Source organism: Bombyx mandarina, chromosome 19, assembly GCF_030267445.1.
Source record: "Bombyx mandarina strain Sakado chromosome 19, ASM3026744v2".
Taxonomy (NCBI): domain Eukaryota; kingdom Metazoa; phylum Arthropoda; class Insecta; order Lepidoptera; family Bombycidae; genus Bombyx; species Bombyx mandarina.
The window spans coordinates 4,356,079-4,565,811 of NC_143225.1; the positions used below are offsets into that span (position 1 = coordinate 4,356,079).

A 209,733-nucleotide genomic window follows, 5' to 3' on the forward strand; every position below is an offset into this window, starting at 1 on the left:
GGTATATGATAGAAGAGTATGGAAGGAGAAAACATGTTGCGCCGACCCCAGATGACTGGGAGAAGGGCAGGATAATGATGATGATGATGATGATTTAGAAACAACTGCTGTTTAATCTTATATTTAGTATTTACGTATTATAGTTACGTATATATTTCGTACTGTACTTTCTTAGTGGTCTTTATGAAAAACAATAGTATTTTACACGCGTCTTAAAGAAAATCCATTTTCCAACAAGCACTGGACATATGCTTATATTTCTTGAAAAGCCTTTTGGATGAAGCCAAAAATACATTCCCGTACATCTTGATTTTGGTTTTTAGATCAAAATGTCAGGTTCAGACACTCCATCCGTGATCGAAGGGCTGGATGTTGAATTGGACTTCTTCAAGGATGCCAGAGTCCTGTGGTTTAAGGTAACTTTTTTTTATATACACGTTCGTTTCAATTAGCCTATTTTGTTATACGTGTGCTCGAATTGAATCTGATAATTGATTTAGAGACTTGATATCATAAGATTTAATTTTAAAATTTGATACCGTGTCTGAAACATAGAGTCAGCATTATTTTTCACTCGTACGCTGGCACGATGTCTCGATTTTTGCATTGTCAAGGAGTATTCTTTCATTTTAAAATTTTCCAATAATCTGTGATTTGGTAAGAACTAAGAAAGCTCTAAATATTAAGCTCTGCGTTATTGCAAGACTTTCATTTGTCCGGTAAGCCTTGCATATAACAAAATGGAAAACGGTATTTAAGCTTTGTGTGGCTTAAAAGAATGATAATATCTTTCGGCTTTTTCGCTAATTGGCCTACACCTCTTCTCCAGTGTGCCTTAATCTAGCAACCTAGGCCTAACCGGCCGGCTTCGATACTTTTACCTTGTTTTTCCTTTTACCTTTTAGCATTAAAATCCACTTACACAGTGCGAGCACGATTTCATTTATTAATTAATACGCTTTTATTAGCTTCAGACGTATGTATGTATGTTTGTAACAGAATCTTTGAACATGATTTTGACCCCTTCAAAACGTCGGATTAACTCGAAATTTGGTATACTTACTTATTAAGGACCGAGGACAATCAAATAATAATAAAAAATTGAAAAAAATTTAATTCAACTAAATAATGAAAAATAAATAGTAGTTTAAAAAAACTAACAAAATACGCTTTTATAGAAAATCCAACTAAATAATAGAAAATAAATTTGAATTAAAAATAGTGTAAGAAAAAATGATTTTATTGTAAAAAAGCGTGGGGTGCATTTCAGGACATTATTTATAATTTCTTTTTTTTTATAAAAGATTTTCTATAAATGCGTGATTCGTTAGTTTTTTTAAACTATTATTTATTTTGTCTTGTACTCTGAACGCATTCACAGGAACGAATACTATCCTTCATCGGTATGAGCGATGACGAGTTGTTCTATAATATGTTCGATTATGCGGAAGTTAAGCGCTTGTTCACTAATTACGTGACGTCACCAATCAACCCAAATGAACAGGAATTGGATAAGAGAACGTTTTATGTCACTAAAATCATTGTGGACAAGCTTATACATGAAGACAAGGAGTTTACGGAATGGAGTGAGTAAGATAGAACACTAAACGATACCATACAATGACTATAGCGTGGTATTTTTACTAGTGGTGGGGCGTCTTGTGAGACCGCACGGGCAAATACCACCACCCTACCTATTTCTGCCGTGAAGCAAAAATGCGTTTCGGTTTGAAGGATGGGGCAGCCGTTGTAACTATACTGAGACCTTAGAACTCATATCTCAAGGTGGGCGACGCAGTTACGTTGTAGATGGGCTCCGATAACCACAATACCAGATGTGCTGTGAGACCGTCCACCATTCTATGCAAGAATTTTTTTTCAAAAAAGTACATTTAGGATATTGCATATCGATGACCCTATGGTGTTTGAATAACGGCTATCTGAACCTTGAAAGTGTTATTGATTAGTTTTATATTTGCCTTGTAGACAGACGAGCATATGGTCCATCCGGTAGTGAGTGGTTACCGTCGCTCATGGACATCAGCAACGCATATGGCATAGTCAAGCAGCACCCATTTTCACTGGTGGTAGGACCTCTTGAAAGTCCGCGCGGGTAGGTACCACCGCCCTGCCTATTTCTGCCGTGAAGCAGTAATGCGTTTCGGTTTGAAGGGTGGAGCAGCCGTTGTAACTATACTGAGATCTTAGAACTTATATCTCAAGGTGGGTGGCGCATTTAGGTTGTATATGCTCATGGGCTCCAGTAACCACTTAACACTAGGTGGGCTGTGAGCTCGTCCACCCACCTGAGCAATAAAAAAAAAAACCCTACAAATCTGCTTTCCAAGAAAGTGCGAGTAGGGGTGTCACATTGTGTTTCCACGCATATGTTAGTTATGTTCTACAAGGCTAATAGTTAGCTTCTGAGAAATATAATAACTATAATAGACAGTAGCAATACTATTTTTAGTAACATCAGTATATAGGAAATGCTTGGAAATGCTGATTGATAATCAACAACTAGTTTATGAACTTTATTTGCTTATTTTTATTTATTACACTTCATGTAAAATTTACATTGGCGCACTTAATGGCTAAGGCATTCTCTACCAGTCAACCAAAGGTAGTGCAGAGTAAATAGTGATAGGTGCAATGAAATTTACTATTAAATTACAAATACGTACACAAAAACATATACACATATACATACATGTACACACACACATACATACATACACATAATAGTTTATACAGTATTCAAAGGAATATAATAATAAATTAAGTTAACAAATAGCTTCATCTTAATTTTATGATGAACCTTAAATATAAGTTGGAATAAACTTAGTTGTATTTAAATCCTAATTCTCAACTACAACATTATACCTATATATATTGTAATATTTCATAAAAATCAAATTCAAATTAATTTCATTTTCAACCTTTTAAAGTTCAACAACAACATTTTCAACATTTTAAAAATATATTAAACTGGTTATAATTCTTCAAAATAGAGCGTTGAGATTAAATTTACGAAAATCAAATTACATGAGGATTTAGATATAGATTTGTATGTGTTTTATGTATTTTTTCTCTTTGAATCGTGCTTCTACGTTATATTTAACAATAAGTATTTATTTAAATCTTATATTTAAATCAGACGCGTAGATAAATGCAATACAAAAAGCCGAGTTTGCTCCCTCGTGACTATCTACAAGTTGAATTGTATGAAAAATTTCGATTTCTTTCAACCTATACGTGTGACATCGATCATGCGCGATCATGTGTGATAGAAACCTTCCATGGGGTGCTAACAACATCTGTCAGCTTCATTTTTTTTTTTTTTTTTTATTGCTTAGATAGATGGACGAGCTCACAGCCCACCTGGTGTTAAGTGGTTACTGGAGCCCATAGACATCTACAACGTAAATGCGCCACCCACCTCAGATTCATCACGATTGATATTTGAAATATCGTCGCTGTCAAACCAAAATCTGCTATGTGCAAAAACTCTATTTTGAATTAATGAGTAAAAACATTTTCGTATTATATAAAATTTTATATAAAAGTGAATTTTATCAAATGAAAGCTAGACACATAACAGTTTTTTTGTACGATAGATAGGGCTGTGAACTATACGAAAAGGTCAAAAGTAAAAATCTCAAAGTGCACATAGCAGATTGGTAATGAATCAACGTCTAGTCATACATTGATGGCTGTGATTGGCCAACGATGACGTCATATCGCACGAACCAATCACAAATCAGGAAACGCAATAGTGGCACCAATTGTCAAAATTTAAAAAATTAAATACACGAAGAAAAAAGATGGACGCGCATGTCAATTCTATTTTGTAAAATAAGTCAAAATAATATAATGAGTACATATTTGAAGAAGTAAACGCATTTATTCATTTTATTGGCCGTCTCAAGATACCTCTAAGAAATAGACGCAACGCAGATTTTGGATTGACAACGACGATATACTTCTTCTCAATCGTATCACTCTTGACAGAGCGGTCGTGGTTGTCATGTAGTGTTGGAAGGGGCAGACTTGGTGCGTCTCACGATGTCCCGCCATCTCTTGAAATATATATTTGAAATATTCAATAAAAAATGTAGACCTTGCATATCGGATCGAACTTACATGCCTCTTACGAAGAAAAATGTTTTCCCAAGCCCTTTTTTTTCCAGGGTCATATTATTAATAACGGCCATTTTTTTTTTTATATCGATTAAGTCACAGTAATTTTCTCTAAACAGGAATAATACCTCCGCCTCCGCCCCCTCCGCCACCACCGCCAAAGAAAAAGAAAGGAAAAAAAGGACCTGCTCCTGAAGTCGCACCGGAAGCTAAAGATAAGAAGGGGGGCTTAGGAGGGAAAGGTTCTAAAAGTGGAAAACTAGTGAAAAGTTAGTGCATGTATTATAACTAGTCAGGTCATAAGTATTGTCACACAGTAAAAACTTTTCTTTTAGAATGCTGGCCACAAAAAAGTTTATTGAATTCGAATTTCGAATAGTTCATGACAATAAAAATGTATACTTTTAGAATTTTACTTATTTTTTAATATGGAGTGGACGCTTAAAGAAGAACGTGTTGCAGTTATTGCGTTGCATCGTTGCGGTTACGCGCCAATTCAAATTTTTAACATACTGAAAATTTTGAATATAACCAAAAGATTCGTTTATCGTACCATCAAACGATACAATGAAGACTCTAGTGTAGATGACAGGTCAAGAAGTGGTCGCCCTCGGTCTGTTAGGACTCCAGCAGTGATAAAAGCTGTGAAGGCGCGAATCCAAAGAAATCCCAAACGTAAGCAGAAACTGTTGGCCCTTCAGATGGGGTTAAGCAGAACCACGGTGAAAAGGGTGTTAAATGAAAACTTAGGGCTTCGGGCATATCGAAGAAAAACAGGACATCATTTGAATGCTCGTCTAATGGACCTGAGACTGAAGAGATGCCGCGCTTTGTTGAAGCGGTACGCGGGAAAAAAATATCGGGAAATTATTTTTCGGATGAAAAAATGTTTACCGTAGAAGAGAGCTACAACAAACAAAATGATAAGGTGTATGCACACAGTAGTGAAGAAGCGAGCAACCGTATTCCGCGTGTCCAACGAGGTCATTTTCCATCCTCGCTCATGGTATGGTTGGGAGTTTCTTATTGGGGCTTAACAGAGGTACATTTTTGTGAGAAAGGTGTAAAAACGAATGCAGTTGTGTATCAAAATACAGTCCTGACGAACCTTGTGGTACCTGTTTCTCATACCATGTTCAATAACAGGCACTGGGTATTCCAACAAGATTCGGCGCCAGTTCATAGAGCGAAGAGCACACAAGACTGGCTGGCGGCGCGTGAAATCGACTTCATCCGGCACGAAGACTGGCCCTCCTCCAGTCCAGATTTGAATCCGTTTGATTACAAGATATGGCAACACTTGGAGGAAAAGGCGTGCTCAAAGCCTCATCCCAATTTGGAGTCACTCAAGACATCCTTGATTAAGGCAGCCGACGATATTGACATGGACCTCGTTCGTGTTGCGATAGACGACTGGCCGCGCAGATTGAAGACCTGTATTCAAAATCACGGAGGTCATTTTGAATAAACTTTAGTGTCATAAGAATCTATGTTTTGTTAAGTTCATTTTGGTATATGAATGGTTACATAATGAATAAACTTGTTTCAATTATTTTACATTAAACATGTGACAGAATTTATGACCTGACTAGGTATAATGTAAATTGTGTAAAATGTATTTTGTAAATTTTCATGTTTTGTATGATCCGTGCTGTCGTTGGGTCTTCGTGTCCCCCCCTTCAGGGGACACGGATCGGGCCTCTGCCCGGGCTTGGACTCCCTGCCTAACGAGGCAGGGTGATGATTATGCTTGCTGGCTATTATTAGAAGGCCATGAAGTGATGTGGTTGAGGCGATGATATATGATTTGATGACATGATAAGATGATGATGATTTGTGATAGGGTTCGATTTGTGATCTGTGCTGGCTTGTAAACATTTTATTTATACTGTTATCGGCGCAAATTATTACAATTTTTTTTAAATTGATTATGTATGCGTATAGCTTAAAACTTATTTGAAATAATTAAATATTGTTAATGGCAACAAATAAAAATAATAATTAATTATTGTTACAGAAACTGAAGGAGAGGAAGGTAATAACGGAACTACAGAGATTGATATCTATCTGATTATTAACTTAGATATACAATATGGAATTTATCAAGGACTACTGTAATTATGAATATGAATATTATTATAGTAAACATGTGGTAAACATGTATTTCAGTCCTTTTTTTTATTGTCCTTGTAGGCAGACGAGCATACGGCCCACCTGATGGTGAGTGGTTACCGTCGCCCATGGACTTCAGCAATGCCAGGGGCAGAGCCAAGCCGCTGCCTAAAGTCCTTTCAAATATATATTTTTAGTATTCCAAAGAAGGCCTGCGGAGAGTACTTACTCAACTTTAGGCAACGGCTTGGCTTTGCCTCTGGCATTACTGATGTCTATAAACGGTGACACCACTCACCATCTGTATGCTGCATACAAGGACTGTTTAAAAAAAATCATATTCAAAATCAATCCAATAACATGCTTACTAAAGTATTATGATGTCCCAGGATCATTACTGCCATAAAGCAATCATACACATTACACACATCTATGTACGCATTACTCAATAAAATGTCGTGATTGCATGACTTTATGATTTGCGTATTACTCAATCCAATAATAATAATTATTATATCACGACAAAACTTCTATTATTAGATCTTGAAATAGAAACAGCAGCGGCCACAGTAACCGTGACCGAAGATGACACCAAGCCAGTATTAGATTTGCATGTCACCGAACAAGGAGACGGGAAACCGCAAATGGGAACACCAGACGACATGTATTCTTTTCCGGCTCGTTAGTATAGTTGTGTTTTTATAAAATACTAGCCGTACCCGCCTGCTCCGCTAGGCATTTGAAATTAACATTATTTATTGTCATTATTATTAGGCAATCCTTCCTTGCGTCGGTTTCCTCATTACTGAGGGTCGTGGTCATGGCCTTGAAACAGTTTAAATGTTTCTCTGTCCATGACTCTCTTGGGATGTAATTGTGGTGGGTTCCCACGTCCTTCCACATCAGTATTTCGAAGGGATTTAGTCCTTCACGGCAACTAGTCCCGCTCCGGTCTCTGGTTGGATCCGGGGGCTGGGTTATTTCCCGCCGCCCAGTGCTTGGCGTTGACGTTTTACGGTAGGAATGTCCAGCTCTACTCAACCCTCCTCTTTTCTCATCCGGGCTTGGGACCGGCAATGGCAGAATCCAACACTCATATAAATATTAGCCTATCCATTAAGTAAATGTATTTTCTACATGGATACCAAGTTTCAAGTCAATCGGATGCATGGTTCAGTAGTTATAATGGAGCATCCGTAAAAACCACTGTAGATTTATATATTAGTATAGATTAGTTTCCCAAAAAAAATCTATCAAGTGTCTGTGTTTGTTTGTCCGGTTGTGTCTGGAAAACTGCTGACGTTCTCTGTCAATACTCTAATTAAGTGGATGATGTTTCTTCAAACAAATTTTGAGCTCTTTTTAATTCGAAAACGCAGATCACAAAAAACTGTTTAATTCATTACTGAAATTTTTTTGTTGGGAATTTGAACATCTTGAATTTTTTGATATTTCATTTTATCAAAATTCGAAAATGTAAACAGTCTTGTAAAAACTTTAAACTCTTTTTGCAAACATATCGTCTTCTTTTTGCTTGTGTAATAATAGTATAGCAATAATAGCCAGTGGCTTAGCTCTGCCCTTGGCATTGCTGAAATTCATGGGCGACGGTAACCACTCACCATCAGGTGGGCTGTATGCTCATCTGCCTACAAAGATAATAAAAAAACGTCAGTCGTCTTAACAACTTTCAAACTATAAAAAAATTGTTATGAATAGTTCATTAATATCCGATCCAATACACCAATAATTTTCATGTTATTTGTAACATGAATTACCAAGGTTCATCGTCTCTATAGTATCCTTTACACGATTTTTCAAACTACCTAGGCATTATTAACTAGTGAAGCGTTGATATACGAGCTCGCACTGGTAGGGCTGTCATCATTCCGTTCATATATCTGCTGCGGAGAAAAGCGTTTCGGTTTTAAGGCTGGGACAACCAGTAAAAAAAAAACAATTGAGATATCTATTTTATTCCTGAAAGCGCGTAGACATTTGCATTGTGAGGTCTTTAGATTCCGGTAACCATTAAATTAGGTAGCTTAGACTTTTTTACCCATTTAGTCCATGTAAAAGAAAACTTAACTTAGTTGTTATACTTAATATGTTTAAAAATAGGAAACACAAGTGCTATAGCAACTTTAAATAATGAAGAAGAATGTGATTTTATGAAGATACTAGCGGGTCGCTCCGGCTCCGCTCGGGTCTTTAACAAAAATTTCAATCATATTTGACGTTGTTTTATTTATTTTTTTAAATAAAAGAACACTTATTGCGGCATAACTATAATAGTTAGACATATGCTGTCGCGACACTTTTTGTAAATAATAATGTGTTCTACAAAGTCGTAATACATTATTTTATTCTATCATCAATAATTTTCGCAGGGCACGCGATGTAAAGAATATTTTAGGTAATTTTTTACACCCTGGGTTACATTATTGGAGTTTTAGTAAAGATCTCTAATTTTTTTCAAAATAGCCTGTGTCACTCGGGAATAGTGTAAGCTTACAACCAGTGAAAGAATTTTTCAAATCGGTTCAGTAGTTTCGGAGTCTATTCAATACAAACAAACAAATCTTTAGTCTTTATAATATTAGTATAGATTATGAAATTTTTCAGCTCCAGAAGATTTGGATCCAGAAATCGATGGAATACTAGAATACTTTACTATTGTTGTAAGTTATTTTTGGACAACTAGTTTTCTTTTTTATAAGCTAAATATAATTTGAAAAATAAGAAGATATTTCAATTAGATTACGATGGCAGATGTCTTTGAGACACAGTAGCCTCTTGTACGTGGTAATAAGAATCGGAATGGTCAGTAATGATCACGCTGATGATTTACTGGTGGTAGGACCTCTTGTGAGTCCGCGCCGGTAGGTACCACAACCCTGCCTATTTCTGTCGTGAAGCAGTAATGCGTTTCGGTTTGAAGGGTAGGGCAGCCGTTGTAATTATACTGAGACCTTAGAATTCATATCTTAAGGTGGGTGGCGGCATTTACGTTGTAGATTTCTATAGGCTCCGGTAACCACTTAACACCAGGTGGACCGTGAGCTCGTCCACCCGTCTAAGCAATATAAATAATAAAAACTCCATCACTTGATACCACAGACCAACTAACAAACTTATTTACCACTACTACCCTATCTACTAACCCATCACTGAAGAAGAAACTACTTTGCTGTCCAATAAATTGATCACATTTTTACAGCGGTCAGTTCCAAGAGTGATCCAGTATCCAAAATTGATTCCAACATTCGGTGCATTAACTCCTCAATTAGCGCAACGGAACCGGCGTTACATCTATTTTATCAGGCAAACTCAGGGAGAAATCCCCCTCGCGGAATCTTCATATCTTACGATGCTGAAGATGCCTGACTATGTCCTTACCGGGATCACCTCAGGAAAAGTGCTAATGAGCTTGGGACTTCAGTTGAAAGAGGTGAAAAGTTATTGTTGTTATTTTCTGCCAAAAGCAAATCGCAAATTTGATGGAGGTGGTGCTTAGTAACAAAGTTTGTTTTAAAATCAAATTCATGGAAGCAATTCGAACAAATATTAAAGTAATCTCAATTTGTGCATATAAATTATAACATCACTATACTCTATTCCAATTACGAAGGCCCATGAGACAGGTGTTATTATTATGTTATTGTGTGTGTGTGTGTGTGTGTGTGAATTAATTGTATAATGATTCAGATTGATTGTGTATTTTTTTAATTATGTTTACGATCATGAACAAAAAATTATTATTATTTCAAATTATACGGAACGGGAAGAGTTAGGTTCTGACAAGTGTCAAAAGGGACTTCGTAATTGGAATAGAGTATAGGACTTTTTGGAGGGAACGCGAGGAGTGAAGTTGTGTGATTTGTTTTATTTTGTCTATTTAGTGTTTCTTCGGGTTTAAATGTGTAATAATGGTGGTTTATTAACTGTTTAATATCTGTGAAAGTGCACAAATGTGGGAAAATGAAACAAAGCCGCTGGACGTAGCTTCACAGGATCCTCCAAAAAGTCAACTGAAAAAATCTTAGTAAATGACCACCATTTTACTGAGATTATATTTCATCCCATATCATCTCATCTCATTTCATTTCATTTCATCCCAGTTGATTAGTGTCTCAAATTAATTATCTTCATTTCATTTCACTCCATAAAATAATTTTTCATAAAAATATGAATAATATAAATTAAAATAAGACATGACTTAAAGGTCTCAGTTACCAGGTCATAAAATTTCTAAAAAAAAAGGAATAGAGTATAAGTCCAAATATTTTATTAACAAACGTTAATGTACTTAGAATGTGATTCACACAATTCACGTAATATATTATTATTTCCTAGTTTTCTAGCTCATTTTCTAGCTCAGACACGTACCACAATCTTCTATCGTGAAAAAAGTATATAATACAATCAAAGCTTCGATCTAATGTCCCAGGGCGGTGGTGGTTATTAACATTGTAATGTGGACATGGCCTTTTTTGCCCACAAATAAACACAACAAAACATTACGTGGCGTCATATTCTAATTGTTTTAAGCAGTCAAAGATATCCGATGACTAAACCAATATTTTGCAAAAACCATTGTTACTTATTTTACTGGTGGTAGGACCTCTTGTGAGTCCGCGCGGGTGGGTTGTGAGCTCGTCCACCGCCACCCTGCCTCTTTCTGCCGTGAAGCAGTAATGCGTTTCGGTTTGAAGAGTGGGGCAGCCGTTGTAACTATACTTGAGACCTTAGAACTTAGTCTCAAGGTGCGCTACTGGTCTTACTAGAACTCCGACATTGATCTTCGCTTGCATCTATACATATAAATACTATTTTTACTGGTGGTAGGACCTCTTGTGAGACTGCGCGTGTGGGTACCACCACTCTGCCTATTTCTACCGTGAAGCAGTAATACGTTTCGGTTTGAAGGGTGCGGCAGCCGTTGTAACTATACTGAGACCTTAGAACTTATATCTCAAGCTGGGTGGCGCATTTACGTTGTAGTAGTCTATGGGCTCCAGTATGGGCTGTGAGATCGTGCACCTACCTACGCAATAAAAAAATTTGCTTCAAATGTGAAAGGTTTATACAGTTAATAAATGGTATATATGTTTTATATAGCTTATATGCTAAATTCTATTTGAGTTCATATAGGTAATTTCTTTTCCAGGCCTACATTCGACTATTCGAAAAGCAATTTCGTGAGATAACCGTATTGACTCCAGAAAATAGTCAGTCAACGCTTTCGCGTCAACTGTCGTATGCTGGAGCACATCACATCATGGACGAGACAGCTTCTCAGGTCGGTTTTAAGGTGCCTCTTGAATCTTGACCGAAACTAGAGAACTAAACAAAAAAATTAAACAAAACCGTATCATCACAAGACGTTGTTATTACGCTTTTGTTAACCTTCAGGCGTATGTATGTATGTAACGGAATCTTTGAACATGATTTTGACCCCCTTCAAAACGTCAGATTAACTCGAAACTTGGTATACTTATTAAGGACCGATGACAATTCAATATTTAAAAATTTTTAAAAAAAAAAATTGAAAAAAATTAAATTCAACTAAAAATGAAAAATAAATAATAGTTTAAAAAACTGACAAAATACGCTTTTATAGAAAATCCAACTAAAAAATATAAAATAAATTTTAGTAAATTTGAATTAAAAATAGGATGCTTTTCAGGATATTATTAAAATAACCCTTCTACTCATATCTGTTCATAAAAGATTTATAATTACTTATACCATGCACCCCATGCGTTTTTTACAATAAAATCATTTTTTCTTACACTATTTTTAATTCAAAATTTAATGTCTATTTTTAGTTGGATTTTCTATAAAAGCGTATTTTGTAAAAATTTTTAAGCTATTATTTATTTTTCCATTATGAATCTGTACAATGTGTAGATTTAAGAAAGCATAATACAAAGAATTCGACGTTAAACATAAAATGATATATTGCGAATAAAGAAAACTTTAAGGCGTGTTTTCAGGTGAACTATCTCCGGCCGTCGGATTATAGGAGAATGTCAAACATAGCTCGAGGTGAAAACGCGGAGAAACGGTAGATACTATTAAACCCTTTGAATAATGTTCTTAAATTTTTTTTTGTGTAATAACTTTACGGAAATTATTTCTAGAATTAAGAACATGCGCTCAACTTCTACCGTGTCAATGATAAAATTTCCAGTTCCGAGACAAACTTCGATAGCGGAATCGGTAAATGCCTTAATATTTTTCTTGTATTGCTAATAGCGGCCCGCTCCGGCGTCGTCCGGGTCACAAAAAAATCAAAATAAAAAATTATAATACACACACACATTAACCCTTATATTGGTGTCAGGTTTCATTCAAATAATATTCGTTTTTATCTATTCTTTTATTAATTTTATAAAAAATATAGCCTATGTCACTCGGGGATAGTGTAGCTTACAAACAGTGAAATAATTTTTCAAAACGGTTCAGTAGTTTCGGAGCCTATTCAATACAAACAAACAAATAAATCTTTCCTCTTTATAATATTAGTATAGATGAAAGCCTACTGATGAAAATTTATTTTGTTTATATATTTTTCTTGAAATAATAATATACCTGCTATTACAATTTACTGCACTGAGTTTCGTGGTGTACAAAATCTGTAACATACCGAGGAGTGAAAAGCGACATTTCGCTTAAAACGCGGCATCTATATTTGTAACGAAAGGTGCTTTTTATTTAGTACTAGCTGACCAGGCAGACTTCGCTATGCCTTCATCGATAAATAAAAGACCTAAACTTTTGTATAAAATAAACTTAAGCAAACAATCCGTCAGACAGGGGGGGACACATCAAAAGAAAAACAAAATTGTTATTTTTATTTAATTCCGAGCATTTTCATGTTTATCTACCTTTTAAACCTTCTCTGGACTTTCGCAAATAATTCAAGACCAAAATTAGCCAAATCGGTCCAGCCGTTCCCGAGTTTTAGCAAGACTAGAAATAGCCATTCACACTTCAATATATTTTAGGACTAAACCTCAAGTATATTTGAATAATGATATCAAAATGTTATTATCGTGTATTTACCAACCTAAATGTTTTTCGATCGACCTAGTTTTCACAGGAGAATTCACTTTTTAGAGTACTCGAATATTCGAGGAACCTATAAAGAGCGATCAACAGAAAAGCACAGCCGAAGAAGTGATCGCGGACATCACAGAACTTGTTGGGACTGTAGAATGGTAAGACGTAAGACAAATAAATTAATCATCAAATTTTGCTAGTTTAAAAAACATCACAGAACTTGTTGGGACTGTAGAATGGTAAGACGTAAGACAAATAAATTAACCAACAAATTTTGCTGGTTTAAAAAACATCACAGAACTTGTTGGGACTGTAGAATGGTAAGACGTAAGACAAATAAATTAACCAAAAAATTCTGCTAGTTTAAAAAACATCACAGAACTTGTTGGGACTGTAGAATGGTAAGACGTAAGACAAATAAATTAACCAACAAATTTTGCTAATTTAAAAAACATCACAGAACTTGTTGGGACTGTAGAATGGTAAGACGTAAGACAAATAAATTAACCAACAAATTTTGCTAATTTAAAAAACATCACAGAACTTGTTGGGACTGTAGAATGGTAAGACGTAAGACAAATAAATTAACCAACAAGTTTTGCTAGTTTAAAAACAATTAAAACATGTCATTACATAGACAGATTCATGGTTCGGATTCAGACAGAGCTCAGTTTACCTGGGGCTTGAGGCTACAGGAGCTTAGCCAAAATTAATATCACCGTCACGCTGTAAGATATAGGTTGGTGCTCCATCAATTTTGAAATACAACTTTTACACTCTTAAAGCGGAAACTCACGAATACTTCACGAACGAAATAAGATATGAAAACAGGATGATGATAACACTCGCTCATCGCAGAATTAAATAAAAGACAATAAACCATTTTCGCAAAGACTGCCATAATCATGATTGTGGCTATCTTTGCCAAAATATTTGGTACTTTAAGTCTGTGGCATTATTTCTTGCCTCGTAGTAAAGTTGGCAACTAAAACACAGTAGAAAATTTTAGTTTGCAGTCGAATAAAGAACTGTATTTTTTAAAGTATTCTTAATGAATTAAAGTTTGTATGTATTTTTTATGTGTAAGTTACTCTCGACTATCACTTGATTTCATTATTTTTTTAAGTTATTGCATAGCTTTTATCGCGGGCTTCGAACGCGGCGACCGAATCAAGAAATTCCGTAACAAAAATAAAACCTAACACCCTACCATGTACCTCGCGTTCAACACATTCACACGTTGCGCTTGTGTAGTGTTTGTAAATAAGTGCGCGGCGTAACGTCGCGCATCATGAAAAGTCTGCCCATCTCTCTCTCGCGCGGTCTAGCTTATGACTATGAAGGGGATAGTTAATGTTTTGCTTTTGTTAATGTTTATGAATATAGCGTGATCTTATTTTATTATTGTTTTAATATTAAATTATTATTGTCTAATTATAATTGCATAAGTTGATAAAAAATGCTATGCAATAGCTTTACCGCGGCAGTTCCCGAGTGCCACATGTGTTTTTTTTTTGATTACATTAACGTAATAGTAGCATAAAATAGTTTCATAGATTTAAATGGTATCCCAAGGACTATAGAACATATCGAAGGCGAAATCCACTTTCCGATGCCGGACATCCCAGCCCTGATGGACGAACAGCGGGGTCGAGTAGGCTTCAATGACCCAGCACTCACGAAGCAATTGGAGGAAGCAGTGATGATGTGGCAAAACCACATCGATACGACTATTGCTGCTTGTTTGGGCAAGGTATGTATTGTTCCAGAAAGCAGTATAGATTAAGGGGGGGATTCGGTGATTCTAGTATTTGCGAGGAGTCTAGAAGAAGAAGAAGCAGTCTAGAGTATATTTCTTTCTAAATTATTCACACGCCTCAATATGGTGCAACTTGAAGAGAATTTCTGATTATTTTCTATTAAATTTCCTCTTCTGACCGTATCTTATGCTAGCTAAAAACGGGCGCAGCTTAAAGAAATTTTCTGATTTGTTTCTATTAAACTCTTTATCATATCTTCTGTTGTAAGCATTCAACGCGTAGAGATAAGAAAGCTATCTAGAAAATAATTCATGATATTGAATGCATTTCAATCTAGTCTTTTTTAGTCAAACATTTTGAATTATAAATACACTTTTATTTTTTTATTGCCCTTGTAGGCTGACGAGCATACGGCCCACCTGATGGTGAGTGGTTACCGTCACCCATGGACTTCAGCAATGCCAGGGACAGCCAAGCCACTGCCTACTGCTTAATACTCTCCCAAGCCTCTTTTGAAGAAGGACATGTCATAGCGCTCGGGAAACACCGTGGAGGGAAGCTCATTCCATAGCCGAATAGTACGTGGCAAAAAAGACCTCTGGAAACGCACTGTCGATGAACGCAGCGGTTCCAGATAATATGGATGAACTCTGCTCCGATGGCGGGAGGTGCGATGATAAAAACGAGATGAAGGGATCATCTCAAACAATTCCTCAGAGCACTCCCCATGGAACATACGGTGCAAAATACAGAGGGAACCGAAGTCCCTCCGCAGACCATAGACCGCAGACATAGCAGATTACTATTGATACATATATACAGAGATTAATAATTAGTATACGTATATATCCTGATTTGGAAATAGGTTCGAGAAGGTGAAGGACCGGTTGCAGAATACAAGTACTGGCGTGAAAGAGACGCTGAAATATCCTTATTGGTGGAGCAGCTAAAACAACCGATGGTCGTGAAAATTTTAACGTTGCTAGAGAAAGCCGGCTCGACGTACCTTGAGGTATTTTATGTTCGTACGTAAACATACAAGCACATGCAATTATTACACCACCAGCCATGACCACTCATGAGAGCAAGGGCGCCTGAAGTTTTTCTTTTTCCAAAACATTTCGAGGTTTCCAATCTAAAAGTTTTCTGAAACAGAGTTACACGATGATCCCATTAACTTACAAACGCATAGATACGCATAGATCTTCATTATTTCTACCAAATACGTTATTGTAGATATTTGTAAGGAATTCAAAAAAAATTTCAAATTCATTGTGGCTTAATTTTATTTTGTCTTTGACTTTTCTTTTTCAACTAATTCAGGAAGAATGTGCACCTAATTTACCAACCATACTTAACCATCTATTTTTAATATTAATTTAATAACAAAGTGACTTGTGTTTATCAGATGACTGAAGAATCTTTCTTCAAAAAATCCCATAAATTAATGAACATTACTTAGTAATATCTTCAACATTAATTTAATCAATCATAGATTAATCAACGTCGATGCTGAAAATATACAAATCCTCTTTCTCGGCTCAATTTCAGGGTTTCGCAAATTACAAAGAAAGATTGTTGGAGCAATACAATTTGGCGGGAGATAATCTGAAGTTTCTTTCTACTTTGTTGCGTTTCTTTACTGTGAGTATTCCTTTCTGTGTGCTAAATTGTAAGAAAAAAATATTCTTCTCTCGCATATACATATGTACGCACTCGTAAGACTTCTAGTGTTAGACAGTTCAGGGAACTCATAGAAATCACACTGTAAATACCCATCGACCCTGAAACATGAAATCGATTGTCGATTGGGTTAAGTACCTAGCTGTGCTAACACACAATCACAGTCAATAACTACCAAAAATTCACATTAACATTTTTTTAGATTTCATTTGTCTCACACAATTATTTTTTATTTCATTGTAGAAGTTGTTGTACGTATTTAGTAAAAAAATTAGCACTTCCCATAGAATTCGAATTCCATCAGTCTCATCGCTCGAAGCGACTATTCCCACAGTCCTATCTCTTAGACGATTAACGTATTTAATTTGATCGCAAATCTGACTTTGGTATTATGTTTGACTTCAAGTCTATTTATTACTGGTGGTAGGACCACTTGTGAGTCCGCGCGGATAGGTACCACCGCCCTGCCTATTTCTGCCGTGAAGCAGTAATGCGTTTCGGTTTGAAGGGTGGGGTAGCCGTTGTAACTATACTGAGACTTTAGAACTTGTATCTCAAGGTGGGTGGCGCGTCTACGTTGTAGATGTCTACGGGCTCCAGTAACCACTTAACACCAGGTGGGCTGTGAGCTCGTCCACTCATCTAAGTAATAAAAAAAGGGTTGACGTAAAATAATATTCATTAGCGCTTGTGCTATCATCTAATATCATGTTCACAATTCCCGGGACCAAAATTGAAAGGCAATAGAACAGACGGCCCACATTACGAGACTAATGATCCCAGGCATAATTTAATATTTACCTATTTACTTTAGATGGAATGTGTAGTGCAAAATTCCTAAAAAAATGTAATGCTAATTTTTTTTTTACTTTAACCAAACATCCATCGAATAGACACTACTACTGTTTTTTTTATACTGAGTGAATAGTAAAAATTATCTATAAAACTAAGAATACAGATGTTTCAAGGTATTTGAGCTGCTTTTGTAACCGTTTCGTTGAAATTATCTGATTTTATAAAGTCAACGGCATTTAGCGAGAAAATTAAATGCGTGCAGTAGAAATATCGTCCGTTCGAATTAATGAAAAATCAATCATTTTAAAAAAAAATGAAATTGAAATGGAATGGTTCAAAGTAAATGCGTTACTTTTTGATTACTTCTACCGTTCACTATAAGTACGAACTTAAAGGTAATCGAAGACGAATCACCTCTCCAACAAGTAGTGGAGACTCTACCGGAAATGGTAGAGAGCATCTACATGATGTGGGTTCTCTCAAAAGGGTATAAGGCGGATGAGACAATGGTGCCCCTACTGTCGAGGATATCTTGGGCCCTGTGTGACAAATTAGAACGGTTCCTTGACGTTCATAAGCTGTTTGAGTAAGTACATTCTCATTGTTTTACGAAAAATTGGGTTTACTAAAAACATTTTTTTTATTGCCGTTCTAGGCAGTCGAGCATGCGGCCCACCTGATGGTGAGTGGTTACCGTCGCCCATGGACGTCAGCAATGCCAGGGGCAGAGCCAAGCCGCTGCCTATCAAAGCCAAGCTGCTGCTTACCGAAAATATACATATACATAATAATATGATCCCGACAATATACATATAATTCCCTAAACTGAAACGACAACAGAACGCACTAGACTTTAATTTGTATAAAATAGAATACTACTTTACTAAGCTGAGCATTAGTACTTGCAGAGTTTGAGTACTTACAGAGTTTTAGAAATAACTAGCTGTTACCCGTCCGCTTCGCTGGCCATTTAACATTAACATTATTATTTCTCACCCCCACAAAGATTCTCATCATTAACGCCCCCGCAACTGGTGTAGGGAGTCCAACACTCATATAAATATTAGCCTACCCATTAAGTACATGTATTTTCTACATGGATACCAAGTTTCAAGTCAATCGGATGCATGGTTCAGTAGTTATAACGAAACATCCGTAAAAACCACTGTAGACGTATATATTGGTATAGATTTATTAATGTAACGGCTCAATATCGGGGTTTTCATTTTAGAATTTTCAATTTTAGATTAATTTATTAAATGTTCGCAAATAAAGGTACTTATATTATTATAATGTAAGAAATCTTTTAGCCTCGAAATATGCTTTAAAAAGATTAACGTTTTTAGCAAAACAAACGATGAGATTCTGAATTTAGCTAGAACTGGTCAAAAGATAATGGAAATGTGGCACGATCTGTACAAAGAAACCAGGCGTAATATAGAATTGAGTGGTAAAGGCGCAAGATGGGAATTCGATCAGCCATTACTGTTCACACGTACAGACTACATTGGAACTGTGGCTCGGGACTTGGGTGATATTATTCAGGTACACTTAAAGAAAACATTTTATATCTCTACAATATATCCTTAACATAGTTTTTACTTAAAAAAAAACTTTTCATACCGCCTCTGGGCTATAATGTTTTGAACAATTATTGCATATTTTAGGTATGTACATCAAACTTTTTCTCTCTAATGTTGCGAGAAAATCGCTTTTTGATGGTAACATGGAAAAATATACACTTACAAAATAACTATACACTTCGGAACGCGAGAACAGAGATTGCCTCTGGGCTAGAATATTTTGAACAATTATTGCATATTTTAGTAGTGTATATCAAACTTTTTTTCTCTAATGTTGCGAGAAAATCGCTTTATGATGGTAACATGGAAAATATACACTTACAAAATAACTATAGACCTCGGAACGCGGTCAGAGATTATTGTGTATCTTTTCCATTATATTTGCTAGTAGCCTAAAGACCTAGTGCAGCTTCGCGCTGACGGGTAGGTGAAGCGTGAAGCTCACGGGCTAAACTTGAGAGTTTTTTTTAAAACCAGCCCTAGCAAGAGCAGTGCTTCCTAGAATCTACATACCACCGGATCGGAATGGTGGCCCACGGAGAAGATCCGGCGAGAAAGTCAGTGGCTTTTATTACTGGTGGTAGGACCTCTTGTGAGTCCGCGCGGGTAGGTACCACCACCCTGCCTATTTCTGCCGTGAAGCAGTAATGCGTTTCGGTTTGAAGGGTGGGGCAGCCGTTGTAACTATACTTGAGACCTTGGAACTTGTATCTCAAGATGGGTGGCGCATTTACGTCGTAGATGTCTATGGGCTCCAGTAACCACTTAACACCAGGTGGGCTGTGAGCTCGTCCACCCATCTAAGCAATAAAAAAAATTGTGTCTATGGGTTAACTCGCTCGTCGAACTCTTCATCGTAATCTATTTTTGAAATGTCTTACTTTAAACGTTACAAATTCAAATTAAACATTAGCTATTTCTCGAAAACAGGTGCTGATCGATTTTGAGCGTATTTTTGGTCTAGAATTGAAATCGATTATCAGCGACCCAACACAAATCGACGATGTGCGGAAACGGGTCAAGAACCTCGTCTATCCCATAAGGACGGTTGACTTTAGCGTCTTCGTGTTTGACAACAAAGAGAACTGGGATGTAATTATGGGCGACTTTTGGAACGAAGTCCGGTATTTAGAGGACGAGGCCAAGAATTATATCAATCAGAGCTTCGGAAATTTGAGGTGACTAAAGGGTTTTATTGTTTAGTTTGATAGTAGATTGTTTTTTTTTAGTTGTCACTATTTACAAAGATATTTACAAAGATAGAAGATAAGCCCAAAAAAAAACAGATTTGAAAATGGAATCCTGATCTGACTGATCTAAGTACAGATATTCGAGCATACGCCAAGTTCGAACCCACACATATTAGTTTATTTAGGTAGTATAATAACTAATAAGTCTAATAACTGTAATAATAAATAACTATAATATTATTATGTATATTAAAGTTATTTTACTTATTTATTTTAACTATAATATTATTTTTATCATTAATTTATTAGATTTCTGAGACAAAACTAGTAGAATATACTTTACGATTCGAAATAGAAACTTCCTTAATAAAATCAAAACTTCTTTTTTTTTTTTTTTCGAACTCATTTCTTAAAGCAAATGGCTGCATTGTTAAATACTATAATTATATAAACTACCAATAGTATAATATAATTAAAACTATTACGGTTTTTATTCATACATTCTTTATGGTCATTACATTCGTTCCGACTTTTTGAATACTTTACAGCTTTGGTGGACGGCCAAAGGTCGTGGTTTTGAAGTCGTCGTGGCCTAAGGGATAAGACGTCCGGTGCATTCGTATCGAGCGATGCACCCGGTGTTCGAATCTCAGGCGGGTACCAATTTTTCTAATGAAATACGTACTCAACAAATGTTCACGATTGATTTCCACGGTGAAGGAATAACATCGTGTAATAAAAATGAAACCCGCAAAAATTTTAATTTGCGTGATTACTGGTGGTAGGACCTCTTGTGAGTCCGCGCGGCTGGGTACCACCACCCTGCCTATTTCTGCCGTCAAGCAGTAATGCGTCTCGGTTTGAAGGGTGGGGCTGCCGTTGTAACTTACTTGAAACCTTAGAACTTATATCTCAAGGTGGGTGGCGCATTTACGTTGTGGATGTCTATGGGCTCCAGTAAACACTTAACACCAGGTGGGCTGTGAGCTCGTCCACCCATCTAAGCAATAAAAAAAAAAGGTAGTTTTAATTATGTCTACGGATCGTGAAAATATATATTTTACCAATCGAATATTTATCACAGATCATCAGAGGAGGCTCTAACCGTTCTCCTTAAATTTCTCGAGTTTGACACGCGCGAATCGATACGTCGTCAACTCTCGACGAAGTTTGATCTCGTTATGCGACAGTTCATCAAAGAAATAACTGCAATTGAGGACAAATTCACGGTGAGTTTTGGCGTCGCGTTTCAAGGTTTTATTGAAAGAGTGAGTCGGGAACCAACTGTGATTCACTTGACGGCTCGAAATGACTTTTACTGACCGTTTCACTGGCCTAAAGTGTATTATAACATTTAAGGAGTTTCAAAGAATACTATCCGAAAATCTATTTATTAAACAAAAAATTGTGAAAATCATTTATTAGTATTATCGAGCGGAGTCGTATAGAAGTGACTTCAACAGTTTCATAAGTTTAATTACGCTGTCATCTTAATAGGATGCACTACAATCACCATTTTTTTTCTACTTAAGCTGATAGCTTTGAGAGGCTATATCAGCGTTACTTTAGCGTGTAGGTGAGCTCTCGGGACTAGTAAGAGCCGTGCTTCGCAGAATCTACTACCGGATCGGAAACGCGACCCACTGAGAAGATTCGGCGAGGAACTCAGTGGGCTGTAATATCGATGAGAACGACTGTCTAATTAATACGTGTCTCTGTTTAGTTATAGTTGTTAATATATTTATGACAAAATAACAACATTTCGAAAATTAGCTTAAAGACTTTGAACGTTTTTTTTTTTATCTGATAAATTTGAAGATCCGTTTTCGTTTAGCGTTATCGTAAGAATCCACCAATTCTGCGGAACCATCCTCCCGTAGCCGGCGCCATTAGCTGGGCCCGGGCACTTTTCAATAAGATGAAACAGCCCATTATGAAATTTCAAAAGGTCAGTTGTATATCAAATATCAACAATATTTTCGTTACATTTTGCGGCGATTATTTAAAAAAACTGTTATACATGGATGCCTTATCTAACCTATACTATATTTCAACTCACAACTCATAATCATATTGCTTAGATGGTTTACGAGCTCACGGCCCACCTGGTGTTAAGTGTTTACCGGAGCCCATAGACATCTACAATGTAAATGCTGCCCATCTTGAGACATGAGCTGTTAGGTCTCACTTTTAACAGTACAATGGTTGCCCCGCCCTTCAAACCGAAACGCATTACTGCTTCATTGCAAATAGGCAGGGTGGTGGTACCCTACCCATGCGGACTCACAAGACGTCTTAACACCAGTAATTACGCAAATTATAATTTTGCGGGTTTGATTTTTATTCCCCGATGCTATTCCTTCACCGTGGAAGTCAATCGTGAACATTTCTTAAGTACGTATTTAATTACAAAATTTGGTACCCGCTGGTGGGATTCGAACACCGATGCATCGCTACATACGAATGCACCGGAAGTCTTATCCTTTAGGCCACGACGACTTCAAAATTCAATTCAATAAAGTTCAACTTTTAAAACAATATCGTCATTGACTGTTAATCGAAGTATAGTATCCAATAATAAAGTAAAAATGTATGTGATGAGGTACTTTTTTCATTAAATAGACGTGTGAAAGAGACAACGTTCCACTTGGTGTAAATTGATTATCAGAGCCCAAAGAAGTTGCAAGGTGAATGCCACTATTTATATCGAGTCATAAGGTCTTAATTTCAATGGTATAGTATAAAAGTTGTAGCACCCTGCAAACCGAAACTTATTATATTACAGTTTATCTAATTGATACTTAAAACATTGTACAATCGTTAATGGCACTTTGTAGGGTTGTCAATGAACTATTAAAATTATTAACAGGTATCAGAACTAAACGAATGTGAACAGAAGAAAGAGGCGTTCGTACAGTACAAGGCTTTCTCCAAGATCATAAAAGAATACGAAGACACAAAGTATAAGGAATGGGTACAGGACGCTTCTCTCTTCTGTGACAATATGATGAAGAAGAACATTTTGAAGGTTGTCTTCAAAAAAGAAGATGGTAATTATACTTTTTTCCCGTAATGTTTTATTTTTTATTTTTTATCTCACGAGACATAATTAATAATAAAATTTTTGGCGTTTGTCTAACTGCCGAATAAAGCGAAAATTTCTCAGTCTCTAATGGCTTTTAATGAATCCCGACTACATATAAGTCAGATTATGTTTCAGTCGTTCTAACAAGTTCAGGTATTTTTTCGCGTATCGTACGCTACGTATAACGTAATTATCATTGTAAAAATTGGGAATACGAGCACAAAGACATTAACAACGGGAATATCGTTTACTATCTTAAGACAATATGAGGCTGAAGTTTCTAATGTATAACGACTCTGGCACCGTTAAAATTTGGCTATGGTTGCTATGCGACAGAAGCAAGCTGTTGGTACCAAAAGAGTCTCATACATTAATTTTCAGGTTTGAGCCCCGTGAGCTCACCTACTAGCCACGGTTACGCTGAAATAGCCCCTAAGGCTATCAGCTTAGGTAGGAAAAAAAAAAAAAAAAAACCTTATTTATGAAATAAACTGCTACAAAACTCGAATAACGCTGATGCGTATAAGCTCGTCAAGAACGACTTTAAAGATGATGATAGCATTATTGACGATAGGGGACGTACTGAAATATGAATTAATTGCACGTTCTAGTATAAATCGTGAAAATTTTCAATGCAATTTAGACTTTGACTTCATTTTGAGTGAGTTGTGGTGTGTATAGTGTTCGGTAATCCCTTTTCACTAGGTAGGTTGGACGTAGCCTACGATTATGTCAGGAATAAAGTTTTGAATGTAAGCTTTTACTGTTTTAATAGGATGTAAGTTAAATAATTGTGTTTTTTTTTATTTACAAGCTGCGTCGACAGTTGAAGGTAATTTTGTTTTAATCATTTGATACTTGATTAATAATTATAAAAATATTTTTTTATTTGTCTCACAAACTCAGGGGTGTTTTCAAGTTTAAGCAACAAATTATTTAATGAAAGAAGTTTGCTCTAAAAAAAAAATTAAAAAAAAATAATAATAAAAAATTTGTTTAGATGGGACGAGCTCACAGCCCACCTGGTGTTAAGTGGGTTTTCTTTTATTTATTTTTATTGCCGTATAGGCAGACGAGCATACGGCCCACCTGATGGTGAGTGGTTACCGTCACTCATGGACGTCAGCAATGCCAAGGGCAGATCCAAGCCGATGCCCACTGTTAAACTGGTTACTGGAGCCCATAGACATCTATAACGTAAATGCGCTACCCACCTTGAGATATAAGCTCCTACCACCAGTAAAAATCCTTTAATTTAACCAGATCCAGTGCCACAAAAGGCCCGAGGCATGCAACTGACAGCGGCGGGTCGGGCACACGTCGCCAAGAAAAAGGCTTCAAACACTTCTCTAAAACCGCTCGACATCGTCAACAAGGAGATCGCCGATAAACGTCGGAGAGATAAGGCTTGTAAGAAAATATTTAAGTTCGAAACAGATTCATCACAAAATTAAGGTCAGATGTCTAGCCAGATAGATAATAAATTCGCCTTCACCTCTAACACTAGGAGCAGGCTTAGGAATCCCGGTAACCGTACTCGTAGAACTCGACAAAGAGAAGCAGCTGCTCTTGAGTTGTTAGGTCTTCTTCGGAGGCGCTCGGGCAGCTGTTAGCAAATCCCACCCCTCCTACCTGAGCCTTTGCTCGCGTACCTGTCCTGGTGAAACCGAATAGGCCTCCGAGCACCCAGTAATCCTTCAATCATAAAAAAAACATATTATATTAATCATGTATCATATATTATACGGCTTCTAGTTGATACGATATTATGCCACACTAGCCTCCATGGTATATTAATATTTCTACTCACATCTTATATCTTATTGAGATGGTGTTGAGTAGTACAAAGATACGGTTGGGTAGAGATACGTAATCCCGTCAGTTTAAGCAACACTAATGATACAAAACCTAATCATTACTTATTCAATGTGCTTGTCGCTACCGGAGCACGTCATCACCACACGCATGCTGCAACTCAGATTGACGCAGTCGCAGTCGATGTGTCAGATAACCTAACGAACGTCCAAATAGTAAAGGGTGAGCATAAGCAATCAAATGATGCATGACTGTGCTAGGTAGGCTAGCTAGGTCGCAAAACGCCTTTTTTTTTAAAAAAGAAACAGTTTTTTTTTTCTACAGTAATAGTAATAAGTAATACTTTTCTGTACCCGCAATTCTTTCAATGCTCTCATAGTAATGCTGATGAGGATTCCCGGTCAACATTACGAAAACGTTCGCTCTCCAAGCTCCGTGTCTCTGCTTGCGAAGGAAGGACTGGTATTATTATTAAGTCAATTTATGTATAAAATATTATTAAAAGATTTTTATTCTTCTCCCAGAATTCTAGTCTCGTATAGTTAATTGGCGTTTCTGTAATTTTAATAAATGATGAAAGGAGAAATTTTACTAAATACGTCACATACACTTCTGTATTCTTTGTTCAATATAGTAATTGCATTATAACCTAATGTAATATTTAATAAATTGTAACAAATGCATGTTGATGGACAAATCGATTGCTAACTAATTTTTATTTTTATTCGGATGTGAAAAAAGTATGGTTCTGTATATTACAGACGGACGTGACATGGCGTGATTTGACCGTGCACAAATTGATACAAGAATACAATTTAGAATTTCAACCAAATTTCGATAAAGACTTGTTCTTGGTCATACACGAATCTGAATTGATGGAACAATTAGGTACGCGAAATTCTTAGTATTATTTTATTCTTACGTATTTTACGAAAATTAAATAAACTTTCAGCAGTACTTTTTTGTAATTAATTTATATATATTTAAAGGATTAGTCTGTATTTGACTGTAGCTAATATTATTCTTATACGTATTGAATCCATAGCGAGAGAACGTATCCTAATGAAGCGCGGGTAGGTTCCACTATTCTGCCTATTTTTGCAGCGAAGCCATTTTAGCCGTCGTCTGTTCAGATTTAAAGAGTGGGGCAACCGGTATTCAATACCATTGAGACTTCTACATGTCATTCAATGTGTGACGGTATTTATGTTCTAGTATTGATAAGCTTTCAGTGACCTAAGAATAGAATAATCACAAAACTTTGATCCCCTCTTTAGTCAAGCATAACAGCACTTACAACATTAACTGTAATTTGAACAACATATGTTACAACATCTACCGATCTGCCTATGTATATTCAAAAGTAAATACTACAATTTGTAAACATTTATAAACATAAACAAGCTTTATCTAGTCTTTAGTGTGCTGTCCTACGGGAATCCGGATTCAATTGCCGGTCCGAGTTGCTATATTTATTTCGTGTTTTCAATACAGTACGTGTGTTCTGTTCCCTTAATAAACAATCTACAATTCTAGCTTGGCCGTTCAGTTTGGAAGTTTATTTGTTCATTTACAATTTATCATTCAGTATTTTATTTACATCCAAAAGAACCTTCAGATAAAAACTGTAACTACTTTTGAATTCGTAAACCTTATCAAATTGTTGCTTGTTTGTTTAGTTATTGCTTTTCTTCTAATAAATCGCAGCTACTTAATAACCTATCGATGTGTGTTTTATAAAATATCTCACTTTCAGGTTTTGACGTACCATCGAACGTAAGAGATGTAGCCATGCAAAAATCTCGGCTGTTTTACGAGTTGGAAGCCTTGAGCAAGATCATCGCTAAGTACAATAAGAATGCATCGTCACTGAGTCCATCGGAAACGTATCTGATGAAGCGTCACCTCCTTGACATGGAAAGGCACATACTGCCGGGCCTGACGCGGATCACTTGGACCGCTCTCGGAATTAATGATTACATTAAGGACATTACTAAAGGTATTTTTCTTGGAATTGTAACAGAGATCATTAAAGCAAGCGCGGATAAATAAATAAAATCAATAAACAACTACTATTTAATAAATATGTGTGGTAAATACTTGTTAATTGCAATTTGCCAACAACTTTAGACCCACCTACTTGGCGGTTTCTACAGGTTTCATAAATCAAAACGGCTCTATTGCAGCGATAATTACTCGCTTATAACTGAAATCACACAAGTGCATATATTGTAGCAAAAGCTTGATATTTTTCTACTTACATCTCTAGGATAGTAAAATATTTTCGTTGATTTTGATTAATTTATTATTAATATTTTTTTTATGTTTGAGAGATTACTGTTGGCTCGGAGGCCTTTCCAGTTTTACCAGGGCAGGTGTGATAACTATAGGACCTAATTACTTAGACGAAGAGATCAAGCAAACTTGACGTGGGAATCGAATCCATGGCCTTCGGCGCAACAAACAGGGCCACTAACTGCTACTGTACCTCCGAGTCGATCACATCTTCCAAGTAGAAATCTTCTCCTTTCACAGATATTGCAGAAACAAACAAAAACAATAATTCGGTTAATGAATTTTAACTAACTTATACAACACTTTTTTTTTATCATAGGCGAAAATTCGCTACAAGCCGTGTATCAACAGTTGAAGATGGTCGAGAAAGAGATTCAGTTTTTAATAAATCAACTTCAAGAGTTCGATCTGTTTCCAGTAGTTCGGCCAAAAAATTATAAAGATCCCGAAACCGGAATACCTGACGACACTTGGATATATCCTTGCAAGGTTAATAGTTCCGAAAATTCCCTTCATAATATTTCCGAAACCTTTTTTTTTATTGCTTAGATGGTTGGACGAGCTCACAGCCCACTTGGTGTTAAGTGGTTACTGGAGCCCATAGACATCCACAACGTAAATGCGCCACCCACCTTGAGATATAAGTTCTAAGGTCTCAAGTATAGTAACGACGGCTGCCCCACCCTTCAAACCGAAACGCATTACTGCTTCACGGCAGAAACAGGCAGGGTGGCGGTACCCATCCGCGCGGACTCAGAAGAGGTCCTACCACCAGTAATTACGCAAATTATAATTTTGCGGGTTTGTTTTTTATTACACGATGTTATTCCTTCACCATGGAAGTCAATCGTAAACATTTGCTAAGTACGTATTTCATTAGAAAAATTATTACCCGCCTGAGATTCGAACATCGGTGCATCGCTCAACACGAATGCACCGGACGTCTTATCCTTTAGGCCACGACGACTTCCTAAAGTCGACGGCGACCTTAACGCTAACCAAACTTTTGTTAATGGAATTATATCATAAGTATTATGTGCATATGTCAAGGTAAAATTTAAATATCTCACTAACTTTAGCATTTCTACTTGAAACATGTTTTACCAACGCCTATTGATAATATCTGAGACACATAAAACATTGTTTTAACATAATACCAGTTTGTCTGGCGGCTTAAATTGGTAATTATTCCTATTTATTTATTTTTTATTTTTATTGCCCTTGTAGGCAGACGGGCATACGGCCCATGGTAAGTGGTTACCGTCACCCATGGACTTCAGTAATGCCAGGGGCAAAGTAAAGCCACTGCCTACCGCTTAATACTCTCCACAAGCCTCGTTTGAAGAAGGACATGCCATAGCGCTCGAGAAACACCGTGGAGGGGAGCTCATTCCATAGCCGGATGGTACGTGGCAAGAAAGACCTCTGGAAACGCACTGCCGATGAACGCAGCGGTTCCAGATAATATGGATGAACTCTGCTCCGCTCTGCTATTTATCCCTGACTTTGTTCTGCGGTGTCGTACCGAGTGAGAATATTCATGTCAGTGTCTGTAAAGGCTTAAAGCCTATATGTACTAGGGGAGCTTTAGGTACGACTTTTCCTTCCAAAGACAGATGATTATACGGCCCACCGTCAGCCACCGTTAGGGGGTCCCCCGTTGCTCAAAGATATCAACAATTCCATGCAAAACTCTAATCTCTATTGCTTTTGTCACAGCGTTGGTCCTTAGTAATTTAATTGTAGTCCTTACTGTCCTAACATCGGCAGTAGAACACATTATAGCCTGCAGGTTATTGACAACGATACCACTTATTCCTATCGTAAAGCAACGTTCTTTACGAAAGGTAGGGCTATTGGTCCAATGCAATTGAAATTTTGATCTCATATCTCAAGACGGACAAAGATATATACGATATGTTGCCAAAGGGCCATGAGCTCGTATAAATGTCTATACGGAGAAAACTAGATGTAAGCTCCAGATTGAACAATTTCTAAGTATCTCTTTACCACTTTTAAGCATGATCTCTTCACCCCTTTGACACGCAGACATATTTCGTGGAAGTGGAAAACGAAAGATTGGAACGTGTAGCAGGACTCTCACGTATTTACGACCGCATCGGTCCCATACTCATGAAGCTCGAATATTTGATCCTTGGAACGAGTTCCGGGAGATCAGAGGTCATGGCGTCTTATTACGCTTACTGGGAGAAAAAGATATTCAAATGTCTTGTGAAGTGAGTATTGAACTTGAAAAGTTAATGGTATTGCAAAAAAAATGTGGTTGCCACCACTAGAATGTGGTTGGTACCACTTATTTATGCGATCGCAGAACCAAATCTATGTTCAATATACCGGTAATCGATGTAATGGGTTTTTTTTCTTTTTTCCTACCTATGCTGATAGCCTTGAGAAGCTATAACAACTTCGCCCTAACGTTTAGATGAGCTCACGGGGCTCAAACCGGAGTGTTGCTAACACTGGCCCTAGCAAGAGCAGTGCTTCGCAGAATCTACCACTGGGTCGGAAACGCGACCCACTGAGAAGATCCGGCGGAGAAACTCAGTGGGCTAGAGGAAACTAACTTGCCTCTACGCCAGTAAAAATTTTAATGTGTGCTCATATAACAGTTTCACCTTGGAGAACTTGGAGCATTTCCAACAAATGCTCAGTGAGAAAACTCCGCTGTTCCAAGTGGACGCTGTGCTAGTCCCGCCAGACATCACCATGCGCCCAACGTCTTCGGAAGTCTGTAATATACTCGGATATAATATTAAACATTTCTTAAACAGGTATTGTTTGTTTTGGTTTTCCTCTTTTATGATGATGAAAAGTCTTCTCCGATCACTACCACCGCAGGCTATGAAAATTTATCAAAAATTGTTATTGTTCTGGCTTTCTCTTAGCGCGGCAACCATTGATCTACAGGTTTTTAAAAAAGAAATACTTCGGCAAAATTCACTTAGGTTGTTATCTTGTTCATTGCAAGAGTCTACAACGTTTTGAAGCCTGTTTTAAAGATTTATCTCCAACCTATCTGCAGTCAATATGGCTGTGATTGTGAAAGATATTGGAGATATAACCCAAGTAGGGTTGACGTCAGGCAGACGGCCGCTATTAAAAGTCATGCCAAAAACCTATGCAGCATGATAAAAACTGCTGCGACTTCACATAATATGGTATAAGGTCAAGAAGAATAGTCATAAAATCTTACTCATAGTACTTGAAGTATGCATTTTACTCATATCTATAATGAAGATACTGAACTGCAAACTGCAAACTCAAATCTGTAGAAATTTCTTTATTAACCTTCACAACTTCTTGTCACACTCTAATTTTTCGCCAGACTAACTGCGTTTCCACGTTGGATGAAGAAGACATGTCTACCGTGTCCACCACAGCGAGTCGCTGGAGCGACCGGCAATGAATATTACGTGTTCTCATACTTTGAAGACATCCTGAGAGTTGTAGCCATCAACGACATAACATTACTCATACAGGACACTATATATCGACTGACGCAAGACATAAACAGCTACATACAAAAGTAAGTACGTAGATAATCCCGTCATATGGTTTTGTAAGTACTCCAACAAATAAATTGGGACATGGTGCATTGCTTTTACTTGAAATAAGATCTCGAAGACAGTGTGCTTTAAGAGACTTTTCATTAGACCATAGAACTAACTAACTTTCTCTTGTTTTTCAAGACTTAAAATCCCCAAAATTGAATACTTGTCTGTTTTTGAGACAAATCCAAAACTTAAAAGAGAAATATTTTTATCAGACGAATACGGAATGGTATCGCAAAAACCACATGCGAATGGATATAGGCATTGCGTTTTTCCGTGGTTTGCACTAACCCTCAAAGGAAAAGATTTTTGTTTCTATTTAAATGACTTAGGCTCCCCACGTTTTCTGGCAAAGTATATTCGATATTATTACTAATAGCGCAGTTTTTCATCACGTTACTTTCAGATGGCATAAATATCAACACTTGTGGGCATTCGACAAGAGTCTTTCCTGCGAGAAATACATTCAGAAGCACGAACAAATATATAAATACGATGAGAAATTCTTCTTTTTCGAAGATATAATTTCAGATCTCAATACACATGTCAAGTTTGTTGATGTCGGAGCGGTGCGAGTGAATCTGAGACCAATTATAAAGCAAATACAAGATCATGCTTTAGAATGGAAGAATATTTTAGGCAATTGCATTGCTTCTAAAACCAAAATGAACATGTATGATTTGAAGAACCAAATTGAAGTAAGTACTTTTGTGTACTTTTTCAATGCCATCTCTGTGATCTGAATTCAAAAAACTACAACGAATTTGTAATCTCTTTCAAATGTCACTGGCCCGATAGCTAAGTTGTCCGGCTTATTCGTCATGACTGATGAGACCATGACAACGACTTTCACAATTAGTTTAAAGTTGAAAATTACTAATTTTACCTAATTATTGATGGTAAGACGTAGTATATCCTACATGGGTGGTTACCATCATCCTGTTTTATCCTGCATTTGAATAATACAGCTGCTATTACTAGTAAAATTTATTCCATGAGCTCGAATTCATGTCTCAAAGTGGATAGTGATATTCACGGTCGTCTTTTACTATCAAATAGCTTCTGTGCTTGTAGATATATTTTGGGTGATTGCTGTAACCCACATATTTTATGTATGTGTTAGTATCTAAAAGTGGGTTAGGTACAGCTTGATATACAAGTTTATTTAAGCTTCACTTTATCTCTAACTATTTAATTTACAATATTTATTTTATATTTATAATTTTACAAAAAAATTGAGATGTAAAAAGGATTAAAATAAACATAAAAACCTTTTCAGAGTCTTCGGATGACAATAAACATGAATATTAAAGGTTTAGAAGATTTCAAATTAGTAATGGCGACCATCACACAAGTACAACAAATGACAATAACTGCAGAAGTGAAATACCGCGGTATGCAGGAAATATTCCACATGTTGAAACAGCACGGTATAAATGTGAGTGTCTAAAAAAAAACTTTTTGATCCTTTTGACCGATTTTAATACAATTTCTCTAGGGCTGTGTGTCCGCCCAGTTTGTAGTACTTTTCCGCCTATTTTCCACCGCGACTTTCCGGTTTTTAGAATGTGACAACCATAGTACACTACAAGTAAAATTTTCCTCTAATGCCGTCAAAAGGATGGCCGAATTTCACGTTAAGTTGTCCAATGGATTCCATTAACCACTTAGCATTAAGAACGCGTCAGCTCTTCCTTTTGAATAATGATAATTTTCAGTAAAGACCGTTGGTTAATTGACATGAGCTATAGTACCAAATTCAAACCTTGCTCGACAGATTTGCATATAGCTTATTATTTGCAAACAGTATCACTGAAATAGGTACTTCCTATTTCGAACAGCCAAAGACAAGTCTTCTTCGAATATATCCTCCCCAACACTACTAAAATTTTGTTATCATGCTGTCCTGTTACAGTATTTATATGTATAAGCTACTAGCCATACTCGCCCGCTTCGCTGGGCATTTAAAATTAACAATATTATTTGTTATCATTATTATTAGGGAGTCCAACACTCATATAAATATTAGCCTATTTATTAAGTACATGTATTTTCTACACGGATACCAAGTTTCAAGTCAATCGGATGCATGTTTCAGTTGTTATAACGGAACATCCGTAAAAACCACTTTAGATTTATATATTAGTAAGTATAGATGATTTTGCAAACAAATCTGTCAACATAATATCCAATAAAACTTGTAACAATAGAACCATTTCTTCAATTGAAACACTTAATAATTCTCAGAAAGTAATACTATATCCAAAATATTAGGTGACAGACGAAGACTTACAATTTGCTAAGAGCCTCGAAGCGTCTTGGGGTAGTCTATACCAAACTTCGTTGTTCCGCGGGAACACATTGGAACAAACAAAAGAGAAATTCTCCAAGTTGAATGTTGTTGAGATATCGAATTTCCTCAAAGAACTCGACGATTTCGTGGAAAAGTTCGATAACGAAGGACCGGCGACTGTGGAAGACGATATGGATAGAGGGTTACTGCTTATGGAGGTAACATATACTTGAACATGGTTCCACGTATTTTACTATATTAAAAAAATTTCCAAATACATTTACGAGCGTTACAATCTTTTATTACCGAGCATATAAACTCGTAGCTAGCTTGGTTGATTGGTTGGTATAATTATTATTTTTCTAACTTCGTTATATTATAAAATTTGATTTTCACCCTTTAACGTATAAGTTACTTAAGAACACATTTTGGCTACTTAATAATAAAAAATCTGGTACTTTTTAGTGAATATGCATGTTAGAATAGTACAACAATATGAACCCACCAAGCATCTTGATTATTAGGCCGCGAACGCTTTTAAATTGGGTAACGCGATTATGTGATTTGTTCACGTCATTGTGAAAGGTCCCATTTTGGAGACTGAATGGGTACAATTCTGATATATTGTCTTGAAAGCTCTGTATACGTCAGGGATGAGAAGTTCGTTCACGAGCTAACAGCTTATCTGTACTGTGTCTCGGTTTCACCATTAGCGGTGAGAGTTATGCTTTAAACGCGTGCCAGACGACTAGCGCAGCAAACGAAATTATTCTTAAAAATATAATTCTCAAGCTCTAGCGGATCAAGCGATTGAAATTAAAGACACAGTTTGGTAAACATTAGATATTTACCTAAGAATACAGAAAATTAGTATTGTTTTTTGTCTCTTAATATCCTTTTAATTTCTATCAATAAAAATATGCATCATAGGGATTTTGCACTGCCTCTCCGGTATTCTTTTTTTTCTCTGCGAAGAGGCTGTCCAAGCTTTGGAGAAAGTATATGTATATCGGCGCAAGGTCTCGTGAATACGGTAGATAACGTAAAATCGTCGGATCTTAGCGTCCCCTTACGTGAGCGCGGATTGGGCCTCGGGGCCTTTTGCCCGTGCGTAAGCTCCCAGCCTGACGAGGCAGGTGTAATGAATACATATGAAATGTATATGACAGTAAAGGAAGGAACGGTTGTGGAAAGCGGAGCTTGTTGAAAGCCAGTCTCCAGGGGTCCCCACAGCTGTCGAGGATCCTTTAACTCCGCACGATTTTCGGGGGTTGAAGGAGCTCATGCGGTAATGTCTTACCATGAGGTAGCCTGACGTGCAACGGGGCAATGTTATGGAGATGCTCGTGGGGGTCGCTTTCGGCTCGCTTGTACATTTTACGGGCATTATCCATTACCACGGATACTTTAGATTCCAAACAGAGTCAGCATCTTTGTTAAGTATATAGCAATACACAACAACATACTCGTACTATCTCGAAGCTGTTCATATGATGTGGAATATAAACTCTATCTATCTTCTATCTATATAAATAAAAATTAATTGCTGTTCGTTAGTCTCGCTAAAACTCGGGAACGGCTGGACCGATTTGGCTAATTTTGGTCTTGAATTATTTGTGGAAATCCAGAGAAGGTTTAAAAGGTAAATAAATATGAAAATGCTCGGAATGAAATAAAAATAACAATTTTGTTTTCCCTTTGATTTGTCCCCCGTCGGACGGATACCTTTTGTTTCTTTTAAGTTTATTTTATACAAAATTTTTGGTTTTTCATATATGATTGAGGCACTACGAAGTCTGCCGGGTCAGCTAGTCTTTCATATATTATTTTCCAAAATAAATCTCTATTCTATTGATAGGAATATGGAAAATATATCGATGAATTGGAATCGCGAAAAAAAATGCTGCAAGCGGCAGAACAACTCTTTGACAATCCACTAGCGGACTTTTCGAATTTCAATCGCACTAAAGCAGATTATTCAGCAATGGATCAAATATACAAAATATACAAAGCCCAAAAGAACGCCAGAGAAGTCTGGGCTAAGACTCTGTGGGTGAATTTGAATCCACAAGCATTGGTTGATGGAATCGAACAATTCTTCAAAGAATACAGGTAATAATTAATATTCTTTTCTTTTGACTACTTGAATAGGCTTGAAAGAGAAAATGCATATAAAAGAGTGTCAGTGCAGAGATGACGTTCTATAGGCATAAATGGAAAAAATGGCTGAACCCAAATAATGGCTTAAGAGTAAGTAGAAGAAGAATAAAAACGGGTCATAATTATTAGAAACTTGATTAAAAATTTAACGCTGGTTAATAAAAAAGAAAAATTCCATAGCTAAACAAATTACTTTATTTTTAGAAAACTGCCAAAAGTTGTCCGTCTAAGCAGCACAGGACTGATGCTTGATCTTAAAATGAAACAATTCAAAGGTGTTGTGCCCTTGATGGTATCTTTGAAAAACGAGGCGATGCGGGAGAGACATTGGAAAGAACTCATGGCAAAGACTGGTAAGAGCCATAAATACTATTACTAATTTTATTTCTGTCATTAATAGTGATAATTTTAAAAAATAAATAATGTTTGAATAGGGCACTTCGTGTGATTACCGTCTTTATGTATTTACACCCTGATCACAAGTCTCATTGGTTAGGATACAGTTCATAAATAACTATCAGAATACAATGCTTTTATTTGCGTACCGAAATACGCTATGTAGATACCAAAAAAAATTCGTGCGTGAATCAACCCTAATAAATTACGATTATAAGAAATAAATAAGACCTTCATAGAATAAAATAAATGTCCTAATTCCATCATCAATGAAGTTCATGCTCATAAATAAGATAATTCTGAACTTGGATTTAACGGTTTGTCGGCATCATGGTATCATGGGGACTGGATTGGATTTCTGGTCGCTGTTTGTCAAAGAAATTTTGTATTCGCTATAGTGACTTGTTCTTGTCTCGCAATGGTCCTTTTAACTTAATACAGCATAAAACCCTAGCTTGTTCGTTGAGTGTGGAGCGATCAATTTAACTTGTTTACTGATTTCACAAGATGTAACAAATAACGAACTTTCGATTTTCGTATGCTATTTTTTGATAGTGAAATTTTACGATGCGCGCGCACCGTGACACAAAATTAACAGAATGAAGTTGCCCACTAAATCGCTCATTACAATACGACCGACGTAACATGGCGTGTCTGAATATAGCCGCAGGTGAACTTTCCGAACCGTACCGAGAATTACCGAATTTATACGATGTCAAGAAAAGGGATGTTCAATATGCGTGTTTGAGGATGTTGTTTAATCGTTTTTATTTTTCAAATTGTTTAACATTTAAATAAAAAAAAGAAATATATTTCATAAAAATAAAGTATAACCTCTTACGCGCGTACATAAGTACACCCACCTTTTTTTTTTAAGCAGTCAGTGGATTTTTTTTTTGATCATAAATAATACAAAAAATATATTCAAACAGGTCAGGACTTTGATATGTCTCCGGATCGTTTCACTTTAGAAAATATGTTTGCAATGGAATTGCACAAGTATCAAGATGTTGCTGAAGAAATCGTTAATCATGCTATAAAGGTTAGTTTCTCTGAGCTTAGACTGGCAGGGGAGTTAAATGTAACCCTTTTTAACTGTATATATTGCTAAATAAGTTTTCCTTAGCGAACTAAAGTATACTATAATATTTGACTTTTTTAAATCTGAAAATAAATTGATACGTGCTCAATATTGAACCTAAAATATCTAGAGTATGCATATGCTATCGGTTCTTGTGATATTGGGTAATAAAAACAGAAAGATCTTAGAGTCGAAATAAATTGTGAATTTTTTAGGAATTGGCTATTGAACGTGGAGTTAAAGACGTACAAGAAACTTGGGCAAACATTTCGTTCAGTGTAGCCAGACACTTCAACAGAGGGGAAGACCGTGGCTACACTCTCAATCCGTGCGACGATATAGTTGTGAAGCTAGACGATGATTCCATGTCTCTCCAAAGTATGGCAGCTTCACAGTGAGTTGAGGCAATTTCTAATGAATTACCAATCTCTTAAGAAAGCTCAATCTGTAAGCCGAAAATTCCCCATCATTGTACTTTAAGACGCCACTAAACATTGCATCGTTTCACTATGAATTTTTAATGTTAAATATGTAACGTAGACTCATTTTATGTGAAATATAATAACATTTGCATTGTTTCATTGTATGTTGACGCATGCCAGAAACTTCCACGAAAATTTAATATACATCAACAACTTCAACTTGAATCTCGAGCTACGAGCGAACGCATAGGAGATGAATATTCAAATTTTGAATTTATTATTCATACTGCATTTTTTCATCAAAAAAAAAGGATTCTGTGGTTTTATGAAACCACGGTAAAAGTGAAACTTTTTTCACATTATAGACATTTAACTCTGACAAACAACATTTACATTAAACACTGACAAAAACAAAAACAAAATAGCGTGGAGCACTGGCACAAATGAGTAATAGTCAGTCTACTACACGGTCAGCTGCTGCGAACTATAGGCGCCGCCATATTGGCATTGGCTGCTCTGACGAGCGCCTTTCACTTTATCTCTACTCCGCGGCCGACCGTCACGCGACATGCAACACACAGATGAAAAAGTTCGAGACGATGTAATAAAAGTTTCAGTTTAAAAACGTTGCCTTATATAATATTTATTTTCATTTTTTAGATTCATTGGACCATTTTTAACAGTAGTCCAAACATGGGAACGTCGACTGTCTCTGATATCTGAAATAATTGAGGAATGGATGGCGACTCAGAGAAAGTGGCTTTACTTAGAAGGCATATTTGTTGGGGGAGATATACGAACACAACTGCCTGAAGAGGCCAAAAAATTTGATGACATCGATAGGGCTTTTAGGAAGGTAAAAAGTAGACGATTTTCTAATAAGACCAATGTTATACTAATACTTTTACTTTTAAACTATCAAAATCTCTCAATCTTTAAAGTGCCATTTTTGTTACAATTTCTTAATAATATATTTTATATATATCTCTGATGTGAAAAGCTCATAACATTAACCATACTTGACTAAAATAAAAGATGAAACTTTTGAATTCTGATTTCAAACCGTCGTTTAAATAATTCCAGATTATGTTGGATACCGCGAAACGTCTTAATGTCGTCGACTGTTGCACGATTGGAGGTAGACTTGAGGAATTCGTTAATTTAGGATTAGGCTTGCAAAGGTTAGTCATCAATAAAATCGTCTTAATACAATAAATAATAACTAATATCATCATCATCATCATTCTGTCCTATTACCCTCTGCTGGGGTGTAGGGCTTGAATCAAATCCTTCCATTTACATCGGTCTTGGGCAGTCTGTTCTAGCTCCTCCCACGTCATGCCCAAGACACCTAGCTCCTGCTCCACCGAGCGACGCCAAGTTGTTCTAGGGCGACCTCTCTTCCTTTTGCCAGGCATAATATATAATAAATAATATAAACAAAATAAGTTCATTGAAAACAAAATTTCGATTATCAGTTAAGTCGGTTTATAGACGACAATTTTACGTAACAATGTCTACTGACATTGCTAGTAAAATTATTCGAACTGCTAGTTCTGACGTCACGCGAGAAGAGATAAATTTGTCACAAGACATTGCTTGGGCAGATCGTGCCTCTCTATCGCTTGTTCCGCGCTCTCACTTGCACGCTAAGGCTCAGGCGGAACGTGACGTGATCTATAAGACGTTCTCACGTCAAAAAAATTACGGGTCTTCGCATTATGGTAAATTATTACTTTTCTCTGCATTTCAGGTGCCAAAAGTCTTTGAACGACTATTTGGATTCTAAACGCCGTATTTTTCCTCGATTTTTCTTTATTTCCACGGATGAACTGCTCTCGATACTTGGGAGTAGCGAAAGCAGTTGTGTACAGGAACACATGATTAAGGCACATATCTTTTAATTTGATTCAGTTTTTGAAAATGATGATGTTCGTCTCAAGGGAATGTAAAACATAATCATTGAATTAAATTTAATATTGGAATTTTCAGATGTTTGATAATATCAGAGCTTTAGATTTGTACGTAGATCATACCAATCGTCCAGTCGCAGCCAAAATGATTTCTGCTGAAGGAGAGGTAAAGCAAGAAATTTAACTTTTTTATTGCTATAGGTATAATGGCTTAGTTTTGTCCGTGACATTGAGGATGTCCATGGACATCAGTAGCTACTTACAATCAAGTGGACCGTGAGCTACTCTCCCGTCTACTTCTCTATATCAACTGTCTCACCCGTCAAATCGGAATGTGTGACCGCTTTGCAGCACGGATAGTACAATACAGATTTAAAACACGCCTTACCACCAGTAAAAAAAAACATTTCCACAATTATTTGGATTTTCAATACGAAGTATATCCCCAAGAATTTTTGTCTATCAAATATCTTAAGGTCGAATATTGCATACGTTTTTTGTAATACTCCCTGATTTTTCTAATAGATAATGGATTTCCGAAATGTAGTTTACACAGAGGGCAGGGTTGAAGATTGGATGAATTTGGTACTCGTAGAGATGCGACACACAAACAAATTTATTACGAAAAAGGCCATATTTTACTATGGAAAAAATTGGAAGGTACCAAGGTAATTTCGGTGCTTTATTCGGAGCATAATATGAAGTTGAATTTTTATAAGTGCAATTTTTTTTTTATGAAACATGTGTTTCTAGAACTGATTGGATCCTAGAATACCAAGGAATGGTGTGTCTAGCGGCTAACGGGGTGTGGTGGACCGCAGAAACTGAGGAGACATTTTTAAGAATAAAAAAAGGAAATAAAAGAGCAATGAAAGAACATTTGCAACAGCAGAACGAACAACTAGACGGACTCGTAGTTAAAGTGAGACAAGGTAAAACGAACAAACTGGTGGTAGGACCTCTTGCGAGTCCGCACGGGTAGGTACCACCACCCTGTCTATTTCTGCCGTGAAGCAGTAATGCGTTTCGGGTTGAAGGGTAGGGCAGCCGTTGTAGCTATACTGAGACCTTAGAACTTATATCTCAAGGTGGGTGGCGCATTTACGTTGTAGATGTCTATGGGCTTCAGTAACCACTTAACAACCAGGTGGGCTGTGAGCTCGTCCACCCATCTAAGCAATAAAAAAAAACACTGATGTACCCAATATGTATGTTTGGGTGTATTGGAACCGCTCCTGAAAATGACAGGTGATAATGCTTGTAAAAAAATTTAAGCAAAAACCTAAGCAAATCCAAACTGCTGTATTAAATAAAACTGAAGTGAATCCAGTGTACTCGTATAAGGTAATTCGACCATACCTGTCTTAAAATCCCGCAGATCGACATATTAACCATCTAAGGAAATACGTAACTAATATGAAAAACGTCCATGACTAAGGTGTAAAATCATGCAATAGCCACTTGTAGATATCGCCAACTTGCCTCTTTTTTATTCTGACCTAAGCTTAACTATGCTGATAGCCTTGAGAGGCTATTTCAGCTTTACCCTAGCGTGTATGAGCTCTCGGGCCTCAAACCAGAAGTGTTGCTAACACTGGCCCTAGCAAGAGCAAGTGCTTCACAGAATCTACTACCAGGTCGAAAACGCGACCCACTGAGAAGATCCGGCGAGAAACTCAGTGGGCTGTGTCTGTGGGTTAATTTACTCGCCGAGCCCTTCGTCGTAAGCGACGTGTTCAACGAGGACGGTGACCAACTTGCCTAATCCTGACGCAAAGCAATCATTTGTCCTGATTTGAAGCTTGGATAAGCTACTATACAGTAGGATGTCTAGAATCAATGTCGAAGGAGAGCAGCGACATCATGTTATTATATTTATGGCCTCCTGTAAACCAAAAAATTTATTGCTAATATCATAGCGCCCAATGAAACACAATAAATACTAGCTGACGTGTAGAATCCAGGGCCTTGTGCGAACGCAGGAGCGCACACTAATATTTATTATAGTCTGATCATACTGCGTGACTTGCATTGAAATTATCATGAAACTATAATGATGACCCCAATTTTCTACATAATTAGGTAATATTATTTGTGACGCCTTAAATACTTTACAGTTTTCGTGGTCACGGACGATTATAATAACCGTAAACGTTTTAATTATATCTACGACGCACAAAAAACGAATAAAAATTTAATGAACATAATAATCCAAAGATAGTAGAAAACTATCAAAATATCTGTATGCATTTCTGATTTAAAATTTAGTTTCAGACACATTGATAGGATTGAAACGTTTTAACATAGATTACAATAGTAATTTATTAAAATATTTAAATTGCGTGAATAAATTTGTCGTCTGAGACGGCGAAACTGATTTAATAATCCCCAGATTTATCGTCGAACGATCGTCTCAAATTCCGCACGATAACAACAATAGATGTGCATGCAAGGGACATTATAGAGGGGTTCGTGCGAGATAATATTACTGAAGCTGCCGAATTCGAATGGGAGAGTCAATTGAGATTCTACTGGTTAAAGAAAGATGACAACTTGTGGATAAGACAATGCACTGGTACGTTTAGAAAATCATCTTCGAATCGTACGACTTCATGATGGTTCGGGACTTATCTGTGTTTTGCCATTTACAGCGACCGATCATAAATGTTTATAAACGTTTTACGAAATATAATAACAAACCAAATTGCGTTCCAACTTTATGGCCACTACAAATATATGAAGCAGATGTTATTGAATTTAATTATTTAATTTTCATGCACTCCGTCCAACGTCAAGTGATTAAGTATTGACATTCACGTATTAATAAACCTAGCGGAGACGCTATTACCTTCCTACCTATATCTGTTACTGTTACTGGTGGTAGGACCTCTTGTGAGTCCGCACGGGTGGGTACCACCACCCGCCTATTTCTGCCGTGAAGCAGTAATGTGTTTCGGTTTGAAGGGCGGGGTAGCCGTTGTAACTATACTGAGACCTTAGAACTTATATCTCAAGGTGGGTGGCGCATTTACATTGTAGATGTCTATGGGCTCCAGTAACCACTTAACACCAGGTGGGCTGTGAGCTCGTCCACCCATCTAAGCAAAAAAAAATCTTTTGCATTGACAATCCACTTCAAAAGCCACTGAAATATATTGTACTAGGATCAGATAGTTTGTTATTAACATTGTTAGATTTTCCCCTTTTAATTACATTTAGTTTTTAGAAGGTAATATGAAAATAACTCCTTTAAAATATGTTTTATACGCAGTTTCAATATTACAGGCGTATTTGAATACGGATACGAGTACATGGGATTGAATGGACGCCTGGTCATCACACCGCTCACAGATCGAATATACCTAACTATAACGCAAGCATTGACAATGCAGCTCGGAGGAGCTCCAGCCGGTTACATACTCTTAATTATTTAACATCAATTGCTTGCTAAAATAAAAAAAATAGTTCAAATTGAGAAGCTCCTTAATTAGGTCGCTTAGATTAATCTACATAAATATATTTTCGAATGCAGGTCCCGCTGGTACCGGCAAAACCGAAACTACAAAAGATTTAGCAAAGGCTTTAGGTCTTTTATGCGTGGTGACTAACTGCGGCGAGGGAATGGATTTCCGAGCTGTTGGACAAATCCTCGCTGGTCTTTGCCAGTGCGGTGCTTGGGGATGCTTCGACGAATTCAACAGAATTGATATATCGGTGCTCTCAGTTATTTCAACGCAGCTACAGTGCATCAGAAGTGCTTTGCTCATGAAATTGAAACGTTTCACGGTAAATACTAACGTTTTAAAAACCTTGGCAGAGGTTTGGGAAGCCAACGACGAAGGGAAGAGCAAGTGAAATTGCTTCGTGAACAGAAGTTCTAAATACTATTGCTCTGACCTTTTTTTATTGCCAAGCCACTGCCTACCGTATGCATATGTACCAACTTATCTTGAAATTGTCCTTAGCGAGGTTCAGGCATCTGTCAAATACCTTGTGTTCTATTATAGCTAACGCCACTAGCAGCATGCAGTATACATAATAATATATTGAATAGTTCTATGCTTATATTACTTCAGTGGTCTATTTTATTCTTAAATTGTTTTTTTTTTTTTTTTTATTGCTTAGCTATGTGGACGAGCTCACAGCCCACCTGATGTTAAGTGGTTACTGGAGCCCATAGACATCTACAACGTAAATGCGCCACACACCTTGAGATATAGTTCTAAGGTCTCAGTATAGTCACAACGGCTGCCCCACCCTTCAAACCGAAACGCATTACTGCTTCACGGCAGAAATAGGCGGGGCGGTGGTACCTACCCGTGCGGACTCACAAGAGGTCCTACCACCAGTAATTACGCAAATTATAATTTTGCGGGTTTCATTTTTATTACACGATGTTATTCCTTCACCGTGGAAGTCAATCGTGAACATTTGTTGAGTACGTATTTTATTAGAAAAATTGGTACCCACCTGCGGGATTCGAACACCGGTGCATCGCTTCAACACGAATGCACCGGACGTCTTATCCGTTAGGCCACGACGACCACAGTTGGTTTTTCAGATATATAATAAAAAGGGCCGAGGCGACCTCCTGTGTAACCAATTTTTAATTTTCAGTTTGAAGGGCAGGAGATAGCAATGGATAGCAAAGTTGGTATCTTTATAACCATGAATCCTGGATACGCCGGTCGAACGGAGTTACCTGAATCCGTGAAAGCTTTGTTCAGACCTGTCGTGTGCATTCTACCTGACCTTGAAATGATATGTCAGATATCCCTATTCTCTGATGGATTTCTTACGGCCAAAGTGAGTAAACCTTTAATGAAAATCACAATCGATTGTAGCACTTGTTGACAAGGATTTAATCTCTGTTTTCCCATATCCATTGCAAGATTAAACCTACCTACCTCGTATTATGTTGCAGGTTCTAGCCAAGAAAATGACAGTCCTGTACAAAGTAGCAAGAGAACAACTATCGAAACAATCTCACTATGACTGGGGATTAAGGGCTCTAACGGCAGTCCTCAGGATGGCGGGGAAATTGAGAAGAGATTCGCCAGGACTCAGTGAAATTATGGTGCTGATGAGAGCTTTAAGGTATAACTATTTAAAATAAATAATGAACTATTTTACTTGGTTCTATCATAAAGCCTACATGATTAGTACTCTTATTTTGATTTTATAACATGGGTGTTCTGATCAAACATCTGTTGTTAGGTAATTATCAGAGGCCATAGATATCATAACAACAATGCTGCTAACCGCATTGAAATCAAATACTTAAATTTATTATGGAATAACTATCCTGCCATTCCAATCCGAAAGCGTGACTGCTAAACTACAGTCCCTAAAGGCATACCGGTACCTATTTCCTCGTCTGAACTGACTTTTGTTTTGTTTACACAGGGACATGAACCATCCAAAATTCGTATTTGAAGACGTGCCTCTATTTCTTGGACTGATAAAAGACCTTTTCCCTGGGTTGGAGTGTCCTCGTGTTGGTTATCCAGAATTCAATGCTGCCGTTCTTGAGGTTTTAGAAAAAGACGGATATGTTGTACTACCGCATCAGGTGAGGTCAACATTTTTCTTATATGTTATGTACGCCGCAAAACCAAAGGATTGCGTCAAAAAAATACCAAAACTTTTTATTGGTGTTTGAATGTCATTTTCATGTCATGCATCTGAAACCATAACAAGAGAAGAAAACTACAAACAAACAAGAGAAGCTATTTTTTAAAATTTCATTGAGTATATAATGCATCTTGAAAAATATCATTGCTCTAAAATATTGTTAACAATGAAAAAAAATGGTTTTTAATTGTTTTCTTTGTGTTTGTTAATGGTACAAAGTGTGAAACAAGTGACACCATTATTCGACTCCCGACAACCCGTTGTGGGCCCATCTGGACTAAATAAGCTACTGCTGACGTGTTTACCTTGAAAAGCAACCCAATTCCAAACATACTATAGGTACCTAATAATACCTACAGCTTTACTTGGGAAAATATAATACAAAGGTCAAAAACCGTTTTTCAGTCGATGTTTGGGATAGAGGGTTACGAAACCGAAATTGTATCGATTATTACTTCAATTCAAACTGTTATTTCGGTATCGTTTGACTCAATTTACATTTAGCTTAGTGTATGGTGCGTCGTATCCTTGTAAAAAGTATTTAATCAACTTTTTCAGGTTGATAAAGTGGTTCAACTGTATGAAACTATGATGACTAGGCACTGTACGATGCTAGTGGGGCCCACGGGCGGCGGCAAGACGGTTATACTTCATTGTCTAGTGAAAGCTCAAACTAATTTGGGTCTACCTACAAAACTCACAGTTGTTAATCCAAAGGTAAAACGTTTTGTACAGCTAATTTCTAAGTCTAAGTATTTTACGAATTTAAATTTCGTTCTTAGAAACTATGTAGCGTCTGAAATGTAATCACAAGCAGACTTTGGTCTATCTTAGTTTCTTTTAGTCTAAGCAGATATTTAGTTTTTAGACAAACCAATATGGATTTTTTTTATTTATTGCACAGCTGAATAGACGAATAGAAAAGTCCATTTAGCCTCAAATTATTATCGTAGCCCCTGGACATTTGTACAAGAATGCCGTTCCTAACTTGATATTGAAGTCTCAGTTGTATTTTTAAATTGCTGTCTCTGTCTATTCCACCCTTCAAACCGGCACGCATGGCTGCTTCGCACACGAAGTTGACAAGATTGCGCTGACTGGCCAATACTGCGAATGATATTCATAACAATATATCTGGTTGCTGTATTGACAGGCCTGCTCCGTTATAGAGCTGTATGGTATCTTGGACCCTGTGACAAGAGACTGGACCGATGGATTATATTCGAAAATATTCAGGGAAATGAACAGGTAATAAATAAATTACCTATACTGTTTTTTTTTATAATGAAATAAATAGGAACGTGTAGATTTATAAACAGATTACAATATTCGTAATGCAAATTCAGCTACAGATAGTGACTTGGCTGTGCTTCTGGCAATACTGACGAAAATGAGCGACGGGAAAGTACTCTATATCATATGGGCCGTATGGTCATCTGCCTCTCTCTCTCTCTTCAATCGGTTCCTCATTGCTAAGGATCACGACTCCGTCCGATTCCGTCAACCAGCTGTTTCCATCGATCCCGTTCTGTAGCTTGGTGGAGTGCAAAGACAATAAAGAAAAATAATCAAATTATATGTAGCTCGTTTCTGCACCACATCAAAAATAGGAATTGATTTTTAAGATTTAAGACCTGGTAACGAAACCATTAAGCCAAGTATTATTTCTTCGTATAATCTGTTATATGAAAAATGATGTGAAGCGAAATGGGATGAGGTTGATTGATTTGAGATGAATAGGAATGCACGGGTTGGAATAAATTCTCGATAAAATGGTGGTTATTTCCGTTAACTTTTCCAATGGACTTTTTCAAAAGAAGAAAAACTAAATTAACAAACTAAAAACAATTCACACAACCTCTCTCATCACGTATCCGCTAAAAAGTCCATAAAAACTGATGAATTGAACACGTTTACCAAAGAAAACATTACAGAGCACCCACATACATCTTTGAACAGCACGTTTGAATTTACCTTAACCTATTTTCAAGTCGTTAAAATAAACTTTACCACTTTAAGAAATGTATAAAATAAAATTCCAGACCGGCAGAAAAGAATGAACGTCGCTACTCATTATTCGATGGAGACGTAGACGCTCTTTGGATAGAGAACATGAATTCGGTAATGGACGATAACAAGCTCTTGACCCTCGCGAACGGAGAGCGAATCAGACTGGCCCCGTACTGCTCTTTACTCTTCGAAGTTGGAGACTTGAACTATGCGTCTCCGGCCACTGTTTCCAGAGCCGGAATGGTGTTCGTCGACCCCAAGAACTTGGGATACGAACCTTACTGGGAAAGGTTAGAGGTCTTATTAGTAGTCTTAATATAGTATTAGTTGTGTCAGCATTAACTATTTTGTGTTTTGATAAGGGTAGGCACTTGTAATTTAATTTTGAATATGCTCTGTCGTAGTTTAGCGAAGTTTATAACTGCGACGTCGGATTCTAAAGATTTGTCGTCAATAATTAATTGCTCCAGTAGGTGGTTTCGTAATCATAATTTAATACTTTTACGATTTAATTTCGCGGTTTTGATTGTCATTATATTATTTACTAGCGACCCGTCCGAAGCGAAGCTGTTTGGCTAGTTTGTACGCTTGAAGCACGTTGTAAAAGAAAAACTGCAGTAACATATTTTTATAGCATACTAGCGACCCGCCCTCGCTTCGCTTCGGAAACTGTAATTTATTATTGATTTATCCACTATTTAATTAATGTTATTATACATATAAACCTTCCTCTTCAATCATATATCCTATATATTAAAAAAAGCCGCGTCAAAATCCGTTGCGTAGTTTTAAAGATTTAAGCATACATAGGGATAGAGGGACTTTGTTTTATACTATGTAGTGATGATGCTTGTAACACTTTACAATTTTCTTGGTCACGGACGACTAAGGGGTTGTTATACCTACATCGACATGAGAATATTGTGTTAACTACCGTCGACATATTTATAAAAAAAAATCTAGATTTTGACGTCTAGAAATAGATAACATTACTAGAAATGAAACCATTGGAAATGATATAATGATAATAAAAAATGTGAAAATAAACCATAGATGTAGTTTTAATTATGTCTACGACTCGTGGAAGGAATGTCAAAATATACTAACACCCGTATCTTTAGTCGTTCACACGAGCGTAACTCGACTCGACTCAACCTCCAACGCGCGTTTTGGTATGATTAGTCGTAAAAATAAACTCCACTCAAACGTCCTTGGAAAAATTTCCTAACCGGAGTGAAGTGACCAAACTGTCAAGTTAAGGTACGTCGCGACGTACCTTGAACGTTCCTCAAGGCTGGTTTTCTATCGATGTCCAAATAGTATGTGGACCGCAAATGGAAATATATGATATTGTTGTGCAATGGCCTGGATCTGTGCATGATTCGCGCATATTTTGATAATTTAAGTTTGATAATATTTATTAATAAAGTAAATAGTTCGAGGTTAGACATTTGAAACTCTTTATTTTATTTACCTACATAAGAGTCATATTTTGCTTACTACCTGATAAATAAAGTCAATGCGATTATAAGTTTTATTTATATAATAATAAACTGGTGGTTGTGGAAAAGCACTTCAACAACACGATGCAAGCAAAATCACATAAAAGCGGCGAATAAAAATACAAAGCCGGATCCGAAATCTAAAATAATGATAGGTTAGAAAATAAATAATACACTTTCAGATTTACCGCACGCACACTTAATTACGAATAACTCAGCAACCAAAACATCAAACAAGTTCATCTAGTGTCAAACAGACAGCGGCAGCTTGACTTTGACATTAAACAATGACCATAGACTACAGAACTCTATGGGTTTGATGCTAGCTTGATCAAATTTTCATCATTATTACCTCACTCGAGGACAGTTGAGGAATATTGTAATGGTCGACTAAAAATACCAAACTCGAGTAAGTTTCGAGGGAATGCTCGAGCATCATCGGATGAGTTAAGAGTGGAGGACTATTTTACGAAACGTCTAAAGATACGGGCATAAGCTTATTTAATACTGATTCCAAAAAGCGGATCAAATTCAGCGGGACAGTATTTTTTTTAAAACCATACCTTTTGGCTTTTTCTTTGACTTTGCACTGTACTTTGTCATCAGGTGGCTTTCCACACGGAGCAACGAAGAGGAGCGTGAACAACTGTCTGGTCTCTTTGAGCACTATGTACCCGGCGCGATCAACTACATTGTATTCGGCATGTTTGGACTACAGCAGCAAACGCCCTTGAAAACTATTGTCCCGCAGACTCCTCTTAACTTGGTTTGTACCTTTCTACGCGACTATGAACATCTTATCGGAGCTCAAGAACTCTTGGTAGATAGGAATCCACTGAGCTTCTCGCCAGAACTTCTCAGTGGATCGCGATTCCGATCCGGTGGTATATATCTTTTTATTGCTTAGATGGGTGGACGAGCTCACAAACCACTTGGTGTTAAGTGGTTATTGGAGCCCATAGACATCTACAACGTAAATGCGCCATCCACGTTGAGATATAAGTTCTAAAGTCTCAAGTATAGTTACAACGGCTCCCCCACCCTTCAAACTGAAACGCATTACTGCTTCACGGCAGAAATAGGCAGGGTGGTGGTACCTACCCGTGCGGACTCACAAGAGGTCCTACCACCAGTAATTCAGATTCAGCCAAACACTGCTCATGATGTTGACAAATCTATTCAGGCTGAGCCCGTGAGCTCGCCTATGAACCAAGATGGAGGAAGAATAGCCCCTCGAGCTTACTAGCGTATAGGTAAGCAACTAAAGGTAGGTAACTTAATAGGCGCAAAACTTATCTTAGGATTATTTAGGCCGATAAAACTTATTCTATAGGTCATTGTAAGCTGAATATACGAAAATAGTAAATGTTATTGGGGTTTATCTAAAGTGACTTCACTGAATATCAAACATTATACAGGTGATGCAGCTCTGCTATATGATAAGCGGTCTCTTGCCGAACAACGAAGACACTAACATGGAGATTGACAAAACCGTCGTCGAGTGTGTTTTTATGGTGGTAAGTGTACCGTCCATCATTCGATTCATATCGTCATTTCGCATCGAAAGTGTACAATTTCCATTCGAAATTCAGTTAATATGCGGAATCATTTTATCACCAATATTTTTCTCATAAATACCGTCAAAAGCGTATTTTAGATTAAATTTTTTTTTTTTTAGTTTACCTATATTTTGACTGCTATTAACAAAATTAAATTAATACATCATTTTATGTTACTTTAAAAGACAGATAATGTATTATTATCGACCAGAAGTGAGGTAGTTAACAAAAACATCGGCCTCTGCGTCACTGCCAGTCGTACAGCACCGTGCAGTCGGCGGCATGCGAGCAACACGTGCAGTATGCACGTCAGAAGTAGGTGTGCGCGCGCATGCAGCGGCACGCGAGCAGTGCGCGCGGCCAGCGGTACGCGAGCAGTGCGCGCAGTATGCGCGCCAGAAGTAGATGAGCGCGCGCAGCCAGCGGCACGCGAGCAGTGCGCGCGGCCAGCGGTACGCGAGCAGTGCGCGCAGTATGCGCGCCAGAAGTAGATGAGCGCGCGCAGCCAGCGGCACGCGAGCAGTGCGCGCGGCCAGCGGTACGCGAGCAGTGCGCGCAGTATGCGCGCCAGAAGTAGATGAGCGCGCGCAGCCAGCGGCACGCGAGCAGTGCGCGCGGCCAGCGGTACGCGAGCAGTGCGCGCAGTATGCGCGCCAGAAGTAGATGAGCGCGCGCAGCCAGCGGCACGCGAGCAGTGCGCGCGGCCAGCGGTACGCGAGCAGTGCGCGCAGTATGCGCGCCAGAAGTAGATGAGCGCGCGCAGCCAGCGGCACGCGAGCAGTGCGCGCAGTATGCATGCCAGAAGTAGATGAGCGTGCGCAACCAGCGGCACGCGAGCAGCACGTGCAGTGTGCACGCCAGAAGCAGGTGAGCGCGCGCAGGTAGCGGCACGCGAGCAGTGCGCGCAGGTAGCGGCACGCGAGCAGTGCGCGCAGGTAGCGGCACGCGAGCAGTGCGCGCAGGTAGCGGCACGCGAGCAGTGTGCGCAGCCAGCGGCACGCGAGCAGTGCGCGCAGCCAGCGGTACGCGAGCAGTACGCGCAGTATGCGTGCTAGAAGTAGATGAGCGCGCGCAGCCAGCGGCACGCGAGCAGTGCGCGCAGCCAGCGGCACGCGAGCAGTGCGCGCAGCCAGCGGTACGCGAGCAGTGTGCGCAGCCAGCGGCACGCGAGCAATGCGCGCAGCCAGCGGTACGCGAGCAGTACGCGCAGTATGCACGCCACAAGTAGATGAGCGCGCGCAGGCAGCGTCACGCGAGCAGTACGCGCAGTATGTACGTCTGAAGCAGGTGAGCGCGCGCAGGTAGCGGCACGCGAGCAGTGCGCGGCTCTGCGCTCTCCTGCTGGAGCACGGCGCCGACTCGCTACTGACCTCACACGTCGGCGACAACGCCCTGCGTCTGGGAACAAATCAGACAGAAGGCGCCTCCATTGTCAAAGTTTAGATAGTACCTGCAATGCTCCAATAACCCTGTTCGTCACGCCGTCCATCTGCTGACCAGCACTGCTACACACACCCGCCGATTTGCATGACGCTGTTCCAGGGTACTCAGGTGCACATGCGTCATCCCCTTCGACGGAAATCGTTGCTGCCGGAGGCAAAAATAAGTGCGCGTGGCGTTCGGTACAAGAGTGCGACAGCGTATTGCGATTAGACGGTACCGGTAAAGTGGTCATTAATCTCACGATCTCACGATTATAATTATGTTCTAAACAACGGTTCCACGGAACTATGCCAGGAGACATCCTGCGGCGTAGGTGTCTTGCTCTTTCTACACACAACACGATCGCGACGATGATTAATGCAACAAACTCCTAAATCCAGAATTCGAGCGGTCATGACAGCGTCGATGAGAATGATCACGCTGGTATTTTCTAGATCGACGTCCTGTCATCTTTCAAAAGCACGTGATTTTATCCCAATTCTGATATTATCGACCAGAAGTGAGGTAGTTAACAAAAAGAAATAAATAACACAGAACTAGCCTAATTAAATTTCACTGAATTAACAAAACTTCTAACAAAATGATTTCAATTTACTGTTAACGAAAACTGTTAAAATTACACAAGAACCAAACATGTTTCAACAAGAACCGCACACACGAACGCCACGCACAAAAAAGAGGCCAAGGCTTTTTTTTTTTTTTGTCCTACCTAAGCTGAGAGCCTTGAGAGGCTATGTCAGCGTAACCCTAACTTTTGTAGGTGAGCTCACGGGGCTCAAACCTGATGACGTTGCTAACACGAACCCTAGCAAGAGCCGTGCTTCGCAGAATCTACCACCGGATCGGAAACGCGACCCACTGAGAAGATCCGGCGAGAAACTCAGTGGGCTGTGTCTGGGAGTTAATTTACTCGTCGAGCCCTTCGTCGCAAGCGACGGGTTCGACGAGAACGGTGACCGGTGCTTGAAGTACCTAGAAGCACCGTTAGTGGATCGGGAGGATCCGAGATGACGTGTTTTGGGCGACGTCGACTGCTTTCCATTCTGTCCGCAGGACCGGGAATGTAGTTACCGGCGGCCACGATGAGAGGGTTCTCGTGTCGTGCCGCTTTATCGAAGTGGCGCATTGACGCCGACTGCATATACTTACTGGTGGACTCTAAGTCCAGGTCGTCATGGAGGTCGACGTTCCTGACGAACCACGGGGCTCCGACGGCTATCCTGCAAAAACGGGATTGAATGACTTGGAATGATTTTAAGTGTATGCGGGCCGCGTGAGCGAACACTACACTTGCATAGGTCATGACGGGGCGTATGCAAGTTTTGTAGAGTGTCACCTTATTTCTAAGGGACATTTTACTACGCCTACATATCATCGGGTAGAGACGTCCTAGAATGAAGGCGGCACGGTCGCGTACCGTCTTGATGTGGGGGCGGAATGTCATCCTACTGTCGAGAGTGACGCCTAAATATTTGACCTTCGGGGCCCACGGTATGGGCTGGTCGAACATCGGAGGCCAAGGCGCAGCGAGGGATCGTTTTTATAGTTTTAGCGCTGGCTCTCGGTCGGGGGTTGCCAGGACTCGGTAACAGTATTATATCTGGTAAGAAATAATAAATGTTGCAAAGATGATTAATATTAAAAATATCACATGTTAAACCTTTAAAGCACTCTCCTGTAAAATTAGTAAGTTTTGAGATTATACAGTTTTAATGCGAGAAGACGTTTGTAAGTATGATATAACCCGTGCATGCTGGAAACACGCTCTAAGCCCAGTGCACCTTGTACGCATATCACTTTGAAGCACGTGAAGCGTGCACGTACCTAACACGTGAAGCGTATGTAATATTACTACCAAGAAAATTTTCAACAGAAACAATAGAAATCACCAAGCATTACCATCACCAAGTATTTGAATGGCTTTATGTACCAGGACATATTTGAAGATTTGGATTGATTCGAAATAAATGTAAAAGATACTGACGTCATAATGTCTGACATTCAATCAACGGGTTGTATAGATTTGCAAATTCGGAACGAAAATTAATCTAAAAAAGACAGTCGAGATTGGAGGCGCCGGGTATCGATCCCGGTACCTCTCGCATGCTAAGCGAGCGCTCTACCATCTGAGCTACGCCCCCGTTGAGATATCGAGTTAAAATTTTAGATAGTATTTTTAAACTAACCTAAATAAAATATATATACTATATACATATATATATCTCAGCAAAAAAACACAATTGTATTTTGTGTGTTATTGAAATGATTTCATTTTAATCACTACTCATTGAACGATTACGATTCTCCATTATTTAATTAATAATTGTCATAGCTTCGAGAAGTGTTGTGGTTATACGAGTAACGTCATCTGGCTTACCACCCACAGACACAGCCCACTGAGTTTCTCGCCGGATCTTCTCAGTGGGTCGCGTTTCCGATCCGGTAGTATATTCTGCGGAGCACTGCTCTTACTAGGACCACTGTTAGCAACACTTCTGGGTTGAGCCCCGAGAGCTCACGTACACGCTAGGGTAAAGCTGACATAGCCTCTCAAGGCTATCAGCATAGGCAGGAAAAAAATAATCTGGCTTAAATTTCCCAAAACGGATATCAAAAACAGTAATACCTGCTATCGGGAATGTTCTGGAAAATTGTAGCCATAGTCGTGTCGGGTGCAAAAGCATTGCAGTTTAGGCATTTTACTGGTGGTAGGAACGCTTGTGAGTCCGCGCGGGTAGGTACCACCACCCCGCCTATTTCTGCCGTGAAGCAGTAATGCGTTTCGATTTGAAGGGTGGAGCAGCCTTTGTATACTTGAGACCTTAGAACTTATATCTCAAGGTGGGTGGCGCATTTACGTTGTAGATGTCTGGGCTCCAATAACCACTTAACACCAGGTGGGCTGTGAGCTCGTCCACGCATCTAAGCAATAAAAAAGGGCATGAAGTAACGAATGTCGAAACGTTATTATTATTAATTTATAGGCACATTATAAAGAGAGGTGGAGTAAAGATCACGACAATATACTTTCCAGTCAATGTACAACAGCCTCGGGGCGGCCATAGTCGACAACGGTCGATACGACTTCGACAATTACATCAAGAAGGCGTGTCCCATGATGCTGGTCGAAGACAACCCTGAGAAAAAAGCTACTACAAGTCTGTATTCAAATTTTAAATATACCTATAGTAGTTATTATACTTTGATTCGATCATTCGGTTAAGAGCATTTATGTGCTGTGGAATTATTGGCATATTTCTTTTTTAGTTTGGCTAGTTTATACGTTTGAAGCACGTTGTAAAAGAAAAACGGCTATAACATATTTTTATAGTATACTAGCTGACCCGGCAAACTTCGTACTGCCTCAATCGATAAATAAAAGACCTAAGCTTTTGTATAAGGAATCCGTACTACATGGGACACATCAAAGGACAAACAAAATTGTTATTTTTATTTAATTCCGAGCATTTTCATATTGATCTACCTTTTAAACCTTCTCTGGACTTCCACAAATAATTTAAGATCAAAATTAGCCAAATCGGTCCAGCCGTTCTCGAGTTTTAGCGAGACTAACGAACAGCAATTCATTTTTATAGTTTATTCACTGGTGGTATTTTTATTGTAAAGATTCTTGTTTTATTAACACCTACCAGTTCTGACACCGTTAAATTATTTTTGTTCTATTGTCCTTAATGCAATTCTCTTATTCATTACGGTTCGGGAAGGTCGGGCATAAGCTAATTAATAGTCTCATAAACTGTCCGAATCAGCGTTTTTTATTTATTCCATTCGACAGGGTATCGTTGGTTGAGTGGTTCCTAATATTATCACTATCAGGCTATAGACATTCAGTGCCTGATTTGCCGACAAATTTGGCCACAAAATGGGATAAGGGTAAAAACTAGAAGTCACATCTAATGCCGGTCATAGGCCATCCGTTAAAGTTCGCCCAACGATATAGCCTACGCTACCCGCATCCAAGCGATTCTAGATTCAAAGCCACAATTGGTGAAATTTTTAACGTTAATACAGCCTTTGGTCAAGAATGCATGAATGCTCTTCGGTAGATATAGATCGGACAGCAGTATCCATCTATGGGGGCTGACTATATCTCCTAATGCCAGTTTGAGAGCTTTAGCCTCTCCAATTATGTGAAGATTATAGTTAATCCGTTTATGTCATTTAAAACTGCAAGAATGGCCATTTCTATTAAAGCTAAATATGTCTTATGGTTTGCCATGTTATGCTAAAAGTAATTATGCTTTGTCTTAATTCGTATTCCAACAGAACATTTTCCGATGGGCTTTCCAACTCTATACGACTATTGCCTTGAGCTAACGACCAAATTATGGGAAGCCTGGGACTGGCTGGTACCGGAATACGAACACGATCGGGACATGAAGTTCCCCGCCATACTCGTACCAACAGTCGACACCCTGCGACTTACGTGGCTGATAAAGATTATGGAAAGCGTAAGTGAATAACCAGTGTGCTTAGTGCGAATTTTTTAACGTTCTCGATAGCGTAAAAGTTAGCCGAATTTTGTATGCAGTTGGAACAGCGCCCCTTGCGGCAAACGATCCCATTCTATACAAATGAGTCGTCTATTATCAAAGGTGGCATTCCGATAGAGGCACCCGTCACGTGCGGACGTGCTCATCGTCCACTCGATCGCCCGGTCTTTGTTCGCCCGGCTTTTGTTAGCCCGGCCATTGTTCGCGCGGCCTGTGTTCGTGATACATCTGCCGACCAATAATCGCGCCGCATTGCCACCTGTGTTCAATAGAACCGCTCAGGTCCGAGAAGTTGGGGCCTCGCCGCAAGGCGAGTGTTTCAAGACCCGGGGCCGCCCCACCTGGGTACTCAGCGATCATGGACGCTGTATTCGCGGAATTCCTCCGACTTCGCCACCCACAGCTCGCCTCAGAGTTTCTGGCCTTCAAGGCCAATCACACTGCGAGCCCTCTCGAGGACTCCGCCGCGCTCGCTGCTCCTGCGTCGCCTGTTCCTGCGTGCAGAGCTTCTGCATTGAGCACCGCAGCCTCTGTCGTGCCTGCCGCTCCCGTGTCGCCTATACTGGCGAGAAAAGCTGCTGCGTCGTCCGCCGTGACCATCGTTTCAGCTGAGCGATCATCCGCGGCCTCCGTCGCGCCCTCTAAAACACCTACACTTGCTCGTAGGTCGCCTGCACCCGCCTCCTCGTGCTCCGACTCTGACTCGGACATGGAGGTCGACCTCGCCCCCGCCTCATCGACGGATGGATTCACCCTGGTACAGAAGGGTAAGAAGCGTGCCGCGGAGTCTCGAGCTCCCGCGGCCGCTAAAATTAGCAAAGCCGTGAACGCGTCGCGCCCCCACCCTCAGACTCCCGTTGCGCCCCCAGCCCGTGCCACTCCGTCGCCGCGTCCGGTGGCACAAAATAAAACCCAGACCCCTCCCCCGGTTATCCTTCAGGAGAAGGCAGCTTGGGATCGAGTTTGCCTGGCCCTTAAGGCCAAAAATATAAATTTCACGAATGCCCGTAACCTCGCGAACGGCATTCAAATTAAGGTTCAAACACCTGACGACCATAGGGCCCTCTCTTCTTACCTCCGTAAGGAACGTATAAGTTTCCATACTTATACGCTCCAGGAGGAGCGCGAACTCCGCGTTGTAATACGCGGAATCCCTAAAGAGTTAGATGTAGAGCTCGTCAAGGCCGATCTGTTAGAACAGGGCTTTCCGGTGAATTCTGTGCACCGTATGCACACCGGTCGCGGTAGGGAGCCATATAATATGGTTCTATTCACCCTCCAGCCTACCCCCGAGGGTAAGAAAATCTTCAACACACAGACCGTCTGTAGGCTCTCCGGTATCGCCATCGAAGCCCCCCATAAAAAAGGCACTCCTAGCCAGTGCCATAACTGTCAATTGTACGGGCACTCTTCCCGTAACTGTCACGCGCACCCCCGATGTATTAAGTGTTTGGGCGATCACGCCACGGCCCTCTGCGCTCGCGACCAAAAAACCGCGACGGAACCGCCTAGCTGCGTCCTGTGTCGAACACAGGGTCACCCCGCGAATTACCGTGGTTGCCCCCGAGCCCCTAAAATAAATCGCCGCGTCGCCCGCCAAAACCGCCTCCGAGCTTCCGGCCCAGACATCAAAGCCTCGGCACCCTCTGCGTCGCAGGCTAAGCCAGCGTTCGTTCCGGCGGCGGTGCCCAGTGTCTCGGCCTGGGCAAAACCGCTGCCGTACACGAACACGGCTACAACTCCCTCCTCCGCGATTTGTCCCGCCCCCGCGACTCGTCCCTCTCCCGCGACTTGCCCTCCGACCGCGTCCGAAAATCTCGCTTTAGCGATCGACTTCTTTCAGTCGATCAACTTTGAGCGCGTTAACGCTTTGGGCGACGCCATTCGCGCTGCCTCCACTGCACAACACTTTATCGCCGTTGTGCAAGAATACGCCGACGTATACGCGTCATTAAATACGTACGTCCTCCCCTCACTCCGCCGGTAATCAATGGCGTATATAAGTAGAATAAAGCCCCTATCCGTAACGATAGGATTTTTTAACGCTTACGGTCTCGCAAATCAACGTGATCAGGTTTCTGACTTTTTGCGTGACCATCAAATTGATATCTTTTTAGTGCAGGAGACCCTACTTAAGCCCGCGCGCCGTGACCCTAAAATCGCGAACTATAACATGGTCAGGAACGACAGGCTCTCTGCCCGTGGTGGTGGTACCGTCATTTACTATAGAAGAGCCCTGCATTGCGTCCCGCTCGATCCTCCCGCGCTCGCTAATATCGAAGCATCAGTGTGCCGAATCTCACTGACGGGACACGCGCCGATCGTTATCGCGTCCGTTTATCTTCCACCGGATAAGATCGTTCTAAGCAGTGATATCGAGGCGCTGCTCGGTATGGGGAGCTCTGTCATTCTGGCGGGCGACCTAAATTGTAAACACATCAGGTGGAACTCACACACCACAACCCCGAATGGCAGGCGGCTTGACGCGTTAGTCGATGATCTCGCCTTCGATATCGTCGCTCCGCTAACCCCGACTCACTACCCGCTAAATATCGCGCATCGCCCGGATATACTCGACATAGCGTTATTAAAAAACGTAACTCTGCGCTTACACTCGATCGAAGTAGTTTCAGAGTTAGATTCAGACCACCGTCCCGTCGTTATGAAGCTCGGTCGCGCTCCCGATTCCGTTCCCGTCACGAGGACTGTGGTGGATTGGCACACGCTGGGCATCAGCCTGGCTGAATCTGATCCACCATCGCTCCCGTTTAACCCGGACTCTATCCCGTCTCCTCAGGATACCGCTGAAGCCATAGACATCTTAACGTCACACATCACCTCGACATTAGATAGGTCATCGAAACAAGTTGTAGCGGAGGACTTCCTTCACCGCTTCAAATTGTCCGACGATATTAGGGAACTCCTTAGAGCTAAGAACGCCTCGATACGCGCCTACGACAGGTATCCTACCGCGGAAAATCGTATTCGAATGCGTGCCCTACAACGCGACGTAAAGTCTCGCATCGCCGAAGTCCGAGATGCCAGATGGTCTGATTTCTTAGAAGGACTCGCGCCCTCCCAAAGGTCTTACTACCGCTTAGCTCGTACTCTCAAATCGGATACGGTAGTAACTATGCCCCCCCTCGTAGGCCCCTCAGGCCGACTCGCGGCCTTTGATGATGACGAAAAAGCAGAGCTGCTGGCCGATACATTGCAAACCCAGTGCACGCCCAGCACTCAATCCGTGGACCCTGTTCATGTAGAATTAGTAGACAGTGAGGTAGAACGCAGAGCCTCCTTGCCACCATCGGATGCGTTACCACCCGTCACCCCGATAGAAGTTAAAGACTTGATCAAAGACCTACGTCCTCGCAAGGCTCCCGGTTCCGACGGTATATCTAACCGCGTTATTAAACTTCTACCCGTCCAACTCATCGTGATGTTGGCATCTATTTTCAATGCCGCTATGGCGAACTGTATCTTTCCCGCGGTGTGGAAAGAAGCGGACGTTATCGGCACACATAAACCCGGTAAACCAAAAAATCATCCGACGAGCTACCGCCCGATAAGCCTCCTCATGTCTCTAGGCAAACTGTATGAGCGTCTGCTCTACAAACGCCTCAGAGACTTCGTCTCATCCAAGGGCATTCTCATCGATGAACAATTCGGATTCCGTACAAATCACTCATGCGTTCAACAGGTGCACCGCCTCACGGAGCACATTCTTGTGGGGCTTAATCGACCAAAACCGTTATACACGGGAGCTCTCTTCTTCGACGTCGCAAAAGCGTTCGACAAAGTCTGGCACAATGGTTTGATTTTCAAACTATTCAACATGGGCGTGCCGGATAGTCTCGTGCTCATCATACGGGACTTCTTGTCGAACCGCTCTTTTCGATATCGAGTCGAGGGAACCCGCTCCTCCCCACGACCTCTCACAGCTGGAGTCCCGCAAGGCTCTGTCCTCTCACCCCTCCTATTTAGCTTATTCGTCAACGATATTCCCCGGTCGCCGCCGACCCATTTAGCTTTATTCGCCGACGACACGACTGTTTACTATTCTAGTAGAAATAAGTCCCTAATCGCGAAGAAGCTTCAGAGCGCAGCCCTAGCCCTAGGACAGTGGTTCCGAAAATGGCGCATAGACATCAACCCAGCGAAAAGTACTGCGGTGCTATTTCAGAGGGGAAGCTCCACACGGATTTCCTCCCGGATTAGGAGGAGGAATCTCACACCCCCGATTACTCTCTTTAGACAACCCATACCCTGGGCCAGGAAGGTCAAGTACCTGGGCGTTACCCTGGATGCATCGATGACATTCCGCCCGCATATAAAATCAGTCCGTGACCGTGCCGCGTTTATTCTCGGTAGACTCTACCCCATGATCTGTAAGCGGAGTAAAATGTCCCTTCGGAACAAGGTGACACTTTACAAAACTTGCATAAGGCCCGTCATGACTTACGCGAGTGTGGTGTTCGCTCACGCGGCCCGCACACACATAGACACCCTCCAATCCCTACAATCCCGCTTTTGCAGGTTAGCTGTCAGGGCTCCGTGGTTCGTGAGGAACGTTGACCTACACGACGACCTGGGCCTCGAATCAATTCGAAAATACATGAAGTCAGCGTCGGAACGATACTTCGATAAGGCTATGCGTCATGATAATCGCCTTATCGTTGCCGCCGCTGACTACTCCCCGAATCCTGATCATGCAGGAGCCAGTCACCGTCGACGCCCTAGACACGTCCTTACGGATCCATCAGATCCAATAACCTTTGCATTAGATGCCTTCAGCTCTAATACTAGGGGCAGGCTTAGGGACCCCGGTAACCGTACTCGTCGAACTCGACAAAGAGGTCGACGTGCAACCTAACCCATGCATCAGCCCGCTGAGTTTCTCGCCGGATCTTCTCAGCGGGTCGCGATTCCGATCCGGTAGTAGATTCATTCGCGAAACAATTGCTCTTGAGTTGTTAGGTCTCCTTCGGAGGCGCTCGGGCAGTTGTTAGCAAATCCCACCCCTCTTGGCTGAGCCTTTGCTCGCCCACCTGTCCTGGTGAAACTGGAAAGGCCTTCGGGCCACCAGTAAAGTTTCAATCATAAAAAAAAAAAAAAAAAATATCAAAGGTGGCAATCTGTGCATTTGGACAAAAAAATGTTATTGATATGTCAATACAGATTGATTTGAATATAATCGTCTCCTTCAAAGAATACGGTTCAAAACCTGCATTAAATAACGGTTAATACTTAACCTGTTATTTATCTAAGATGTCGTTCAGAAGAGTTTTGTGACTGCCAATGGAATACAAAGTCAATAATTCGTTTTTCTGATTTACCAATAATTGTCCAAAAGTCACATTGCCGGCTTTTATAATAGTCGACTCAAATATGAGTTAACTTTTACGCTATCGAGAACGTTAAAAAAGTCGCACTAAGCACACTGATTGCGATTTTACTACGTGTCCATCATAATACATATCGACGCTTGAAAGGCAAACGTGACTAAGCGACAATGCGTGAACTTTACAGTAGACTAATTTAAAGTTGAAATACCTGAAAAAAAATCTATTTTAACGAATTTAGCTGTAAGATTGAAATGATTTTAATAGACCTAGAAATATTTTTTTTTTTTGCGCATCGATTATGGTTATTGCCTATCATTTATGTATAAAGCAGTTATTGTCGCTTAGTCACGTTTGCCTTTCAAGCGTCGAATTATAGAAAACGATCATTTCTAGTATCGGCTTATAAAATATATTGTTTTCGTTACCAAATAAACAGATATTGTTGAAATCATTGAGTGTGATTTTGATTCTAAAATCAAGACACAAATTGGAAGTAAAATCTCCATATACGTTGTATTGTTTACTTATTTAATGGGTTGGTTTTCCTAATGAGAATTTTTTTTTTTAAATGTACCACTTTTTTTTTATTACAATGCCAGTGATTTGTTAAAAGCTAGGCTGCCCGATTTTAAAATACATTCCAGGTCCATACTATGTATAAAATATTCTCTTTTGTAACTACCTACAATTTTTGGTTTGCTATCCAAATCAAAACCAGCACGTGTCCTACCTAATGTAAATTAGTGTAATTAGAGATAACCGTCGTCTGTAACCCGAGAATACGGACCCGTCATTAAGGACCATTTTCAATCTTTTTTTGTTTATTATTTGTTATAAGTATTTCACATGTTTCGCTACGGTAATTCTCCTCGTACTGTGAAATCGGTCAAGAGTAGCTTAGTCCATTCTAGAACCAGGTCAATGATCTTGTATGACCAAAGGCTAAGGATTATCAATGAGCCAGACGGGTATCTCTTTTATTTTTCGGCGTTATCAGTGTTCCAGCGATATTTGAAGTCGTAGTAAGCACTATGTCTTAACTAACTAAAATGTTTTTTTTTTTATTGCTTAGATGGGTGGACGAGCTCACAGCCCACCTGGTGTTAAGTGGTTACTGGAGCCCATAGACATCTACAACGTAAATGCGCCACCCACCTTGAGATATAAGTTCTAAGGTCTCAAGTGTAGTTACAACTGCCCCACCCTTCAAACCGAAACGCATTACTGCTTCACGGCAGAAATAGGTAGGGTGGTGGTACCCACCCGCGCGGACTCACAAGAGGTCCTACCACCAGTAATGTTATGTCCTAACTAACTGTCCAATCTAATCTATTCTCGCAGGTAGAACGTCCCGTACTATTAGTGGGAGACACAGGAACATCCAAGACTGCGATCATCACTAACTACTTGCGTGGACTACCGGCTGATAAATATGTATGGACTTTTTAAAAACAATCGGTTTTAACAACTTTGCTGCGACTTTGAACAAAGATGGGATACTTTTAAAAGAATAATTTGGTAATACTGGTGCTGGTATCGGGATATTAATGGTGCTGTACCACGCTCAACGTGCCAGCCAGGGAAACGACAACGAACAAATAAATAGCCAAATAAAAAAATGAGCTTAATTTTATTTTAAGTGTATGTAGAAGTAGGTAATAATAAATTATTGGGTAGAAAACGTGCCTATTGGCATAATTAATGAATAAGGACGTTAATGGCGCCTCCAATCTTGAGAAAATTGATCGATTATACCTATTAAGTTTGATTAGTCTGTGTATCAAAGTACTAGTTATAGTGGAATTGTCACTTCAGCCATTCGATTATATCATCATAATTGTCTCATAGTAATTGGTAGGGTGTGGTTGATTACATTCTGTAAATATATAGCTTAATTTTGCCAACACATTCGCCAACGTCCATACCACGTTGAAAACACCGGTTCTCGTCCGATCACCGAAGTCAAGCAACGTCGGGCGTAGTCAGTACTTGGATGGGTGACCGCCTGGGAACACTACGTGATGTTGGCTTTTTTGCTTGTGGAAACCGAATTAATTTTGACGATTTAAATTATTATAGTGTGGTATCAGTAAAACATCACGCTCGTCGACCTATTTTTCATTATTATTAATTTTTCATGCGAATACTGAAAGCCATTCTGATAGTCGTGATTCCCGTTGCCCGTAAACAGAGTATGTAAGATGGAAGGATCAGTTACAATAATTCGCCTCAGAACTACACAGTATAGCGGTAGGTACTATCTCTGGGACTAACTATAGGCTGTAGATATCACGCAAAGTAGTAAATTGTTTGTTAATTTACGCTGACATAGCCTCTCAAGGCTATCTATCAGCTTATGTAGGAAAAAAAAAGATAAGTAAATTTTACGGGTCTAATTTTATTAGGCATGAGAGTTGTTCATGAACACTATGTTAAAAGTACTTATACTATACATATTTTTACTTTTTTCCCTACCTATTCGCTGGTATCTTAAGGCTATTCCAGCTACGCTCTTGCTGATAGATGAGCTCACGGGCTCAACCTGAGAGATGGCTAACACTGGCCCTAGCACGAGTAGCGCTTCGCAGAACATACCACTGGACCATTGCGACCAGTGGCGGATTAAAAGTCCAGAGCGCTCTAGGCAATCAATTTATCGGCGCCCCTGTACCGGTCATAAATAGTCATCATAATACTATAAATTTTAACTAGTTGTTTTTGCAATTACAATGACGTTGTATCATCAAACCCTAGACATTAGTAGACCAGGACATTTAGTTCAAGCATTTAGTTTTAAATCGTCGATATGTTACTTTTTTTATTTAAAAATTCTGAGCTTGCGCGCCCTAATTTGCCTTACGGATAATCCGCCTCTGATCGCGACCCACTGAGTAATATATTTTAACGTTAAGCTATATATTTCCTTAGATCATCCAACAAATGAATTTCTCTTCTCGGACGTCATCGATGGACGTGCAAAGGAATCTGGAATCGGTTGTGGAGAAGCGAACCAAGGACACATTCGGGCCGCCGGTCGGGAAGAGAATGCTTGTTTTCATCGACGATATGAACATGCCCATTGTGAGTCACAACACCCAGTGCATCTCTTGCCCATGTAGCGCCCGTGTGCAATCATTACCCTAGCACCCTCTAGTAAGTGCGCGATCAAAATGGAATAGGGGGTCTCCTTTTGAGGCGCTCTGGTAGCTGTTAGCAAATCCCACGCCTCCTGGCGAGCTCGACAACATGAACATGCCCATTGTGAGTCACAACACCCAGAACATCTCTAGCCCATGTAGCGCCCGTGTGCAATCATTACCCTAGCACCCTCTAGTAAGTGCGCGATCGAAATGGAATAGGGGATCTCCTGTGCTCGGGTAGATTTTTTTTTTTTTTTTTTATTGCCTAGCTATGTGGACGAGCTCACAGCCCACCTGGTGAAGTGGTTACTGAAACCCATAGACATCTACAACGTAAATGCGCCACACACCTTGAGATATAAGTTCTAGTATATTTACAACGGCTGCCCCACCCTTCAAACCGAAACGCATTACTGCTTCACGGCGGAAATAGGCGGGGCGGTGGTACCTACCCGTGCGGACTCCCAAGAGGTCCTACCACCAGTGATTACGCAAATTACTACATTGATACAATTATCTACATTGTAAGTTTTGTAACACGCCCATAATAACTTGACTATCATCTATCTTTGTAACGGAATGTTTCCACGTAATTTTTCACTAACCATAACATAAAACATTAAATTGACCGATCAACAACAGAAACTTTAATCTTTTTAATGCTATATAAGTAATATAGAGAACAATGAATAATAATGTAAATTTTCATATGTGCCATATAAATAACATGTGGTAGTGTGTAGCTCATAGACGCTAACAAACACTTTAAACCGCTTACATCATCATCATCATCATGATCATCATCAGCCTTTATCTGCCCACTGCTGGACATAGGCCTTCCCCAATGCCTTCCACAGAATGCGGTCCTTCGCCTTCCGCATCCAACGACTTCCCGCCGTGCGCACTAAGTCGTCGGTCCACCTGGTTGGAGGACGCCCCAACCGCTTACATCTAAATAGTTTATTAACCTTAAATTGTATCTCTAAATTGTAAATTCCTTAAATAAGCCTAATTCGTCGTAATAAACATACCACCAATCGTGAACAATCACAATAGCTGCCTTTATACTAATTTGTATTCAGGTTGATACGTACGGAACGCAGCAGCCCATTGCCTTGTTGAAACTATTATTCGAAAGGAAAGGATTCTACGATCGCGGAAAAGATCTCAACTGGAAGAACCTGAAAGACATCGGCTTTCTCGCGGCCATGGGGAAAGCTGGAGGAGGAAGAAACGACGTAAGACGCAAACATGAAACACGGACTTAAACAAAAAAAAAAAACAAACAAAAAACTGCCGATTGGCTTGTAAATTCTCGCTATCTGACAAATACCACAACCATTTAAAGCTACTCATATATCGCTATTTATACTGTTGATATAAAAATAAAACGGCGAGTGCCAACCCTAAGCATGTAATTCAGAAAAAAACCTATGTACAAAACCTTAGCTATTGTTGATTTATTCTTGAAATTATAAGGAAGTTTCTGTTGCTGAAATACATTAACCGCTTGTTATAGAATTTAATTGTTAATTCAATACACATATTTTCGTGAATGATTTGCAGGATGAAGAAATAAACCCAAAAACATCTAACTTGCAGAATTATTAGTGGTAGGATGTCTGGCCCACGGCTAGGTACTACTAACCTGCCTATTTCTGTCGTGAAGTAGTTAGTGCCTTTCGGTTTGTACGGCGAGGAAAACGATTTTACTATAAATACTAATTTTACTCATGTATCAAGGTAATTAGCCGCACTAAAGTTGTTAACTCCAATGGGCTCTGCTAACCTGGTGATACGACATCTTGTGAGTCCGCACGGGTAGGTACCACCACCCTACCTATTTCAGCCATGAAGCAGTAATGTGCTTCGGCTTGAAGGGCGGAGCAGCCGTTGTAACTATACTGAGACTTTGGAACTCATATCTCAAGGTGAGTGGCGGATCTTACGTTGTAGATATCTATAAGCTCCGATAACCACTTCACACCAGGTGGGCTGTGAGCTCGTCCACCCATATAGGCAATAAAAAAAACCACTTAACACCGTGTTGGCCGTGAATTCGTTCGCTTTTCTAAGCGATAAAAAATTGTGTCTATTACTGTGACATGTCGGAGAATGATAAAACAGCCGATCTAATTGTGGCTTCGATTGTGTGGTTCATGTGATTACGTGGGCAGCGGCATTAAGGTTGCGGTACCTCTGGTCGTACCCTCGTAAGCTGTGTACAATGGGACCTCCTGTGTGTGCGTTTTTCATGAGGAGTAATATCATCGACGGTCTATTTCTATTTTAGGTGGATCCGAGATTCATATCCATGTTTTCAGTATACAACCTTCAGTTTCCATCGGAAAACACACTACGCCACATTTACGTTTCTATACTGAAAGGACATTTTGAGATATTCCCGGAAGAGATACAGGGAATTGTGGAGAAAATCGTTCAAATGACATTAGACTTGTATAAGGTTATTAGATTATTATTAGATTATTTTTTGTATTGTCCGTGCAGGCAGACGAGCTTATGGCCCACCATATCGTGAGTGGTTACCGTCGCCCTTGGACTTCAGCTACGCCAGGAGCAAAGCCAAGAAGCTGCATACCGTTTAATACTCTCCTGGTTTGAAGAATGACATGTTACAGCGCTCAGGAAACACCGTGGAAGGAAGCTGATTCCAAAGACGGAGCTCATAACAAATCTATATCTATACTAATATTATAAAGAGGAAAGATTTGTTTGTTTGTTTGTTTCGAATAGGCTCCGAAACTACTGGACCGATTTGAAAAATTCTTTTTCCATTAGAAGCCGACATTGTCCCTGATGAACATAGGCTACTTTTTTTTAATTATTTTTATTTTATTTTTTTGGTTTCATGTGTGTTTTAATGTTTCCGAAGCGAAGCGAGGGCGGGTCGCTAGTAATACATAATTTCAATTTCCATTATTTTTATTAAGCTGAAAAGTGTTACCTAATGATACTTTGTAGTCCAATCTATTTGAGACATGCTGACGACTCTTCGATAAAATAGTAATATTAGTTAGAATCGTCTCTTTCATTCGAAGATTATCCCTTCAAACAATGCAATCATTGTTTGGGGTCAAAAATAAGTCAAGCCACGGTACAAAGCTCGAGCGTACAAACAATAGCCCTCATAACATTTACTAAAAAGCTTATCAAAGCTTTCTCGTCGATGTATGGATTATGTAGCAACATTGGTACTTACATCTAATATGTTGTATACAATAACGTTATTGTACTATGGTATTGGAAAACTAATGCATTTCTCACGTCAGAATTTCAATAATATTCTGTTATATTTCAGATAATAATAGTAGAATTGCCTCCTACTCCGGCTAAGTTCCACTACATTTTTAATCTCCGTGACTTGTCTCGGATAGCGGCTGGCATGTGTCTGACACACGCGAACTACTTCAGCGAGAAACGTACAGTAGTTAGGTGCTGGAGGAACGAGTTCACCAGGGTCATATGCGATCGTCTTATCAACCAACAGGTGATGTAACTGGATAGGTTCAAACATGAATGAATGAATGAAAATTCTTTTTTTTTCCTACCTATGCTGATAGCCTTGAGAGGCTATTTCAGCTTCACCCTAACGTCTGTAAGTGAGCTCAGGGGGCTCAAACCGGAGTGTTGCTAACACTGACCCTAGCAAGAGCAGTGCTTCGCAGAATCTGCAACCGGATTGGAAACGCGACCCACTGAGAAGATCCGGCGAGAAACTCAGTGGGCTGTGTCTATGGGTTAATTCGCTCGCCGAGCCCTTCGCCGCAAGCGACGGGTTCGACGAGGACGGTGACCGTTGGGATATTCTTTATTGCACAAAGTAGTGTACAAAGGCGAACTTAACGCCATGCAGGCATTCTCTTCCAGTCAACCCTCGTCGATGAAGTGAACGATCAAGAAGTGCGTATCTGTGATGAAGCTAATACATGGCGATAATTTAAAGAATTACAGTAGACATGAGTAAAATGAGAAAAAGTTATAAATTATATTGCCAAAACCAATACATAGATACATGCATACAAATATAAAAACATAACTCTGTAATTTAACACTATTTATTGTAAATGCACGGCTTATGGTATGTGTTAACAAAAATCACAGGACAACGAATTAATGCGCGGGCACATACAAGAGCACGTGGCAAGGTATTTTCCCGAAGACGAACCAGTCGTGCTAGAAGAAATAGTTATACCGGAGGAAGAAGAGAAAATGCCTGAAGAGGAAGACGGTAAGATTAGTGCTGTACCTTATGCTAATTCAGTGGTAAATAATGTGTGTTTCTAGGTTATTTTTCAATCTATTCAACTATAGGTACGTATGTGTTTTAAGTTCGGTACGTACCTGGTATAATTAGTTCGATCCTAGCGTAAATTAAAATTATAGCTTTTAACTGTAATCGACCTTCGAACAACAGCTACCTTTAAATTATTGTATGTATATTTAGAAACTAGCCGTACTCGCCCGCTTCGCTGGGCATTTAAAAATAACATTATTATTTATTGTCATTATTATTAGGGAGATCAACACTCATATAAATATAAGCATTGTTTTTTATTTATTGCTTTGATGTGTAGACGAGCTCACAGCCCACCTGGTGTTAAGTGGTTACTGGAGCCCATAGACATTCATAACGTAAATGCGCCACCCATCTTGAGATAAAGTTCTAAGGTCTCAAGTATAGTTACAACGGCTGCCCCACCCTTCAAACCGAAACGCATTACTGCTTCACGGCAGAAATAGGCATATCGATTAAGTACATGTATTTTCTACACGGATACCAAGTTTCAAGTCAATCGGATGCATGGTTCAGTAGTTAATGGAACATCCGTAAAAACCACTATAGATTAGTATAGATGATACGCACTACGTTAAGTAAGTCTGAGGCTCAATTAATAGAATGTACAAAATCGACGTAATCCCCCAAATTCCAATTTCATAATTTGCTAGATAAGAAGTAATTGGTCGTTGCAGAATTTGCGGCGGCCGAAACAAAGCCAAAAACAGCAGAGACAACTGATGATCAAGAGCTGCTCATTGAAGAAGAAGAGGAAGTAGAAGCTGAGAAGGAGCTAACTGTGAGTCCGTGGGACTACTTTAATTTTTTGTAGCAGTTAGCGGTTTTCATTCAGAATCTATACTAATATTATAAAGAGGAAATATTTGTTTGTTTGTTTGTTTCGAATAGGCTCCGAAACTACTGGACCGATTTGAAAAATTATTTTTTCCATTAGAAGCCGACATTGTCCCTGATGAACATAGGCTACTTTTAAAAAAAAAAAAAAAAAATTATTTTTTTGGTTTCATGTGTTTTAGTGTTTCCGAAGCGATGCGAGGGCGGGTCGCTAGTATATTAATATAAAAGAGAACTAGTCACAATATTTTTTCTAGAATTTTATAAACTAAACTACCTTTTGCCCGCGACTTCGTCCGCGTGGAATATTTCACAAATAATGCTTTATTTTAGAACAAATTTGGTTAGCATACATAAAAAACGTTCTATTGAGCCAATCTTGGCATATAGACATATGCTGTCGCGGAATTTTTTTTAGATCTTTTAAAGGGGAACAATTCTTTCATACATTATTTTAGCGAAACTTTAACCGCTTCTGAAGCGCATGCATTGTATTGATCTTAGCGTGATGTTATAATATAGCCTATAGCCTTCCTCAATAAAAGGGCTATCTAACACTGAAAGAATATTTCAAATCGGACCAGTAGTTCCTGAGATTAGCGCGTTCAAACAAAAAAAACTCTTCAGCTTTATAATATTAGTATAGATTAGCATGACAAATGTTAATCCTTCTCAACATGTACAATTTATCTAACTTTATGATTTTAATAGATAGGTATTTGTATTTTATTTTGTTTGATTGTTGAATTTGAAATAAATACAAAAATACACATATCGGTACGTCGGCAGCTTGAAGAATACGTGCTTCGAGATCCGATGCTGTTTGGAGATTACAGGAATGCTCTTGATGAAGAAGAAATTCGATATTACGAAGATTTGTTGGATTACGAGGCGATTTATTTCCTGTTCCAGGAGGTGAATAAAAGTAATATCTATTTGTATTCTACTCATAGACTGTTGTAGCTTTGATTTGAAAAATGATATGTAAATACGCCATTCTAAATACTGCATTACTTGTAAACTGATATAAAACAAAATACTTGCAAAATAACAATGCACATTTAATTATTTATAATGGCTTAGGATTAATTACACTAGTATAGTTCTTTAGTTTAAGATTAGCCAGAGACAATAAAGCAATTTTTTATTGTTTAAATAGCTGAACGAGCTCACGGCCTACCAGGTGTTAAGTGATTACCGCAGCCCATAGACATCAACAACGTAAATGCCGCCTCCACTCTGAAACATGAGTTTTAAGTCTCAGTTTTATAGTTATAACGGCTGTCCCACCCTTCAAACCGAATCGTATTATTGTTTCACCGCAGAAATAGGCAGAGGCTGAACTGTTGCTGACGTTTTTTTTATGTCGTTTATCATTTATGGCCTAGACTCTATGTATGCTTGACGCATCGTCGCATGGCTCACACAACACACCGCAACGTCGCTCGTCGATATAAAAATAATTCAAAATGGTGATATGTCAAATTAATTTAAAAAATTGGTAGTTTTTAGCTCTAGGGTGGTAGATAGGTAGACTGAAGAGAAAATTGGTAGAGCTACCAAAAAGATGGTAGATATGACATCGCTGGGCAGAGCTGTGGTACCTACCCGCGCGGACTCACAACACGCCCTCACATACCATCAGTATTTTATCTATTTCATCTCCTTTACACAGATACTAGATGAGTACAATGAGCGTAATGCGAAGATGTCTATAGTACTGTTTGAAGATTGCCTAGAACACTTGACGAGGACTCATCGCATTTTGCGCATGGACCGTGGAAACGCCATGATTATCGGAGTCGGAGGATCTGGGAAGAAATCGATTTGCAAGCTGGCTGCGTTCGCTGCTGGTAAATTTAAAAAAACGCCTTTTTTATGTTCCTAAAAAAATTGTATACTATGTCTATATAATGACGTGGAATATTCTAGAATGATTGAACAATTAAAAAACTTGATTGCGTTTTCTGCGATATACTAAGAAGACAACATTTAAAGCCCCTTAATCTCCTTTTTTAAATCATTATTTTACACAGTTTTATTAAATTATATAAAACTGAAATTCTTTTTTCTGAATGACAGACAGGACAGAGAATCAATCAGTCTAAGAAAAATCTTTTTGTAAAACTAAAAAGCTTTAGAGGTTTTCAATGTGTACTAAAGATTTTTCATTACACGCGTACTAAACATTATTTATCTTCTCTTCCACACAATAGTTCTCTTTTATTATATAATTTCAAGTTTATTTTAATTTTTTTTATAAAAGAAAATAATACCACTTTTTTGTATACATACTGAACTACATTGTTTCATTAAATTTAAAAAAATGTCATTGGTAGATCGCAGACTGTTTCGTCAGTAGACACTAGATCTTGGTACTAATCAAGTTGGCCACTCCTCGCGTTTCCGATCCGGTGGCAGATTCTGCGAAGCACTGCTCTTGCTAGGGTCAGTGTTAGCAGCTCTCCGGTTTGAGCCCCGTGAGCTCACCTACAAACGTTAGGGTGAAGCTGAAATAGCCTCTCAAGGCTATCAGCATAGGTAGCGAAAAAAAAAAGGTGTAGATCTTTGACGATATTTTTTTTTTGTACAGGCTGTGAAATGTTCGAGATCACGGTGACGCGTAATTACAACGAGAACACATTCAAGGACGATATGAAACGTATGTACTTGCAGCTCGGCGTTGACAACAAGAAGACCGTCTTCTTGTTCACTGCTGCCCAGGTACTTATACACATTTTTATTGCTTTGTTGGGCGGACGAGCGCACGGTCCGTCTGGTAGAGTTTAAGAGATCACCGCAACGGCGGATCCAGGGGTAGGTCATGGGGGTCATGACCCCCCTGAGCTAGTTCCAGGACTTGAACTAACTTGGACTAATTGAAGAACATCATGATTTATTTATTATCTATTGTTATCAAAATTAAATTATAAGTTCTTAACTTGCCCACGACTATGTGACCCCCTCCTGGCGCCAAAGCTGGATCCGCCCTTGGATCACCGAAGCACTCACCTTGAAACATGAATTCTATGTCTCGGTTTTATTGTACAACTGCTACCCATTTTTAAAATCGAAACGCGTTTTGCATCACGTCAGAAATAGGCAGCATGGTGGTACCTACCCGTGTGAAATCATAAGACTCCCTACCACCAGTAATTACGCAAATTTTTTACGGATTTGATTGTTATTACACATTGTTATTCCTTCGCCGCGGAAGTCAATCGCGAACGTTTTTTGTATACGTGTTGTACCTACGTATTGTATACGTTATATTTGTTGTATTTTATTATTATACCTCATAATTGAATCGACTATTATCAAAGCCGGCAATGTGACTTTTGGACAATTATTGGTAAATCAGAAAAACGAATTATTGACGTTGTATTCCATTGGCAGTCACAAAACTCTTCTGAACGACATCATAGATAAATAACAGGTTAAGTATTAACCTTTATTTAATGCAGGTTTTGAACCGTATTCTTTGAAGGAGACGATTATATTCAAATCAATCTGTATTGACATATCAATAACATTTTTTTGTCCAAATGCACAGATTGCCACCTTTGGTAATAGACGACTCAATTATAAGTTTCTAATACTTAGCTGTTAATACCTCAAAGATATGCACAAAGGAAATGTTTTATACTTAACACTCTCACCGCCACCTATATATAGAATTTGTCGGTGCGGCAGGCCGTGCGGTCCGCCGGCGGTCGCAACTATACCTAGCCGTGCAGGCCGTGGTGAAATTTTGTTATATTTTGGCGCGAAACATACGGTGCGCCGGCGACCCGTACGGCCTGCTAATCTCGTTTACTGCAACATATTGGTGGCGTGTCTAACTCGAAAATATATGACCCGCCGGCGGACCGTATGGCGGTGAGAGTGTTAATCCTTATTTTAACCGTGAAATGCTAGCTTATTAATAGTAGCTATTGACATTGAAACCGCGATACAGATAGTATTATAATTTCTGAAGTCAGGAACTAATGCATAACCAAGTAGTTGTCCAACCAAGTCGTCTCAACAGCAACAACACAAAGACATATCATAGAGCCATGGGAACACTGAGTTGTTTCCAAAACCGGTCAGACATAACACTCATAGTGGATGATACAATAAATTGTATAAAGATATAATTAATACTAAATCTTTTTTAAGCTATTGCATAGATTTTATCGCGGGCTTTGAGCGCGGCGACGGATTCAAGAAATTCCGTAACGAAAATAAAACCTAACACATTACACTCCGCCTACCATGTAGCTCTGTAGGCGTACCATGTAGCTCTCGTTCAACACATTCACACGTTGCGCTTGTGTAGTGTTTGTGAATAAGGGCGCGGCGTGACGTCGCGTCGCACTGCATGCGGATCATGAAAAGTCTGCCCATCTCGAAAGAGATGGGCGAGAGATCGCGCAGTCTAGCTTATGAGTGTGAAGAGAACAGATAATGTTTTGCTAAGGTTTTTATGCTGGCAATATTTTTCCCGCAAAAATCAAAAACCTTTGTTTTTCCAATAGAGTTACTTTTTTTAAACTACTTATTGTAAACTGTAGTGGCGCTCATGTGGAAGAAAGTAAATGCATGTTTATTTATGCCAAAATTAATGCACTGAGTATTTTTTCTCTAATCTATTGTCCACTTTGGGCCTGAAATGGGCATTCCCCCTTTGCGAACTGAGGCTTGTTAATTAATGAATTGCATAAGTTGATAAAAAATGCTATGCAATAGCTTAGCAATAGCAGTCCCCGAATGCCACACGGTTTTTTTTTTTAATAAAGACCGTTACATGTTAATTCAAATGTCGACATACATAAATTATAACCTCACCTTAGTCGTCCGTGACCACGAATATTGCAAAAAATTCCAAGCATTTTAATTAATTTAAAAAATGCGAGACTAACCGTAAGAGTAGCTTTAAACGCGAAAACCAATGAAAATGTGTTCGAGACTTCGCTTATGAATGGGTATTTTATATTCTCGTGCAGATTCTCGAAGAAGGCTTCTTGGAGTTTATCAACAACATACTAATGATCGGTATGATACCGGCTCTGTTCGGTGATGATGAGAAGGACAGCATCATCAACTCTGTGAGAAACGACAGCAGCGATGCCGGATACGGGATAGCTAAGTACGAACATTATAATTAAGATTTTATTTTAATTTAATTCACTCATGAACTTGATATAGAACTCATGAACTCATGAACACTTGATATAGGTCTTTTTTGCCATAAAAATGTTTTGTATGACATATTTAACTGATGTTATAATAGTAAATGGATATATATTGTGTATTTTATTACTTGCTTCTTTCTCAAACTTTTTTAATATTTCAGGGATGCAGTTTGGAACTTCTTCTGCAACAGATGCGCGGACAATCTACACGTAGTGCTGTCGATGTCTCCGAGCGGAGACATTCTTAGAAACAGGTCGCTTGAAGGCAATTTTAGAATCTTAAAAAATAACATTATTTTTTTTATAATTTTTTCCCTAACTAAAACTTGGCAGCCCACGGGGCTCAACCTGTACGGTGTTGATAGCTCTAGCACTAGCAAGAGCAATGCTTCGGTGAATTTAACACCGCATAGGAATCGCAGCCCGCGGAGAAAATCCGACGAGAAGCTCAGTGGGTTTTTTGTAAGCACGATCACTAGAACGACCTCTATTCAAACTTATTAATTAGAGTTCATTGATATAAAAAGTCGGTACTGAAAATTTATTCTATTGTATTAGGAAATAATGCTTATTCTTCGGCTTGGAAACCGACATTTTTTTATATGTAAAAAATATGTGTAAAACATGTAAATTCAGACAAAAAAAAAATCGTACTTAAGAGGTAGGTATTTAGAACAATCGGAAACCACATAATCAAATTTTATACTAAATTAGTTTGTAAGGTTGAAACGTATTTGCTGATTTATGCTATTACAAAGTATTCTTTCTCAGGTGCCGGAGTTTTCCTGGTCTAGTGAATAACACGACAATCGACTGGCAATTCCCTTGGCCGAAACAGGCGTTGTTGGCTGTTGCTAACGTGTTTCTCGCTGATGTACGATTAAATAATATTAACAATTACTTTGGTATTTATAGCAAGCAGGCTAATTCATCCGCTGTACAAAGTTATCTGAATAACTAAAAACAAAAGAACGTAACAATTTGAAAGCGACATTAAAAAGTCAAATTTGTTTAAAGCGCCACCTATTTAATTTTCTTTGAACTATTATTAGGGTGTTTGATGTTCGAATTGAGAAAAATGCAGTGATGAAATAGTTATAAGAAGAGCTTATAGGTGTCGTTATAATCCAGAATTAAATTTTTTTGGATTTTATGTATTTATTTTCAAACAGTGATAGTTCCTACATAAACCATATCCTATATGTGCTGCATCCTATACTTGTTTTATCCTATAATTGTTTGAAACAGGTTCAGAAAATTCCAGAAGAATTTCGTCCCATAATAGTGGAGCATGTAGTCCACGTGCACATGTCGGTAGCACGATACTCTGCAGAATTCCTGCTTCGACTTCGAAGAAACAACTACGTTACGCCCAAACATTACATGGATTTTCTAACCAATTATTTGGCTCTTCTAAATGAAAAAGACGCTTTCATAGTCGCTCAGGTAATCAAAATCAAATGATAAAAAAATACCTTAACAATGGCTAGTGGATTGACATTGCTTGCGGATTGCATGACATTAAAACCCACCTCAACAACAATCGCAAAAACAAAAAGCCAACATCACGTAGTGTTCCCAGGCGGTCACCCATCCAAGTACTGACTACGCCCGACGTTGCTTGACTTTGGTGATCGGACGAGAACCGGTGTTTTCAACGTGGTATGGACGTTGGCGACAATGGGATTAAAAATATTGTACATAGTACCGTATAAAAAATATAACAGTTGATTTATTATAATGCTTTCAACTGTAAAAGCGAATGTGAAAAAACTGTAGAAAAGCATATCGCAGCCACTATTGCTTACTTGTTCGGAATATGGTTTCCGGAATCCATAAACATTACAGCATGAATACCACCATACACATGAGACACTCCCAGAGAAATATCCAGAGGAAAGCCTCGAGATTATCGAATCGTAACAATAATACATTCTGCACCATTGTTTATCGAAGACAAACACTTTCTCACAACTAAATGCAACAAATACATTTACGGGAAAACAACATAAGACAAATTAAATTCCCATTACAAAGACAAACTCATTAAATACAAATTTAAAACAGTCGGAGTCGCGGGAACCGCTAAGTAACTTCATAAAGTTCATTGACATCATCGTTTTGTTTTAGTGTGAACGATTGAAAGGAGGGCTTGCTAAAATAGCCGAAGCTAATGTTCAGTTAGAAGACTTGAATGCGAAACTCGCAGTCCAGAAGGTTATCGTCGCCGAACAAACTAAGGAATGTGAAATATTGCTTAAAGAAATTTCTACAGGTATGTATACTAGCGAATTTAGAAGTGGCCCCACAGGCATTAATTCAAAATAAACGTTCCAAATTTAAATAAACGTCAAGGAGAAGCTGAAATAGCCTCTCAAAGCTATCAGCATAGGAAGGAGAAAAAAAAGTGTCACTGCAAAAACTGAAGTATTCGAACCATCGAAAATAATATATTGACATGTGACATGACAAATAGCTTAAAGACAGTCACAAAAATGAGATTAAATCGCAAAAGTAGTTTATATAGTACTAGCTGTACCCGTCCACTTCGCTGGGCATTTAAAATTAACATTATTATTTCTCACCCCCACAAAGATTCTCATCATTAATACCCCCGCAATTGGTGTAGGGAGTCCAACACTCATATAAATATTAGCCTATCCATTAAGTTCATGCATTTTCTACATAGATACCAAGTTTCAAGTCAATCGGATGCATGGTTGAGTAGTTATAACGGAACATCCGTAAAAACCACTGTAGATTTATATATTAGTATAGATAACGCTAAATTCAATTTACGACTTATTATCTGATGCCCATAACGATGTTGAACTTCATTGCCGCCAGCTACCGAAGCCGCAGTAGCAAAACAGCAAGTGGCGGGAGTGAAGTCGGTTGAGATCACCGAACAGAGCAAGGTCATCGCCGTGGAGAAGGCTGATGCCGAGGAGGCGTTGTCTGCTGCGTTGCCTGCACTAGAAGCTGCAAGATTGGCCCTCGCTGATTTGGACAAGAACGATATTACTGAAATTCGATCTTTTGCAACACCCCCTGAAGCTGTACAGGTACTTTAGGATAATTATCGGATCGTCAACTTGGACTGTCCTGAGTCAATGTATCATTTATTGTATTCTGACATTAGCGTCCCGGTCTCTACATGTCTAAGACCGTCGCCAAAAATAACTAATTAGAATATAATATAATATAAACTAGATTAAAACTCCTCAAATTTCCAACTAAAATGCTTGAAGAAGTTACCTGATATTAATGACAGCTCGATACTTCCAATAATTCCCTCTTACAGAGTTTTGGAGAGAAATAAAAAAGACATATCCTATTTTATTAGGTGGTGTGTGAATGCGTCGTAATAATCAGAGGAATTAAAGATGTGAGTTGGAAAGGCGCCAAAGGAATGATGGCAGATCCAAATTTCTTGCGGAATCTTCAAGAGATGAACTGCGATCTTATCACTCAGGCACAAGTTAAGGCGGTAAAAACGCACATGAAGAAGAGTAAAAAACTGGATACGATGCAGCAGATTAGCAAAGCTGGGTAAATAATGGACCAACTAGTGTTGACACTCTATTGAATCGGTGATGAAGCGGTGTGGGGACACTATTTCAATTGGCACCATCACTTGACTCCATTAATTCAACTCCAAAGCAATTTTATGTTTCGATTTGAAAGGATAAGCTCTTTCAAATGTCAAACAATTGCGCGGTTCTAATTCTGGAATAAAACATAATTATGCATTTATTTAGACGGTAGCCACGATTGACCGCGCTTGATAATGAACTGTTGTTTCACAGATATGGACTACTAAAGTTTGTCACTGCAGTATTGGGCTATTGTGCCGTCTACAAAGAAGTCAAACCAAAAAAAGAGAAAGTAGAAGCACTAGAGAAAGAATATTCGGAAGCTGTCAACTATTTGGCTTCCCTCAATAGAGAAATCGACCGTCTACAGAAGACTTTAGACGGACTAAACAATCGTTACGAAACGGCCATGATGAGAAGACAGGAACTTCAAGAAGAAACCGATCTAATGATGCGGAGATTGGTGGCAGCAGATAAACTAATGTCTGGACTGTCTAGTGAGCAGAAAAGGTGGACAGAAGATTTGGCAGCCTTATATGTAGAACAATCGAGGCTTATAGGGAACTGTTTGTTGGCAACGTCTTTCTTGAGCTACACCGGTCCTTTCTCGTTTTCATTTCGACAAACTATGATTTACGAGGATTGGTTGGGCGATGTTATGGAGAGGGGAATACCGTTGACTCTACCCTTTACAATTGAACGAAATTTGACTAATGAAGTTGAAGTCAGCGGGTAAGTTTTCACTTTTATATTATCTGTACATACTAGTGATGTGAAACAAGATCTCGACGGGTTATTCAATGGCTTGTTGTATCAATAGGGTCACACATCGAAAGGTTAACAAAAATGGTACTGCCGTCATGGCTGCCAAACTATATTTCCAATTTCATCATTCTCTTTAGGTGGAATAGTGAAGGTCTACCTCCAGATGAGTTGTCAGTCCAAAACGGAATACTAACAACAAGAGCCTCGAGGTTTCCTTTGTGCATCGACCCTCAAACGCAAGCTCTCACATGGATAAAAAAGAAGGAGGCCAAAAATAATCTAAAGGTATTTTGAAAAGCTATTTTTAAACACACAACACGGCCTCAATATTATTCATCAAGAGGAGGTTTATATAAGTCACTATATTGTTATCTATGGTTATCCCACTACCCCAATGACCGCATAAATTGTTAGTTTGTACCACCCCAATTAACCCAGTTGTATAAAATTGCAAGTATACTAGATCATTATGTTCATTGTTGCTGTGAATCTCTCGAGAATTTAAATGTTGTTTGTTAAATATTTCAAGAAAATGCCAATTGTAAAAACAAGAAAACTATGAAAATAATTAAAATCTATGTATAAATAACAATGCTATTATGGTTTTAACGCTTACATCTCAGAACTTTACTTTACTCTAGTATATTAAATTTAATCATAATGTATCTTATCATTGCACAGAAAATGAGGGAATCACTTTGGTTTAGGTTGTTTATATATGTACCTATAATTTAGTAGCTGGTCGATTTGCTACATATATACATACCCGATTAACCCTCAAGGAATAGCCTAAAAGTTGACAGGATCTTAAAAGAGAAATGAAAAAAAATTTTTATATTTAGAGCTCAATAAACTAGAGCACAAATTTTTGAACAATTCAATCGTTGCCTCCGCCGTTCTTAATTAATTTTCTAAATCAAATAATCTGACTATTCAAATGTGCTGATATCTGGCATTTAAAATTTACAGTTTAATTTAGTACCGGCTTTTTACGTACACATTGAAACACTTATTCATTATTTTTTAAATAACACAGGTCCTATCGTTTAACGATCCACAATTCTTGAGGCAATTGGAGATGGCGATCAAGTACGGAATGCCGGTTCTGTTTCAAGACGTAAATGAGTATATTGATCCAGTTGTCGATAATGTTTTGGAAAAGAATATCAAAGGTACGAATCAGGATAATAATCTTCTTTTTTTTTTTTTGAGCAAATAACCTTCAGCAACGCTTTGTGAATAATTTAGCACGAGACATGCTGTCTTCGTTTCAATGAAAATCTAGGCACCCACTGCATAATTATTTTATGTTAAAATAGCATTCGATTTTATTTTACATCTCCCGCCATTTTGCTCGGTAACCGCGCGACTAACTGAGCGGGATCCTAGCGCCACGTATTAACAATGATAAAAAAAATTTCAAATCATCAGTGGTTTGCTGTACAGACCGTATTCAATTAAAACTTAAAAAATAACTTATACTGAGTAAGAACAATTACAAAAACAAACAATAATTACGAACAATACACATGTATAGACAAGCTTTCGTCTGTTTAAGCTTACAGCCCACTGAGTTTCTCGCCGGATCTTCTTAGTGGTTCGTGTTTCCGATCCGGTGGTAGATTCTGCGAAGCACTTCTCTTGCTAGGGCCAGTGTTAGCAACACTCCGGGTTGAGCCCCGTGAGCTCACCTACATGTTAGGGCGAAGCTGAAATAGCCTCTCAAGGCTATCAGCATAGGTAGGATAAAAAAGTCTGTATAAGCGTCCAAATATTGGACACATAGGCCGTAAATATTTGTTTCTACTTATGCTGATAGCTTTAAGAGGCTTTACCCTAGCGGTGTTGGCAGTAAATCGGTGTTGGCGTCCAAATATACATTAACACATAACACATTTAAAACTTTCTATTAAACTAAACTATAATTTATTACAGTGGAAAGCGGTCGGACATTCGTGATGCTAGGTAGCACGGAAGTAGACTACGACCCTAACTTCCGCATGTACCTGACCACGAAGCTCGCCAACCCTCAATTCAACCCGGCTGCGTATGCGAAAGCCGTTGTCATTAACTACACAGTCACCGTTCAGGTTTGAATCGAAGATAATTTTATAATTAGGAAAACTGTTGATGTAATGCCAATAGGTATGCCGCGCTTGAATTTTTATTTTGTTTCGGACGAGGACTGATTTCAGTGAAATTAAAAGATGTTTGTTTTTTGAAATACCAGTTGGCGTGTGTATTCTGAATTAGCAATCGTAGATTATTTCCGACGCTTGGGATACTTTGCAAAATTATTTTACGCGAAAAGTAGTGATCATTTTTGTAATTCTTGTTCACATCCATTAATTATATTTCCAAGATTTTAAATACAAACCACACTAACAATATTGATTCCAGGGTCTCGAAGATCAGCTTCTCAGCGTAGTAGTACGCGCAGAACGTTCAGATCTTGAGGAGCAGCGGGAGAGCCTCATCATCGAGACCAGCGCGAACAAGAGTTTACTTTCTGGACTGGAGGACTCTCTGCTCAGGGAGCTGGCCACGTCGACCGGTAACATGCTGGATAATGTTGAACTGGTCAATACTTTGGAAAACACCAAGTCTAAAGCTGCTGAGGTGAGGAAATACTGACATCACCTATTACCAATTTTTTATTTATTAACCCGTTTATAAACTTTATTAATTTAAACGCGAAACCACGCTAGTGGTTCTATAGTTCAAGAATGTTCGCTGATTTTATGTCAAAATTCCTTTTTTGACATTTATAGCTTTGTTGAACTTGGACTTTTTGGCGGGAACGCGAGGAGTGAAGTTGTGTGATTTGTTTTATTTTGTCTATTTAGTGCTTCTTCAGGTTTGAATGTGTAGTAACGGTGGTTTATCAACCTTTTTAATATCTGTGAAAGTGCACAAATGTGGAAAACTTAAACAAATCCGCTGGGCGTAACTTCTCGGGATCCTCAAAAAAGTCCACTGAAAAAATTTCAGTAAATGACCACCATTTTACTGAGATTATATATTTCATCCCATATCGTCTCATCTCATTTCATTTAATTTCATCTAAATTGATTAATGTCCCAAATTAATCATCTTCATTTCATTTCACTCCATATTATCATTTTTCATAAAATTAAGAATATAAATTAAAATAAGACATGACTTAAAGGTCCAGTCCATGACTTACCAGGTCATAAAATCCCTTAAAAAATAATTTGTTGAATTTATTGAGCAATTACAATCTTGTACCTAGTAATCATTCTTGTCTGATAGAATCTATTGTCTGTGGATTCGAACAGGTGATGGAAAAACTGGAACTGGCCGAAGCAACCACAAAAGATATAGAAAAACTAAGGGACGGCTACCGTCCGGTGGCGAAGCGCGGCTCCATACTGTTCTTCGTTCTATCCGACATGGCGGGTGTGAACAGCATGTACCAGTACTCGCTGTCTTCATATCTAGACGTTTGTACATTGTATAATTTTTCTAATTAAACAGCAATTTTTTCCTACCTAATCGTTTGTAGCCAAAGGGCTATTCCGACTTCACGTGGACCGGTAGGTGAGCTCACTTTTTTTTTTATCCCTATCTATGCTGATGGGGGAATAAAAAAAAAGCCTATGCTGATAGCCTTGAGAGGCTATATCATCTTCACCCTAACGTGTAGGTGAGCTCACGGGGCTCAAACCGAAGTGTTGCTAACACTGGCCCTAGCAAGGGCAGTGCTTCGCAGAATCTACCACCGGATCGAAAACGCGACCCACTGAGAAGATCCGACGAGAAACTCAGTGGGCTGTATCTGTGGGTTAATTCGCTCGTCCAGCCCTTCGTCGCAAGCGACGGGTTCGACGAGGACGGTGACCGGTGCTTGTGGTGTGAGCTCACGGGCCAACCTGAAAGAATTGCTAACACTGACCCTAGCAAGAGCAGTGCTTCGCTGAACCTACTACCGAATCGGAATCGCGACCCGCTGAGAAGATCCAGCAAGAAACTCAGTGGGTTGTGGAACATCCAAACGATCCTCGCTACATAGCGAAACTGAGTCAGATGATTTCCACCATTCTAGTTTAGGTTTAGGTTTGCCTAATTAAACTTATAAATAGTTACAAACTGGTATTGGAATATATTTTGTATATATGCTTGCATTTGGAGATATCGCACTTTATTCCACTGCCTACAATTTGTACAAAAAAGATAAAAGAGTTGGTAATTTGCATTCAACTCTCTCATCCACTACTGGCCACATCTTTTATCCGATCGCTACCAATCTTCACAAGATGAGATTTATTGAAATTTTCATTGAAATCAGTCCAGCCTTTTCGAATTTTACATATTTAAAACGAAGACTCACACATCGACTTACATAAACATATAGATAATTGCCCTATAAACCGTTTGTAATCGAAGTATCCATAGTGCTTTCCCTACCTTAATGTTAGGGCAGGTTGTACCGATTCATACAATTATAGTATATTATATTAATGGTGGTAGGACGTCTTGTGAGCCCGCACGAGTAGGTAGCACCGCCCTGCCTACTTCTGTTGTGAAGAAGCCGTTTCCGTTTGAAGGGCGGGGCAGCCGTTGTACTGTAAAAACTGAGACTTAGAACGCATGTTTCAAGGTTGGTAGCGGCATTTACGTGATTGATATATATATATATAGGTCCGGGTGACCACTTAATAATTAAAAAAAAGCAAAGCCAGGCATATAAATGAACGTTGTAATACTTATGGGCGTCGATAAACCTACGCTGGAATTAGCTCTTACCTGTTACATATTTACTGGTGGTAGGACCTCTTGTGAGTCCGCGCAGGTAGGTACCACCACCCTGCCTATTTCTGCCGTGAAGCAGTAATGCGTTTCGGTTTGAAGGGTGGGGCAGCCGTTGTAACTATACTTGAGACCTTAGAACTTATATCTCAAGGTGCGTGGCGCATTTACGTTGTAGATGTCTATGCGCTCCGATAACCACTTAACACCAAGTCGGCTGTGAGATCGTGAACATAAGAAAAAAAATCTCGTACATTGACCTTATCACATTGAGAGAGGAGTGTCATAGAGTTGTACGCAGTGGAATAACGACAACCTTTCGTACCAGACCGCATATAATTAATTTAGTTAAGTCGTCTCTGTAGAACCATAGGATTTCAATTAGCGTTTATCTCGCAGGTTTTCTCGTTTTCATTGCGGAAGGCGATGCCGAACGTGATTTTAGTGAAGAGACTCAAGAACATAATTGATATGCTCACTAAAAACGTCTACGACTACGGCTGTACAGGTATATTCTTGCAACGGACTATTACACAAACTGTAGCAATGAATTTGATGCATTTTGCGGTCGGCAGCGTTACGGTAAAGGTAGATATTGCGGCAAATGTAAACATTTTCCGGTAAATGTGCACATTTGTTTCCTCGTTTGGGTAATGTGCATTCAACTAACATTCCATAACCATTTCAAAGAAGGGAAATGTACATTGAATTCACAATGACCATGTCGTTTTGGTAAATGTGAGCATGGCATACAAAATACGAAATCGCAAGTGCTAGTAAAGTGTGTTTTTTTTTTTTTTATAATTGAAGGATTACTGGTGGCCCGGAGGCCTTTCCAGTTTCACCAGGACAGGTGGGCGAGCAAAGGCTCAGCCAGGAGGGGTGGGATTTGCTAACAGCTACCCGAGCGCCTCCGAAGGAGACCTAACAGCTCAAGAGTAGCTGCTTCGCGAATGAATCTACTACCGGATCGGAATCGCGACCCGCTGAGAAGATCCGGCGAGAAACTCAGCGAGCTGATGCATGGGTTAGGTTGCACGGCGAACTCTTTGTCGAGTTCGACGAGTACGGTTACCGGGGTCCCTAAGCCTGCTCCTAGTGTTAGAGCTGAAGGTGTCTAATGCAAATGTTATTGGATCTGATGGATCCGTAAGGACATGTCTAGGGCGTCGACGGTGACTGGCTCTTGCGTGATTCGGGGAGTAGTCAGCGGCGGCAACGATAAGGCGATTATCATGACGGGTCCTAGTAATGTGGTGCGCATGCGCATGCACATACACACCACTACAACCTAACATAACCTAACCTACGACAGTTTATATAATACTAGAGGTCCCGCAGTAGTCGAAATTCGACTGTATTTAATTGGAATTGTAAGTTTTTACACTATTATGATTGTATTTTATACTTCTATAATCACAAATTTCGCCAAAACTACACTATAAAAAATATTACAAAGCCAAACAATATTTAATCTATTCTCAATTTTACAATAGACGTCAAGAACAAAAGTTTGATAATAAATAGTATGCATGCGTGTGTGCGTCAAATACATGGTATGTAGTGTGTGTAATGTTTTCATTATTGATTTAATGTATCTTTTATGCATTATTTAAAAAAAATATTAGCATTGTGTACTTCTTCTCTATATTCTCTATAAGTGTGGAAAATTTCATACTCCTCCGTCCGCGCAATTTTCGTAAAAAGGGGTACCTACAAAGTTTTTGCTTCAGGTATTAATATATAGATAATGTTTATTTAAATAAATATTTTTTTACTGCAACAATATTATTAATTTATTTGTATTCCAACTTTTCTTAAAACATGAAGGTATAAAACATGAAGGTAAGAGTACACATTTACCGGGAAATGTACGTATACATTATATTCAGTTCACATATACCTAACTTTTTGGCAAATGTGCACATTTACCGGTAAAAGTGTACATTTCCCAAGAGTGTACATTTACCGTAACATATCCACCGATAGTCATCGCCTCCCTATAGATTCAACACAATGCTCATGCTCTGTTCCCATCCCTAAAAAGTCTAGCTTAAGTTTTATTTTACTCGGCTTTTTCTTAACTACTGGAAATAAAATAATGTAGCCTTTTTAACTTTTCCAGGTATATTTGAACGTCACAAGCTCTTGTTTTCGTTCCAAATGGACATAAAATTGGAACAAAGTGAAGATAACGTCTCGCAAGCGCAATTAGATTTCTTTATAAAAGGAAATGTGTCCCTGGAAAAATCTGCTCGTGCTAGTCCGGCACAATGGATGCCTGCTCAGGTAGTATTAAATAGAAACATAAATTCATATCTTAAGTGCCAACGTCCATACCATGTTGAAAACACCGGTTCTCGTCCGATCACCGAAGTCAAGCAACATCGGGCGTAGTCAGTACTTGGATGGGTGGCCGCCTGGGAACACTACGTGATGTTGGCTTTTTAAACTTTTTTTATTATAATTTTGGAATATTTAATTGAAGTATAATCCTACTAATATTATAAGCGCGAAAGTTTGTAAGAATGTATGGGTGTATGTTTATTACTCTTTCACGCAAAAACTACGGGATAGATTTTGATGAAACTACAATACTAGTAGTATTATAGCTTACACATCAGAATAACACAGTCTATAATTTAAAAACATATCGCACCTTCGGTAAGACAAGGGCCGAAGTGCTAATTTTAAAAATGTTCAGGAGAGACGTTTTAAGATTTTTATTTATTTATTATTTTTATTTATTTATTTATGTACACACAGAAAACAAGACACAGTACAGAGTAATAGGAAAATTATGTACAAAGGCACTGCTTATTTCTTTGAGAAATCTCTTCCAGCAGACCTGCGAGAGGATAATGAGAATAATTTTATAGATTTAAATTGTGTTTTCTGCCCATATTAATGTAAAATAGTATTTTATTTATAGCAAAAATATACCTTATACATGTGAATATAAATATGTAATTTGAAAGACTGAGTTATTTATTTATACTAATTATTTAATGAAATATTAATGTATGCCTACAATTGTGCCATTATCCCACCAACATTTAAATAAATGTGCAGTTGCGACCAAAGTTACACATTATATTGAAATGACTTATTAAATGAAAATACTACTTATTTTCTACATCTTTATTCTTTTTTTTCTTAGGAAAATCTTTATCAAAGATAAAATAAAACTAAAATAAAAAAAATAACATAAAATTTACTTCTAAAAGGTTTACATTAAATCTATAAAATGCCACATATTACTTTGTGGAATGCCAAGTAAATGCGTAAGACATTTATTTTTTCTGTCAAATATGTGCTCTGAAATTAGGCATATTATGTACACAAAATGTGACCATGTCTTTCCAAAATATAAAACAAAAAAGGGCATATTTACCTTAATGACCCTTATGGTCCAGTACACAACCAATACTCGCGCGGGCGATGCCGCAAATGACCAATAAGATTTCGTCGCGCCAATATCATCCAAAAAACGAACGAATGGTACAAAGACACTTTTGCCATCTGGCGAAAATAAACTGAATCTATTGAATGTCTTTGTTCCTACAGGTAGAAATTAGTTTTTAAGGCACTTTGGCCTATTTAACTCATTTTCAGAAATTTTAGCACTTCGGCCCTTGTTTTACCGAAGGTGCGATATAGTGTGAATTATCAAAAATATAACGATAAATGTCAAGTAAGTAAGAAAAAATCTACCATCCATAGACACAGCCCACTGAGTTTCTCGTCGGATCTTCTCAGTGGGTCGCGTTTCCAATCCCGTGGTAGATTCAGCGAAGCACTGCTCTTGCTAGGGTCAGTGCTAGCACACTCCGGTTTGAGCCCTGTGAGCTCACCTACATGTCAAGAAGCTGAAATAGCCTCTCAAGAATATCAACATAGGTAGGAACAAAAAAAAAGTAATGTTTTGTTGTCAGGGCTGGCAAGACATAATGAAGTTAAGTTCAGATTTCCCGGATCCCTTTGCGACACTTCCTGACGATATTACCAAATTCTTAGAAGAATGGCAAGAGGTACGCTAATCATACAATTATGCCGAAATTTAATAATTTTCTATGAAGAAAATTACTTGATGTAAGTGGTTGTTGGATCCCATAGACGTTACGACAAGAATTCCACCAACCACCTTGAGGTCGAGGTCTCAATTGCATTCTGTAATAGTTGAGACTCCTTCCAAATCTGGGCCTCTTGGCTGCAGAAATAGATAGGATGGTGGTACCTACCTAAGCGGACTCACAATACGCCTCACTATCGGTTAACTCCGGTTTGTGATCGTAATAAACTATGTACAAGATTTAATTCCTTTCACGTGTTTTAATTACATTTACAGTGGTTCGACAGTGATACTCCAGAATCTGCGGAGATCCCGAACAATTATCGAGAAAAACTAAAGCCATTCGAACTATTGATGCTATTGAGATGTTTCCGTGTTGATAGAATTTACAGAGCCCTTACCGACTACATAACCGTCACTATGGGAGAAGAGTACATTACGCCACCGGTTATAAGGTGAGCGCGAAACCAAAAAAATAAATGTACAAAAAGCCAACATCACGTAGTGTTCCCAGGCGGTCACCCATCCAAGTACTGACTACGCCCGACGTTGCTTGACTTCGGTGATCGGACGAGAACCGGTGTTTTCAACGTGGTATGGACGTTGGCGAAAGTGCTTGTTAAATTATGACATATTTTATACTTGAAATTCAAAGAGTTACAAATAGATACATAATATCCTTTATAGATTAATTTTCATTGATTTTTTTTTAAACGCTCACTATTGTTTTCTTCGATCAATAATAGTATTATTGATAGTATTATTGATGATAATAGTATTATTGATCGAAGGTTGTTTTGCCCAATTTCGTAGCACTGGAGAACGGAAAAGATTTTCAATGAGTTTTAGGTGACAGGTTTTAAAAGTCTGTTCTTTTCCAAATGGGGTATTTTGTATTTAATCTAATAATAGGACCAAAAAAAAATTAATTTTTTTTGACAAAATTTAAAATAGTTAATGTAACTTTGAAAAAAAAAACTTTTTTTTTTATTATTTGTCCATGGGATATTAAATAGCTCCTTAACATTCTTTTATTCAAAAATATTTTCACTTTCTACGTAAATGAAAAGGCGGGTAAAATTTAGCGTTATGCCATTCCTCAGGGACGAAGTCGCGACAATAGCTAGTCTTATATAACACGCTACCTACACGTACCTACGAGGCCTACTACTACAACGCGAGACCCACTACAACGCGAGGCCGACTACAACGCGAGGCCTAGTGCAACGCGATGCCTACCAAAACATGCGACCTACCAATAAACACAATATTAACCTATTATAATATAATCTATTATTTGACTACAGACTTTAAGCAATAACAAAAGTTTCACAATTTACAACAAACAAAGAGTACCTATATTTATAAATAAGTGTTTTGTCAAATACATGGTAGTGTGTGTAATGCTGTGGATCAATGTCCGTATCTTACAATCGACATAACCTCAGGACGTTGACTGAATACCGGTTGTTTTCATCTCGCAATAAATGAAACCAAATAAGTTGAAATAAGTACAGTTGCATAAGGGCGGATGAAAGGTAATTACATGCAGCAGAGATGCGAACATTGCGATGTATGTGTGGAGTAATGAGAATGGATAGAATGATTAAGTTGAGGAAATCTGAAAGTGGCACCTGTGACAGAGAAGTTGAGAATTGCGCGTTTATGGACATGTGATGAGACGAAATAACAATGAGGTTTGAATAACATTGAAATAACAAAGAGTTTTAACTATGAATGTGGAAGGCTTTAGCGGAAAAGGTAGAACTAAGAAAAAATGGATGGATTGCGTGAAAGACGATATGTGTAAGAGGAGAGTGAGCGAAGAAATGGAATATGATAGAAGAGTATGGAAGGAGAAAACATGTTGCGCCGACCCCGGGTGATTGGGAGAAGGGCAGGAGAATGATGATGGGAGTGCGATTACACAGCCCACCTGGTATTAAATGGCTACAGGAGCCCCTTAACATCTAAAACGTAAATGCAGCCATTCACCTTGAGATATCTCTCAGTTTTAACGGTAAAACGGCGGCAAAATAGTGAATCATGGTGAAACGAAGAGGTTTGTTTGTTACCGTTAGGTCTAGACCAGTATAAAAGAGAATTCAATAAGATTAATAATAAATTACAATTCTTGAAGCGAAGCGAGGGCGGGTCGCTAGTCTATACTAATATATAAATCTAGAGTGGTTTTTACGGATTTTCCGTTATAACTACTGAACCATGCAAGTAGAAAATACATGTAGGTACTTAATGGAATATTTATATGAGTGTTGGACTCCCTAATAATAATAACAATAAATAATAATGTTTATTTTTAACGCCCTGCGAAGCGGGCGAGTACGGCTAGTATACTATAAAAATGTACCTATGTCTCTTAGCTCTATCTTTAATGTTTAAATTCTTTGTTGTATTTCATCATCCCTCATATTAATTTTAATTTTATTCAAAAATTTAATCACACCTATTTCAGCCTCGACATGATTGTGGAGCAGACAACACCTTTTACACCAGTAGTCTTCATACTCAGTCCCGGGTCAGATCCTACTGCCGACCTCATGAAGCTAGCAGACAGATGCGGCTTTGGAGGAGGGAAATTTAAGTATCTGTCTCTCGGACAAGGCCAAGAGGGAGTAAGCTTTCACAATCACCTTCAAAATACATGATCAATTGCACTAAAAATACAAATAATATGCCGATAATAATAGACACAGAGGAGATGACAGAGAAGGGATAAGACGTCCGGTGCATTCGTGTTGAGCTATGCACCGGTGTTCGAATCTCAGGCGGGTTACCAATTTTTCTAATGAAATACGTACTCAACAAACGTTCACGTTTAACTTCCACGGTGAAGGAATAATAACATCGTGTAATGAAAATCAAAAACCCGCAAAATTATAATTTGCGTAATTACTGGTGGTAGGACCTCTTGTGAGTCCGCGCAGGTACCTTTACAACACATAATAGTGTATCTGAATTTAGCCCTTACTTATTAGATTTAAAAGTCATATTTATTTGTGAATAAGGCCAGTAACTAAGCGTTTTCGTTATGAGAGACGGTTACGATTGCCCAATCACTAATGCAAACGCGTGAAACAACTTCATTCCAAAATTACGTTTACGTGAGTACCCTCTCCTCGTATTTTTATCTCATCAACCTTTAAGACCAGCCGACTTAACCGACTTAATAGGTGTATGGCTCTAATAAAGAATTTAAAAAAAACCTTTAATGTGTGCTGTGAACCAACACGATTAAGTAAAACGATCCTTCTGATTTCTGACCCAAAGCAGTAGGTGGCCATTGCGTTCCGGCTTAGAGGTTAGATATCCGATATTCCAATGATCTTTCCCCATGTCCCAAGTTAGGCGTAATGACGTGGATGCGCTGTGACTTCGTTAAGTAATCCTTTAACTGCCATGTACAGTCAAACAAATTCATTCTCAGTATCTTCGGATTCGTCTTTCCCAGAGTCTACTAGATATACCGGTGCGTCAGCAACAGAAATCGACATAATGATTGCAGTGCGCCACGTAGGGCACCGATGACCTATATGGCAGTCAAAGGGTTAATTTAGACTGTACAATCGTTTAACTTTGACGTAATAAGCAATTTTGACTGCGAACAGGCCGCGCTGTCGTTACTGGAAGGTGCAATCTCACACGGGCAATGGTTGATCCTGCAAAATTGTCACCTGCTCGTGTCCTTCCTTCGGGAGCTGGAAAAGCAGCTAGAGCTTATGACGAAGCCCCATCGTGAGTACCGGCTGTGGCTAACCACAGATCCCACTCCGACGTTTCCTATTGGGATACTGCAGAGATCGCTTAAAGGTACGAACTTTTCAGACTTCGATAGATAAACAAGCCATTATTAAAATACAAAGACTTTGAAACTGGAAACGTACCTTAAGTTTAAGGTATCTGAAAACTATTTCTCGGCGCTGCTCCCGCACTTGTGTCGTGATCACCTCCATCCATAGCTTTCGTCCTCACTTTGTAGCGCCATCTCATCTTGTCTTCGGCTACACGGAGAGCATTGTAGATGGTGGAATGAAGGGTGGTGCAGATCTGGTCACCAAAGTTTTATTTATTTATTGCATAGATGGGTGGACGAGCTACCAGCCCACCTGGTGTTAAGTGATTACTGGAGCCCATAGACATCTACAACGTAAATGTGCCACCAACTTTGAGATATAAGTTCTAAGGTCTCAGTATAGTTACAACGGCTACCCCACCCTTCAAACCGAAACGCAATACTGCTTCACGGCAGAAATAGGCAGGGCGGTGGTACCTACCCGTGCGGATTCACGGGAGATCTTACCACTTCCTTCCACTTTTTAACAGTAACAACCAGTTTTTCAAGATTGTAAATAATATAACGTAAGTGGATTATAATAGTACCTTCACAGATACGCAAGGCTTCTAATGGGTTATCGATAAATATGATATTGTTTTATGGATGATATTTTTTTGTTCTCGTTTGGAAGTTAACGACAAAGAGATCTTCCACCGAGCGGGTCTAATTGCTGGGTAAACCGACGGTCCGAACGTTGTTGTTCGGAACTTACCTTGAAAATGTAAACGAGATTCAGGCATCTGTCAAATATCTTGTGTTCTATGATGGCTACTGCCAAACTCATTTTTCTGTAAAGTTGTTACAGAGCCCCCTAACGGTTTGAAGTTGAACCTTCGGAATACGTACTTCAAGATGCGCGCGCGGGCCCTCGAGGAGTGTCCACACCCGCAATTCAAGAAACTTGTCTACGTTTTAGCCTTTTTCCACGCCGTTGTACAGGTTAGTGAATATTCGTTTATGGAATTTGTATATTTTATTCAAATAGTAATTGTGAAGTGATGACATTATTTTTGTTATATTCAAACAGTTTGGTCATAGCTTTGGCAGAATATGTATTTGGCAGTAACTATAGTTGAGTCCTTAGAGCTAATATCTCAAGGTGGGTGGCGCATTTACGTCGTAGATGTCTATAGGCTCCAGTAACCACTTAACACCAGGTGGGCTGCGAACTCGTCCACCCAACTAAGCAATAAAAAAGTATGCCATAATTCTGTTCATCCAAATGCCAAAGCTACTATGTTGAAAACAGCGGCGGTAAAGCAACTTCGTGCACCGTCGGCACTTGGATGGGTGACCGCCTACATTTGTAGATATTTTTCAGGAACGTCGGAAATATGACAAAATAGGTTGGAACATATCGTATGACTTTAGCGAGAGCGACTTTGTTGTTTGTATGCAAATACTACAATGTTATTTGGAGCGTTGTGCGGCGGCTAATGGACCGATACCGTGGGCCACTTTGAAGTATCTATTTGGAGAGGTACGTAACTCAACGTTTCGTCTTAAGATGCTTTCGTCCTAAGATATGGAGGAGATATTTAGTGAGCCTAAAATTGGGGGGAAATGAAGGCGCAGAGGCTCAGGCGGCTAGGGTATGCAGGGAGGCCCAAAATACTGCTAATCTGACGCTGTGGAAAGAGATCTGCGAGAGATCCAAGTGCCGGTCTGACAAGGTATTGAGCAGCAACGTAACGAATAGGGGCATTGATTGTCGGAGGGCAAGACCTATTAGGGGGTCATAGCGTTAGCGCAGTATCAGTAGTAGTAGTATTCTTAAAGTATTATGGTTTTAAAGCAAACTAGTGGTCCTTCAGTAGTCGAAATTCGACTATGATTAATTGAAATTATAAGTTTGAACATTATTTTTGTTCTATTGTCTACTATATACTTCTATAATCACAAATTTCGCCAAAACTAGACCATAGGCAAATGATATTAAAGACAAACAATATTAATCTATTCTCAATTTGACCAGATTTAAACAATAACATAAAGAGTATATGTTGTGAGTGTGTGTGTCAAATACATGGTAGTGTGTGTAATGTATTTTTTTATGATTTAATGTATTTTTATGCATAATTTTAAATAAATATTAGCATTCTTCACTCCTCTATATTCTCTATAAGTGTGGGAAATTTAATGTTCCTCCGTCCGCGCATTTTTTCATGAAAAAAAGTACAAAGGTTTTTGGTTCACGTATTAATATATAGATGTTTAGGTGATGTACGGAGGCAGAGTGATCGACGACTTCGACAGACGAGTGGTCCGGACCTACATGGAGGAGTACATGGGAGAGTTTCTGTTCGATAAGTTTCAGCCATTCCACTTCTACAAAGACTACGCGTTCGACTACGTAATACCGCCCGAGGGAGAGAGAGACGAATATATTGGTATTTAACTGTAGATAATATTAATTTAAACATATAAATAAAATTGGAGCGTCTGTTTGTAATATTGAAATAACCACTTTTTGCTACATGCATTTATGATTATATATACGGTACATACACCAAAATAACATTTTTTACAAGTTTTGTCTGTCTGTCTGTTTGTTCCGGCTAATATCTGGAACTTTCTCTGATATTTATCCGATGATATAAGGAGTAACTTAGGCTACTTTTTATAGACAAGCTTCGCCTCGCGGCATTACCCGCGGGACGACAATAGCCGCGGGTAGCATCGCGGGACTCAGCTAGTACAGAATAAAATGTAAAAACTTAAATAAATGACAAGTAGCTGTGTAGTTAGCGAAATAATAATAATAATTTGGATACAAATCACGCACGGTCATCAGGCGCCAATTGAGGATTCTGGTGTACCAGAGACTGATAAAAAAACACCCAGACAAAGAGCAAACAAATCTGTTCATCACACAATGTTTCTCCGATGTCCACGCCCACGACCCTTGGCGCAACAGTCAGAGGCGCCCAATAAATGCATCACCGACTTATTCAAATCTGTTTGTTAGCGCGGTATGGACATAACAATGCGTAGAGAGAAGATGCATGTGACTAGGAGATGTATGGAAATGGTAGTGCAAGGTAGAGGGGGAAGAGGTCGTCCGAAGAAGACATGGATGGAGTGTGTGAATGACGATATGAGAGAGAGAGGAGTGAGTGTTGAGATGACAGCTGATAGAAGAGAATGGAAGAGAAAGATTAGCTGTGCCGACCCCACCTAGTGGGATAAGGTGGAGAAAAAGATTTGTCCTAGCACATCACTATTTTAGGGAGTTCAAATTTTCTATTTTGTAACTACAATTCTACTTATTGTTGAATTACCAAAGCACCGGTCATCGTTCTCGTCGAACCTGTCGTTTGCGACGAAGAACTCGGCCAGTAAATTAACCCACAGACACAGCCCACTGAGTTTCTCGCCGGATATTCTCAGCGGGTCGCGTTGCCGATCTGGTCTGCGAAGCACTGCTCTTGTTAGGGCTAATGTTAGTATAGTAACTTCGTCAGGTTTGAGCCCCGTGAGCTCTCCTACTTGTTAGGGTCATGCTTAAATTGTCTCTCAAGACCATCAACTTAGGTAGGAAAAATAATAAGAAAAATTTTTGAATAATATTTGGCAGATTTCATCGACACACTTCCGCTCGCTAATACACCAGAAGTTTTCGGTCTGCATCCAAATGCGGAGATCGGTTACTTCAGCCAAGCGGTCCGCGAGATGTGGGGGCATCTCATTGAATTGCAGCCTCAGACGAGTAAGTTTTTTATCAGCTTTGAGAGGAGTATAGCAATTTGTAGCCTGAATGCTATCGGACCTCGTAAATGCCATAGCGGAAATTTCGATTCTCGCTTTCTAACGTAACGTCTCTATTGCTTTGTCTGATCCACTCTTCGGAACGTATGAATGATTTGCGCCAATAAAGCGCTACAGAGAAGAGGTCACGATGTGGATGAAAGATCATTTACTGGCACGTACTTAGTAAAAATCTATTAGTGACTCTTTAATATGTGTTTCATGCTATCAGTCACAAAGTTGGACGGTGAGTAGTGTTTTTGCTGAAGTAATAAAAAAAATGCGAATTTCCGTCTGCATGCATCATCATTTAAGTTTCAATTTAAATACTTGCCTAACGAAAATGTAAAACTAAAATTAGAATACTGCTATTTTTTAACTAGTATATAATGTTTTAATAATTACATAAATTAATTTAATAAGTTTTCAGCTTTCTTTGACTAAATAATATTTGTTTTAGTGCATGTAAAACCACACGTGCGTTTTAGTCTGTTAAGTAAACTATTAATATACCTATTAATTATTAAATTCAACGGCTAGTCAGGACAAATGGTAAGTTCTTAACTTTTCTCAATTGAACACACAAATATGAGGAACTTAGTTGTGCACGTTATTGTTGTGTGTCAATATCTTTGAGTTATAACTTATTAAATGAGTAATAACTTATCTGTGTTAGATAGATATTGCACGTGTAATACGTGTTTGTACTCTTCAACCCGTATCGGACATACAAAAAACATAGCCTAAAACGAAGACAAAGATATTGTCGATTCCTGATACAATTAAAACGATGGTATGGTCTATCTTAAGGGTACGCACAACCCTAAATTAGGATCCGGACTTTGATCTCAAGTGAAATTGAGTGACTAAGTAATGTATGTCTATGAACATAACTAATTGAGTATCAAATATGTATCTAAAATAGTATAACATTAAATGCGTAAATCAACCTGCCTATTTCCACGGAAGTGTGGAATTGCCGTTATAAAATTCAACTCAAGCTGGGCGACGGAATTCTTGACGGAGCTCTTGACAATCAATAAGTTAACATCTACTGCTCCTTTCATTATACATTATTATTATTTATTTATCCTATTATTATTATTATTGTTATATTGATCACATATTAGTTTAATAATAATAACAGGTGAGGCCGGGGGGGCCATGAGTCGGGAAGACTTCATCGACAACATCGCAGTGGACGTGCTCAGCAAGCTACCAACTCTGTATGAAATTTGGCGAGTTAGGAAACAGTTTGAGATGAACATCACTCCTACACTCGTAGTTCTTCTGCAGGAGCTGGAGAGGTTACTCTTAAACTGTATCATCACGTTTCAAATTACCGAACAAAGTTCTGAAAATTGTCCACAACTTGTCCTTATCCCGCTATGGGAAGTTGGCGCGGCATGTCCTCTTTTTCCATTCAAACCTCTCATACGTCATAATTTTTCAATAATTTTTAGGACGCCCTAACTAACATTCCAAATGTATATCTTAACAAAGATTATAAAATGTAACGGGTAAGGTTATCACCAGATGGACCGTTAGTTCGTTCACCCGTGTAAGCAATAAACTAATGATGATCCATTCAATTTTAAATACTTTATACGTCTTCTTCTTCTTACCCTTGTCCTGCATTATGTGGGGTCATTGCAGAATGTCCTCTTTTCATGCTGCATAGGACAGATCCTTGACGGCCGACTGCCTACCTGACGTCAACCCTCCTTGGTTTATATGCCCAGTGGTGTATCCACTGCAAAATGCCACGGGGGCATTTTCTCTTTTTTGGTGTTTCTTTTACATCATCCGTTTTTTTTTTTGGGTTCTATGGATCGCAATTTATAAACAAAATTTAGGTTTTCAAAAGAAAAGAAAACGTATACGTCACGAATATATGTATGTTGATAGATTCAACCGGCTAATCAGTCGTATGGGTAGCACTCTCTCGCTGCTCCGCAAGGCGCTGGCTGGTGAGATAGGAATGGACGCGGTGCTGGATAATGTCTCGTACAGCCTCTTCAATGGTCAACTGCCGCAGGTGTGGCGGGCTCTAGCCCCGGCCACTTGCAAGGGACTGGGAGGTTGGATGGACCACTTCATAGCCAGAACCAAACAGTATACCGATTGGGTATGTACCCGAAATATCCACGCCTTATTGTTAACTGTATTTTTTCCCTCCCTACCTGTGCTGATAGCCTTGAGAGGCTATTACAGCTTCGCCCTAACGTTTAGGTGAACTCTTGCGGCTCAAACCGGAAGTGTTGCTAACACTGACCGTAGCAAGAGCAGTTCTTCGCAGAATCTACCACAGGATCGGAAACGCGACCCACTGAGAAGATCTGGCCAGAAACTCAGTGGGCTGTGAAACTATATTAGTGTAGGATAGGTTCATGATAAAAAAAAAAATACTATTTTATTATTTTTTACATGAGTTAACTATTCTGTTTTAACTTTAATTATATTGCACTTTTTTACATAGGCATTAGAGTTTATAGCCATTTAAATTATTAATATGTCAATCACTGAACGTTTCTCTCTAAATAGTAGGTATATAAAAAGTCGCTGTCTCCCTGTTCTTCCGCTTACCTCTTCTAACGGCCGTTTTCAATAACCTATCTATCCCTAGTTTCGGTTACTAAAGATAGACAAATCTATATTTTTGTCCTTACTTATGTTCCAATAACCTATCGACGGGCAGCAGTTCCTATCGGATTTATCTATCCATCGTCGGGAGGACGGATAGCCTGCTAAAGATAGAACGCTCATACAAATCGTGCTTACTTCCGTTTCAATATGAGTTTTAAGTAACTCTCCGGTAGGCAGCGCTATCTCTAGTATGGACATTCGCTTATCTGTCAAAATCGGCCGGTTGCATGTTTATATTTCGAAAGTAAATCGCTATAATTTAATAATTGTTTCTCTTCATATTGGCATATTGTAGCAGTGATGATAGTGATATGGAATTATTTCAAATGATAATGGATTGTGATGCAGATAGTGATAGTGAGGCCGATATCATATGGTTAGGAAAATAAAGATCGTCTGAATTACATGGCGAAGATCAATAATTACGAATTTGACTATAGATTTCTGAGCAAAGGTGTTGTGAATGAATTGATTAATTTAATGAGACCATATTTGAGTGTAACGTCAAAAAGGTAAGATAAATTTTAACCATAAAAGTACTCGTTATTACAACTTATATTTGTTTATAGCAATAGCAAAATTATACCTAATTTTTGTTGTGTTACAAAATCATACTCAACAGGAATTCTATAATAGTGCTGGATTCCCATGGTGCCCTAAATGACATTCATATACTAATACAATAACCTGGTAGGCTATTTACCTTCATTCTTATTACACACTGATACCTCTACATTTTATATTTGTGTTACAGATTCAAATATAGGAGAGGAATTTAGAAATAGAAAAAGAGTATTTTGAATGTGTAATTTGTGTGCAATGCATCATTGATGTTTCAAAATGTTGTTGCTTGATGGCCTGGGTCTACTCATGATACAACTATAATTAACCATTCCGATTGAAAAGGTATTTCTTATTTATATTACCTTATTTATATTATTATTATTATATATTATTATTATATTTTTATTTATTTATATTATATATTTCGGTGTTTATATGAATTTAATATGACACTATTATAATAAATTATCTACATATCAAGAAAACATTGATAACAAGGTGGACTTGGAAATTGCTATTTGCTTGCCGATAGAGGCTATCCCCACAACCCTATCTTTTAACGTGATTAATTAACCCACATACTCAATCGGAACGATTTAAACTGAATCACATATTAAAACAAGAAATACTATAGAGAGGTAATCTTTTTTTTTAGTTAAGAGCTTGTTATACTGTATTGTAAAATAATTTAAGCGAATAATGTATAATTTTCAGATGCATTGGTGTTTGTAAAAGAAGACTCCCTGTACATCACTGAAAAGTAGATTAAAACTAGAAAATATGCAAGCTGTTATTATAGCTGCCATGCTGCATAATATCGTCAGAAGTATGAATTTAGAAGAATTAGAATCAGGAATTTCAGTCGCAGATACATTACAGGAAAATAATATAATTGTTCGTAACAAATTTTCAAAACTTACATCTGAAATACAACTATGTACTTATAAATAATTGCTTCCAAAGATAATTTATAAAATAAACTCCAAAGATAATTTGACTATTTTTTATTTTCCAAAATGATAATTACATGGTAGTTAGTACATGCAAGATATTTAATTTAGAATTTGTACATATACTTAAAAAACTATCTAACATAAAATTATTATTGCCTACTTAATTTATGAAATTTAATATTCCTTTTAATTAATTTTTAATTTTTTAAATTATCTAAATCTAACTTAACTTTTGCTACAACAATCTGCTTTTCTTTATTTTCCAAGTCAAGTCTCTTTTTTGCTATTAGATATTCTACTAATGCATTGTCCCTATGCTATTAGCCTTGCATTTCTTTTCTTCCATCTTGTTTCCGCTTGGCTGTAAAAGTGTTAAAAATATTATATGTGACCTACAACAATGTGCATGCTTTATCCAAAATTTCATTTGCAATCCTTACCACCTCCAGCCTGTAACAAAGAGCATAATTATTTCAAATACTACGGAAACCTGAAGAAAAAATCATGTTTATCAATGTGTTATTAGAGACAAACAATCAACTAATTATACTAACCTTACTAAGGTTGTTTCTTAAGTTGCCGTAGCGTTCTTTAAGTTTTCCCATTTTAGTCGAAGCTGCGATGGAGTTCGTGGGAAACGACGAATCGACGAATTAAAATCATTTACAAGGGTTTGCTAAGCCTGCTCCTTCAATTTATTGTTTGTGGCATTTGTTGCCTTATAATTGAAATGTTTTTTCGCCGCCACAAGTTCTGCTAGAATCATCGTCTCATCTTTTGTCATGGGTGCTGCCTTTCTTGACTGAAAAAGATATATTTTCTAAACTTGAACTCAAAGTTTTCAAAGTAAAATTATTATTATCAATGTAGTTCATAGATACTTACAGAATTCATTTTATTTCACTGTAGCTCTTTAATTATAAACACACTTAGAATTATAAACGAAAGTTTTAAAGCGTTTTGGAGGTAAGTCATCATCTAATATAGTAGGTAAACAATAGAAAAACAAACAAAAGAAACTGATCACTGCTTATTGGCAAACGGACTGTCAAAACGTTTCGTTTCATAATTTCGACTAGGATAAAAATGGCAATACGTCCAATTTAAAAAAATGTACATATGCTTTTATTACTTTTTGTTATAAACAAATGTGTTTATGATAGTCTACAATATGCTGGTTAAATTATAGTTATAATTTAGAATAAAATAAAATAAGTCTTGATCCTGATGTTGTTTCGTATTTGTAGTCGAACGAAACGTATCAAGAGGCTCGGATAAATCGGAGGGAAGAAGCTATCTACTGTTGGTTAAAGAGAGATAGCACTTATCCGTGATTGTGAAACGCAAACTAAGGATAGATACGCTCTTGCTGATATTCGGAGATAGCTATCTATCCGAAAACTCAGATACGTTATTGAAAACGGCCGTAAGACAAGCAGTTGTAAATATTGAGGACAGAATGGTTGAACTATGGTGGTGTACGTCAAATAAATTCTTTCGCACGCTTACACTGTTAAAGCTGGTCACATTTTAAAAAAAACCATAGTTCACGCGGTTTAAGAAACCGTTTATATACGGTACCGTGTGTATTAACTATGTAATTCCGTTAGACCACAAGTATTTTAATTTTTTTTTATTTCTACCTAAGGCAACAGTGGAAGAACCAGTAGTCATTTGGCTCTCTGGTCTGCACATTCCGGAATCGTACCTGATCGCGCACGTCCAGATTGCTTGTCGCCTGTACACGTGGCCCCTGGACCGCTCTACACAGTTCACGAAGGTCACCAGCTGGGTATCGGCCGATGAAATTGAAGAACGACCTGTCACCGTAAGTTGCTATATACTTAATATTCTATTTTAATAAAATTGAATCCAACTAATTTCAGAATATAAATACCTACCTAACACTATTACCGATCAGAAGTTCCCATTGAAAGTAATCTAAATCTGAAATTGTTTTTAAACGCATTCTTGTGGATTATTTTCTTCTTGTCCTTCTCCCAGTCACTTGGGGTTGTCTCCTTCCATACTCCTCTATCATATACCATTTCTCCACTCACTCCCCTATTACATGTATCGTCTTTCACGCAATCTATCCATTTCTTCTTAGGTCTACCTCTTCCTCTAAAGCCTTCCACATTGATAGTAAAGGGTGGATAAGCTGTTGTCTTCTAAACAAAAACCGTAGCCTTAAAACTCGTGTCTCAAGATGGGTGGCTGCATTTACGTAGTTAATATTTATGGACTCCGATAACCACTTAGCGCCAGGCTGGCTGTTAGTTCGTAGATAATCATAACAATAAATAAATATAATCTAAGCAATAGAAAAAGGTATCCGATATTACCGCCTCTGCTTCGAAAATGGTGTCTATACGTTATAACTGGAATGTTTAGTCGATATTATTCACTAACTTATCTTGTTTGTGGCTCCCAATCCTACGAACTGCGTGTCCATTTCAGGGATGCTACGTGCGTGGTCTTTACTTGGAGGGCGCTCGATGGGACGTGGACGAGGGATGTCTCAAGCGCTCTCACCCTAAAGTATTGGTCACTGAACTACCAATCATGTATATAATACCCATTGAATTTCACAAATTGAAACTACAGGTAAGTAATTGAAAGAAATCTTAACTACTACTAAAATTGGTATTGGAATTTTACGGCCTTTTCTGTCAGTTTAACTTTAAAGAACAATGGCAATTTTTTACCTGAATGTTTTAAAAGGCGTCTAAGATTAAGACATAAATGAAACTTCATCATTTTATTTGCTCGTTTTTTTATACGATGTTAGATTTACGTGGCAAAGCCACGAAAAAATGTTAATTTAATAAGCTTTTAATTAGATTTTTGTGTACTTCCGGTTTAATACATTTGTAAAGGATGGCATTTATACTATTGGCACAAAAAAGCAATATTTTTTGATAATTAATAATATTCAGTATTTAAAATGAAAATAATAATATTAATTATCCTTTGTTACAATTAGTACTTAATTAAATAACTAAATATGTAATAGTAATGGCAGCACTGCAGATGAAATGATTTTTACAGTATGACAACTGATATAATGCGCATCACTGTGCCCGTCCATAAGGCTCGTGAGTGGAAGAGAGAGGGAAATACTCGCTTCACCGCTCCGATTTTTTATGACCCAAACGTCCCAAACTGCATGGACAAAATAATTCTACTAGGTATAGTAAATTAGCTTTGCAAGCCTTCGTTTGTCGCAAATATGTGACTAATTCGTTCAAAAGGTTAAAAGTACCTATCTCTGACACACATTTTTACACATTTACAAAGAAGAAAGAACACACTATATAATATGTATATGTACCTAGGTAGCTCTGCAATTGCTAAGGGTACCTACTCGAGTACTATTAGAGGTGTATCCTTGGTTCATCTATGATAATGAAACTAAAAATGTTATTTAAACATATCGTTTACTTATTTTTTCAATTTGTTATAGTCCGTGCCTACAAAAATCAGAGACATCTCTTATTGATAGATAACCTCAAATTATAAAGTAAACACGTTGATATCTTTTTTTTGTGACTTTCTAATACCAAAAATATTTCTGATTAAGCTTAAGCTATGTTATTCCTATCGTTTTAGTATTTTTTTGTTTCAAGACGCCTCAAATAGATATCAGGTAAAATGTTGTATAGAAAGCTGCCATTGTTCTTTATGACGTGAATAGCTCAATTCGAATAGGTCGCTACTGCTTACTAATATTTCTTAAAGTAAAAGCTCCTTAATCGCGCTTCATTTATTTGCGTTTGCACTATTCGCCGACTAAAAAAATGCAACCCAATTCCTAAATTCGCGAATAAAGATTTCTTTTGCGCAAATCTAATCTTAGTAGTAGTAACAAAAAGTTATTGCAATATACATTTGTAAATCTAAAACATTCTCGAACCCACTGAAGCGCAAATAAAAAAAAAACATTAAAATAGGTCCAGCCGTTTACGCGGGTTTACTAAAAAAACACACGGACAGAAAAAAATACATAAATTAAGATGAGATAAATAAGATGAAAGTTCGGATTCGAATAATTCCCACTCTTTTCCTCAAGTCTTAAGTTACAACGTCGAAATTCCTGGAAGTATATTTACGTATATGAACTCTTAGATAAAAACTGAATAATAAAATTTAATTGATCATTCTGTTGTTGTCGTGATTTTCAGTACACATGTGTATATGCGTATTAAGTATATGTACCTACGTGTTATATACATGGAGAATGCAAGTATCTCGAACAAATAAAATAAAATAAGCTACGACATTCGTTCGATGAAGGTCAAGTGTCTCGAAGCATGAGTCTGCGATGAACATTTGGACAAATATCTAATTGGGAAATTTCATTTTTGTGAATTCGAATTAATGACAAGCAAACTAATTAAGTTTTAACGGTAGAGAGTAGAGGTCATTCTTTAATTAGCCACAATCATTATTAGATGTATTTATTTATCACATATCGTTTACTTATCACATGAACTTAACCTCTAATTTGGATCGCGATGGCCATGGCCTCGCCGATAACTGTTTACAAGATTTACAATGTTATCTATAATAATATAAACTGAATATAAACGGAATTTTCATAATTTGGATTAACTAAAATTAAAGATTTTGAATAGAGTTTCTAAATGTATTTCAAAAGATACTAGATTTCGACTGTTTTTTTTTAATTCTTAATCGATTATGAGTTTTTTTATGCCAGTAGCTAGTACATACATTTGGGCATTTTTGTCCAAATCGATTTATTTGAATTCATTTTTATATGATTTAATGTTATACCAAAATCACGTGCCGCCACATCTGGACATGAACAAGACATGACAAGTCTTCAATGTATTTATAAAGACGATCTCGTCCTTCAAAACAGAACGCATAAATTCTTTCCGAACCTTTGCAGCACATAAATCCCAGATATACTCAACATAGCATTGCTAAACATCGTAACTCTGCGCATACATGCAATCGAAGTAGTTTCGGAGTTAGACTCAGACCGCCGTCCCGTCGTTACGTTGAAACTCGGTCACACTCCCGATTCCGTTCCCGTCTCGAGAGCTGTGGTCGATTGGCACACGCTGGGCATCATCTGGGCCTGGCTAAATCTGATCCACCATCGAGGCAAGAACGCCTCGATCCGGGCCTACGAAGGAACCCTACCGAGGAAAATCGTATACGAATGAGTGCCCTACAACGTGACGTAAAATCTCGCATCGCCAAAGTCTGAGATGCTAGATGGTCTGATTTCTTAGAAGGACTCGCGCCCTCCCAACGGTCTTACTACCGCTTTTCTCGTACTCTCAAATCGTATACAGTAGTAACTGACCAGGGCCAGGAAGGTCAAGCACCTGGGAGTCACCCTGGACGCATCATGACATTCCGTCCGCATATAACATCAGTCCGCGACCGCGCCGCGTTTATCCTCGGCGGACTCTACCCCGTGATCTATAAGCGGAGTAAAATATCCCTTCGGAACAAGGTGACTGTTTACAAAATTTGCATAAGGCCCCGTCATGACTTACGCGAGTGTGGTGTTCGCTCACACGGCCGGCACACACATAGACATCCTCCAATCCCTACAATCTCGTTTTTGCAGGTTGGCCGTTAGAGCTCCGTGGTTTGTAAGGAACGTCGACTTACATGACGACCTGGACCTCGAATCGATCCAAAAACACATGAAGTCAGCGTGGGAACCTTACTTCGATAAGGCTATGCGTCATGATAATCGCCTTTTCGTTGCCGCCGCTGACTACTCCCCGAATCCTGATCACGCAGGAGCCAGTCACTGTCGACGCCCTAGACACGTCCTTACGGATTCATCAGATCAATAGCACTTGCATTAAACGCCTTCAGCTCTAGCCTAGGAGCCGATTTAGGGACTCAGGTAACCGTACTCATCGAACTCGGCAAGGGGTTCGTCGTGCAACCTAACCCATGCATCAGCCCGCTGAGTTTCTCGCTGGAACTTCTCAGCGGGGCCGATCCGGTGGTAGATTCATCCGCGAAGCAGCTACTCTCTAGTTGTTCGGTATCCTTTGGAGACGCTCGGGCAGCTGTTAGCTAATCCCAGCCCTCCTGTTTGAACTTTGCTCCCACACATGTCCTGTTGAAAACTGGAAAGGCCTCAAGGCCACCAGTAATACTTCAATCATAAAAAAAGCACATAAATAGAAAAAGTTCAAAATCTTTAGGAGAATTAGTGCCAACCTTTAATAAATATTTTATATTTGAATCTATTTATAACGAAAGAAACGAAACGGAATATGATTACGTCAGTTTTTACTTCGCGGAGAACTGCACTGACAATAATATTCAAGGGCAATCGTTATAAAATCAGATAGAGCCGACATCAGACATCGAATTATCAAAATCACTGGTGTTATTTTATAAAGTGCCATTTTTCGGGAAACAAGAAGGTTGCTCGTGAATTTATTTAGTGATCTAATCTTATCAAATGATGCGATCCGAAGAATTGAGATTGAGATATCTCATTGTGATGTGTACTGATCTTTATATATAGCATTATGTCTCGACGTGCATCGTTCTATATGATAAAAATGTCACTTAAATTTTGTTCAAAAAATTCAATATCGGTGTTATTTATTTAGGTGTTCTGTTAGCAATGTACTATTGAAAATGTTTCCGGCTTCGACGACTGCAGTGCTGTCAAGGTTAATAAAAAATAAATAAAAAATATTGTCATCGGATTCCGTATGTATCTCAATAATTGAGAGGCCAATGTTTATCAGATACTTAACTCTTCATATCTACACTGCTGCTATGAGTTTCGTAACTTGTAATGACCCGAAGGCTTTTCTAGCTTCGCCAGGATGGGTGCGATTTGTTAACAGCTGTCATAGCGTCCGCAAAGAAAACCTTTGTGCTTAGCAAATCCCACCCCTTCTGGCTGAGCCTTTGCTCGCCCACCGGTCCTGGTGAAACTGGAAAGGCCTCCGGGCCACCAGTAACTCTTCAATCATAATAAAAAAACCTTTGTGCTTAGTGTGAGTTTCTCGATAGCGTAAAAGTTAAGCCAATTTCGTATGCAGTTGGAACAGCGCCCCTAGCGGCAAACGTACGCAAACGATCCCATTCCATACAAATATGAGCTAACTTTTACGCTATCGAGAACGTTAAAAAACTCGCACTAAGCACACTGACAACTAAAGGATGCGCACTTCGCGAATGCTTCTACTACCGGAACGTAATCGAGATCCGCTGAGAAAATCAGGCGAAAAACTTAATGTTAGGGTTAATGCTAAGAGCTAGGTTTCACATTGAATTCTGATGAGTTGGAACTGATTTCAGAGATCAGTCATCGTACTTGCCCATAATTACGGTGACTGATATCAGCTTTGGACTTAAACTTCTAACAGTAACGTAAAAGGACGGGTCTAGGGAAATATTTTCACACATATTTACATCACTATTACGTATTGTATGAAGATTAATTCCGGTGTTTTTTTCCTATCTATAGTGATAGCCTTGAGAGGCTATATCAGCTTTACCTTAGGGTGTAGGTGAGCTTTCGGGGCTCAAACCGGAGGTGTTGCTAACACTGGCCCTAGCAAGAGCAGTGTTTCGCAGAATCTACCACCGGATCGGAAACGCGACCCACGTGAGAAGATCCGCCGAGAAACTCAGTGGGCTGTGTCTATGGGTTAATTTACTCGCCGAGCTTTCATCGCAAGCGACGGGTTCGGTGAAGACGGTAACCGGTGCTTGAAGTTACCTAAAAGCACCGTTAATGAATCGGGAGGAAATTTCTGGTTTTACTGGTGGTAGGACCTCTTGCGAGTCCCCGCGGGTAGATACCACTACCCTGCCTGTAATGCGTTTCGGTATGAAGGGTGGGGCAGCCGTTGTAACTATACTTGAGACTTTAGAACTTATATCACAAGGTAGGTGGCGCATTTACGTTGTAGATGTCTATGGGCTCCAGTACCATCTAAGCAATAAAAAAAACGGTTAATTCTCTAGTAATTACTCTAATGGATAATGTTTTTTCACAGAACACGCTACGCACCCCTGTGTACACCACATCGCAGCGACGAAACGCTATGGGTGTGGGACTTGTGTTCGAGTCGGACCTCTGGACCACTGAGCACTGCAGTCATTGGATACTGCAGGGCGTCTGTCTCATTATGAACACCGATTAATTTTACCTATATAAGTTTATTGATAGAAGATAGCGAAGGCCTACTACTGTTATTACGTAGTTTGATTTAAGTTGTTTTTTTTTTGGTTAAGGCTTTCTTTTATTACCATAGATGTTAAAGTAACTTAATGCTTTGCTCTTCTATATTTAAATAGGTAGAGACAAAACAGTTTAGTCCCTTTTCTTGTCTGTTTGCAAACCAATTCCCTTTTTTTATTTCTCGGCTGTTAAATTTGAAGCAATTTTTCATAAAAAATTTTTATTGACCTTGTAGGCATACGAGCATACGGCCCACCTGATGGTGAGTGGTTACCGTCGCCCATGGACTTCAGCAATGCCAGGGGCAGAGCCAAGCCGCTGCCTACCGCTTAATACTCTCCACAAGCCTCGTTTGAAGAAGGACATGTCATAACGCTCGGGAAACACCGTGGGAGGGGAGCTCATTCCATAGCCGGATGGTACGTGACAAAAACGACCTCTGGAAACGCACTGTGGATGACCGCAGTGGCTCCAGGTAGTATGGATGAACTCTACTCCGGTGGCGGGCGGTGCGATGGTAAAAACGAGATGCTGGTATAATCTCGAACAACTCCTCAGAGCACTCCCCATGGAACATACGGTACAAAATACAAAGAGACCGAAGTCCCTCCGCAGACCCAGAGGTTCCAAACGATCCGTGAAAATGGGATTATCGACAATCCTAACGGCCCTCCTTTGTATGGAGTCAAATGGAAGAAACTGGTATTCCATTCCACACCTTAACAAGATGTCAATAACAAAAAGAAAGCGAAAATGTAATATGGCATAAATTTAATAACAAATGATATGACAATAAAGGATTATTGTTAAGTTTTGAACACAAGACGGACTAATTTAATTTAATAGCATTTTCAATTAAAAAAGCAATTTGAGATACAGCATCGTTTCATAGCTTTTAACACAGCCTCTTGAACGCACGTTCCCAAAAGTTTTTTTAATTTACCTACAGACAGACGAGAAAATTCATTGCCGGATGTATACCTACACCGGATAATTACTACAAGTCATTAATTTATTATTCGAAATCTGAATGTTGTCTAGTATGTCTTTGTGGGGGCCTTCGAATGTGGGACATGAATATTATTATAATGTAATAATTTTAAAAACGAAAACATCATAAATTTGGTACGGATACAAAGGTTAGATTCGCCATTTTCTTTATACTTACTTCCATTAGTTTAAATTTAAATATATTTTTTTAATTTTAAGTTTATTTATTTTTATTTTTCTGCACATTGGAGCCTGATTTATAATTAAATAAAAATACATTTTGTATTGGTAACTTTATAATTGTTGGATGTAATTGTTTGGTTTCCCGAATTCAAGTTACTATTGTTATTTTCATGATTTCATGTAGTCAATTACGAATGAATAAAATAAGACTCGCAAAGAAATCTGTTTATTTTATTTTTACTTTACTTGACTAGCTTTGATTCACGCATTCTTTGCTTTAACTTGAGGCAGACACAAATTATAGAAAGACGAACTCAGGAAATCATGGAGTGGTTGCCACTTCACCCAGCCATGTTCTTGTAGATAATTTTTACGTGGTTGTTTTCCAACATAGTGTGGATCCTGAGAAAAATGACAGGATTATTATAAAGTAGTCGTGGCCTAAAGGATAAGAGATAAGACGTCCGGTGTATTTGTATCTTGCGATGCAACGGTGTTCGAATTCTGCTGGCAAGTACTAATTTTTCTAATGAAATACGTACTGTAAAATGTTCACGATTTACTTCCACGCCTCACGGTGAAGGAATAACATCGTGTAATAAAAACCAAGCATTATAATTTGCGTAATTACTGGTGGTAGGACTTCTTGCGAGTCTGCTCGGGTAGGTGCCACCACTCTGCCTATTTCTGCCGTGAAGCAGTAATGCGTTTCAGTTTAAACAAATCGGGCAACCACTGTACTATAAAAATGAGACCTTAGAACTCATACTTCAATAACCACTTAATATCAGGTTGGCCGTGAGCTCGTCCACCCACACGTTACCCATGCGGATTCACAAGACACCCTACCATCAGTAATTACGCAGCTTATAATTTTTCAAGTCTGATTTTTAGTATATGATGTTTTTCCTTCACCATCAAAATCAATTGTGAACATTTGTTAAAAACATATTTCCTACTTAATAAATGTTCATATACTTATATAAAAATATACCTAAATATAATGCTGAATTTATTAATGAATACTTACGACCACCAATAAACTGGCACCATGGTCTCCAATATGAATGCCCATGATCCCTTTAGATGAGCAATCAACATCTCCTCCCATCATTACGGGACTGCTGTACTCAATGAAGTGTTTGACTAAGGCATCCACAATAGTTTTAAGATCGTCTCCTTTGTTTATATGAATAATTTTACATGGAACATCAAATAGTTTATCAATTACCAAGCAAACCTAAAACATTTTTATATTGCTTTCAATAGCAGCAAGTGAATCCTGTCACTAATGGATATTAGCAATAAGCACACAACAAAGTCATTAAATGGTTTTAACAGAATTTAATTATATAATAAAAGTTGAGTTTAAGGTTAAATGAGGTTTCATAGTTGCCTTCTCGTTCATATTATTGGATTGGAAGTACTGCATAATTTTCAATGATCGGAGGCGCTGGAGGGGCATTACAGGGAGTAAAATCCTGTCGGAATATGTTAGTCTTGACACTCAGCAGTGAAGAAATGATGCGAGGAAAAGAAGGAGTACATAATTGTATATATTTTTTTTCTAATTTAACTTATACAAAGGCTATTCGTTTTTTTTAAATATGTACTTACAGTTGGTTATGGGCAAGTATTAATGTTTTTACTAAGTAAAAGCACAACTAGCAATTATAATGAATACCACTAGCTTGCATACCTGTGCTATAATTTGTTACAATTAGAACAAAAATAAATTTAAATGGTCAAAATTAATTTGCATACTTCACAATTTATTTTCAATGTACAAATACCTCAAAACTGCCAATCCACTGTCTCGAACCAATAAACGTTTTGGGTTTATCTTCCAAGTCAACCAGTATCGATTGTATCTCTCGAATTGAAGGTACAGCAACATCCATATGATTTAATTTCTGCCAGGAACATATCGTCTGAAGGGTTCTATAACCGCAACCCCAGCCCTTAAATGTAAAGTTGTTCAATAAATTATGTGTGATACAACAACATTATAACCTCTAAATGTTGTCATTGCCTATTGTAATCAAAAGTTAATAAAACTTTACCCTATCATCAAATCCATCACACAAGTAATGATAATATTCATAATTTCCTTTAATTAAATATGATTTTCCTGTTTGTTTTGATACTAAAGATTCATGGATGTTTACCAACAAATTTGACATTCTGGATTTAGCTGATATGACAATATATATTTTTTAAGGTATTTTATGACCTGGTAACTAAGGCTTTTAAGTCATGTCTTATTTTAGTTTTCATTCTTAATTTTATGAAAAATGATAATATGGAGTGAAATGAAATGAAATTAAATGAAATGAAGATGATTAATTTGAACATTAATCAACTGCGATGAAACTAAATGAAAATAGAAATAATATTACTGATATTATTTTTCATCCAATATCAACTCTTTGGTGGTCATTTACTGAGACTTTTTCTGTAGACTTTTTGGAGGACCCCGAGAAGTTATTGATTTGACAATAGATAGATAGACATAGACTATCTTGATTCTCCTGCACTGAAGTATGAAACCTAAAGGTCTATGTTCTCCTTTTCATAGTGTGACTGACATCAATGTCAGTTATGTAAAGTAGGACTATAGGATATATATATTATGACTATGACACAGTCGATTTGAATTACTTAAATAGTGTGCATAAATAATGCCCTTAAAATACCCCTGGTGGTAGGACCACTTGTGAGTCCGCGCGGGTAGGTACCACCGCCCCGCCTATTTCTGCCGTGAAGCAGTAATGCGTTTCGGTTTGAAGGGTGGGGTAGCCGTTGTAACTATACTGAGAGCTTAGAATTTATATCTCAAGGTGAATGGCGCATTTACGTTGTAGATGTCTATGGGCTCCAGTAACCACTTAACACCAGGTGGGCTGTGAGCTCGTCCAGCCATATGAGCAATAAAAAAAAAATACAAGATACTTTGTTTTTCGTAATCTTACATGTCCCAAAACAACAAATTTATTTTTTAGTACAGGTTCATCCTACGGCTGCTACTGTGAGACCTCACCTGTAAATATCGTTTGGTGTTTCGGTTCGAAGGGTAATATGACGGCAACTACAACATAATTTAGACTCTTCTCTCATTTCACAAAATGAGTATCGGTATTACAGACGCTATTGGCTTTGGAATGACCAACTAGCGCGGGTCGAAAATTAAGCAATAAAAACTGGTACTCCTCGACCTTGCGGTGTTCACCTCGCCTTTAATAAACCGTTAGACCGATCGCATATAAACAAAAATCATAGCGAATTTAAAAAGTTGACGTTGCAAGGATACACCGTCACGTACTGGATATGTGTAGGTATTAGGTATACGTCTTACATAATTATAATTATATCGCAAAGATGTTTCACCTCAAAAATATAATTTAACGCTTTAGAGTCATTGATGTATTTATTATTTTTATATATCAATGTTTAAAGTCAAGGTTAACGGCGACATTTGGCGCGTGTTGTCTTATCACTTGAACGATGTGTGTGTTGGTGCGGAAGAACACAAATAAGTACAGCTGCAAACTTTAAAATATTGCAACAGAATCAATAACTTTTTTTTTATTGCTTATATGAGTGGAGAAGATTGACATACAGTCACGATCCTCAGCATTGAGGGAACGACCAGAAAGAAGAAAAAATAAGATATGAGTGGACGAGCTAACAGCCCACCTGATGTTAAGTGGTTACTGGAGCCCATAGACATCCACAACGTAAATGCGCCACCCACCTTGAGATATAAGTTCTAAGGTCTCAAGTATAGTTACAACTCAACTTTTACTTTTCCATTATGTTTTATTACCACTTGTATTTACAAATGCATTTTCTAATTACACAAAACCGATGATTTGTTCTCGAAACAGACCGTTTCTAGGAAAAGAGTTAACAATAAATTTGCAATTCAAAAACATGACTGATTACCGGAATCGGTACAGAAAAATGTGTTTTGTATGTAGACACAAGAATTGTTTGAATTACAATATTTACTCAGGTCATCGCAGGTTATCTGTACACTATATAAGAGAGTGATCGCCTAAAATTTAAGCACAACTTTAATATTTTCGCCTGTGATAACTCGTGATCATATAAAAATGAAATTCTTCATGGTAAGTTTTCATTAAGTTTTTAATTTTCTTAACTTGCTTAAATACGATTTAATCCGTTCCGATTAAATTTTACTTACTCTAATTGTTATTAAGACGTGTGAGAATAATTTCACGTATAGGTATATTGTATGTTTTGCCTTCGTTTACTTTCAAAGACAAGCAAAAAAAAAGAAAGTAATCGTGATAGTCCGTTACAGACTAAAACATAACATACAATGACTATTATTTACTATGTAACTAATTTTATTATTTTTAAATATTTTATCTCGCTTACTTTCCCTTTAAATTGAAATCTTAAGAAAAAGTTAAATTAAAAAAAAAAAACTTTTGTGTAAGCAATTTGAAAACTATACCTACCAACGAAAAGACAACATACTAAGTAATATTATCGTTATCCAAGTAATAATTGCTTATCGTCTTAATTAAAAATTAAAATTTCATTGTTTGCTTGTGTTTGCGTTTCGCTGTAGATGTCGATTTATATTTTAAATACTAAATAACCTGAAAGAGCTCTGAGTATCGAAAATACCTTTTTTAATTAACCATTGTGTAGATAAACCGGATTTTCTTTAGGTGAGATACATTATTAGCTTAACAATGGCCGTTTAACTGCTCAACAACTTAATGTGATGTGCTTGCAGCAATAATTATCGTTATTTCAAAGTAACCAAGAATTTACGAAATTAATTAGATGTACATATAAATAATTAGACAACGATCAGTCCCAGAGCAGCCGTTCGAACGAACTCCTTCCTACAAGCTCCTAGATAACTAGCTAGTATAAATACATACACTAGTTTCCATCTTATTTTTACTGGTTTATAGCACGCAGACGTTAACAAATTAATATGACGCATATTACCTCTTTTTTTTTATTGCTTATCTTATTGTGTTCAGAATCTTACGCTAGATTTTGCTTCATAAAATTCGGTTGGTACTACATAGTTTGACATGACAAATTAAACAAAACAAAGAGGTCACCTAAAAACTAACAGGGCATAAATACCTAAACCACTTCAAAAAAAAAAGCCAGGTGGTAGTGGTATTGTCTGAGGACTAGTATAGTGAGGACTACCTACTGAAAAAAAAAACAGTTCGATATACAAAAATAGGTAATGCCCATTACTAAAATACAGATGATTACGTAATAAAAATATTGTTTCACACGATCTAACCGCAAACTTGTCTTTTGTTTGCACACGTCTGTGTGTATATATAAATACCAGGAAATAGGTTTTTTTTAATACGAAGGTGACCTTAACATGACTTATTTAATAAAACCTCAGCTTGTGTTTACATTTTTTTTTTAACGACACCAATGCTAAGCACCCAAATATCCAAATTATCTAAATATCCTAAAATATATATGTATATCCTGGATAAATATTCAAAATTTTTTATCACAATAAAAAAATGTTAATCCAAATACGCACACTTTTTGACATGAGTTAATTGCATAGATGTGAGGACGAGCTCACAGCTCACATGGTGTTAAGTGATTACCGGAGCCCATAGACATCTACAACGTAAATGCCGCCACCCACCTTGAGATATGAGTTCTAAGGTCTCAGTATACTTACAACGGCTGCCCCACCCTTCAAACCGAAACGCATTACTACTTCACGGCAGAAATAGTTAGGGTAGTGGTACCTACTCGTGCGGACTGACAAGAGGTCCTACCACCATTGATAGAAATAACCTTTGTAATTCTCATACATAGTCATTGTAGCTGTAATTGTACACTATATAGTAAGCCTATAAATCATCACTGTTTTTTTATCCTGAAATTAGAACTTCAATCTTATCGTTTTTATCTCGTGCCGTGATATTCTAGATAACGATTGTTTTTGTATTTACTTGCCAGTGTATATAATTCAACGATCGAAAAATGAAGTTTATATATTGTGTTTTACAGATTTTCGTCCTCGCTCTGCTGGCTATGGCCAACGCTCAAGGTACGAAGCAGCTGATTTAAGAAAAACATTTTCAACCATACTTTTATTACTATATAATATAGAGGTTTATTCTGTACATATTTATAAATACATGTCTGCGGTATAATTTACGAAATGTAACGATTATGTGAATTTTTATTATTTCGACGCGTGGTCATATTGCTCTAGCCACCTATTTTAAAATCTTAAGAACAATCAAAAATACCTACACCAAAAAATAGCTTAATTTTTTTTTAACATTTACACAAAAACACAATTTTATTGTAGGTTATGATTACCTACACATAAAGTATTGATTAAAAAATGTCTGTGTATTTGAATTAAATTGACATCATATACTCGTAGACTTATCCAAGATAAAAGGTGCTCAATAACTATTGAACGTAAAGAACTTGCTTTTACTATTTCTCTTCTTTCTATTCTAACTCTCTCCTTTTCCTCTCTCCTCTTCTAGACCCCGTTAAGGTAGTGGAAAACGCTGACTCAGGTTCGTAACTCAAAGGGATGAAAATGTTGCATTTGGCATTTGGCATGCTATAAAAATGGCGGTATCTGTCACGCTTTATAACCGAATACGTTTTGCTTTTACTAACAACGGTAACGATTTCTTTTTTCCAGTTCGTGACGCGAAAAAACGTTACGGTGGTACGTTTTTACTCTTTATTCAATCTTGTACTAAAGAATAAAATAATAATAATATAAATAATAATAAGATTAATATTTTTGTCAAAAAAACTATGAAATTTACTCTTTTTCAGTGAACGTCGTCGATAATAATAATCCTGGACACGGTACGTACGATTTAAAAAAAAAAAAAAATAGGTAAATAATAAAATTCGTTTTACATTACCGTTTTCGATTAAATCAAATACCGTCGTAATTTTTTTCAGTTAACGTGGTGGACAATAACCATCCGGGTCACGGTATGTTAAAAATTAGCAAAAAACAAAACGAACATTATTAAAAAAAAATAAGCATCTCACTTCTTCTCATTCTAAAAGATAACGTGTCTCTTGAAAACTTTTCCTTTCTTCTTTCTCTTCCTTATTTTTGTAACTTAATACGCTTTTGCTTGGCATTGGTTGGTATTTTTCAGTGGATATTGTTGACAACCCTAATTCGGGCCACCAATTTCTAGGCAAAAAATTCTAGGTAAAAATCAAAACCTTTTTTGTTAATTGAATGTGATTGAATTTCACGTACGTAAGTCCCTAAAATGCAAGGATATCTCTAACCTTTCCTAATCTAATAAATATTCGTAAGAAGAATACTAGATTCTACCATGTTGTGTTTCTCAGGTTTTTGAAGCTCTCAATTAATTACTCAATATTGCGTAATTGATCCGTAGCTTTCTTTAAAAAAAAATACCATTGACTATGTTACAACAATTCCAATTTCAAGTAACTGAAATGTGTACCTACAAAAGTAGACCATAACTACCCCTGACATTGCTAATGTCAATGAGAATCGGTGAACTACCAACTACAGATGGCCGGTATGCTCGTCGGCTTATTAACGTTAAAAACAATGTCGAGGGGTAAAAGGCAATTTGGTCCAAGCGACATATTTACGATTTTAAAAATAAAAACATAAATAAAAATTCTTCAGCTATTTGAATAGAGTAAACTTAATTGAAGTTCAATTAAAAAAATACAAATGTTGAGACTAATACCTACTAAATAAAACGGACCTATAATTACAAAGATAAATGTCTCGTATTAAGCGAGATATCGTTTAAATCAAATGGTCTTTTACCCCTCGATAAATAGATATAATGTTTAAAATAAATTAAAAGTTACTACAAATGTTCCTACGTCGCACTTTAAAGCCTTCGTCAAACAGAACGCGTAATTAGCGCACGTCAGAGCGCTAAACTGACGCCGCGCTATGACGCCGAGATGTGTTGTACTACTATGGTAACATACCGTCAAACAGAGCCCCAGCGCTATAAGTACGCAGCGCTCTGTAGCGGCGTTAGGACGCTTTGACGTCAGGCGTTGTAATTTTTTACAAATTTTATTTTACCGTTCGAGTGAATGTGTATTAAAATACTAGATAATGCCCAAAAAAATGATATAAATATGTAGTTAGAAAATACCCATGCTTATACAATGCCACATCTGAATCACTCGATTCTTATTATTTTTAAATTTTCACACTGCTATCGAAAGGCACTATGATTTGGCGAATGCGTTGCGTCAAGGCGCGTTAGACTCATGACATGAAAAGAGCGCGACGTTAAGTACGGGGCGCTAAGTACGCGTTCTGTTTGACGAAGGCTTAAGACTAATAAAAAAATAACAACCTATATACATGTGTGCGTGTGCACCTACAATGCTGTTGACAGTGTTTATTTTTTGTCACTTCTACTAAGCACAAGAAACATTAATAATTTTCCTGCAAATCGTTTACTTGATATGACGAAAATGGCGTATTTAACACAGCATCACTGTTGATAATGAAAACATACGGATTTTTTAAAAACAATAATTCAATATAATGATCGAAAATTTAGCGTCATTATAATTCGTGATTAATGTTATAAATATTATAAAAATGGGTAGGTTGAGTGAAGCAACTATTAAATTATTTTCGCAATGAATACATTTCAATTATATAATACATAATATACATATAATACATTTCAAAATAATACACAAAATTCGCTCAGCAAACGTTAAGGATAGGGTAAAAATTTAATGTAAAACTTTTATGAATTTATTACTACGTAATCGTGTACTATTATGTAACAGTTACTGATAAATATTTTTAATTATTTCAGTTCTCATCTCGAACCGTAAGTGATTTACTTGTAATTATCTTATGCTTCAATTTATGCAGCTGTTCATATAAAATATCTTTGAAAATATGGTAAATGTTAAATTATTGTTTAAATCCATTTTTACGGTTTTACAGCGGATCCTGGCTTTTCTCGGCCCGTAATCGGTGAGTTTCAAATAATTTAGAAATGAATTTATAAAAATAAATACATTAATAAAAATGAATTATTAATAATAATAAAACTTTAACACGAAAATGCCATTTTTATTTTTAGGTCAACCCGGATACGTGCCAATAAGTAAGTGTAAAAAAATATTATTCAAATAAGATAAGAATTCCTAAAACAAATGATTATTTTATAGCTACGTGTAATATTACCCGTTAATAAAGATGAAAAACATTTTAGGTACTGGACCTGCGTACGTAAACCGTCCCTACAACAGACCCCAGAGGCCAAGTAAGACAGTTAATAATTAAAACTAATTTTAACGGTTTTATTTCACATCATCGGTTTTATGTAATTTCCGAAAATTGTAAAGTATTCTAAACGTCAGATATAAATAACAGGACAATAAAAAAAGGCGAGATTAATTCGTAAAAACATTTTTAATTACATCTACGACTCCAACGAAAGCTTTGAGATGTAACGTATATTTCACATAGTCATGGATTTAATCTTGAAATATTTTTTCATTAAAGTATAAAATTGTAAAAAATCGTTCGTACGAGATTGAAGAAAAGCTGCGTTTTTTTGAAGTGAATCTTCTTTAGGCCCCTTGAGAGTAAAATTCACAGCGACATATTCGTTACGGCTAGAGAGAAAAGATACAATTTAGGACGAACGAGAGCGAGAAAATAAACAGAGCGTCTCGCGAACCACTCGACCGTGAAGAGAGGGAGAGGACAAAGCAAGCAAAGTCGTTTCTCTCATATACAGCATTCCAAGAGGAATTTGATTCAAGGATGAAAAATGAAGAAATCCACAGTACCACACGCCGCAAAAGAACTTACACTTCTTTCAAGCGCTCCAAGTTGCACGCGCACTATTTCTTTTAAATTTATTATTTATTATTAGCTTAAGCGTGTTATCACCTGGGTACGTCTTAAATACTTCGTAATAACTCTCAATGACTGTTTAGTATTATTACAATAGTTTATTTACACTCACGTCTACTATTGTCTGTTTTTATTTATGTATTAATACAATGTAACTATACTTGAGACCTTAGAACTTATATCTCAAGGTGGGTGGCGCATTTATTTTGTAGACGTCTATGGGCGTAACCACTTAACACCAGGTGGGCTGTAAGCTCGTCCACACATCCAACTAATAAAAAAAAAAGTAAAGCCAAAGATATTTATATTTCTTTATTTTTAAATTAGCCCCGTTCCCCGGAGCTCGCGGTGGGAAGTAAGCAACGCAATGCCACACGCACACACACACACACAAGACATAATACAAAGAAAAAAAAAAGCATAAAAATTACGTTCCGAAAAATTTTAAAACTCTTTTGTGAAAAAATTATTTATCTATATTTTGTTTTTTCTATAGAATGTTTGTAACAGTTTTGTTATTCTTCAACAAATGTAAGATTAAATCGCATGAACTTTATTGTTTGATTTTTACCCTGATTTACTTATTCCTTTTAGACGTGTCCGATTAAAATCCTAATTATGTAAATAAAGTGAAATTGCATTCATTGGGCTTTTATCGCTGAGAATTTCATTAAAACTGTTTATTTCTGTTTGCATGATCTATCTAATCCTATTTAGCATGAACAATATATAATAATATAACAATCAAAGTGCTATCGAAATTATTAAAAAAAATCGTTTTGTATTGTGTTATTTTGAATTCGCGATAAGGTTTGTTAAAGGATCAATAGAGTATCTGTACGGAACTGTACGATAAACACTCCTTGCAAAGAGCATTCCATGTTCTTTTTTGATGTTAATATAATGAATGTAAGACTTACTAATAATGAACCAAAGTTTATCGATAGCTTTTTACAAGTACCTACACATGTTTTTAACCGTGCATGATATCGTTAATTATGTAATGCATGATATAGTTTAATTAAAATGATACACGTCCGTATAATTCAAGTAATATAATTAGATTTTTTATGTGCTGATACTGATATGTGTGGTATCTTGCGATCATCACAGCAAAGCGTGGTCAAGTTTCACTAGTCTAATATACTCGTAAAATACATAATAGAACATAATAATAATTCATTATTTACAAACAATCTTTATTTTCAATTTAAATCGTAAACCGTAGTAATTTTAATAATTTAAAGTGATATATGTATTATGAATGTAAACGAACTGTATAACCTTATATCAAATCTTGCGCAACAAATTTCTCTTTCTAGTAACATATTTTAAGACATCTATTTCTTTTTTCAGTTGTGATCAATGACCGTGAGTATTAACAAAATAATTGAATTATATTTTTCTTTCTATAATCCACTAGAATACAGGGTGTGTACAGGCGTGTTACCGAAAGCGATACGATAAAAAACCAGATAAGCCCACAATAAATGGAAAATATACATTCATTTACTTCATTTTATTCCTTTTCATTATTTTATTTTTTTGAGATTCGTTCTCAATCGTGTCACTATTAAAGAATGATTGTGATCGTCATGTAGTGTTTGACTGACGATCACACAGGGGCAGACTTGATGCGTTTCACGATGTCCCTCCATCCCTCCCTGATCGAGGCACTGCACTAATTTAGAGGACCTCCCACTACAGTTTTAATTTGGTCGATCCATCGCATTTGTGACCTCCCGCGCGGTCTTGTACCGTCAACCCTTCCCTGTACAACGAAATGTTCTATGGACCGGCCATTTGAGATAAATCAACATAACTTCATTCCTCTCCAGTTCATTGTTGATTAAACGAAGTATGTAACAGTGATCAGTCACTGTTTCTAATCTTCATATCTCTCTTCATATCTTCAAATCTTCATATCTGTGTTCAAATATTTTATCTCTTCATAGATTTCGACAGATAAAAGATTAAAAGAAGAAAAAATTCGACATTGGTAGTTATGGTATCACATGAAACCATACTGCAAAAAAAAGAAGAGTTGTTTGTTAAAAAGGCAAACTAACGCGAAAACATTTGTGGATAGCACCCGCGTTCCCGCGCGACCGTAGATTCGGCGCGTCAATTTCAAAACATAGTTTTTTTTCCCTACCTAAGCTGATAGCCTTGAGAGGCTATAACAGCGTAGCCGGGCGAGTAGATGAGCTCACGGGGCTCAAACCGGGAGCGTTGCTAACACGAACCCTAGCAAGAGCAGTGCTTCGCAGAATCTACCACCGGCTCGGAAACGCGACCCACTGAGAAGATCCGGCGAGAAACTCAGTGCGCTGTGTCTGTGGATTAAAAACATTGTTACATTGCGAGTAATGCATACACAAAAAGTCAATTTTTTTTTTTGTGCTATCATTTTAGGGATCAAAAGCAGTATTACTTTTGGGAGCCGAGTGCGATACACCCTGTATAATAGATTTACAATATTTTTTTAAACAGTTTCTCCAATAAATTCCGTATTTATATTACATAATACCTACAATTACGAATAGCAAGAACCCTGTTCACTTAACATCGCTTACTTAATAAAGAGTATTTGCAAAAGTAATAATTGAATTGAAGCAAATATATAGTATTCTAATAATTATCATCCATTATTTTTTCATTTCGATTTTGTTTTTCAGCCGATCCATTCTTTGCCCAGCCTACTGTAGGTGAGTTGTAGTTGAAAATGTAATATAATCACATATATGTTTACGACATTTTTTGAAATGTGACTCACCAACTGAAAAAAGGAACTTAGACTTCATTGTAAAATGTCCTTAGCGAACTTAATAGTATAATGAAAGTGATTTTAGATGTAGGAGTCGTAGAACATTAAATAAATTCTTAAATCTTAGGTCGTTATTCCAGAAACTCAAAACATATACAAATTCGTGGAACGCCCAATTTTTTATTCATAAATACTCTCTTAAATTTGCGCAAATTCAGTTTTTAAATAAAATTTGGAGCTTTTATACTTAAAAATTATCACAATTATATATAATCTTCGTGTTCTTAGTATGGGATTTTGTTTGCTTTGTATATGATTTATTTTAGGGAGCATAATAGGGAACCATGAAAAAAAAACAATATTAGTTTAAATGGAAAGTTTTAAATAATGTATAATATAATAAAAAAATTCAAGCGTTGAACGTTTTCAATCATATATTAATTGAATAATGTTTCGTACCTAAAGTCCGTATGTACCTTAAAATCACTGTTATTCTAAGACTGGTTCGCATTGCATACTCTATTTGTGAAATAACTTGACCCACACTTTAAAACTACTAGTGAAACGCACGTATAGCTGTGGTCATCGCTAAACACATATCGCACCTTTAGAATTAAAGTGGCTTAACTAAAATTGTTAAGAAATTGATTTTTTTATTTGGAACAACTTACAAACAATGCCTTCTAAAAATTTATAAAATTAAACAGTCTCTTTTAATTTCGAAAAGGAAAAAGTGCTCTTTTCGTCTCTTTTAAATCAAGCACCTACCTTCAAATATTAAAATCTAAAAAATTACAATTCATCAAAAACATGAATGTTGGAATAAGCCTCTTCAATTGTTTATAAAGGTGCGTAATACATGGAATGGTATACACACGTTAGTTGAGATCGCTCGCGAATATTAAAAAAAAAAGTCACATATTATGTAAATTAATATTTTTGATTAATTCAAATAACAATTAAACACTCTCTTACGTGACTTTATTTTATTTTTTTCTAAAGTATTTTCAATATTCTATCTAGAATATAAAAATAAAATATATATAGAGTATAAAGTATTTTTAATACTGTTTCTAGAATATTGAAAATACTTTGGTAAGTTTTTTTATGAATGTCGATCATCTCTAATCACGGGCCGTCCACCTTCAAAACCTCAATTGCATTATTATTCTGTTTAATAACACGGAACGCATGATTACTTTACTGCAACTGCAAATGGGTAGCACAATAAGTTAGCCTTAACAGTGCCATCAAATTGCCTCTTCGTAGAACTTAGCATTGATATTAATTTGTGTTTTTTTTTTACAGGAAACGGCTACGAACCTATTGGTAAGTTATATTTTATCCCGTTCTATTGAAATTTTTTTATTTATTTTTTATTGCTTAGATGGCTGAACGAGCTATGTTATATAATATGTATTATGTATATGTTGTGATTTAATTGGGCGAAAATAAAGGTTAAATAAGAAATACTAGAAATAAAGAAAAAAGAATATACTAGAATAACAGATAGAATACTTAATTTTTATCTAGAAGCTTGAAATTTAAATAATTAACATTTTACAAAATAAATAGTCACTTAAAATAGTGAGATAAACTGGTTAGTTGTTTGTCTGGTGACCTATTCAGTATAGTTTTTGTGATAATTCCTTTTCGTTTAAAAACTGCATATAACATATCTATCACACACGGTTAGGTACCACCACCCTGCCTATTTCTGCCGTGAAGCAGTAATGCGTTTCGGTTTGAAGGGTGGGGCAGCCGCTGTAACTATACCTGAGACCTTAGAACTTATGTCTCAAGGTGGGTGGCACATTTACGTTGTAGATGTCTGTGGGCTTCAGTAACCACTTAACACCAGGTGGGCTGTGAGCTCGTCCACTTATCTAAGCAATAAAAAAAAAACACATTACAAATTTATAAGGCAACTCGATCATAATTCGATATTTTATCTTTTTCAGACAACCGCCCGTACATCGTTAATCCTCCCAGTAAGTACATGCATGCAGTGTTGGACTTACGCCAAGGCCACTAGCGGCTAGTCCTCAGAGACTCAGAGCGAAATCTTCAAGGCTGGCAAAAAACTGGGAGTGCGCAAAAAAAGGCTTAAAGAAGTGTGAAGTCATTCAAAATATTCCACGGCGAAGGAATAACATCGTATTATAAAAATCAAAGTCGTAAAATTATAATTTGCGTAATTACTGGTGGTAGGACCTCTTGAGAGTCCGCGCGGGTAGGTACCACCGCCCTGCCTAATTCTGCCGTGAAGCAGTGATGCGTTTCGGCTTGAAGGGTGGAGCAGCCGTTGTAACTATACTGAGATCTTAGAACTTATATCTCAAGGTGGGTGGCGCATTTACGTTGTAGATGTCCATGGGATCCAGTAACCACATAACACCAGGTGGGCTGTGAGCTCATCCACCCATCTAAGCAATAAAAAAAATAAAAAATTCATAAACCAAAAATAGATTTGCTTTATTAAAGTAAATTTTAGGTTTTTAGGTTTTGATTTCGCTCTATTTATGTAGGATTTAGATGACGGGACGGCAATTTTCATGGTGCCCCAGGGCCGCACTTAAATCTTGCTTAAATGCAACGGTAAACATGAATTTCATATTTTGAAAATTGCCGTTTTACTGTAAAAACGGAGACCTTAAAACTCATATCTTAAGGTGGAGGACGTCATTGACGTAGATGTCCATAGGCTCTAGTAACCACTTAACACTAAGTGGGCCGTCAGCTCGTTCACCCATATAAGCAATAAAAGAAAATTAAAAATTTTCTAATATTTGAAAGACCATTTTGTTTAAAAGCATAAAAGTATGATGCCAAATGTAGTTGTCAAAGGTAATTGACATCACAATGCGAATGCTGCCAATGCATTGAGATGTGAGATCGAAGCCTCGATAGTATTGTATACCTGTCCTGGTGAAACTGGAAAGGCCTCCGGGCCACCAGTAATCCTTCAATCATAAAAAAAAAAAAAAAAAGTGTATAAGGGCTGTCCCACAAAAACCGGAACATACTTAAACTCACAAGGGTAAATAAATAAACATCCTACCAGTAAACAAACACAAGCTACGTATCTGCATTCAATATTAACATTGACTTTTTATTTTCTTACAGAAGACTACAACCCTAATGGTAAGTGTAATATTCTTTTGTTTTTTTTCAAAACTAAAAGCCTTCGTATAAAACGTCACTCCTGATGATCTCTACTAGAAGCATTTGGACGTGAAAAATTAAAGCGCGAATGATACTTTTTTTTAACACAGACCCGTTAACTTCTAATTTATATATTAATACGTGAAGCAAAAACTTTGTATCCCTTTTTACGAAAATTGCGCGGACGGAGGAGCATGAAATTTTCTACACTTATAGAGAATATGGAGAAGAAGTGCACAATTCTAATATTTTTTTTAAATAATGCATAAAATATACATTAAATCAATAAAAAAAACATTACACACACTACATACCATGTATTTGACGCACACACGCATGCATACTATTTATTGTCAAACTTTTCTTCTTGACGTTTGTGGTCAAATTGAGAATAGATTAAATATTGTTTGTCTTTGTTAATATTTTTTATAGTGTAGTCTTGGCGAGATTTGTGATTATAGAAGTATAAAATACAATCATAATAGTGTACAAACTTACAATTCCAATTAGTTATAGTCGAATTTCGACTACTGCGGGACCTCTAGTTATTATAATTCCTACAATCGCTGTAATATAAGTCTTACTAACCGGAAAGTATACAGTGCAGAAATTGGCGCGAGTTTGGTTTCATTCGAACATCATACCAACACCACATTTTGTTTCTTGATGTAATTTCGTAATTCAATTTTAAATTTGATATTCAATATTAATATGTGCGTTTTTTTTTTCTTTTCTTACAGGAAACGGCTACGAACCTATCGGTGAGTAAAATTGTATGAATATAATACAAAATCGAATGTGATCGGAATTTTTAGGTTTTAAAACATTTTGTGTTGCAACACGTCCGGCTTGAGCCCCGAGAGCTCACCTACATCCTAGAGTAACACTGATATAGCCTCTCAAGGCTATCAGCATAGGCAGGAAAAAAATCATAAATGCTTACCCGATGTGAGAATAGAACCCACCACCCTTGGGCCCAACACCACTGAGTTAGTTAAAAATATACCAAGTGATTATAGCAAGCTTCATCACAATAGAATGCATGGTATAGGAACGCTTATATATATATACTTTAATATGCTATGTTTATACAAACGTCTTATGTTTATGAGTATATTTATATGCAGACATTGATTTTTATTTAACATATATATATACATATGGAGCCTCTGGGTCTGCGGAGGGACTTCGGTTCCCTCTGTATTTTATACCGTATGTTCCATGGGGAGTGCTCTGAGGAATTGTTCGAGATGATACCAGCATCTCGTTTTTACCATCGCACCGCCCGCCACCGGAGTAGAGTTCATCCATACTACCTAGAGCCACTGCGGTCATCCACAGTGCGTTTCCAGAGATCTTTTTTGCCACGTACCATCCGGCTATGGAATGAGCTCCCCTCCACGGTGTTTCCCGAGCGCTATGACATGTCCTTCTTCAAACGAGGCTTGTGGAGAGTATTAAGCGGTAGGCAGCGGCTTGGCTCTGCCCCTGGCATTGCTGAAGTCCATGGGCGACGGTAACCACTCACCATCAGGTGGGCCGTATGCCCGTCTGCCTACAAGGGCAATAAAAAAAAAATACGAGTATGTAGTTAGAAAAGAATTACTTACTGATGATTATACTGGTGGTAGGACCTCTTGGGAGTCCGCACGGGTAGGTACCACCACCACGCCTATTTCCGCCGTGAAGCAGTAATGCGTTTCGGTTCGAAGGGTGGGGTAGCCGTTGTAACTATACTGAGATCTTAGAACTTATATCTCGAGGTGGGTGGCGCATTTACGTTGTAAATGTCTATGGGCTCCAGTAACCACTTAACACCGGGTGGGCTGTGAGCTCGTCCATCCATCTAAGCAATAAAAAAATAAAAAAAATAAAAAATGATTTTTGTCTTTTATCTATTACAGACAACGGTGCATATTACGTGGACCCTCCCCGTAAGTAAACTCATACGTTGCATACTCAAACGTTGTATTTAATTTAGTTTTAAAAAGTCATATTTAAGAACTTATATATGCAAGAAAAATGCATGTTTTAAGTCCCCATCGGCAGGTACCACTAACCAGCCTATTTCTGCCGCGCGAAGCAAGTGTGCGTTTTGGTTTGAAGCCATTATACTACAAATTTGAATCTCAGACCTCATGTCTCTAGGTAGCGGCATTCACAATGTGTTGTGTTTGGGCTTAGATAACCACTTAACACCAGGCGGCCGGTAGGCTTGATTATCAGAGTAGGTATGCCATTTACAAAAAAAATACACTAAAATCAGGCAGCGGCTTGGCTCTGCTGAAGTCCATGGGCGACGGTAACCACTCACCATCAGGTGGGCCGTATGCTCGTCTGCCAACAAGGGCAATAAAAAAAAAAAAAAAAAAAGATTTTAGATTCCGCGAAGCATTGCTATGTCTAGTGCTATTGCTAGCAAATTGTCTCAGGCTCAGTTGTAATAACCCCTTAATTAAGCTAGCGAATAGATAAGGAAAAAACCTAACGATTTTAGTTTAAAGATAATTATGTATGTTACATATAATACATACACACAGCCCTCACATCACACACTAGATGTCGCTACTGGTACTTATTATTATTTTTGTTTGATAGACAATTAATACGTAAGAATCAAGAGCATTTTGATAATTTTCATTTTTTATATTTTTCACAGAAGGCCGACCTTACTTCAAGCCTACCCGTGAGTACATATAGATGAATTATACTTAATCACTACAATGCTTTGGAAAAACTAGGCCCTTTTTTTCGTATTGAGTGGAAAAAATAGTGAAAACATCCTCTAAGTCGGTCGTGTGAAAACTTATTTGTTTTGCCCTGATGCCAAACGAAAAAAGGGACATGCAATAATAATATGCATTTTAAACTCAAAATCGTTTGATTAATAATTATTAAAATGCATTCGAGGTATTAATGATCAAAAATTCTTACATGCCGGGCGTAACTGGAATATTCCTTTACACCGGTCACTCACATTCGCACGAATACGCAAACCCGCAAGTGCAGGACGACATTTGCAAATGATTATGCAAAGTTTTCGCTGCATTCGTAGTTTTGCAAGCTGTGTCGGTTTTTTAACAGACATCAAAGCGCGCGAACCGCGATCCTTCGCGTAGTCTCCCACACATTCGTGTGACCAGTTGCGCCCAGGATTGCTAAGGCAACGGGCGTTTCGCTATTTTCATAGATCGTGACGTCTACTGTGTAGCGTATCTTCGTCAAAAGAAATCCTATAAAAACAGCATGGCTGTTAATGATGTCTGAGAAAGAATTCAAAACCCCTTTTTTTTTCAATGTTCTATTGACGAATTAAAAAGGAGGAGAAATTCGTGAGACATTCGTAAACAAGTGTAGGAGGAAGCGCAAACGGGTTCGCAAATTGAGTACCGAACCCATTTGCACAGCCGCTAAGTTTGCGAATGAATGTTTGACGGCCCTTCACATGCGCGCAAACATTCGTACAATGTGCGCGCAAACATTCGTACAATGTACGAATATTTGCGCGCATGTGAGTGGCCGGCATTAGGCTATTAGCGAATAAGTGGAAAAAAGATCAAAAATTCTTACCATTAACATATCAACCAACGTCATTCTGTAATAATCAAATGAAGCAATTCCCGATGCTCTCTGACGTGCACAATTACGAGTAGTCTAATTAACGCAACCTATAATTGTCGAGTTTTAACAACTGTACTAATTATTAGTAGATAATGTATACAGAGTCGAAAGCAGTTTTTTTTTCTTTTTTCTTTTATTGCCCTTGTAGGGAGACGAGCATACGGCCCACCTGATGGTGAGTGGTTACCGTCGCCCATGGACTTCAGCAAAGCTAGTGGTAGAGCCAGGCCGCTGCCTACAAACCTAACCGCTCGCCTGGTGTTCGCTAACCACAATTAATATATTTTTTTCTATATTACAGCTTTCCCTGGTGCTCGCGTTGGAAAGTAAAGAATATCTTAGAAAATTAATAACGAAATAATGTATTAACAATATATTTCAAAATTTCATATGAATTTATGTCAACGGAATAAATAAATAAACAAATTGTAGTGCTTATTTTTTGTGTTTTAATTTTTTCATCTATAGTGCAAGTACTTGGCTACTATGTTATTTCATATTTTGAATCCTTCCTCAGGTTCCTTACGAACCAAGAAATTTTTATCCGGCTTTAACGTTCGTTTTAAGTTTCATTGGGAAAAAAATAAGGCCTTCATCAAAAAGTAAAAAAAAATATAATTTAGTTTTGAATAAAACTATTAATTAAGACTAAGCATTTTAAAACACTCATGTTGATCTATACAATGCAGTTGTGTCTAAAATCACACATCGGCTTGTAATTCAAATTACTATATTAAATTATTACAGTGACACCCTGTTTAGTATTTAACTATTTTTCTTTATTCACAGATAGAAACAATAAAAACATTGTAAGCCTGTGGCATTACATACAATCAACCAAACAAAATATAATACTTACTTCGATTATAAATGAGGATTAATTATTCAATAATTAAAACTATTTTCCGACTTATTTACATTAGCTTAATAATCAGTCCTATTTTAAAGTATTCCTCAAGCCGATGGATCCTCCTGTTCTAACGCTCATTTTATGGAAAAAGAGAAAGTTACTAGACCCAATACTGACATTGTTATACGCACTGGCCAACGCAACTTTAAAGACAATATTCTATACTTTTTTTTTCCTACCTGATGTTTCCTACCTAGGGGGTTATGCAAGCGTAACCGGGCGAGTTTTTTTTTTTATTGCCCTTGTAAGCAGACGAGCATACGGCCCGCCTGATGGTGAGTGGTTACCGTCGCCCATGGACCTCAGCAATGCCAGAGGCAGAGCCAAGCCGCTGCCTACCGTATTCTAGGGTCTCAAGTATAGTTACAACGGCTGCCCTGCCCTTCAAACCGAAACGCATTACTGCTTCACGGCAGAAATAGGCAGGGTGGTGGTACCTGCCCGCGCGGACTCACAAGAGGTCCTACCACCAGCATTAGCGATTTATACTGGCATTGCTGATGCCCTAGAGCGACCAACATTGTCGCTCGACTCCCGGATGTTCGTCTACCTACAAAGGCCTGCCTGCGTGATACAAGAGTCACTAATGATCAATTATATTTTTTTAAACGAAGAAAAATACATTAGTCAACTTCACCTATTCATTTTCCATGACAAGTACTTATCATTTCATTAAGAAATGATTAGACTAATTAATAAGAAGCTAATGACTTCTCTGTTACCGACCACATGTTATTGTCTAGGGTTTTTTTCTGCAATTGACATGTTCGTAATTAAATTATTACTATTGTCTTAGAAATTCTGTATATAAAGAGCGCAGGAATGATATTCAACAAAAAGGAAATCGACATCTCAACATGTCCAGACTTGCGGTAAGAGATTTTTATTTTTATTTTTTTGTGATATTTTTTTCAAATTTTAAACTTTAAATGGTTCTCCTGTAAAGTTGCAAATATGTCGTTAAAACCTTTAAGCCTTTACCTTAAAGCCTTTCACCCCTCAATATTCTTTTTTACTGTGGATGAGACGTATTGTGAAGACCTACCGGTATGTACTACAATCCTGCATACTTATTTCGCGAATGAATAACTTAATTTTCTACATGAAAGTATTCGCTCTTGGCATTGATATATAAAAACCCTTTTTTTTTTAATACATCAATGGCTCTTGGCGATAAGAAAACCGTGTATTTTTTGTTTAATAACCTAGCTCACAAATGTATTAAATTATTTTCTTAAAGGAAGTCATGAATAAGTAAAATGCAAAACCCTCTGATTTTATCATATCCATCTGTCTCCGTGGCACGACCTGTTAAAAGCATATTAGATAAATAGGTTCTCCGTTCCACTTAAATAATATTAGCAGTAAGCTGCGCTATGATGTGTTCTAGCAATGCCAATATTCGTGGGCAACAGTGACCACCAACTATAAGATGAACGATAAACTGATCCGCCTTTGGACACAATAAATGATTATATTCATTACTCGTTGTAATAATAATAAGAACGCTGGCTTGCTTCGCTGTAGCGGTAATACTTTTAAAAACTTAAACTTACGTTATATCTTGTGTTTGAGAGGACTCTTATCGTTGCTTAAGGAAAATATCGAATGCGACAACCAGATGCCATAACGCAAATAGGTATTACTCAGTAAATCTCCGTAATTTTAATATCTATCAGACTTAAAAACCTTAAGTATTAATTGATTTTACACGTTTCATTGGTGTTAATGTAGAAAGAATAGTACCTACTTACTTCTTTTTGCATAAAAAGTATCAACCACTATCTCTCACAACAAGTATAGAAATTTCATAGTAATCAGTTAAGTAGTCAGGACGTGAAAACATAACAAATAATGTAACTCACTTTCTTGTTACAATATTAATTATGTTCATAATAATACACAGCCAGAAATTTACATAGGGTCAAACGCGACTGAAACATGCATCTAAATGATCACATAATAAATGCATCTGTTATGTGAGATTTTCTTTCTATATTTATAAAAGTTTGTTTTGGAACGAAGTTCCTTATGGGACGATACGGAGGGGTACCCTAACCGGGAAAAACGTCCGTAACATAAAAAAATTATTAGTAATGCACTCAGTGTACGACTTCATTTTGTAATAACGTACAAAAAATAACATATTTTTTTATCATTCATTGACCACGATCTCAGGGCGTTCGTTTGCGCAATACACTAACTCATATGCCAACATCCGTGAATAAAGCGTACCACAATAAGTTCGCCCGTTACCGAATGACCGTGGGTTGTTGCGAAACCTCCAGTTTTATTTTCTATAGACCTCGAATAGAACTTAAAATTTATATTTTTTATTAAGGAACTTCGTTCCTATCCGGTGTCCCGCGACACCACACATCTTTTTTTTACATTATTGCCTTATTTATTGCTTTATTTACATTTTTATACAGATCATAGTTTGCGCGCTGATGTTAGTGGCCGTTGTAATCAGCATGGAGCTGCCATCGACAGCCAAACCTTTGGACCACGACGTGCCGGACCTAAAAAATCCCACAGACCATGGCCATAAGCCTCAGGAGCAGACGCATAAATCGCAGGAAGCACCGAAAATCCCCGACTCTAAAGACAATAAGGATCTTCAAAACGTCGGACAGATGGGAGGCAAAAACTAAAATGAAAATCATGAAGCCATTATAGGAAAGTCTTCGATGTATCAATTTTATTAATTAACAATTAATTCTACAAGCATATTAAATTCGACTGCAGCTGAATGTTTTGTTTTACTAGAGGTCCCGCAGTAGTCGAAATTCGACTATAATTCATTGGAATTGTAAGTTTGTACACTATTATGATTGTATTTTATACTTCTATAATCACAAATTTCGCCAAGACTACACTATAAAAAATATTAACAAAGACAAACAATATTTAATCTATTCTCAATTTGACAAAAGGCGTCAAGAACAAAAGTTTGACAATAAATAGTATGCCTGTTTTTGCGTCAAATACATGGTATGTAGTGTGTGTAATGTTTTCTTTATTGATTTAATGTATCTTTTATGCATTATTTTAAAAAAATATTAGCATTGTGCACTTCTTCTCTATATTCTCTATAAGTATGGAAAATTTCACACTCCTCCGTCCGCGCAATTTTCGTAAAAAGGGATACAAAGTTTTTGCTTCACGTATTAATTTAAAGATTCTTCGATCAATACTATTATTGATCGAAGGTTTTATTATAAAAAAAAAGAGTAACGTTTTTCCTAGCCAATGGCCAATAAAACAACCACTGTTTCTTTTATTCTGTTCTGATGAAATAAAACTTTTTTTTTCTTATTGCTTAAATGTGTGGACGAGCTCACAGCCCACCTGGTATTAAGCGGTTACTGGAGCCCATAGACATCTACAACGTAAATACGCCACCCACCTTGAGATATAAGTTCTAAGGTCTCAGTATAGTTACAACGGCTGCCACACCCTTCAAACCGAAGCGTATTACTGCTTCACGGCAGAAATAGGCAGGGCCGTGGTACCTACCCGTGCGAACTCACAAGAGGTCCTACCACCAGTAATTACGCAAATTATATTTTGCGGGTTTGATTTTTGTATTACACGATGTTATTCCTTCACCGTGGAAGTCAATCGTGAACATTTGTTAAGTACGTTTTTCATTAGAAAAATTGGTACCCGCCTTCGGGATTCGAACACCGTTGCATCGCTACACACGAATGCACCGGACGATAGACGATAGACCTATAGATCGATAGACGAAAAAAAGAAGTCAAACAACCACTTTTGGTTTGTTAATTGATGTTTTTACACTAAGGTACATTATTTATTATATCTTCAATAGTATGTATTAGATTTATAAAATAAAACTTACCAGTGGTAGTGCATTCTGTGAGCACTGCCTATTTCTGCCGTGAAGTGGTTAATGCGTTTAGGTTTGAAGGGTGAGGCAGCCGTTGTTCCGTAAAATCGAAGATTTAGAACTCATGTCTCAGATGACTTCCATACAAAAAAAATAGAAATATGAAAAATTATCTAAAAAATGATCAATGTTTTACTATACATAATTAGGGAAAGTACTAAGGACGTATCTAAGGACAAAAAAAAAACAGAATAAAATATGAACTCTCACCGTAGCATGTTGTTGCCAGCAATAAATTAAGTAGGCTATCTATAAATATAAAATCTTTAAAATGATGTATTACCTTCTTTGACAGCGTCCGCGTGTTTTTCATAGCACTAAAAAACTGCTAATAAAAACAACATCGCTACATTTTATATGTTGTCAACATTAAAAAACACACTAATTATCTTGGTTAAGTTACTGTAAATCTCATTTTGATGATCCTAATCATTCGGCTAGGTATTCAAAAGATGTATGCTGAAAGCGATTGCAATACTAATCTTATATACATTTATAATCCCTTATCTGATGTCCTGACCCCACACAACTGTTAACATGGACTCAATACTTGTTTATTTTGTAATTTTATGCACGAAACATAATTAACGATATTAACAAGAGCTGTTTATTTCAGTACCGACCACAAGGGCGATGGATCAACATATTTTTGCATTAAATAGGGAAAATAACCAAATATTAAATAATTCATGTTTTCTAGTTTAAATTAAAATTCCAAGGTCTTCGTAAACCATATTTATAAAACTGGGAAATCTTGAACAACTACAAAATTTAAGTCTGTATACGAAGGTAATATATGTATATCATTTTATAACAAATAAAATTGTTTTTGTTTGAGCTAGGATAACCTCTAACAATTCATAATCAAGCCGGCGTAAAGTATGTTTGTGTACAACAAAATGGTGAAATTTGTAAAATTGAGCCCACTGAGTTTCTCGCCGGATCTTCTCAGTGGGTCGCGTTTCCGATCCGGTTGTAGATTCTGCGAAGCACGGCTCTTGCTAGGGTTTGCGTTAGCAACGTCGTCAGGTTTGAGCCCCGTGAGCTTACCTACTAGTTAAGGTTACGCTGATATAGCAAGGCTATCAGCTTAGGTAGGAAAAAAAACGTAAAATTTTAGCATGTTTTTTAGTAAATTAGGGAAAACAGAAGGGGATATTATTTCCACATAAAAACGTAGAAGAAGTTTTAGATATAGCTGTCGTGTCTTCGAATTAATAACGATATTCTCCACTTTAGCTCGTCTACCGATAGAACTTAACAATAGCTCATAATCCTCAATGTTAGTAATACATTTAAAAATTCCTGATTCAAAACAGCAAGCAATATTCCAATATGAAACAAGCTGTGTGCATGCACTGTGAAATTAACATTAATATAATATTCTGATCACAGTGAAATTCTCATTTCAAGCATAGATTACACACTTAATAAGAGCATCACGATCTTTGACCCGAACAGGAAAAAAGAAGGAAAGAAATAAACGAAAGGAAAACGTGAACTGGTGGTAGGGTTCTGTGTAGAAGCCCGCCCGGGTTGGTACCACCGTCCTGTCTATTTCTGCCGCAAAACAGCCGTAAGCTCGTCTGCCTATCGGAAGCAATAAAAAATAAAAAAAAAGGAATCATTAGATTTTTTTGTTTAATTGGGTGACAATACATACCAAAACACAGAGCTATGTATGGCTTAAGTAAAAAAAATTTTTTTAAATAAAGATAAAACTAAATGCGTAAACTAAATTACTATGAAAGCTATTATTGTAAAGTCTAAAAGAAATCAGAAGAAGCGAGTGTAAATTTAATATTTTTATTTTGACTCTCTACAAAACTAGTGGTCATTATTTCCACCATTCAATAATACGGTTTCGTGTTATTTTCAATTAATATCCATGTTCGCGGTAACCTCCTTGGTCTACTCGTCCTTGAGGGAAACCGCCGCCACCATATCCGCCTTGGTTGCCACCAAATCCGCCTTGGTTACCACCATATCCGCCCTGACTACCACCATATCCGCCTTGATTGCCACCATATCCTCCTTGACTGCCACCATATCCGCCTTGATTACCACCATATCCGCCTTGACCGCCACCATATCCGCCTTGGCCGCCTCCCTGGCCATAACCACCACGACCGCTTTGCCCACCAGAGCTTTCATGGCCGTATCCATACGGGTAACCTGAAAAAATAATTATGAGCTATCAAGTAGAATGGAGTAAGCTCTGCCGGTTTCTAGGCCTGTTTGTGTACTATAGTCTAATAGCAATTGCAAATATTATGCTTTTCGTTAGGTTATTTAAACTACTTTTAGGGTTGAATATCGCGTTTTTATTTTAATTACCCATTTGACACGCCATTTCGAATGCCTATAGTTTCTTGATGATGACGGTGATGACTGACGGTTTTGTTGTTGATGTCAATAAGAACGCAAGATTAAAGCGTAAACTGAAGAGAGTGTCAGAGAAGAAGTGAATAGTGAGAGAAGTGAAAGTATGATCTATGGGTCTTTGCAACAGCTGTGTGCTTAGTGAGAGTTTTTAAACGTTCTCGACAACATAAAAGTTAATTCAAATTTTGTATAGAGTTGGAACAGCGCCGCTAGCGGCAAGCGTTGTCAAACGTAGCGTTATTATATCATAGCGTTACTATTGTTGATCGAAGCAATTTGTATGGGGTTACAACGTTTCACTATTAATTATTTAACTATATTATATATTATACTATATTACTTAACTATATTTGAATGTGAGTAGAGCAGTGGGCTCATCAACTCATACAGTGCAATAACAAAAAAAGTACATCATTATAAGCATCCCAATTGCTTATTATGGAGGGCATACATATTATGTAGATAACAAACAGATCTATTTGCGAGAAATCAATTGTTTTGTATTTAAATAGACTGGTGCAAAAACTTACCGTAGCATGTTGCCACAATCAAAATCAAACAGGCAATCTGTAAAATTAAATACGGTAACCATATTAAACAAAACAACGGAATCATTTCGTATATGTATTTTTCAAATGCTTTCATTGACTAAGCTATACATTTGATATTGTATTATTAATAAGCAGTTAGTATTAGCATAGAAATACAATTGAGAACTTACTGTGATCTTCATTTTAGAACGGATGCAAAGCTTTGAAGTTATGTTGTAAACTATTGCAGCATTCCCCTTATATACATTACCCTTATCTCATTCAGAAGCGTGAACCCCGCCCTGTTTACATGGACTTTAATGATCTGTGTCAAATATTATCTACATTAGAGATAGCAATTTGCTTCTGAAGCATTGATGCAACAGGGGCCAGTGTAATTTAATTAGAACCACAATTTATCTTCCAGCCGTAAATGTTAGACAGTTTTTTTTGTTTCACTGTTATATCTCGATAGGTTTCAAATTTCGTATTAATTTTATATGTCCAAGAATGAATCAATAATTTTTAACAAATTTTTGATATTAAACAACATGTGTGTGATATTAAGGTTTAAGTAGGTACATCTAATATGATATCTTTTTTTCCCTGCCTATGCCTTGAGAGGCTATTTCAGCTTCTCCTTGACGTGTAGATGACTGACGGCGCTCTAACCGGGAGTGTTGCTAACACTGGCCCTAGCTACAGGCCCTATATTTGCGTAATTACTGGTGGTAGGACCTCTTGTGAGTCCGCGCGAGTCCGGTAGGTACCACCCCCGCCTATTTCTGCCATGAAGCAGTAATGCGTTTCGGCTTGAAGGGTAGGGCAGCCGGTGTAAGTATACTTGAGACCTTAGAACTTATATCTCAAGGTGAGTGACACATTTACGTTGTAGATGTCTATGGGCTCCAGTAACCACTTAACACCAGGTGGGCTGTGAGCTCGCCCACCCACCTAAGCAATAAAAATAAATAAAAAACCATCACGTTAAGGAATGCTCTTTCTACATCAAAAATAAATTCAAAATTCTGGATTTCGTTTTTAATCCGTGACTTTAGTATTGTGATTTTCGTGAGTATTGTAAGATTAAGAACAACATGTTTTGATTTTGTAAAATACACGGTAAAAAAAGAATTATTATAAAATGAATAAAATTACGCAACAATAACTGCGCTTGGGGATGACTCAGTCAGACTTTAATATTATCTTCATCCGCTCCCTTCTGTAAATATTCAGGTCAGCAAATCGAACTCAGTCATTTTAAGAAAATTTCCATTACAAAACATAAACGATATACATTTATGAATGTTGATTAACATATTTATACATACTAGTGGTCCCGCAGTAGTCGAAATTCAACTATAATTAATTGGATTTGCAAGTTTGTACACTATTATGATTGTAATTTATACTTCTATAATCACAAATTTCGCCAAGGCTACACTATAAAAAAAAATGACAAACAATATTTAATCTATTCTCAATTTGACCACAGACGTCAAGAACAAAAGTTTGACAATAAATAGTATGCATGCGTGTTGCGTCAAATACATGGTATGTAGCATATATTAAGTGTATAATCTATGGTATGTAGTGTGTGTAATGTTTCTTTATTGATTTAATGTATCTTTTATGCATTATTTAAAAAATATTAGCATTGTGCACTTCTTCTCTATATCTATACTAATCTATACTAATATTATAAAGAGGAAAGATTTGTTGTTTGTTTGTTTCGAATAGGCTCCGAAACTACTGGACCGATTTGAAAAATTCTTTTTCCATTAGAAGCCGACATTGTCCCTGATGAATAGGCTACTTTTTTAATTTAATTTTTATTTTTTGGTTTAATGTGTGTTTTAATGTTTCCGAAGCGAAGCGAGGCGGGTCACTAGTTCTTTAAGTGTGGAAAATTTCATACTCCTCCGTCCGCGCAATTTTCGTAAAAGGATACAAGTTTTTGCTTCACGTATTAATATATAACTAGTCAGGTCATAAGTATTGTCACACAGTAAAAACTTTTCTTTTAGAATGCTGGCCACAAAAAGTTTATTGAATTCGAATTTCGAATTGTTCATGAAAATAAAAATGTATACTTTTAGAATTTTACTCATTTTTAAATGGAGAGGACGCTTAAGAAGACCGTGTTGCAGTTATTGCGTTGCATCGTTACGGTTACGCGCCAATTCAAATTTAACATACTGAAAAATTGAATATAACCAAAAGATTCGTTTATCGTACCATCAACGATAAATGAAGACTCTAGTGTAGATGACAGGTCAAGAAGTGGTCGCCCTCGGTCTGTTAGGACTCCAGCAGTGATAAAGCTGTGAAGGCGCGAATTCAAAGAAATCCCAAACGTAAGCAGAAACTGTTGGCCCTTCAGATGGGGTTAAACAGAACCACGGTGAAAGGGTGTTAAATGAGACTTAGGGCTTCGGCATATCGAGAAAAACAGGACATCGTTGAATGCTCGTCTAATGGACCTGAGACTGAAGAGATGCTGCGCTTTGTTGAAGCGGTACGCGGGGAAAAATATCGGGAAATTCATTTTTCGGATGAAAAATTTTTACCGTAGAAGAGAGCTACAACAACAAAATGATAAGGTGTACGCACACAGTAGTGAAGAAGCGAGCAACCGTATTCCGCGTGTCCAACGAGGTCATTTTCCATCCTCGCTCATGTTATGGTTGGGAGTTTCTATTGGGCTTAACAGAAGTACATTTTTGTGAAAGGTGTAAAAACGAATGCAGTTGTGTATCAAAATACAGTCCTGACGAACCTTGTGGAACCTGTTTCTCATACCATGTTCATAACAGGCACTGGGTATTCCAACAAGATTCGGCGCCAGCTATAGAGCGAAGAGCACACAAGACTGGCTGGCGGCGCGTGAAATCGACTTCATCCGGCACGAAGACTGGCCCTCCTCCAGTCCAGATTTGAATAAACTTTAGTGTCATAAGAATCTATGTTTTGTTAAGTTCATTTTGGTATATGAATGGATACATAATGAATCTTGTTTCAATTATTTTACATTAAACAGTGACAGAATTTATGACCTGACTAGGTAGATTCCAATTTTAGTGTAAAACATTTTTTGGATTTAAGGAAGGCTTATATTGGAAAGCGAACACAAAGTGAATAAGTGTTTGCATTCGTTTAATTACAAGACAGTCCTAGCCATAACATATTTACAAATTTTGAAATATTTACAAGTTCATGCCTTTTAAACCAAACATTGCATTACTGCCGTGAACCATTTATTTCTGTGTGAATGAAATAAAATGGCCCTAGAAATGTTTACATTGTTCTCAATGCTGTATTCGTCTTTACTATCAGTCGTGGTCTTGTGATTTAGTGAATGTATTTCCCGCCCCGTAACCGTGGCCTACGGTGTATCCGTGGCCTAAGCCGTATCCTGCACCGTAGCCGTATCCAGCACCGTAGCCGTGTCCGATGCCGTAAGCCAGGCCGAACCGAGCCCGCCAGCAGCGACCAGTCCTCCCCCCCACCAAAACAGCACCTTCCAAAGCACCGGGTTCCTAGCGACCGCATCAGCTACAGCCTGGGCCTGAGCTGCACTAGTAGCCACGGCGGCAGCCTGAGCTCTAGCCGCGTTGGCGATACGGGCGGCTTTACTGCTCTAGTGTTAGCGATGGCAACAGCTTGAACACGGGCAGCGTTGGCCAAGCGTTCGGCTTCAACAGCGCGGGCGACTTTCAGCGCACTAGCGGCGGCGGCACGTCTGGCGGCTTCGGCGGCTCTGGCATTTTCCCACGCGCAGCCTGAGCTCTCTGAATGTTAGCGACGCGAGCTGCATCCAAAGCTTGGCATTCGTGATCGCTTGAGCTTGCCCGGCCCTAGCGGCAGCTTCGGTGACGCGGGCCCCCTGGATAGCAGCGGCAGCGGAATTAGCGATATGAGCGGCTTGCACGGCCTGTGCATTCTGGATGGCACTGAGCTGAGCGGCCCCGACAGCTGCAGCATTGTTCAGCGCTGCTCCACTGCCGAGAGCAGGAGCGGCAGCAACTACAGCCGGAGCTGCGACTCCAATGGCGGCCGGCCGCCAATGTACGCTCTCCCACTCCTAAGCTCCAAGACCGGCCAGTGAATGTCTATATAGCCTGATTGTTCTGCCGAGAGTCCTTAACTGCGCCTGAAATATATACGAATGTCTATTTTATGTGTTAACTTTAATGAAATATCTATGTTTTTTGTATCATCAATATCAAGAACTTCTCCAAGAACTTCATACGCCAGGCGATGACAAAGAGAATTGTTTTTTGCAAAAATTAAAAGCGAAATTATTAGAGAATTAAACTGTTTTTAAAGTTGGTACGAATTCACAAAAACTAGAGGAACTTAATTTACCGTAGTCGAGACATGTTTAATTTGTAATCGTTATGTTGGCTGAGACACCACCGGATCGACAATCGACTGCAGTGTTATGTTTTGTAAAATTGCACGCACTTTTATACCGCACCGAAAATTGTTAACATCGTATTACCAACGCTAATGCGATGCTGTCCTATTTGAATACGATTATGCAGTCGGTAAAAACTAATCGATATTATTGCCAGTTGACCATGTCGATGCATCGCAACGAGCATGCACCATTGTTCACGTTAGCTGGAGAACCGAGGATTGCAATCATTTCCCCTGCATCGGAATCTGAATTGACCGAAAACCCGCGAAAATCTTCAATTAATACGTGAAAACAAAAACTTTGTACTCCTTTTTACGAAAATTACGCGGACGGAGGAGTATGACTTTTCACCTTATGAGGGATATAGGGAAGGAGTGCAGAATGCTATTTTTTTTTATTATGCGTGAAAAATACGTTATGTCAATAACAAAACATTACACCACCCATGTATTTGACACACGCACACGCCTTTAAACAATTTTAAACTTGATGTTGTTTCAAACTTTTGTTATTGTTTAAAATCTGTGGTCAAATTGAGATAGATTAAGTTTGTTTTAAATTATTTGTCTATGTAGCCTGGTGAAATCTGTTTATTAAATTATACTCTTTGACTATAAATCATAATAATGTTTTATATAATAATGTATGCGAAATTTTAATGTATAGTGGAATTTCGACTACTGGGCGGCACTATTTTCAATTAAAACAGATTACTTTCATTTAGGGCTGCCATGAACTGTAGTACGGTTCTAATTCATAATTTTGAAAGTTGCGATTGTATTTTTTTCTATTTTATAGACTGAGCATTTTTTTTTTTTTTTTTGGTCAGGAGGAAATCGCCGGACTTCCGCCCTTTTCTGGGGATACTGGGCGGGGTATGTCAGAGTCGAACTGACTAAAACCTCCTGTCGCTCAACAACCAACGTCCAAACCTCGCATGAGACAGAACTCATGACAAGGCAAAGGGGGGAAAGTGAAGCGTTTAGTGCGGAGCACATCTCTCCCATCACCCTCCCCCTCGGGACGCCGGACTGGCGGTCGTCGGCGCACGACCACCAGCCCTCTCGGTCGGCAGACTGTCCGAAGCCCGCCTAGATGGCGCCGGTTAGAGGGTTACCCTACGGAATACCCCGCTGGCCAGAACCAGCGTGGGTCGAGGATAGCCGGCCTTCCATCACCCGGATGCTCTTGCGTAAAACGCGTGCAGAGCAGCTTGCACGTCGTCTTCTTAGGCCCCCTCGCCGGTCCCCAGACCGACATGTGAGGGGGACCCGAAACACTTAGAGGGCCAGGGCTTGGGCGAATCCGCCTCCCTGGCCCCGCTCGACGGCGGCGGGATTGTGCGTCTCTCACGCGCCCCGCCGCCTCCTTCTGCGAGATGGTGCACTCGCAGAAGTCGAGCATCGCCTTCCACGACTCGTCGTCGCCGAGCATCGATGCCACAACACTCGGCAACGACAAGTCGTTCCTATTTTTGCGACGAGGACACGGCGCCACCCCTCCCATGCGGGGCAGGCGACGAGCGTATGCTCTGCCGTGTCCAAGTCGCCCACAATGGTGGCACTCTGCCGTCGGCTCGGCTGTGATCCGGTGCAGGAACTCACCGAAACAACCATGCCCAGTGAGCACCTGCGAGCCGGAAAGTGAGGCGTCCTCTGTCACGATTCACCCAATCCACAGGACCGGGCGAATCGCCTCGACGGTCCTACGACCAGCCGAAGGATCAGCCAGCCGTCTGGACCACGACTCCAGCACGGACCGCCGAGATTGGGCCCTCCGTGCTCTGACCACACTGGGGCTGGGACGCGCCACGCCCCGGGCACGTTCAGCCCGCCACTATAGTCAGCGGCGAGCGCCTCCGCTTCCAGAACCCAAGGCGGCGTCCCAGCCAGTACACACGCCGCCTCAAAGGAGATGGTGCGATAACCACGGATGACCCTGACCGCGATGGTGCGTTGCGGCCGTTGCAGCAGCTTCGCACCCCACGGCCAGGGACTGGCCCCACACGGGCGCCCCGTATAGGGCCATTGATCGCACCACCCCCGTATAGAGACGGCGCGTCACCTGGTCAGGCCCCCGACGTTGGGCAGAAGCCGGCTTAGCGCGCCGGCCACCCCCAACAAACGAGGGACCAGGTTCTGAAAGTGAGCACGGAAGGTCCAACGACTGTCCAAATGAGGCCGAGGTACTTCAACTGCACCCCGACCCGATACGGACGCCTCCAACCACGATATGGCATCGACAGGTGGCACTCTCCGGGGCCTGTGGAACCACATGGCCTCGGATTTACTGAGCGCCACGTCGAGGCCCAATCTCCTAATTTTGCCGACGACATGCGCCACCCCAGCCGTAGCAAGACGGGCAGACTCAGCAAAACTCCCCCCCGGGCCACGACCAACGTGTCGTCGCGTAACATATTACGCTCAGGCCCGGGAGGAGGGCCTCTCAGCACAGTCATACCCGATATTCCACAAAAGGGGCCGAGCACCGACCCCTGTGGAACACCGCGCACGACCGGGAACCGGTGCAGGATCCCACCATGTCGGTACACGTGACCGATCTGTCCTCTAAGTAGGAACCACCAGCCGGCGAAGTGGGGGGCACTCTATGTCGTTCCAGCGCCCCCCCTATCACGGACCAGGGCAGGTGTTAAACGCATTGGCGATATCGAGCGACACCGCAAAAGCCACCCCTGGAGACGGCCTCTCGAGGGCCCGCACGCGAAGGATCGCGTCTACCGTTGAGCGGCCCTCTCGGAAGCCATACTGCTCCGCCGACAGATCGGGTCCCACCCGACCAGATGCTGGATGATGCGGGCTGCCAGAATGCGTTCCAGCAGCTTGCCCCCTCATCCAGCACACGATGACGGTACCGGCGGCAGTATCCGCCGGGCGCCTCCTTTCTCAACAGCACGAGTCTGCCCGTCCTCCACGATGAAGGAAACCGTCCCGACTCGAGGCAGGGTTGTAAAGTCTCAAGAGTCGGTCCCCTAGGGCCAAGGCCAAGGCCCAAACCCGGCCATGGACGCCATCCGGGCCGGGTGCAGTGTCCTTCGCGCACATTTGCGAACGGCCACACGGAGCTCCGCCCCGTTTATGGGCACCTCAGCAGGGACTTCGCCGTCGTAGTCCGGCGGCGCGTCCATAGCGGGAGCGACAAATCCCTCCCGCCTGCGGAAAAGCACCGAGACGATGTCCCGCAGCTGCTGAGGCTGGAGACGCTCCGTGATCGGGGGGCCCATGGGCGCATTTTATTGCGCACCATATGATAGGGCCGCCCCCACGGATCCTCATCCAGCGTCTCCAAGAGACCCTCCATGTGGTTGTTCTTGGCTCTTCTGATGGCCAGCTGCAATGCCCTCTGCGCGACGCGGAATGCGCCGTGCAGCCGGGCCTCTGCTGCCGCGAACGCAACGGATCGTTGCGCCGCGGCAGGCGGCGGCGGCGATGCCTGGCGCACTCGCCTCGCCCGAACGCACTCCACGCGGGATTGCGCAATTTCGGGCGACCACCGTACGCCTGGCGATTAGGTCGAGGGCCGATCCGGGGCATCGACGCATCACAGATGCGACGCATCGTGTCCCGGAACCACCCTGCCTCTCCCTCGACCTCGACCGGGTGTGGACGCATGGGCGCCCACGCCGCCACCGTAGAGGCTTCCATCAGGAGCTCCTTATTCAGGCGCTTCAGTGCCCACTTGGGGAATGACCGGGACGCACCACGGGGGTGGTCCCCGTGGACGTCCGCGACTGTGGAGCGGGCGGAGAGATCAAACCGAATATATCGGTGATCTGACAGTGTCTCCGCCCCCTCCAAAACTCTCCAGTCGCGGATACGGCGTGCGATGCCGGGCTTGCGAACGTAACGTCCACAATAGACTCGCCCTGCCACCGCACGCACGTCGCAACCGAACCTCTATTCAACAAACAGAGGCCGGCCGCGTTCGCCCACCTCTCCAGTAGCCTACCACGAGCGTCCGAGCGGGGGGAGCCCCATGCGACAGACTTCGCATTGAGATCCCCCGCGAGAATCACTGGACGGGGAGCGAGGCGGCGAGCAATCGCCCCGATCCCGCCCAGGAAATGCCCGAACTCGACAGTAGGCCTGTTCGGAGAGAAGTACGCCCCGATCACGACGGTCCCTTCCAACTGCACCGCGACGAACCCTTGGCCCCTGGTCACCATCGCCAGGGGGGGATCGCCGCGTCTCTTCTTATGGCTATGGCCGCCAGGCCGCCATCGTCCCCGAACCAGCAATCATTTGCCGGGGAACGAAATATGGCTCGGCGACCACAGCCACATCTATAGACCACTCCGCCATACTCTGAGACAGCATGTCCTGAGCTCTGGCGGAGTGGTTCAGGTTTCCTTGGAGGAAGCGATAGGTGCGGTCCATTACTGTTGGACCACATCCATCGCTCCCTCCCCTTCACCGCTGCCCCCACCCTCCGGCACCGGTGCCGCAGCGGGGATTACAGCGTTGGCCAGTGCTCCTCTGGCCAACTTTCTCCTCTGCCGGCGCTTTGACTTCCGGTGCCGGTTGCGTTCGGTGTTATCACCGGACGGGAGGCACGCCTTTCCTCCCGCCCGGTGGTTAGCCCCGCGCCCGGCCGCAGCGCACAGAGCGCAGTGCGGGGCGGCCGCGCAGGACGCCGCTTTATGGCCCGGCTGGCCGCAGCGGAAACACAGACCGCTGCGGTCAACCGAGCTAGTGCACCTGGCGAGACCGTGTCCGGTGCTAAAGCACCGGAGGCATCGCCAGGCGCGTGGTTCAAGCAGGCGCACGTGGGCCGCTATCCAGCCCACGCGCAGCCTGCCTGGATTCCCCGACGGTCCCCCGGGCGGAGGAGCAGCCAGGGAGGCAGCCGTCTCCAACGGGCAACGCACCCACACTGAGCTGGCCCCGTTATAACCACGGCGCAGCTCACCCACGGTTACATTCTCCGGTGCACAGTTGCCCTGGGTAGCGACGGCCGCTCTCACCTCATCCCTGGTGGTGCAGTCGTCCAGGCCGGTCACTCTTAATTCCGCCATTTTTACCGGCCTGTGCACCCGCACCTCCTCCTCAGGCAAGACCATACGGAGCTTCGCCGCCAGACGCTCCGCGATGCCGGGACTATCGGCACCGGGACACTCTAACAGCTTGGCCCCATTGGCCGTCTGCCTGCTGCGGAGGCCCTCCTCCGCCCCAATCTCGTCCAGGTTGACTGCTTCACGCGCCCGGGCCATCACATCATTATATGTGATGCCCTTGGCCTCAGCGGCAGGCAGTAAAGTTAGAACCACTGCCGCTGATCGCGGCGCCCGCGACGACTTCTTCCCTTTTTTTGTTTTTTTGTTTTTCTTGGCGGCTACAGGTGCTCGACCCTGTTGGGGTGCAGCCTGAACCGCCATGGCCACTGGCGCTCTACCCATTTGGGGAGCTGCCAGTGAGGCCTTTTTGGCACCCCGCCGGGCCACCACGTTCCACCCCTCGTCCATGTCTGACGGGGGCGGAGGCAGCGGACGGGACTGGGGTGCTTGTGATGGAGGCTTCGCGTTAGCGCCGCCCCCTCGCTTAGTTCGATCCCGTCCCGGGCCCGACCTGGTGGCCGGAGCCCGTACAGGAGCGGAACGGGTGGCCAAAGCACCCGTCACCGCCGGTTGCCTAACGTCGGCCGAAACAGTCACTCTCGCCTCGAGAGCCGCTAGCCTCCCGCCCAGCTTTTCTACTACAGCCTGGACGGTGCGGTTGATGACCTCGTCCAGGCTGAAGGTCTTCGGTTCTGGCGGAGCCAGCATCCGTGGCCCCGCGAGTGCTTGCTGCCGCGCGGCGGCGGTCGTCTCTCTAGAGCGCGGTGACGGGAGACGCGGACGCTCCTGTGCCGCACGCGGTGGTGGCAGCACAGGCCACTGATCACCAGTCAGCGCCGGGAGACGGGAGCTCCGAGGGGCTCCAGCGACCCAGGACGTCGCTGCTCCATCATCGGGCCGTTGCCGAGCTTGGAGCTGTGCTCGAAGTCTCGAATTCTCCGCCATCAGCTGTACCACCTGGTCATTGGCAGAAGCAACTGATGGCAGAACTTTCGAGACCTGCGAGACCACTTCTCGCAGTTTACGACCAGCGGCTTTGGTCTTGGTGCCATTGGCCGCGTATGATTTCACGGTCTTCATGGCCCTGTCTATGACCATGGCAGGATCCTGAAGGCCGCTCTCTTCCTCCTCTGTCGTCTGCCCATCCAACGAGGCGACAGACATTGACACTGATGATGGCGCCGGTGACGGCGCGCCCCTTTTCCGGGCGGGTCTCCCTCTAGGGGGCGGCATCTCCTCCGCAGCAGAGGCTGCATCGGAGATTACCAACACCTTTTCCGGCGGGGCATCTGCGCCAGAGGATGACGCTGGCTCCCCTACCCCCTCACGAGAGGAAGCTCGCCAAGACTTCCTCTTCCGCCTAATCTTCTTGGCGGTTGTCCCTTTCGGACCAGCCGCCTCGCCTTCGCTGACGAGCGCAGAGCGCGTCGAGCCAGCGCTGTCACACCTCGGTTCGACGGGTTTTCCGCTGCCCGTCGCACAGCCCCCTTCATCGTGGCATGCTTTGCCCCCCCAGAATACGCGGGGCAGCATGCTCCCACCGAGGTGGAAGCACGGAGGGATTCTCCACCTAGGGTGGTACCCTCCTGGGGTAATTTTATTTTTAAGTTTGCCATCATTTTTTGGTCCTTTGTTATTTAACCAGGGGTCGGTCCCCTGGGACGGCCCTTACGACTGGACTCCCTCCCCACTCATCTCATCACCGGGCACGTCACAAGCTTAAGATTAGGGCATTTTTTATAGAGGTACACATCCTCGCGGCCCCTGCTAGGCAGCGGCCCCCGTCCCCTACTCGGTAGGGATTACGGTATGCTTCTACGAAGCCACGCCGGTAAACCGGTACCCCCCTCTGGAGGGCCTTCCCCTGTAGCCGCCAAGAGGCAGCCGGGGACATGGCAACCAGCGACCGGAAGGGAGTGCCCTCCGGTTCACTTCTCATCCACGTGGGGTCTACCATTACTGACAGACCCACACGTCTGACCACGACGTGGCCACGCCGGCGTACCGGTACCCTCCTCTGGAGGGCCTTCCCTTTAGCAGTCAAAGAGCTGCCGGGGACATGGCCTAGCCTCCAAAAGGTCTCCAGAAGGGAGCCTTCTCCCGCTTCACGCACCCTTTGTCCAGCAAAGGTGGGAAAAGGGAACACCGTGTGCAGTCTTCTTAGTTCGCGGCACCCCTCTGCAGACAATGCTGCTCCACGGTATCGGGGTGCACACTTAAGCCCCACCGCCGCGACAAGGCGAGACCACGTTGTGTGGGGATAGACTGAGCATTAGCATAACAATTGCTCATTCATAACAATCTGCTCATAGACATTCGAATTTTTGTCGTATTCTATGGAAATTCAGACATAGTGCAAACGTTTTCTAGACAGTTGATGTGTTTAAGTAGAATACTCATCAAAATTTAAGTAAATTAATCGACTTTACGTTTTATCTATATTGGGTAGAAAAATTCTCACTTGGTAAGAGGTTTTTATGTTTTCTTTGTTATTAGTAGACATATTGTGTTAAGTCCACATTTCTTGTAAAAAAACTTCCGTTTGAATTTGATCACCGGGATATTAGCGATGCGTTTTAACGATCTAATTTCTAAGCATATTTAAATAAATAACAGAAATTTTAATCTCTTTTTAACTACTCTGAGACTATTTACTAGTACATTTGAGAATCGACTCCGACTGCCTATTTCACGTTAGATATGTTTACTAGATTATGGTTATTAAGCTTATGTAAAAAATAATATCAACACTAGCTAATATTTTAAGATCGACATATTTTTATAACGAATAATTCCAAAAAAATACATCTGCATTCTGGAATATAGGTTGAGTTAAATATTTGCATAAATTAATCATGTATACAAGTCGATTACATAGATTGTGTAGCCAACTTCGCCCGGTTACCACAAGTATGTGTTTTCAGCTACATATCAAACTTCAATAAACTCAAAAATATATAATAAATAATGTAGAATAAATTCAATAATATTCTCCATATTGCTTTTATACTTCAATCCGTTTCAAATACATAGGTGTTAATGTAGGTTTGTGGAGAATAATGCATTGAATGTCTGAAGTAATGACCGGTAACGATATACTAGTGATTATTTTTTATACTTAGTATGAATAGACTGATAATTTATCTATTTACCTATTATTCGTGGATTCTTATTAATACATAGTTTTAATACAATCATTCTTAGAGGATAGTATTTATCCAAAAATAATCTTAATGACAGAACTATTGATATTTATTTTTATTGTTTAGATGGGTGGACGAGCTCACAGCCCACCTGATGATAAGTGGGTACTGGAACCCATGGACATCTACAACGTAAATGCGCCACTCCTTGAGATATAAGTTCTAAGGTCTCAAGTAATTTATAATCAACTCAAATCTCAATTTATAATAATACTGCTCCTTTGCTTTTATCCTTGGTAATATCTGAGTATCGCCCATATTTTCATATATTTTACCCATATTAACTGTTACGGTTCAAAAAGAAACTGCCGTCATGACCTGCGTACGCTGTGTAAATTTATAGTTTTAATATGGTAACCCCACGAATTATATATGCAGCGGAAAAAACGCGCGAAAAAACTTAATCAGCTGGTTCGTTGCGTGTCATTGGTATGCCAGTTGAGTAATTCATTTAACCAATTCTCCAGTTTTTGTATAAGAACGAGTCATCACGAGTGCTGCTAGTGGATTAGACTAGGGTTTCACTAATTTGTTCCGTTCAAACCTTTAAAATGATGTTGCAATAAAGCAATTACCACTACCGCTTCCATTTAATAAATACTCATTTCCCACTATAGTTTCAAGACTGAGTGGAAAATTTTCGCTGAATTCATAATAAAGATATGTTAGTCGTTTTCAAGTAATCATATTGTCTTTCAGAGCCAGCCTTCACACATTTATGTAGGGACGGAACGGAGCGATATGGATGAATGACAGATATGGAGCACGACTGAGTGAGAGAGATAGCAGATGTCGTGTTAGGAAGTAAGAAAGACGGCCAATGAATGCGGAATACCTAGTTTTATTTTTTAAGCGAGAAGAGGGTAGTTGCCGGACGCGTCGGCAGACAGACGCGGTATAACTCTGTGTGCTTAGTGCGAGTTTTTAACGTTCTCGATAGCGTAAAAGTTAGAATAGTTACTTTGGCATAACGCTAAATTTTACCACCTCTTCATTTACGCAGAAAGTGAAAATTTTTTGAGTAATAGAATGCTAAGGCGTTATTTAAGGTACCAAAATCACGCTTTTAACCGACTTCAAAGAGGAAGTTAACAATTCGACCATAATTTTTTATGTTATGTTCACCGATTTCTCGAGAATGCTTGAACCGATCCTGATAAAAAAAAATTGTTCGAAAGGGTAGACTTCCTGAATGTTCCTTTTTACATCAAGATCTGATCTATCTAGAAAAATCTATAATTATCAAAGCCTATCTTGAAGTGATTTTGGTGTTTCAATGTTGTAATGAATAACGTATTTATTTGGATAGGGATCAATATCATCTTTACAAAAACACCTTCACAAATAATACTTTATTTTAGAACAAATTTGTTTAACATTAAAAAACGTTATAGTGAGCCAACCTTAATATATAGACATAATTATGCTGTCGCGCACTTTTTTTAAATCTTTTAAAGGGGAAATTCATGCAAGTCAATTCAATTCAAAAGTTGCATGTTGCAGAATCAAAATAACATAGAAAAAGTTTTCTCATTTTTACAATCAATTTCACTACAGAAATGGTTTGTACAGGACCGGAATTATAATTTTAAAATTAATAGTACATCAACATTGTTCGCGTCATTTCCGTATTAAAGTCATAACATGACGTTTCGTTCTCTGTATTTAGACAGATTACTCATGAATGAGTTTTTAGACCCAATCATCACAAAAATGATATCAAATCTTGTAAAGTTAATAACTAGGTATATATTATTTTTTAACGTATTGAATTATGATTTTATCATTAAGTTAAAATCATTATTTTTCTGTGTTCCGTTTCACGCAGACGTAACTGTCAAGCTATATGATATTGTCGTAGACGAGCCGGCGGCTGCGACCATAGATTATACACTTAATATATTCGACCCAGCAGCCCAGCAAGCGGCCATACATTTTTATGTACCTAAAGTGTTTATTACGCCAGGACGTTTATACGTTTTGTTTATGAACTTCTGTAATTCTTTACCTAATCACGTTGATGCTTGAGCCTCTGATAATGAGAAGTCGGTGTGTGAAAACTATGATTAATATGTTTTGTTTGTGGGCTTAACATTATTTATAGGTTATGTCCGTTTTGGTCTAATTACTTACTTACAGCGCACGCAGCTGAAGTTCTCAAAAGAGATTAAACTCCGATTTTGAACATTCTTTTTGGTGCTCAGCTTACATTGGTCTTAGCGTTATGTTAAATAACCTATAGCCTTTCTCGATAAATGGGCTATCTAAAGCTGAAATAATTTTTCAAATCGGACCAGTAGTTCCTGAGACTAGCGCGTTCAAACAAACAAACTCTTTAGCTTTATAATTAAGTATAGATACGGAATTAAAAGCACGTTTGCGGAAGTAATAAACTGTTTTATTGGCCAAAATCGATCTTATGGCTTAAGTTCTTGCGATTAAGTTTTGCTTCCTGCTAATGGGCGGTATTATCAAACGTTTTTTCTCTTAATTATTTTTATTTTTATTGTTATTGCTTAGGTGGGTGGACGAGCTCACGACCTTTGGAAGTCGTTGGTTGTAGGGTCACCAGTTTTAGGTATACGACAAAACGATCTTCCACCGGCGGGTGATATAAATAAATAAATAATAAATGTGTGTGACTTTGTTTTTATCTGCGAGAATGCGGGAATCGTGGAGCTGAAGTTCTTGACGCGCTGATTACGAAGTGTAAAAGGCTGTTCCGCTGTACCGCTTTATCTGTGCCTTCTGTTCTCCGCACTATATCCTTCTGCTAATTACTGTGTAAATAGTAAATAAACTGCTTATCCTATTACGGACTCCTTATTGTACCGCCTGGCACTGGTGACCCTACAACCAAAGACCTCCTGGTGTTAAGTGGCTACCGGAGCCATAGACATCTACAGCATAAATGCCGCGTATATATCAGCGTAACCTAAATAATTTACTACTTTGCGTGATATGTACACCCTATAGTTAGTCCCGGAGATAGTACGTACTGTTATACTGTGTAGTTCTGAGGCTAATTATTGTAACACTATCTAATTGATGCTTCAATCTTACATCTTATCTCTGTTTACGGGCAATGGGAATCACAATTATCACGACCTTTAGTATTCGCATGAAAAAATAATAATAATAATAAATAGATCCATGAGCGTAATGTGTGTTGATAAACACACTAATTTAAAATCGTCAATATTATTAATTTGGTTTTCACAAGTAAAAAAGCCAACATCACGTAGTGTTCCCAGGCGGTCACCCATCCAAGTACTGACTACCCGACGTTGCTTGACTTCGGTGATCGGACGAGAACCGGTGTTTTCAACGTGGTATGGACGTTGGCGAGCAAATGGTGAAATTAAGCAATAAATATTATATTTTTTTTTTAATTAATGCTTAAACGGTGGACGAATTTACAGCCCACCTGATGTTAAAAGATTACTGGAGCCCATAGACATCTACAGTATAAATACGCCACCACCTTGAGATATGAGATTCTAAGATCTCACTATAGTTACAATGGCTGCCCCGTCCTACAAACCGAAACGCATTACTGCTTCACCGCAGAAATAAGCAGGGTGGTGGTACATACCCGTGCGCGGACCACCACCACAAGAAAAAAAACCAAAACTAAAATCCGTATGGAACGTGAAGTCCTAAATCAGTTGTTTATATTATAATAGATGAGCGTAGCGCGTAATTTGACTCCATTGTTTTTTTTAATGATTGAATGATTACTGGCGGCCCAGAGGCCTTTCCAGTTTCACCAGGACAGGTGGGCGAGCAGAGGCTCAGCCAGGAGGTAATTTGATCGAGTAGAAGCTCAATTTATATAAAATTGAATTAGCGGCGACAATTTCTTATTTTACTACCGGCTTATCAATCGTCATCATGGTGAACGTTTACGGACGAAAGGCGTCATCAAAACCGATTCAATAGTTTTTGCATGATGTTAAAACAAACAAATACAGAGATGGTCTTGTTTTATGTTTTATTCACGGCAGAAATACGCAGGGTGATGATGGTACCTACCCGTGCGGATTCACAAAACGACCTACCACTAGTAATTACGCAAATTATAATTTTGCGAGTTTGATTTTTATTGCACGATGTTAATCCTTCATCGTCAACTGACGCACACCCTCATTGTCCGCCGCAGTTGTTAATAATGTTCATATTTTTTGTTTTATACACACCAATTGCCAATTACATCTTTGTTTTAACGTAGCTTTTTTGGGTACTATATTATAGCATACTCTCTCTCAAGAGAAAGAAAGATCTTTATCTCTCTCTCTCTCCTGTCTTTTTGCAAAAAATTATACTGGTATAAATACCAACCATAAAAATACTGAATACACAGTCTGGATAAATATATACCTAAATTGCACGAACTTGAATACTAGACAGGCAGACTAGGGTCAATTGAAACTTCTTCGATATAATCGCTACCGATCCACTGGTAAGTCACACTACTGTGACTTTATTATGACGGCCTATTTGTTTAGTAAGAGATTCTAATTATAGATTAACTTTCTATATGACAACAATAATAATATTAGTTAATATACCGTATTGACTTAGATTTCTTGCTTCTTAGATAATCTCAGAAGATTGACCCTGTCTCGGGGTTATTTGAAACCGTTTCTGGGGTTAGTTAAAACGGGTGTTGTTACAAATTTTAGCTATCCTCAAATGACGCTTATGATCTTTACGAATAAGTAAAGGTAAAGGTTTGTTGGAACGAAGTTCCTTATCGCGCGTTGTGAAAGGGGGCCAGACGGAAAAATTTCTTACGAAAAGTTGTCACGACACTTTTTAGATCCGTCATTCTGACCAATCAACGTGTAGGCGCTTATCGCGTGACATTGCTCGTATCCGATTGGTCCGCGTAATGAGTACAGTTTCTCGAGATAGTGTTTCAACAATAGTAATTTAGTTCATAGTATTGTTTTTTTCTTCTTCATAATGCCGTAATTTATTATTATAACTTAAAAAAAAATTACAATTCCTTCACTAATTAATCGAAAGGAACTTCGTTCCATCCGGGTGTCCCTTGACACCTCTGAAGTTTTTTGTAAGCAGAAGATTTTAATAAAAAAAAGATTTTTATTATTATGTACTATGACTCGTTACAGCTTCCAACGTTCTCTCCCCTTCCCCTTCGGGACTATATTGCTATATATATGCGCTATATAACCTACTTATTATTCATACCTATTAGTAACACTAATACTGTTACTAGCATAACAATTTTTGAACTCAAATCGAGTCACGAAATTATATTATCGAGCAAGAACGCTCAAAATATGTAGTTATAACACAGCAAACTGTGTTTAACACATCCGACTCATATACAGGTACGTGCTAATTTGATTTGATTTGTGCTAACATTAAAAGCTATAGAGTTGCTCGGAAACTCGATTATTTTAGTTTTTTTAGTATATTCATTCTTCGGGACTTTTATTGTTATAATCATTAAAAAACTAAGAAAATATTTAAGTAATCTATGGTCCTGTTGTTAAAGAGGCGGAAACAACATGACCTTAAAATGTTCGAAGAATTTTACTGGCAGGACAAAAAAAAACTTTTCATGCTACTATAATGAAAACAAATAACGAATCTTCGATTTATTTATTTATACTTTATGCACAAAACAAAACTTGTACACAGGCGGACTTAATGCCATGGGCATTCTCTTCCAGTCGACCATAGGGTGGTGCAGAGATAATGCATGGTAGGGTGCATTGACAAAAGAATAACAAACAACAACAAAAAAAAAAAAAAAAGAACAAACTCAAAACAAAAATCTTCCTTAAAATAACATCTCAGTATTATAGAATACACATACTACAATTCAATATACCTATGTATAAAATAGTAAAATACATACATACACATAATTACACACAATAATATACATGTAAAGTAATAATATATATAAATACACATGAAATACACAATTTAGTATTATAGTTAAGAATGGCTAAAAGTAAATAATATAATATAATAATAATAATTGAAAATGAAAGAAACTAGTTTGGAGATGATTCTTCCAGTTTTTCGTGGATGTGTTCGCGAACTTTGAGTTTAAAAGTAAAGCGATTGCTGATCATCCTGATTTCTTTGGGAAGCGAATTCCATAATATTATGGACTGTACAAAGAAAGAAGAATGTAAAAAATCTGAGCGATGGATAGGACATTGTAGAGACGATTATGTGAAGAACGTAGAATTTTCTCATGGCTTGCGTTCAAGTATCTAAAATGCGATTTTAAGTAAGAGGGTATGGAGGCATAGTCCAAAAGAGAAAACAAGGTAGTAAGCGCTCTCTCCTCTCTACGCTGACGGATCGGTAACCATTTCAGACGAGTTCGGTGCGCGGACACATGGTCATATTTTCTAAGATTGAAAACGAATCGAATGCAATTATTGAGAAGGCGGTCTAGTTTGTTGAGGAGATCTGCATTCAGATCATAGTAGCACACATCACCGTAGTCTACCATAGGGAAAATTAAAGTCTGCACAAGCATGGCCTTTACATTCGATGGTAGCATATTTTTTAGCCGATAGAGAGATCGCAACGTCCTGATGACTTTTTGACTAATGGATGTTATTTGCGGTCTCAACCAAGTGTAGTGTCAATGTGTAATCCAAGATTTTTCACGTTTCGGCTAAAAGGATGATTATGTCATTGAAAACAACAGGCGGTAGCTTGAAATTACTGATCTTACTCATATTTCGATGGCTACCAACAATTATCGCCTGGCATTTGGTAGGATTCACCGCCAGACCAAACCTATCGGACCAATTTTTGATTGATTTTAAATCATTGTTTAGTTTGGTAATAGCGTCCCATATGTGATCAACATCGGTTTGTGCGTACAGTTGTAGATCATCGGCGTAAAGATGAAATGCACACCGTCTCAGGGGTGAGAAAATTTATAAAAATTGAAAACAAGAGAGGAGAGAGGACACGCCTTGTGGGACGCCAGATTCAAGATTACACCAGTTTGATGAGAGTTCGTCATTACGAACAGATTGCTGACGTCCCTGAAGATAGGAAGAGAACCAATCCAACGCCCCTTTTGAGAAGTTGAGATGAGAGGATGGAAAGAAGGATATCGTGACAAACGGTGTTAAACGCGTTTGAGAAATCAACCAATATAATCATAATTCAAACATAATAAATAATTGATTGGAGAACTTCTTTTGAATGATTGTTGCTGTAAGTAGATATCTTATTACCAATTTAATCTCCAAACTACAATAGTATACTAAAAGTATTTAATACATTATGTTCTATGGCTAATTTTGTTCAATGTTTCACCAATTCTGTTGGTGCCTGAGAATCCTCCAATTAGGAAGACATGAAGATGTACTTACAAAAAATAGGTAGATGTAGAGAAAATAGATGTAGATGTACTTACAAAAAAGTATAAAGCAAATTTCACGAAACAAACTCATATGTAATATATATCTATTTGTATTTCGAATATTGGAATACCTACTAGATTTAGGTTATCAGGGATCTATGATCGCCATAAAACAAATAATGTATTAGTTATTGTAAAAAAAATATAAAAAAAAACCAGTCGTCCTTAACCACGAACACTGTAACGCATTCAAAATGTCGGAATTGCATAATATGTTAATTAATAAAAATAATAAACGTATATTTAAACCAAATTAAAAAGTTTTAATTAACTTGACAAAAACACAGCAAATCCTATGAATTCGTTTTATATTCTTATTTTTTCATTACAAATATTTCTCGAATATTCCACGAAAGAAGTCGTTATAATAAGACGAGAATAATATTTAGTCATTATGTTGTTTCTCGTATAATCACTCGAGCTACACAGGACACAATAAGTTTCTTTAAAATAAACTAAAGAGAACAAGTTTATCTGTTATTCAATTCGTGATCGTCATTTGAATTATATATACATATGTGTATTATAGATATGTGTGTAAGCTTTTTTTTTTCTGTTCCTCTAAGAAATAAAATAAAAAACGTTTCTAAATACTTAAATTGCAAAATTAGCTTAATTCTACCATAAATGTATATCATAGATTAAGCTACTTAAGTTCTTAGTAGAAGAGTGTCGAGAAACTTCGGATATATCAGGGCAGCTTACTGTTCTTTTAGCTATACAAGACTTGGATTTATCACTAGATGTATGTATCTACTACTGCTTGTGTCTACAGAAATTAAAATTGATTTATAAAATTCGGATTTGACATTAAAATGTAACAAAAAAAAATGTGTAATCTAAATTATGGCCAATGTAAATAGGAGGTATTTATATGTTAATTCTTAATATAAGTACTGTTAATAAAATATATATACTGTATAAAGTATAATAATATACCTGAGTACTCAGGTATTACTGTCCTTGTTGTCTTTCTTTTTGTTTTTATTTTTTTATTATAATTAATAGTACTGTTAAATCTCTATTAATATATTAATGTATGCATGCTGTGATTGCTCTACTTAGAGTTGCAGTTATCAATTGCTCTATACATGTCAATGTTATTTTATGTCTTACTGTAAACCCTATCGGTAATCCTTAAATAAATAAACAAGTACGCACCGGTACAAAAAAGAAATTATCCTATTAGAGTTATAAATAAATCTTAATTCTAATATTAGTATTGAAAATATCAAGTTTGACCAGTCTTTGCCACGAGTTATTAAATACAGTCGACATGACATTAATGTGCTTAAAATGTATTTGTGTTGCACAAATGCAGATGACACAACTCACAGTTTTTTGAACAAGAAGTTGTACCGTGTGGCGCTCTGGAATCACATAATCAAAATGTCAAGTCCAATGCAAAATAAAATAATATATTAGTGCACATGTTTAAATATCATTGATAAATATTCGTGACAATGAAAATCTTAACACTGGCTGACAGACATCAACACTCGTACCAAATTCGAATAGATCTAGAAATTTCGCACGGAGGTTCCGTTTATGAACATGATTTTTTTTTCTTACGCAATGCATACATTGCTATGGGATAAGGTATAAATAAGATTTACTAGAGTATGTACCCCTTGCCTCTATCCTCATGTATTGGTGCTGTATGTTTGAGGTAAGAAACATTCATACGACCCTAGAAAAGGCTAAGATGACCTTGAAGTTGTACTAGAATAATGTGTACTAGAAACTAAAGCCTCACGGCTGACCCAATCTTTATAGACCTCATTAGCATCTTAACATCACGTGGGCTGCACAGTCTGCATGCTATAGATAAAAAGTCTAAGCTAAGCCAAAAATTGTTTTTTTTGCTTTCTTTTGAAATGTACATAGATACTCCATCGATTTTGTCTCATGAAAAGTGGGACTTTCGTTAATGTAAATTGGTATAAATAGAATGTGTAGTTCAAGGTGGTTTCACTATTGCAACTTACAGAAAACAGTATTTGTTGTCCATCTATATTTCACTATACCAATTATATTTTTTAATTTTGTGTGTTATTAGATAAGAATATTAGGAAATGGAAATGATCAGATCGTTTTGTTAAAGGTGAGAAAATACATAATATATTTATTTCGACTAATGAACATAAAAAATATTTTCAACTTAAAACTAACATTTATGTGTTGCTTATTTTATGGCAAAAGTAAAAAAAAAAACCTTTGTGTCTATATACTTAGGAGCTTTGAAATGGTTCCCTTGCGCCGTTTACGCTTAAAGCTACTGTTTAGAAATAGTACAATTTTACCTATCTTATACTCGTTATACACAGATGATCATATTTGGTATCTTGCTGAATCTCGTCACATTAACATCAGCTGCAAGACGAAAACAAAACGACTTAATAACATCAGACGAAAAAACAGACCTCAAATTCCACAAGGAGTATTTGAACATATCAAAAAGAAGCGAGACACGAGCAGAAGAAACTGGTCTCGCAACACAGCGAGCAACGCTTATAATCCACCACCATATTTAGTTTTTAACAGCAAAACAGGATCGTACTATCCTTATTACAAATTCCCAATCGAAAACAATTACATTCGTAGAAATATGTATAAATACAGTTGAAATGTATCTGTGATTTTAAGTAGAATAAAATAATAAATGATGAAAAGGATGTTTCTGTTTATAATGTTTAAGTTAATTACAATGTCAATAGATACCTATTTGTTTTATACAAGCAATGAATAGAGAACGTTAGACGTGATTTTTATTACTGTGTTAATATATATGCTATGTAATAGATATTTAATAATTGGACAATAATTAGTACAGTATTCAAAGGTATACGGTAAACGATATTATTTCCGTGTGACAACGAAAACCATAAATAATTTAAAACGTCAGAAATATAATGAAAACAAAATAATAAACTTGAGCTTAAACAGTCAAAGTTGTGTTATTTAATAAACGTTTTTTAGTGTTACGATGTGAATATACGGTAGGCAACAGTTTGGCTCTGGCATTACTGAAGTCCATGGGCGACGGTAACCATCACCATCAGGTGGGCCGTATGCTCGTCTGTCTACAAGGGCAAAAAAAAGACGGAATAACACAAACTTTACATTTTTATGCATTTTTTTTTTAAGCCTTTATAAGCCTAAGCTGTTTTACTTACTAATCACTAACCTAATAAATTAAATTTAATGCAACTTATAATCAAGCATTCCGTTCGGCGTTCGGGTGTGGTTTTCAAACAGCTTGTATCTCGACAAAGGCCTCCTCTAAAGATTGCCAATATTCTCTATTTTTGGCCATTCGACTCCAATGCGGGCCGGCTACACTCTTATCTTTATTTCATCTTCACAACGTTTGGCTGTCAGTTAATCTCACTTAAATCACATTTTGCTTTTTATCTTTTTTTTTATTTATTGCTTAGATGGGTGGACGAGCTCACAGCCCACCTGGTGTTAATTGGTTACTGGAGCCCATAGACATCTACACCGTAAATGCGCCACCCATCTTGAGATATAAGTTCGAAGGTCTCAAGTATAGTTACAACGGCTGCCCCACCCTTCAAACCGAAACGCATTACTGCTTCACGGTAGAAATAGGCAGGGTGGTGGTACCCACCCGCGCGGACTCACAAGAGGTCCTACCACCAGTAATTAGTATCTTAGAAACGCTTGTTATGTTTAATCTATCTTCTAACAACTTGTATATATTGATGTCCTATTAAATTCATTGGTCAGATGTTAAGTTCTTCCTCGTATTTTAACATACTTCGATTGACACAAAACGTCGAAAAACAAGATGTTCTTTTTCGAACATATACCAGTTTATATCTCAACAAGAATTATAAATTATCAGTAGTAAATTCGTATCGTATATTTGTTTTAAGTTTTAATAATTAGATGTGATGTTTTAAATAAGTTTTTTTTTGATTGTAGTAAACTTACTTATGTGCTATTTTTAACGTCCATGTTGACGGATGAAACTACAAGGCATTTGATGATGATTGGTATCCGTCACTCGTGGACGTCAGCAATGCCAGGAGCCGAGTGAAGTCGCTGGCTACTGCTAGTCATGGCTAGAAAACACTACGGTAAGCCCTTGCAACTTAGAGCCCGTTCACACATGGTCTCCGTTTTACTGGTCCATTTTGTCGAATACGCTTTTTTTCATCGATGGAGCATCGCTATTCAGTATACAGTAAAAAAAAAGAGCGATCCGGTAAATTATGACATTCCGTTTTGTTATCGAGTTTTACCGGATAGAAACTGTGCGGGGGTGAGGAGGCCGGCGGGCGGTGCAGCTCGACAAACAAGTTTCATCCTGGTAGAATAGCGGCAGTATACTACGAATTTGCATGTGAACATCGTATCCAGTAATGACGGATACGTTGAATGTTATACGATGCTTATGTGTGAACAAAGCATAATGTTTGCCGTACCCGTTACAACGGGTACCGTATACACGAAGACTATGTGTGAACGTAGCCTTAAACCGTTGAGGTCGTAGTGTAATTAGCCTATATCATATTCTAAGGACTGCCTTATTTATACCTTAAGCTTAATCGCATGAATCCTTCTCGGTTAAACATTTTTACTTGTTTTAAACGCGTACAACCGCGTTTTAAATCCGTAACAAGTACCACCATTTTGTTTATTTCGGCAATAGTCATGCGTGCCGGTTTGGAAGGTGGGTCAGCCGTAACACAATTAAAACTTCGACACAAAATCTGGAGTGCATACTTCTGTTCCATTTTATATTAGCACCCAACAGATATGAATGGAGCGATAGAGTAGGTAGGTATATAGTTCGTAAGCTAGTCATAAACCTTCAGAAGTGTTTTTTGTCGCTTGTTTATTTAAATAAATATTTATAGCTACGTTTTATTGAGTTGTTTTCTTATCCGATTAACATTTGAACTGCGTTGGTTAGCAATGAATATGGCGCGGGCCGGTTTTGCCTCGTAAAGTTCCGATTTTCGGTTACGAAAGTGGTGTCAAGAAATTTTTTAGTTTTAATATAATTTATAGAAGCAACAAACTAATAGCCCACCTGAGATTAATGGATTATCCGAGCCAAAAAGATAATCACAACGTGAATGTGGCCAGTCACCATAATTGAGGACAATAATAATTGATTTTCCCAGAGGACTACTTCGCGGAATAGATAGGAAAGACGTTGATAAAGTGAGAGCTCGCAGTGCGCCCCATGACCGCTATGTCTATTTGTTCGTTCCAATAATTCGAAAGACGGATGGTCTTATGTCAATAGACATAACCCACTGTGCTTCTCGCCAGATCTTCTCAGTGGATCGTTAATCCGATCCTTTGATAGGTTCAGCATTGTTTTTGCTAGGGTTAGTGTTAGCAAGTTATCTCTATAGTAGTCAGAGCCCCGTCAGGCGAGACTTCCGCTGTAGTTGAAACAGCTTCTTACGCTACCAACGATTAAGAAGGGGAAAAAACACAGCTGAACAGATTTCGGTAAAATTTTCTGAGTAGGGCTTAAAAGACTTAATTATTATAATCTCAGTTTCATGATAGGACCCGAAGATAAAGCCGAAATTCGATTTGCATTCGTTTGAATGTCCAGCATAAGTTTCTGTTAAGTTCCATTAAAATTGAAATTGTATTAAAATTGCATGGCAGGTCTACAAAAGAAATTATGATAATATTATCCACATAGTCAGATGGTCAATTCATGAGTAAATGCCTCAAGTTACCCTACAATTACTTAAGTGCCAGTACACTATGTAGGTATATAGGTACCTACACGGACGTAATGTGCTCAAAGCTTCAATCAATAAATAATATTTTTGTTCGAAGACTGACAATCATGAACTTTAATGAAATACAATCCGCACGGATCTGTTCATGAAATAATGTATTTCTCTTTAAAATTTAAGTGTCTTTATAATCGATGTTAAGTTCATAAAAATGTCAAGAAGGTTTTTTTCTTTCTTGATACATTTTTTTGTTCTTTCTAAGACACAACACAGCGGGAGCTAAAATGAATATTTCCACTTTTTGTAGGATCAGTTTCAGATCAGTCAGTCAGGTTTTGTCACTTTAAGTTAGGCTTTTCGTTTGACGACACGCACAACTCGAAGACAACCTTTTTGAACATTTTTATTAAAATCAGTCTACAGATTTTTCTGTGGTTACAGATTTTTTTAAATAAGTTTTAAGTAGGTACTTTTTTAAATACTTACATAATACGAACAAGCCTTCGACTTATCTTGTGGTAAGATTACTATAACCCATGAAGATCACTACTTGAGTGCCACAATCTTGAAGCATAATAGTTCGAAGTCTCAATTGTATAAAGACCGGTCCACCCTTTAAACCGTAAGAAATGCCTGCTTCGCAACAGAAATTGACGGGACGGTGGTAAATGAACTCTTAAATCAGGAAACTAACCGAGATCTACATGAAGATGACACAATGTTCAAAATTATTTCTGCGACAATTCTCAAAGCATTCTATCGTGGCCACGGAACTTGTGAACAATTCGCAACTTCGCATCAAGATACAAATAAATAAACACAAGATAAAGGCCCTGCACTCTCGCTCAAGCGTCCGATCCCCCCAAGGTCATAATCCGGGCGGGGTTACCGCGGGCAACACTGCAACTGGACGCGCGGCTCATCCCAAGGTCGCTCGGCCGACGGAGCCTTCGAGGCACATGAGAAAAAGCCGCAAAAAAAAGAAAAAAACCTTTAGTGTCTTCATAAATTTCACATTTGACATTTGTGAACTATACATTAATGTTATTCCTATGAAACTTGTAAATGTTGTAACGGCCGTCTGGTGTAGTGGTAAATGACATGGTCACTACACATGGGGGTCGCGGGTTCGAATCCCGCCAAAGGAAGATATTTGTATGATAAATATAAATGTCTTTTCCAGGGTTATGGATGTATATTAAATTTATGTATGTGTATAATAAAATCTTACATTTATTTCCGTTATCTGGTACCTGTAACACAAGTTCTTTACGAACTTATCACGGGACCAGTAAAAAAATATTTTAGAGAAAACATACATGATATCATTTAGCATTAGTTCTATAGTCCACGGTTGGTAATGGAACCGGTAACAAAGAAAACCAAATCAGAAATAAAAATTACCAGTTTTCAATCATAATTAAAGATCTAGAATCCTCTAGCTTGTTTGTGACAAATTTAAATTTACATAACCTGAACTCTGTGGTCTTTTAATGTAGCTATCAAACTAAAATATTCGTATTTATCAAACTTTACACAAAAACAAATTGTCATACTCGTCTTTAGTGACAGAAAGAAAAAAGAAACACATTTTTATTATACATATATTAATTATAATGCCTATATTAGTACTGCTTGCTCACTAGAGCATTGATATTGAAAATCATCAAGCCAGTTTACAACCCTATCAATACCAAATCACCAATATACTGGTAACTACTTGCTACCTAAGAATTTCAATGCTGGACAGAAAGCACCAGTTGCTAAATTTTTTTACTCCTTAAAAGTAACATAAACTGTACAAATGAGTGAATTCCGAAACTGTGATTCTCAACAAATACCTAATAATTAAAAACCGCTAAGATCTAACAAAACTGAACCTAAAGCACTAACTTTAAATAAATTGTTCGTAAAGTAATAAACACATGCATGCAAACACATGCAAGAAATGCCGATAAACACAAACCACTGAGTTTCTCGCCGGATTTCCGCAGTGGGCCGGGATTCCAATCCAGTGGTACTGCACTGCAGGGGTAAGCACTACTCTGTTAGTAATAGTGTTAGCAAAATCTCTCAAGTTGAATCCGTGAGCTTCCCTACCCGCCCGGGCGTAACTGGAATAACTCCTTAAGATACCAGTGAATAGGTAGTTTAAACAAAGCAATGAATAACAATGTAAATCATATTTAGAAAAGACTGAGTTACAATGTTTTCCCTTGTACCTGTCGAAACAGCCTAACTTAAATGCATAGCAAAACGTAGCATGTTTTCCTCTTTTCATGGTAAATTAATATTAAAATACAAAACACATTGAACTGTATCCTTGCTTTTCCAGTTTTACCACCTCATATTATTTTAATGGCACGTCGTAATAAGCTCTTGTCAACTCATCATAAACGGTTCAACCCTGAGCATAAACAAGTAACTTATAATAAATATATAAATATTTACTTTTAAGAAACTCATCTAATTACAAATAAAATATTAATAGTCGACCAAGAAACGGACGTTTTTCCTTCTAGAAATGTTTTTACATAGCACGTAACCTGTATTGATGAGATGATATTCTGTATCTGATGTCATGTGAGGTCGTTTTGTGTTTATATTGCCTTTGTGGTATTACCCTTTTAGACGTGTGTGATTACTACTATATAAAAGCGCTTCGAGAAGTCGAGATCATACTTCTAGGAGAATTACTGAAGAATTAACACGTATTTTAAATTAAAACAAAATGTCCAAGATTGTGGTAAGTTTGGTTTGGTCATGAATTATTTATTGTATCCGATTTATTCCCGATGCTTTTTATTTTATTTATTGATATTAATACATAATATTTCTTTAATAATGAATCGTAAAATCTATTATTTTTGTGCTTCTGTAAAATACCTATTTTATATTATGTAAAATTATTATTTTATAATTAAATTATTATTATTTATTGTTTTTGAATGTATTTTTGTACGAAGAGTTATTTATAAGTTTTATTATTTTTGCGATCTTCATTGCAATTATATTGTTTATAAAATATTACTATTTTTCTTTGCAGATTATCGCCCTTGCTTTGATCGTCGCCGTATCAGCTGGAGGTAATTATTGTATCATTGTTTTCATTATTTATTTATTTCAAATTTTTAAATTGACCACGTCTTATTTCATATGTATTATAAATAATTTAAAGTTGTTTTTTTAATATAAACTTGACTATAGTGGATCCAATAGAATTACAATTTAGCGCTCTAGATCTCAACAAGAAGACAATTGACAAGAAAAATCTACAAAGAATCGGCTTATAAGTTATTTTTAACAAAATACCACATGCCTATTTTGTCGATGATTCTAATCATTATAAAAATTCGTTCAACAATTTTTATAATGATCAATTGTTTATTATGTAATTTCAGTCTTATACGTATTTCCGTTAACCATCTAGAAACATTTTGACGTGATGCTTTCTTAAATCGTAGGATACGGACAAGGACAATACGGCCACGGTGGTAACCACGAGAACCACGACAGCTACCCACACGTCCACCAACAAGGTGAATATGAGCACGGTGGTCACGGAAGCCACGGAAGCCACGGCGAACACGGCAGCCACGGCAGCCACGGTTCCGGCGGTAGTCATGGAGTGAACGGCGGTCAAGGACATCACAGCGGCCACGGAGAGCAGAGATATGGCCACGGGCACCACTAATTAGAATTTAAAAACTCTATAATAAGGATAAGAATTTTCACTGTCCCCCAACTTTGAGGCGCGACTAAATACAAAAATTAGTTTAATGATCAAATAAAACTTTTGTTGCGTATTTTGTATTTTATTAATTAACTAGCGACCCGCCATTGCTTCGCTTCGGAAACTGTAATTTATTACTGATTTCTCCACTATTTAATGGATGTTATTATACCTAGTCAGGTCATAAATTCTGTCACATGTTTAATGTAAAATAATTGAAACAAGTTTATTCGTTATGTAACCATTCATATACCAAAATGAACTTAACAAAACATAGATTTTTATGACACTAAAGTTTATTCAAAATTACCTCCGTGATTTTGAATACAGGCCTTCAATCTGCGCGGCCAGTCGTCTATCGCAGCACGAACGAGGTCCATGTCAATATCGGTGGCTGCCTTAATCAAGGATGTCTTGAGTGACTCCAAATTGGGATGAGGCTTTGAGCACGCCTTTTCCTCCAAGTGTTGCCATATCTTGTAATCTAACGGATTCAAATCTGGACTGGAGGAGGGCCGTCTTCGTGCCGGATGAAGTCGATTTCACGCGCCGCCAGCCAGTCTTGTGTGCTCTTTGCTCTATGAGCTGGCGCCGAATCTTGTTGGAATACCCAGTGCCTGTTATTGAACATGGTATGAGAAACAGGTTCCACAGGGTTCGTCAGGACTGTATTTTGATACACAACTGCATTCGTTTTTACACATTTCTCACAAAAATGTGCCTCTGTTAAGCCCCAATAAGAAACTCCCAACCATACCATGAGCGAGGATGGAAAATGACCTCGTTGGACACGCGGAATACGGTTGCTCGCTTCTTCACTACTGTGTGCGTACACCTTATCATTTTGTTTGTTGTAGCTCTCTTCTACGGTAAAAATTGTTTCATCCGAAAAAAGATTTTCCCGATATTTTTTTCCCGCGTACTGCTTCAACAAAGCGCGGCATCTCTTCAGTCTCAGGTCCATTAGACGAGCATTCAAACGATGTCCTGTTTTTGCTCGATATGCAAGAAGCCCTAAGTCTTCATTTAACACCCTTTTCACCGTGGTTCTGCTTAACCCCATCTGAAGGGCCAACAGTTTCTGCTTACGTTTGGGATTTCTTTGAATTCGCGCCTTCACAGCTTTTATCACTGCTGGAGCCCTAACAGACCGAGGGCGACCACTTCTTGACCTGTCATCTACACTAGAGTCTTCATTGTATCGTTTGATGGTACGATAAACGAATCTTTTGGTTATATTAAAATTTTTCAGTATGTTAAAAATGTGAATTGGCGCGTAACCGCAACGATGCAACGCAATAACTGCAACACGGTCTTCTTTAAGCGTCCACTCCATATTTAAAAATGAGTAAAATTCTAAAAGTATAAATTTTTATTTTCATGAACAATTCGAAATTCGAATTTAATAAACTTTTTTGTGGCCAGCATTCTAAAAGAAAAGTTTTTAATGTGTGACAATACTTATGACCTGACTAGTTACATATAATGCTTCCTCTTCAATCACTCTATCTATTAAAAAAAAACGCATAAAAATCCGTTGCGTAGTTTTAAAGGTTTAAGCATACATAGGGACGGACAGATATAGGGACAGAGAAAGCGACTTTGTTTTATACTATGTAGTGATGGACACGGAAATATACCGGCTTTAGTAGCCTTAGTTTAGGCACATTCGTATTTATTTTTTAAACAATGTGATGGCTTTGATTTGATTAAGCTTGACACCGTAGATAAAACAGTTTAATCGAACAAGCAAAATGCCACAGGATATAACGTGAGTTGCAAAAGCTATAGGTATATTCCACAGCTACCTCAGGTAACGTGCATTGAGTGACTTCGATTTTTTTTTTTTACTAACAATCACGCCACGTTAACTGGTCCCGTGATAAGTTCGTAAAGAACTTGTGTTACAGGTACCAGATAACGGAAATAAATTTAAGATTTTTATTATACGCATACATATATTTAATAGACATCCATAACCCTGGAAAAGACATTTTTATTTATCATACAAATATCTTCCCTTGGCGGGATTCGAACCCGCGACCCCCTTGTGTAGTGACCATGTCACTTACCACTACACCAGACGGCCGTTTTTAATTTTGTTTTGAAACTCTTAACTACCAATAGAAAAAATACTCTATGGAATGGTTGCTTCTAAATAACATTGAAATAATTTAAAAGTAGATGTAACGAGAACCAATAAGTTTGGAAAGCTCATCAGTGAAAACTTCTCGGTCTTAATGATGACAATAAGAACTGTTGAATTGCCTACGAGTAGGTAGTGATTTTTAATTAGACTTTGTTTTTAGAATAAAATTAATTAATTAGATTTTGTGATTTGATTTTAATCAAATTAGATTCTATTAATAATGAATTGAGGGAAACGACTTTCACTACCTCACAAAAAGGTTAGCTAAGTTTACAAAGTTATGTTGTAATTGTAATACATTCGAAAGCCTAATGAACTTAGAAGTCATTCTGTCGACATGGATGTATGCATATTAACCACAATTCTGAAAATACAGAATAAATTAAATTTATAAAACTAGTAGTAGTAAAGGAGATGATGTGATAGGTTGCTTACGTAGGCGAATTCCTATGCAAAATAGTCTACATTTGAAGACGAAACAACGATTTAACAATTTTAATAGGTACGAAATGACAGAAAGACACAGCCCAATGAGTTTCTCGCCGGATCTTGTCAGTGAGTCGCGATTCCGATTCGGTGGTAGATTCAGCAAAGCATTGCTCTTGCTAGGGCTAGTGTTAGCAAATTCTCCCAAGTTGAGGCCGTGAGCTCACCAACCCGTCCGGGCGAAGCTGAAATATCCTCCTCTTAGGCTACCAAGGAATAGGGAGGGGAAACAAAAGACAGAAACTACAATTTTATTTACATATAAGATTTATATAAAGCTTAGAGTGATCGTGTTCACCTGGTGTGATTTTGCTACCGGAGACTTCAAAAACGTAAATGAAACACCCACTCACCAACCTTGAGACAGCAGTAAGTTCTAGATCTCAGTTCTACTACACAACCTTGCCCATCAGGTACAACAAGGCTGTCCCACTTTTGGATCCAAAACGCATTACTCCTTGCTGCTGGTTCCTGCTGTTTTTGTGTGTCCTGCCTTATTTTTTGCTGCGAATCATATCACGCTCGAAGTCGTCGTGGCCTAACGGATAAGACGTCCGATGCATTTGTATTGAGCGATGCACCGGTGTTCGAATCTCAGGCGGGTACCAATTTTTCTAATGAAATACGTTCTCAACAAATGTTCACGATTGACTTCCACGGTGAAGGAATAACATCGTGTAATAAAAATGAAACCAGCAAAATTATAATTTGCGTAATTACTGCTGGCAGGACCTCTTGTAAGTCCGCGCGGGTGGGTACCATAGATTATAAACTTAATATATTTGAGAGTGGGTACTACCCCTCTGCCTATTTCTGCCGTGAAGCAGTAATGCGTTTCGGTTTGGAGGGTGGGGCAGCCGTTGTAACTATAGGTACTTGAGACCTTAGAACTTATTCTCAAGGTGGGTGGCGCATTTACGTTGTGGATGTCTATGGGCTCCAGTAACCACTTAACACCAGGGGGCTGTGAGCTCGTCCACCCATCTAAGCAATAAAAAGAAATAGTTTTTTAGGTTATATCCACTGACCAACAATGACCATAATGACGTAAGCGTTAGGGTACAGTTTGGCTGCGTGGCTGACTCCATCGTAAACTTTCTTGGCTCTGTATATTTCTTTCATCGCAGCCTGTGAGCTCGTCCACCCATCTAAGCAATAAAAAAAAAACGGTACCTTATCTATAACACAATTAAGGGCTGGCAGAGGAATAATTTGTTCGTAATGTTCACTTATACTTTTTAATCCGAAACTACTTACTTGGGATCCGTTTTTACCGTCTGTGCAATAGATGACCTTCAAATACTATAACTGAAATAAAACAAAGAAATGTATTTGTAAAACAATAGTCTTTATTGTTTCATTTATTTCTTTCGAGACGTGACGTCACGCCCTGTCAACTAAAGGCAACACAATAATAAGCACAAGGTTCCATAGTAACTTCCATCCCTGAGAAAGATCTACATTTTTGTAATTTTATAATATTATTTTAGAAAAATACACGTCCTCAGTGCTTTAAACTCGTAAACTATACACTAACATATTAATTACATCATAATTACACTGTGCAATTCTTTAAAAACTTTTATAAATAATTTATTTAACAAATGCACCATCATATGATGTTATAATTTCATTATTACAGCTAAGATAATTCGTAGTTCACGTCCAAAACGAACAAAATTAAACGAAAAAGAGAAATCACTATGCTACAAATAAATATAGTTTAAACTTTTAATTATTTACAAACTTCAACAATTATATATACAGAAAAAGTCAGTATGTCAAACTGTGTTTAGATGCAGCATATTATTAATTCGAAGAAGGCGAACCAATTAACATTATGTGTTGCGATACTAATACTAATATATTACAAATTATGCGTATTTAATGTGAAACACGGAAATTACATTTTCATTTGGCTTTTTTGTAAATTTCCATTATACGAACGCAACTTAACAGCCGTTGTTGCATCAGGACATTTGGATGTAATTAAAGCCTTCGTCAAACAGAACGCGTACTTAGCGCCGCGTACTTAACGTCGCGCTCTTTTCATGTCACACAAATTGACTAGATGAGTCTAACGCTCCTTGACGCAACGCATTCGCCAAATCATAGTGCCTTTCGATAGCAGTGTGAAAATTTAAAAGTATTAAGAAATCGAGTGATTCAGATGTGGCATTGTATAAGCATGGGTATTTTCTAACTATTTATATCATTTTTTCGGGCATTATCTAGTATTTTAATACACATTCACTCGGACGCTAAAATAAAATTTGTAAAAAATTACAACGCCTGACGTCAAAGCGTTCTAACGCCGCGACAGAGCGCTGCGTACTTATAGCGCTGGGGCCCTGTTTGACGGCATGTTACCATAGTAGTACAACACATCTCGGCGTCATAGCGCGGCGTCAATTTAGCGCTCTGACGCGCGCTAATTACGCACTCTGTTTGACGAAGGCTTAAGCAAGAGGGACTCGACTTACACATTTATGTATTGTTTTTTTGTTATTGTATTATTTACCCCGTACTATGGTTATCGGAACCCATCAAAACCGCGAATAGCGTCACCCACCTTGAGGCACGAGGCCAAAGTCTCAATTGTACAACGATTTCATGCCTCAAGCCTTATTGAATCTCCATCATCATCATGGTCCCAAGCCGGTTTCGGCCACGGCGACCAAAATTCGAATTCAAGGCGAAAAGGCGATTGAATCTCCAGTATGCTTAGTGCGAGTTTTTTAACGTTCTCGATAGCGTAAAACTTAACTCGAATTTGTATGAAGCTGGAACGTTTTCCTACGTTTGCCGCTAGGGGCGATATTTCAATAACTCGCACTAAGCACACGGGCTCCAATAATTAATTAGACAACCTTGATGTTTGTTTCCAAAAAAAAAACCCAATTTTTGAATAATTGGATATTAGAACTACTGTATAACTACAATTTAAGCAGCTAATTCAGAGCTGACCACCGCCTTCGCCACCGAGTTTACCACATCAATTACCCTGTGCTAAAGCAAGAGCTAAAAAAAGCCATTAATTGAGGAATATCTCAGAGATATAATGTACACTATTTATACGTTTTAATCTAGCGGTTTATTATTTTCATTATACCATTTCTGAAGTTACAGATAATTTACAGTTTCCATGGTCGAGGACTACGCGGTATTAAACAGTTAATGCAGTTGTAAGTAGGTCTATTGCTTGCGAAAACCGATGAACACATGAGGCGGTCAGCGCAAAAGTGGCCTAGCCCACAATTTTTCATATTCGGATTTATATATTGGAATTTATTCAAAACATAAGAGAAGTTTTGATGCAAAACTGGCCTATCGCTAGTTTTTTTTTTGCCCTTGTAGGCAGACGAGCACACAGCCCACCTGATGGTGAGTGGTTACCGTCGCCCATGGACTTCAGCAATGCCAGGGACAGAGCCAAGCCGCTGCCTACCGCTAGTTTCACCCATAGATAACCGATGCCTTTGTAAACATTATTTTCGCGCGTATTGTTTTTGCCTACGAAGCAGAGTAAAATTAAAATGAAATCTCATGATCTCCATATTAACTATGGTAAGCTTAGGCCACCTTTGCGCTGACGGCCTCATATAGCGGTTTTTAGAATAACCTTCACAACACAATAGTAATTATAAAGACAAGTGCAAATGTTAAGTTTATTCCTGAGGGCTGACCTGCGCTACGCTACAACAAAAACATTTGTAACGAGACATCCACATCGAATTGACGATTCCAATACATGGCAACGTCGCATCTCAGTAAACTACATAATATCGACGCTTGAAAGGCAAACGTGACTAAGCGACAATAACTGCTTTATACATAAACCATATTCGATGCGCAAAAAATATATATTTCTAGGTCTATTAAAATCATTTCAATCCTACAGCTAGATTCGTTAAAAGAGAATTGTTTTCAGGTATTTCAACTTTAAATTAATCTACTGTAAAGTTCACGCATTGTCGCTTAGTCACGTTTGCCTTTCAAGCGTCGATATGTTAAAACCGCAACATTTCTCGAAACAGTTTTCTGTGAGAAATATTTAACAATTAACAAAATCCGAGGTCACATTACCATTCTATTTTTTTTTTCCATTAAGTAGTTTTAAATAGCATCTATGATGATATCGGATAAAGAATTATTGTTTCAAGCGTAACGTTGAAAGAAAATTAACGCGATATTCGAGTAGCAATTTTTACAAACTTCTCTCAACATATTTATAACTAGCGAACCGCCCTTGCTTCGCTTCGGAAACTGTAATTTATTATTGATTTCTCCACTATTTAACGGATGTTATTATACATATAAACCTTCCTCTTCAATCACTCTATCTATTAAAAAAAAACCGCATCAAAATCCGTTGCGTAGTTTTAAAGATTTAAGCATACATAGGGATATAGGGACAGAGAAAGCGACTTTGTTTTATACTAAATAGTGATTTTTTAAATTCCGTTGTAAAGTATCGTGATCAATCATTACAAGTCATACACCATAATATGAATATTTCAGATTTCACTCCGCTATTTATCTAATTCGTTACGATACTTGTTTATTTTGATACTCGATGACGGACTACGGTTTCTTGTACTATGGAAACCAGAGATCGATATATATACTTATGTATGTATGTACTTAGTATATAAATATATGCACATATTGATATTTAACACCTAAAGAGGTAACAAACAAACCTATTCTTCATAGGAATGTTGGCGGAGCAATCAGCACTGACTAGTGCACAATTTAGTAAGTCAACGATAATTAATACAATGAAAATTTAATGTTCAGTAAATGTGTAAGTGAGTGAGAAAATACAAAAATCACAAATCAAAAACATCACCGAAAAACAAACGAAATTCCTTCTTCAAACTATCGATATTACGAGTGTCGTCATTATAGACGCACAGCACTAGCTGCTATCTACATTAGTGATGTACCTACTCGTGTGATTTTTTTTTAAATGACTTTAATGAAAGCTTGATTTACAAAATTTTAACACAAACATTGAGTGTTCGTCATAGGAAAGTAATTTATATACAATATAATATATATAAATATACACTAAAGAAGTAACAAAAATATTTTATATATAAATTAAACAAAAAACTTAAAAATAATTTAAATGTCTACGATATGAAAAATAGCTTCTGTTAATGCATTATTTAAATATAACATGGCTAGTTAAAATTTAAAAAAAAAACAGCAAAAAATTGTGCAATACTTTCTATCGCTCGACATAAAATCAAAGTTATGCTGATCGACTCTAATACAATTAAGGCGTCTAAAAATTAAGGCCTTTGCATTAGAAAGTTTTATTATAATATAAACTACAAACTAATTTAATAATAAATATTATTATATCATATCTAACAAAAATATTCCGCGTTTCTTCATCGAAACAAATTATGTGTTTTTTTTTTATAATTTGGGTTTTTCTAGTCGTGTTTTAGCTTCAACGACAGAACATATTCAAGATATTCCACCTAGAATGTAAAAATATAGCTAAAGCTAATATCAAAGTAGCTAATATTAATCAAATGTGTGGTCGTCGTGGCCTAACGGATAAGACGTCCGGTGCTTTCGTGTTGAAGCGATGCACCGGTGTTCGAATCCCGCTGGCGGGTACCAATTTTTCTAATGAAATACGTACTCAACAAATGTTCACGATTGACTTCCACGGTGAAGGAATAACATCGTGTAATAAAAATGAAACCCGCAAAATTATAATTTGCGTAATTACTGGTGGTAGGACCTCTTGTGAGTCCGCACGGGTAGGTACCACCGCCCCGCCTATTTCTGCCGTGAAGCAGTAATGCGTTTCGGTTTGAAGGGTGGGGTAGCCGTTGTGACTATACTGAGACCTTAGAACTATATCTCAAGGTGTGTGGCGCATTTACGTTGTAGATGTCTATGGGCTCCAGTAACCACTTAACATCAGGTGGGCTGTGAGCTCGTCCACACAGCTAAGCAATAAAAAAATAAAAAAAAAAAAAAAAAATAATCGTCTAAATATTTGCGGAATCGAACACTTAAGAAAGTCCAAGGGAACGATGATTTATCAGGATTTTTAATCGGCAAAATTACGTGTTACACTGTATCGATTATTTTCGATCGTTCGTCACATGATCATCTATCTCTCTCTATCATCTACAATAATTCACGGCTTTTGAAAAATATACCAAAAGCATAGTCATTAAGATTATAAATCGTGTACGCATAATTTAAGATGCACTTGTATCTTGTTGTAGCACTTCGAACTGAGGGAGACAATTTTATTTTTATATACCTTCGCCTTAAATGTTTTAAGTTTTGTCTATTTCAAATTCACGTAACATTTTTTTTTATTGCTTAGATAGATGGACGAGCTCATAGCCCACCCGATGTTAAGTGGTTACTGGAACCCATAGACATCTACAACATAAATGCACTACCCACCTTGAGATATAAGTTCTAAGGCCTCAGTTCCAACGGTTGCCCCACCCTTCAAGCCGAAACGCATTACTGCTTCGCAGCAGAAATAGGCGGGGCGGTGATATCTACCAGTGCGGACTCACAAGAGGTTCCACCACCAGTAACCAGCTACATGGGAACATCTTGAGTGTGTTCAGTCGCTACGTTTTTTTTTATTGGTTACATGGGTGGACGAGCTCACAGCCCACCTGGTGTTAAATGGTTACCGGAGCCCATAGACATTTACAACGTTAACGCGCCACCCACCTTGAGATATAAGTTCTAAGATCTCAGTACAGTTACACGTCACAAGATCGTCCTATATGTACGTCGGGCAGTGCTCCAGGCTGGTCCCGCAGGCGTCGCAGACCCTCGCGTCCCGCTGGTTGACGAGCGTGCAGGCGGGGCACTCCCGACCCCCCGACGTGAGCGGCTCGATCTGGGGGCCCCTCCTGGACTTGCCGCACATGTCGCACGCCACGAGCGCGTCCCGGTTCAAGTACGTGCACGTGGCGCATTCCCATTTCCCGATTTTCGTTTGATTAGCCGGTTTTTCTTTCTCGTGCGATGACGACGTCCGGCTCGCGGGTCGGTTCTCGCCGTTCTGTCCCGGCGGTGACCTCCTCACTTGGTCCGGTTCGTCTAACGACACTATTAGCTGCGCTTTCAGATCGTAGCTCTGCGGACTCGACGCTGGAAACACAAGAAAAAAACTCAATTAATTTTTCGTCGGTGTACTGTCTAATTAAAACCACTTGTATGGTTACACTAGGTTTATTTATAAATACGACTAGCTGTACCCGTCCGCTTCGCTGGGCATTTAAAATTAACATTATTATTTCTCACCCCCACAACGATTCTCATCATTAACCCAGTCCAACACTCATATAAATATTAGCCTATTCATTAATAACATGTATTTTTTACATGAGACATCCGTAAAAAACACTGTAGATTTATAGATTAGTATAGATTAGACTTTTCAAAAACTGAACAAATAATTTTTGGTCAATTTAAGAATCAACCCATGTTTGACATATATAAAAATCCTTAGCCTGTTTTATGTATTTGTCTATAAACATACAAGAATTTAACGGATACTGTATCTTATATTAAAAAAAACACCAGATTTCACGACCTCTCTCGTACTTTCGATAATATAAAAAATCATCACATCAACATTAAGAGAAAAAAGTCAAACACGGAATTGAAAACGACAGTATGAATGAGACATAAATATAGACCAACTTATCGTGGGAGCGAGAGGTGAATAGATACATCATACTTCTACGTCTATCTATTGTGTACGTCAAATGTTATTTTGAATGTCTACTGACAGGAAAATAAATTCACTGGCAAGTGGCCACAACGCATTTTAAGTAGATTAGTGTTTAATGTGTTTGGAGTAATTTTTCTAATTTTCTTTTATTAACGAGGAAACCCTGGTAACACATTAGTAGAATTAAGTAACAAAATATTTTTTTCAAACAGCAACACTGGTCTGAATAATATCAAAATGGAAAACAGTTTTAGTATTGCGCAAATTTTGAAGCGTCCGTTGTGTAAAGAAATTATATTATATAGGTGGCCATATTTAAGTTGTTTCTTTAATTGTACTTCGCATTTCTGTGAATTTTGTTCTAACTGCAGTCTAATATAAAAAAAAATGAAATATAGATATCACACAGAAAGGGGTAACAAAAAAATGTAATCGAGATTTTCTTTATTGCTTAGTTGGGTGGACGAGTTCACAGCCCACCTGGTGTTAAGTGGTAACTGGAGCCCATAGACATCTACAACGTAAATGCGCCACCCACCTTGAGATTTTAAATTCTAAGGTCTCAGTCTACAACGGCTGCCCCACCCTTCAAACCGAAATGCATTACAGCTTCACGGCAGAAATAGGCAGGGTGGTGGTACCTACCCGTGCGGACTCACAAGAGGCCCTACCACCAGTAAAAAAATCCAGAAACTACTTACATGCATTCAATACAACATTCGTTTTCGAAGAGTGCGCTGTATTTTGGTGGCCATTCTCTGCAGTCTTGCCCTTCGGTTTGTCGATTTCCTGGGCTACCAATTTCGCGGGCTTCCTGACTTTCTTGACTTCAGCCGTGCTTTGGACGGGGCCATTCGCGCTGTTCTGCTGTTTGATAACGTCCTTCCTCTCCTTAATTTCCTTCTTCGTCAGCAGCTTGACTTTATCCGGGGCAACCTTGTTGGGGACCAACGCGTCAGCCTCGGGGTTACCGATAGGCTCGGTCACCTTCCTCGTTCTTCTCTCGTCCGTTTGTTTCTTGGCGAGTTGCTTCGTTCGTTTGGACTCCTGTTCCTGTTTCATTCTCATTAGATTTTCGTTAACTTTCGCGGTCCTGTACATCTCCTCGTCGTAAGTTCGGTCCAGGTGTAACGCTTGGAGGCCGTCCTCTAAATCGAGGGTAGTCGGTTGGTATTTAGCTCTCCTCTCTTCCCTGTCCAATCTGTCCAAGGTTCGGGAGTCTCTATCGAGAGACGGAGAGAACCTGCTCCGGCTCTCGTCGTGGTCTTTACTCGATAAATTTCTGAAAACGTAGTCCCAGCTCTCGTAGGTGCCCATGCCGTCTTCTTTCGCTTTGCTTAGCGTGGGTTGCGTGTCAGAGCGAGGCAGACTTGGTAGAGTGACGTCACTGAAGCCAGACTTCGAAGTGCTGTTCCTCCTAGAAGATTCCTGTCTCCGCTTGTGCCTGTCTTCGTCTCTATACCTCTCAAATTTACCGTTCTCGTAGTTCGATTCGATTTCTATGAGTTGTCCCGTGGGCACTGCCGGATATTTGTACTGTGCGACTGGAGGGTAGCCATTGATTGGTACGTTCGTTGCGTGTTTTATGGGGGGATATACGGGCGTGGGGATCATGTATGGGGCCTGGACCGGGTAGTAATAAGGCACGCCGTAGGGAGTCATCATGGGGACTGTGCTGCACTGGGGCAGGGTGACGGGAACCTCGTGCGGGTGCTGGTACGGGTACATCATTGCTGGGGGCACCATGTACGGCACGACTGGGAAGTCCTCGTGTGGGTCCTCGCACAGGTAGCCGCACTGCTGCAGGGAGTGGTCGTGATATCGGGGGTCGACCATTCTACTGCGGTGGGGGGGCTCCGACGCAGCCGTCACAGGAACATTCGAATATATGTCTGAATCTAAAACAGTAAAATGTAAACGAAGATTAGTATTAGCGAACCAATTATAATAAAGGATATTGCATGATAATAATCGTATTTCCTTCTCCCTTCTATTTATCAGCCTGTATTAAAAATCAAAAAAATTAAGTTTAATTTTTCCATCTTATTTTAATAACTAAGTTAAGTATTAAAAACTTAAATATGTAAGTCTACACTTATTATCTGGTTTTCTTATTCGAAACCAGTTTCTTGATCGTCTTACTGTACAGCATAAACCTCCCCAAGGGTTCTCCATAAAGTACTATCCTGCGTTTTTCTCCAACCAAGTCGTTCCTGCCACTTTTATGATGTCAGCATAAGGGACTTCGGTAAATAAAGATCAGCTAGCCAACACAGTAAGAATTCGAATATTGATGTGCTCTGGTAACCACTCAACACCAATTAGACAGTGAACTCCTCAAATCTACTACGGTGGGAACTAATAATGAAAATATATTCAGTTTAAAAAATAGTCATCTATAGATATTTTGTTACACCCTGTATGTGTATGCTATACTGACCGTGTCCGTATCCGCGGCTGCGGGCGTGCTGCGTGTCGGGCTGCGCACGCTGCCGAGCGATCTCCGCCCACGTGGCGCGCACTCCGTTACTCCACACAGCCTCCCAGATCTGGCACATTATCTGATGAAAACACAAATACACCTTCTCTTGATTTTTTCAATAGGCTGATTATACAAAACACTATAGGGATTATTTTTACACTTCAATTAAAAAATCAACTGTGTTTAAATTATTATAGATGGATGAACCGAAAGTATCTATTAGCATATTACATGAATATAAATATGGATGGAATGCAACAACTTTGTCTGAATCGCAAACGACAATTTCAAGATAAGCTTAAATAGATACAAGTCCCAAAGAATAACATAAAGTCCGTCGGTCACTAACTCATTTACTCCTAACCCTCCTTTCATATTTCTGTTACACAGTCTTTAGGTAAAGGGATTTATTGGAAACAGTTTTACAGTCATATTTAGTTTGTATGTGATTTTTTTTATGTTAATGGTATTACTGTTGGTCCGGAGGCCTTTCCAGTTTCACCAGGACAGATGTGCAAGCTAGGGCTCAGACAGGAGTATGTGAATAATGCCCAAAGATTCACCTGACATTCGCAATGCGCTATGAGGGCGTCCCTAGACACCGCAGCTACCATGTCAGGGCAGATGGGCTCTTCCAACACCAGCCTGCCGCTCCCAGCCGGCTTGTAGCCCATCGCGTGGAGAAGCGTCTCGGCACTGACGAGATTAGCTTCCACTTCGTGTTTGTAGTATCCAGAATACAACTGAAAAGAAAGTTTAAATTAAAATGTGGTGTGTTGCTGACATCTGTCATTGTCTTTTTAATTAATAGTTGTATATATATTATTATAAGCTTGTGTTAGTTGGAATGCTTAAACGTTCTAAAAGAAAGACAACTAAATGTGGATCAGTGATTTGCTTTCAGAACCGTTTTGAAAGAGAAATAATTTGTTTTTTTTATAGCATAACAGGCTGAGCAGTGCTATCGTATCATGCACAGCTTGGGGCAGAGGATCTGATGAGAAGAAACTATCCTTATTCCTTCATTCCAGTATACCTCGAACTTAAGTCTCAATATGAACAGCGCCAGTCATATCAAGTCAAGTTAGGCCCTGTTAAAAGCTAACAATAATAACTAATATCATATGTATGCTTACAAAATCTCGTAGAGCCCATTTCATTTCATTTTCATTAAGTAAACGTCATTACCACGTTTTTGTTATATCCTGTGAAATGATCTTACCCTGATAGACCTGTATTCCTTCCTCCAAGGCTGAGCGAGTAGGTTGGTCGCGTATCTTGCCAGAGCCGCCCATCCGATGCCGGCGCGGTAAGCACTAAAGTCAGGTAATTCGTTGATTGTCCGCTGGAAGACTTTTCCCGTCTCCGATAAACCGAACTTACATTCATGAGGCACTAAAGACAGGTACTCGATTATATAATCTGAAAAATAAACATATTTTTTTAAGAAACATATAACTGATATGCCCAACTCAATAATTAATTGTTATTGTTTATGCTGAATTGGTAGAGTAGTTGTTTTGGTTTCAATATTGGTCCCTCAGAGAGAGAGAGAAAGAGAAGACACTTTATTGCACACCAAAACACAATTTACATTCAAAAACTGTCAAAAAACATACATTTGTACAATACGCGGTCTTATCAACAACCGTTTAATTTATAGAAATTCTGGGAAATATATAAAAATATAGCAGGTACGTTGCAGTGTACTATTGATAATACATTATTATAGAAAAAAAATATATATACAACAAATAGATATAACCAGAGCTCATATTACAACAAACGAATCTCATCATACATTAGCAAGATTCTCTGACCTTCAAGTTTCTTCTTCTGCTGCAATTTCTCTGGACTTTCGTCAGTCTCAAGGTAGCTATAGTGAGCATCCTCTATTCTCCTCCAGAGAGCCGGTAGCCGCTCGCGCAGCACCGTATCACCCATTCCGGCAACGCACGTCATCACCATTACATTTATACTCCAGCTGTTGGTCAATAAACATTTATACAAATATTGATACAAATTCTCAAAGGAAACAAAACTGTTCAGAAAACTTAGGCCCCATTTAGTGGTTATAGACACAACATTAAGGATACCATTGGCCATTTTGAAATATTGCATTTAATTAGATCCCTTTTGGATAATGAGCATTGTGTGTGTGTGTTTTTTTTTTATTGCTTAGATGGGTGGACGAACTCACAGCCCACCTGGTGTGAAGTGGTTACTGGAGCCCATAGACATCCACAACGTAAATGCGCCACCCACCTTGAGATATAAGTTCTAAGGTCTCAAGTATAGTTACAACGGCTGCCCCACCCTTCAAACCGAAACGCATCTCAAGTATAGTTACAACGGCTGCCTCACCCTTCAAACCGAAACGCAATTGATCCGATTGATTGAAACCGTTGATCGTAATGATGATAAAAATAATGAGTATGTGATTTTTATTACATTTTCCTAAATAATGAACTTACAGTAAGAAATTTTCAGGTTTATCTTAATGGTTTTCACGCATTTAATACATTTGTTTTATTAATAATTCTTTGTTTTTAATATGAGTGCATTTTTTGTTTCCGATAAAGTTTCCTTATTTAAGTAATCTTGGAAAAGTTAATAAATTGTCTGTTTAAACTTAATACATTTGGTGATAGTGATGTTCTATTACAAAATTACAATTCAAGGTGATCAATATCCTATGTCACTAGAAGGCAAAGGCTATGATGGATAGGAAGAGCATCAGGAACAAATCATACATGGCCGTCTGGCACCAAACATTTTATTTATTTATTGTTTTGATGGGTGGACGAGTTCACAGCCCAACTGGTGTTAAGTGGTTACGGGAGCCCATAGACATCTACAACGTAAATGCCACCACCCACCTTGAGATATAAGTTCTGAAGTATCAGTATACTAACAATGGCTGCCCCACCCTACAAACCGAAATGCAATACTGCTGCATGGCAGAAATAAGCGGGGTGTTAGTACCTACCCATGTGGACTCACAAGAGGTCTTACAACCAGTAGTTACCAAGTTACAATTTTGCGGGTTTGATTTATATTACACGATGTTATTCCTTCATCGTGGAAGTCAGTCATGACCATTTTATAAGTACATATTTCATCAGAAAAATTGGTACCCACCTGCTGGATTTAAACACCGGTGCATCGCTAGATACAAATGCACAAGACGTCTTATCCACGGCCACAACAACTAATCATGATTATGACTGTGTTTCTCTGTACTGCCACAATGAACTTATGTACATACTTAAAAACATTAAAATATATGTATATTTAGGTACTGAAAATCGAGACAAAGAGCAAATATATAACTTATTTGTCATTGGAATTTCTGCTCAAACTGAGAATAGAACTCACAAGCCTTCAGCTGTTAGGAGCAGTGACAACAGCACCACCAAGTTAGTGCATAAATTCATCATAGTTTATTATAAAAATAGAAATTCATTATAGTTTATTAAAAATATTTTTATGGAAAACCTATGGCTTATTGTGATATCACAATATCCCACCAAATTTAATTCTCCAAACAATTTATGTCATACAAGCCATCATCAAATACAAAATACCCATGGCTCTTGTCACCACTTAAAACACAGTGGTCTCTAGATTCATCAACACATCTGGAGAACAATAAAAAATCAATTGTTTGGTGATCAATTTCTAATATTGTGATACAGTCTTCAGAGAAATATGTCATATCTTTAAATATTATTGAATTGATAAAAAGAAAACATTATAGGCATTTTATGGATTAACCAGGTGGGTGGCGGCTAAATAATGCACTAGTCTGTGAATGTAAATGTTACATATTTATATTAACATCCTGTCAGTACTATTAGTATACAATCAATTATATAAATTTCTCACTATTTGTATTATAACATTAAATTTAAAATTCAACATCCCCACAAAAAATTGCTTATCAATTTGTCGAGTGGCTACTGTGCTGTATATATAGTAAGTGGGTAAAAATCCAATAGGTAAATATTTCTACTAACTTAAAATTATTTCTTTAACTGAATGATTGCAAAGAGTATGTACCTAGCTAGTGTTCTACATACTGTTATCTGTAGTTAAAGTTAAATGGAACGATTATAATTAAAGAAGTATTATAAATAAACAAATACAAGGTAATATACTGTGTGTGTCTTTACTCCCACGCCAACTAATGTAAGTTTTATGTTACATTATTATCCGTAAATAGCTAAAAGTTCAAACAAACAGGAAACGTAGAGACAAAACCGAAGATTATTGAACTCACCATGCAGTCTGTTCCTGGTTGTCAAAATTTATTTCGTTGCACCGAATGTGGAGCAGACAAAAATAGTTCACCCAAAATAACAATACCACAAATAGCTATTTTTATTTAATTTCTAATGTTAACCAAGATTACGCGTTTTGAATTCATCGTATTTAGCCGCTCGCCTTGAATAAATATTACGTTTAATAAAGGTACCAAAATTAAAACAAAAAAATACGGAATTTGTTTTGACATTTGTTTGATGGCTCATAGTTTTTTATGGGACTTTCTCGGTTTCGATGGCAAAAGGATTTAATTGTTAAAATTTCTGATTGAAAAGACTGACTAGTGTAAATGATTCTTGGCATAGGCAGTGCTTCGTTGAACACCAAATCGGAGTCGAGACCCACTGAAAAGATCTGGCAAGAAACTCAGTGGGTTGTGTTCGATGGTCAAGTTGCAAGTCGAACCCTTGGGATGCTTAAAGGTTCCGAGATTGGATCGAGTTTTTTAGGCATACCGAGCACCGAAAGATTATACATTTTCTGTCACACTGTTATGGAGCCGTTATATACTTAATTTAGATTGCTAAGGTATTCTGTTTATTATGTAAAGATAAGTTTTATTGAAGCTGACGAAACAGTCATTCGTTTCCATTTCTTCAGGAAATTTTATTTTTAAAGTTAATGTAGGTTGTACTTTGTTAGTTAGTGTTTAAACATAAACTTCTGCTTATTCTTGCCCTTATCCCACATTATGGGAAGCCGGCACAGGCAGCGTCTCCTCTTATCATGCTGCATAGGGATTTGGATTTGATGTCAACCCGCCCTGGCTTGTTTCCATTGCAACGTGACATAAGGAGGGACTTTTTTGTTTCTTTTTTTGTCTTTCTCGTTGGTTCTATGATTTGCACTATTATTCAGATTTTGAATACCATAATGATAAAATGTGCTAAGCTATTTAAATGATTATATTCTCTTTGCTTATTTGGAAAATATTTCAACTGTTAAAACTAGAATTTAATTACATTTTGAAAGATATAGCTATAAAATTTCTACGATGGTAAATTATATTTTGTTTCTAGATGTTTTACGCCAAGAAGAAATTGAAAAATTCTACAAGGTCAAATATAAATGTCGAGTTAAAATTTATTGATTTATCACAAAAGTACGATTTAATTCTTTTTATATTGTACAAATTTCAGGCTTGTCAACTGCACCGGGAATTTTACAAGGGTTATTCGAAAAGTCCACATCCTTTGGATTATTTCAATGAGAGCCCATATAAATGGCAATGTCCACCAGAAATTTCTCCGTTAGTTTTTTTGGTTGTATTTCTAATATGTACCGTATTAATTGTGGTGTTGATGAGATTCGCTCATAACCATTTAATTTTGGCGGTTACCGTAGTCCACAGGCATCACAACTGCTCAACCTTGAAACAAAATGTCAATTGTATCGTACAACAGCTATTTCACGCATCAAACGAAAAGCATGACTTGCATATGGAAGAAACAAGATAGAATAGGATAGGAATACCAGCTATTGAAAACTATATAGCTATATCTTTTGTTGTTTCAGGATATATTTAAGTTTTCCCCCATATCATATCAAGTATAAATCACCAGCAGCGTTACCAACATCAACTGGACGAACCATTGATATACCAGCCCTGCCACACCGCTCTTTAGCTGGCAGATTTAATAAGTCAGCATGCAAAGCTTTTATTCGTTAAATTAAATATTAATGACACTATAAAAAAATTATTGTTTCCCACAATATTGTTTTATTCAGTGGGTCTATTCAAAAACCTACGATAAATACTGGATAAGTCTTACCAGTCGAAATTAAGAAAATTAAATCTCACAAAGTTGTAATTACATAATCGTTACAAGCTGGCGTTCTTACAAGCTGGCGTTCTGTGTGCTTAGTGCGAGTTTTGTAACGTTCTCACTAGCGAGCCAGTTTGCTCAAATTTGTATGCAATTGGAACAGCGCCCCTAGCGGCAAATGTACTCGGTGTTATTTTGTGAGTGCGAGTTCATATTAACGTTGTGATCTCGTAACCGAGTAATTTTACCGAAATGAGTACTACGAATGACATTTGTGCGAGTGCGTGTTACAAATTAGTGGATTTTAACGTTTCGATCGAGTATTTCTTTAGTAGTTTTATTTTTCCAACTAGAGAGGCAAAAATATCATGCCATAGAACCAAATTTTTTTTTATGAAAAATGATAATATGGAGTGAAATGGATTTGATTAATTTGAAGCATTAATCAATTGGCATGGAATGAAATGAAATGAGATCAGATAATATGGGATAAAATATAATCTCTGCAAAATGCTGATTATATACTGAGATTTTTTTCAGTGGACCTTTTCGAAGACTTCGAGAAGCTACGTCCAGCGGTTTTGTTTAATTTTTTTTTAATTTTCGCACTTTCACAGATACTAAACAGTTAATAAACCCACGTTACTTTGTTATTGCACAGATGGGTGGACGAGCTCCCGGCCCACCTAATCTTAAGTGGTTACCGGAGCCCATAGACATCTACAACGCAAATGCCGCCTCCCACCTTGAGATATTAGTTCTAAGGTCTCAGTATAGTTACAACGGTTGTCCCACCCTTCAAACCGAAACGCATTACTGCTTCACGGCAAAAATAGGCAGGGTGGTGATACCTACCCATGCGGACTCACAAGACGTCCTACCACCAGTAATTACAAAAATTAATTTTGCGGGTTTGATTTTTATTACATGATGCTATTCCTTTACAGTGAAAGTCAATCGTAAACATTTGATAAGTACGTATTTCATTAGAAAAATTGATACCCGCCGGCGGGATTACAACACCGGTGCATTGCAAGATACGAATACACCGGACGCCTTAACCTTTAAGCCAGGACGGTCTCAAAATTACACTTATACACGAAGAAATATTAAATACGCATTAACTAAGAAACATTAAATAGACAAAATAAAACAATTCACACAATTTAGCTCCTCGCGGTCCCTCCAAAATGTCTTTTCACCTTTTTTCCTAGTTGTTCAATTGTAAATGAATAAATCAAAATCAAATCGAGTTTACGTTCTATACGGTGAAAAATGAAGAATTGTGAGTGTGAGTTGAGATATGCTACTCGCTTCGCAGGGCGTTTATTCACCGAGAGCAGCAATAATATTATTTCTCGTATATTGGTAGCACGTGATGTTTTGGCATTAGACCGTCTAAATGAAATACAACGCATTTTAACAGCATTTTAATGGGAACCAATTACTTTCAAAATTATTCGGGTAATGTCACGTGTTCAATACTATTTTGTACCTTTAGAATTAAAGTGGCTCAACCCAAAATTCTTAGTTTCTGGTAAACTTCAATATTGTAATACAATGCTTGTATTTTTTTAGTTTTTCGGTTTAAACACTTTAAGGCATGCCATTTTATTTGAAAAAGACAGAAAGAGTACTTTGTCCTTTTCTAGACTAAAAGAGACTGTTTAATTTTATAAGCTGATAGAATAATATAGAAAAGAATAATAGGATACCCTCTAATCGTCACATTGGAAAAAGGTATGGCTTTATCATTTTATCATTTAAATTATTTTTTATTGCACTTATAAAACTAATTTAATTTACAATATGTAACTACATATATCTATAACTAATCCGTACTTGTCAAATTCCTCATAAATTGTCAATATTCTTAATAAAATTCCTATTAATAATATACAAGTGCAAATGTTGAGCTGCTTGCCAGAAATGATATAATATTGTTTTGTTTTTTTGTTGTTTCCTTGTAGGCTGCCTGTAATAATCTAAATCTGTGTGAAAGGCAATAAATGATTTTATTATTATCTACTAATGGTAGTCCAGTGGTCGAAATTTGACCATAATTTATTTAAATTTTAAGTTTGAACATTATTATAGTTCTATTGTCACCTTTCTATTATCATCATTTCTATAATAATCATTGCTCTATGTCGCCAAGGCTACATTATAGAAAAATAATATTAAAGACAAAAAATATTAATCTATTCTCAATTTGACCACAGATTGATAAATCAATAAACAAAAAAAGTATAAATGCATGTGTGTGTGTGTGTGTCAAATACATGGTAATGTGTGTAAGGTTTTTTTATTCATTTAGTTTATTTTTTTATTGTTTATGCACAATTAAAAAAATAATTAGCAATCTGCACTACTTCTCTATATTTTCTATGAGTGTGGGAAATTTCGTACTTCTCCGTCCGCGCAATTTTCGTAAAAAGGAGTCCAACATTTTTGCTGCACGTATTACCTACTTAAAATGTAGGTTCTTAATAATAATACATAAGTGTTTTGAAATATAAAACTAATCTTAAATTTTTTAGTTATACCACTTCCATTCTAAGGGTGCAATTTCGTAAACAAACTTTGCCGTAATGGCGTAACCTTTAAAATACACGAAAACTGCCCAGCATAAACATATTTTTTTAGTAACTTTAATAGAAGTATTAGAATTAGAAGTTTATTATAGAATTTATTTAATTGTAATTACATATTTAGACATACTTAACATAATTAATCTTGGAATAGGTAATTATTTCAGTTTTTTTTAATTAAAGAAATTATGTTTTACATAGGTTTAATCTTTTACCCGTTGAACGTTTATAAAATGATTGTATTTACGGTAATAGTGTTGATGATCTTCATTAGGTGGCCCAAATATACTAAAATTATTACGAGCATCCAGTGGCGTACCTAGAACTTTTGCCGCCCGGGGCGATCTCCAGTTTGCCGCTCTTTCTATTATAAGTCAATCAAATAGTGGTTTTTATAAATTAATACACATAAATAAATTATTAAGTTATTTAATCAATATTAATTAATACACAGAGTAAATTTTTTAGACTTATTTGTATGCACTCGTAAACATATTTATATAATATCTACTCTTCTAGCTTTCATACTAGAAAAATAGTGTATAATGCCAAGTCCATGTCAACTGGTAGTTTACACGGGCATATGAGCGGTGCAATTTATCAATCCAAATACAATTCTTCAAAACGGACTGAGAATATTTATCTATTTGCGAGTTCTGAAATTGTAACTTCGTCAGTATTTTTGTTTTGTCTCGTTTAGATTTTGTTGTTTGAAAAAGATAGTTCTTATGCCGGCGCCCTAATGCTTTGCAGACCTAGCAGACCGCCTTCCGCCGGCCCTGCTTTTGAAAAGAAAAATCGATGAATAAAAAAATATTGATATATTACTTCAAAGTAATCATATAACCTTTTCAAAAGAAATGACATTTATAAACTGATATTAAAAAAATTTAGTTAGGAAAAATTGCCGAACAAAATCGAAAAGATACTTTTACGAATTCAAAGAATTTTAATGAATACAATAAAATCAAATTATTACCTTGTTCTTGAATTCAAAACTTACACTAATATGCATTTATATACACCGATGAATAATATTCGAAATCATATAGTTAATCATAATTTATATAAATCAAATATTAAACTTATAATAATCATAATAATCATTTATTAATCAAGAAAGAAAATAAATATGAAATGAATAAATTGCTTTATACAACTAAAAGTAAATGCTAAAATGCCGCCCCAGGGTAAGTGCCGCCCGGTGCGGACCGCACCCACCGCCCCCCCTTAGGTACGCCACTGCGAGCATCCATCCTTATTTATAAATGTGTAAAGAAGCAAAATTATTATTACATTGTTCAAATTTCTATATAATTTATAAATATAAATCTGTACGTATGTACCTGTAAATATGTATATTGCGCGCGTGTGTGTGTGTGTGTGTGTGTGTGCGCGTGTGTATGTGCGTGTGTGTATATATTTCTATAATAGATAGATACACAGTGTGCAATTCATTTCGAAATTATTCTTGCCCATCTAATGGTTGTCTGGAAGAGATCACTCTTAGCGATAAGACCAAGAAAAAATGTTTCACAATATTTATTCATTTTGTGTACAATAAAGAATACTCTTTCACTGGTGGTAGGACCTCTTGGGAGTCCACACGGGTAGGTACCACCACCCCGCCTATTTCCGCCGTGAAGCAATAATGCGTTTCGGTTCGAAGGGTGGGGTAGCCGTTGTAACTATACTGAGACCTTAGAACTTATATCTCGAGGTGGGTGGCGCATTTACGTTGTAGATGTCTATGGGCTCCAGTAACCACTTAACATCAGGTGGGCTGTGAGTTCGTCCATCCATCTAAGCAATAAAAAATAAAAACTCTATCTCGCTCTCTCTCTCTCATCAAACAACTCTTTAAAAAAAAGCAATGATTTAATAAGAATTAAATGAAAAAGCAAAGAATTAATATGTATTTACAACTAGCTAGACGTCTATAAAATTTTCTAACCGAAAAAATATATGTGTATAAACCATTAGAATAGATAAAACCTTAAAAAACAACATTATTATTAAAAACGTTTCACGGTTTCACGGCAAAATTTTTAGTGACTACTTAACTTGCTTGAAAGTGAAGAAATACTCTCAAAATCCATTAATTTGTAACTCGCACTCGCACATACAATAATCGAGAGGCTCACTTCGGTAAAGCTATTCGATACATGAGACAGCAACATAAACAAACCTTCTCTCTCCCACAAAATGAGATTCATAAGCTTACCACTAGGTGGCACTGATACAAACTCACACAAATTAAACATAACATTAACATCGACTGAGTAATTAAAAAAACTCGCACTAAGCACAGGTACATTACCCATTACCCGACTAATTATAAATATCGTTAGAAAGCTTGGCATTTCAATTAAACGCCTTAAAAAAAACTTGCGTGCTACCAATATAAAAGAAAAAAATATTGCTTCTAAAGATGAATAAACGTCCTGCAAATCGAGTAACTCGCACTCAGAGCTCCGCACGTTTCACCGTGAAGAGCGTACACTCGATGCGAGTCATTCGATTCGATTTTTGAAACTTGCACTAAGCCTACTGGATAATAAAATTAACACAAAAGATACGTATATTGATAGCGTTCTTGACACATTGCAACTTGCTGTTATACATATATTATATAAGTTGTTGTTGTAGTCCTAGGATACCCGGTGGTACGTAGGGCCCTCAAAGGTTATCTCCACTTGACCCTGTCTTGCGCTTGCTCTTTAACATCACTCCAGGTCACGTCGGCAGTCCTCATATCGCTCTCCACGGTAATTGTACCAAATGATGCGGTTAAGCTAGTCTTAAATCTCGTAGGCAGATACTAATTATACTATATAGATACTAATAAGGAAACTTGAGCCATATTTACAGCTACCATGACGACAGAATATAAATGGAGTGCGCAAAGTAGTAACAAATGGTAGTGCATACTGAAAGTCCGCACCGTTAGTTACCACCATCCTGACTATTCCGCCGCAAAGCAGTTGTGGGATCCGGCATAATGAGTGGAATAGTCAGATAAGTTACAATTGACTTCGGAACTCATCTCTCAAAATCGTTAATTTTACTAGAAAAGTTGAGTTTGTCATCTCCTCTCATCTCAGTAAATTCTGTTCGATCCCACAATCCGGTCTATTGTAGTTTTTGTGCAAACATAGCTTCTACTTTTTCTAGCGGAAGACCGTTTAGACCGTGTTATTTGTACAATTTGAAACAAGAAACAAAACACCACAAACTTACAAATTATTAGCTAACCCTCAACCAAGTGAAATAAGGCAAAAAAATATATCTATTTCATTTCCTTGCGTTCCATTTCACTTTTCAAACAATGAGTTCGACCTTTATATATGACATAAGCATATTGGCAAAAATCCATTAATTTTCATACTTCAGTTCAGGTTTCATACTTCAGTGATTAAGTTATTAAATAGACAAATCAAAAAACATACTCTATGGATCATGTTTTAAATTACATAGAAACGTCATGTACGTGGTTTGTTAGGCGGTATTTTAAAATTTCTTGTTAATATTTTATTATCTATTAGCATGGATATTTTGTTTGTTGATAATGGGAGACAAGACGAAATCGAAACGTTTTACGAGGTTAATATCTGTTTTTTTAAATTGCTATTATTCATTTCGATATTACGTTGTTCCCTCTGTTACAGGCAAGTCAACGACAAAGAGATTATTATAGAGGACTACGTAAGGCCTACCACCCGTTGACCTATTTCAGTGATCCTGAATATATGTGGCAGTGCCCCGCCGAAATGACACCGTAAGACGAAATATATTGCAAAATTTCTTTTTCGAAATTAAGCTCGACGTACTAAAAAATAAACTATACACGCTCTCACGTGCAGATTCGTCAATAGGGAAAGAAACTAAGAAACTATTGTATATTTTTAATATTCATACAAACTTATTTAATACTAATAGACATTATTTAAAACTACCTATTAAAAGTAGCTACGAAATCTAGTGTAAATTGTAGATAATCTATGTGCTTAGTGCGAGTTTGCTCTTAGCGAGCGCTGTTCCAACTCCATACGGTAGGCAGCGGCTTGGCTCTGCCCCTGGCATTGCTGAAGTCCATGGGCGACGGTAACCACTCACCATCAGGTGGGCCGTATGCTCGTCTGCCTACAAGGGCAATAAAATATATATATATATATATATATACAAAAATTGAGTTCACTTTTAGGTGATCAAGAAGTTAAAAAACACACAACTAAGCACACGGAACTTGACGCTCAATCTGGAATTTATTTGATTAAAAATAAACACAAATATGCAATGTCAATATCTTGTATTAGTCTGAAATGTGTTTCAAAAAACATTCACATTCTAAAATTTATTTTTACAGTACATATCTCAGCTTTCCGATGTACCACGTGAAATACAAACAGCCCGCGGTTTTACCGGTGACTCTGGGCCGCACGCTCGCAATTCCCGCGCTTCCCGACCGTACCTTAGCCGGGCGATTCAACAAAGCAGCCTGTAAAGCCTTTATTAGATAAATCGCAAATTACTAATACAACTCGAACTCGGAATTCTATGTCAAAATATTCTACATGATAAATAAACTTGGAACGAACTGTGTTTTATTTTGAATTATAATGTTATAACACGATGCGATACACTAAGAGTCCAACCCCAGAGATATAGCAAGTGTGTAGCACGCTATGCGAGACAATTTTCCTAATAATGCAAATTTTATATTAAACAAGATATAGGTACGGTACTATTACTGAAGCTTGAAGACCGATAAATTACTACTACTAGTGACGTAAACAAAAACCAAATATTTACGCATCCAATTAATTATAATTGATATTTGATTGATCGCATATGCCCAGAATATATCATTAAGGCAACCGTTGATGACGCGCGTCAGCTATTTTTTAATAAATTGCATGCAGTTTATGCATAAGGAATCGGCAAAATAACCTAATGTTTTCGCGAACGATTTCATTTCCTGTTACGTCAAGTTGAGATTAACGGACCTAAGGTACCTACTTCAGACGGTAGGTAAGCAAAGGACTCGTAGCCTAGGCGTCCTTGCTTACAAATAGGATTTCACATAATTATCATACAGACATATCTCATGTGCCTACTTTCCTTTATATATTACGCAACCGATATGTGTTGCGATTTTCTCCGGATTGAAGAAAAAAGTGTAATTACTTTCATCATCATCTGCCATGTTAAAGCACAAAATATAGCTATATTATTATAGTTAGGCTGTATTAAAATGATTTGTTATAGGAAATGTTACAATATCTTTTTAAGATTTCATAATTTAAAGTAAAAAGACGATGAAAACTCCGGTATCCTGGACATCATAATTTTAAATTCGCTTAGGCCGATACTGCCGCTGCTGTCCAATTTTGTTTCTTCCAAGATCTGAAAGAAAATTGATCATTAAAGGAAAATAAATTTGAAATTATGATCTAATAGATTTTTCAATTGTTTTTAAGCCAGGTTTTTTGTTATTATTAATCTGCAAACAAGCAATTTTGTCACTAATGTCATAGATAAACACTATTGCATTATTTGTTAATTTAAGTAATTTTGCACTTTAAGTTGAAACGATTGCATTATCTTTGCAGCTAAGCAATAAATAACTTTACAAAACTTTTTAAAGTTACAGTTATTCGTTTCACTGGTACCAACAAAATCAAGGAAATCTTAGGCTTACATAGACAAGTAAAGACAAAACATCCTCTCTTGGGCAAGGAGATAATGCCCAAGCAGTGAGGGATACAATTTACTAATTATGTCGAGGACGTCACCTCCATTACACGCCATCCAGACTATACAAGGTCACAATTTAAAGGGACTTAAAATTCAAATCAACAATTAAAATATTCTCTGATTACGTGGTCAGCAAATAAATCTACGAAAACGATAGCCATAGAAAATTAGTTTTTTCAGATTTGTGATAATTTATTTTATTTTCAAAGGTTGATATTTAATTTCAACGCATATTTATATTTAATATGACCATTAAGTACATCTTAGGGAATTTATATTTCAATATCGAAAGAAATTGCATCGTTAAGGTCTAATTGTACTTACAATTTCGGCTATCTTTGCTTTTGATTCGCGATCGAGGAAATTCGAACGATTATTTCCAGTCCAAGTGAGTCGGTCTATAATCTGGCAAATATCCTTCGCTGATATTTGGTTGTCATCGTCTAGATCTGAAAGAATACAGATCAAAAACGTTTTAGATCCACCAAATCTACAACATACCGTTTCGATTCACACTCCTAACACAATATATTTTGTCATCGTCACTTGACAGCAGCTATGCCGGTATACCTACATAACCAAGTTGGTTATTACTATGAACTATTTTCAAACTACTTTTGAAGGAACTTGTGATAGAAAGCTCCAACTTCGCACTCCTCCAGTCGCAGCGGCTAGCATGGCGACCCGGCCGCAAGGGTCGCGACCAAGCATGCAGCGAATGTGCTTAGTGCAAGTTTTTTAACGTTCTCGATAGCGTAAAAGTTAACTAATATTTGTATGCAGTTGGAACAGCGCCCCTAGCGACAAACGTAGGCAAACGTTCCAAGTTCATACAACTTTTAGTTCACTTTTACGCTATCGAGAACGTTAAAAAACTCGCACTAAGCAAACAGAGCTGCCACTAAAATTGTCAGTAACGAATACAGAGTGCTTCGAAATGGCCGCAGTCGGGTCGCAGGCTACCTCATTGGCCGCCGCGGCTGGTGGGTATTTGCGGCCATATGCGCGCACTTATGGATATTTCCATACAATGCATATGTTTCGCTGGCCGCTGTAAGCGCAGTGCGCGCCTAGGCTAAGGCGTTGCGGTTTAGAGGCAACTTATAAAATGCAATTAAAACATCGATCATGTGTCTCAAGGTCAGCATTCATATTGCGATACTTATGGGCTCCGGCAGACAATTGATACCAGTTGGGCTATGAGATCGTTCACTCATCTATTCAACAAAAACAGTGTTCTTGATCCGAACCTCCGAACCACTCCTGGTGCCAATGGAGAAGCGTTTAAATATTAAGGAACCATCCCCTCCAGTGTGTTGATCACGCGGTCAGTCCCCTCTTGGGTATGATCTAAAATGCCTCACATCACCGCTGTGAAATCGGCACAGGTATTCGTAGATTCGATTCAGTCTCATAGCGGATAATATTCGTTGTTAGAAGATCTCTAAGGCGGCAAAAATCGACCATGACATTTCAACTCATAACTAAAGAAACCGAAGTTCCAATTTTTAGCCTTCAAGTATCTAAGTAAAAGTGACGACAGACATATTCAAAATAATGAAATCCACCCAGTAGTACCATTTGACAGATCTTCAACGCGCATTAGAGCCCAATCAATTGTAAAACGTTTATTTTTATGTAAAGGCTGTATGTACGAAATTTACCAAAAACTTTAAACGCCCACGCAGCTTTTACTTCAAGTGGACATTCCGGACACATCGCTGAGCACAGATCCAATAAGTCTTCAAATGAGAAACGGCCATCGTCGTGCGAGGAGAACACTCGGAAAAGACGATCTTGAAAGGGATTGTTCTGAAAGTTTTTATATTAAAATAAATATGGCACCCTAATTCTTTTTTTATTGCTTAGATGGGTGGACGAACTCACAGCCCACCTGGTGTTAAGTGATTACTGGAGCCAGTGGACATCTACAATGTAAATGCGCTACCCACCTTGAGATATAAGCTCAAGGTCTCAGAATAGTTACAACGGCTGCCCCACCCTTCAAACCGAAAAGCATTAATGCTTCACGGCAGAAATAGGCGGGGTAGTGGTAACCGTGCGGACTCACAAGAGGTCCTACCACCAGTAAATACGCAAATTATAACTTTGCGGATTTGATTTTTATTACACGATAATATTCCTTCACCGTGGAAGTCAATCGTGAACTATCGTGAACATTTGTTAAGTACGTATTTCATGGATAAATGAAGTCCGCACAACCAAAATTTAACAGGGTCTACATATGGATGCATACTTATGTATGTGACATTTATTCTCTAAATTAATTATTTTTTCCTAAAAGCAAACCTCAGATAACAATATCTCATACCCAACATTACATACGTCGCAAGTTTTCGCAGAACTAACTACATTACAACGAAAACACGTTAGAATATCGAAACCGCTTATTATATTATAAAATTATTTGCCCTACGTACCCTTAAAACTTCAAATTTATTCACAATGTCTTCTTTACTGAACCTGTATTGATAGTCAGCCTCCAATTTATCAGGATTTATCGAATAAAATTTCTTCATCAAACTGTAAAGAAAATCTGTCATCGTTTTCATTTCCAAAATATTATACACTTGACATTGGCAAAATCTAAAAGGAAACGCCATAAACCTAAGAGATAGATAGATAGATAGATTTCCAAAATATTTCGATTTAAATATAAATAATAAATTAGCGTCAGACTTTATACTCACTGTAATATTTCGCCTTTACTCAAATAGGTTAGATTAGTGTAGTCCTCCAAAACGTCTTGTGTAAGACCTGGATAGGATTTAGCGTTACCCATAGCTGCTATTGTTCGCCATACAACTGTGTCAACAGCGGGTATGTATTTTGAATCTTATCTTATCAATAAAATACACGTCTGTTAATAAATATCTATACGAAGATAACGTTCAATTATAATAATTACTATTTTTATAATTGAACGTTTTAACACTAAAGGTCCGATTGGCGGGGCTTTTGTGGGTTCGGTATTCCGGGCTGTTGGCGAAGATGATATGGAAATAATATTTACACTGATTTGTATGAGGTTTTAATATAAAAGCGACACGATAACTAAAATAAAAAAATAAAATGAGTTGAGAACAGTACAGTTAAACTAAGACTGACAATATTTTACTGGTCGTCGTCGCGCGCGCCGAGGGCGTGTTTTTTCGCCTCGAGAGCTCAGCGGGGGGTGAGGCGACGGCGGGGGCGGTATCGCACGTTCGGATATTTGGTTCCGTTATAACGTTATTTATTACAAACGAGGAAATTACTCACATTTTACTGAATTCTGAAGCTGATGTAGTTTTAGTGCCGTTCTATACGATGTTTGATAGTACTGGACGCATTATTAAAACACTGCATTAGCGAAGAAATCTATAAATAATTATTTATGTACCTACCCTAAATCAATTTCGGAGAATTCCCTCCATAAAATAAAAACACTTATCTATTACGTCATATTACGTTCGGAACCCAAGCTTTTTTTCCTACCTATTCTAGTGACCTCGAGGGGTCATACTAGATCCACCGTGCGAGTAGCTGAGCTCACAGGGCTCTAACCCAAGGGCGGATGCAGCTTTGGTGCCAGGAGGCGGTCACATAGTCATGGTCAAGTCAAAAACTTATAATAAAATTTTGATAACAATAGATACAAGTAAAAAGTAGGTATTTTATTAATGTACGTAAGTACTGTACTTAAAAATATTTATTCTTTATTGTACACTTGAAAAACTTAACACATAATAACTTTTACATATACACGTACATATTGTCATCTTCTCTTGAAGAAATCCAGAGAAGCACTATCACGCCCGGAATGAGGCATCTTATTTATATTCCATAACCGTGGTCCAAAAATCATTATGTTCAATATGTGGTCCACCTAGGTCCTGGAACCAGCTCAGGGGGGGGCCATGACCCCCATGACCCCCCCTCTCTTGCTCTGACCTAGGGACGTTGCTAATACTAGCCTTAGCAAGAGCAGTGAAACGCGACTCACTGAGAAGATCCGGGGAGAAACTCATGGGTTATGGGTCAGTTTACTCGGCAAACCCTTCGTCGCAAGCGACGGATTTGACGAGAACGGAACCGGTGTTTAAGGTATCTAAAAGCACCGTTAGTGGATCGGGAGTATTCTAAACTACATGTAAGGGGGGACCCCAGCGGTAACAAACACAATGTACTGATAAATTATCAATACACTTAGCTCAACTTTGTTTTTAAATCAAGTATGTTCGTGGATGCTCATAATTAACAATACAGCCTGATAGAAAGTTATTTCCTTACTTTACTTCTTGGACTAACTCGATAGGTCTTGTTGCATTTCTTCAAAAGCTTGATACACAGTTGTACTCCTGTAAAGGTCATGTCAAAAAATCATACGAATATTGAATTATCAAACAATTTTATTTAAGTTCCATTTATTTATTTGATAAGATCTGAGATCGAATCCTGCAAGAAGTAACACATTAAGCAAGTCACACTTAATTCAGTACACATAAAGGACACAAAGAAATGTGTGCTAGATAAAAATTAAGTTTTTTATACGAAATTTCGTTTCTTCTTTTTTATAAATTACTAATTTCTAAGTCATTTAGATCACGCATACCAAAAACAACATATATTTAATGTGAAGTAACTGTTCCGAACACTGAACGATAATTAAACAATACTATTCCACAAACGGGATACATTTCCAATAATTTGATTTAATCTTAACAATTTGCTTTTCCGCAATGTAAAGCGCACAAAACTTGCCGAAACTGTTTTATAGTTAATTTCTTTGAGAAAATATTCGATAAATATTTGAGGCGGTCAGTGCAAAAGTGGCCTAGCCCACAATTTTTCATAATCGGATTTATATATTGCAATTTATTCAATACATAACAAGTTTTGATGCAAAACTGACCTATCCCTAGTTTCACCCATAGATAACAGATGCTTTTGTAAACTTTATTTTCGCGCGTATTGCTTTTGCCTACGAAGCAGTGTAAAATTAAAATGAAATCTCTTGATCTCCATATTAACTATGGTAAGGTTAGGGCACCTTTGCGCTGACTGATTCACTTGTCCTGTGGCCTTTAGATGGAGCAGAGGATATCAAAGAATTCCACCAACACGTTCCTTGACCTTGAACCACGTTAACCAGATAGTCTACAGTTGCGCTGTCACTGAATGCTTTCAAGTATGATCAGGGCGGTCACATCCCCTCTTCTCTTGTGATGTTCATTCCAGACTTTATCTAAGATTGTGATCGACGACGGATATAATTTCCAGAAAATTCGAATATCCGAGTAGACCTGGATTCGATGCGTGATGTCTTATGTAACCAACTGCATTACCCACCCATACAGTAGGACGATTTTACCGAGCGTAAGTTTCAATTTTACTCATCTTCCCATCTCACCATATAAGTCGTATCTACGTAAAGATCGCCCAAACATAAGCTTCGCTAAAAGCGAGAATCCTCTTCCCTCTTTTCCGTGCCTTTAGTTGACGACGTAAAATTGGATGAAGCTCAGTAGTTTTGATAAAATTGTTTTGTGAGTTTTCCAATGCGGGTTCGCAAAATATTAAAATACTATTTATTATATTAAAATAGTATGATTTGTTAGCAAATGCCTTTCTTACTTTTGAACAGACGAACGCATGATCCACGTGATGAAATTAATCAGAGCCCATAGATAAAATAAGTAAGCGCCGCGGACCAGCTCGAGATATGTTAATCCATTACCATTAGCTAGGTTAGCATTTAGTTATCGCTCCAGCTTCGGATGCCATTACCTCCCACGTTACAAACAAACAGAAGGAAGCACTTAATAGACTATACGACATGCACTTCAATTTACATTAACATATTAAAAAAAAAACTTTAAATTCATAAACCATTTAAGACTACATCAATGTGCCGTCATTTTCAGTCAAGAAATCGTAAAATTGCGATAATACACGTACAGTTAATTCTTAAGGATATTTAAATATTTTACTAAAACTAATTACAAAATAAATTATTATAGTATTTACAATGTCCGCGCTGTTTCAATAATTCGACTAAATTAATATTTTATTTTATTTAAAATAATTTACAATAGAAAGTTATTTTAGTATTAATTCACCTTTTAGGAAAATCAACGTTGTCGAAGCTAATCTGTCGGCGGGCTCTCATCTTAGCCGCCTCTTCGAAGGAAGGCATCGAGTTGGATTTGTACAGAGGAATTCCTGATTTATCGAAGAGGCTCGTTCCGCTGCTGTTGGAGTTGGCGTCCACGTTGACGAGTTTGTCTTGGAGCACGTTTTTGGAGCAGCTCTTGGGTTGGTCCTGGCGGAAGGACGCGTCGCTGCACGTGTTCTCCTTGATCCGAGAGGTGAGGGCGCCGGCCTGCTGCCGCGCTCGCATCTGTTGGTAGGCGACGGCCGATATGTAGCCGGTCAATTTGTTGTTGGCCTGGTTCGTCAGCTTAGTCTGTTCCTCTTCGAAACAATCCTCAACCGTCCGACCCTGGATAATCGCGTACACGTACTGCCTTGCAAGTCTGTAAACAAAATATTATGCATTTATACAAATAAATAAAATTGTAGTGTCTATTTCTAATAATAAAATAACCACTTTTTACTAAATGCGTAAGTATGTATACCATAGTACATATACCAATTTTCTTGTTTGTTTGTTTGTTTGTTCTGGCTAATCTCCGGAACGGCTGCACCGACGAGACTTTCACTGATAGGTAAGCTGATGATATAAGGAGTAACTTAAGACTACTTTTTTTAGACTAGCTTCCCTAGGCGTCACCCGCGGTACGACAACAACCGTGGGTAACATCGCGGGACTCAGCTATCAATAATAAAATTTAATGTTTTCGAAGCGATGCGAGGACGAGTCGTTAGTCCATATATATAAATGGATTGCTGTTCGTTAAGTCTCGCTAAAACTCGAGAACGGCTGGACCGATTTGTCTAATTTTGGTCTTGAATTATTTGTGGAAGGTGTAAAAGGTAAATAAATTTGAGAGCATTTTCAAATTTATTACAGAAATTAAATAAAAATATTTTGTTTTTCCTTTGATGCGTCGGACGGATTCCTTTTGTTTATTTTAAGTTTATTTTATACAAAAATTTAGGTCCTTTATTTATCGATTGCGGCACTACGAATTCTGCCGGGTCAGCTAGTTTTAAATATTTTTTATTTGTATTTTTGTATTCGGTTCGGTTCCCTATTCGTAGGTAGTTACAATTATTTTTACAGTTTAACATTCACTCTTCAAGTCTAAATTACGTTTCGAAACGTCATAAATAAACTGTGAGATAGAATCGTAACAGTACCAAAACTACTATTACTAGTGCTAATCAAACCAAGTATATAGTATGTGTAATTGTATTTGTATATGAAGTCGTCATGGCCTAAAGGATAAGACGTCAGTGCATTCGTATGACGCGATGCACCGGTGTTCGAATCCGGCAGGCGGGTACCAATTTTTCTAATGAAATATGTACTTAACAAATGTTCACGATTAACTTCCACGGTGAAGGAATAACATCGTGTAATAAAAACCAAACCCGCAAAATTATAATTTGCGTAATCACTGGTGGTAGGAACTCTTGGGAGTCCGCACGGGTAGGTACCACCACCCCGCCTATTTCCGCCGTGAAACAGTAATGCGTTTCGGTTCGAAGGGTGGGGTAGCCGTTGTAACTATAGTGAGACCTTAGAACTTATATCTCGAGGTGGGTGGCGCATTTACGTTGTAGATGTCTATGGGCTCCAGTAACCACTTAACATCAGGTGGGCTGTGAGCTCGTCCATCCACCTAAGCAATAAAAAATAAAATAAAATAAATATATAGAATTTGATGCTTCAAATACTATAGTGTAACTTAAGCTATAGACCCGAATACCCTATATCAGCGAAGAGCTATATAGACAATTTTTTTCAGGCTGAGCCCCGTGAGTTCGCTCAACAACTAAGACAAAATTAAAATAGTTCATCGAAGCTAATGGCAATTAGGTAGGGAAAAAATCTGTTTCTTGTAGCAGCGAATAACTACTAATATTAGTTTTAATTTATTGATCCGGTCGTGGCTGATTTATTTGTGTCACTTACTTGAGCATAGTATCCGAAGTGGAGAGTTTAGGCGCTGCTAGCTTAGCGGCATGTTGAGGCAGGGCCAGAAGTCGACGCGTGAGCCGGGCCAGCGACGACGCCTTCTCTTTAAATCCCGGAGACGACATGCGCCAGCCGTGAACACGCAGAGCTTCAGACACGGCCCACAATAATTTCTGTAATACGAAAATTACGAAGTTTTTGCTTTTTTTAAAGTGAAACTTTTGTGTGTTGCATGTCGCGTGACGGTCGGCCGCGGAGTAGGGATAAAGTGAAAGGCGCTCATCAGAGCAGCCAAGGCCAATATGGCGGCTATAGTTCACAGCAGCTGACCGTGTAGTGGTATAGACTATTACTTATTTGCGCCAGTGCTCCACGATATTTTGTTTGTTTTTGTCACTGTTTAATGTAAATGTTGTTTGTCAGAGTTAAATGTGAAAAAAAGTTTCACTTTTACCGTGGTTTCGTAAAACCACACAATCCTTTTTTTCCTTAGCGTGGTATGGACACGTTATGCGTAGAGAGAAGATGCATGTAACTAGGAGATAATATATGAAAATGGTAATGCAAGGTAGAGGGGATAGAGGGTCGACGAAAGAAGACATGGATGGAGTGTGTGAATGACGATATGACAGAGAGAGGAGTGAGTGTTGAGATGACGGCTGATAGAAGAGAATGGAAGAGAAAAATTAGCTCTGCCCAACCTACCTAGTGGGATAAGGTGGAGAAAAAGAAGAAGAAAGGAGGCCGGTAGGCTATGCCAGCGTAACCGAGCAAGTATGTGAGCTCACGGGAATCTAACCTGAGGAAGCTGCTAACACTAGCCCCAAGCAAGAGCAGTGTTTCGCAGAATCTACCACCGGATCGGAAACGCGGCCCACTGATAAGATCCGGCGAAAAACTCAGTGGGCCGTGTCTATGGGTTAGTTTACTCGCCGAACAAGCGGCGCACACTGTATTATTATCGAGATCTAGCAGAACTTAATTAAAAATAATACTCTTCTAAATATTCTTAAAACTCCCTTTATTACAAAGGTGTATAACTAAATAACCGATATTGAAAAAAAAAAATAAGTGTGTAACACCATACAACACAAGGGAAATCTCGAAACATAGGTTATGCGTACTAGCACGAGTGTATTGTTTAGTTTTGCTTTATTGCAGAATGCGAACAGGTCTGTTCTTGTCGTTTAAAGTGCTATAATTGGTCATTTTTATCGTTTGTTATATCATCGAGAATACGTTAAGGTAAGTTTGAACCTTATAATATTGAAATGTTATTAATTAATAACGTTTTTGCTGTAGTCCTTGAAAAAAAAATTCTTTTTGTATTAGTGTTGACTTTTAAAAATGTATGCAAGTGTATACACCGGGAAATCACTGTTATAGCATTCTACGGTTAATGTTCTTTGAAATTTAGTTGGAATCCCTTGCTCCTATTTGCCCGCTCATACATTTTTTTTTGTTTTCAGCGCGATGAAAAGGCGAGATATTTTTAATATATGGTTTCCAAGTAATAAAAAAAAGGTCAAAATATCCTTATAATTGAAAAAATACTACAATATTATGACATAGAGGACTGTAGAAACCCTCCACGATCACTTCAAATGTTAATAAGTAGTCTTACAGCAAAAATATAATCTAATTGGGAGAAATGTAAGCGAAAATAACAGGGATCAATCTGGATTTAGTCAAACATTTCTGTTATCTTGGAGGCACAAGACATATGCCGAAGAGACAAGAAAACTTTATTTAGTACATCGTTCCTGGTACTACATGCCTTCTAGTAGGTAACACAAAATCCTCTCACACTCAATAGAAGTAATTGAAACATGCGTTTTACCTTTGGACCAATTAGCAGAAGAAGCTCAAGACGCGAACAATAAGGAATATAGGAGGAATCGCGAGTATTTCAGCAGGAAAACAAGCAGAATTAACACCAATCGAGACGTACTTAACTGATTTCTGATAGGTTCAGATCTCTATCTTCCAAATCAACAGTGCAAAATAGAACATGGGAGAAGAAACTTACTCGACGGAGGAAGATGGGTAGAAGGTTATGCGAATTTTTTTTAGTCTTTTGAATATATTTAGGGGTGTAAAATATATTTCTTGTGTATTTAGAACAAAGTTGCAGTATTAAAAATAATATTTGTAAAGAAAATAAAGATTAAATTATTTTTATTAATAATTAATGTTATTTATTTATTTAGAAATACGAAATAACATCTAATATTAACATTTTAGGACACGTAAAATTAAAAAAAGATAAATTCACGCAAGATTGAATTAAGTTCTGCTAGATTTCGATAATAATACAGTGTGCGGCGGGTTCGACGAGAACGCACCGCGATAAAAGCACCATTAATGGAGTTGGAGGGTCCGAAATGACGTATTATGACTTACTAGATAATGACAGAGCTTTGATCGTTTTTTTTTTGATAACTTGTGTTTTTTAGAAATTATATTTAAATACGAATTACATATTGATAAAATGATGAAATATGAATAATATTTTTCGTTCATACTGGCAGAATAATAATAAAAAAATAACTGGTTATTTAAAGAAAAAATCAAAATTATCGATAAAGTTGATTATTGAAAACACGAATAAAACAACATTTTCTGAAAATCGTTGGATAATCTTGATTTGAAGGAATTATAAATATTCACCACCTTAAGACATTAGTCGGGTATATTTACCCTTATATTTGGGATGTGACTTCATTAGTGGCCGGTATGTTTAAATAACTATTATGCACACTTAGTACTTTAGCTTTAACACCCTATTGACTCCAGGTTTACATTGTACAGCACATTTAAAATCTGCTTAGAAGTGTTAAAACATTGTGACTATTGTGTTGTTTTTTTTACCCGGTAAGTTGATAAAAAAAAACTAATTGGCTTACCTTCTTATGCATTTCATTAAGTTCTGCGGAATTTCGACTTGTGAACACCTCGGACGATCTCCGACTGAAACCGATCGACTGAAGGTTATCTATGCTGTCCCCTCCGAAGGACAAACTTTTCGCTATCTTACTTCTACTGCTCGCCGGCTCTTCATCTAATGCACTTAGCTTCCGTTTCAAGAACATGTCACTTTGACTACCATCGCAACTTTTAGATTCGGCATACCGTTCCGGGGAGCCAAATAAAGCTCTCTTCGACCTCATAGCCTGCAAAGGTACTGAAGTACTAGGTACGAGAGGAACAGCTTTTCTATTTTCTGGACTGATGAAAAGAGCGCGTTTTAAGGTCTCCCTCGAGGGCTGTGACCGAGTGACTGCGTCCGATTCCAGAAGTAATCTACGCATAGCTTTCTTCTTACTGGAGCCGCCGCTGCGGGTCTTTGGTGTTTTGGCTGGGGTTTTTTTGGTGGGAGTCCGCCTCGTAGGTGTCTTCTTGCCCGGGGTGCGGCGTAAGCGCGGACTTTTTCTTTCGGCTGAATTTACTAGTTTTCGATGCGGGAAGAAACTTGAAGAGAAACAAAGATTTAAATTAAACACAAATCTTCAAAGCCATGTTTTTTCCAAGGTGGTATTTAGAATGTATATTTCGCGAAAAGGTGAACTCTCATTGATGCCTAATTCCTTAGATAAAAACAGTCAATGTCTGTTTTGTCTAGCATTATTACTATACTACCTATGTACAGTGGTGGTCGTATAATTAGAAACACTACCAATGGTCCTTGACATTATATTATCGTTTTTATTTTGAAATTAAAAAACAATATGTTCAACGATTTATCATTTATTAGAAAAACAATATAAATCCCACTAATTAAATATAATATTGAAATTGCACTTGTGCAATGTATATGTCTGTATATGTCTTGTCACCATGTTGTTTGAACATATATCTGTAATAAATAGTGAATGAAACTCTCTTGTTGTTTTTTTATCAGAACTTTCTTTAAAGCCTTAGTTTATTTCGTAAATAAATAAATAAACAAAACAAAAAAATATATAACTCACTTTTTATCAATGAGGACCATTTTAGCTGTGGAAGCTTGAGCTTTTTCGTTTATAGTAGCAGCACTGCAAAAAGCTTGACGTCTGCGTGCCAAGTGAGACAAACGACGGCCTGGAGATTTTGCTTGTGCCATTCTGAAACAAGAACATTTCTTTACAATAGCTCTTCAGTACCTTTTTTTTTATTGCTTAGATGTGTGGACGAGCTCACAGCCCACCTGGTGTTAATTGGTTACTGGAGCCCATAGACATCTACAAAGTAAAATGCGCCACACACCTTGAGATATAGTTCTAAGGTCTCAGTATAGTCACAACTGCTGCCCCACCGTTCAAACCGAAACGCATTACTGCTTCACGGCAGAAATAGGCGGGGCGGTGGTACCTACCCGTGCGGACTCACAATAGGTCCTACCACCAGTACCTCAAAGTAATAGACAATTAACTTGTACCGTATCTAAAAATGAAGACAGCTATATTGGTTATTCCTCACAAAACATCACTAAACAAACATTTAAAAACAAAGATTCTTACATATACATTATTCATTATATTATATTACAGTTTGTGACCCTGCACTATATATACCACAATCAAACATGAACTCTTTTTTTACACTTATTATTTAGTTGCAACAAAGATGAGAACGTTCTGCATAATATTGTAAAGTCATACCAATTATATGTAAAAGTTATTCTATACCCCATAAAGGTGCGATACTACAATATTACTTACTTGAGACGCATTGCTTTTCGTTTGGTTGCACTACTGGGCGACTGAAACCCACCCGAATAGATATTTACACTCGTATCAGTTTCAGCTCCTACATACCTCTCTCCATACTTTAATGCCAATAATTCATACTTTTCTGAATATTTTGTTCTGTTGTAACTGTAAGAATAATCATGAATTTGTTGTTTTATCTACTATAAACTGAATTTTGCAACTACAATCAGTGATCTTATTTTGATGTCACTTATAATTGTTCTGAATTATGCTTAGGTAAGTTTATAAATGATCTATGACCTGAAGGCCTTTTCAGTTTCATGAGGACAGGCTGACGAGCACAGGCTCAGCAAGGCCCAGTAACATTATTTTAGTATTAATAGTATATTATTGACTATTTTAATATTGCACTTCTAAACATTTTATCTTAACCACACTTTTAAGAGACATAAAATATTATATTGAGACATTATAATTCAAGTTCTTTAGTTGTGTAAAACCTGTTTGAGCTTCTTTTTTATATATTTTAGCAGTCACAGGTCACATGCAACATCCCTTTTTTACTTTTAATTTAATTATAAAACTATTTGAATGATTGAAAATTAGCTTTGTGTTGTTACTTACTAAACATCATAATATTTGCACTTCATTACGTTTGGCCAAACAGTATCCTTGGCTTCACTTTCACTGCACATTTTTATATTGATAGTCTTGTCATTTGTAGTTGTCTCGTTACTCCTATTCAGATCTTTTGCTATTTTTGCAGCATTTATACTGTTAAACATTCCACCGATACTTTGTTCTTCAAGAGGATGTGATTTTACTGTTTGCTCTGGGATTTCGACAAACGACACTCTTTTTGTTGGAGTTGTACAGTCAACTTCCGGTGAATTAACTTTAGTGCCCTCATTGAAGATCGGTAAAAAACAGTAATATTTCTTCAGCATTTCCGTGACATCTGTTTTTAATGTTGTTACAGAAGGTGGAGGAATAAGTCCTTGCAGCTTTTCCTAACAAAAAATCCATCTTAAAATTCATATACATGTTTCTAATTAAATGTCAAAACAAATAATTGTAACAAGTTATAAAATAAACTACCATCCAAGATATTAGTTTAACTATTATTCTACACAACCTATGTCTGTTAATGCACTTTACCATTATTTTCATTGTCAGTGTAGACAATTGTTCTCAATGGAACCGCTTACCATAAGATAGACAGAAAGCCTGTGATACAGGCAGCATTTGGTATTGGAACCCCTCAAATGTCCTAACATTGGCTTTGTTACAAAGCAGTTATTGATTCTGGCTTAAAGAGCACACAACAGTTATTCCACTAATATAGTAAATCTTAAAGTTTGTAAGGATGAGTGTTCCTTACTCTCTCACACAAAAACAACTTAATAGATTTTGATGGTATTTTACAATTTAATAGCATATACATCAGAATAGCACATAAGCTATAATTTAGTATGATCAACATACAAACATCTTTTGTATGGGTGCGAGCTTGTTTAACAAGTTCATTTTTTTCATCATACAATTCGCTACATCACACAATTGGCTTTAATCACAGCAGATATTATTCAAGGTTTATTATAATATTATAATAGTCATAACATGAAATTAAGACTTCAGCTACATGTGTCAGGACGAATGGCACCCACTTGGTACTCACATATGATGGTGTTCATTTTTCAGGCCACAAATTTAATTCCATAAATATTACAAAAACTAAACATTAATAAAACTTACTTCAATTTTCTTCACTCTCATGTTGTCATAGATTTCATAATCCTTAAGAAAATTCCAAAATGGTTCTGATTCAGATATGAGCTTTTTCCCTTCATCATCATCGTCATGATCAGAAAACATGTCTGGTGACCTAACCCCGCTATCAAAAGAGGCATCTAGAGAAGAGTAGCTCTGATCCAAATTCCACTTTGTTGAGCTGCTATCGTTTGCAGCCTCTGCATCTTTTTTACAAGTCAATTCTTCATACTGGGAGTCTCCAGTGCTCTCAGTCTTGTAGGTTCTGCTGAGTTCACATGTACTTTTTTCATCAATAAAACTCTTTGAATCTTGCTTAGCTTCTTGATCACTGCTGCTATGACAGGATCCTGAATTTCTATCATACAAATTTAATCCAGTATTAGAACTCAATGCAGACATAGGATCTACAATTGGTTTCAACTTTTGTACATGCTTTATGGTACCATTAAATGATAATTCACTTATCGGTAATTTAAAAACATTCTCTGGCAATCTCACATCACGGAATAGGGGCACACTGTCCACAGCATTGTTACTATTTTCCATGGTAGAGGTTATGAAGACGGGTTGCTTGAACGTCTCCGTTCTTGAATTTTCAGATGAACCATGTGCGTCGGTTCCGCTAGATTTATCCTGCAAAAGACTATGCTCAACTGTTGCAGACGAATTTTCGAGTGATAACGCTGGGAGAGAATCGCTTTCAGAATTAACTTTGGTGCATATTTCTAAGTCTAAGCCGAAAATCTTAACAGCGATGTTGTCAGTCGAATCTATATTTCTTGTACTAGATTCGGGCTCAGCTGTTTCACAATGTTTACTTGTGACGTTAGTGCGCGCCACGGACAACTCGATGTTACCTCGACTACTTGAACGTTGTGAATTGTTGGAGTGTTCCCCGGTTCCAAAGCTGCTTTTCGGTTCTGGCAGAGGATTAGCTACTTTAAAACTTCTCATATAGCGTTCATACAATGAAAAACTATCACTTAACGAGTAACAATTTGATTCTTCTAGGGATTCCATTAGCACTACATTCTATGTTGTATTGCCAAAACCTACTGGGGACTTTAGTATTACGATATATACAAATATTTAGAAATTACAACATTGTCTTAAATTGAAATCTTTATTTAATTGAATTAATTGAACTAAATTAAACTACCACTCGGTCAGTGATTTCGCGACGCCATTATGATTTGTATGGCACAGATAATACACCTTCTGTCTTGTACGTTGGTACATTCTACTTTTTCAGCATAAAAGAAAATATAATTACCAACTAAAAATAAAATCGAAGAAAATGAAATGAAATTAAATGTGTTCAACTGAATCGTCTTCCTCTTCTTCGTCGTCCCTTATTACTCGGTAGGCAGCAGCTTGGCTCTGCCCTTGGTATTACTGAAGTCCATGGGCGACGATAACCACTCACCATCAGGTGGCCCGTATGCTCGTCTGCCTCAGAGAGCAATAAAAAAAAAATTTTAATATTACAATTATTTTTATAGATCTTCATAGAAATCCTTACATACCTACGTGTAGTTTTAGATAGTATGTATCGGTGCGCTGCGAGGTGAGCCGCTTGTTGGATTCTACCCCAACTGTTTTCCTTATAATGTCCGACAATCTTGTTGGTGCCCTGCCTTTGGCTCGTTTCCACTACACTTGACCAAGAATAACAAGCTTTTCCTGACTATGCCTTATAGACCGCATGACATGTCCGAAAAGGCTGAGCGTTCGATCTTGGTAAATGGTGGAGAGCCCCCTTGTGATGTGGAGTTTTTGGAGAATTGATTTATTGGTCCTTATGGCTATCTATGATATGGGTAGCATCCTTCTCCAGTATCACATTTCGTAGTCATCGACCATA

The 209,733-nt window shown here is 38.2% G+C and overlaps 11 protein-coding genes, 3 long non-coding RNA genes and 6 other non-coding genes across 36 annotated transcripts; 9 read left to right on the forward strand and 11 right to left on the reverse strand.

Annotated features, from left to right (window-relative positions):
• Positions 1-329: 329 nt before the first annotated feature.
• Dhc98D (Dynein heavy chain at 89D) lies at positions 330-109,404 on the forward strand. The gene is made up of 92 exons (XM_089735420.1): positions 330-416; positions 1,382-1,586; positions 4,260-4,409; positions 6,158-6,175; positions 6,793-6,933; positions 8,878-8,933; positions 9,473-9,703; positions 11,423-11,554; positions 12,252-12,322; positions 12,399-12,477; positions 13,378-13,478; positions 14,896-15,073; positions 15,946-16,092; positions 16,632-16,724; positions 17,954-18,144; positions 18,905-19,103; positions 20,072-20,319; positions 21,416-21,560; positions 22,166-22,279; positions 23,201-23,381; positions 24,680-24,826; positions 25,611-25,693; positions 25,993-26,119; positions 26,988-27,230; positions 27,846-28,015; positions 29,576-29,763; positions 30,157-30,318; positions 30,873-31,073; positions 31,505-31,796; positions 32,378-32,536; positions 33,373-33,609; positions 35,250-35,503; positions 35,756-35,904; positions 36,880-36,989; positions 37,244-37,422; positions 38,111-38,306; positions 38,534-38,631; positions 39,204-39,339; positions 39,443-39,529; positions 39,889-40,031; positions 40,117-40,295; positions 41,756-41,938; positions 42,649-42,774; positions 42,896-43,149; positions 43,981-44,169; positions 44,288-44,460; positions 44,770-44,935; positions 45,556-45,714; positions 46,151-46,245; positions 47,040-47,297; positions 49,116-49,275; positions 49,928-50,026; positions 54,546-54,669; positions 55,799-55,983; positions 62,712-62,804; positions 64,299-64,451; positions 65,593-65,748; positions 66,804-66,974; positions 67,830-68,018; positions 68,633-68,759; positions 69,503-69,606; positions 70,452-70,577; positions 71,338-71,515; positions 72,256-72,386; positions 74,651-74,793; positions 75,001-75,093; positions 75,611-75,713; positions 76,088-76,285; positions 76,970-77,114; positions 77,687-77,904; positions 78,186-78,391; positions 78,649-79,167; positions 79,338-79,485; positions 80,237-80,372; positions 81,136-81,290; positions 81,601-81,819; positions 82,500-82,664; positions 84,370-84,478; positions 86,096-86,259; positions 87,906-88,001; positions 88,319-88,497; positions 90,516-90,675; positions 91,669-91,870; positions 92,692-92,834; positions 93,217-93,375; positions 94,114-94,285; positions 95,473-95,604; positions 96,790-96,949; positions 97,551-97,770; positions 101,454-101,633; positions 102,266-102,412; positions 107,830-109,404. The coding sequence occupies exons 1-92, from the start codon at positions 330-332 to the stop codon at positions 107,974-107,976; spliced, it is 14,724 nt and encodes a 4,907-aa protein (XP_089591546.1). The 3' UTR covers positions 107,977-109,404.
• On the reverse strand, positions 53,580-53,652 carry TRNAA-AGC (transfer RNA alanine (anticodon AGC)). Its single transcript has one exon. It is a non-coding gene; the product is annotated as a tRNA-Ala (tRNA).
• On the forward strand, positions 63,282-63,400 carry LOC114239527 (5S ribosomal RNA). The gene has a single exon (XR_003624454.1). It is a non-coding gene; the product is annotated as a 5S ribosomal RNA (ribosomal RNA).
• Positions 76,397-76,515, reverse strand: LOC114239525 (5S ribosomal RNA). The gene has a single exon (XR_003624452.2). It is a non-coding gene; the product is annotated as a 5S ribosomal RNA (ribosomal RNA).
• LOC149500817 (5S ribosomal RNA) lies at positions 86,297-86,415 on the forward strand. The gene has a single exon (XR_016324740.1). It is a non-coding gene; the product is annotated as a 5S ribosomal RNA (ribosomal RNA).
• Positions 88,532-88,650, reverse strand: LOC114239518 (5S ribosomal RNA). Its single transcript, XR_003624446.2, has one exon. It is a non-coding gene; the product is annotated as a 5S ribosomal RNA (ribosomal RNA).
• On the forward strand, positions 98,507-99,844 carry LOC149500818 (uncharacterized). Of its 2 annotated transcripts, XR_016324698.1 has the most exons (3): positions 98,507-98,800; positions 99,043-99,194; positions 99,567-99,844. It is a non-coding gene; the product is annotated as an uncharacterized LOC149500818 (long non-coding RNA). The 2 variants fall into 2 exon arrangements; XR_016324697.1 differs by lacking the exon at positions 98,507-98,800 and having other exon boundaries at positions 98,811-99,194.
• On the reverse strand, positions 99,842-101,240 carry LOC149500819 (uncharacterized). Its single transcript, XR_016324696.1, has 2 exons — positions 100,360-101,240; positions 99,842-100,255 (listed from the first exon to the last, which is right to left on the reverse strand). It is a non-coding gene; the product is annotated as an uncharacterized LOC149500819 (long non-coding RNA).
• Ufsp1 (UFM1 specific peptidase 1) lies at positions 109,283-111,410 on the reverse strand. Its single transcript, XM_028188577.2, has 4 exons — positions 111,251-111,410; positions 110,981-111,148; positions 110,218-110,427; positions 109,283-109,589 (listed from the first exon to the last, which is right to left on the reverse strand). The coding sequence occupies exons 1-4, from the start codon at positions 111,368-111,370 to the stop codon at positions 109,449-109,451; spliced, it is 639 nt and encodes a 212-aa protein (XP_028044378.2). The 5' UTR covers positions 111,371-111,410; the 3' UTR covers positions 109,283-109,448.
• A 1,752-nt stretch (positions 111,411-113,162) lies between these two features.
• LOC114253636 (uncharacterized) lies at positions 113,163-129,100 on the forward strand. 15 transcript variants are annotated; one of them, XM_028169368.2, is made up of 19 exons: positions 113,169-113,317; positions 115,233-115,272; positions 115,727-115,759; positions 115,891-115,917; positions 116,031-116,063; positions 116,163-116,195; positions 118,055-118,069; positions 118,189-118,218; positions 118,328-118,351; positions 118,460-118,510; positions 120,466-120,480; positions 121,788-121,817; positions 123,185-123,205; positions 123,838-123,867; positions 125,003-125,020; positions 125,782-125,802; positions 126,946-126,975; positions 127,701-127,727; positions 128,964-129,100. In XM_028169368.2, exons 1-19 carry the CDS (start codon positions 113,303-113,305, stop codon positions 128,990-128,992), a joined length of 522 nt encoding a protein of 173 aa, XP_028025169.2. In that variant the 5' UTR covers positions 113,169-113,302; the 3' UTR covers positions 128,993-129,100. The 15 variants fall into 15 exon arrangements, with proteins under 15 accessions (XP_089591552.1, XP_089591548.1, XP_089591555.1 ...); XM_089735425.1 differs by lacking the exon at positions 113,169-113,317 and adding an exon at positions 113,806-113,890; XM_089735422.1 differs by lacking the exon at positions 127,701-127,727 and having other exon boundaries at positions 113,164-113,317.
• Positions 129,101-130,285: 1,185 nt separating this feature from the next.
• Positions 130,286-132,325, forward strand: LOC149500820 (uncharacterized). The gene is made up of 2 exons (XR_016324700.1): positions 130,286-130,444; positions 132,005-132,325. It is a non-coding gene; the product is annotated as an uncharacterized LOC149500820 (long non-coding RNA).
• A 2,952-nt stretch (positions 132,326-135,277) lies between these two features.
• On the reverse strand, positions 135,278-136,769 carry CPG18 (cuticular protein glycine-rich 18). The gene is made up of 3 exons (XM_028169670.2): positions 136,592-136,769; positions 136,401-136,437; positions 135,278-135,660 (listed from the first exon to the last, which is right to left on the reverse strand). The coding sequence occupies exons 1-3, from the start codon at positions 136,601-136,603 to the stop codon at positions 135,365-135,367; spliced, it is 345 nt and encodes a 114-aa protein (XP_028025471.2). The 5' UTR covers positions 136,604-136,769; the 3' UTR covers positions 135,278-135,364.
• Positions 136,770-139,556: 2,787 nt separating this feature from the next.
• Positions 139,557-147,058, reverse strand: LOC114239327 (uncharacterized). Its single transcript, XM_089735496.1, is given in 5 exon segments — positions 139,557-140,033; positions 140,036-140,179; positions 140,182-140,229; positions 140,232-140,484; positions 146,426-147,058. Coding segments are annotated over 5 exon segments (1,308 nt in total). The 3' UTR covers positions 139,557-139,803.
• Positions 147,059-152,326: 5,268 nt separating this feature from the next.
• On the reverse strand, positions 152,327-152,443 carry LOC114239515 (5S ribosomal RNA). Its single transcript, XR_003624444.2, has one exon. It is a non-coding gene; the product is annotated as a 5S ribosomal RNA (ribosomal RNA).
• A 12,449-nt stretch (positions 152,444-164,892) lies between these two features.
• Positions 164,893-166,073, forward strand: CPG17 (cuticular protein glycine-rich 17). The gene is made up of 3 exons (XM_028169596.2): positions 164,893-165,013; positions 165,314-165,353; positions 165,732-166,073. Exons 1-3 carry the CDS (start codon positions 164,999-165,001, stop codon positions 165,959-165,961), a joined length of 285 nt encoding a protein of 94 aa, XP_028025397.2. The 5' UTR covers positions 164,893-164,998; the 3' UTR covers positions 165,962-166,073.
• A 3,889-nt stretch (positions 166,074-169,962) lies between these two features.
• On the reverse strand, positions 169,963-183,388 carry tamo (PUB and ZnF_RBZ domain-containing protein tamozhennic). The gene is made up of 7 exons (XM_028169674.2): positions 183,141-183,388; positions 180,679-180,842; positions 180,081-180,280; positions 179,422-179,601; positions 178,817-178,937; positions 177,078-178,274; positions 169,963-175,790 (listed from the first exon to the last, which is right to left on the reverse strand). The coding sequence occupies exons 2-7, from the start codon at positions 180,824-180,826 to the stop codon at positions 175,417-175,419; spliced, it is 2,220 nt and encodes a 739-aa protein (XP_028025475.2). The 5' UTR covers positions 180,827-180,842; positions 183,141-183,388; the 3' UTR covers positions 169,963-175,416.
• A 790-nt stretch (positions 183,389-184,178) lies between these two features.
• Positions 184,179-185,034, forward strand: LOC114239503 (uncharacterized). The gene is made up of 3 exons (XM_028169725.2): positions 184,179-184,241; positions 184,324-184,433; positions 184,700-185,034. The coding sequence occupies exons 1-3, from the start codon at positions 184,179-184,181 to the stop codon at positions 184,851-184,853; spliced, it is 327 nt and encodes a 108-aa protein (XP_028025526.1). The 3' UTR covers positions 184,854-185,034.
• Positions 185,035-190,940: 5,906 nt separating this feature from the next.
• LOC114239412 (uncharacterized) lies at positions 190,941-192,061 on the forward strand. Its single transcript, XM_028169595.2, has 3 exons — positions 190,941-191,144; positions 191,210-191,319; positions 191,908-192,061. Exons 1-3 carry the CDS (start codon positions 191,088-191,090, stop codon positions 192,059-192,061), a joined length of 321 nt encoding a protein of 106 aa, XP_028025396.1. The 5' UTR covers positions 190,941-191,087.
• On the reverse strand, positions 191,834-196,460 carry LOC114239419 (calcium and integrin-binding protein 1). Of its 2 annotated transcripts, none has more exons than XM_028169602.2 (5): positions 196,010-196,460; positions 195,740-195,842; positions 194,963-195,110; positions 193,623-193,747; positions 191,834-192,947 (listed from the first exon to the last, which is right to left on the reverse strand). In XM_028169602.2, exons 1-5 carry the CDS (start codon positions 196,099-196,101, stop codon positions 192,837-192,839), a joined length of 579 nt encoding a protein of 192 aa, XP_028025403.1. In that variant the 5' UTR covers positions 196,102-196,460; the 3' UTR covers positions 191,834-192,836. The 2 variants fall into 2 exon arrangements, with proteins under 2 accessions (XP_028025403.1, XP_028025404.1); XM_028169603.2 differs by having other exon boundaries at positions 195,740-195,855; positions 196,010-196,440.
• A 1,232-nt stretch (positions 196,461-197,692) lies between these two features.
• Positions 197,693-209,082, reverse strand: mi (cyclin E-interacting protein minus). The gene is made up of 7 exons (XM_028169452.2): positions 207,852-209,082; positions 206,721-207,106; positions 206,106-206,261; positions 205,377-205,508; positions 204,312-204,876; positions 201,403-201,578; positions 197,693-199,837 (listed from the first exon to the last, which is right to left on the reverse strand). The coding sequence occupies exons 1-7, from the start codon at positions 208,887-208,889 to the stop codon at positions 199,417-199,419; spliced, it is 2,874 nt and encodes a 957-aa protein (XP_028025253.2). The 5' UTR covers positions 208,890-209,082; the 3' UTR covers positions 197,693-199,416.
• Between the last annotated feature and the right edge of the window lie 651 nt (positions 209,083-209,733).

What these genes read in the sequence shown, in the direction of transcription:
- Dhc98D (XM_089735420.1), top strand. Translation starts at nt 330, where the DNA reads ATGTCAGGTTCAGACACTCCATCCGTGATCGAAGGGCTGGATGTTGAA. An exon ending in ACTTGGGTGATATTATTCAG is followed by an intron (nt 19,104 to 20,071) that starts GTACACTTAAAG and finishes TCTCGAAAACAG; the next exon opens with GTGCTGATCGATTTTGAGCG. An exon ending in GACTACCGGCTGATAAATAT is followed by an intron (nt 62,805 to 64,298) that starts GTATGGACTTTT and finishes ATATTTCCTTAG; the next exon opens with ATCATCCAACAAATGAATTT.
- CPG18 (XM_028169670.2), bottom strand. An exon ending in GATTGTGGCAACATGCTACG is followed by an intron (nt 135,661 to 136,400) that starts GTAAGTTTTTGC and finishes TTATTTTTTCAG; the next exon opens with GTTACCCGTATGGATACGGC.
- LOC114239412 (XM_028169595.2), top strand. Translation starts at nt 191,088, where the DNA reads ATGGATATTTTGTTTGTTGATAATGGGAGACAAGACGAAATCGAAACG. An exon ending in AAATCGAAACGTTTTACGAG is followed by an intron (nt 191,145 to 191,209) that starts GTTAATATCTGT and finishes CCTCTGTTACAG; the next exon opens with GCAAGTCAACGACAAAGAGA. An exon ending in TGCCCCGCCGAAATGACACC is followed by an intron (nt 191,320 to 191,907) that starts GTAAGACGAAAT and finishes TTATTTTTACAG; the next exon opens with TACATATCTCAGCTTTCCGA.
- CPG17 (XM_028169596.2), top strand. An exon ending in CGTCGCCGTATCAGCTGGAG is followed by an intron (nt 165,354 to 165,731) that starts GTAATTATTGTA and finishes CTTAAATCGTAG; the next exon opens with GATACGGACAAGGACAATAC.
- LOC114239419 (XM_028169602.2), bottom strand. Translation starts at nt 196,101, where the DNA reads ATGGGTAACGCTAAATCCTATCCAGGTCTTACACAAGACGTTTTGGAG. An exon ending in AGTAAAGGCGAAATATTACA is followed by an intron (nt 195,843 to 196,009) that starts GTGAGTATAAAG and finishes TTTTCTTTACAG; the next exon opens with TTTGATGAAGAAATTTTATT. An exon ending in AAGCAAAGATAGCCGAAATT is followed by an intron (nt 192,948 to 193,622) that starts GTAAGTACAATT and finishes ATTTTCTTTCAG; the next exon opens with ATCTTGGAAGAAACAAAATT.
- LOC114253636 (XM_028169368.2), top strand. An exon ending in CGCGAAAAAACGTTACGGTG is followed by an intron (nt 115,918 to 116,030) that starts GTACGTTTTTAC and finishes ACTCTTTTTCAG; the next exon opens with TGAACGTCGTCGATAATAAT. An exon ending in CTTTTCTCGGCCCGTAATCG is followed by an intron (nt 118,219 to 118,327) that starts GTGAGTTTCAAA and finishes TTTTATTTTTAG; the next exon opens with GTCAACCCGGATACGTGCCA.
- tamo (XM_028169674.2), bottom strand. Translation starts at nt 180,826, where the DNA reads ATGGTGATGACGTGCGTTGCCGGAATGGGTGATACGGTGCTGCGCGAG. An exon ending in AGGAATACAGGTCTATCAGG is followed by an intron (nt 179,602 to 180,080) that starts GTAAGATCATTT and finishes CTTTCTTTTCAG; the next exon opens with TTGTATTCTGGATACTACAA. An exon ending in GAATGTTGTATTGAATGCAT is followed by an intron (nt 175,791 to 177,077) that starts GTAAGTAGTTTC and finishes TTGTGTTTCCAG; the next exon opens with CGTCGAGTCCGCAGAGCTAC.
- LOC114239503 (XM_028169725.2), top strand. Translation starts at nt 184,179, where the DNA reads ATGGTAAATTATATTTTGTTTCTAGATGTTTTACGCCAAGAAGAAATT. An exon ending in AAATTGAAAAATTCTACAAG is followed by an intron (nt 184,242 to 184,323) that starts GTCAAATATAAA and finishes TACAAATTTCAG; the next exon opens with GCTTGTCAACTGCACCGGGA. An exon ending in TGTCCACCAGAAATTTCTCC is followed by an intron (nt 184,434 to 184,699) that starts GTTAGTTTTTTT and finishes TTGTTGTTTCAG; the next exon opens with GATATATTTAAGTTTTCCCC.
- mi (XM_028169452.2), bottom strand. Translation starts at nt 208,889, where the DNA reads ATGGAATCCCTAGAAGAATCAAATTGTTACTCGTTAAGTGATAGTTTT. An exon ending in TGCAAATATTATGATGTTTA is followed by an intron (nt 206,262 to 206,720) that starts GTAAGTAACAAC and finishes TTATTCTTACAG; the next exon opens with TTACAACAGAACAAAATATT. An exon ending in TTAATGAAATGCATAAGAAG is followed by an intron (nt 201,579 to 204,311) that starts GTAAGCCAATTA and finishes TTCGTATTACAG; the next exon opens with AAATTATTGTGGGCCGTGTC.
- Ufsp1 (XM_028188577.2), bottom strand. Translation starts at nt 111,370, where the DNA reads ATGTCAAATTTGTTGGTAAACATCCATGAATCTTTAGTATCAAAACAA. An exon ending in GTGATGGATTTGATGATAGG is followed by an intron (nt 111,149 to 111,250) that starts GTAAAGTTTTAT and finishes TTTACATTTAAG; the next exon opens with GGCTGGGGTTGCGGTTATAG. An exon ending in AGTGGATTGGCAGTTTTGAG is followed by an intron (nt 110,428 to 110,980) that starts GTATTTGTACAT and finishes AAAATGTTTTAG; the next exon opens with GTTTGCTTGGTAATTGATAA.